This window comes from Monodelphis domestica, chromosome 2 (genome assembly GCF_027887165.1).
Source record: "Monodelphis domestica isolate mMonDom1 chromosome 2, mMonDom1.pri, whole genome shotgun sequence".
In the NCBI taxonomy this organism is placed as follows: Eukaryota; Metazoa; Chordata; class Mammalia; order Didelphimorphia; family Didelphidae; genus Monodelphis; species Monodelphis domestica.
The window spans coordinates 456,371,594-456,659,951 of record NC_077228.1 but is presented as its reverse complement, the minus strand read 5'-3'; the positions used below and the strand labels follow the sequence as shown (position 1 = coordinate 456,659,951).

General features: G+C 38.4%; 2 protein-coding genes and 1 pseudogene across 7 annotated transcripts; 1 reads left to right on the top strand and 2 right to left on the bottom strand.

Annotated features, from left to right (window-relative positions):
* Window positions 1-113,915: 113,915 nt before the first annotated feature.
* Window positions 113,916-114,961, bottom strand: LOC100032700 (eukaryotic translation initiation factor 3 subunit K-like; annotated as a pseudogene).
* Window positions 114,962-119,320: 4,359 nt separating this feature from the next.
* Window positions 119,321-246,776, bottom strand: FAM120B (family with sequence similarity 120B). 5 transcript variants are annotated; one of them, XR_008916727.1, is made up of 13 exons: window positions 246,499-246,776; window positions 234,042-235,076; window positions 224,815-224,995; window positions 213,218-213,319; window positions 196,956-197,128; window positions 191,430-191,522; window positions 178,801-178,911; window positions 152,331-152,537; window positions 147,047-147,155; window positions 145,280-145,414; window positions 137,594-137,630; window positions 131,310-131,370; window positions 119,321-121,251 (listed from the first exon to the last, which is right to left on the bottom strand). XR_008916727.1 is itself a non-coding variant. In XM_056819067.1 (12 exons), the coding sequence occupies exons 2-12, from the start codon at window positions 235,053-235,055 to the stop codon at window positions 121,239-121,241; spliced, it is 2,199 nt and encodes a 732-aa protein (XP_056675045.1). In that variant the 5' UTR covers window positions 235,056-235,076; window positions 246,499-246,767; the 3' UTR covers window positions 119,321-121,238. The 5 variants fall into 5 exon arrangements, 4 of the variants coding, with proteins under 4 accessions (XP_056675045.1, XP_056675046.1, XP_007485005.1 ...); XM_056819067.1 differs by lacking the exon at window positions 137,594-137,630 and having other exon boundaries at window positions 246,499-246,767; XM_056819068.1 differs by lacking the exon at window positions 137,594-137,630 and having other exon boundaries at window positions 246,440-246,512.
* A 15,051-nt stretch (window positions 246,777-261,827) lies between these two features.
* DLL1 (delta like canonical Notch ligand 1) lies at window positions 261,828-272,234 on the top strand. 2 transcript variants are annotated; one of them, XM_007484940.3, is made up of 12 exons: window positions 261,828-261,984; window positions 263,185-263,476; window positions 263,964-264,296; window positions 265,203-265,263; window positions 265,491-265,748; window positions 268,126-268,186; window positions 268,777-268,907; window positions 269,039-269,208; window positions 269,317-269,533; window positions 270,356-271,136; window positions 271,291-271,408; window positions 271,536-272,234. In XM_007484940.3, the coding sequence occupies exons 2-12, from the start codon at window positions 263,423-263,425 to the stop codon at window positions 271,539-271,541; spliced, it is 2,190 nt and encodes a 729-aa protein (XP_007485002.2). In that variant the 5' UTR covers window positions 261,828-261,984; window positions 263,185-263,422; the 3' UTR covers window positions 271,542-272,234. The 2 variants fall into 2 exon arrangements, with proteins under 2 accessions (XP_007485002.2, XP_056675044.1); XM_056819066.1 differs by lacking the exon at window positions 261,828-261,984 and having other exon boundaries at window positions 262,262-263,476; window positions 271,291-272,234.
* Window positions 272,235-288,358: the final 16,124 nt, after the last annotated feature.

Sequence of the window (288,358 nt, the reverse complement as noted above, 5' to 3'; positions counted from 1 at the left end):
TCACCTAGCTGCCCTGAAAAATACTTCTGTGAATATTCTTGTACACATAGGTCCTTTCCTTTTATTTATGGTCTTTTTGGGGGCATATTCACCACCTTATAATGGTGTCATTGAGTCAGCATAGTTATGATCCTCTGGAATTTTTAGGCATACACAGTGGCTTGGAGTATAATTCCAAATTATTTTTTAGAGTCGTATCAATTCATACCTCTTTTGTTAGTGCATTTGTGTCCTTGTCCTAGCATAGTTTCTTCAACAGTTGTCATTTTCCATTTTCATCATCTTTGCCAATCTGATGGTGTGTGGTGGAACCTCAGATTTGTTTCAACTTGTATTTCTCTTATTATTAATGATTTGGAGCAATGTAAAAATATGATTATTGATACTTAGATTTCTTTCTGTGAGAACTTTTTGTTTACATCCTTTTACATATTGAGGGAATTTATATACTGAGGAAAATTGATTGTTCTCATGTATGTACCAATTCCCTATATAGCTTTAGGTGTCAGACCTTTATCAGAGAAAATTGTTGCAAGGATTTCCCTCAGTTAACTGTATTGCTTTTGTTTGTAAACAATCCCTTTCAATTTGTGTTGTCAAAAATGCTCGTTTTATCTCCCATGATCATTTCTATCTCTTGTCTGGGAACCTTTTAATCTCTCTCTTTTTTTCCCTTTCTTAAAACCAATGAAACCAAATAAAGCCACTGTCAATTGTTTTATTTACTTCTCTCTATGATCTTTGAAGACATTAGAATTATTAAGACACATATCCTTTCTTTTCCATCAAATTATAAGCATTGATTGCATCATTGGTAAGCTTTTTTCAATGGCTCAGTTGTATTTATCTTTCTAGGTTTCTCTTGCTTTAGGATTTTTATTTCAGAACTCTTGTTCAGCTTTGGTTTTTACATCAGGAATGTTTGAAATTTCTCAATACCAGGTGTCAAATACTAGACCAACCTCTGACAGGAGTGAAAGAATAGTGTAGTTCATGCTGGTCTTGGGACTCTTGCTTGGGCTAACACTCAGGCAATGGATTGACCTTATATCCTGCTATGGCTTCTAGAACTCTGAAGATACATGGTCAGGCCCTGCCTCTCTGAGCAGAGATAGAAATAAAGGGTCTAGATATGACAGGCTAGAATTAGTACCTAGCTTTTGATGTCCAATTATTGGATCTGGTGCTGGCTTGTACCTCTCCTGTTTACGTTAGTACTAGCTAGCTCCAGGACCCTTTGTGAAGGTTTTGCATTGGTTTCCCCTCCATTTCTTGTTACTATTGCCTTCTGTACAGTTTCCTGGGGATCTTGTTGGATTTTCCATCAGGATTCCTCTTTCTCTAATGTTTCTGAGGAAGATGGTGCTCATTTCTCTGAGGTGGTACTGCCTTCCCCGGTTTGACCCTCTGCTCTCTTCTATCTTTTTGCCTAATTCTTGACTAAATGGAGGAGCTTCCTTTGGAGTCTTCTCAGATTTTTTTTTTAATATTGGTCTTCTGTGGTCACTTTCAGATATTTTATTAGAGAGTATTTCTGTGGGAGAGCTGTGCTTCTCTATACCATTAATCTAGAACCATCTATTTCTACTGAGATGAAATACACTAAAAAAAAATAGGTGGTTGTAAACATTTACAATAAAAATGATTTGAGTTTTGTTGCCCTGAAAAATATGAATAAGAAGGGCTATCATTTTTTTTAAACCTTTGCCTTCTGTCTTAAGTTCAATGTTCAATGCTAAGTACTGGTTTTAAGGCAGAAAATGGTAAGGACTAGGCAACTGAGGTTAAATGACTTGCCCAGGCTCACAAAGCCTGGAAGTGTCCATCTAGCTGCCCCTCAGTGCAGGTATTGCTGACCATATCAGTAGAGTACCCTATCCAACAGTTTGCTTTTCAAACTCAGTTGCATATTTTGATCCCCCCTTTTTACAGATGAGGAAACAGTTCTGGAGATATTAAGAGACTTGCCCAACATCATACAGATAATAAGTAAGTAGAGCTGGAATTTCAACCCAAATCCTTTGACTCAAGCTTAAATACTTTTTCTACTGTTCCAAGCTGTCCCACATTCTAAATCCCTTCTCTGCTTTCCATCTTCCTTATCCCTTTCTTTTTTTCCAGGGTTAGATCACTACCACTAAGTACCCTGGGTCAGTTCTCATACTGCCAAGTTATTAAACAGAACTACTGGGCAGATGAATGAGCCCTACTCCTTTTGATAACAAATGGGAGGTAGCAAGGATTAAGTGAAAATCAGCAGTCAGCCTTCTTGACATTTGATTCATCCTTTAAAAAAATATTCAGAAAAAATGAGTTCATGCCCCTTTTGGTTTTTATCTAGGCTGCTTTATTTATGTTTCATTATCTCTATTACCTCTCAAAGTTTCTGGCACATAGTAGATACTTAATAATTATTTGTTGACTCAAGGAAGAAAAATATTTATTAATTCTATAGTTATTTAATATGTAGTAGCTCCCTTTATTATATTATAGGTTAAGTAAATACAATATATAACAATGTACTGGCCATATTATATATTACATTAATATGCCACAGACATTATAATATTATGTTTATACATTATATGAATCTATATTATATGTAATTATCATAAAACAATATATTAGAATATAATTTGTCCTATATAGAATGTAAATCTGTAATATTATGTAAATAGAAGTAAGAATATATTGTATATTATTATAGTAGCACTTTATTAAGTGTTACTATGTTTCAGGCACTGTGGTGCAGTTATGCTAATACAGACATTAAAGAAAGAAAGTAGTTCCTGACCTCAAGAAGCTTACATTTTAAGTACCAAGTACTTTGGGGAGTAGTTACCAGGGAAGTGAGATTGGGGGTGGGGGTGGGGCATACAAAAAGGAGGGGGAAGATAGGTGTGGAGGATGCTGGCCCACATGGGGAGGAGCTCACCAGTGGTGGCAGGCAGATGGTGAAAGAGGCTGCGTAGACAGCAGGATGGAGGGTAAAGCTAAAATATGATTGATTGATTAGGTATCAAATTCAGATAATTCTTTATAGGGCCTAGCAAGCCATAAATCATAGAATATGAGATTAGAGCCCAGTGTTGCCACTTATCAACTGCCTTATTTTCTCCCTGCTCTATAGACTGAGGAATCCAAGACACAGACGGAGCATCTTGGAGTAAGTGTCCGACAATATATTAGTGAATGATACTAGTCAAAATCACTATCCAATGTAAATTAAAATTTTTGGTTCATGAGCAAAAGCTTCAAATATAGCCCTTTGCTTTTTTAAAATTTACTTGAAATGAGTGAATCTTCAGCAAAAAGAGGGAGTTGCCTTTTGTGCATTGAGTAATTAAGGCACTACTTAAGAGAACTGATGCTTATGGTGTCACTCTTCTGTTATTAAAAAAGTCAGAGGACAAAGGACATTTTCCCACAATTTTAACATAATGTGCATTGTTTGGCATTGTACTCTGGGTAGGGTTTCCCACAGTACATTAAAAATGATGGCTGTGTGGTGTTTTCCAGTTTGAATATGGGGAACATTATATTTATGTACATGCATCTGTTGAAGCAATCATACTGTTTAGCTGTTAGAAAAAACCATGTGCGTATCTTTAGATGATTGCCCATTTGGATACACACATTTATATCTGTCTGGTTTGTATTGTGAACATTCAGGTGATGGAAGCGAGAGCAGGTGAGGGTAAAGGTTAGAACCATGCCAGCAGAGGTTTCTTTGATTCTACCAGTTGTTCAGGAGACCAAAGTCTCTCATCCAGTTTCCAACGGGGCAAAAAGAAGCAGTCAGCTGAGAAATTAGTCTGCCACCATATTCCAATGTATTCAGTTGGGATAATTCGGGACACTTTTTAAATTTAAATTTTTTTATAAAATCCTACCTTCTGTCTTAGAATGGATACTAAATATTGGTTCCACAGTAGAAGAGTGGTAAGAGTTAGGCAATGGAGATTAAGTGACTTGTCCAGGGTCACACAGCTAGGAAGTGTCTGAGGTCACATTTGAACCTGGGACCACTCCTCTCCTATCCACTGAGCACCTAACTGCTTCTCCACTTGCACTTTAGAAAAATGTATTTCTTTGTACCTGTGTATCTACGATCTGTGTGTGTGTGTTCTCAGAAGAATTTCAAACAACTGTCTGAAAGATTATTCCAAATTACTAACAATGAAAGAAACACAAATAAAAATAGCTTGAGGGTTTCATTTCAAAACTAGCAAATGGGCAAAGATGACAAAAAATGGGGAATAGTCAATGCCAGAGGGCTTATGGGAAAACAGGTTCACTAACATGTCTATGTATTCATAAATTGGTTCAACTATTCTGGTAAAGTTATTTGGAATTATGTTGAAAAAGTGATTAATATTTCCATATTCTTTGACATATACCCCCAAGAAGGTTAAAAATAGAAATATAGTCCCTTATTCACCAAAATATTTATAATAGCTCTTTTTGTAATAGCAAAAAATTGGAAGCAATGTAGATATCTATCCAGTGAGCAGTGAATAAATTAATTGTGGCACATGAATGTAAAAGAATAGTATTTTGATATAAAAAAAGATACAGAAAAGCATAGGACGACATAGGAAATGATGCAAGGTAAGCAGAAGCAGGAAAACAATATACACAATGACTTCAACAATGGAAATGGAAATACCAATAAAGAGCCAACAATGAATGCTCTATATTATAATGACCAAGCTTGGGCTGGAAGAAGAGATGGGGAAATGCATCATCCTTCTTTGCAGAGGTAGGGGATTCTGGGTATGGAACACTGCATATATCATCCTCTGTTGGCACAGGTAAATTTCTCTGAGATGCTTTTGTTTCTCTTTTTAATTTTTAAAAATTCCCTCCTCTCTCCCTCATTTCCTTCCTTCCTTCCTTCCTTCCTTCCTTCCTTCCTTCCTTCCTTCCTTCCTTCCTTCCTTCCTTCCTTCCTTCCTTCCTTCCTTCCTTCCTTCCTTCCTTCCTTCCTTCCTTCCTTCCTTCCTTCCTTCCTTCCTTCTTCCCTTCCTTTCTTCCTTCTTCCCTTCCTCCCTTCCTTCCTTCTTCCCTTCCTCCCTCCCTTCCTCTCTATCTCCCTCCTTTTTATTCTATTTTTGAATCTTTTTTAAAACAAAGGATGGCTTTGGCTTGGAGAAGGGGGAAAGGATATATTTGGAAATGAAGGTGCTGTGAAAACACAAAATATAAATGAAAATTAACTAAAAAAAGGTGTTGTGAGGGAATTATAATCCTCCATCCTGAAAGCTAACAAAGACATTTCCATAAACAAGGGAGGGATAACCAACAGTGTCCAATGCCAACATGGGAGGATCTGAGAATACAAGAAGTCAATTTATTAACCAGTACAATTCTAGACAATCTCATTGTCCTTGCAGCCCTGCCTCATAGGTTTATACCAAGTGTGGCATTGTCTTATTGTCTGTTATGGAAAAATAAAAACCTCATTTAATTTGAGGCATTTAATTATAAACACCACGTGAAAATCCAAGTCTGCATTTAAAATTGTTCCTTCTTGCTTATTCCTCTCAAACCTTCATTCCTCTCCTTTTTACTATCCCCTCCCCAACTTATTCTCAGCAGTTGGCCTCTGTTCCTACTTTACACACACCCATATCTTATGGGCTCTTGGTTCCTTTGGGATGTATAGCACAGAGACAGCTGGACTGGGTTGTTAAATGTCTTTATTGCTTGAAAGCGATTGCTCTGTCTAGTCTTTGTCTTCTAGCAGAAGTCTGGTTGTCTTCCCTGGGGGTTGGTCTGTTGCATCTTCTACAATCTCTATGAGTCCAGTGGTGTTCTTATATTCCTTTGATAGTGCAAAAGTGCTCTCCTCCCTCATCTCCCCCACCCTCCAAAGCTATCAGCTTGCTAATCAGCTCCTGTACTCTTCTGATGGCTCTGGAGACACGCTAAGATTAGATGACATATCCCTTATGTCCCTTAAAAAGCCCTCAACATCTTTGTGGTTACAAAGTGCCAACTTGGGAAGACTGAGGGCTAGTGGAATGCTTTAAGATGATGGAGGTAGAACAATGCTATGTAGCAGTGGCTCCTTTTCCTTTTTGAGGGTCTTTTGTTCATTTGTGAATAATCTATGTGATTCCAGGAGAATGGGAACCAATTGGGGCACAGACAGTAAGTCAAGGAGCATAAAGTGGAAAGAGTACTGGATCATCATTCTTCTAGTCACCCAGGCTTGCAAACTTGGTTTCATCCCTCACTCCACATTCATACTTTTCTCACATATCCAATCTGTTGCCAAATCTTGTCATTTCTACCCTTCCTAACCTCATCCTTTACTACCTTTAGAGTTTTCTGTTCCACATATACCATTCTCCAGTGACCTTGGCCTTCTTGCTGTTCCTCACATGTGACATCCCATCTCCTGACCTCATGCCATTTCACATGCCTAGAATATTGTTTTTGTCTGCTAGTTTCCCTAGCTTTCTTTAAGACTCAGCTCAAGTCCTACCTTCCACAGGTGACTTTCCCATCCTCTCAGCACCCTCTGTCCAAGATCACCTCCATTTTACACTGTTCAATATAACTTCTATGATGCACATAGGGATTTACAGGTTATTTCTCCAACTAGAAAGTAAGCTCTCTGAGGGCAGGGACCATGTGGTTTCATTTCATTGTATCCTCAATGCTTAGCACAATGTCTGATACATAATTGCCACTTAATAAATGGTTGTGACTAATTTGCAACCAGGAGAGACCTAGGTTCAAACACACCTTTGGACCCTTTTCATGTGACTGTGAGCAAATCTCTCAGCACCTTAGTTTCTTCATCTGTAAAATTGGGATAATGATACCTGTAGTGCTCACTTCATAGTAAAGACAGTTATTAGGAAAACAAGGAATGAACAGAATTGTGGAAGCCAAAGGAAGAACAAGTAACAAATCATAATTCTTGATGTCAAAAGATGCAGAGAATTCCAGGCAAATGAGTACTAAGAAAGAGGCTATTTGATTTAGCAGTTAAGAGATGGTTCATATCTTAGAGAGACCATCTTCAACTGAAATGAATGCCTGGAACCCGTTCTATTCTTCTTGTGAAAGAAAGCTATGCAATGCAGGACCTTTTTACTTCAGGCAAGAATAAACCATGCAGCTGAGCTATTATGTATTGACCTAGAGTATCACTTTTTCTCTTCAACAAAGTTTTGCCTCTCTTGTGTTCCTTAATATTGCTTCTTTCCCTCAGAAAATATAGCAAGGAAGAAAGAATGTTCTCAGGAAAGCATCCTCAGGAATCTGGATTCAGGAACATGAGGGCAATCTCTTTTTAGGCATCAGAAAACAGAGCCAGGACTTGCCTTTTGGACATTTTACCCAAATGTTTGTTTCCATAACTCTTAACTTCATAGGGGGCTAAATAGGCACAAAATTGCCAATATTATGGCTTTTAAAAATCATTGAGGGGAGGGCAGCTAGGTAGCTCAGTGGATTGAGAGCCAGGCCTAGAGATGGGAGGTTCTGGGCAAATGGAAATATCAAGCATAGACAATTCGATCTAGGCAATTGAAAGAAAAGGGAAGAATAGATAATTATAGGATAGTATCTTGAAGGGATGGCAGGGTCAGGAAAGGTTTTTTTCTAAGGGTGGGAAGTACAAAGGAAACACAATTCTAAGAGAGAGGGAAGGAGGAGGGGATGAGTGATGGCATGGAGAGGTTTTAAAGTATGTAAAAGGAGAATTGTGGGAGCTCATAGCAGATGGCCTCAGTCTTTGTGAAGTATGAGATGAGCTGGCTGAGATTATAATGGTTGAGAGAGGGAAGAAATGTAGACACAAGGAGAGAGAATGTTCCTCTGTAGGAAATATGATAGAAAGCAGTGAGGAATAAAAGGATTATTTTGTGGTGATGAGAGCCTACCTACTTGAGTGTAATTCCTTCACTTTATTTATTTTTTGCTTTTTATTTATTTATAATTAAAAATTTTTTATTTAATTAATTAATTTAGAATATTTTTTCCATGGTTACATAATTCATGTTCTTTCCTTCCCTTTCCCCTTCTCCCCATCCCCCTCTGACACACAATTCCACTGGGTTTTACATGTGTCATTGATCAAGACCTATTTCCATATTATTGATATTTGCACTAGGGTGATCGTTTAGAGTGAGAGCCTACTTGAAATCACATAGCGTGAATCTGTAGTGGATTCAGTCAGCACGGTTTCTTGATTTTCTTGGTCATTACCAAACTGCCTTGGTCATCAGGCAACTTTGGAGTGGAAGTAAAGAAGGTAAATAGTGAGTGTGGCCCAGGATTGGCATTGTTTTGGCTAGATCCTTCCTCTGTCATATTTATTTTTATATTGTGATTATTTGTTATCATGCCTCTCCCCTCTACTAGATTATGAGCTCTTTGAGGGCACACTGATTTTTCCTCTCTTTTATATCTCAGATGCTTAGCACAGTGTTTTACATGCAGTGCTTAATAAATGATAATTGAATCAGACTGTTCTGACTTTTGGGTGCAGGAGACAGAAATTGGAGGATGATGATGGGAAATCTAAAAGGAACAAAGGTTAAATAGAAGGTTGGAAAGGGGAGAGAAAATGTATGAGAGGGTGAGGGAGATACAGAAGAGAAAGGTTTCAAAGAGAGGAGATAAATATAAGTAAGATTTTCAGCCATTTGGGAAGAAAGAAGAGAGGAAATATGAAGTAAGTTGCAGGGCTATGAAGCATTGAACTATATAGTTTGCCATACCATTTGCTTCTAGCAAATTAAAACGTTGAAAGTATATATGAAGCTTTAGAACACGAATTTTCTTTTAGCACGTTCTTGAGGCCGTGGCCTAGAGACCATGGTGGTGATTGGGAATTGGGACTGAGAGATACTTTAGCATTTTGCCGAGGGCTGGGCCCCTATTTTTCCATTCTCCTCTCAAAGCTGCCTAGGAAGTTAATTAAAGGGTCCAAATTGGACTGTGATTTTTCCACAGAATGTCTTACAGATCATAATAATCCTTGCCGTGGGAACCTGGTGGCCCTGTTTTCTCCCAGTCTTTATTCTGGAATGAGTGATTTCTTGTAGGGGATATTATTTATCTATCTAAATTAAAATGATTATTTATGCTTCATTGTTAAGAGTTAATTGTTAATAGTGGGCAAATATTTCTTGGATTACAGCAATTAACAATTTTAATTAACACCAGTTTTCTCATTGTTCATGTGCATAATGCCAAACACAGGCAGAGGAATGGGAGAATTACCTTAGAGAGAAATGGGCTGGTCTTATAGAGGAGCAAGGTCTTCTAGGATAGCTAATAGAACCCATACATAACAAATTCCTTTCTGGAAGAGTTAAAGAAAAAAGATCTGTTGAGTAGAAGCTCAATTCCAGATCTATCTAATGATACTATGATATCACCTACTTCATATCTTTTCATCTTGTCCATAATGATATCATGAAAGGTTTTTTGTCACAATACTAAAATTAGATTCTAGTATGTTTTTTTAAAAAGATTTTTTCTAATTACATGTAAATTTTTTTAACATTCATTTAAAAAATATTTGAGTTCCAAATTCCATTCCTCTTTTTTTCCTCTTCCCCTTCATTGAGAAGATAAGCAATTTGATATAGGTTATTTGTAGGTGGTCACACAAAGCATATTTCCACATTAGTCATGTTGTGAAAGAAAATATAGATCAAACAAGAAAAAATTATTAAAAAGAATGCTTTAATATGCATTAATTTTCCATCAGTCCTTTCTGTGGAGGTGGATAACATTTTTCATCATAAGTTCTTTAGAACTGTCTGACCACCACCTTCCCCACCTCCACCCTCTATTCTATCACCCCCATTTCTTTTCTTTTTTTAAATATTGTATTCATTAGAAACAATGATCATTTTCTTTTCCTCCCCACCCCCCAATCTCTCCCATAGCCGATGCACGATTCCACTGGGTATCACATGTGTTCTTGATTCGAACCCATTTCCATGCCTCATTTCTTTTTTTCCCTTTTGCCTCCTACTGTAAGAGATTTCTATACCCACCTGTGTGTATGTTATTCCTATTTTGAACAAATTCCAATGAGAGTAAGGTTCAAATCTTGCCTGCTACCACCTGTCTTTCCTTCTACTAAAAAACTCCTTTGCTCCTCTTTTATGTGAGATAATTTATCCCATTCAAAATCTCTCTTCCCCATTCTCCCAGTGCATCTCTCTTTCTTACCCTTTAATTTTATTTTTTTGATTGTCATCCCATCATAGTCAACTCATGCACATGGACTCTGTCTATGTATATCCCTTCTAACTGCCCTAATAATGATAAAGTTCTTAGGAGTTATAAGTATCATATTTCTGTGTAGGAAGGTATACAGTTTAATCTACTGAATTTCTTGTGATTTTTCTTTCTTGTTTACTTTTTTATGTTTTCCTTGAGACTTGTATTTGAAGGTTAAGTTTTCTATTTAGTTCTGTTTTTTTTTTCCCAATCAGGAATGCTTGAAAATCTTTAATTTCATTAAATCTTCATTTTTTTTTCCTCTGAAGGATTATACTCAGTTTTACTGGGTGGTGATTCTTAGTTGTAATCCTAGCTTCTTTCCTCTCTGTAATGTCATATTCTAAACTCTTCAATTCTTCAATGTAGAAGCCAATAAATCTTGTGTTATCTTGACTGTGGCTTATCTATATTTGAATTATGTCTTTATGGATGCATGTAATATTTTCTCCTTGACCTGGGAACTCTGTAATTTGACTATAATATTACTGGGAGTTTTCATTTTAGGACCTCTTTCAGGAGGTGATTGGTATATTCTTTCAATTTGTATTTTACCCTCCGATTCTAGGATATCATGGCAGTTTCCCCTGATAATTTCTTGAAATATGATGGCCCATGAAGTCATTAGCCTCTACTTGCTCAATTCCAATTTTTAGGAAAATTTTTTTCTTCACTTAGCTTTTGTCCCTCTTTTCCCATTTGGCCAATTCCATTTTTTAATGAGTTCTTTTCAGTGACTTTTTGTAAATCTTTTTCCATTTGGCTAAGTCTGCATTTTAAGTTGCTTTTCTCTTCAGCAGATTCTTGTGTCTCTTTTGCTATATCACCAATTCTGTTGTTCAAGGTGTTATTTTCTTCAGAATATTATTTTGTGCTTCCTTATACCAGACTGTTCCCTCTTTTTTCATAATTTTCTTACATCACTCTAATTTCTTTTTCCATTTTTGTCTCTACCTCTCTGATTTAAAAAAATCCTTTTTGAGCTCTTCTAGGAATTCTTTTTTGGTCTGAGACCAATTCATATTTTTCTTTGAGGCTTTTCATATAGCTGCTTTGATTTAGTTGTCTTCCTCTGATTTTATGATTTGATATTCCCTGTCACCCTAAAAGATTTCATGATCATGTTCTTTTTTGGTTGCTTGCTTATTTTTATAACCTATTTAAAAATGTTTGCTTTATATGAAAGTTGGGCTCTGCTCCTAGGTTGGAGGGAGTATTATGTCAAGTTTTGGGTTTTTCAATCTTCTGTTTTCAGAGATAATTCTGGGGACCTATAAGTTTTTAGTTCTTCCAAATGTATGAAGAATATTGCCTAGTGGACATATCCCAAGTACCCCAAGGTGGGACATAGAGTAACATGTCATACACTGGTATCCTTTGGCATCCCTTGGCATAAGCATGAGCATGTATGTTAATGTGCAGTGTTGCCATGGAGGGAGGACTTAATGGGGTTTAAACAAGGACAGTGGCCTATTTACCTCTTCTTTTGAATAGATTGAGTCTCTGGGCTGGCACTTGGCAAGTGGCAGTGCAGCATGGAGGTGAGTGAGCTGGACTGAAATCTGGGATGTGATCTTACCTTAAATTATTAAGGCTGAAACCTATATCCCTTCTCTCTTCTTTCTCTCTCTCTTTTTAATAACAAATGCTTATGAATCTGATAAAAGCCAGAATAGCAGAAGGTCCTCTATAATCTCCTTCTGACCAGTTGTCTGACTCCCTTATCATCTGCGGGATGAGAGAGTTCCAAAAGCTGCCACTGATGAGTCAGTGACCCCCAAGGCCTGCTGCTGGTTTGCTGGGGTGCAGCTTCAACTGGTGGACCTGTGCTGAATTGTGTGCCATGATCCCTCTACAAGATAGACCTTTTTTGCTGACCTAAGTTGTGTTTGGTTAAAAAATTTTTTTCACCCTACCTTTTTTTGGTTTTGTTGCTTTAGAATTCATTTTGAGGTGCTATTTTAACACTGTTTGAAGGAGAATTTGGCAGAGCTTAGTCAAGTCTCTGACTTTATTCCACCATCTTGGGCCAGTTCTATCATGCCTATACCATTTCCCTAATCTACCAATATAGTAACCCTTCATAAAAAAGTTAGAAAGGGACAGGAATGGTGGCATATGCTTATAATCTTAGCACTAGAAAGGCTGAGGCTTATGAAATGCTTGAGCTTGGGAGTTCTGAATTGTAGTAGACTAGGCTGATTGGGTAGATGTCTGTGTTAAGTACCACATCAATATGGTAAACCTCTGGGAGTGGGGGACCATCAAGTTGCTGAAGGAGGGATGAACTGGCCCACCAGAAATGAATTGGTCAAAGCTTCAGAACCAGGATTTTAACCTAGATCCTTTCATTCTAAATCCAATGTTCTTTCTACCATACCAGGCTGACTACAGTTCTAACTTCTTTTGCCTTAAAAGGTCTCTTTATCTTCTTTACCCTTTATTGTCAGCCATGGTTTCCTTCTATACACTTGTACGCCCAGAATCTAGCACTGTGTCTGGCATGATTGATTCAGCTTATTTTGAGCTGAATTCAGCTCACTGAACTATTATGTTTATGGCAGCCTCTCCCCACCCCCCTCCCCTTCATGCTCGGTTATATGCCCTTGCTTCTAGTTTCTGCAGATGTCATTTTTGAATCCAAGTTGATTGATGATTTCCCTACACATTCACTCTGGATATTTTAGACAACTTTCCTTCCTCTTTGGAATATTTGCATTTGTGTTTGTGCCATAAGAATGAAAGCATCTGATCTGTCTTGTCTAAATTCCCCTGTAGAATTTTAGGTCATGTGAGTCTCCCCCTCCTTTTGCTGAACTCTCTGAAATCTGCTTTCCATAAATAAAGGGTGTGCATCTCTGAATGACTTTCCACTTTAGCTACCATTGCTCTTTATTGGTCAGAATTAGGTCTGGAACAGCAGTTCTTCTTAGTGAATCCTTCAAGTTTTGAAGAATGGGTTTCATTTAGGCAAGTCAAGAATTTATCAGTTGCTCTGGTTTTAGCAGCAAGAACCCCACTAGATTTTCATATTGCTGAAGTCCTGTCTTAAGTGTTTTGGTTGGACTCCCGTGCCTAAACCAGGTTTTAAAAAGATGTTTACTTTCTTCCCAACTCTTTGATACCCATTAGTTTCTAGTTTGCCTGACACTTGCGTCCTGGCTTCCTTTTGTGTATTTATTTTTATTTTGCTTCAAACCTGTTAGCACTGTCCAACCTGTATGTGTTTCTGGCTCTCCTGGTCCCAAGTCCTTCCTGTATTTGCCTTAAAATCTTTTTCCACTGTACTTTGTTGGAACTGACATTCTGCACCTGTAGTTGACGGGACTACTCCCTCTCTCATAGCTACTCAGTTTATTTGGCTTATAGCTCCAAGAGATGCTTCTGCTGTTCTGCAAAATCCAAAGGTCCTTATTTCTCTGTGAGGTCCTAAGGTTGATGAACTAAAAAAAATGAGGATCTGTAATTTCATTGGCATGAGGAACTCCTAGTGAGGAAACTCCCTCCACTGTTTCAGAGCAGCAACTGCTCTACAATTTATCTTTAACATTGTATTTAAGATATAAAAACCATTCCTAGCTTGCAGGCTGTACAAAGATAGGGCCATACTTTTCTGACCCCTGGTTTAGAGCATTGAAAAGGTAAGGGACTTGCCCAGAGTCATAAAATCAGTATAGATCAAAGGCAGTACTTCAGTAGAGGTTTTCCTGACTGAAACTGCTTCCTTGTTATGATGCTTATACTTTTATAAAAAGATGGGGCAACAGGATAATTGTCAGTTCTTTTGATGCTGAAGTATGAAATATCATTCAGCCAGTCCTGTTCTTCATATAACCCTTTTCTTTTTTTTTCCTAATAATTTTTGGGGTAGACTGGAATTTCATTACTGTATTTACAGTTCTCTCCCTCTGTCTCTCTCTCTCTGTTTCTCTGTCTCTCTGTCTCTGTTTCTGTTTCTGTCTCTGTCTCTGTCTCTCTTTCTCTTTCTCCCCCACCTCTATCTTTGTCTGTCTCTTCCTGTCTCTGTCTCACCAGTGCTTGGATTCCATAGGGATTAATGACCTCAACTGTATGTCTAGAGACCACTGTGGATAGGTTAACTGAGGGGAAACTTGGGAATATCATCAAGACTTTTAAAAAATTGGAGAAATTTATTGTTTACACCATTACTTTAAAAACTATCATTATTATTGTTTTGCGTAGGTGAAATGTCTAACATCATCTTTTAGCATCAGAAGAAGAAACAAAGCTATTTTCCTAGGTCCTTGGCTCATGGCAGATTGACAGATGAAATATATGGAATAGGAGTCTCAATTATTTTTAGGTTTGGACTTCAAAGAAGCCCAGTGCATAGTCTTGTAAGTAGACTGGGTAGATTAGGGAACAAGAAGTATTTCTGATTAAACCTCAGAGCCTTGATAGTGGGTATTTTATGAAAGATTTCATTGTGGTTCTCAATGCCTTTCCCCGGCAGGAGAGCAGCTCTAGTGAATTTAACACCTTTCCCTGGCTAGTGATTAGAGCTTGAGGCACTGTAGGGCCTATGACTTCTTTCTATGTAGTTCAAAGTTATTGAGCCCTGCATCCAATGGGTGTATGGTATTATTAAACATTCCTCATCTCTTTTCCCCCCTCTTAGTGTCAAATTGATATCCACATCTTCAATACAATTAAAAAAAAACCCTGAATAATACTGTCAGGGTAAAGGTTGAAATTTCTCATCAAGTTCAGTCCTGGAGAGAAGAGAAAGAATCAGGTTTTCTCTTGCCTCCTCCCTCCATCTCTGTCACTCTCTCCAATTTAGCTGAAGCTACCACTGTGGCTCTCCATTTACCTCTATCAAGCTAGCCATCCCATTGTCATAATCTTTCTTGCTTTCTTCTTCATCTTTTTTTTTTTGGAAAGCCCTTTGGAAACTTTTCACATCCTTGTTAAATGCTCTGGCCACAAAGCCAGCTGAGGGTTCCCCTTGATCATTTCACTGCCTTGGTGTAAAATTGAATTACTTTTACAATGCATGCAGTGCCCAGGCAAAGTCAAGCTTTTTCCCACAGTTAACAGAGGAGGAAGGCCTGAGAAATAAATGAATTGTGTGAGGAAAATAAAATAAAGAATTTCAATTGAATAAAACAAAAGGGGTAGGGGTGGGAGGCTTGGGGAAGAGGAATTTAAATGTATTAATTTGTTTTAAGATGTAGATGAAGGCAGCTGCAAGAGCTTGCCACTTGGGGATGGTGGATGGCCACACTAGCTTAGCCTAATCACTGAAATGTCTTGAGTTTAGTCCTCTCCAAAATCATACTAATGACAAGAGGTTTAGGGCTTTCCCCAGAGAATCCCTTGCCTGAGGGTGTCCTGAAGAAATTGGAGGGGAAACAGGACAGTTCTAACCCTAATCAATCCAGGAGATATATATTAAAGGTATAATTGGCACCAGGGCAGAAGAGCCTGGGTATTCCGGTTCCCAATAGAAGACAGAGTCATTTATGAAGATGAGGAAGGTCCACAGAAATTCTGCACTGCTCTGTGTGTCTAATGTTGGCTATTGTAGAGAGAATAATCTCTCTGTCTGTCTCTCTGTCTCTGTGCCTGTCTCTCGATATGTCTGTTTCTCTCTCTTTGTGTCTCTCTTTCTCTCTGTCTGTCTGTCTGTCTCTTTGTCTCGTCTTTCTGTCTCTCTCTATGTCTCTTTCTGTCTCTCTGTCTCTGTCTGTCTGTCTGTCTCTGTCTCTGTCTGTCTGTCTCTGTCTCTGTCTCTGTCTGTCTGTCTGTCTGTCTGTCTGTCTGTCTGTCTGTCTCTCTGTCTCTCTGTCTCTTTCTCTCCCCTCTCATCCCAGCCCTAACTCCCAGTTGGCTGGGATTCACACTGACTTTTTACAGAGAAGTGCTATATTAATGCAAGATATTGTAATATTATTGTTGCTAATTTTTTAAACTCCTCATCTAGGGTTCTGTTTGGGCCCCCCTTCTGTAACACCCCTTAAGGAGTCTTCCTTAGCACTTCCTGAGGTGGAAGTTGGCTCTTAAATGTCTTCCAACAGTAGCTCATTGCGGAGAAATTGGGCCGAGGGAAGAATTCCTGGGCTGGGGAAGGGGGGGAGCATGCCTTGTCAGCTGGGGTTTGAAATGAGATAGCATTGATGAGGCCGGAGGCTGGGGAGAGGGTAGCCACTCACCAGACCATATGTGGCCCATATTGGGAGGCAGCACAGGGCGAAATGGGCCACTCCCAGGTTCTGGGAAAGACACACCTGTTACGAGCTACTGGGTTTCTGTGTGTGAAAATTTCTGGAGGGTCCGGTGGGAGTTCTGTGTGTGAGACACGTGATAATCCCACATTCATCCTTTGATAGGGACTTTCTGAACTGACCACTGTTGCTAGCCCCACTGAGTTTAGCATTTTGTTTTTGTAGTTTTCTTCAACCTGATTTTCCTTAAATCCCTCCCCAGCAAAATGGGATTCCACAGTGGTAGCTCACAGTTCTATTTCTGCCTTTGCCTGTAGCCACGTGAGCCCTTAACAGTCCTGGAATGAGCTCTCTCTCCCCATCCCCCTTCCTCTTTCCTCTTTTTGCCTTCCTCCTCCTCACTGTATTCCATCACCAACTGGTGGTGCTGGGGGATGTGTGTCAGGAGGAAGATTCTTCTCCTGAAACAAAATGCTTGTTGGCGACCACAGTGCAAACTCATCATTTTCATTATTCTGTCTGACTTCTGATGCCTGGCACAGGGTTGGCCATAGTAGAGCCCAGAGAGGACAAGAGTTACTGTACGCTCTGTAGTAGGTGCTTGATAAATATTTCCCAAATCATTGTGAATCACAACTAGAAACCAAGAAGGAATTTTGCTCAAGCCAACAGCTTTTCCTTCAGACCCATTAATCCCACTTCAGCGTGGATCCCTCTATCCCACTTTCCTTGGAAGATCAGGCTGTTAGGGTGCCACAATTCACACTCAGGTAGAAAAGCTAACTTATTCCCTGGTGGCCATTCATCCTGAGGTACCCTGTTTGAATCTTGAGCAGAACATTAATAGCTAAGTCCATGACTAGCTAATCTTGATGGTGAGCTGGTGATCTCTAACTAGTGGTGGTGGTATCCACGTCACACCTATTTCCCCTCCTCTTAACACAGTTTTGGCTTCTCTCCACCTTCACCCTCTTCACAGCCTGGGGGTTAGGGTGGGGGAGTCCCTAGCTTGTGGTGCCTTTGGTGGCCACCCAGGTTCCATTGCAATTCTTCAGCAATGTTAAATCTTAAAACTTGTCTCTTACTCATAGTGGGAAATATAGAGAAGGAAACCATTGACACGGGATCTCTCCTCTAGTGTTCACAAGAGTGTGTGACCTTTTTAGATAGAAAATCATTCAATCTTAGCTAGAAAGGACCTCAGAGGTCATTTTCTCCAATCTTCTCATTTCAGAGAAAATTTAGGTGACTTACCCAGGGCCACAGAGTTAAGGGCATCCCATGGTTTAGGGAACCTGAGTAGATTATTCTTTCCTCTATATTCTGGAACAGATTTTTCTTCCCTTAGGATGTTTTCTGTGAGATTTCTGCATTAGACAGTGAGGTGCTTGAGAGCAGGGACTGTCTTTTGGGTTTCTTTGTACCCTCAGTGTTCAGAGCAAAGCCTAGCACATATTAGGCCCTTAATAATGTTTATTGATTAACTGAGTGAACCTGATTCTCCATGAGATTGGCACACAGGGAAAGCCAAGGTACAGTTTGGAATCAATGGGTGAGATTGAGTGGGGTGTACTGGTAAATATTTAATAGCTAAATTTCTAAAAAAAATTTAAGCCAGACATTCTTTTAAGTTGAAATCTATATTATTACATTTTCCCTATCACTTTTCTTAATAACAAAGCAAGAAATCAATTTATCATAACTTTATTCTATAGATTTTATGATTTCTAGTAAAATTATTTATTTTATTGTTATAAAACAGAGTATTATAATACTAAATCATTTATTCTATATGCAATGAAATATATTATTTTAAATGCATAATAAATCCACACAACAATATACCAATGCTAATATACATAGCATTTGTTGATTTCTGAGGTAGAAATACTCACCCTGAAAATTTCACAATCTCACAAGTTAGTACCAGCTGGTTTCAGCCCACCTCGACAGAGACACCCCTAGCAAGATTCCCTCTGGCTAATCTGGGGCCATATTCCAGAGCCAGGAAGGATAGGAGCAGGTAGCAAATGTCTGACACTGCTATCATGCTCTTGGCCCTTCCCTTCTCTTATTACCTATAGGATCAAATGTAAATAGTCTGGCATTCAAAGGTCTTTACAACCTTCCCACCTTTCTAGTCTTTCTCACACTTTCCTGGCCTCTCCACCCTCTATAATTCACACCTTGGCTTTCTTAATGTTTCTCACACATGGCTATCTGCAGGCTGCAGGCCTTTGGACTGGCTGCCCCCCCCCCCCCCCCCCCCCCCCCCCGTTGGAGTGCTCTTCCATGTCATCTCTGCCTTTTGGAACCCATGGTTTCCTTCAGAACTCTGGGCAAGCACCGCTTTCTATCCGAAGCTAATCAGTCGTATCTCTTTCTCAAAAGGACCTAGCATTCCTTTTGTATAAATCCTTTCTCTATTCCTGTTCTATTTATGAACACGTCTCTTCTATTAGAATAGAACTTTCTTGTGTTTCTCATTTGTCTTTGTATTCTCAGCGCCTAGCACAAGCCCTGGCATACAAATTTGGCAGTTTTTAATTGACTGCCATTAAGGTTCTCCAAAGTGCTCTCATTCTTCTCTCTGGCCTTTAGGTTGTAGGTGGGCATGATGCAAATACTTGGGTTGGAGGGCATTGCTTTTTTGGCCTTTAGAGGGTGAGAAGCCAAGTCAAGTGTTCTCCGGTGACAAGGAGGAGAGGCAACGGGTTCTTAAAAACTGACTTTCCATCTAAGAGGCAGTAAACCCAGCACCCCTTAAGGGGGTAACTGGAGTATTTCTATGACGTTTATTGCATTAATTTAAAATAATTAATGGGAGGATTCTTTCCCACTTTAGTCCTTTCTGTATTCTGGGAATGAGTTAAATATCTTTACACTATTTTCTTAAAGCTCAAATGCCTCTTTGAGCACAAAGGATTAATTTGAAAAATCTTTTCACTGATATCTTTTGTTTTTAACAAAGGACTAATTTTCAAAGAGGCATCCACAAGAATTTTCAGCCTGCATTAAATAAATGAGATGCAAATTAAAGGCACAGTGTGAAGATGTATCCTATTTGGTTTTCAAGACTACTTTGGAGACCATTCCCAGATGTGTCAAGAATGATTCGTGGCTTCATGAAGATCAAGAGAGAGAAGGAGCTCCTTTGACTTAGTCACAGGTTTGAGTAGAGCTTTTCCCTTCTCCAAAGGCTGCCTCTGGATAGGGAAGTGAAGTGAAATCTTTCCCTTAAAGGTTTTTGAGGTGAGAGCAGAGGAGTTCTTGGCACTTTTTTCTTCTACCTCTGCAAAGAACTGAGAAAGATTACTTAGGAGGGAGTACTTTTCTTTCAGAACCCCTTGATGATGAGTGAAAAAGTGATAGAGTAGGTACTTAAATATTTCTCAGCTCTCTAAGATGCCTGGTGATAGAGCATCTGAAGATGCTCAGGTCCTTAATTTCTTTAGAACCAATTTTGATGACTGGTGGAATTTGGAAAGATGTTATTGTTGTTCCCACAGACACCCGTGAGCTCCCACACATCCTAGCTGCTCAGTTTAGCTAGCTTCTCCCTGATGTTCTCCCTAGCATCAAAGCTCTTCCCAACCTAGCTCCTCCTCCTTCCTACCTCTCCAATCTTCTTTCACCTTACTTCCAGACAGATACTCTTTGATTCAGTGACAGTGGCCTCCTCGCTGTTCCACAAATAAGACACTGGACTCTAGGCATTGTCTCTGGCTGTCCCCCATTGCCTAGAACAATCTCTCTCCTCAACTTCCCTGGATTCCTTTAGACGCCAGATAAAATCCTATATTCTACAGGAAGCCTTTGTAATTTCAGTGTCTTCTCTCTGTTTATGATCTCCTATTAGATCCTGTAGGTAGCTTGCTTTGCCTATATTTGTTTGCATCTTGTCTTTCCTATTGTAAGCTCCTAGGGAGCAGAGGACTGCCCTTGGTCTCTTTTTGTATTCTAGCACTTAGCACAATGTCAGACACATAGTTGGTGTTTAACAATTGTTTATTGATTTTCATTGGCCTTTGCATCATTAAGAAATAAGCTAATAGTATTCATGGTACTAGAATACCTTTCAACCTAGCTTCTTAAAAGACTCTCCCGGGGGCAGCTGAGTAGCTCAGTGGATTGAGAGTCAGGCCTGGAGACAGGAGGTCCTAGGTTCAAATCTAGCCTCAGACACTTTCCAGCTGTGTGACCCTGGGCAAGTCACTTGACCCCCATTGCCTAGCCCTTACCACTCTTCTGCCAAGACGGAAGGTAACGGTTCAAAAAAAAAAGACTCTCCCAACACTAGGAGATAGAATTTTGTGGCTACTGTTTCAGAAACAAGGCAATGAGAATGCTTGACTCAAGAGCCAGCATTTCAGACTTCCTGTGCCTGTGTATATCTGAATGTTTTGATATTCAAGCAAGCAGGACTGAATACTTGAACCTGGGGACACAAAGACACACACACATTCTCTCTCTCTCTCTCTTTGTCTGTCTCTCTTCCTTCTCTCTGTTTCTGTCTCTACCTCTGCCTCTCTGTCTCTCTGTCTAACTCTGTCTCTCCTCTTTCTCCCTTCTCTCTCTCTGTCTGTCTCTCTCCTCTCTGTCTATCTTTCTGTCTGTCTCTCCTAGACTAGAATGGCACACCAGAATTGAGACATTGCTGAGCATCTTGTAAATTCTAGGGAAGCCTGAGAGATTCCAGACCAGAATAGGAGTTGGGTATTCTCAGCTCAGCTTCTAGCATGATGTCTACATAGGTTTCAGGCTGAGCATTCCAATAGTATTTCTGGATCCAGAGAACATTAGAAGGTCATTTCCCATAGTTCTGCCTGACCCCCCCCCTTTTAGTCTTTTCTCTGCCTTAATGTCTCCTCTCCTCTCGTTTTTCCTCTTTTCTCCTTTTCATGCCTTCCAAATCTTCCACTTCATTCACTTATTCATTCAATAAATTATGAATTAAACACACATTTGTTAAAGACATGCTAGGAGTTATACTAGGAGCTGGGGAAGATAATGAAGATAAATCAAATGCAATCTCTTTTCTTACGAAACATGTACTTTAGAAACTATCAACCAATTTTCAAGTATTTATTAAACACTTATTATATGCCACTATATGTTAGATGTTAGATATGACAAAAATGAAGCAGTTTCTGCTTTGTGTTTACATTCGATCAGGGAAAGTAACTTATAAAAAAACCCCACTTTACCTTCTGTCTTAGAATCAATACTGTGCATTGGTTCCAAAGCAGAAGAGCGGTGAGGGCTAGGCAGTGGGGATTAAGTGACTTGCCCAGGGTCACACAGCTAGGAAATGTCTGAGGTCAAATTTGAACTCAGAACTTCCCATCTCCAGGCCTGGCTTTCAATCCACATCTAGCCACATCCACCACCAGAAAACATTTCTACATAAAAGAATATACATATATCCTACATAACTCAGAAATGCATAAAACATATGTATAGCATTATATAATATCAATACATTTTTTCACCATAAATATGCACGATTTCTTTTTAAAAATTAAAATAACTATAATAAAGTTTGCGAAAAGAATATGAAAGCCAGCAGACAGCACACAAAAGCTAGAAATATAGAGATATCTTAAAAAAGTTTAGAAACTCATAATGCATATAAGATACTGTAAAAATCCCATAAAAATTCAGACTTCTTTTCTGGTACAAAGGGAGGGTTAATAACAGTTACTTGGATTTTCCAGATCACGGGGTGCTGTACCTCCTAATTCTTTATGTAGAAGAGATACCTTTATCATGAAATTAGGTGAGGGAAAGGCCACTCCAGGGAAGGTTTTCTTTTTTTTTTTTTTTTAAACCCTTACTTTCTCTCTTAGCATCAATTCTAAGACGGAAGAGTGACAAGGGCTAGGCAATCAGGGTTAAGTGACTTGCCCAAAGTCACATGGCTAAGAAATGTCTGAGGCCATATTTGAACCCAAGTCCTCCCAATTCCAGCTCTGGTGCTCTATCCACAGTCCTACTAGCTGCCCCAAGGGAAAGTTTTCAATGGTAGTGCCATTTCTAGGAATTCTACCATAAGCACAACAATCCTAGTCTTTGCCCATATAGAACAGAGATGTTTTCTGGTCCTTGTTTACAGAGAGTGTAGGGTATGATAATGACAGGCTTCAAGGTGCTCTACAGAATTCATTTTAAAATAAAAAGAGGTCACAACACTTATTCTTGCATTCCTCATTCCCCCTTCCCCTCAATTTCTGAAAGTTAGCAGTGTCTGTTGAAGAGAGGTTTAATGGAATGCCATGTTAGGATTATAAATATGTGTGAGGCAGTGATGGTGCTGTCACAAATCCAAGGGGGACCTAGGAAGTGACTGCATATAAATGGTACACTTCAGCCACCGCAGGTATCTAATGAGATGTCCAAGGGACACATCACGGTGTGGGAGAAAGAGTGCTGGATTCTGAATTTGAGTCCTGACTCCTATCACTTCCTACCTGTGTAAAATTGAGAAAATTACACAACCTCTCTGGCCCTCAGATTCCTCATCTATAAAATGAAGGGACTGGACTAGAGTCCCTAAGCTGACACTCTGCTGTTCCAGAGGTCCTGGGTTTGGCTGTGCATCACCCTGTGTGAACCTTCTTCTCTCCTTCACATTCCCACCACTAATTCCTTGATGGGGAAACTGAGTCAAACAGAGGTCTGTTTCAGCAAACAGCTGAATGTCTGAGATAAAATTTGAACTTAGGTCTTCCTGACTCCAAACTCCAAACTCTCTAGCCACTGTTGCCACCTACAAGAGATAGAAGGACCTGGAGGAAACATTTGTGTAGATTAGGAGTGTTCAAGCTTTTTAATTAAAAAAAAATTTTTTTTTTTGTGAGGAGCAATCTCCTATCTTGGCTAAAACCTCCTTTTGGGAGTATGGCACTTGTAGAAGGTTGAGGGTCATTAATGGAGGCGAGGGGATACCCCCAAGACTCTATACTTTCCTTTAAGCCAACCGAGTGGAGTAAAGAGGGTGGCATAGATAGAAGACAACCCTTCTACCTCACAGGCATTTTAACAGCCCTTTGGGGTCCACTGGTATAGAGTGTGGGGATGAGGAGGAAGAAATATAAAATAATATGGTGATTGAAGGGCCATTAGAGCTTAGGAGAAAAGAAATCCTTCTTGTTTTCCTTCTCATGTGCTGTTTTTTACATGCGGGCGGCTAATGTTGCCGCTTACCTCTTAAATCCTCTACAGCACAGATTTAATTGGTCTTAGATTCACATGAACAGCATGAGTTCTGTGAAGGCAAGCCAGACTCATGGGGGGCCTGGGAAGGAAGAGGTGTAAGCCCAAATCTGGTCCAAAAGGGAGCTGTTTGGAATGGTAGTTTGCAAATCTGCAGAGGTGTTAAATTAACACCCTCCTTACAGGCTTTAAATAATGCAGATTACCCCCTGGAAGGAATCTGATGCGTTTACCTGATCTCATCCATCTCTCTCCTTCACCCTCTTTCTCCCCTTCCCTCACACAGTTGGCATCTTAAACAGCTGGAACAGAAGCTCCAGGCTAAGTGTGGAATGAAATGTCAGACTAAAATAGATCAAGAATACACCTGGTCCAGGCTCCCACATTTCATTCTTGGGTTGAAATCTAATAAAACCTCCTGTGGGACTGCTCAATTTTGAATGTTCTTAACTCATTCTTTTTAGAGAGAGAGTAGAGGAGAGAATCTGACTTCTTTTTTTTTATTTGGAGGGGAGCCCTAAACCCCTTCTTGACTTCTTCGATTATGCGTTCCTCAGCTTCATTGGACTCTTATGTGAAATCATAGATTCAGAAAGTTGTGTGTGTGTGTGTGTGTGTGTGTGTGTGTGTGTGCATGCACATGCATAAGACAGGAAAGGACTTTAGAAATTGTTTAGCTCAACATGATCATTTTACCAATGATGAAAGTGCAACCCCTAAATGCTAACTGGTTTATTTAAGGTCACATAGTCAGAGCTGGAAGTAGAATCCATATCTCATGACTAGACCACAAACTATGACCATTTCATCCACTAGACCACAGATCCTTTCCCCTGTTCTGCCTTCTCTCTCTCTCTCTCTCTCTCTCTCTCTCTCTCTCTCTCTCTCTCTCTCTCTCTCTCTCTCTCTCTCTCTCTCTGTCTCTCTCTGTCTCTCTCTTCTATTTACCTCTGGCAATTTTAATGCTAGCAACAGTATCATTTCACATCTACACAGATGCACTGCAGAATTTACAAAGTACTTAATTATTTTATTGGTGTACAAAGTACAAAGTGTCTTCTTTAATTTTTTTTCATAACTCTGTAGGACGGACCTAAGAGCAGGGTTAATTGAACAAACTTAAATTGACTTTTCACAAGCGACAGGGCACAACTCATTATCCCTATTTTAGAGATGTAGACATGGGGCAAAGAGAGGCTTTGCAACTTGCCCAAGATCCCATGTCCAGTATGCAGTAGAGAGAAGACCAGAATTCAGTTTCCTAGTCCTTTGACTTTAAATGGCTGGATACTAGGCATTCAATGAAATTCAACAGATGTTTATTAGGCATTAACTATTTTCAAGGAAATAGGGAGAAGAAAGAAGGTAGAAAGAGAGCTCTGTCAGGAAGACCTGGGTTCAAATCTGATTCTGATACCAATTGGCTAAGTGTTCCTGGGCAAATCCTTTGACTTTTCAGTCCTCCAGGCAAGTCCATGGTGGCAAACCTATGGATGTGTGCCAGAGGAGGCACTCAGAGCCCTCTCCATGGGCATTCCTGTCATTGCTCCAGCACAGAGTTCTCCAGAGTTTGTTACTAGAAAGCCAGAGGGATGTGGGGCCAGGCTGCTCCCCTCCCCCTTCCACATGTAGGGACCTAAGGACATTACCTCCCCCTCTAAAAGGGTTGCTATAACTGGTATAGGTTGTAGATGAGCATTTGTAGTATATTTCCTTACTGGGACTTCCTTACACCAGTGAGTGGAATAATAAATCTAGACTTTCTCTTCTGTGCTGGAATCTCTGTCCCCACCCTCTCACCCCCATCTAAAAAAACATTTTACTAGGGAACTGGCCATATAAAGGTAAAAACACTTTACAATCCCTGCCCTCAGGGAGTTTACAGTCTAAGGGATAATACACTGGATTGATGCCATAAGAAATCATGTGAAGTTCAATAAATGTACCCTAAAAACTGCCTGAAACTCAATAGCAGGGCTTACATTTCTGGAATGATGATTTAGGTTGGACATAAAGTACTTTCTGAGAGGGTTTGCATCTGTAGAATGTAGGGGTTGAGATTGAAGCTCCTTTCCAGCTCTGACATCCCAGGACTCTTAATGTTGAAACTTCAGGGACCTTATTAATGGAAGTTCTAGCATCATTTCTAGGAACCAGGAATAAAAACTCATCTCTTTTGAGTGCAGAAGCGTCCTTTTGTTTGGGGGCAGAGGAATATTGTATGGGAAGAATAGTTCTCAAGCATTTTTAGACTTGACGATGACCTTGGCAAGACAAAGGACCTACACTATGTGCTATGTAGAATGAATGGGAAGAATTCAAGAGATACTGATGAAGCATATGAAAGTAAATGATTAATTAATACCATAAGAAAAAAATCTCAATAGTGCCGAATTATACCATAGCATCCCTGAGGACTCTCCTTGGTTTGAAGGCATTTTGTGAACCATAGAATGAAAAAATCTCCCAGAATCTTTTTCAGTCCTCTGATTCTTGGACTTGGCAATTTGATGCTATGCATGATTCTTAAAATATTGACCTGTTGGAATGGAATGAAGATTATATTCTTCCCTTTTAAACAAAGGACCAACAAAGCCTAGGGCTATGAACTGCCCTTGGCTGCAAACTCACTCATTCTCTCTTTTCTTTTATTATATGTTTAAGTGTGTGATTCATAAAATAACACACACTTTTTAATATTACTTTCTCTCTTTTATGCAGGGAGACCTCTACACAGTCAGTGAATAATTATCTCAAAGGTGTGATTTCCTATTCTGCTCTCCATACTCACCCCTCACCCTTCAAACAACTCTCAGCTTCTTTCTTGCCTGCTCTAGTGATCTTATTTCCATGTGGAGGGGCTGAGGTGAGAGTGTGAGCACTTCAAAGGCCTCTAAACAGGACCTCCAGAGGAGGAGGAGGAGGGGGAGGTAGTTCTGGGGTAGACCTGGCATCAACATCAGAATGTTATCCTAACACCTCTCCAATAATGGGAGCTCGAAGCATAAATGTTTATTCAGGGACAGAGGGCTGGTCCTCCTGATCCCTGTATTATTTTCACTTTTAAAAGAGGGAAAGGACAAAGTGTGAAGCAATTTACAGCCCCCAACATTCCTCTTTTGCCTTGAACCAATAAGGTACACTGGTGCCAAGGAAAAATGAAACACGTTTCTCAATGTGTGGTTGAAGTTAGCAGCTCACGATATATGATTTTTTAAGATTTTATTTAAAATCAGGAAACTAAGGCAGGATTCCTATTCCTCTTTGCTCCCCTCTCCCTCCATAGCTTGCATTTCCCCTTACTCTATGCTCCTAACTATGCTCTGTTCATAAATATCTAAATTAATAAACAAACATGAAAATCAAGCAAATATCTAAATGATCTAGAGTGGTGAGACATTCTTTGGTTGTTATTTTGTCTCTATGGTATTGGCAATTTTCTAAATCTCCGCAGAGTAAGAGTCAGTACTCTCATCCACTTTAGTGAATTCTATAACAGTACTGGGGGAAACTCTAAATTGGGAGCAAAGGGACTTCCCTTCTGACCTCATTGTTGTTCCTAACTTTAGGACCTAAGGCAGTAACTTGACCATCATCATCATCAATTTCCTCATTTGTAGAATTATGGGGTTAAATTTGATGCTCCAGCAAAAAGATTTTGTAAATCTGATGTGTGGCCAGTCTACTTGGCTAAGAATCCACAATACAGGCAATGAAAAGAATAATAGCAATAACTATCAGTGCTTAAAGGTTTGCATAGCACTTTGTTTTATGAGAAGTATGACTGTCCTTCTAGGTATGCAGCGTTCTTGTTTGTGCTTTGTTTTTGATGGCGGCCAATGACCTTGGATAAGTTACTCAGACTTTTTCTCATCTATATAAAGACATCGACACAGATGATATCTGAAGTTTCTTCCAAGTCAAAATTTGATGAGTCTGTGAGTCTATTGAGGCCAGGAACATGGATTGTGGAGGATAACTGCCAGCTGGGAAAGAGCTGGTGGCAAGGTTGAATAGAAAGTCTCTTGTGGGGTCCCCTAAAATGAAACACCAGCAATTTGGGTGTCTTTTCTTTAAAACAAAATGTTGCCATCTGTTTGGTGAAAGCCACAAGCATTTTTGTATTTATTATCAGGCCACTGAGAATATGAAATGATAATCAAAAGCTGAGACCTGAAAGTCTGTTGATCCTCAGGTCTGCCAAAAAAGGAAGAGATGATTGATGATAATGTTGAAAGTAATAGTTACTGTTAATTATTAATAGTTAAAGTTGGTGATAATGCTGAAATGAAATATTTCTTCTTTCTGTGTGGACTCCTTTAAACTAAGGGACAATGGTAAAGGCTTTGGGAGCAATGGTTAGGGTTAGGGTTAGGATTATTGGGTATTGGGGTATAATGGAAAGAATTCTTGCTCTGAGTGAAATGAGATAATATCTGTAAAGTGCTTAGCATATAATAGGTACTATATAAATGCTTATTCTCTTTACTTCCACTTCCTTTCCCCTTCCCCCTGGAGTCAGAGAACCTGGGTTCAAATCCTGCCTCGGATGTTTTCTACTTGGGAGAGTTTGGACAAGTCACTTTACCTCTATAAGCCTTGGTTCCCATATCTATAAAAAAAGAGAGGTTTGGAGTAGATGGCCCCTTTCAGCTTTAAAATCTATGATTCTATGACTCTCCCCTCATCACTAGACTTTTAGGTCTGGATCCTCAAAAGATAAAAGATTACGGAAAAGAACCTACTTGTGAGAAAAGATTTTTCTTTTTGCAGTTGCAAAGAACTAGAAACTAACTGAAGGGGTGTCCATCAATTGGGGAATGCCAAACAGGTTGTGGCATATGATTGTAATGGAAGACTATTTTTCTATAAGAAATGACAAATGAGATGATCACAAAAAGAACCTGGAAGGGCTTATAGGAAGTGATGCAAAGTCAAGTGAGCAGAACTAGAAGACCATTCTTTGCACACAATAAAAGTAATAATATGCAATGATCAGCTGTGAATGACAACTATTATCAGCAATGCAAGAATCCAAGGCAGGTCCAAAGGACTCATGAAGAAAGAGGCTATCTAGCACTATAGAAGGAATAGACCAAGTCTGAATACAGATTGAAGAAGGCCATTCATCCCTTTATTTCCTCCATGAATTTTTCTTCGGTGGAAGCAATATTTGTCTTCTTTCACAACATGATGAACAAGGAATTATGTATTATATGATAAATCTCTGTCATTAACCTGCTGTCTTGGGTTGGGTGGAGGGTTAGGAGGGAGAGAGAGAACAGGGATTGCAAAATGTCAGAAAACAATGATTAAAAATTGTATTTACATGTAATCTGGAAAAAATAAAAATAAAAAACAGAACAAACAGAAAATAGATCTGTTTGGCTTGGAGTGAAATGAAAAAGTATAAATAAGACCCTGAACTTTTAGAAGCTAGAATCCAAACACACACACATATATAAAGCTTTAAAACATACAGACAACTATAGTACAAAACAAAATACAAACAGTATATAAGCAAAATGAGAGCCAAGGTGGTTAGGACTATTACTGATGGGGGATGGAAGAAGATGATACTTGAAGGCTTCTTGGAGGAGGTGGAATTTTACTTGAGTTGTAAAAATTATGGGAGAATTCAATTAAGCTGAAGTGGAGGAGAATTTCAGGCACAGGGAAAGAATATGAGCAAATACCCTCTTATTTAAGATGTTTACTAATGATTTTGATGAAAATACTTTAGTCATATCTTCAGTCATGAAATTTGATCATTGAATTGGCTGTTGACAATAGGCTGGGATGAACACTCTGAATGATAGAATTAGGATCCTGAAAGATCTAAGTGGAATTTCATACTTAGTAAGATAATATTAAATGGGGATAGATTTAATACATGTAATTTTTTTTAAAATCAGCTTCTTACGTACCAGATGGAGGAATGGTGACTAGAAAGCAGTTCATGTAAAATTGTGGGTATGTAGTTGACTTGCTAACTTCATATGAACCAACTCGGCTCAATGACATCCGAAACAGTTAGTGTGGGATCATTCAGAGAAGCATTCAGGGAGGTTCAAGCTGAGGGATCTCAATGATAATCTCACTGTTGTCTTTCTTTGTTGGACCACCAATGGACACATTGCTTCTACTAAAGAAAAATTCTTGGAGGAAATAAGCTAGAGAGTGCTCAAGATTAGGTAACTGGGATGGCATAGGGCAGTGCTGGTGAATGTTTTCGAAATCCCATGTCCAAACTGTACTTTCAAGATGCCTGTGAGCCTCCTGCATTCTCCCAGAGAACAGAGGAAGGAAGTGCTTGCATTCAGTTTCTGGACAGTGTGGGGCATGGGAAAAATGTCCTCAGGCACTGTGAAGAGGGGGAATGGAGTAGTTACCCCCCTCACCTGGGCATCCACGCCATGGCTAAGACCTTGACATCATGCCACAGAAGCATTGATTACAGAGTCTAGGGACATTTAGGCTGGAAAAGAAAAGTTTTGGGGCTGGCTTCAAATATTTGAAAATTTGTTATCTGTGTACTCAGGATAGGGTTGAGGCATAGACAAAACTTTTGTTCTTTTCTTTTTCTCCTCAAACATCTCATGTTTCATTCCCTCAGTTCTTTTGTTCTTTCTACAGTAATCAATCACAAAAGTGTGTTATTATATATAAATGTAATATAATATTATATATAAAAGACAAACATTAAACAATCACAGCTCTCAAGGACTGCATATTTTACTGGGACGGGCAACATGTACACATAATTATATAGGATATACTAAAAATTCAAGCTAATTTTGGGGTGATAACTGGGACTTTATGTTCTATTGGGTCAGATAACATGAACACATTATTATATGGAAAATATACTAAAAATTCAAGCGAATTTTGGGATGGTAATTGGGTCTTTATGTTTTATTGGAGCAGACGACACATACACTTAATTATATGCAAAATATACCAAAAATTCAAGCTAATTTTGGGAGTGATAAGTGGGACTTTATGTTCTACTGGGACAGACAACACATATACATAATTATATGAAAAATATACTAAAACTTCAAGTGAATTTTGGGGAGATAATCGGGACTTTATGTTCTATTGGGCCAGACAACATATATACATAATCATATGAGAAATTCAAGTGAATTTTGGAGTGAAGTAGAGCACAAGCCTTTGGCAGGATCAGGAAAGACCTCGTATAGGAGGTGGCACCAGAGAACTGAACTGGTCACTCCATAAACCAGAGGAGTACGCTCTAGACTCAGGGAACAGTCTATACAAAGACATAGAGATGAGAGAGGAAACATCATGCATGTAGAACAGTGAGAAAGGCAGTGCTGGTCTAAAGAGTATGCCAAAGGGAGTCACGTCTGGAAAAAATCAGAATCAGGTTGTGAAGGGATTCAAATGCCAAGCAGAGGAAGTGACAATGGAGTGGCAAGGGTTGGATCAGATAAACTAATCTGTGGTCTGGTTAATGTGAGATCCATGCCTGATTGCTTACCGCTTTAACCTAATTAAAATGCTCAACGCTCTTAGGAAAGTCATTCAGAAATGCCACTAATGGTGGGAATCTCAGGCTGTCAGGATGATGTTTGGGTCAGGTAGACCTTGTCACCCTTCAAATCACACCATCTGGGCAGCTGCCTCCTCAGCCTCCTGGGAAAGCTGTTTGAGGAAGCAGAGGACGCTTCTCTAGGGTCACACAGAGCAGGTGGCAGCGTGAGGATTTTCTTGGTTTTCTTGATTTCAAGTCCAGCGTGCAGAACTGCCTGTCTCACTAGCTTCACCATTAGTGTGCTGAATGATCATGGCCAAACCCATCTATTTCTCTTCACCTCCATTTCTTCATCTGTAAGATGAGGGAATTAGGCTAAGTGAACTCTAAATATCTCTCTAACTGTAGAATTCTGTGACGAATAGCCCCACAGGATAGATTTGGACTCAGCATTGTTGAAGAAACTAATGTTCAAATCTGACCTCAGACACTTCCAAATGTGGGAAACTGGGCAAGTTATTCGACCTTTCTCAGCCTCGGTTTACTCATCTGTAATGGGAGGGTGTTTAGCAATAACACACAGCACAAGGCTGTGATGATACAATATACGGCTTTAGATACAGCTAACATTTACATGGCACTTTAAGATCTGCAAAACTTTATATATATATATATATATAAACATATATAAATTGTTTACATATAAAAGTTACATATGACACATATAAAGTATATGTATCTATCACTATGTAAAAGATAATATATATATAAAGTATGTATTTATATATAAGATATAACTTATAAAGTCTATATTTCTATAGAAAAGATATATAAAGCATATATATTGTATATAACAAAGTATACCTTTATCTAGAAAAGTTATGTATAACATAAAATATGTATAAATAAAAGAGATATAATATGTAAAGATTATATTTATCAATTAAAGCTATATATAGCATATATAAAGTATATATTTACCTATGAAAGTTATATTTAACATATATAAAGTATATATTTGTATGTGAAACCTGTGCCATATATAAAGCATATATTTAAATATAAAACTTATATGTGATAAGGTATATGGTTATCTGTAAAAGATATATATGTATAAAAGATATATAGCATGTCTAAAGTATATATTTACATGTAAAAGTTATATATAGCATAAAGTATGTATCTATATATAAAAATACACAGTATACATATAGAAAGCATATCTTCTATGTAAAAGTAATCTATATAACATACAGGCATATAGATATAGCATTACAAACTTTAAAGTGTCATGTAAACATTGACTATTAATAATGACTATTATAGATGAGGAAACTTCCATTATAATTATATCTTTTATCATGTATATAAAGCTTTGCACCCTTAACATACTATATAAAATTTAGCTGTTATAATTATTATTACAGATGAGAAAACTGATGTCCTAGACAGATGAAGGCTAATCTCCAGGTTAACATCCCCATTAGACTATGAGTTTTGTGAGGGCAGAGATAGTCTTTTAGGATCAAATGAGATAATATTGGTAAGGTGCTTAGCACAGTGCCTGGCACATAGTAGGTGCTATTTAAATCCTAGCTATTATTATTATTATTAGGACTTGACTTGAGGTCCAAACATTATGCCACACTGCCTTTTTGGGAAGATACTCTCTTTCTTCTCCCCCTCCTCCTTTTCTTTCTCCCTTCACTCATTGAGTTTCCATGCACACAAACAGATGAAGAACATCTGTGACCTAAAGGATTAAGGAACACTGGCAAAAAGACGGGCAATTCCCCAGTGATTATTTGAGATGGGACTAGAAGGTCTACTGGTGAGTGCAAGGTGGAAGCATCGCCTTTCACTGGCAGCCGAAAGGGAGAGCCAGGATTAAAAGTGGAGCTTTCTTTGCATCCCTAATTTTTGGCAATGTGACAGTTAGAGCAAGGATCCATGACATACATAGTCATGGAGGGAGACTAGTGTGGAACTGTCTGAGATACCATGTTCTGGGCAAGTACCAGAGATCCCTAGTGGCTCTGACCTTAGCAGGCTTTTCTCTCTTGCTCTTACTTCCTTTGCACCCACTTTTTTGCTTTATTCGTTCAGTTGCCAGCCCCCTGACTTGGGTGGAGGGGATGGGAATGAGAATGGTCATAAGATAGCAATAGATACTGCTGGGTGGAAGAGGGATAAAGTATTTCTGATCATCAATTACCACTAGGGATCCCCCAAGGGATATGTATGTATGTTGTGGTGGTGGGTGGCTGAGTTGGTCTGTATGGGACTGGGCAAAAGGGGAGCAGGGCCGCCATCTCTGTGACCCTTTAGATGGCCTTGGAAAGCTTCAAATGGAAACTCAATGAACTTCTGCCGAATTGGGAAATGCTGTTTCTTTGTGATGGGAGTAAGCCTGGGTCTCCTGGGAGGAAAGAATAAGAAAAGAAAAACTGGTTTGTCTTGCACTTAGTGGCAGCTGTTGAGGTATATAATTAATATACAAACACACACACACAAAGGCTATGGCACCCAGATACAGCAACATTGCAATTGCCGCCATCAACAGTTTCCCAAAATAGTGTTAAAATCTATTCAATTTACTAATTACATATTCTCTCTATAATGAAGGTAATTGCCTCAATTCTTCATAGTCACAGCAGCTCTATTAGGATCTTTAGTAGGAGCAGAAAGGTAAATACTACTGTAATATGTGCTGTAATAAGGAGGGTTGTCAGAAATAATAACCCTAAGGATCATATAAACAGATTTTAAGATTAATTTATGAGATGTTTCTATTTGACACAAATGCTGTAATTACTAAATTGCCAGCACTCTAAAATTACAATATTGATTGTGATAGTAATTGTGAAGCCATAATAACCAATGGAGCCATAGAGATTCATGGGAGTAGCACCAAAATTTACCAATCAGAGAAGGGCCATGACAACACTGGGCTCCATTCATCTAGAAGGAGGCTCTAAAACATTTAGTGATTTTGACAGGGTCACCCAGGCATAGTGATAGTTAGTGGCAGAGCCAAGGACTGAAGAGAGGTCTTCTGACTTTCTTAGTCCATTGGACTTTTCTTTAATGTCACACTTTGCTTAAGAAAAAGTTTAAGGCCACATTTCTTCTTCATACATTTCTTCAGAGGAAATATAGATGGTTGGAGCTATAAAGGACCCATTTGTCTTATATAACCCTTCCATTTGGCAGATGAGGAAACTGAGGTCCAGTGGTTTACTTAGGTTCAAACTGCTAGTAAATAGCAGAAGTGAGACTCATATTTGGACCTCTTGATTATTCTTTTCAGTACTCTTTCCATCACTCCTTCCTATTTCATAATTCTTCTTGGATACTCTAGAAGCTACATTATATTGTGGATAGAGTACAGAATAGAGAGCCTGAAAGAATTGGTATAAGTCTCAGTTCTACCACTTATCAGGCATGTGATCCTGGGCAAGTGATTTAAATTCCAACCCTCAATTTCCTCATCTGTAAAATGGGGATATTAATAGCATCTATTCCATGGAGTTCATGCAAGGCTTGAGTGAGATTTTAGAAAATTCTATAATAGATTGTTATTAATATGTAGTTTAGATTTCCTTTCCCATTTCAGTGTCATCTCATAAAAAAGATTAAAAAAGAGAATGGATAAGAAAAAAATTCAGCAAAACTGATCAATACTTAAAAAATTATATATGTAATGTTCTGCATATGTATCCCTTCTCCTTCCCCTCCCACCTCTGAGAGGAGTAGATGAGATGTTTTCTCATATTGCTTCTTTGGAGGCAAACTTGTTCTTTATAACTCCAACAAGAATAATTTTTTTTTTATTGACGTGTAGTTATAAATTCTATTTACATTGTTGTAGTCATTGTGTATATTATTTTCTTCACTGTTTACTTTGCATCAACTCATGTAAGACCATGTTTCTCTCTAGTTAATAGATCCTTCATTTCATTCAGTACAATAATATTCCATTATATTCATGTACCATAATATGCTAATTAGTTCTTCACTCAATGGGTATCCATTGGTTTCCAGTTTTTTGCTATCATAAAAAGTGCTACTATAAATATTGTGGTGTTTATAATTTTTGAGTGATTTCTATCCCAGCATATTTCTAGCAGTGAATTTGGGTAGATATTTTAGTCACTTTATTTACTTAATTCCAAATCACTTTCCAAAAGAGTTCTATAATTTACAGCTCCACCAGCAATGCATCAGTGTGCCAATCTTTCTGCAACTCCTCCAGTGTTGCCTACTCCCATCATCTGTCATCTTTGCCATCTTGTTGAGTGTGAAGTAAAATCTTTTGATTCAAATTTCTCATATTATTAGTAATTTGAAACATTCTTTGATATGATTGTCATTAGTTTGTTATTTTTTATTTGCGAGCTATTTATTCGGGTTCATTGACCACTTAGCTATTGGGGAATGGCTTTGAGTCATGTATTTCTGTTTGTTGTCTATATGTCTTAGATACAAAATCCTTGAGGATAATATATGTAGAGTACTTTTACCAAGATTAAGGCTCTATGTAAATGTGAGTTATTATTCTCCTTGAAGGAGAGAGCCCCACCTTTGCTTCTCTAGCTCTAGGTCAGAGGAAGAAAAGTTGAGAAGGCTGCTAAGAAGAAACCAAAACAGACATTCACTATAGCTTACAAGTCTGCAGAAGAAATGATTTATTTCTTTAGGGCTTTGTGCCAAAGATTATATGTAGATGGCATGGTTCCCTAGAGAATCATTCTGTCTACTTGGAGGAAGTAGATTTTCCCCTCTGTGCCATCTTGCTCTACGATGTTGATTGTCTTTTTTTCCCCCATCTTTCTTAGTTGGACCACTGGGTCCCGGAACTTCTGAACTAACTGCTGAGATGGCAATGATTTACATAAGGTTCTCAAAGAAACCAGGAAAGTCCAAAGGAAACTTATAAATAGAGATAGCTTTTATTTTATCACACAGAAAAAGCAGAGGATGAAAAAAATTCATAGGAACCCAAGAAAAAATATTTTAAAAGCCTATAATCAATCAATCAGTCAGTCAATCAATATTTATCAAGTACCTATCAGGCACCAGGCACTGGACTAAGCACTTGGAGTCGTGTATAGAGAGAACAAAACAATTCCTACAGTCAAGAGCTTACAGTCAATAAAGGAATACAACACATCAGTATATGCATAATGGACAGTACTCTCGACTTGAAGTGAAGAGAGTTCAAGTATTACAAGGAGTTTTTAAGATCCATTCCAGGGTGACTAGGTGGCAATGTAATGCATAGAGCACCAACCCAGGAGTCAGGAACACTCATTTTCCTGAGTTCAAATCTGGCTTCAGACACTTCCTTCCTATGGTACTCTGGGCAAATCCCTTAACCCTGTTTGCCTGAGTTTCCTCATCTGTAAAATGAGCTGGAGAAAGAAATGGCAAACTACTCTAGTATCTTTGTCAAGAAAACCCCAAATGGAGTCAAAAAGAATCAGCCACAACTAAGACAACTGAGCAACAACAAATCTTACAGCTCGTTTAGGATGACTAAGATAGCTACTCAGTTACCACCATTTTTGAAAGGAATCTGAAGCCAAATTTATTAAAAGACATTTCAAGGTGCAATTGTTTGGTACTTGGTCACATATTATATATGGTGATGGTTAAGGTGACCCAAACCATAACAAAACAAAATACAGCTCTTACAATTCTACACCAGGGAATAGAGGGAATTAAATGATAATAATAGCTAACATATATATAGCTCTCACAATGTTCCAGGCACTATGCTAAGAATTTTATTATCTCATTTGATCCTTACAACAACCCTGAGAGGCTGGTGTTGTTATTATCATCCCCATTTTACAGATGAAGAAACTGAGGCAAACAGAGGTTGTCACTTGTCTAGGGTCACACAGTTGTTGAGACATAAGAAAAATCATCCTTAGTAGAGAGAGCCAAGATCCTGGTCCTGGCTCACAAATAGGTTACTGACAGGCACCAGGGCATTTCCCTTGGAAGCATATTCCCCCAGAACTGTAGGGAATCTGGCTTTAGGCCCACTACTGATTCCACAGGTGTCAACACTAATAGCTTGCATGAATCTTGAATTGTTCAGTAGCCATTGAGCCACTTAATTCTAATCCCTGGGTTCTTAACTTTGTTGTTGTTGTTAGTAGGCACCTGTTGACTTTTGTGATGTTTATGCTTCTGTAGTCTAGCTATGGAAACCTTTCCAGAATAATGTTGAAAATATATTTCTATACACACATAGAGGAAACCAATTATATTGAAATATGATTATTCAAATGTTAAAAACAAACCATGTTCACAGATCCCCTGTAATCCATCTCCTGGATTCTGCTGCTTCTTTCCTGGAAGGGAAACTGGCTTCAAGAGTTCTGGGTGAGGCTTTGGGTGTGGAGGATGGAAAAGAAAGAATTAGTGAGAATTTCCCAGCTTCAGGGGGAAGATGGAAATATAAAGGCATATTGTTGTAGGTGGAAACAATACCAGAGGTGATTTTTTAAATATCAGTCTTTTAATCCTTCCTGAATTAATTTAGAGAACAGCAAAAGGCATTTGGCATCATCAAGGGATAACTTAAGGACAAATCACATTTTAAAGAACTTGATCAGATTTCGAGTTATTATATAGGAGGTAGGAGAAAGAAATGAGCAGAAGTTGCATATAACAGCTGGAGGACCCAGGGTATAGATTGACTCTCAGGAGGGGTTACTTTACCCCTAGCTACCCCTTCTCCTAGCTTTCCCAATTGTAAGGATTTTTTTTAAACAAAAAAGCTCTCAACTGATTTGCTTGGTTTTTACATTATGGAACTGTGAGACAAATATATGTTATGTGCGTGTATGTGTTTCTGTGTCTACTTGTAACTTCGACCATTGCCACATCCATGAAACTTTTCATTTTCAATGGATATCATTCCTTCTGACACAATAAAAGACTTAGTTTTAGTCCTGCCTTGGAAACCTTCTAGGTATGTGATCTTGGGCTGGTAGCTTAATGCCTGCCTAGGTGAACCTGGCAACTCTCTAAGATCGTTGGTTTCAGAATGGTTGCTAATTTGCATGGATGGGTGAATGGAATTTCCTCCTTGGAGTATTCTTATCTCATTGAAATCACAGGTTAGGAGCAAAAAAAAAATCATCCCATACTCACTTGCTTGAACTCAATCCATATCTAGGGCCATTTTTCAGGATCCTAGTTTTCAGATCAGAGACATTTTTTAAAGGGAGCTCCAAATAAGACAAGGTATAATAAGGAAATGAGTCTTGAGCTTTGGGTCAGGCAGATCTGGAATTGAATCCCTCCTCATATATTTGCTAGTCATGGGATTCTGGCCAAGTCAAAGGACTCCATTTGTAAGATGGAGTTATCTACCTTCCCAGATTTCTGTGCTCATTAAAGGATAACATATATAAATCACTTTGTGGTCTCCAAGCATGATAAACATATTGGCTATTGGCATTATCCAATTTTTGTGTTTTTTTTTTTGTTCTTAAGTCTGTAATACATGAAAATAGAATTTTCCAGATTTCTCAAGGCCCAAATTACACATCTAATCACCTTTGACTCTTCTTCCAAGGTTGTTCTTAGCTATTTTAGTGTCTTCCTTTTCTTCTCTGACTTGTCTCAAGACTCTAGCTTCTATCAATTGGTGATTTTTTTTAGGAACACTTCTTTTAGAGAGATGGAAATAGAAGTATGTGGGACAGAGAACAAGAGAAAGGTGCCTGAAAGCCAAATGAAACATATATTGAGTCAACAATATTAAGAAGAGGGAGGATTTGAGACAAGAATTTGAAGCATCACCCACCCCTCTGCCCAGCAGTCCAAAGGGGGTGCTTCTTTCCTCTCCTGTCTGGGGTAACGGGGTAGATCACATGCAGTGCAAGGGTCACAGTTTGGGTACTTGGTCTCTAAAAGGTTTGCCATTACTGTTTCCAGTCTGTAATTAGTCTTCTTGAGCCCATTTCTCTGAAATGTCAAGATAGCAGAAGATTGGTCCATCTGTGGAAGCTCAAAGCTAGATTCCTATTCCTTTCTGCTCCCTTTCCTGTAAGAAAAAATGATACCCACTTGTGCAGCTGGTTGGGAGTGGAATGCAGGGCAGAATAAGCAAGTATGTATAACCAGTCCATTCTCAGATAGCTCCCAGCATAGAAAGATGCCACCAAAGGTCAGCAGTATCTATTCCCCAGGGTTTTGATATGTCTTATTTCTTTACCAAAGGGAATTGTACTCAAACCAAGTTAAACACAATCGAACAAAGCCTTTCTTCTCTCCCTTCCCCAATTCCAACCATTACTCTCACCCTTTCTCCTTCCTTTTACTGAAAACTAGGACAGACTTTGAATTATTTCATGATTAAACATGGACCAGAAATGCCATTTCTATTTTGTTTTTGTACAGACCTGTGAATTCCCTTGGGTTAAGGAACGCCTCCATAAAAAACTCAAGCAATTCAGATTTACAACTGTGAAGTCCACTAATTAGTCCACAAGCTATTAGGCACCTACTATGTGCCAGGCACCTTACTAAGAGCTTTTGTTGTTCACTTGCTTCAGTCATGTCTGACTCTTTGTGACCCCATTTGGCCTTTTCTTGGCAAAGATACCCAAGTGGCATTTGCCATTTCCTTCTCTAGTATTAAGTGCTAGAAACATAAAAAAGGGGAAAAACGCTTTACATAAAAAGCTCAGCCCCTTCTCTAAAGGAACTCACAGTCTAATGGTAGCACATGGCAAATTTTCAATCACTATATAAATGTTCCATTTATATGTCAATAAAAATATAACTAATAATACAATAATATCTTTTATTAGTTATGTTATCACAATATTCCTTGTTACATTTTTATTAGTTTGTTATTTATTAATACGAGCATACAGAGAGGTGAAGTGACTTGTCAAGAGTCTCGCAGCCTGTATAGATCACTGAAGGGATTGGAACTTACATTTTCCTGAGTCTCTGTCCTCTAGATCACACTGCCTTATCACAGCAAAGGAATGTAACAAAAAGGATGGAGTCTACTCCTTCTTTCCGCACCCTCCCACTCGTATCCAAGCCCTCAATATATTTCCAGTGCTCAGGATCCTTAGATAATTATGACTACATCTGTCTTTCCCAAACCCAGCAGCATTTCCCCACCACTGCAGACATTTACAGTCGTACTGAGGATTATCCAAGTGTGTTTACCAGAGGAGTTTATTGAGAAGCATCTGTTTCATTTAGTCTAGAATTAAAAATAATAATAATCATAATCATACAGTCAAAACAGAATATCTACCCCCTGGGGGTGATACTAAAATTAGGTTGGGCAATTAGGTCCTGGCTTCACTACACCAACTGTATTTTAATGATTAATTGTTTAAAAAAAGGAGAAAAAAAATCTTGCTGGTTGCCTTGTCTATACCAAATCTCATAATGAGATTTGCTGAGCCTTACTGCCAGCAGCAGAGGGAACCCGTGCCAGCCATGTACCCAAACGAGCATGATTTAATTCCCCAGCACAAAACAGACCCTGCTTTTCCTGAGCCACATTTAGCAGTCTTTTTTTTAATGGAGCACATTAAACAGGGTTTCTCATCAAAACATAACTGGCTCCCAGGCATTCTGGACACAATCTGAACACTCCCAGAGGCCCGAGGACACCACATTTGATAGTTTCCTATACCAAAAAAAGAAAAAAAAGAAAATACCCCATCCTCAAGAAAAGAGAACAAAATGGGAGCAGTGGAGGTGGGAGAGTGAAGAAGAAAATTCACATGCCCTCCCTCCTCCCCGTCTTATTTTGGGAGACTGTGGTTTTCAGCTTGTTAGAGATAAGCTAAAACTAGGGGGAAAATGAGGGGCTATGAATTTCCTTTGTCTGCTTTATGAAAGGTCTTGGTTTCTTTTCAATTAAGATGAAGATTTCAAGTATGAAAACCACTGAATCTTTAAGAATTCATAACAAGGCATCTGAGGTGGGCTTTTAGGGGAGGATAATTAAAGGGGGAAAGACCAAGAGAAGGTCAGAAATATGAAAGGAAGAAAGCGCCTACCAGAGTCCGACTTTCCTGATAACACTTCTCCTATGTGCCATGATATATTTTTAGAGCTGGTGGACAGCCTGCAAAAGACCTTTCGTGGTTCCCCCTTGTTGTTAATGCTCCCCTCCTCTCAAATTACTTCATCTTTGGTACAGACCAGAAACCACCGACTCGACAATCAAAAGACTTGGTTCCAACTTCTGTCACTGACACTTACTACCTGTGTTATCTTTTGTTGTGGTTGTGTGGTGATTTCAGTTATGTCTGTCTCTTTGTGACCCCATCTGGGGTTTTCATGGCAGAGATACTGGAGTGCTTGGCCATTCTCTTCTCCAGCTCATTTTACAGGTGAGGAAACTGAGGCCAACAGGGTTAAATGACTTGTCCAGGGTCATGCAGCTAATATGTGTCTGACATTAGATTTGAACTCAGGTCTTCCTGACTAGGTCTATTGCTCTATTTACTGTGCTACCTACCTGCCCTGCATTGCTTTAGATAAGTCATTTAACTTCCCTGGGCTCATTTCCTCATCTGGAAAATGATGAGGCTGGACCAGATAGTCTCTACTATTCCTTCCAGCTCTGGATCCATAATCCTATATATTTTATCTTTATCTATCTCTGTGTGTGTGTGTGTGTGTGTGTGTGTGTGTGTGTGTTGTTACCTACTGGTAGAAATGTAAATACTTAAAAGGCAGGGATTGTTTTGTTTTTGTCTCTGTATGTAGGGGGTGTGGTGATAAGTGTTTACCAACCAACTCTGAAAGAAATAAAAGTACACACAGAATACCTTCAAATTTAATTTGCATTATTAGCATTAAGTCCAAACAATCCACAGAACAGTAACTTGAACCTCCATATGGAGCATTTGCCAATTTCCAAGGTATAAATGCTCACACTGAAAATCTAACAATTGGCTCTTTTGAGTTGTGCTAGTGCTACCACACCACTATCTCTAGTACCTACTTCAGTGGCCTGATTCACAGTGGGTTTCAAAAAGTACTTTCTCAATGGAGTCAAATTGGTAACTCCAAAGGGCAATGACTTGCCTGAAATTACAGAACTAGTTAGATAATGAGCTGGGGCTAGAATATTGATTCTCTCTCTCTCTCTCTCTCTCTCTCTCTCTCTCTCTCTCTCTCTCTCTCTCTCTCTCTCTCTTTCTCTTCTCTCTTTTCCTTCCTTCTTTGCTTCCTTCCTTCTTTCCTTGTTTCCATCCTTCCTTCCTTCTTTCCTTGCTTCCTTCCTTCTTTCCTTGTTTCCATCCATCCTTCCTTCTTTCCTTGCTTCCTTCCTTGCTTCCTTTTTCCTTGCTTCCTTTTTTCCTTGCTTGCTTCCTTTTTTCCTTGCTTGCTTCCTTTTTTCTTTGCTTCCTTCCTTCCTTCCTTCCTTCCTTCCTTCCTTCCTTCCTTCCTTCCTTCCTTCCTTCCTTCCTTCCTTCCTTCCTTCCTTCCTTCCTTCCTTCCTTCCTTCCTTCCTTCCTTCCTTCCTTCCTTCCTTCCTCTTCCTTTCTCCCTTTCTCTCTTATTGTTCATCTTAGAATCAATACTGTGTATTGGGTGCAAGGCAGAAGATCAATAAGGGCTAGGCAATGAGGGTTAAGTGACTTGCTGAGGGTCACACAGCTAGAAAGTGTCTGGGGTGGGTTCCATGCTTTGGGTCAGTGGGCAGGTAGGGGAGGAAGATACAGAATTTAATCTGGTGACCCTTGTCCCATGGCATTTAAATTCTCTTCACATTCAATTTGGTACAGGCCACATGCTCATACTCAATAGCATTTTTCTATCTATTCCATTGATTCTTTCTGCAATTTCTTTTCTGAAGCTGAATTATATTAAGAGAGAGGTCTGTCTACTACCAGGCCAATAGCAAATGTATTCCTCAATGGGAAAACTGTCTAGCATTCAGCCAGCTCTCTCCAGATTTACATTTTAAATGCAAAGCTCTGGGATAATTCCTTTTATTAAAAAAAATCTCCACAGTATGTGTTGAAATCTAAATAAATGGCATGTGCTTGGAAGTCACACACAAATACATGGGCACACAGGAACATGCATACACACACAAAACAACCATCAAAGGCCCATTGGTTTGACACTTCGTCATCGGCCATCAGTGGGAAGAAGCCAAGCAAATGCATTTCCAACTGCAAATTATCCAACAGTTGGGGATACACCAATTATATTCTTTGAATAAATTAGTTTGGGAATTCGGGTAGCGTTTTTTTTGGGGATATTTCATGATGCACATGTATTTTTAAAGGTGGGGTGTTGGAGCATTCAGAATTAGTATTTGTTTCTCTCTTACAGTTTGTTTTCCTTAGTTGGTAATTCATGGGGAAAAAAAAGAGGCTTCACCCCAAATAGATGCAGAAATGTAAATAAGGAAGGAGAGGCTTCAAATTCCGTGTCAAAGACTTCAAAACACTTCTCATAATTTAACTTAATAGACTTTAACAATGTGGAAGCCAAATAAAGTGGCCCGGCCTGGAGTCCTCCCACATTGAAGGGAAGAAGTGCCTTTTGCAGCTGACTCTGGTTCCATTCTTTCTACTAATTACATATTCATCTGCTGTAAGGAGCAGCTTTCCACTGGCTGAGCTGAAAATTGTACAAGATCAAATATAAAAAGCATTACAGTTGAACCCAATTTATAAGTGCAATTATATATAAAATCAACACAACCTTGCATTCATAGAACTCTCCAATCAGTACTGTGGGGGTACATTGGTGGTTCAAGAAGAGCTAAATAAATAGCATGAATGCTAGCAGCTATAGATGAGGCTACCATTTTTTTTTTTAATGTGCTTCAAAAGTGAGTTTAATGAAGTGGCCGAGTTGTTTCTTTTGCTTTCAACAATTAAACCTACTTAACGTAAGGGGTCATAGTGGATAAGTGGGATGTTGAAAGCTGGAGATGTGACTTTACCATAAATTACGGCTTTTGCAAAGATGCCCATGTGTTTCCTTTCCCAGAATCCAAACTCTGGTTGAAAGGATACCTTTGGTAAAGTATCCCTTACCCCCTGAGTTTGTTTCCGCAAGCTGCTGCAGGTAGTTTAAGGAGTTTGTTCTCTTCCTTAACTGGGGGCTGATTTCAAAAGGGAGGAACAGATATCTTGGGAGCAAATGGATCCTTTCCTGTACTTTGGTCCATAAGAAACATCAGTGATCTTGAGGTGGGTCCTGGAGCAAGGCAAAGGGGGGATGTATGGAGCAGGTGGGCCAAAGAGTGAGAGATATTTGTCAATAGTGTCCACTTACTATCTGAGCCTTCTTTCCCAGTTCAGTGTTTGAGCCAGACTAAATTAGCAGCTCTTTTCCCTCCCTCCCTCGCTCCCTCCCTTCTCTTTTGCTCCCTCCCTCCCCTCCCATCACTCAAGTCATGTCTGTTTACCCTCAGTAAATGACTAAATGTAGACAACTGTCTGCTTGGACTGTGGTGGCATTGGCACACACATACCAGACAAGCAGATTGTTGTGGGAAACTGTGACTGAAGTATCCTGATATACGAGAACCAGTTATCATGGGAATTGTTGTTTCTCGAGCTATAATAAATAGTTGCCATATGCTAAGCACAGATGCTGCCTTGAAAGGCAGCCCGGGATTGGTAGAACCTGGTTTCTCCAGAGTCTGGGACCTTTATTCACTGCATGGCTCTTTGCAGTTTTGGGCTGAACTCTGTCTGCCTCATTGTATAGAAAGGTAACTCACCCTCTGTTTTGGAAGACTCACATTAGAACCTGAGCACAAAAGGCAGCGTCATTCCCAGTACACCGTATACACAAAAACACGCACAAGGAGAATTCATGGGATTCTCCTGCAGGATTAGGAGGTTGATTCTTGGGGATGGAGTCCAACCCTTTGCAGAGGTGAGTCTGAAATCCTGAAGCCTTTATGAGAACCAATCCCCATAGCCATTTGGGGGCATTTGCCGATATTCAAAGAGTGTGGATGAGAGAGGTACAGACTGCACTACAAGGACTTGATTTACAAGGAAACCTCAGACAGAAAGGAAATGGAACTTTGGCTGACCACGGGGGATGGGACTGGAACCCCCCCCCCCAAGAAAAGGGACAGTCTAGAATTATTTTTATTATTCTTTTTGTCCCTGATAGGCAAGGCAGGGAGTCAGGAAGGCCCAAGTTCAAGTTCTGTCTCTGACGCATACATTTGCTGCTTGAATATGGTGGTTATTTAATCACCCGGTTCCCTAGAACTAACTAGCCTCTAAGGCTGAAAGTTACAAACAATCTAAAGTATTTCCAAATAGGTGAAGAAATGGCATTTCCAAACAAGGGAAATCTAGGTCTGAACACACACACACAAACACAGAAAAAGGATTTGGGGTACTTTAGGACCATGGCTCTCCATATGATTTCTCAGTTCTCCTTAGCAGAGAGAAAAAAGAGAAACAAAGCAGGGAGCGAGACATTAGAGATGCTGTTATATCATTTGAAAGTATTTTAAAATTGTCAATTAAAAAAATGATGATGAACATTAATTGAGGAAGTCTACCTGGTCCCTTTTTTCTTCTTCCTCTCTTAAAAAATTTTCCCCTTTATTTTATTCCAGTAACAAATCTACAATTAAGTTTTCCAAGGTTACATGATTCATGTTCTCTTCCTCCCCTCTCCCCTCCTCCCTACTGGAATTGACAAGCAATTCCACTGGATTATACATGTTTTATCACTCAAAATCCATTTACATATTATTTATTTTTCTAAGAGATTAATCTTATAAAACTAAAACCCCAAATCACATACCCAAATAAACAAGTGATAAATCATATGTTTTCATCTGCATTTTTGCTCCCACAGTTCTTTCTCCGGATGTGGATAGCATTCTTTCTCATAAGCCCCTCAAAATTGTCCTGGATTGCTGTTTAGTAGCAAAATCAATCACATTTGCTCATTCCACAATTTACACAAGTTACTATGTACAATGTTCTCCTGGTTCTGCTTATTTACCTCTGTATCATTTCATGTAGGTCTTTCCAGGTCTTTCTGAAATCATCCACAGCACAATTCTTTTCCATCACTATCATATACCACAGTTTTTCAGCCGTTCCCCAATGGAGGGACATCCCCTGGATTTCCTTCTTTCTCTTAAACCAATTGATCAACATGCATTTATTAATCAGCTACTATATACCAAGCTCTGTGCTCTATTCTTTTTTGCTCTCTAGGAGTAGGTACAGAGCTGGTGCTCACTTGCGAGTAGCTATTTTTAGTGGCAATCAGCTCTTTTCAGGTAGACTTGCTCAGTTTTCTCCCTTTTATTGAAATCAGATTCATTTCTTTCTTTTGCCTTTTTAAAAAAACCCTTACCTTTTATCTTACAATCATTCCAAAGCAGAAGATCAGTAAAGGCTGGACAACTAGGGTTAAATGACATGTCCAGGAACACACAGCTAGGAACTATATGAAGCCACATTTGAATCCAGGTCCTTTTGACTCCAGGCCTGGCACTATTGTGCTACCTAGCTGCCCCCAAATCATATTCATTTCTAAAGAAGCTCACTCACAGTAGGGTTATCTGCCCTATGCATATTGCTCCTGTGAATTTTATTGCAAGGATTCAATACTTTCCATCAGAGCCTTAGATAATATTGTAATGAATTCCATTAAAACACAGGATGTGACTGCATTATTATTGTATTAGGCAAGTGTAATATATTTATCCAAGTTCCCATTTTGACTAATGATGAGACTACACAAGCTCTTCTCTCTGAAGCTGTCACACTGTGGATTTCCATTTTTTATCTGCAATTTGTGCAATAATACCAGTTAAGAAAAATGACTTTTATGATTGTTAAAAAAAAGTTTATTGGAAATTCCTTGTTGAAAAGGTCAAAGTGAGAAAAAATTTAGAAAAGTATCTTTTTGTTAGGATCTAAAAGTTCTATTTCTCAAATAGGATGAAAAATCTGAAAAGAGCCTTTTCTTAGAGGAAGAGAAAGTTCTCCCTCCCCTGCTCCCCCTTCCCTGTGACCAGTCTTTGCTTGTTGACTCTGAAGATCTCCTTTCATTCATAATCAGATTTAGGAAATATTTTTGTCGACAGAAACTGAAAATGTTCAAGCAGGCACTCCAGGCTTTTTTGCTACCCAGGCCTCAAATTCCTTCCAAGTATATTCTGTCACCTGAGGTGATACATCTGCTTCTGGTATTATCAGGTCCATTTTGCAGCCATGGAAACTAAGTGATGTGACCAAGGTCAGGAGAGGAGGCAGCCTGGGAGGGCTAGGGCTAGGGTTTGAACCCTGAACCCTAACTTTTGCTCTTATCTACTTAGAAAGACTGAATTTCCCCCTTTTGTTCAGCATGAATTTCTTTAAAAACCTCCAAACTCAACCTCAAACATCAAATTTACTTCTTAATTCTGAACATCAATTTAACATTTGAATCTTAGTCAAGTTTTTGCAAGAAAATGATCATTAAGCTCTTTTTAAAAAAAATGACACTTTCTTGTAAATCTGCTGCAGTTTTTTTGCAGGGTTTTCTTTTGTGTATTAAACTTGCTGCGTGGTCACTTCACAGCTAACGGATGCTGAATAATTTAAAAAGATTTTCTGACTGAACGAAGCAGAAATAAATATTTGTTCAAAGGAATGTAAAAATCAGGAATGACTTGCTAGTATAACTTCTCTCCTTAAAAGCAAGATCTCTTTACCTTAGCTGACAAGAGCAACAATGAGTCCTTAGGAAAAGTATTTGATAATTTCTCTCTGCCTCAGTTTCCTCATCTGTAATACAAGTGGGATTAGATTTAGCTCAGGCCCTTTCCTCCACTGGCTGCCACTGCTGAAGCTTAGGTAATGGGGCTAATGGGATCCCTCAGCAAATGAAGGCATCATCTCTGTTGTGTACCTCCTCGATTTTGAAAAGGAAACAGTACCCAAACCCCTGGCCATGGACTATCTGTCAGACCATAGAGCTATGTTCACTGTGCCCTTCTGCCATGTTTCCTTCCCTCCCTCCCTCCCTTCCTTCCTTCCTTGCTTCCTTTTTTCCTTGCTTCCTTTTTCCCTTGCTTGCTTCCTTCCTTCCTTGCTTCCTTCCTTGCTTCCTTTTTTCCTTCCTTCCTTCCTTGCTTCCTTCCTTCCTCCCTCCTTCCCTCTTCCCTTTCCCCCTCCCTTCCTCTTTGCTTTTTTTTTTAAACCCTTCCCTTCCATCTTAGAGTCGGGGTTAAGTGACTTTTCTAGGATCCCAAAGCTAGGAAGTGTCTGATTCCACATTTGAATCCAGGATCTCCCATCTCCAGATCTTGCTCTCTATGAGCCACCTAGCTTTGCCCCCTTTTTCCTCTTTCTCATTCTCTGTGGCAGAGATCTTTAACCTGGGATCCACAGACATGTCCAGATTTCATGAACTGAGATGGAGTGGGGGTGAATTACACATCTAACTGAAATTTTTTGTTTCCTTCAATTAATTAAAAAATTTTAAATCTAAAAATAAGAAATTAATTAAATTAAAAAAAATTTTCTAGAAAGAAGTCCATAGTCTTTACTGGACTGTCATAGGGATTCATGATACACAAAAAAGCTAAGAAACTCCCTTCTCCATGACTTAGGAAAAAGGTTTCTTTGGGACTTTGACAAGGAATTTTGTAGAATTCTCTAACAAAAAAGAAAAAATGAATATTAGGAGCTCCTGACTGGAAAATGAATTTAGAAAATACTTAGCCTGGCATTGAAGAAGCTTCATAATGATAACCTTTATTACCTTTTCTGCCTTACCTCTCCCTACCTCCTTTGCCAGACACTCACCATGGACTATGACTGTACCATTTGGTCTGCCCTACTTTCATTTGGCTTTCCCTCATCATTGTGCCTCTTTGTCTTCCACATTCTGGAATGGGTATTTTCTTGGCCACCCTTACTGCTTCCACCTCTTAAAAATCCTTATTTACTTACAAGGCTCTACTAAAATGCCACTTCCATGAAACCTTCCTTGATTCTCCTGGTTAGAATTCTCAAACATCGTTTGGACCTGTCTTTTGCACTTATTGGAGTTTACTTTGTGTTCAAATGCATAAGATAATCATTTCAGAACTGGAAGGGGACCTCTGAGGCCGTCCAGTCCAACCTCCTCATTTTATAGAGATTCAGTGACTTGACCCACCACCCAGGTAGTAAGAATCAGAGGTGGATTTGAACTCAGGTCCTCAGAATCCAGAATCACAGCCCTTCTACCATAGTTGCTTCCTCAATTGTGTTTCTTGTGTATGTGTCATATCTCCCCTATTCCATTGTAAACTCCTTGAATAAATAGACTGTGATTTCTTTCTTTACTTTTTTTGGTGTCTCTAGCACCTTACACAGGGCCTCTGTGCACAGTAGGTGCTTTCCTAAATGGTTTTCAAAATGAGTTAAATTGCATCGAGGTGACCATAATATTGAATTGGGATAGTTAGAAGGCGGAAAATTGAATGATAAACTAGGTAAACTAGGATTTATTAATTTCTCCTATATCACAATAAACTTCCATTTAGTCAGCTCTTAATCCCCTCTAGCCTTTCAAAATCCAGATCATAAATACACAAACAAAATGACTACTTTGAGGTTTTGGCTAATATGGTCTGTGGTGATATCTTTTTCTTTTCCACCAAAAATAATTTTTTTAAAAGTAATTTGTTTTCCGACATGACAGCCTAAATTGTAACATCTCCTTGGTGGGCAAGAGCTCTTTCAGCTTACCTGTGTTCAGAGCCATCTATCATGTTCAATTATGCTTTACCCCAACTTTTTTTCTTTGAAAAATATTTTTATTGAAATCTTTTCCTTTTATTTACTTATTTATTTTAAATCCTTACCTTCTCTCTTGGAATCAATACTTTGGATTGGTTCCAAGGCAGAAGAATGGTAAGGACTAAACAATGGGGGTCAAGTGACTTGCCCAGGGTCACACAGCTGGGAAGTGTCTGAGGCCAGATTTGAACCTAGGACCTCCCATCTCTAGACCTGGCTCTCAATCCACTGAGCTACCCAGCTGCCCCCAAAATCTTTTCCTTTTAAATCACATATGTTTCTCCCTGGGTCCCTCCCCCTACTCCTCACATCATCCCCCTATTACAAAGAGCAAAAAAAAAAGTTCAGCAAAAGTAGTCAAATATCAAAAATGTCTACCAATTATGTGAATTGTTCCACACCCATGGGCCTCTGTTTCTTCAGAGGAATAGGGAGAAGCAGCTTCTCCTATCTTTTCCTTGAGATAAAGCTTAGAATCCAATTCCGATTATTTTGTTGTTCTTTTCACTTAACATTGCTGTAGTCATCTTGCATGTCATTTTCCTTGTTTGCTTGCGTCATTTTACAAGTTTACACAAATTTTTCCATGTTTCTCTCCATTAGTCTTACAGCACGGTAATAATCCATCCCATTCCTGTATCATATTTCATTGTACCAATCTCTAGTCAATGGGCAACTACTTTTTTCTAATTTGTTGCTACTGCCAGAAGTGCAGCCATAAGCATTGTGGAGTATGTTTGCCATCATTTTTTGACCTGTGCCCAATTAGTGTGTGTGTGTGTGGGGGGGGGGGTTGGTGGGTGGAGAGGGCAGGGCAAGGCAGGGCAGTCCTTTGTGCACGGAGATGGTTTATTATTTTCAAACCATTTGTGTCCATAAAGTCCTTGCTTCCAGCCTCATTGTTTGATTCACATGATTGGGCTTTCATCACTACCTTAGACAACAGGAGAACATCCACCTGTTTGGTTTCCCACCATTATTAGGCTGCTCACCCCAGGTCACTGTGGTTGTGGGGGAGGGACATCAGGGGGCATTCCCCTTTCCTCTGCAGCTGCACAACAATGCCATTTCAGAACAGGCTAGCCAAGCAGAATGTAACTGTTTCCAAGGCGTGGACAAGATCTGTGCATAGGTTTTCCTCTCCAATAGTAAGCTGTGTTGTGTGGATGAAGAACTTCCCGTGCCAAGTAGGGCCACAGCTGTGTTCCTAGGGTTGCCTGTGGCATATAGTTTGGGGAAGTGATGCCTCAAGTGATCAGGTGGTAGGGTTGATCATGGCAGGAAGCCAAATAGGTGGAGAAATGTTCCTAGTATGTTCCTCGCTATTGTAATTCACCTCGGAAGCAAGGATTTGGATTGGCTCAAAGCTTTCTTTTTGTACTCTTTGGAAGGCTCAGTGGGTGGAACCCAGGGTGATCAGTGTCTGGGAGAAACAAGAAAACCATGTTTCAGGGCTGATGTGCTCAGTTTACCAAATTGAACCAGCTTTTTAAAAAGTGGATCAGAGTTTTGCTTTATTATTGTTTAGTGTCTGGCACCTGGTTGCACTTAATGTACTATCTATTCATCCATCCATCCATCCATCCATCCATCCATCCATCCATCTAACTCTCTCTCTATCATCCATCTATCCATCCATCTATCTAACTCTCTCTCTCTCTCTTTATCTCTATCTATCTATCTATCTATACATCCATCCACTTGTCTAGATGACTCTCTATCTTTAATCAGAGCCAGAAGTGTACTGGAAAATGTTTAATTGACTCTTCTACAAAAAACAACACACATACATGTATGTAGATATAGAGAAGGCTTTCCCCTGCATGTTGCATGGGGGTGTTATGGTGTGGCTCAAAGGGAGGCAGAATAGACAACCTTAGCTTCTTCTTCCCCCAACTTTTCTCCAAGGGAGATTTTAATTCTTGCCAGGAAGGGAAGTAGCAGGTTGGGACTGGAGGCTACTTGCTCTCCTCAGACAACAGGGGATACTAAGCTAAAATTATATCTGCTCCCTTAAATTTTATTAATTTAGGGAATATGATTTTGAGGTTTGAGCTAACTGCTCTTTGTTGTTTATTATTGGGGCAATCAGGACTCCAAACTTTATATCCAAGGCTCAACTCCCTTTTCACCACAACAAACATAAAAGTCATCAAAGAAGCCTATTTATCCACTTTGATAGCATAACAGAATTCAGAGAAAAGACACACAGCAATATATACCAGACAATGCAGTGTAACAGAAATTTCCCAATTAGAGTGATGTCACACACACACACACACACACACACACACACCCCCGCACGTGTACACACACACACACACACACACACACACACACACAGAAAGAGAGAGAGAGAGAGAGAGAGAGAGAGAGAGAGAGAGAGAGAGAGAGAGAGAGAGAGGCAGAGAGGCAGAGAGACAGAGAGCAGAGGGGGAGAGGCAGAGGAGGAGAGGGAGAAAAGGAGAGGGAGAGGGAAAAAGGGAGAGGGAAAGGGGGAGAGGAAGAGAGAGAGAGGGAACGAGAGGGAGAGGGAAAGAGAGGGCGAGGGCGAGAGAGGGAGAGACACACAGATAGAAAGTTAGTTTTATATCTCACCCAAGAACAAGTTTCTCAAAATCTAGTACAGCAAGCTGAGGATAGAGCCATGATAGGAGCTGCCAGCTCCTCTCACATCTTCCCACAGTCTTTTCCTCCAACTACCTGAAGTAGGTTGGTATCTTCTATCTTCTCTTTGGAGGTCAGAAGCCCCTGAAGTCTGAAGAGCCTGAGTGACTTGAACACAACTGGAAGAAGTCTAAAGAGCTCTCCTCTCTCCTGTTCTCACCAACTCTGCCCCACCCTTTACACAGGTACATTGATCTCCACCAATAAGATGAAAGTATCATATTCTCCTTGGGCCTAGGGTTATACATTTATACATATTTGTTAATAATGCAAATAAAACTTAAAAGTATGTTGAACATATATATATATCTGTTATATATATTATACATATCTCTATATAGGTGCTATATCTATATACTCAGCATACATTAAACATTTTAACATTATATGTTATATTTGCTTTATATATGTAACATACTTTTATTTTATTTTTCTATGTATAATATCTGTACTCACTTTAAAGTTTTGTTATATAGTACAAATAAAGTATATATACTCTGCATACTTTAGTTTTATTATATATTATACATTTATTCACTTTATATATTATATATTTATATATAACACTTATTTTATTAAATATACTACACACATACATATACATACTCCACACATTTTAAATTTTTAGTTGTGTTATTAACATTTTCTCCATCACTTAAATCCCCTAACCTTCCATCTTAGACTCAATAATCAATATTGATCCTAAGGCAGAAGGGATTAAGTAAGAGGTAGCCTATAGGTATTAAGTGACAGCCAGGAAGTGTTTGAGACCTCCCATCTCTAGGCCTGGCTCTCCATCTACTGAGTCATCTACTATTCCCTTCTCCATCACTTTTTGAAGTCTAGACAATCAGCAAAACCAGTCAATCCAATCTTGATTTGCAAGTATAAATGCTTACACTGAAAATTTAACGATTGGCTCTTAAAGCCAATAAGAACTGGCTCCACTGACCTTCTGTGAGTTTGTTTCCTCATGTATAAAGTGTTGGTCTCAGTGATCCCTAAAGTCCTTTCCAGTTTTAAATCTCAAGATCCTAGTACAGATTCAATTGTTCTTTGGCTTCCTCCCATCTCCCAACTCATCCTTTCAAATCTAAACTTTTGTGTCTTCAATTAACTACATTAACTTCATTAATGACATTAATAGGCATTAAAAAGAGACTTGGCCAAAAAAAGAGAATTACATTAAAGTGTGGAACAATTAACCACATTTGAGTTCTTTGCCATAGTTTATCAGCACAGTGCCTGTCAAATAGTAAGAACTTTGTGCTTGTTAAATGAATGTATAGCACCATTTATAAGGTTCCACAGATGAATGAAATAGGTAAAGGAAGTTTGGGGCTGTACTACACCTGCTTTGATGAAATCTTAATGGGAAATAGGGAAGTGACTGCTCAAAAGAGGGGAAAATAACCAGGTTCCCCCTGGGGTAGCCTCAGAAAACATGAGAGTGAGTCTAATGGGAAGAAGGGCTCCCCTACTTTAGAAAGAAAGTGACTGAAGGGACATCTTATTTCACTCTCCATTTATTTGAGAAACAAAACACTAAATCTATGTTCTATTTTGCTCACCACCACTACTGGGTGGTATTTTGCAAGCCTTGTTGTCTTTTTTTGTAAATTAGCCCATTGCCACTGACTAGGGATAAGTTGTTAGGATCAGAGCATACATGAAGGGATGGCCCTGAAGAGCTTTGTATTCCCCAAATCTGTCTCCTGTACTCTGCAATTTTAAGGGGTGGGGGGAGGCTTTAAGACCTCCTTAGAGGCTGAGTTGCAGTTTTCTGAATGGTACTACAACTTTTCCAAGTAGAAGGCGAAAACTAGCACTCACTTAGATTTCCCCCCTGGAATTTGGTACGACTGAGGGGGTGAGCCTAGTTCCAAGAGGCTAAATTCTATCCAGAGAGAAAGGAAAGGGAGGGATCATAGACCCCTGAGCTTTACAGTGACATCTAGTGTTTCAAATGGATGAATTTGTGAATTCCCTGACCCCTTAGCTTCTGTTTAAAAATGAAAAGGGACAATTTTTTCATTATATTGCATTAATTGACTTCTTTTCCCCTCCTAGCATATAAAATCATATTGTTAGTACTAGAGAAGGAGTGTCAAACTAACTCCCCGCCACACCATCTCCTTTCCTCTGCCTTTGTCCAGGAGGGTCATTTTCCCAAAGTACTGAGTGGCAGAGGAACTTTAGGGGAAGTATTGTAGGGGTTTGCCAGCAGAGAGAACAGTAATCTATGAGCCCCAACGTTGCCTGTGTCTCTCCAACCTCAGCAGCAGCCAGGGTTATTTCAATGGTACCCTTTTTGATAATAGAGACCAAAAGATGGATCTTTTAAATGTCCCTGAAATTGGAGGCCAGAGACAAGTGGTGAAGGTTAAAATGGAAGGGAAAGGTGAGGTTCCAAGATAACCAATTAAAATTGTGGCCACTAATGGTTCAGGATGGTGATAGAATGTCTGCTTTTGACTAAGATGTGAAATTTGCTTATTCTATTACTAGGATTTAAATCAATTCTGAGTTCAATATACTCTTATTACCTAATCTAGAGATCTTAAAAAGTGATTTAGTAAGCACTTAATAAATTTTTAAAAATTTAATTCCATTGAAATAACATATTTTCCTCTAAAACAAATAAAATCTTAACAGTGTTCTTAATTTCTTTAATACACTCATCCCTACAAAAATCTCTAAGGAAACAAAAAATGTTATATTTTATAAGTAAAACAAAAATTATAGCAATTTTAAGCTTAGTCTTGTGTCTTCTTGGAACACTTAGGTAAATTTTGATAATTCTTCTTGCATCAGTTTAATAATACACTATTTTATTTAATTTTGTTTTGCTATTTTATATAATAGCACATAAATACAGTTTAATTTATCAAGTGTTTTCTATTAAGTACATCAATAATAGTCACTAAAAAAAGATTCCACCAAAAAGGGGAAAAATATATTTGGCAGAGGCACAATTAACCACATTTGGGTTGTCTGCCATAGTTCACAAGTTTTAAGAACATAAGCTTTATGCTGGTTTCCACTAATATTGGTGCAATAAAATAGCTGAACTCTTAAACACAAGATACAATGGAAGCTAGTACAGAACAATATAATACAATAAAAGGCGTGGTCCCTAGTCTTAAAGAGCTTCCAGTTGAGGTCAAATAAGGTAGATGCACAGATAATAAAAACAATATCTGGCTAAACATACAGAAGGCAGGTGAAAACTATAATGCCCCACAAAGAACAGGAGGTCCAAGGGTCCAGGTAAGTTTTTTTGTGGGAGGCTTGGGTTCTTGGAGAAGCCATGTTGTGAGCTTGATTTCTGAAGGATGGGAATGAAGTAAGCCTGGTATTAGAGAAAGCCAGGTCTTCCCACAGAAGATGGGGTGGGTTGCACAAAGAGCTGGAGGCAGTCTGGGGAGTATGGAGAATGGCAAACCAGTCTGTCTGGGAAGGAGTCAGTGGTTGATGCAGTAATAGAAAAGGACCCAGGATCCAGCTAAGAGGGTGGACTGATGGTCATGTGAGCCATAGCCAGAGGGACAATAAGAATCCACTTACATTTTCTGAAAAAGGATATTGAGAAAATAATGACTGGAGAGCTGCCATGTTTAGGGGGACATTTGTGCCAGTGTTCTCTTATACTAAACAATGCCAGTCAGGATCACAGCAATAATGTTCATATTTGTATGTATGCACAGATGTAACTTCTTCATTTCTTGCCTGGGGGGAGGCATTTTCATTTAATACCAGGAATTAACTACTTAAGCAGATTTAGTATAATACTGGAGGCTCTTACCACCCACCAGCAGACAAAGGGATGCTCTTCCTTTTCCTGACAGACACAGAGTTGGGCTAAGAGGGCCATCTTTTCTGTGCTGGGCAAGGCAAATTTGGAAAAGGCTTAAAGCAAACATCGTGTGTTTTGGCAAATGAGGTGAACTGAGTCTATTGAAAGAGGCCAGCTTGTCATTTTCTTCTGTGGCTGTCTTTCAGGGACATTTGCTTTCCAACGAATTTGGTAAATTAGATTATATGCACCCCATGTACTCTGTATTACTCACACTTCTGCAAGCAAAACTCCTCCCTTTGCCCTGACATCCATGAGGCTTTGGCCTGCAGAAGGACCTGACAGAGGTTGATTATCTGAACAGATCCCACAATTAGCCTTTAGTATCTGGTTCTGACTCTGCAGAAGGCCTTGGTAATTTAGCTTATTTTTGCAAATGAGACCAGATAACCAGATGCATTTCTTCTTTGTCAAGTGTAATAAGAATATGCTTTGCCCTTTCATAATGCAAAAATTGAACCTTTAGCACACTGAAATATTCCCAGATGTTTTCTAGTTTATGCTATTGCCAAAGCACATAGGACCTAATGTGATACTCAGTGCTTTAAGAGATCATAGATTTGACAGAACATTCAAGGACATCTCCCCCCCCCCCTCCATTTCAGAGAGAAGTGAACAGATTCCACCAAGCTTTACTACCCACTCAAACAGAGGTAAGAATCCACTTACATATTCTGAAAAGGGATATTGAATATTGAGGAGAGCTGCCATGTGTAGGGGGGACATCAGAGGTAAGACCTGAACCCAATCTTTGACCCCAAATCTATCTTCCCTCTAAACATCACAATAGGGCTAGCATAAATGATGACAAATCTCTTAAAATCCTGTCACTTTGAAATCTAGAAATGCCATTTTTTATACCAAATTTAAAGGAAATTCTGATTACTTTCAAAAACCAAAGTATATATAGAATGAAATCATCCTTCCCTACTTCTATAATTAGACCAAAATCATGAACCTAAGATTTCTGAATAGCAGTTCTCAACATGAAGAGACAGAGACAAGAGAAAGTGTATGTGAGAGAGAAGCAGAGAGAGAATGATGGACTTAATTTTATTCCATTTTTGTGTCCAGAAATCCCATTAATATGATGATTAGGGAAAGAGGTTTTAATCTCTACGTTTTTTTCAGTCACTGAATCGGTCAATAAACATTTGGAAGAGCCCACTTTGTGCCACACATTGTGGTAAGCATAGGGCACTGTGCTAGCAGTGTTTCCAGTCATGGAACAGATGATTTCTCCCCTATTTGGAGGCTGGTAACTTACTGCTCCCTAATATGACCATGGGCTCTGGCCGGGCTTCTCTCAAGTGCTCTCTGCAGTGACACAGGAATTAACTTCACGAGCCTGTGGGAATGGCAGTGCACACCTCCCAGCTGCAAAAATATCCAGGGGACCTTATGGTGCCTTAGTGCAAAAGGTTTTCCCAGGATTACAGTCAATGTTATGGGCTCCTGTTAATAGTTAATAATGGCCTATTTGTTCCCATCAAACCAGCTCTCCAAAAAAGCATCAGGAGTGGACAGATGTTCCATCCGCCACACCATGGAGCCTGCATCTTGGCCAGTTGGTAATCTGGACTTGGAGCTCCCTTGGAAAGGCTGAGCGCCCTCAGATCTTAGAAACCAGCCTGCAATTTTGGAAAGGTTTCATTCTGGAGTCACGCGCCGGGCGCCAGGCAGACATAAATAAGCCCCCTCCCACTCCCCCACCCTCGTCCCCCCACCCTCTTTGGCCCTCAGACAGTCAGTCGAGCTCGGGCATAAGTGCTTCATCCCTGGTGGGGAAGGGGCCGCGACTGAAGGAAGGTGTGTGTGTCCGGGGAGGGCCGGAGCGGGAGGGGATAGGTTGGAGGTAAAGAGAAAAAGGCTGAAAAAGGTGTGTGCGCGCCAGGGTGCGGGAGCGGCGTGGCTGGGAGACGTTGAGCCTACCCCACCGCACCCCACCCCACCCCACCCCTGAGCTGCCATTCCAGAGCACAGATAAAAGTGAAACCTGAGCGGAGAATGTTTTCGGTGCCACTGGCAATCAAGGGTTCTGTTGCCACAGTAACGGGAACACTTCATCAGCTCCGCGAACAGATGGTCAGTGAGCAACAGGCAGCATATGTTCCAATAAGCCTTGACATCAGCACAGATGGAGGGTGGGCAGGAGGCTGGCTCTGAAACATAACCTGACATTTCCTTCTCATTTGGTGCTGCATTGTTAGAGCTCGCACAGGAAGATTAGCAGGGAAGAGTGAAGAGCGTGAACGGGAATCTGCTCAAGTCCCGATTACTAACACTCCAGTGCAGTCTTAGACTTTTACTTAACCAGAGTGCAACATTGTTAACAACGCCCCGGAACACAAAGGGAAATGCAGCGGGCCCTAACGATGGGGGCTTTCTTTTCCTCGCGGGCAGGTTTTCCCCGAGAACGCTAATTAGTAGGCAGGCAGGCAACGCCACCTTCTAGGTATGCACGGGCTCCCACCGATGCCACCGATGGCTGTGGCTTCTTATGGCAGGCGCCCAAACCTCCACAGGGGACCGCGATGGGGCTAAATCTCCCTAACACCGAGAGGGCTTTAAGGAGGGGAGGGGGTGGCGGGGAAGGAGGAAGGGGGGAGGGGTCGTGCTGAAATGATCTTAGAACACTAACAAAGTTTGAAGTTAGTTACCCGCCATACAAACCAAGTCAGCAAGCAATTATTGAGCGCCTATTATGTGCAGGCTCTGTCCTAAGCACTATGGATATATGTGGATGCAAAAAATGAAATAAAATAAAATAAATAACCTACTCTCAAGGAATTCACAGTCTAATAGGAGAGACAACATGCAAATATGCTATATCTACACATCAACATACATACAAATCTGTGTACATCTATCTACACACATATATCTATGCATCTGTTGGCACAAAGGAAGATGGGGAACGGCTGCTTGTCGATGGTAGGATCCTAGCATTCTGTAGCCAGCTAGGTGGCACAGTGGACAGAGTGCTGGACTTATTTTCTGGAACACCTGAGTTCAAATTTAATCTTAGACATGTACTAGCTGTATGACCCTGGGCAAGTCACTTAACCTTGTTTGCCTCAGTTTTCTCATGGGTAAAATGAGCTGGAGAAGGAAATGGCAAAACAATGTAGATATAGTATTTGCCAAGAAAATCCCCAGGATTCTAAGACAGAAGGTAAGGGTTGTTAATAAATAAAAGAATAAAATTCAGAAAAAGAAAAATGCCCAAAGGGGACACAAAGATGTAAACACAATTGAAAACGACTAAATAATAACATTGAGAATTCTGAGCTTGGCCAAGACAAGCACCAGTCCAAAGCCTGGGGCTGAGGCAGAGCCTGGAATAGTAAGGAATTCTTCCAAAGGTAGACCTTTGCTAGTTCTCAAGAGGTCACCTCTTGTTGGAGTACCTTGGGTTGAAAATTCCATTCTGCCACTTGCTGCCAGTGTGGACATAAAGAAATCACTGAAGTCAGTTTCCCCATCTGTAAAACAAAGGGGTTGCATTAGATAACCTCAAGGATTCCCTTGCAGCTCTGATGTCCTATGACTTATGGGAGGTAAGTATTGCCGTAGAGGGCTGGGGCCAGCGGATTGATTCCATTTCTAGCCTTGTTACTTGCTACCTACATATGTGATTTTGGGCAAGACATTTAACCTCTGAGACTTGGTTCCATATTTTAAAATGGGAAAATTGGTGTGTATGCCTTGTAAATACCTTATTCATATGTTATTTTTTCCCACTAGAATGTAATCTTACTGAGGATAGGGAATATTTTTTTTTGAGGAAACTTTGTATTCCCAGTGCCTGGCACATAGTAAGTTTTAATGAATACTTGTTGACTGACTAGGTGGTCTCTAAGGTCCCTTCCAAATCAAATTCTCTGATATTCTAACTCATAGTTAGCATTTGGCCTCATCACTTGCCTTTGGATAAAATCTCAAAATACAGTATGTCCTTTTAGTGCAGTTTCTTCCCTCTTTTGGGACACCTTGTATTGATCTTCCCGTAGTTGGGTGACAGAATTTTACATTTATGTAGACTTTTGTGGTTGATTTCAAAACTCTTTAATCACAAAAACTCCATTAGGTAGATGGGACAAGTATGAATTATTGTTTTCAACTTGCACATTACTCTCCTTTGTGTACTCTTTGCACCAAACTAGCCTCCTTGTTAAACCTTATACAAGATCAACATTCCATCCCTTCACTCCCATTTCCAATGACTATTTCCCAAGATTATAATGTTCTCCTTCCTCTCTTTGGTTCCTGGAAACTCCTTGTTCCTTTCAGGATTCAGGCTTAAGTTCCATCTCTTTCAAGAGACATTTCCTGAGTGCCCTAGGTATTAATGCCCCACTTTCAAACTACTATGTAATTATTTGGTATATAACCTATATTTCCTTCTTTGTGACTCTGGATATCTTCAGTAGACTGTAAGCTCCTTAAGGGTAGCCACTGCCCTACTTTTGTAGAACTTTATTGAGACCTAGCATATAGTAGGCACTTAGCAAATTTTATTGATCCATTTATTAGTGGTTAATCTGGGATTCAAGCCCATATCTTCCCACCTTTAATCCAGAGTTCCTGGTATTCTGTCACAATTGGACAATTTCATCCCTTTTACCTCACTCCTAACATTTTCAGTGCCTCCTGGCAGAGATTCTCACAACAAAACAGACAAAAAAATTATCTTGTGGGCTAGAGGAAGATAAAGGAAGGGATAGGATCTTTGCAAGTAACTTAAAATTCAAGCTCCTCATTACTTCGAGGTTCTGGGATTTTGTGACTTGTGGGCATTCTCTCTGCTTATTTAAGTGACAGTCCTTCCACAAGTTAGGACACAATCTTCAAGAGTGTCTATGGATAACTAAATTCTTACCCTGCAGGCAACTTGGTGATGAGCCTCTCCAAATTTAGCTAGCCAAGAGCTCAGACAACAGACATATTCTCCAACATTGGAGCCATTCTCAAAGTTTGTTCAGCTTGGTAGGACCTGCCAATGTTTGAGTGTTACTGGCCTGGTCTTGGAGAATCCGGAGACATTTCTAATTGCAGTAGTAACTGGGGTGGGGCAATTGGGGTTTTACCCTGGTAGGGTTAAATTTATAAGGTGTCAGTTTGCCACCATAGACATGATATAATCAGCTTTGGTCTGCTCTGGAATATGATGTGAGAACTATAGGACTGCTAACACCCTGAACTCATTCCCTTTCCCAGGATATGATGAAATCAGAGTCATACATCTCTTTCTTGGAACCAGTAGGATTTCAACATTGTGACTCTCTTTTGCCAAAGCTAAGGCCAGGAGGGAGGTTGTGGGTGTATGAATGGGTTGCTATTCCCAGTCTTCAAACCTCTATCCTGGGGACAAACTGGGTGCCTGGGCATAGGAAAAATGGAATTGACTGTCTTCCAAGTGCTGGGTTCCAGAGGGTCCACAGTCTATTTCCCTGTCCACTGGGACATACTTTGCCTCTCCCTCCTCCATGTAAATAGATAGTCAGCCTGCATCCTTGGACCTTCAGAGTGGTAACATCATAGACCCTGACCACAGGGAGACAAAGTCAGGCAAGAATGGACATCTGATAAGAATCAGGGGTATCTGTCACAAGTTTCCATCTCCTCCCCCAGGTCTTGCCTTTTCTTTAAAAAAAAAAGTCTTAAATTATAAAGTTGTTTGTATTTATTTCTCGCAAATGGATACAAGAAATACAAAACAACAAATATGATCTTTGTCAATGATTTGATTCATAAATATGTGAAATTGACAATTTCTGTAGTATACCAGGTGTATTAGCATCTTGAAAGTATGATTGGTGTATTGATATTGTATCTTATGTGTTCATATACCAGACTCATAGTCCTGTTACTTATTGATTATTATATTTCCAAATCTTCAGTCCAAAGGACAAAAGAATTCCTGAGCAGGACAATATTTGCCACAGGGTCCTAGCTCCCACCTTGTTAGACCACATTCCTTTCCAAGTCACATGTTTGATTAACCTCCTCCTCTTTGATTATGTGGTTGTCAATTGAGCCAATGTTAAAGCCTATGCCATGTCACATGTTCATTAGCTACCTTCCACTCCACATTCCTAAACCCTCCAATAAAAGTTTGAGGACACATGTAGAGCCCTCTCTCAATTCCATCAGAGGGGCAAGCACGATGGAGCCTATATTTTTAAAATCCTTGTCTCTGAGTCTTTATTCCTTTGTTTCTCTCTCTCTCTCTCTCTCTCTCTCTCTCTCTCTCTCTCTCTCTCTCTCTCTCTCTCTCTCTCTCTCCTCTATCCATTTTCCCTCAGTTTCCACTCTCCTTAGGTGTCCACCCACGAAAATACTAATATGGAACTTCAGGAGGTTGCAATTTCAATTAATATAATTTATTTTAAAATATCTTAAGTTAAAAAAGGATCCCGAAAGTAACCATTTCTAGTGTTACTTAGTTTTTCTCTATACAACCACATTTCTTAAAGTTACAAACTGAATATTACATAGGATATGCATCATTTTCTAAAACTTAGTTTTGATGTCATTGTTTTCCCAATATCATTCAGGAGAATCCATAAGCTGGCAAATAATTATAGGTAGTAAGACAATTTGGTGAGTCTTGAAGAAGAGTTGTGTCCCATGGTGTCATTTAGAGGCACTAAAAGGATGCCATGCATCCCAGCAGGAGGCATTTTTTACCCCATCTTCCTTTCCCCTCTCCCTGACGCAATTAACTACAAAGAAAAGATGAGACCACTTAAGCAGGCATCTGCGTGTTCTGGAACCAGTTGTGGGGCAAACTCCCATTTCTACTCTAATTCTCACTGCCTTCAGGTTTCAGTGGAAGGTCCTGGTGCTTTGAAATCCCTTAGTCTGGAAACATTCCTCACTCACCATTAACTTGAAGAGAGAGAGATTGGCAAGAAATCTCATTAGTTGAAGAGCTTTGGACCTTCTTCTTTCCATGCTTGCTATCTCAATCTATCCAAGAATATCTTTGAAAGTACCTGGTTAGCAAAAATAATTATTTAAGATGGGAAGTTATTCTATAGCACTTATCCCTTTCATAGTCAAACTTCTGGAAAAGGCCATCAATACATCCTTTCTTTTCCTCCCATTCACATACCAGCTTCTTCCAATCTGATTTACAACCTTACTACTCTACTGAAATTGCTTTCTCCAAAGTTATCAAGGATCTTTTTTTTTATACCCTTACCTTCTGTCTTAGAATCAAAACTGGATATTGGTTCCAAGGCAGAAAAGTGGTAAGGGCTTGGCAATGGGGGTTAAGTGACTTGCCCAGGGTCACACAGCTAGGAAGTGTCTGAGGCCAGATTTCAACCCAGGACCTCCCATCTCTGGGCCTGACTCTCAAGCCACTGAGACACCTCGTTGCCCCCTCAAGGATCTTTTAATTGCTAAATCTGAGTCTTTTTTTTCAGTACTCATCCTTTGAGACCTTTCTACAACTTGTGACACTGTTGAACACCCTCTCTTCCTGGATATTTTCATTTTCTTCAGTTCTAATTACACTGTTTTTCTCCTGGTTCTCCTAATTCTCAGTCACCTTTGCTAGATTATTATCTATGTCCTACTTTCTAATCATGAGTACCTGCAAGACTTGGTCCTGAGCCATTGAATTAAGTAGGTATTAAATAATCAGTTCAAGCCAAAAACATTTATTAAGTGCCTATATGTGTGTGTGTGTATCATATGTATATACACACATATATCATTATACTAAGGGCTAGAGATACAAATAAACAAAAAACAATCCTTGATCTCAAGGATAACAGTTTGATGGAGGAGTTGAATGAATGAATGAATGAGCAGTGACCAACTTTTATTACTTTTAGATTGAATTGGTAGCTACCAGGTGATCTGCAGAGGTGCCAAATGCTATAGAGGTCAAGTAGTGGAGTGGCTTCCTAGATCTCCTTTATGTTAAAAACTTTCCTTTAACCATGAAATTTTTTACATCTCCCCTCCCTTTCACTGCTAGACTTCTAGAAAGAGTAATTCATACTCTCTATTCCACTTTTTCAACCTTTTCTATACAAACCTTTCTAGCTTTTTTATACATCGCTTACAGTTTTAAAAAAATCTTGCCTCTGTCCCTATTATTCTGTTGAAATGACTTTCTTTAGCATCTGCAGTTATCTTACTATAGCCAAATCTACTCTCTTCCTGTTCTCATTCTGTTTGGCCTTTTCAGCATTTGGCAATATTGACCAAACTCTCCCTCTTGACATTTCTTTTCCCTTGATTCCCTTGATATTTTATTCTTCATTGATACCAACTCTGTTTGTAATGTCACTTAAGTTTACTCTTCTTCCTTGTCATTGCGCTTTAAGTATGAGTACTTATTCCCCTTTCCCTCTCCAAGGTTCTGTTTTTGATCCTCTTCCCTTCTCCCTCTGTAGTTTTCTCTACTGATCTTATCCACTCACATGGCTTTGGGGAGATGGTGGGGATTCAAAAATCCCAAGCTCTCCTTTCCCCTTCCCCTTCCTTTCAAGATGTGCTGCTTGTGTCTCAGACTCAACATATCCTAAACTGGGATTATTTTTTCCTTAAAAATCTTCAAACTTCTCAGTTTCTGTTGCTCCTTAATGGAGTGCTACAGAGCTCTGTTCTTGGTTATATTCTGTTCAATATTTTTTTAGTGACTTATATAAAGACTCAGATGGCATATTTATTAAATTTGTAGCTGACACAAAGTTAGAAGGGCTAGCTTATAGATTAGATAACAAACCTGGAAATCCAAAAAGATCTTGATGTGTGAGTATGTGGTTTGGGGAGTATCTAAAGCTAATGAGGAAATTTAATAATAAGTACAAGTCTATACTTAGATTAAAATGGCACCTGTACAAGTGTAGGATGAAGAAGATGTGCAGAGAAAGTAATTCATGGGAAAAACATCAGGAATTTTAATGGTCTGCACACTCAGTTTGTTAATAGCATAAGGAGGAGACCAAGAAAGCTAATGCAATCTTGATTTCATGAAGAGACCAGTGTCCAGGCTAAAGACTATGTGTATATATATACATACATACATACATACATATATATGTTAGTTGGACTACATTTTGTCCCAGTCAGGAGACACTTGGGATATTGTGGTCAGTCTGGTCACCGTGTGTATTCAAAGAACACCTAGGGTCACAAGGGGACTTAGAACCATAACATGAAAAAAATAGAAACATGACAAAGAGCTTATTATCAAAATTGTATAGTGTCAATATTTGAAAGCTTTGGGTTTAAAAAGACAGGAATATTTAGAAAAGGCTAAAGGAACTGGAGCTTTTAGTGAAGAGAAGTCTTAAGAGATAGCTCTCTTGAAATATGGAAAAGGGCAGAGAAATGAGACTTTTCTTTTTTTGGCCCCAATCATCAGGGCATTATCTGAGATGTTGGAGATACAAATACAAAAGCAAAACAGTCCTGTCCTCAAGAAGCTTACGTTCTACTGGAAGGGAACAGGCTGGTAGATATTGGCTCAATATAAAGAAAAACTTCCTGATTATAGTTGTCAGAAAATGGAATGGAAAAAAATGAATTAAAAAAAGAAAACTTCTGGAGTAGGGAATTCTTCATTACTGGAGGTCTTTGAGAAGTAACAATCAGCCAATAAACAAGCATTTATTAAGCAAATAGTATGTGCCAAGTACTATGTTAGGTGATGGGGCTACAAATGGGTGAAAAAATGAAGACATCTTTCTTTTTTGAGTTTCCATTTTTTTGGGAATAACATATACAAGCATAAGAATAAATACATATATATATATTCAGAAACAATGAATAGAAGTCTGCAAATCTTGCTATTTCTACCTTCACATTTGTTGTACATGTTTCCTATTCATTGACACAACCTCTGCCCATAGTTCAGACCCTTATCATTTCTCACCTGGACTATTGCAATAGCCTTCCAATTGGTCTACTACAACATGTCTTTCTGCACTCCAATCTATCCTCTTCCCAGCTGCCAAAACAAATTTTCTAGAGGGTTAAGTCTGCCTATTCAATAAATTTTAGTGGCTCCATATTAGCTCTAGGATTGAATAGAAACTTTTTTTTTGTTCTTTTAAAGCTTTTCATAACCTTTCCAGTCATATTCCATATAACTCACCTCCATATGTTGTAAAATCTAGCCATGTTGGCCAACTCACTGTTCCTGCAACATGACTCTGCTCCTTTTTTTTCTCTATGTCTTTGCACTGGTGCTTTCCCAAGCACGGAATACTCTCTTCCCTCCCATCAGTGTTTAGGAATCCCTGACTTCCTTCAGGATTCAGCTCAAATACCATCTTTTGAAGGGATGCTTTTCCTGGTGACTAGAGCTTATAGGACCTCAAAGTTAGTTTGTTCTTATTTCGTATATATCTTGTATGTACCCATTTACTTACCGGTTATCCCCCTCTTTAAAATATGGGCTTCTTGAGGGCAGGGATTGTTTTTTAACTCCTTTGTATTTATTTTGCAGTCAGTGAACCAGGCAATATGCTAAATGCTGGGGATACAAAAAACCAGAAACAAAATGTGTTTTTTTTTTTGTGGGTGAGGGAAGGCAGTAGCAATTAAAGGGGTGTGGGAATTGGGAAAAGCTTTGTGTAGAAGATAATATTGGGGGGATGACAAGATTAGTGAAAGACTGTTTTTTTTCCAGGATGAGGAAGGAACCAAGTAACAAGAAAGATAGAAGATTATTGAGGGAGCAAGAATAATTGAGGGGACAATCTGGTGGGAATAGAATCAAAGAGCATTTGTGATGGTGTTGGCTTTGGTAAGGAGAATGAAGACTTGAGTAAAGAAAGGAGTGTGTGTGTGTGTGTGTGTGTGTGTGTGTGTGTGTGTGTGTGTGAAGTGGTTTTGAGATGAAGAAAAAAAGAAGAAAAGAGAAAGCTCCCTACAAATGACTTCAGTTTTCTCTAAAAAATAAGGGGTGAGGTCTGCAGTTGAGAAGGGAAAGGGGAGATGTAGAAGGATTGAGGAAAGAAGAGAAATGTATAATTTCTTCCACAGGGAATCAGATAATCAATTAAAAAAGAATAAAAAAGATTGCCATATAGCAGTGAGGACCCAGTTGAGAATACAAAGTATAAATGGGTAGAGCTATGATTTCTTCTAACTTCCTTCAACAATATGCAAATAGTAGAGAAGAAAGATAGTAGGAATAATCTAGGGCTAGGGTCTTGTAAGGGATAAGTATCAATTGGACAAGGGAGTGAGAGATTCTATTAGTCATATATAATGTTAAAGTTTTTGATTAAGAAGTAGAACACAGAACCTAGATGACTGCTTGTCAGGATTATTGTAGAAGTCCATGTTCAGGAGTGAGTTAGATTAAATAATGTCTGAGAGCCTTTCTATTCCTCCAGTTCTATGATTATACCTGTCGGTCAGTGTGTGATGGCTGCAGCTGGTGTCAAACTGGGACCTGCTCAGCACTCAGAGGCCGTTCATTATATCCTATGGCCATCTTCTTGTTATCAGACCCTTCTGTCCATTTTAGCCTCTGTTTTTAGAATGTGACTTGCCTCCTTTAGCTAATGGTTCAGTAGCTCAACAGGCTATTGGACCACAGTAACAGTAGTGACACTGATCTAAGTGTGATCTTTCTTTAGACAATAAGCCATAGTCATTATGTAGACTGTTTTATGAACAGGAGGAGAGACTTCATAGGATTTAAAGCCGAAACCATTCACATTTATAAAGCATTTTATGAAGCATCTTCCTCATAAAAGCCCTTCAAGCCAATAATGTGCTACTTATCTCCATTTTATAGATAACAGTATCAAAGCTCAGATGGGTAATGTGATTAAAAAAACAAAAACAACCAAACAAATCTACATCATCTGATTTTAAAGGCAATCCTCTTTCTAGAACATCACACTCCATCTTGGAAGAGACCTTAGTGATCATCTAGTTTAACTCCCTTATATCATTCTGTTTTATTCTTTTTGTTGTTTCTGTTTTCACTTACTTTCTTGATTTCTTATCCTTTCACTTACTCTCCACCCCTTTGGGGAAGGGAAGATAATTCTATTTCTATCACTTCTTTGATCAAAAACTGACATTCTTCTGATCATAACTTCCTACTATCCCATCCCCCTGTTGCTTCACTCCTCTTAAATCTATTCTTTGCCTTTGTCATTCCTATCAGTTCTAGTCAGTACTTTCTCAGGCTGACTTCATTCCCCATTTGCAATCCCATAGTCAATCAACAAAATTCCATGCTGTCCTCTATTCCTATTTACATGTTGCTACATGAACCTGCAGAAAATCCTACAACTGTGCATATTTAATCTACAACTGGGCCCTCACTGCTGTTAGGTCATCTTTGTATTCCTCTTTAGTCAATTCTCTACCTCATTCCTTGCCCAATTCCTACCTCATCACTCAACTGAAATGGTTCTCTTCAAAGTTACCAATGATCTCATAATGGTTCTATCTGATGGTCCTTTGTCAGTGCTCATCCTTCTCTTTATCTCATCTGCTACATTTGACCCTGTGGACCACCCTGTCCTCTTAGATTCTGTCTCCTCTTTGAGTTTTCATGTTACTTTCTTTTGGTTCTCCTCCTATATGACCATTCTTTCTCTGTCTGCTTTGTTGGTTCATCATCCCTATGAAGCTCTTAACTAGAGCTGTTCCCAAGCCAATCCACTCCTTTTATAGGTGAGGAAATGGAATCCTACAGAGATGAAGTGGTCTGCCTAAAATCATATAGTTAATAGCTGTCAGAGCTGGGATTTGAACCTGGGTCTTCTGATGCCAAGTCTGGCACCCTTTTATATTATATTACCTTGGGTCTTATCCCTCCCCACAGAAAGTCGCTAGCAGATTTCTGCTTTGGCTGGACTCTTTCCAGTGTTTTTCCTCATGTTTTGCCTTAGGAGTCATATTGTGATACCTTCAAAGTCCTGCCTCTGGGCCAAACATGAGAGAAATCAGTCTGTAGATAAAAAGTTATTAAGGAAGAGGCCCACAGCCAGCAGTGTTCATAGTTCTCCTTTCCATAACAAATCAGGTTAAAAATCCATCCAGCAGTCTTGAATGGCCAGAGGGAAAAACTCAATTTGCTTAAAAACAAATCTTCTAGGTTGCTTTGGGGATGTGCCCCTCGGGCAAAGACTATTTTTGCATGGACTACATGATGCCAAATACACCCTTGGTGGTAAGTGAATAATAACCACAAACAATCAGAGCTTCAGTAAGAGAAGCTGCTCCAGTGGATAAGCAGCATCATTATACTTTTTTTAAAAAAAGGACCTTTGGCTTGTTTTGTGAGTTTACTGGTGGTAAACATAAAGCAGCAAAGAAGCCTGCCTCAATGCCACCCTTTCTTAATGTGTGGCATGTTCTCTCTCTTTCTCTGTATCTTTCTCTTTCTTTTTCTCTCAAGCCTTATCTTTCAAACTTAGAATCAATAAGGTATATTGGTTCCAAGGTAGAAGAGTGGTAAGGGTTAGGCAATGGAGGTCAAGAGACTAGCTCAGGGTCACCCAGCTAGGGTATGTCCTCTTTTGAGGCATCTCTTTAAAAAGACCTGTGAGCTAATTGCACACAAATCCAGGAAGCAGGTATGTGTAGATATATGCAGACAAATCTAGAACTAGCCCCAAGCACATCCTCCACTGATTCAGCTCTTGCAGGGAAGGGATTGTTCAACAAAGAGGCTTTTCTAATTAGCTCCTCTGTTAAGTGTCCAAACTAAGACTATTTTTATTATTTTCATTGAAAACAATGTTACTCACCCGTTTGTCTTCCTAAAGGAATTAGATGGAACATAATTTAATCTTTTCTTGATTGGCTCAGGGTTGTTGTTTTAGACCAGGTATTAGACTGCAAGATAATGAAGTAATATGTTTCTATGCTGGATTGCTGTAATTTTGAATTCTCCCATCTCCTTTTTCCTCCCTCAATATCAGATTATCACTTGTCATTTCTTGCTCTGGTAGACTGCTAGTCTCTAACGACAGGGTTTTCTTCCATCCAGGATTCTAATCTGCCATTTCTAATCTGATGCCTATTGAGAAAACAGATAACCAATCTTTGTCAGAATTATACCAGAAATAAGAAATGGGTTCTGATGGAAGGTGTGAGCTCCCCTCTAAGGATATTTCTTCCTCTGGAGTATCCCTTAAACTAGGTACTCACAGGTTTGTAGATGGAGTTAGGGATGGGAAAGGAGAGGAGAGGAAACTGCTTCCAGGTTCATTTTACAGAAGAGAAAACTGAGGTAAACAGGTTTAAGTGACTTGCCCAAGATCACACAGAGAGTAAGTGTCCGAGGTTAGATTTGAATCAGATTTTGTTGATTCCAGACCTGGCATTCTATCCACTGTGCCACTGAATGGTTAGGTGACAATCCTATGGTCCCATAGCTAGCATGTGTTAGAGGCAGGACTTGAACCCAATCTTCTTTTTTTCATTCTTCTATATTTCTCCTCACTTCTCCTTTGTTATATAAAATCAATCTCCTTAATTATGCATAATAACAATTTTTTACCATTCATTTTCTAAAATTTTAATCTCCAGATTCTCTTCTTCCTTCCCCTCTGCCCCCCTTGTGACAGTAAACAGTTTGATATAGGTTATAGTGTGTGAAATGTATTTCCATATTTGTTATGTCATAAAAGAAGACTCATATAAAACAAAAATAAAAAACAAAGAAAATGAAGTGAAAAATGGTATGCTTTGATCTAATTCAGACTCCATTTATTTTTTATCTTAAGATGGATAGCATTTTCATCACAAATCCTTAGGAAGTGTCTTGGACCATTGTATTCCTGAGAATAGCTAAACTATTCATAGCTGATCAGGATACAAGATTATCATTACTATGGTCTCCTGGTTCTGCTCACTTTACTTTGTATCAGTTCGAGTAAGTCTTTCCAGATTTTTCTGAAATTCTCCTGCTTGTCATTTTTTATAGTATATTAGTATTCCATTACAATCATACACTATGACTTATTCAGACATTTCCCAATTTATGGGCATCCTCTCAATTTCCAATAGTTTGCCACTATAAAAGAAGCCAGTATAAATATTTTTGTACAAATAGGTCCTTTATCCTTTTTGTTTTTAATCTCTGTGATTTAGATCTAGTAGGGGCATTGCTGGATCAAAGGGTATACACAGTTTCATAGCCCTTTGGGCGTAGTTATAAATTACTTTCCACAAGTTGGATCAGTTCACAAGTCCACCAACACTACATTAGTGTCCCAATTTTCCCACATCCCCTCTAAAATGTATCACTTTCTTTTTCTGTCATTTTGGCCAATTCGACAAGTATGAGATATCTCAGAATTGTTTTAATTTATGTTTATCTAATCAGTAATGATTTAGAACATTTTTTCATATGACTTTGGATACTTGAATTTCTTCTGAAAACTGCCTGTTTATATCCTTTGACAATTTATCAATTGGGGAATGGTTTGTATTCTTATAAATTTGACTCAGCTCTCTATATATTTGAGAAATGAGGTCTTTATCAGAGAGACTTGCTGTAAATTCTCCCTTCTCTCTAGCTTTCTCCTTTCCCTTCTAATCTTGGTTGCACTGATTTTGTCCATGCAAACGCTTTTAAATTTAGTATAATAAAAATAATTCATTTTATATCTTATAAAGCTTTCTATGTTGTTTGGTCCTAAATTCTTCTGTTTTATCTATACCTATACCTATACCTAAATCTATCTAACAGGTAGGCTATTTCATGATCCTCTAATTTGCTTATGGTATCACCTTTTATGTCTAAATCATGAACCCATATTGACCATATCTTGGCATATGGCATGAGATGTTATGAACCAAGGCTTCTTGACTCTAAGGTCAGCCTCTATTTATTATACCATACTGCCTCTCATGCATGGACTACAGTGCATGAAATTTGTGTCATCTATATGGGCTACTGAAAGGTCTTTTAAAACAACAACAATAACAGTAATAATAATTGTCATTATTATTATTACTTTTTGGTTCTTGACCATTTTCTAGATATCTGAATTACTAAAAAAATTACTTCCAGATAAAGTCAGTATTAAAAATGAATGTATCAGAATCTGTTCACCTAGGTTTAAAGAAACAAATTATGCAGAATTTTTATAGTCAGTTTTCTTAAAACAAAACAAAACAAAACAAAAACAAAACCTTAACTTCCTATAACAACTCTAAGACAGAAGGGCAAGGTCTAGACAAATAGGACTAAGTGACTTGACCAGGGTCACACAGCTAGTAAGTGTCTTAATCCAGACCCTCCTAAATACAGTCCTTGTTCTCTATCTACTGGGTCACCTAGCTGTCCTTCACCCCAAATCAGTTTTTTATTTTATTTTTAATTTTTATTTATTTATTTATTAAAACCTCACCTTCTGTCTTGGAATCAATACTGTATATTGATTCCAAGACAGAAGAATGGTGAGGGCTAGGCAATGGGGGTTAAGTGACTTGCCCAGGGTCACACAGTTGGGAAGTGGCTGAGGCCAGATTTGAACCTAGCACCTCCCATCTCTAGGCCTGGCTCTCAATCCACTGAGTTACCCAGCTGCCCCTCCAGATCAGTTTTTTAAAAACCAAGATAGTCTTTTAAATTTCAGAATAGGAATTTTATAAAACTGCCTGCCCAGATTTGGGTAAAGGTAGCAAAATTTGCAGTTTTGCCAAAATTTTGCAAAAATTCCAATTGTGACAAGCAAAAAAAGCAAATCCATTTATCTGAACATTTACATCTGATGAAGAAAACATGGATTAGCAACTGAAAATAGTTATATTTGCCCTAAATTAGGTCCATTTGTGAAAAATAAAAGAATTTACATTTTTTACTTATTTAATATAGTAAGATAGATGGCCAAATTCATATGATTAAATGAGGATATTATGTGAAAGGAAACCTTTTAGAAATTAGGCACATTGGAATCTGTCTGTTCTAAGTCCATGTGTGGCCCAAATTATGGACTGTAGTTGTCTTACCTGGTTGTTATTTTTAGCATATAACATAGGGATCTTCTCAAAAAAAGGAAGCAGAGTCATTTATGGAATTCAAAGACTTTTTTGGTAGGGAATGGGAGTATCTTTCCAGGGATTTTTGGGAATCAGAACTGAGAATATGGGGGCTCCTAGGAGTTGTTAAGCATTTCACTTTTCTTTATAAGATGGGGCTGAAATTGTTGATGAAACCCATGGATCTTCCTAAAGCACGGCATTCATGTTGAAACCCCCAAAGCCTAAGGTGATTCCAGGAGGTGCTGGGGATGTGCCAGGCCAGAAGAAGATGAGAGATTAAGTAATTTTCTATAATTTGTTATTTTTTTCCTTTAAAAATATCATGAACTAAATACCCACATGTATGGGGCCAGGGAAGGGAATCTTATAAGGGTCAGGAAAAATACTGAAGACTAGAAAATGTCTTGTGTTAGTCAAATTTCTTTCACTTTCTATGGTATGAAATTATTGACAAATAACCTCTCTTACATTGCCATCCTTCTGGATGAGGCTAGTGTTGTACTTCTGCTTGGAGCTACCAGATTAAGATTTAGTTGGAAGAGTAGATACTGTGGTTTAGTGGATAGAGGGATAATCTGTAAGTGAAGATCCAGATTCAATCCCTGTCTCTTACACATACTGGTTGTGTATCCTGGGAAAGCCACCAAACCTTTTAGACAAGAACTTACCTTGCAGATCAGGTGGTACCAAGAAATAACAGAGGCAGCCCCAGAAATGGGAGCACGAAATTTCCTTGGAGTGTTTATGTGGGGAAGCAAAGTAGGGACCATGAGCCTAGTTCTTCCTTAACCTTGGAACTGACTAATTTATTAATCCATTGAGACCTCCTTAAGGTGCTATAAAATTTTCTCATCATGTATGAAAAAGCACCTATTAAGTGCCTATACTCTGTGGGAGATACTGAGGATACAGGTGAGACAATGCCTGCTTTCAAGGAATTTACATCCTAAGAGCACAATTAGGGGCATGGTAGCCAGGGATGGGAATTTTAGTTTGGAGGTGGGGAACCATCACAAGGATGGTGAGTTGATATACAGGGTAGTCCTTTTTCGTGTCCTTTCCATAAGGAATGGTAATATTGAGTTGATTGTCATCTAGGTATCAAGATTTAGGTGAATTTGCTTTCACTCCTTCATTGGTTAGGGTAGAGTTCCAAAGCTATTTTGAATTTTAACTCCCTTTTATCCTCTTCTTCCTCCTCCTCCTCCTTCCCCAACCTCTATCTTGTTTCATGGGATTTGTTGAAAATTATTTCCTTAGTGAAGTAGTAAGCTTTCCTAGAGCCAAATTGTCCTCTCTCTCTGGTTTCTGACCTTCCCAAGGACCACACACACACAATAGCTTTCCTGAAACAGCTTGGAAAAAACCATCGACCATATCTCTCTGTCCTGTTACTTCTCTCCTGAACTCTCTCATAGTCTTGTCCAACTCTCCAGTCACCTTTGATTCTAAAATGTTCCACCCTGAAGATGGCAAGATGGTAGAACTCCCCAGAAGACAAACCCTTCTCCTTTGCCTCTGTGTCTCCAGTATAGAACTGCGTGTGCCCTGGCTTTATTGCACCGTATCAGGGGCATAAAATCAGGAGAACAGACAGACACCTTCTGTCCTGGGATCAGTGGTTCTAATCCCGTTGTGCTATGTGTACAGACCTGCCTATCTGTGTTGGACTGTGGGGCACTGCTTCTGGCCAGCTCCCCTTGGAACCTCTCTGTTCTCTCTTGTCTGTGCTAAATTTGTCAGTACCAGCTGATACTCATCAGCCCTAGATAAGAGAGGCAGGCTTGAAAAGCAGATGGCTAGAGCAGTCCTGAAGCAAGTGATTCAGCTCTGCTGCATCTCCTCTCCTTGGAATCTGCCCTGGTCCCATCAAATGTCTTCTGTTTCCTGACTCTTGGGGGCTAAATCTGCTGCTGTCCTGCTCTCTCCTGATTATGCTGAACCAGCCCCATCTACTTAGAAACTGCTTCCTGATTGTTTCTAGCCAGCTCTATGGATTTCTTATTCTAGGTCTGGCTCTGGACCGGTGACACTCATAGGCCTTTTCCTAAAGTAGCTGACCCTCTGGCCAAGACTTCTTGACTGTAGAGAAACTCAGGATCTGTTAGGCCCTCTGTATCAAGCTGTATTTTTGATTCGGGCTTCTTCTAGCCTCCCCCATTGTGCTGTTGCCCAAGACCCAGTGTGACATGAGCCTACACATGCTGATTTAATGAACACCTGCCCAACACCATCTGGATTACTAAAGGACTCACTTTATTTAAGGACAGGGCTCAAAGAGGTTGGACTAAACATGCAAGTCAGGGCAATACTGCAGGGTTAAATAATTGTGCCTAGGTCTTTTTAGCCACAATCACGCACATGGGAAATTAGAAGTTAAGTGCATTGTGTTTGAAATTTATTCTGATGAATCTGTGATTTATTACATTGATGTGTATACTTTCTCCATTGGTGCTGATCACAACTTCTCCTTACATTAAAAAAAAAAAACCCAATTCTTTTTATTTTGAATTTAACAAACAACAAATAAAATTGACTAATCCACATGTATTATTTATATGTATTAGAGCAGAGAGAGGGTTGAAATTGCAGATGTGTTCTGTATAGCTTTTCTTCTTAAATATGTAAGAACTTCAACCTGTAGCATTCAAAGCTATCCTCATCTGTGATTTTTTTCCTTTCTGACTTTCCTTCTGTTCTCTTCTATGTATTAAAAAAAAGATTCCTCACAGAGTTTCTTCTTTCTTTTTTCCTTCCTTTCTTTCTCTTTCTTCTATATTTTTCTTTCTTCCTTCCTCCCTCCCTTCCTTCCTTCCTCCCTCCCTCCCTCCCTTCCTTCCTCCCTATTTCCCTCCCTCTTCCTTCCTTCCTTCCTTCCTTCCTTTCTTTCTTTCTTTCTTTCTTTCTTTCTTTCTTTCTTTCTTTCTTTCTTTCTTTCTTTCTTTCTTTCTCTCTTTCTCTCTTCTCTTTCTCTCTTTCTCTCTTTCTCTCTCTTTCTCTCTTTCTCTCTTTTCTCTCTTTCTCTCTCTTCTCTCTCTCTTTCTCTCTCTCTTTCTCTCTCTCTTTCTCTCTCTCTTTCTCTCTCTCTTTCTTTCTCTCTTTCTTTCTTTCTTTCTTTCTTTCTTTCTTTCTTTCTTTCTTTCTTTCTTTCTTTCTTTCTTTCTTTCTTTCTTTCTTTCTTTCTTTCTTTCTTTCTTTCTTTCTTTCTTTCTTTCTTTCTTTCTTTCTTTCTTTCTTTCTTTCTTTCTTTCTTTCTTCCTTCCTTCCTTCCTTCCTTCCTTCCTTCCTTCCTTCCTTCCTTCCTTCCTTCCTTTCCCCTTTCTTTCTTTCCTTCCTTTCCCCTTTCTTTCTTTCCTTTCTTTCACTCCTTTTCCTTTTCCCCTTTCTTTCCATCTCCTCCCCATTAGGGAAAAAAAGGAAAATTTCTTTATGTGTTTTTATCCTATGAGACTCTTTTCAGAGTCTCTCTGTGAAACCTCCATAGGGAATTCTACCTAATGTGTTGGAGGTTTTTATTTTATCATTATCAATGCAGCACTCAAATGGTCAATCTGTTATCCCTTGTTCTTACCACATGATAGAAGAAGGGTGGGTCATATGTAGATAAAGTATTTGGTACTCAGGAGACCTGTGCTTAAAGCTTGACTCTGATCTTTACTAGCTTTGTGATTGTCATTGCATCTTTTTAGGCCTCAGTTTATTATTTTTTAAAATAAAATTTTTCAATGAACAAAAATAAATTTGCTTTCCCTCTCCCTACCACCACTAGGGGAAAACCAAGAGAATCCCCCACCTCTTGGAATAAATATACATGGCTAAGCAAAACAAATTCTGGCATCTGAGATTTAGTTGTTTTTTTTTATCTATAAATAGGGATGTAGTTCTTACTTCACACGATTATCTTGGGTCTCAAATGAAAGAACATATGTAGAGTACTATTTGTTTTAAGTTCACAATGCTATGTAAATGTCAATGACTATTGTGGCATACTTGAAATCTTTTCTGCTCATACATACCCTTGATTTTTTGGCTTCCTTAGTAATGTTGTAGGTTGTAAATCCAATGGGTGAATCCAGTGGCTGAAGTATTGATTCTGTGTCCCAAACAAAACGTTTAGTTCATTGCACTAGAATGCTCAAAGAGGCTGTATTTTGGACTCCTACTTCCCTTTTTTTTTTTAAACCTTTCCCTTCTGTTTTAGAGTCAATACTAATTAAGTATTACTTCTGACACAGAAGAACAGTAAAGGCTAGGCAATGGAGGTTTTTACTTGCCCAAGGTCACATAGCTAGGAAGTATCTGAGGTCAGATTTGAACCCAGGTCCTACCATCTTCAAGCCTGGCACTCTATTCACTGTGCTACCTAGCTACCCTACAATGACTTATTTGTATGATTTTGGTCAAGCTATCCTTCTCTGAACCTTAGTTTCCTTGGGTAAAAAGATAGAGATAACAATATGGTCCCAAACTTATCTCATTGGTTACTGTGAAGAAAACACCTTGTAAATTTTTTTAATGCTATACAAACACCTGTTGTTCTTAATCATATCTCTTCTTATTATACTTTAAGGTTCACAGAAGCCAGGATTAAGAGTGAGCTGTCCAGCCTGGGGATAAAACAAAGATATAATTGAAAAACTCAGATCATCATGTTGAGTTGAGTTTAGATTGTTTACCTGAAATGTGACTGATTATAGTCTATGTCTAGAGGTTCTGTACTATATAGGAGAGTAGTTTTGTAACCTAGTTTCCTGATGGATCATAAGTAGTTCTAAAGACCTTTATGTTGAAGGGATATTGAGGCTACATGATTGGGTCCCAGTGTCAAGATTTGTTCATTCATTGACTTATTTAATAAGCAATAAGTGCCTACTAGGTGCCATACACTGAGCTAAGAACATAAGAGACAAATTAAGACAGACAAAAATAGAACAACAAGAAAGTTACCATCAAAGAACCCTAGAGTGTCTTCTACTGGAAATACCTTTGTCTGTTTCTTGCAGTCACCATACAAGTGCCACCCTCAAAGAAAAGGGAGAAGTCATTAAGAGTGATAATCATTTTTCACTAGGAACTTTACTTAGTCGATTTCAGCATCCATAAATAATATATCTCGGTAAGTGCACTGAGCTCCTATCAATAATTATTCATTTTCTGGTTCTGACTCTCATCTTCATCGTTCACCTGTAAACTGATAGATTCTCAGAGATTGAAACCCAAATTTAAATATTAGGAGAGGCAAAGCGTAATTATAGGAAGATAAATCTGCTTGCAGAAAAAAGCCTGAATATAATTTCAGTTGAACAAACATTGACTGAGCACATGTTGTGTGCCCAAAGTATTGTTTCAACATTCCAGAGGTAAGATTTGAATTATTTGCTAATTAGGAATATCTCTCACAACACAGCCTCATATTGGCATTAATAACCAAAAGCTGACTCTGTATTTTGGAAAGTTTGCTAGAGTGGATGAAAGATGGGGTGTAAAAGACTTTTGGGTTGTCTTCTGCTTTCTAATCGGTTTCTTCTGTAATGAGGTGTATGTGGACAGTATAATGGTTAGTTATTGGCTACCAAACAAGCTCAGAGCCCACTAGATGGATTGACCAACTGAGGATGGTTTGGTCCTTATTTATTCAGGGACCAAAAGGACAAGTGATTGAAGGCTGCTGTTGGAGGAGCTTCCCCTGCTAATAATATCTGTGTTGTCCTCTTCATGGTGTCCCATTTTATGAAGGACATTGATAAGCTAGAACTTTGGAGGGGGACCAGCACTTGAAGCAGAAGCATTTCAAATAGAAGCTAGGCGACTACTTCACCCAATCATATAGACTGTAAGAACTACCACCAACCTCAGCTGCCATCTAGTCCAACCCATATTTCAACATGAATTCCTTTGACATCCCCAACAAATGGATGTCCAGATTCTGCTGGAAGACCTCCATAGAGGGGAAAAAAGGAAACAAGCATTTAATAAGTGCCTAATAGGTTGCAGGAATTGTGCTAAGTACTTTACTAATATTATCTCATTTGATCCTTCCAACAACCCAAGGTGGTAGGTGCTGTTGCTCTTCTCATTTTGCAATTGAGGAGACTAAGGCAAGTAATACTTAAATGACTTGCCCAGGGCCACATATCTGACATAAAAGTGTCTGAGGTCAGATTTGAACTCAGGTTTTCCTGACTCCAGGTTAGGGGTCTATCTACTGTGCCACCTAGGTGCTTATCTTCCAAGGTGGCCCACTCCACTTTTGGAAAGCTATAATTGTTAAGGTTTTTCCTTTACAAAATGCTTTACATGATTACACATGTAAAACCTGTATTGGATTGCTTAAATGTCTCAGGAAGTGAGAAGGCAAGGGAGACTTTAGAACTCAAAACTTAAAAAAATATTTTTACATGTAATGGAGGAAAAAATAAAAAGTTTTTTCCTTTACATCAAACCTAAATCAGCCTCTCTGCCACTTCATCTGTTGCTCCTATAGGGTCAAACAAAATAAAGTCTAATTCCTCTTTCATAGGTTCTCAAAACTTCAGTCATCCAAGTGATTGACTTAAAATATTTGAAGATGGGGCAATGGGATGGTTCAGTGGTTAAAGAGCCAGGACTAGAGATGGGAGGTCCCAGGTTCAAATTTGGCCTTAGATACTTCCTAGCTGTATGACCCTGGGCAAGTCACTTAACCCCCATTGCCTACCCCTTACCACTCTTCCTCCTTGGAACCAATACATAGTATTGATTCTAAGATAGAAAGTAAGGACTAAAAAAATTTAAGATAGTTATTATGTTTCCTCTCAATCTTTGTTCTACCAGATCTATATTATATTTTCTGATCCTTTCATTATCTTGGATCACCTCTTCTGGACATAGTGAAGTTCATCCAGTCTTTACTAAGATGTAATGCCCAGACCTGAAGAGATAAGCTCCCATGCGACCTGGCAAGGCAAGTGTACAACCAAATGATTTCCTCTCTCCCTGTATGACTCCATTGATGTGGCTTTCCAAAGTATCAGTTCTTTTGGCTGCCATATTACCTTGTTGACTCATAGTGAGGTTGTAGTCTCCTAAAACTTCCAGGCTTTTTTCTTTTTTTAAAGTCCGTACCTGCCATCTTAGAATCAATACTATGTTTTGGTTCTAATGTGTAAGCATGGCAAGGGCTAGGCAATGGGGGTTAAGTGACTTGTCCAGGGTCACCCAGCTAGGTAGTATCTGAGGTCAGACTTGAACCCAGGACTTCCTGTCTCTAGGCTTGGATATCTACTCACCCCGAGTCTTTTATCAAATAAATAGTTGCCTTCCCATACTTCCCCCAATCCCATATTTGTAAAGTTAATTTTTTGGAATTCCAACATAGGCTTTTAGATTTATCCCCTCCAAACTTCATCTTAGTTGACTTAGCTCACTGTTTTAGCTTATCAGGACTGTATTTTTGGTGTTGGACTCAGTTCTCCCAAGCACCACACAGTCTGCAAATTTGACGACCATATCATCTATACCTTCTTAGGACATTGACAAGAATGTTGAACAGCAATGGGGTGAGAAGAGATCCTTGGGACACTCCATTAGCCTTCCTTCCCTGAAGATATTGAGTCATTAATGACTGTTCTGGGTCTTGTCCCCAACCAGATCCAAATCTCTCCAGCTGTATTATCATCTAACCCATGTCTCTCCACTTTATCGAAAGACTAAGCATAAAAATTTTTCAACTATTTTGCTGGCCTTTAAGCTTGTGACATCTATAATAGGCACCTAATTGGCAATGTGAGTAGAGTGCTACACACCTGAAGACAGGGAGACTTGAGTTCAATTCTGACCTTGAATACTTACTGTATGACTATGGCCAAGTCACTTAACTGCTGACTTCCTCAGTTCACTCATCTGTAAAATAAGGATAATAAGAGCATCTATTTCCCAAGATGGTTGTGAGAATAAAATGAGACAATATTTGTAGAGTGTTTTACAAATCCTAAATCAAAATAAAATGCTAGCTATTATTATTTCAGCATTCTTCTGTCTTACCAGCCTAATTATCTTGTGGAAGAAAATAAAAAGAAAGTTATTCTTGAATGATCATTTCTTGATGAAGCTATGCTGGCTCTTAGTAATTACTGCTTTCCTTTCTAAGTGAGCACAAAGCAATCCCCAATGATGTGTTCTAGAACTTTGAAGGGAACAGGAGTCAGAAGTCCATCGTTTCCAGACTCCTATCCACTTTTCTGAAGCTTGCCCTTCTTTGTTCCAGCTCTTGCCTCTCCAGGAAGACTCTGATGGCTATTAAAGTTATCTCTTATACATCACCACATGTGTGCATGTGCATGTGTGTGCGTGTGTGTGTGTGTACGTGTGTGTGTGTGTGTGTGTGTGTGTGTGTGTTAGGAGCCTGGTCCTTCCTTCATACCAGAGAAGTAGTCTGAATATTTTCTTTTTCTTTTATGGGGTGTTTACAGTTCCTTATTGTAAACTTTGGGTTAAGTATGCATTTCTGAGTTTCTAAACTTTTTCTGTGTTGTCTTTTGGCCTTTATGTGTTATCTGTGGTTTCTTCAAAACTCCATTTTCCCATTTAATTTCTTATGCTGATGGGTGAGACCAAAGCAGGATGGGGAAAGTTATGATGTGGAAGGGATACCTGGACATACAACATTTTCAGTGGCCTCTCTTCCTTTTCTTGTACATCTCATTCTGAACCCAAGCAAAGCCCTGCTTGCCCTCTACTTCATTACATTCATTGTTTCTCCTAGAAGCATTTCTTCTGCCCTTTTGGATGACTTCCATTCTTATCCATAATCCAGAGAACAGAAACACATCCCATCCATCTTTCTCTTTCTTGTCACACCAGATACATACGATCTTTCACTCGCTACATGCACAGATAGCTTGGTCTGAGTTGAATCCCAGAGAGACCAAGTAACTGGCCTAGAATAGATTTTTGCACTAGAATCCAGATCTGGTCATTGGCCATCAGTCCAGTGAATGTTTGACTTTATAACCTGCCCTTCTAGAAATCTTCGGGCTGCCTGGCAAAGGCTCTGGAAGCACGAATTTGTGGATTGTGGTTATAGATGTTCAGAGAGGGTGGGCCAGGTGGCTCATCGCCCACTGTGGCTAGAATGAAACAGGTTTCCAGAAGCAGACAGCCTAATTAGGGCACGCTGAAACCACAGCTCCTTGCTTTCTACACTTGCTTTAGTTTCTAAACCAGAGCTGCCTGTTGGCCGTGGTTTCCCCCATGGATGCTCCAGGTACTCCGACCAATTGGTACAATGATAGCAACACTTTCTAAGGGCGATGAGTGAGATATGGAAGGCAATAGAATGATGATGAACCATAGCTCAGCCAGGCAAATGAGCCAGGAGCAGGCATCTTCAGCTCTTCAAACCCAGAATCCTTGACGCGTCTTCTCTTTCTCTTGGACTCACCCTTGCTGCATGCTAGCAGGAGGGAGGGAGAGGAGAAAAAGCCCAGAGAGAGGGGAAGGAGAAAGCGGGTGCTTTCTAATGAAGGCATATTGTAACATTTCTCTCCAGGTGGTACTTTGTTAGCAGCAATTAGCTCTTCATTGATCTTTGAAGGGCTAATTCTTATGTGGTTTGCAAGGGCCCTAGAAGGTCCAAGTGTTGAGTGGGTACACTTTAAAAGTATTTGTGGGAAAAAAAAGAGCGGAGCTGTAAGAAATTTACAATACAATGAGGTAATCTCCTCTGCACCCCAGTTAGCGGGCATTAGCCATAGCGGTAATTTGTTTTTATTCCTGTTATTATCCCCTTGGGATACTAATGGTCACTTTATTAATTAGTTCAAAATTGCATTGTAGGTCAAATGGCAGCTCTTTCCATTGTGGCAAATTGCTCCTGGGATAGACAGCCCACTAAATGGAAATGTTTCTGCAAAATGGGGACTGAGGTTTTGCTTTTGAACTAACAAGCCCAGGAGGCCAGCTGCACTTTCAGGGGACACAGAAGGGATTTGAGATAGGAGCTTTTCTCCAAATCCACTTTTAGGCAGTCAGAGATCCATAGAACCATATTTCCCCAGTAAAATGTCTAATCTTGAGCTGATTGCATTTTGTAGTGCTTTGCTATCTGAGGTTTTGATGAAAAGAAGCTAATGATTTCATGTGGAGTGGGTTGACTATTTATTATTTATTTTGGGCTTTCACTATTTGCTCCTTTCTTTAAATGCAAGCCCATTGCCATTAGTAGCACTGTGCTCACCTTTTTCCTCAGATTCTATCCTCTTCCTTCCTAAGCTCCCTTCTCTGCTATCCCCACCCATCAAATTGCTTCTTTTTATGTATTTGTGTGGTCTCAAAGATAAGGTTCAGAGCTAGGGGAAAACTGGGTTGCTTCTGTTCTTCCATCTGCTATAGGCCCACTGTGTGGTCTTGGGAAAGTCACCAAATGGTCTGATTCTTGCTTGAAAGGGGGCAGTTTACATACAAAGCATCACTACTAAACATTGGGTACACCAACCCATTCCATTGTATTCATTCATCCGTTGGTAAACATTTATCAGAGAGCCCATCTCAAGTCATCCAGTCTTTCTGGACATCATTTTCCTGGAAAGAAATCTATTGATGAGGAAGCAGAACTAGCCCAATGATTCCTTTTTTTTTTTAATTTGGAAAATTTTATTTAGTTAATAAATTTAGAATATTTTTCCATGGTTACATGATTCATGTTCTTTCCCTCCCCTTCCCCCCCTCCCCCATAGCCAATGCACAATTCTACCGGGTTTTACATGTGTCATTGATCAAGACCTATTTCCATATTATTGATATGTGCACTAGGGTGATCATTTAGAGTCTACATCCCCAATCATATCCCCATCAACCCATGTGATCAAGCAGTTGTTTTTCTTCTGTGTTTCTACTCCCAGAGTTCTTCCTCTGAATGCAGCCCAACAGTTCTTACTTGGTACCCATGAAATTAAAAACAAATTTGATAACTTCGTTGCAATATAATTGATTTCCTTTGTAATTCTATTTATTTTATGCATTTAAAAACATTTGGAGAAGGGTTTCTTAGGTTTCACCAAACTGCTAAAAGAGTCTATGACCCACAAAACCCATCAAGAACCCCTAAAATGGTCTCTGAGCGTAGGATCCTACAATCTATTCCATTCCACCCCACTCCACTCCATTCCACTCCCATCCAATCCATTCCCATCCAATCCAATCCAATCTAACAAGTATTGATTAAGTACCTCTTGTGTTGGAGGCACAGTGCTAATTCTAGGAATATAAATTGAAAAACAATTCTTGCCCTCAAGGAATTACATTTTATTCGAAAGGTAGACCATGTGAATAGTATGATATATACATATATTTGCCCAAAGACCTATATATTCTACATATGAATATGTATGTAGCTGTGGATAATGTGAGCACATGGGAGTGATAAGGCAATATGATAATGGTTTAGATGCCAAGGGGAAATACAAAGATGAATGAAATGAACCCCTACTTTTTATTAAACTAGACTATAAAACAGCACAATTATGATTTGGTGCTATATTATCATTCAATAGAGGAAAGACTATTTAAGGAGAGCCCTTCTCAGTACTATAAAAGCCCATCTAGTACTATAAAAGTGATGCTTAAGGGGATGAGCTTCACACTCTGTCTAGACATAGTAGTAAATCTGGGGGAATAGTATGCCCTCCTATTTCATTGTTTTTTTTTATTTAAAGATATTTTATTTTCTCAATTACATGTAACATGTCCTATTTCTACAATCCTGAAATGTGTTCAGAGGAGTAAGAAGAACACTAGGGCCCAGGTTGAATGGAGCACCCATAAAGTGATCCTTAAAAAACCCCAAAGAATCTCAAGGTCTGTACCTTTTCCTTGATGGGAATGTGAAAGTGTTTTTTAGGAAAATTTTATTTAATTAGTCAATTTAGAACATCATTCCTTGGTTATAAGAATCATATACTTTCCCTCCCCTCCTCCCACCCCTTCCTGTAATTGATGTGCAATTCCACTGGGTTTTACATGTGTCCTTGGTCAAAACCTATTTTCATGTTGTTGATGTTTGACTAGGGTGATCATTTGGTGTCTGGGAATGTGAAAGTTTTGAATATTCCCCCAAGTCTAAGAACCATGAAAATGAGAACTTCAGCCTCTTTGATTTTCAGCTAAATTCCAAACAAGATCTATCAAGAACCTTGCAGTTGCTCTTAACTTCATACTAACTTATCCACCATCTTTCCACTGTAATTTTTATTTCCTTTGGACCTGGTAGACTGATTTTCAAAGTTAGAGTAGAGGAATCCATTTATGGATTTGGTGATGCTATGACTTAAATTATGTACCATAAACATAGGCAATAAAAGCCCCGAAAACTGCTTATTTTAGAGACAATCTGCCATGATGGTTAAGTCTTGAGTTCAACTCCTGTCCCTGACACATACTAGTTGTGGGGCCTTGGCAAGTCAATTAGCTTCTCAATTCCCCCCGGGGTGACTCTATAGATTGTAAAATATAAGAGCTTCCATTGCTAATTTGTATTTGATAGACTAGAAAGTCTTTAAACTGATGAAATCATAGATGTAGACAGAAAAATCTTATCAGAAAGATCATACAGATAACGTAGCTAACATTGAGAAGGGTAATGAGATTCAAGTCCTACTTTTGACTCCTACTAGCAAGGACCATGGGCAAATAAATCATTTAACCTTTAAGCATCAGATGGAATTCTCTAAGATTATAAGTTACATCCAAGTTGTTGATATACACTGAAAGATGGAATCTTTACTTGGAGTTACCCCATACTGAGGGACTCCCAAGTCCAGACCAAATGAGCAAATAAAGAAGCAAGCAAACAACAACAACAACAACAACAAAAAAACAATATGAATGTCTTTGGCACCAATCTTGACACTAATGATATGAATGAATTTTTTTTTCTGATACCACTTTGCTAAATATTTTCCAATATAATGAATTTTCATTTAGTGCAAAAACTGAAATTCAACAAAGAATTTGAGAAGAAGAAAAATAAAAATGTAAGCAGGCAATTATAGAGGCAGCTCGGGTTAGTGGATGAAGTGTTGAATTTGGAGTCAGGTGACCAAGGTTCCTATCTGGTGTCAGAAACTTGCTAGAAATATGATCAATTCCAAACTCTGCAAGACTCGATTTCCTCGCCTACATTCATATTTGCACTGCCTATCTTATGGGGCTATAGGGAGAATAGAAGTTTGCAAACTTTAAAGTGTTACATAAATATGAGTTATTTTTAATGTCTGAGGAGCTTTTCCAGTAAGGCAGGCTCCAGGAATAGCTTTGGCTCAAATTGTTTTGATTTTGAAAACAAGGGACCAGAGTAAAGTTTGTGTGGCCAACCTAGTGGGCAAAAAGAAAGTCACATTCAAGTACAGGACCTCCTAAACAAAGCAATGAACCAAATTTTCTAATTTTATAGAGGTTTGTAGAACATATATGAAGCTTACTAAAAGAAATTGGTTTTTATGAGCCTTGTCACTAATGTTTGCAAGCAGTAGCTAATTCATGTTAGGTGTTTTTTTTTTGGTTTGTTTTTTAAATCCTTACTTCCTGTCATAGTAACAACTCTAGTACAGAAAATGAAAGTCTAGGCAAGTGGAATTAAGTCACTTGCCCAGGGTCACACAGCTAGGAAGTACTTGATTTGAACCCAGGACATCCTGACTCCAGGCCTGGTACTCTATCTAATGAGCCACTGAACTACCCTAATGAGTTAGTGGATTGATTTTCTACATAAGGAAGTTCTCCTTCTGTGATTTTGCATGATATTTTTCAGGAAAAGATTTTCCATACAGAGATGAACTGACATTTCAATAATCCTACTTGAAGTACTTTATTATGCATGAAATACTATGGTAGGTATAGGAAGTATAAAGATAAAAATGAAAAACAATATTCCTCTTCATGGAGCTTATAAGCTAATAGGCTAGAGATGTGATTTACAAATAAGTTAAGTAAATATAGATAATCTGAGCAGGGGGAGAGCATTAATTTCTAGTGAATGAGGGGTAGCTAGGTAATGCAGTGTATAGAGTGCCTAGACTGGAGTCAGGAAGACCTGAATTCAAATTAAATCTCAGCCACTCACCAACTCTGTGACCCTGGACAAGTCACTTAACCCTGTTTGCCTCAGTTTCCTTATCTGGAAAATAAGCTGGAAAAGGAAATAGCAAACCACTCCAGTATCTTTGCAAAGAAAACTCCCACTGGGGTCATGAAGTCAGATGGAACTGAAACAACTCAGTGACATAGATGAGGAAAGACTTTTTTCTAAGACAAACCACCAGTATTCAATCTTAAAGAAGTTAGGGATTCTAAATGGTACAGGTAAATAGGGATACATTTAGCCACAGAGAATAATCTATGCAAAGGCATGGAGGTGAGAGATATAATGCTGAAGAATAAATACATTAATTTGACTGGAATATAAAGGTTCTAGGAAGTAGATTAATGTGGATTAAGTCTGGAAACGTAGTCTGAATCCAGATTGTGAAAGGTTTTATAGGCTAAATCCAAGAGTTTGTATTTTATTCTCAAGGCAATAGGGACCTACTGAAAAGGCTTAAGCAGGGGAGTGAAAAATTCAGATTTGAGCTTTAGAAGGTTTTGTGGGCAGCTGTGTGAAATATAGATTAGAAAAGGGAAAGATTGGAAATTGGGAGACCAATTAGGAGACTGTTTAGGTAGGAAATTTAGGTATTGGCTGTGTGAGTAGCAAGTAGGGGAAGAACATGGGAAATATTATTGCAGGTAGAAACAACAAAACTTGGCAACTGATTGGATATGTGCAATGAGGGAAAGGGAAGAGTATCTAGGATGACTCCAAGGCTGTGAACCAAGTGAATGGAGGTGTTATAGTGCTCCCAACAGAAATATAAATTCATGAGGATAGATATACCAGGCAAAACTCAAGTGAATCTATGATTTCATTAATATGTAATCACTCAAACAGGGATAATTGACTTGCCTAGGGTCACACAGCCAGTAAGTGTGTGAAGTCTGATTTGAATTTATGAAGATGAATCTTCCTGATTCTAAGCTCATGGCTCTATCCACTGTGCTACCTGGCTGAAATACAAGACACTGACATAGGATCATCCATCATGACATGCCCATATTACAGAAGGCACTGCGCTCTATAAGCAAAGCAGAATTGTAGGAAGTTATAAGAAACATGAAATCCACAAATTTAGAGATTTCTCCATCTCAAATGTTCATTTAAATTATTTGTGCCCCACTTGTGGTAGAGAATTCCAAGGTCATATTGGTCTGATCTGCCAGTCAGACACACTATACATTGGTCCTGACATAGTGATGCCATTTTGAACCTCTTTAATTATGAAGGACAACAACCAATCCCTCTAATGAAGCAGATCACAATCTTGCTCATTCTAGGTTCATATCTTCCTAAAAATTCACTCAAACAGGTCCACCCAACATTCTGGATGCCTGCCTCAATTTCTCTTGACATCAGGAGCTGTCCATTGAGCTTCCCTCACTCCTCCTATACTCAGCCCATTGTTTTGTTCCAATCTTCCATTTCTTTAATGAAATTCTTTACACTTCTTGTTCTGCCCAATACCTTTTTTTTTTTTTGCAACCCATTGCTGCCTACTCATACCCATCATGAATCTCTCTGATGCTCTTTGGGTGACTTTCAACTTTAATTCTTTAGAAATTGTACTGTTCCTACATCATCGCCAGAAGAAGATGGACCTTTTTGGGGGAGAAGCTTGAGGTCATTAAGAGAACTCTGCAGCTTCTGAAAGACATCCCTCCTTTTCCTCTTTGATTTGGCACCCAACTCATTGTACATTTGAAGTATCTGACCAAGGCATACATGAGATCTACAGGTTGTCCAACTGTCATTCTCTGGAAAATAAGTTAGTCTTCATTCCATCGATTTGGTTTTCCCTTTGTATTTTTTGCATTTCACAACCTAGTCTTTATATCTTTCTGCTTATTTTATTTTCTATATATTTTACTCCTCTCATACACAGTACTCTATCCCCTGACTCTGTGTATTTGTCCTGGCTATCCTTGGGGTTTGTATTGCTGCCTCGATCCCTTCTGCCCCTTAGCCTCAAGATTCAGCTAACTTCTCACTTTGTATAAGAGGCCATTTCTGCTCCCTCATCCCTTCCCTCCCACCCCAAACTTTCCTTTCCTTCTGGAATTGCCTCCCATTTACATTATATATGTGTTCTATGACAGAGTTGTTTGTATATTGCCTCCCCCATGAGATTGTGAGCTTTCTGAGGGCATTTAGTGCTAGAATATAGTACATAGTAAGGACTTAATTTCATGTCGAGTAATTGGATAGTCTGGCCAGACTCTTTTGAATTTCTGATTTCACGTACAAAATTCTGAAACATCCTAGGACAAGTCCTATGTATGAAGCACAATGCCACCCACAAAAGGAATCTTTGGAGGACTTCCTCATCCAGAGGCAATCCCACTTTCTCTTAGACTTTGTGCTAGATCTCATCCTTTATTTTATAGTAGAAATCTTTGGCAAGAATATGCAATGTCTCAAAAGTCTTAGTGAAATTTTAATCTGCTTTATGCCTCACTCATGTGGGTCAATAGAGTGCTGGGCCTGGAGTCAGGAAGATTCATCTCCATGAGTTCAAATCTGGCTTCAGACACTTACTGTGTGAGCCTGGACAGGTCACTTAACTCTGTTTGCCTCAATTTCCTCATGTGGAAAATGAGCTGGAGAAGGAAATGGTAAACCATTCCAGTATCTTTGCCAAGAAAACCCAAAACAGAGTTACAGAGAGACATATGTGACTGAAAAAAACTGAAGAAAATACCTCACTTTACTATTCTGATTAATGAACAAAAAGAACTTCAATATCATCTGTATTGTTAAATCTTTTGAAATAAGGCAACCCAAGGAATACCAGTAACTACTCAACCATGTGTCTACTTTCCCATGCATTTAAAATTTAATGAGAACATTCATAGACTGAGAATATTCTCAAGAGCATTAGAAGGAAGAAACAAGCAGGCTCTCATAAAGGATATTCCATGGTGCATATTCTATATATCTTTTAATTTTTCCAGATTACATATAGATACAATTTTAATAATCATTTTCTGATATTTTGTGACCCATGTTCCCTCCCTTCCACTCTCTTCCCTCCTCACCAAGTCAGAGATAATATGATGTAGGTTGTACATGTGTTATCATATAATACATGTTTCCATGTCTGTTGTGTTATGAAAGAAAACAACTATTGCTTACACTAGAGAAAAATTTCTGGGAGAAATAAAGTGAAGAATGGTATGCTTCAATCTGCATTCATATTCCACCAGTTCCTTCTATGGCAGTAGATAGCCTTTTTCATCATGAAATCCCTGAGTTCTTACATTGCTGACAATAGTTGTCATTTACAGTTAATCATCATACATTATTGCTGTTATTGTGTACAACGTTTTCCTGGTTCTGTTTGCTTTGCTTTGTATCACTTCCTATAAGTCTTTCCAGGTTATTTTTGGGATCATCTTGCTTGTTGTTTCTTATGGAACTATAGTATTCCATTGCACCATGCACGCCAACTTGTTTAACCATTCCCTGATAGTCTACACATCTTTACCATCATATAAATTAGTCAGATAGACTCCAGGTCCTCTGTTTATAATTGTAGTAGATGCCTATAAAAATCTTTAACTCTACAGAACGAACTTCCTTCTTAAAGTTTCTCCTCCAAAAAGGTGCCTCCCATCTCGATGTCAAAACTATATAAGATACATAACTGAAAAGAATAAGCAAAAACAAAATCTGTTCTTAATGACCATTGATAAAACCTTCACTGATTCTTCTCTCAGATTCTCCAAGGTTTATTCTGGTTCAATCACAGTTCAACTGATATCATAGATGAATGTGAAATGGAAAACATACATGTAAAGGTGTGTATACTTCTGGCTGGGATAGGGCTGTTCGAACAAACTCTCAAATGGTGAGCTCAGCCATCGCCATGAGCAAGAAAGATGATGACATGGCTCTCAGGTTAATAGAGATGAGGAAAATATATCCTCCTTTATTCTTCAGACAGATTTGTCAGTCTTCTTCCATTCTCTCAGTTAACCTCTCCACTATTTCTGAGCATTTTAATTGTAAAGCTTGGTCAAATCATCCGGTTTTGAAAGTCTGAAGGGGAAGGGAACGAGATTTGTGATGATGATTAAAAGATTTCACAATTAACATACAGTTACTTGGGTATGACTTACAAGTCAGCAAAAGTAGGCAATTTCAAAATCTTTACACAATTGTAGCAGGAATAATCTGGGGGACCCCTGAGTTGCAGGATTGGAGCATGTGCCATGGAGTCAGACAAACACCTTGGCCCCTTGCCAGTAGGGCTCCTCTCATTGGTCTCCAGGGATGGCGGTTGTCTCCTGATGATTTAATGAAGCACAGGTGATGAACTCTTGCTGAGGAATCTTCCCCTTTGTTAGTCTGTAAGGGACATGACTCCACCTGCCCACTTTTGGACCTTTTTTTCTTTGTACCTACTTTATCTCCTTGGACTTCTATCAAGAGGTAGACAGAATTTCTCTTCCCTTTCCTCTCAGCAGCAATGATATCTATCTATCTATCTATCTATCTATCTATCTATCTATCTATCTATCTATCTATCTATCTCATAAACACACAGCAGCACAAGACCTACTGGTCTAGGTACCCCCATGTTTATGGCAGCCTACTTTCCTCTATCCTCCTAACCCCCTCTTTGACCTCAAAGGCCAAAGTCCTTGTACAGCAAAAGGAAGTAAAGCCACAATGAATTTCAGGAACATATGCCTGCTTATACACATTCCATCTCACCAAGCCATTAGGAACTTTGGGTTTTTTAAGTCTTGACTCTATTGGGCAGTGAGCTCTTAGCTTGCCATATAACATTTGGCTTTGGAATGAATTGTGATTATTTTGGAAGTAGTTATAATTTCCTGTAGGTTACAATTAAAATTAGCTCACAATCGCCAAGCAAATGCCAAATGGGATCTAGGGAGAGGTGACCTAAAAGCATGCTAGGCTTCATGGGACTCAAATCCTTGACGATGGCTAGTTTGCATGAGAATTATTGAATGTTAACTATTGTGTAATTAGAATTTTGTACCCTTGAACTACATTTCCCAGCATTTCTTTTTTTATCCCCATATTATATCCTTATGTTTTGTAGATAAAGTTTTGTGTAACCCCACCCTCTCTCTCTCTTCTCCTGCTTTCGTGGTCTGGGAAACTGCTCTACTCAGGCTATACTTCTGTTTTTTTCTTTCCTCTACTTCAAGTGATTATTAATAAGTCATATAAAATATACTACTTGGAGTATTGGATATTAATTTTTAATCTTACATGATAGCTAAATAATTCCTTGGTTTGTTCTTCCTCAATGTAGTAGCTAGGTATTCCCTGAACTTAAAACATTACAGCTGAATGAAAAGAATGTCTTTTAAATTAAAAGAATAAACCACCTCTGTCTCATCCTTGGCCAACTCCCTTACCTTTGGAACTTTTTCTCCAAACCTCAGGGTCAAAAATTACATGAGAACAACTATAACAGGCATTATGTCCTGTACAATTTCCACTATCTGATTTCACTGTTCCTGTTCCAAGGCTACTGAGTATCAGTAGAGGAAGTCACAAAATCAAACAAATATTACCAATTACAAATTAGTGGTAAGCTAATGTGGATTTGTTGTTGCTGAATAATCCTCTTGTTTTCTTTTTGTCAAATCCCTATTTGATTCCCCACAATTTCTGTTTCAAACATTTTCTTCTCTTCTTTCACCCACAAACACATCCTTTATTCCATATTTATAAAAGGTAACATGACCTTTTTGGACAGCTAGATGGTGCAGTGGATAAAGCACTGGATTCCTCTTCATGAATTCAAATTTGGCTTTGGACGCTACCTGGGTGACTCTGGGTGAGTCACTTAACCCCATTTGCCTCAGTTCCTCATTTATAAAATGAGTTGGAGAAGGAACCCCTCCATTATCTTTGCCAAGAAAGCCCCAAATAGGGTCACAAAGAGTTGCACAAAATTGAAACAACTCAGCAACAACCAAAAATATGGCCTCTCACTTCATTTAAAAACACGGAACCTGTCTGACCTGAACCCCTTAGCTATCTGCCTTCATTTTAAAATTATTTTTTATTTGGATGAAGTCTTTTCAATTTAATGTACTCAGAATTATCCATTTTACATTTCACAATACAATCCACCTCCTGTTGATTCATAAATTCTTCTCGCAAACATAAATCTGATAAGCAATATGTTCCTTGTTCTTCTAATTTACTTGTGATAGCTCCTTTTAGGTTTAGATCATGTACCCCTCTTGATCTTACCTTAGTGAATGGTGTAAGATACTGATCTATCCCAAGTTTCTGCTGAACCACTTTCTAGTTGTTCTAACACTTTTTACCAAAAAGATCCCCCAAACCTGAATCTATGCATTAGTAAATATGAAGCTATTATAATCTTTCACTTTGTTTTATGTCTGTCCTATTCCACTAACCTACCTTTCTATTTCTTAGCCAGTACCAAATAGTTTTGATAATTACAGTTTCATAGTACCATTTAAAACCTGGTACTGCTAGACTTTTTTCCTTTATATTTTTTCATGAGTTCTTTTGACATTCTTGATTTTTTGTTTTTCCAAATGAATTTTATTATTTTTTTCTAGCTCAATAAACTTCATTAAAAATAGAATGTTTTTATAGAGTTTATGTTAGATCATCCATCCTCCCCATCCACCTCCCACCCCTCTCAGAAAGTGTTCCAACTATCAGATCATTGGCTCTATCACCTGGGTGATAACTCAGGTGCATATCTTCTGAGGGGCAACTTATTTTGTTTAGATCAGACATTTGATTCCTGGGTGACACTGTAATTTTTTAATTGGTCTGTGATGGTGATTTCATCAATAAGGAAATCCCAGTGTGAAAATTCTCTCCACTGATGCAGATTCTATATTCCTCAGTAATTTATAGTTTTAAAGAGTCACCTGTCTAAAGGGCTCAAAGATGATGAGTGATATATCTATGGACGTAGAGCCCACAGAGGTTGGACGTGGATCTCAGTTTTATTAATATGCTCTTATCCATTATGATATGCTGCCTCATATATACACATATAGAAAAATTTGAGGTAATTGGGGTTGGAGGAGACACTAGAAGTTGTTTTTTTTTTTTGCATGATTTCGTGCATTTCTGCATGAAAATCAAACCAATCCAATCAGCCCTTCCACCTTTAGCTCCGACATTCTGAAATTAATGGATCTGCCGCCAGTTTACTTATATAACTCATCTATGTAGCCAAACAGAAAATTTTAGACTAAAGGTGAAAAATCTACCCCCCCCCCAAACCTAATCTCTCAATGTGACTCTGGAGAAAGGTTTTGAGGCAATGAGTATTCTTACGGTGGGCACAACTTGTGTGCGAGAAGCAGCTGCAGGAGGCAGGGGCCAGCCTGACAAGAAAGGTAAATTCAGATGATAGGATGCAGAAAGTCTCATCTCAGCCTAGGACACGAGTTACCTCTGGGCACTGTAAGATAAGAATTTCTTGGATTCACCCTGCTGCTCAAGGTGGGAGGGGAGGAGGAGGGGGGGAGAAGAGACAGCAGGGTAGGAAGAGAAGAGTTTCAATTAGGTACCTGAGGCAACTATGTGGAAAAACAAAACTGAGAGTGGAGATGAGGCTGAATGGTGCCCAGAGAGATTCCAGCCTCTTGGAGGAAAGTGTTTTAAGAGTAGGGGCTACAGAATCAAAGCCACCTTGAATCAACATCCTGGTTTTTTGCCCTAGAAGCCTCCATTAGATGTAGAAATGTGTTTCAAAGAGCCAGTGATCATATTTTAAGATACTCATTTTTATTTAGAAAATTATCATTTAAAAAGGGGATTTCAGAGGAAATATTCATAGAACTTAGAGATCACTTAATCTCTATTCAGTTCAATTTTAAATCAGTAAGAATTTATTAAAAACCTACTAGTACTGGGCACCTTGATAAGTGCTGCAGATAAAGTCTCAAGAAGGAATCAGTTCTTATCCTCAAGGGGTTTTTGTTGTTTAGTCCTTTTTTTTCAGTTGCACCCAATTTTTCATGACTCTTGTTGGGATTTTATTGGCAGAGATACTGGAGTGGTTTGCCATTTCCTTCTTCAGCTTATTATCCTGATGAGGAAACTGGTAAATAGAATTAAGTGACTGGCCCAAGGTCACATAGCTAGTAAGTATCTGAGGTCATATTTGAACTCAGGGAGATTAATCTTTCTGACTCCATGCCCAGCACTGTACCTACCTAGCTGCCCCCTAATGTTTACAATTAATCTGAACTCTTCAGTTACACAGGTGAGTAGGGAGGCTCAGATAGGCTATGTAAATCCTCTAAGGTTGCTGAGGAAGTAAATAGCAGAGCCTGGATTTAAATTTAGGCCATTTGATTATAAATCCAGTGACCTTTCTACTGTCACCCAAATGAAAACGTGTTTTGAACCTACTGCCTTCTGTTCTGGAATGACTGATGGATTGTCATTGTGTCCCAAGACCACGTCCATTATCTATTTTTGGGTAGCCAGGTTTGGTCCTTGGCACAAGTTACATTTAAAGAATAGCACTCAATCACTGACTAAAGCTAATCTGCTAAAATGAAAGGCTCCCAATAGAACCCTCAAAATGGGAATAAGACTTTATAGTGAAGAAGATATCCTCAAAAGATATCTTCCAAAATACACATTTTTACAATTGCTTTTGGGTACTTGTATTGGTTATTGGGTATTGGTAATGAAAGGATGGTTTTTATTTCATCAAGAGATTCAAGAAGATACCCATTTTCTGCAAGAAAGCTGAAAACCTTTATTTTTCAAGAAAGCCAAATCACTCAGGCATGATTTTCTACTGAAAGGTAGTTTAACATGTATTCCTAAACACGTTGTAATGGAGACGGGATCTCATTGGTATTTGGGCTTATAGTTCATAGAGACAAGCATTTCCCTCTCAGTTTTGTGAATAATTTGGAACTATATATCTTTGAGCCAGAAGGTAGAATTGAGTCATGCCCAAGAGACTTTAAAGGGATATATACATATAATTTGTTTAATGAAGACTTGGAGGAAGAATTGAGGACTTTAAGAGTTGAGTGATCGCAGGGGAGAGAGAGCATCTCCTGCCCAGCCCAATACTTAACAAACTGAGATAGAAAATGAACAAGTGAGGGAAGAAACTAAAAGGCAAGACTGAAAGGAGGGTCATTCCCTACCCACCCAAGAGATCTCAGAGTGGAGGATTTGGATGGATGTTACTAGCTGTACTCATCTATTCAAAGAGAGAGGAAAGTTCTAAACTTGTTTGCTCTTCCTCTGACTTCTCCTTGTGTCTCCTTTCCTTACTTCTTTTTTTTTTTATCTAGGTGCTTCTTAAACTGTGATTTAGAGATAAACAGAGACTTAAATTAATACAGAGTTGTTTAGTGATAAGAATTTTCCTAACTGGGGGCTCTGAGCAATTGTAATTGGGCTATCAACTTTTTGTCTAACATATAAAACAAAAGAGGAGATAGCATGGAATTGAAGGACCATTACATTACATTTAGGTCCAGTGGATAGAGCACAAGGTCTGGAATCAAGAAAATTCAACTAGAAGTTCAATCTAGCCTCAAACATTTATTAGATACATTACCCAGGACAAATCACTTAACCCTATTTGCCTTGGTTTCCTCATCTGGAAAATGAGCTGGAAAAAGGAAATGGCAGACCATCCCAGTATCTTTGCTAAGAAAACCCCAAATGGAGTCAGGAAAAGTTGGACATGATTGAAATTCAAGAAGTCTCAAAAAGCAAGCTAACTGTTATAATGGGGTATGACTGATTAAATCTCCTTAAAGGGGGTATAAAGTTGTGGTAATCCTAGGAAAAACAAAATCATACCCCCAACCCCCCATCCCCCAGGAAGAGACTGGGAAGGCTTCATCTCTGTTCCTATCCAGCAGAGAGGAGGGACCAGAAAGGATTGAGTTCAACCAGTTAGGTGAATCCTTTACAACTATATCCCCTGTGTTACACATGAAACAGCTAGAATATTGGTTCCTAAAGCAGCTGCTAATGTTTCAGCAGATGAAGTGAATCCTCTGTTAATTGGGGACTGATTGTCAGTGTGTGGATTATCTAGAATTTTGAGCATTTCTTTTCTACTCCACCCCTCACCCCCCACCCCATTTAATAGTCAGAAATCTGGAAGAGAGAATATTTAAGACAATTTGGTTATTTTTAGTAGCTCTTAAAAGGTAAATACTACAGGGCTTTGCAAATTCTAACAATATGGAATATAAACCATCTCTGAAGGTTTAAATATGATTGTTACACAGACAAAAAATAGAGAAATGAGGGTAAGCAAAGCTGCAACATGGAAGCATCAAGGAACTTGGAAAAAGAACAGAAGTAACAGATGCCATCATAGAATTGTATGAGGCTGGTCTGATAGTAAAAGCAAGGTAATTTACTATCACACTCTTAATGACAGGAGAAATTGAGGAAAGCCTCTGGCATATTGGGTGGTCCCCTCCTATGATGCAGTTAAGAGAGGACATGGACAAGAGTCAGACAGTAGGGGTCAGCATGCATGGGTCAGGATCAGCACTGTTGGAAGAAATGCCCACAGTGATGAGGGTACACTTGAGGATTTAGATACAGAGTGAAAACAAACTCCCCCTAACTATAAAGTTAAAAAATCAATTCCATTACAATCTATTTGAAGTACCTGTTATATACAGGTAGCGTGCCATTGTAGATAGACAGCTGATCTTGGTCAAGACCTGCCTCCAATAAATACTAGCTTGTGACCCAAGGAAGGTCACTTATTCTCTTAGTACTCACTCCAGGCATTATTAGAATCTAAGTTGCAGGATAAACGCTAACCTGCACTGGTAAAGGAATTGACTAGTTTGATGAAATTATAGGTCTGATCCTTCCCCTACTTCCTAAACTCAGCATCTGGCAGTTCTTGGCCAAATTATAATTAATAATAAATTATTAATAAATGGTTAATTAATAAATTGATTAATAAAAGTTCATCGATTGATTAAGTGACCCCAAATGCTAAATAAAAGGTAGTCTTGGCTCTATGGGAATATAAATCTAATAGGGAAGATGTATATGCAGATATACATTTCTCTGTGTGTACGTATATGTATGATACACATATACATCCACCTCTAATTGTATGCATACACATATACACATATTATATATATATATGCATATTGGTTGGTTGTATTCCTTTGTGCTTGAGGAGGACCAAAATGACATCACAATGTCGGGGTCCAATGTCCTGTGGTGATTGGACTAATAAGAGTTTGGAAGGTTCTGCCATGGGTCAGGCACAAGTAATCCATATCAATATTTGGGATGGAGATACTGATTTGTGTGAGTGTGTGCATGTAAATATACATATGTGCATGAATATATAGACACACAAATAATATATATCCACATGTGATATATGCATATGAAGAACATACATATACACATATCACATATACAGATGGATGCTTACACAAATAGGCATTATATAAATGTTTGCAAAATGTAATAAAGTCAAAGGGGAAGGAAAGCCAGAAAAGATGCTGTAGAAGGAAGGTGATCACTTATATCTGGAGTAATGAAGCTGTGCTTCAGAGCCTGGGAGGTGGACCCTAAAGGGAGAGAAGTATTTCAACAGCCAGAGAGAAAGAGGATGTGTGCTCTAGTGAATGGGACAGCCTTTGTGAATTCCAGAAAATGAAGGCGACCTGACTGAGATGCTCTGATCTAGGCACTGGGCATGCAATGATAAAAATGAAGCAAGGAGCTTATTTCTACAGTGGCAGCCGATGGGTATATTTAGAAGAGTGCTCAAAATTTAATCAAGGTATTTTAGAAGGGAGGCAATGACAAGTGGTCAGAAAAGAGCTAGTGTGAGCTGAGCTCTGAAGAAAACTAGGGATTCTTTTTAAAAAATTTTATTTAATTGATTACGAAAAATTTTCCATAGTTACATGATTCTTGTTCTTTCGCTCCCCTCCTCTTACCACCCCCTTCCCATAACCGATTCACAATTCCACGGGGTTTTACATGTGTCATTAAAGACCCATTTCTATATTATTGATATTTGCAGTAGGATGACTGCTTAGAGTCTATATCCCCAATCATATCCCCATCGAAAGACTAGGGCTTCTCCAAGGAGGAGGCATGCATTTCTTTCCAGGTTACATTCCTATCATCTTCTCCCTGGTCCCAGTTCTTCATCCTGGGGCTTCTCTCTAAGCCTGGCATGTTACACACTGAAGCACCCTTCTTCTCCCTTACATCTCCCAGAAGCTCCGTTTAGGAGGGCATCATGCTGGCCATGTCTCTCTTCTTCCGGATGAATTCTGGACTTTCTCTACCGTGCTCCTCACCCAGTACCTGGTACTGTTCTGACCCCCCACCCTCCTTCAGCTTCTTTTGATGCATTGCTTTCCCTGTTAGAAATAGAATATATGCTTCTCAAGGGCAGCGTCTATCTTTCTCCTCCTCTTAGTATTTCTACAATTTAACATGGTGTTTGTTACATAGTTAACACTTAAAAAAGATGGTGTAGAAGCTAGAAGGTTGAGTACAGATAGAGGAATAGAATTAGATAAAGTTAGAGAGAAGGCAGAGTGGAGACATCGTGGAGGGCTTTCAAATATAAGGCTGAGTTTGTATTTTATCCTGGAAGCACAAGAAAGCAAAAAACACATAATACATACATAAATATATACATATGTAAAAATACAAACATACAAGCAAAAACATACAGAAATACTTAAAAAAAATTGCTACCTCTCTGCCCCATGACTTAAAGGGTGAGTATTTATATGATGGGCAGCTAGGTTGTGCAGTGGATAGCAGTTTTGACCTGGAGTCAGGATGATCTGAGTTCAAATACAGCCTCTGCCACTTACTAACTGTGTGAACCTGGGCAAGTCACTTAACCCTGTTTGCCTCAGTTTCTTCATCTGTCAAATGAGCTGGAAATTGAAATGGCAAACCACTTAGGTATCTTTGTTAAGAAAACTCCAAAGAGTCAGACACGAGTAACCTACCACATAACAATCTCCTGTTTTAGCCTATCTTATGTGACATTTGTAGGCCAGTCTTTACTTGCTTATAGGACACTTTCCTTCTGTCCTGACTTTATGCACTGGCCTTACTTTTCTTTCTTTACTTGGTCTCTATCTATATCTATAGGTGTATCTATAACCCATTTGTCTCTCCAACCCAAGTATCAGCATTAATGTCTTGGTTTAACTTCCTTCTACTTTTTTCTGGGTATTCCAAAGGCCTCCCATTATCACCAACTTTCTCTTTAACCTGATTACCTTTTGTTGGCTAAAGTAGTACAGAAAAAAATGTAGTACAAAAAAAAAAGTACAGACCCATCAAGGCATTTCAACGTTCGATTTCAGATTTACTAACATTTCCCAAGACAGAAATAGAGTCGAGACCTGACCTTGAATGAGTAATAAAAAAAGAGAAGGAAGTCTTGGGCATCATTGTCTGCTTCCATTTTTAGACATTTGTAAAAGTCCCAATAACTAATAGTTCAATATTAGTGAACAAGCCTTTCCTACTTGCTGGTTATCCACCCGACATCATGCTAAGAACTGAGTATGCAAAGAAAGGCAAAAGCATAGTCCCTGCGCCTAGGGAGCTTACAGTCTAATGAGGGAGGCAACAAGTAAACAGCTCTGAACAGAGAAGATGTATAGAGAGTAGTGGAAGGTGACCTCAGAGGGAAGGCACTAAAGTACAGGTCTGATTCCATCATTCTCCCAATCAGTAAACTCCAGAGGCTCCCAAACACCTACAAGATCAAATATAAAACCATGTTTGGCCTTTGATGTGCTTCACAATCTGATGAAGATAACTGGTCATTGTGGGGCCGGTTTTTGTTTTATTTTTTATTTTTTTAATAAAGGTGTCATTCTTTTTTTTTTAAACTCTTACCTTCTGTTATAGAATCCATACTAAGTATCAGTTCCAAAACAGAAGAGTGGAAAGGTCTAGGCAACTGGACTTAAGTGACTTGTCCAGGGTTGCACAGCTAGGAAGCATGAGGCCAAATTTGAATCCAGGACCTCCTGGCTCTTTATCCAGTAAGCTACCTCACTACCCTTAATGGTGTCATTCTTAACAAATCTCCCTATAAGAAAGCATTCCAAAGGGCTCTCTCCTTCCTTCCTTCCTTCCTTCCTTCCTTCCTTCCTTCCTTCCTTCCTTCCTTCCTTCCTTCCTTCCTTCCTTCCTTCCTTCCTTCCTTCCTTCCTTCCTTCCTTCCTTCCTTCCTCCCTCCCTCCCTCCCTCTCTCCCTCCCTCTCTCCCTTCCTTCCTTCCTTCCTTCCTTCCTTCCTTCCTTCCTTCCTTCCTTCCTTCCTTCCTTCCTTCCTTCCTTCCTTCCTTCCTTCCTTCCTTCCTTCCTTCCTTCCTTCCTTCCTTCCTTCCTTCCTTCCTTCCTTCCTTTCTTCCTTCCTTCCTTCCTCCCTCCCTCCCTCCCTCTCTCCCTCCCTCCCTCTCTCCCTTCCTTCCTTCCTTCCTTCCTTCCTTCCTTCCTTCCTTCCTTCCTTCCTTCCTTCCTTCCTTCCTTCCTTCCTTCCTTCCTTCCTCCCTCCCTCCCTCTCTCCCTTCATTCCTTCCTTCCTTCCTTCCTTCCAAAAAATGACAACTTAAAAAACTCTTAGCACAGTGTCTGGCACCTTGTAGGCATTATATAACTATTAAGTAATTATATTAATATACTATAATGCATTATGTTAAAATAACTAATTTTATAAATTATTTTAATACATTTTGCTAATATGACCAATTATACTAATTAACTAATATGAATAAGATTATTATATAAATGCAACCTATATTATTTTTGTTATTGTTGAAAAATAACCCCTTGCAGATGTCCCTCAATTGGGGGATGGCTGAACAAATTGTGGTGTATGGTAGTGATGGAATACTGCTGTGCTATTAAGAAATGATGAACTGGAGGGATTTCAGAAAGAGCTAGAAAGAACTATATGAACAGATGCAGAGTGAAATAAGCAGAACCAGGAGAACATTGTACACAGTAACTGCTATATTGTGGAATGATCAGCTATGATAAACTTAGTTACTATCAGCAATACAATGACCCAGAACAATTCTGGGGGACTTATGAAAAGGAATGCTACCCATATCTGGAGGAAGAACCATTGGAGTCAGAATGCAGATGAAAACATATGATTTGTCACTTATTTACTTGGGTTTATGTTTGGGGGTTTTGGTTTTAAAAGATTATTCATTTACAAAAAAATAAACAATATGGAAAAATATTTTGCATGATACTATATAACGCAGATTAAATTGCTTGTCAGCTCCAAGAGTGGGAAGGGAAGAAGGGAGGAAGACAATTTGGTTTGTATGTCTTTGGAAAACTTATATGGAAATTTGTTATTGAAATAAAAAATTAAAATAGTCCCTTGCAAAGGACACAGATGTAGTACAATTTTAACCCATAAAGTAAAGGTCAGTTGTTCATGTTGGAGACCTAGTGGGGAGAAGTGTGGATGCCAACCAAGGACAGCCTAATGGGCTTTTCAGAGCCTCATTCCACCTTTCACTAAATGTCACCATGCAAATAGCCCTCTTCCTCCAGAACTCTCCCTGCACCAAGGAGCTGGGACAGCTCAAGAACAGGAGCACGTGGTATTATTTACCACTGGCTTCTAGGATGTGCTAACATGCTTGCCTGGGCCAACATCCTTCATTGGCTTAAGTTATAGATTCCAGGCAGCTCCAGAGATTAATTTTCCCCTGGCAGCTCTACATCCCACAGCTGATTCCTTTTCCTGATAAGACAGTAGAGTGAAGGAGCTGCCTGGAGAGGCTCCATCATTTGAACACAAGTAATAGCAGGTTAACAAATGGCACTGGGAGCTTGTCCTTTTGAAATCTAGTGGTATTTTCTCCAGAAGAGCCATTGTGGCAGAAGGGAGCCTTTCTGAAAGCCTTTATCTTCTGGGCCCTGGAGATGCTTGTTAAGATAGGTGAAAGCAAGTTAGGGGAGGCAGCAAGGCTAAGTACCCACAGGCTAAGTGGTATAAAGTTCCTGTTAAGGAAAGGCTCAAAATGAGGACAAGGTGGTAGTAGAAACAAAGACCAAATATTCTTTGATACCAAGTCCTTCCAACCCTTTGTATTGCCAAAGCTCCCATATTCCAAGGATAGGCAACTAGGTGGCATTGTAGGTAGAGCAATGGAGTTGGAGTCAGGAAATCCCAAGTTCAAATCCTACCTTAGAGTCAGATATTTTTTAGCTATATTATCTCTCAGCTTCAGTTTCATAATTTGCAAATTATGAAGGACAATCTTATTGGGTTGTCCTGAGGATCAAACGAAATAACTTTGTGAATGCTGGAATGCTATATAAGCATTAGCCATTATTATTATTATTGTATTTTTTATTTTTATTTTATTTTATTAATAATATAGTATAATAAAAACACAGTAATAATAATAAAAGAGAATGGAAAAGTTTTTAATCTAAATTTAGCCAGGCTTTCCCATACATTAATTTTGTATTTATTTTTCTCACTAACCCTAATACTTATTATCCAACCTACCCAACAGCCTAACTTAAAAAAAATATTATTAAAAACCCTTACTTTCTCTTTCAGTAACAACTTTTTTTCCCCATTTGAATTAGTTTATTTAGTCAATTTAGAACATTATTCCTTGGTTACAATAAACACATTATTTCCCTCCCTCTCCTCTCCCCACCCTTCCTGCAGCCTACAGTCAATTTCATTGGTTATTATTTGTGTCCTTGATCAGAACCTATTTCAATGATGTTGTTTGCACTAGGATGTTCATTTAGAGTCTCCATCCCCAACCCCTTTGACCCATGTATTCAAGTAGTTGTTTTTCTTCTGTGTTTTTACTCCCACAGTGTTTCCTCTGAATGTGGATAGTGGTTTTTTTGTAGGTTCCTCCAAGTTGTTCATGGTCACTGCATTGCCACTAATGGAGAAGTCCATTACATTTTATTGTACCACAGTGTATCAGTCTCCAGTAACAACTCTTAAGGCTGAAGGCTAGGCAAATAGAGTTAAGTGACTTGCCCAGGGTCACACAGTTAGGAAGTTTCTGAGGCCAGATTTAAACTCAGGTGGTCCCAACCCCAGACCTGGTGCTCTATCCTAGCTGCCCCAGGGGCAGTTCATTTTTTATCTTTTTTACATGAATTCTCAACAGGACACATGAGTCTATAACACACTTTTATTTATGCCTTATATTTCAGGCTTTTCCATAGAAACTCTCCCTGCTTTGCAGAAGAGAACTTGATGAATTCTGAGACTCAATTAATTATATAGATTTCACATCAGTGATAATATCAAAATCCATTTGTTTCAGTATGGGTTTTTACCTTTGTCAATAAATACTCAAAACTCTCTCTCTCTCTCTCTCTCTCTCTCTCTCTCTCTCTCTCTCTCTCTCTCTCTGTGTGTGTGTGTGTGTGTACAAAGAAGCAATCTGATTTGATGGATAGACAACTGGACTCAGAGTCAGGAAGGCTTAGAATTAAGTCCTACAACTGAATGACCTTGGGCAAGTCACTTAACCTCTTAGCACTCTGGACACTAAGTTTCAGGGAAGGTGTCCACTTGTGTTAGGTAAATGGAGTTTCCCCATTGGCAGTTTTCTGATAAATGAGATCACACGTTCAGTCTCTATCTCTATCCTTTGGAAGACTGTATCATATGGAAAAACATAGCATGAGCCTTTATGCTTTGCAAAGCAGATCCTAAACATTTCCTTCAGTTTTGGGCTTTCTTCATAGAACTGGGAGAAGATAAAAATGCTTCTTTTCCTACCCTCATCCATTTTTCTTGCCCTCAGAGGTGCCTTTTATTTTGCAAACCTCTTGGCCAAAGGTTCTATGCGAATAGAGACACTTTCATTTTCCTGGTGGTGTTCCACAGATAATCCTTGTTAATAATCTCTTAATCTAGCTAGGTATTGCAGTGGAAAGAGTGCCTCCTCTTCCTGAGTTCAGGCCTCAGACACTAGCTGTCACTAGAGAAAATGACTTTTCCAAGGTCATTCATATTATAAATACTAAAGGCATTAAGGATTCCATTTGAATGCAGACCCTCCTACTCTAGAGTCAGTACAATTCCCACTATACTCCTCTACCTTCCAGCAGTCTTGAGTGAGCAGGCAGAAGAACCAAGGCATCTTATAGGTTTCTATTATTCCTACTTTGTTTTTTGTTATCATCCCTGATAACTTTCTAAAAGATTTAACAATTGTTTAGTCATTTTTAAGCCATGTCTGACTCTTTGTCAGACCCCATTTTGGGTTTCTTTGGCAGATAATCCTTATTAATAATATCTTAATCTAGCTAGGTATTGCTTCTCCCACACAGGGGAGGGAGAAAGTGCTCCCATTGGGCTACTGGGTAGAGGGGTGGGAGAAATGAGGAATGTCTTCAGTGAGTGTAGAGAGGGGGAGGGGAGTGATCTGAGTGCTCTGCTCCCCTCCAGCTCTGCCACCTGTGAGCCACCCACCTTATCCCTTGTGCGCTCCCATTGAGCTACTGGGCAGAGGGCCAGGGGATGTGAAAAAATATCATCAGGCACAGTGCAGAGGGGAAGGGGAGCAGCTGGGCCTGAGTCCCTCTGCCTTTCTAGTAAAAAACTCTGGGGGTGGTGGTCAGGGGGGAAGGCAACCATATGCCCACAGAGAGCACTGTGTGTACTATCTTTGGCATCCATGCCATGGGTTCACCATTACTGTTAAATGCCAGTAAACTATGCTATGTTCCCATAATATATTACTCTTTATCTTTAAATCATATGCCCATTTTGACTGTATCTTGGTATAGGGCAATGATTGTGAACCTTTTAGAACCTTTTAGACACTGTGTGCCATGCTTCACCCCCAGACTGGGTGCCTGCTCCCCCTTCCCCCTTACCCCAGACAGGGGTGGGAGAAAGGGAGAAGAGTGACTCAGGCACTCTGCTCAGAGGAGGGAGTAAGTGCTTCCACTGGGCTGCTGAGCAGAGGGGAGGTTGAAAAGAGTTGAGTATGGAGAGGAGGAGGGGATTGGCCTGAGAATCTGTTCAGGGGAGGGAATAAGCTCTTCCATTGGGCTGCTGGGCAGAGGGGAAGGGAGACACAGTGGAGAAGGGGTAAGGGAACAGCTCTGCCAGAGTCCCTCTGCCTTTCTAGTAACTAACCCTGGCAGGCAGTGGTGCATGTGCCCACAGAGCAGTTTCTGGTGCCATCTTTGTCACATGTGCCATAGGTTCACCATCACAGGTATAGGGTGTGAGATATTGGTCTATATGCAATACTGTTTTCTAGTTTTCTTATCAATTTTTGTCAAATAGTGAGTTCTTATCCCAGAAGCTGTAATCTTTGGCCTTATAAATTGCTAAGGTAATTTATCCCTGTATATTGTGTATCTAATCTATTCCATTGGTGTACCACTCCATTTCCTATTTCTATTTCATCTATTTGAGGATTCCTGCTTTATAGTACAATTTGAGACCTGGTTCTTCTAGGTGACTTTTGTTGATATTCCCCCCCGCTCCCCCAGGAATTCCCTTGATATCTTGATCTTTTGTTCTTCCACATGAATTTTGTTATTATTTTTTCTAGTTCCATAAAGTAGTTTTTGGCAGTTTGATTGGTAGGGCACTGAATAAGTAAATTAATTTAGGTTGATATAATTTTTATTTTATTAGTTTGACTTATCCATGAGCAATGAATATTTGTAATTGTGCTCATATAATTCCTGTATTTGTCTTGAAGGCAAGTAGATTCCCAGGCATTTTATATTGTCTAGAGTTATTTTAAATGGAATTTCTCTTTCTATTTTTTGCTACTGAACTTTGTTGTAACATATAGAAATGTTGATGATTTATGTGGGTTTATCTTTGTATCTTGCAACTTTGCTAAAGTTATTATTTCAACTAGTTTTTTAGTTGATTCAAAGGCATTTTTTCTAGTTACATGTACTTACAATTTTTAATAATCATATTCTGAGATTTTGTGATCTGTGTTCTTTTCATCCTTTCTCTCCTTCTTCCCCAACATTTCCGGTATATACATGTGCTACCATACAATTTCTATGTTCATCAGATTGTGAAGGAAGACAAATGTTGCTTATAGAAGAAAATAACACATAAAGTAAACAAAATGAAGAATGATATGTTTCAATCTGCATAAAACTCCATCCATTCTTTTTATGCCTTTTTCATCCTAAATTCCTTACAGTTGTCCTGGATCCTTGCAGATCTGTTAAGTCATTCCCAGTTGATCATTGTAGAGTATTGTTGTTACTATGTACAATATTCTCCTGGCTCTGCTCACTTCACTTTGTATCAATTCAGGTAAGTCTTTCCAAGTTTTTTTTTTTGTGATCGACCTTGTTTGTTATTTCTTATGGCACAATAGAATTCCATTATAATCATAAAGCACAACTTTTTGAGCCATTCTACAATTGATGGACAATACTTCAGTTTCCAGTTCTTTGTCAACACAATAAGAGTTGCTCTAAATATTTTTGTACAAGGTGGTCCTTTCCCCCCATCTCTGAGATGATTTTGTTTTGGTCCTTGAATCCTTACCACCCTGTATGGTGCCTGGCATATTGTAAGTACATATGGATGTTGACTGATAGAAAACACCAATCAATATCTCAGCCTCAGTTTGGCTACTAGTTTAGGTAGGTGACTATTTTGAAATTAGCTTCAATAAGTGAAAATGGGGTCATGAGAAAACGGGTTCCATGAGACCAGAATGTTTCCCATCATATGATTCTCCACTGTCTCCACCAGTCAAGAGTTCTGGGTTTGGATTCTGCCACAGCCACTCATTGGTTAGGGAACTGAATATGTCCACTAAAGCTCCCTGAGCCAGTGTCCTCATCTGTAAAATGGAGTTTAAGATTAGCAAAACAGTTTCTGCATAGAACACTTGTGTAATGATTATTCCCATTTATGCTTGTACTGCCTCTTAACATTGTTTTGAAGGAAGTGTTCTGCAAAGTGCATTTTATTAAGTGCCTTGAGGAAACATTTTTTTTAAGAGGAAGGAGCTGAGAAAAGGATGGGCAAAGGAAGAGCCAAGATGGAAAGGAATAGCATGGAGGTGGGAAGATAAGGTCAAGGACTCAGACTTCCAAAGAACCAAATATAAACGGAAACTAAAATGGTTCACAAAATGTGCTGAGTAATTCTTTTTCTCTGTGGCAACAGGCTTTTCTCCTCAGGCCGGATGATGATGCTATTATGAAAAAACTTTTCCCCGTGACATTCAATTTCCAAAATGCCCACATTTTTTTCTGTTCATGTTCCTACCACCCACATGAATTTCCTGAAATGTGTGAGCATATTAGCTTGGGAAAATAAGAAAAGCATTTCAGAAGAATTGGCAAAGGCTATCATTTCCAACTGCTCGTTTCTATTAAATCAACTCTCTCTACAACTGGCTGGAGCTCTCTTTGCTTTCCTTTGAAACACAGGGTATGGGCTGTGGGCCTGGACGCATCTGACTCAACCAGGTGGGTCAAAGATCTGATCTGAATAGAACAAATTACAAATGTCACATTTTAAAATCCAGTGGGGAGAAAGGGAGGTTCCACATGCTAGAATTGCTTATAAATCAGATGCTAAAGAAGAGAAACATGCTCAATACATTTTACTGCTGAAGTGAAAGCTTAAATTTAAGTGAGATTAGCACACACCGAACAGTACTAAAACTCACACAGGGACAAATCTTACAAAAAGGAAGTTTCCTCTCTGGTTCCTTCATTTTTAATCTTTAATATTAACATGCAGTGGCCCTCGATGGGACGCTCAATTAAGAAAAATTAAAGACATATTTTCCTGAATATGAAGGCATAATCGACCCGAGATACCCAGCATTTACTATTTAAAAGTCACAACTAGGGGCCAGATCACTCTTGCATTCCAGTTTTGATCTCCTAGTAAAAGAGTCAAGAGGTCAGACAGCAGTTGGATACTTAATATCTGGAAGATGATGATGGCAAAGGCAGCCAGCATTCCGAAGTGTTTGATCATTGGGCATTGCCAATTGGCATATTTCCAAGTTGCTTTTTTTTTTAACGTGTGCTCTGAGTTTTTCCCCCCTTCCATCTTCCAGGCCAGAAGAGAGCTCTTCTGTGTGGGAAAGCCTAAAGAAATGAAAATCAATACAATTCTGAAAATCAAATGGTTTGCCAGGTAAAGAGGTTAAAGTCAGCTTCTTTCTTCCTATGTATGAGGAGCCATATCAAATCAGTGGTAACATAACAGATCTGACTCTGAGAATGAATGGCTGGCTTGCTCCATGCCTTTGTCATCCCCAGAACAATAAACAGATTGCAAGCTAGAGCAGCTGAGACGGGATGGAAGGACTCTCATAAATGAGGGGGAAAACCTCTGGTTTTAACACCAGGAAATGCCAGCCAGCAGCTTCTCTGTTTCCTGGAATTCCTGCAACAATTTGAAACAAATCAGCCTCAAGCTGAGCATTCATATTATAAACATTTTCAGGGTTTGTGTAAATCTAAAAAAAGACACCCATTACCCAAAGGAAGGTCAGTGCTAGTTTGAAGAATCTCTAAATTCCCAGTTTGTAAACTGCAATGTTCTCTGTCATGACAAATGGCTAAGATACTAGTTCATGAAAAGGATGCATTTTCTGGTAAGCTAGTATTTTGGAAAGAAAGAAAGAAAGAAAGAAAGAAAGAAAGAAAGAAAGAAAGAAAGAAAGAAAGAAAGAAAGAAAGAAAGAAAGAAAGAAAGAAAGAAAGGAAGGAAGGAAGGAAGGAAGGAAGGAAGGAAGGAAGGAAGGAAGGAAGAAAGAAAGAAAGGAAGGAAGGAAGGAAAGAAGGAAGGAAGGAAGGAAAGAAGGAAGGAAGGAAGGAAGAAAGAAAGAAAAAAGGAAGGAAGGAGGAAAGAAAAAGAAAGAAAAGAAAGAGAAAGGAAGAAGGAAGGAAGGCAGGAAAGAAAGAAGGAAAAAGAAAGGAAGAAAGAAAGGAAAGAAAGAAGGAAAGGAAGAAAGAAAAGAAAAAAGAAAGAAAATAAAGGAAGGAAGAGAGAAATAAAGAAAGAGAAATAAGGAAAAGAAAAGAGGAAAGAAGGTAAGAAAGAAAGAGAGAAGGAAAGAAAGAAAAAGGAAGGAAGAAGGAAAGAAAGAAGGAAAAAGAAAGAAAAGGAAAGAAAGGAAGAAAGGAAGAAAGGAAGGAAGGAAGGAAGGAAGGAAGGAAGAAAAAAGAAATGGAAAATGTTTGCCAATTGCTGGCCAGTTTCATCACTGTTTGACTAAATTTCACGGTCAATTTTGTAAAGCTAGCCTTGAGTCCTAGGGTTCTTCTTAATGCTTTACAAAGTGCTTCCAGGAACATTTGGGAAACGTAAGCCAAGAGAGAAAAGGCACGCTTCAGCTTTTGCTAATGTAACTAGGAAACAGATGGTTTGGGGCTACGGGCCATACCCCTGGGTGTTCGACATTGCATCAAACAAGGGGGATTAAAACATCAGGGCCCCCGAGAAGCAAACAGGACTTTTAGGAAGGTGAACACAGCACCTGGTGGAGGCAAACCAGATGTCCATTCTCTTCATGCCCAGAGGAGTTACAACAACTGTGAACTCTTGCAGCCTTCAACATGGAGACAAAAGTGGTTCGTTTCATCCCTTTCTATTGAACGATGCAGGGTCTGGTGGCAGAACAATATCGTTGTGAACACAATGGCAAAGCTGCCTTTCAGATCTTCCTTTCCTGAACCAGGCTCTCTGGGACAAAGGAGCCTTAACCAGTCTTAACCCAAATATAAAGAAAGAGCAGGAAAAGGAAAGAAAACACAAATCAGATCCTTTCTACTGGGATGTGACTTTAATAAATCAAAGCCGAACGCTCTGCTAGGTGTGGTCAACTCAAACCAAGGAAGGCATTGTTTTAATCCCACGTGCTCATTGAGCTGGGGCTGCCACTTTGTAATAATACCTTTCTGTGTGGGCTTTTCAGTTTTGTACTTCTTTTCTTGCATAGATCTTGGGCTGGAAATTACGGGGTACCATTGCCATTCAGATATGAGGAATCTTGGGGATGATAGAGCTTACATATTTTTTTCCTGATGAAAAGTAACAAAGGTCTAGAAGTATTCGAAAATCTAACCAAAAGTTTAAAGTAACAAAAACAGAGGAAACAAGTATCATTAGCTTCTGCTAGTTTATATTCATTCCTTGAACGTTGGCACTGAAGGGAAGATCAGATTCACTGGAAAATGTTTCCCAAATAGAATCTTTAGACTTTTGAATTAAAACAAATTAAAACATTGGAACGTGGAAGGAGCACTTGACTTGGAAATGGAGAACTTGAATGAGAAGTCCAGCTTTGCTACTTTTATTTCTTGTGTGGTCTTAGGCATAGTGCTTGACCTCTCTGAGGCTCAGTTTCCTCACTGATAAAATGAGAGAGTTGAAATTGATGTCCTCTAAGGTCCCTCCAAACTCTAAATCTGTGATCCTAAGTTTACTTTGCCAGATTCCACTAGTAGGGTGCCAAGTGGAAAAAAGCCCTGGTTGGTGGAGTTCAGAGGCCTCTGTTTGAGAGATGGCTTTGAGAGTAACTAGTTATGTGACCTTCATTTTTTTGGGCATCAGTTTCCTCATTGGTAAATTCTATTCATGCTGCTCTAAAAAAATCCAAACTACATAAGTAAATTTCCATAACTGGCCTGTTGGGTTTTTGCACCCTTTGTTGTGCCTTGGTGGCAAAAGAAGAAAATCTGGCTTCTTGGAACTGGCCATGGCTTCCTGGGCACAAGTGGTGACAAAATAGGCAAAAATCAACTTGACTAGTGAAGAAATGGCACGTGTTTTCTGAAGTCATCTTTCCTATTTTAGAGGCTTTTAGCTGGGGAAGGGCATATTCCTTTATGCACCTTTACTTTGTATGTAAACTTTGCAGTATAATGTTGTTATTGAGTTGTTTTTCAATAATATCCAACAACTCTTTGTGATCTCATATGGGGTTTTCTTGGTAAAGATACTGGAGTTATTTGCCATTTCCTTCTTCAGCTCATTTTACAGATGAAGAAATTGAGGCAAGCAGGGTTAAGAAGTGACTTGGACAGGGTCACACAACTAGTAAGTGTCTGAGGTCAGATGTGAACTTGGGTTTTCCTGACTCTAGGCTTATGCTCTGTGCATTGTGCCATTTCTTTGCCCCAATCACAATATAATGGGTTTATGCCATAAAGACTTTGTCAAATATATTTTTACTTTTTTCCTACATATGCTAGAGTACTATGTTTTTGTGAAATAATAATAAAAGGTGACACATATTTGAACTCTAAGGTCTGTATATAATAGTCTTGTGAGTTAGATGATAGTATTATCTTCTCCATCCTAGAGATAAAAACACTAAGGTTCAGAGAAGTTGAAATTTCCCCATGGTTACACAGCTAATAAGTGGCAGAGGCAGCATTTGAACCAAGGCCTTCTTGATTCCAAGTCTAGCACTCTGAACATTGTGCCCCACACATCTACATTTAATGATCTTACATGCTTGAATAATGATTTTACCTTCTGGTTTCAACTACGAATTACTAACTTTGGTAAAATGCCCAGAAGCAAAATCATGACTAAATCATTCATTCTCAAACTTATAATCATAAAATCTAAAGAATTGGAATAGGGGGCAGCTGGATAGCTTAGTGGATTGAGAACCAGCCCTAGAGATGGGAGGTCCTAGGTTCAAATCTGGCCTCAGACACTTCCCAGCTGTGTGACCCTGGGCAAGTCACTTGACCCCCATTGCCCAGCCCTTTCCACTCTTCTGCCTTGGAGCCAATACACAGTATTGATTCCAAGATGGAAGGTAAGGGTTAAAAAAAAAAAGAATTGGAATAGACTTCAGTGGCCTCATGTATGACCTCTACCTCAAACGTGAGTCACCCTACCATATCCCTGGAAGGTAGCCATTCAACCTTTCCTTGAGTATCCCCATTGACGGGGAGCTCTTTATTGAATTAGATAACATGGAATTTTAGAGTTGGCAAGGACATCATCAGCCATCTAATCTAACCCATCCCTGAAAAGAATCTCCTCAAGAATGTATCTGACTTGTGGCCATTCCGACTCTTCATAAGGACCTTCAAAGAAGAGAAACCCATCTTTCCTCTAGTAGTTCATTGCCTTTAGGTAGCTCTAATTGGTAAGACTGAGCCTAAATTTAATTCTGCACTGTATTAAATTACTTATGATTTTTTTTCTTCCGGGAAGTCATGGTTTTTTATTTAAGAAACTTGCTTTATGTAAGAGAAAACAAAAAAGAATAAAAGGAAGACATTAGGCAGAAGGAGTTACTGGGAGGAGGCCATGATGCTGGAAACACTTTCAAACTTTCCATGATGTTTTTGGACTTGATACTCTCTTCTTGGTCACAGATGAAGATCGGTCCGGCCTCACTGGAGCTCCAGCCATATTTGCTCCCCCATATTTTCAGCTGTCTGTCTGAAAGATCTCCCAGCATTTGGTCCAGCAGCCAACAGCCAATTTGTTGATATGTGATGCCCAGATAATGATGTTTTTGGACAGAATTTTCAAAGCCTGTGACGCCATGAAGGAGAAGAAGATCCATGTTCTCTAGGGCATGCCAGAAAGCCTGGAAATGGCAGGCTTCCAGCAAGTCTCCCAAGTACAGGATCTGTGTGATGGGCTGCGTTTCTTGATAAGCCTGGTCAATCAGGCACTTGCACACAGTGAAGTCCATGTGGGGTAGATTGGTGAGGGTTTTCGGCAGAATCTGGGCTGTCACTCTGGTCTGAGGGAAGGCTGAGTTGAATCAGAATAGCTTGAGCACCACCAAGTTGGCCTCCAGATCACAGGCATTCTTCTTGGCCTTGGTCTCCATGGAGCACTCCAAGGTGGCCAGTTTCTCAGGAATTGTACCTGTCAATGCTTTTGAGAAACTTCCCCACTTTGGTGTGCAAACGCCAAGGCTGGATCTGAAACCATAACTCATTGTGTTGGCTCTTGCTTTCTAGGGTCAAACAGTACAAATTTAATCCATCCTTCAGAAATGTACAATATGTATTCTGCAGACCTTAAAGTGCCATATTAATGAAAGCAATTATTACTCATCTCATTTTTGGATAGCTCTGATATTTAAGAAGTTCTTCCTTATGTTCAGTCAAAAATTTGCCTCACAAATGTATTGAGGATTTTGCTTCCAGAAAGGTTTTTGTGTTTTTGAAACTAAGCCTGTCTCTCTCAAGCACAGACTGATTCCATTACTGATTGCTACAGGAGCTTTGACCTGCTCCATTTTCAAACTGGACCAGTTTGTCTCTCCTTGGGCAGCCTGGTGGCTCTCCAATCTTGGGGGCTCGCCATTTTGGTGCCACATCTAGTTTGGGCACCTGATCAGCTTAGTATGCTACAGTCCAGAACTCCTAAGCTTGAGACCCACTCAATGGTGGTCCTTCCTATTGGCAGGGAATACAGGAATATATCACCAGGATTAGCTTCCAGTAGGGTCTTGAAGTGACCCGCCCATAGGGTAGGATGTTTGTCTTTCTGGTATGGCCAACAATGCTTCAAGTGCAAATCAGTCTTGCTCCTAGACTTCTACAGAACTTGAAGAACCTTTCTCCAGCCTCCAACTCATTTGGAGAATTAAATATTCTTTAAAAAGAAAAGAAGACACCACCTGGGGAATGGCTGAACAAGTTGTGGTATATGATTGTTGTCGCGATCTGGGGGTTCCAAATGGGGACCGAGGGGTAGGATGCGCAAAGGAAGGAGAGAGACTCTCACACTGGCAGGCTTGTAACAATCTAGATTTATTCCACCATGTTCCTCTATCAACAGGCTTTAGGCTACTGCTTCTCCTTAAGCTAGAAGCAGTCCCTATTTTATCTCTTTTACTGTGGGAATGGAGCTCAATAATTGGAATCGGTCAACAAAAATAGTTTTGACTAGAGCCTGACCTCTGGAGCCAGGGAGGAGATTTCTCTTTGCCTTCTATATCTTTATCAAAGTTACATTGCTCTCTTCTCTGCACCTGTGTCCTCTTTGTGAACTTACAGGATAGAGGAGGGAGACTTGGGGGGGATTTAACCCCTTGGTCCCCCACAGATTGTAATGGAATAGTATTGTGCCATAAGAAATGATAAACTAGCCAATCATAAAAAAATCTGGAAAGACCTATATGAAGTGATGCAAAGTGAAATGAGCAGAACCAGGAGAACGAAGCACACAGTAACAACAATAATGTGCGATGATCAACTGTGAATGGCTTAACTCTTATCTGCAATGCAAGGATTCAGGCATCTCATGATGAAAAAGGCTATCTACTGCCATAGAAGGAAATAATGGAGTTTGGATGCATATTGAAACATACCATTCTTGACTTTATTTCTTCCATGAATTCTTCTCTAGTGTAAGCAATATGTAAATAACATGACAAACATTAAAATGTTTTATTGTATGACACCACATATACAACATATATCACAGTACCTGCCATCTTGGTGAGGGGTGAGGGATAGAAGGGAAAGAGAACATGGATGGCAAAATGTCAGAAAATGATTATTTAAAATTGGGTCAATATAAAAATAATTTAATTAACAAAAGAAACAAATTTGATGTGAAAATACATAAGAAAAAATGATTTGCAGAGGCAAGGAGAAATCCTCACCTGTTAAGCACTTGGGGAATGGAAGAATATGATAAGGAGGAGAAAAATGAGGGCTTCTACTAAAAACATGTGGAGTCAGGAATGAAATTTAAGGCTTTTACCAAAAAGATGGCTCCATTGAGAAAGTAGTAGTTGCTTGACATCCAAGAAATGATGCTGGGGACTTCCTAGGTGCTTTCAGATGAGAGATGATCCCAAAAGGGTCACAGGAAGAAGAGTGATGGTCAGTGATTCCCTTCTGAGGGGAATTAAACTCAACTATTTGCTACAAAATACTAAAATTTAGAAGATACTGACAGCACTGTATTACTTCAACAGGTAGAAACAACTTCGCTTAGCACCTAGTTAGCAAGAATAATGAGTTAAAATAGGAAGTTACCAGATGGTGTGCTTCCTTCCTTCTGGTGCCAGGCAGAGCTGTCTGGTTTAGAGACTGAGTCAATTCTCACCTCATCCCTCTATGATCTCAGTCTTTTAGACTATGCTCTGTCACTTCTGGATCAAATAGGATACCAAAGTCTGTCCAGCAAGTGCATTTTGCCTTCTGCTGCCATATGTATCACTCCAATTTCCTACTTTTCACCTCTTTCTCAGAAAGACAATAATCTACTACTACCGTAATCCTGGCTTCAGTATCCTCTCCTGCAGAGCCTGTGGCTACGGTTACCCTCATCTATGAGGAGTCTATGAGAAGGTTAACACTAACTGTTCTGGAGAGACTGTTAACTGTTGTGGCTGAAGAAAAATGATTTGAGCACAGAGATAAAGGACTCAGAACTTTCCTGAGAAACAGAATGGTCTCTCAGAAATAACTCCCAGGAGTTATCTTGCAAAGAAATGCTAGGAAACAATTCATGAGATGAAAATTTTTCCATCTGGAGGTGAATGAATTGTTGAACTATTACTGTGGAGAAGTCAGTAGCTGAAGTTGGTAGTTAGAGGGGGCTTTGATTATAATCTGTGTTTGTCTAAAAGACTTTTGTGGAGAACTCACACAAGGCAAGAGTTTCCATGGAGGTCCCTAAGGTCTCTACACTGAAAAACTCTGGTATCCATTGTGAGTCTTGGGAGATACTGGCACCATCCAATATGGCATGCCTACAAAGAAGGCATTGTGTACTATGAGCAAAGCAGAATAATGTGAGATGTGTACATTTAGGGACTTCTCCATCCCAAATGTTCATATGGGCTGTTTGTGCCCAACCTGGGGTAGAGCCCTCCAAGGTCACATTGGTCAGCCACACTCGGACACATTGTACATCAATCCTAACATTTTGATGTCATTTTGGTCCTCTTCCAGTACAAAGGACAACCACCGTGTATCTTGTATATACTTACCTATTTTCATCATCTCCCTAATTACAATATACTCAAGAGCACAGACTAGTTTTTTTGGTCCTCTGCATCCTTGGTGCTTAGTGTAGACCTCACACAAAGCAGGTGCTTAATAAAATTTTATTGAATTGTGTAAGGAACGGAAAACCATAGGAACACAGCTGTTATTTTAACCACTGCTCTCTACTGATAGAAGGTAAGGATTTCAGAAGAGAAAGTAAAATACGGAAAGTGAAAAGCTATGAAGATTTGGGATTGTGAAGCATGGATTAAAATATAGGAATGATGGGCTCCTTGCCTGGAACAGGATCGTCTAACGAGGAGTGGTAAGAATGTGTCTACTAGTCATACAAATCACTTAAAAAGGGATTTAAATTGGAAAGTAAATCAGGGGACGGAGGAAAGGGCATATTCTTATTCACAAAGCTAGGTACTATACAGAATAACCACAACCTAACAACAGAAGTAAAGATGTAATTTACAGGCAACAAAATCCAAGAAAGGAGTCAGGAATAAAATTTATAGTTTAAGATTATATAAAGTAGGGGCAATAAGAAAACTGAACTAGAGATCCCAATATAAGGAGAAACATTGTTTTATAGGTATCACTGGGGCAGATTAGAACTCCCAGAGGGGAATATGACTTGGGAATATGGCTTTGATATATCCAAAGCCATAGTTGGTAGCTTTTGTGTCTGCTCATAAATAGGTTTGGGATACAGACAGGCTTGGAGTAGGGAAAAATTCAAATTTAAATCCGTGCGACTAATTAGCTGTGCGACTCTTGTCTGCCTCAGTTTCTTTATCTGTAAAATGGGGATAATAGTAACATCTACCATTCAGGATTGAGGATCAAATGAGATATGTAAACTACTTTGCAAACTTTAAAGCTCTATATAAATGTTAGCTACTTATTATTACTTGATTGAGGTTGTCAGGCTAAGCCTCATTCGTATGTGACTACAAGAGGGGAGGAGCTACTACTAAAGGTTACTTTAGGTGGTTATTTTCATTAGTTAAAAGCAGTTGTTTCTTGCACTTGCAAATGCTCTGGACATAGGGTCATAACTTATAACAGAGTCTCATACATAACTAGGCTGGGGCAACTGGGAATTTGGCTCAGAGCCCTGAAATTGAGACTTGAGTCAGCACTAAGCAACTGAATTTAGCAAAAGGTGGGGGAACAGTATTGTATATTAAGAAGATATATTTATGTGAAGAAAAATGGTAACTAGAAGAGTGAAACCTGGTAGAAAGTAACTGAACAAAATTCATTGAAGGTATAAACAGAAGCTACCTTGACATTTTAGATTATTTGGATAGACGTGGATAGAATCTAAGTTCAGGAAAGAAATCAGAATCCTGGCACGGAGGGGGACATTTCAAAGATTTATGTGTTTTTTTGATTTGTTTCTGCACAAAGCAAAGAAGCAAATATTTTTAAAAAATTTCACTTAATCATCATTTCATCCTTCAAAAGGTGGGGAACTATGGAGGGAAGTTGTTCTTCTGGCCCCCGATTTTCAATAAAAATGAGGAACTGGTTGTTCCTGGGGTGGAAACGATTGGGACCTGGTGGAGAAGTGGCAAACTGGAAAGTTGGATAGAGTCAAACATTTTTAATTTTGAGAAGAAAATTTCAAAGGCATGAGAGAAAGGTTGGTCAGGAGGGGTTTGTGGACTAAAATTCCATAGGGAAGTTGGCTCAAGAAGGCTAAGAAACTCTTGATATTATTTGAAAGAAAGTTTATTGATGACTTTTTGTTTTTAATACAAGTTATTTCCTTGATATACCATAAACAAATAATTAAAATTAACTGATAAAATAATTGCTGCACCACTTTCTACTAAGATGATTATCATTAAGTTCTGTCAGAAAGTAAAGAACCTTTTAAAATTCATTATCACTCTGCCTTAAAAAGACCTTCTTGCAGTTTCTTTGTTTAAAAAAAGGTTTATTGGAATTAATGGAAAAATATCAGATTAAAAAATAATACTGTTATCTGCAATATTGGATATATTGGATATATTGCAATATTGGATATAATGTCTTAAAAATACTCCCTTATCTTCTATCTTAGAATGAAAACTGTGGTAAAGGCTGGGCTTTGGGGGTTAAGAGACTTGCCCAGGGTCACATAACTAGGAAGTGTGTGAAGTTATATTTGAACCCAGGATCTCATCTCTAGATCTGGCTCTCTATCCACTGAGTCACTAAGCTATCCTGACACATTGACTTTTTAAGGCTCCTTCTAGCTTGAAATTCATGATCCTATGTAGGGCTACTTAAAAACTGAGAAGGAAGTGGGGAAAAAGTGGGAATCTGCTTAAAAATACTTATACAATTTGCATGGAGTGTTTATAGACTGAATTAAGAAAATTATTCATTTTTAATTGTATTAATATGGGAAAGTAGTCTTAAACCCCATTGTTATTTCATGATAGTATTTTTAGGCTAAAAGGAGGCAACTTTCAACATAGCTGCTCTACCACTTCTCACCAGATTCCTTTTTTCCCCTTCTCTTTTCCCCTTCTTTTTTTTTTCACTTTTTACTTCTTTCCTTCTTCTCATTCCTCCCCTATTTTTTCCCTTTCTCTCCCACTGAGATTTCAACCTTTCCTAAGTTGTCTCAAGAGTTGAAGTTCTCTTGCCTCCAAGAGAAACCATCTTCGTGAGAAATTCTCTCATAGATGAGAATATTGTCCTTGACCGCTCCCGTTTACAATGATCTTTCTTTCCTTCCCAGGACACAAAACAAATTCCAAATAACATATCACTTAATTATATATGTTCACCTAAATTGTTGTTTTATGTGCCTTATGCTTCTGGAAGGCAGAAACTGTGTCTTCTACTTTAACTATATCTCCCATAAATAACGTAGAACACACCTCTGGGCACAGGGTAGGCATGTTTGGTAGTTGATTCGTATTTACAAATATTAATTTATTAATCTTACTTTGAAAACTTTCTATTCACATTTTTACGCCATTTACAGTTGACCTCAGTGGCAATATTATATTTTCCAGGTAAATCTCCATTTGTTATTGTTTCCAAACACGTCAGCAGCTTAGTGCAGAGGAGGGAGGGTTTGGTTAGGATTCAGGTAAACTTGGGTTCAAATGCTGCCACTGGGGCTTAGTCGCTCAGGGATCCTAGGCAAGTCACTTTACCTTAGGACTTACTAAGTTATACTTGATGGTAAATCCCAGATCATTCCCATACTGTAATGAAAACTTTTGAAGGTAATAAAGAATATGTGGAATTATCACCATCTTTGCTCTATCACTACAGAGGAATCTCTCCAGATGTTTTACTGTATGGAAATAACATATAAGAGAAAAAGGGCTTTTAATGTGAAATCTCACCCCGTATCTGAATGGGTAAATTAATATTCTCCTTTCAGTACTTCACCTGCTTTAAAAAAAAAAGCACTTTTTGTACGCTTGTACAGATCAGAAGACAGAAGAGGCCACTACGCACACATATAATGGCATTTTAAAGTGAACATCCTTTTTCATAAATTCAATTTTTTGATTTGATTTGCAGACAGTCAAATGACACAGGTTTATTTTTCTTTGCTCAGTTTCCAAGTTTAAGAATGCTTTGATCATCTGTAAAAGGTTTCTGCTCCACCCCAGCATTATGGTTTCATCTGGGCCACCTGGAACACAAATAATCAATATAAAAAACAAAGAACGAATATTGGGGGGGCAGTTAAGGGGTTCCGTGGATTGGAGATTCAGGCCTGGATATGGGGGGTCCTGGGTTCAAATGTGGCCTCAGACACTTACTACATGACCCTGGGCAAGTTACCTAGCCCTTGCCATTCTTCTACCTTAGAACCAAAACACAGTATTGATTCTAGGATGGAAGGGGAGGGTTTAAAAAAAAAAGAATGAATGTGAAGGGGGGTGCGTGTGTATGCATGTGTGAGAATAAAGAATTTAGGGGTTTATAGTAGAGTCTTAGGGTTGAGCAGGAGTCAGTAGAAGTAAGGCAGTGAAATAACAAATACTTCCATAGAATACTGGGTTGCAGAATGGAAGATACATAATAAAATGGTACATTAAAGCGTTTGCAAATTATTTACTTACATTATCCTCAAAACAAGCCAGCAAGGTGGGTACTACAGACATTATTTTCTCCATTTTTCAGCTAAGGAAACTGAAGTTGAGGAATGGGAAAGGGAGGTGGATGGATGGAGGGGGTAAAGTGACTGGTTCACTCATGTTCCTAATGATTCTTTAAAAAATTAAGTGAATTTAGTGATAATAAAAAAAACACAAGCTTTGCAATATGCAAAGAAAAAGAAGCTTGTATATGAACTTGCAGGTTTGTTATATAGAATTTGTTCTTTAAAAAAGTTGTTGGTTGTTTCATTTGGTTATGTCTGACTCTGTGATCTTGGGGACAAAAGAGGTTTTCTTGGCAAAGATATTGTAAAATGGTTTCCCATTTCCTTCTCCAATAGATTAAGTGAGTGACTTGTCCAGGGTCATACAGCTAAGGAAATGTCTTGAGTCTAGATTTGAATTCAGGTTTTCCTGACTCCAGGCCCAGCACTCTATCCACTAAGCCACCTTGTTGCTTCTTAGGCAAACAGAGGCTAGTGACTTGCCCAAGGTCACATCGCAAGTTAAGCATTTAAACTCTGGTCTTTCTGACTCCAGGATCAGTAGTGGCCAGTAGAGCCATTTGGCCGCCCCTTAAAAAAGTGTGGTGTGGGGTAAACTTAGTAAGATAGTAACACAATTGCTTTTTTTTTTCTCTGTTGTATTTTTTCGTGTTTTATTTTTTATACTTTTTTCTAGATTATACACAGATAGTTTTAATAATTGTTTTCTTATATAGGACAAACCGTGCTCCCTCCCTCCCTCCCACATCTCCTTCCTTCCTAAGATGGCAAATAACATGAGTGAGGATTTATTTTTCATACACAGTTATTTCTGTTTCGGAGTTTTGGATCAGAGGCTCGAATCAGTTCTTCGACCTTTGTACACATTCCCTTGTTCTTAGGAACGTCAAGGCTCCAGCCTGGCAAAGGGGAAGAGGAGATAATGAAGCTTATCTGGCTCAGCAAATCAGAACTGATTCCAACCAGGAGTCCCTGCTCTGCGGCCGCCCACCATCCTTTAGGGGGTGAGGAGGGGTTGATGGACAACCTCCCAATTGCGCTATCTAAGGGAAGGCTGAATGATGAATTTCCAGACTGTATTAATGGACCAAGAGAGATCGCTGGCCAATAATTTATTGGTTAATGCTAGCCTAATCAATAAACTGATACTCACCCAGGAGCCAGTCTCTTGAGCATTTTAATTGTCACATGTTGTAGGTTATACATGTGCTGTCACACAAGACATAATTCCACGCTCGTCATGTTGTCAGACACATAGTGCTTATACTAGAGACAAATTCATGGAGGAAATGAGGCGAAGAATGGCCTGCCTCAATCTGCATGAAACCCCATCGGTTCCTTCTACGGCAGCGGAGAGCCTTTTCCATCCTGAGTTCCCGGAGTTGTCCTGGATCCTTGCATCGCTGATAACAGTCACCGTATATCACAGCTGAGCATCGTACGGTACTGCTGTTACTTATGTAGAATTTATAAGTTAGATATTATTATTGATATACTCATTATATCTGTACAATATATTATAATTTCTATTCTCCTGGCTCTGCTCACTTCACTTTGCATCAGTTCATAGAAGTCTTTCCAGGGTTTTTTGTGATCATCTTCTTGGTGATTTCGTATTCCATCACCGTCATATACCACAACGTGTTCAGCCAGTCCCCAACCGATGGACATCCCTTCAGCTTCTAGTTCTTTGTCCCCAAAATATGAATATTTCTGTACAAGCAGGCCCTTCCCCCCATCTTTGGGATACAGACCTAGTAGTGGTATTATTGGGTAATCTTCTATGCATTTTTAAACATTTCGTTGTCCTTCTTTTTTTCTTTCCTTCTTCTCTCTTCTTTTCAGACACTCTCCTCACCCAGATAAGTAATCAAGGACAGCAAAGTCAACATATTGACCGTGTCTGAAAACATACGTCTGAGTCTGCACCTTTTGTCTATCACTTCTCTGCCAAGAGATAAGGGCATCCTTCATCATCAGTCTCTCGAGGCTTGATTAGTTACCATGTGATCAGGTTCTGAAGCTCTTTCAAAGTTGTTTCTTAATGCAAGAATCCAAGTGCCTTCTAAATTATCCAAAGAAACATTATTTTACATGCAGTATAATTTTGGGGGAAAGTATGTTTTATCCCATTTTGAAGGTTTTGAATTGATGTGTGGTATACATGGTAACTCAATTAGTTCTACTTATTTAGGAACTTAAAAAAAGGCATATGGCGGGCTTGAGCAAATTATAGCACATAAACAAGGAATTATGAAGGGGAAATGGCACAAAGGATGTCATCAAAGAAATAAGAATTGAAAAAGGAGAAGGGCTTGCTCAAGATGGGTGAGAGTAAGGTATATCTAACAGAGATGCATTAGGCAGCCAGGGGGACACCCTGGATAGAGCACTGAGCCTGGAGTCAAAAAGACTTATCTGCTTGAGTTCAAATCCGGCCTCAGACACTTACTAGCCGTGTGATCTTGGACAAGTCCCTTAAGCCTGTTTGCCTCAGTTTCCTCTCTGTAAAATGAACTGCAGAAGGAAATGGCAAACCATTCCAATATTTTTGCAAAGAAAACACCAAATGGATTCAAGAAGAGTCAGACATAACTGAAAACGACTAAACAACAACAAAATAGAAATACACCGGTGGCCTAGTGATGGTAGGAGAACCCAAGGAAGGTTCTCAACACATTAGGTGGACCTGTTGTATAGCCAAGAGTCACACAGGAAGGGCGGGCATTGATGGGTTGCAATCTGTATCGAGGTGGGGCAGGGGAAAACCCACAGTGATGAGATCACAAACCATTTGAGGAACTGAACAAATTAAAAGTCAGAAAGTCCTCCAGAATCATGTCCAACATCCTTACTACTGAGTAAGTGGGCTGCTGAAGGAGGTCACCAAGAGAGTTAACAGAGCAGAACCGATGTAAGCGCCTGGGTATAGACCCCCAGTCCAAGGCTCTGCCCACCATCTCATGCTGCCTCTCTTTGATTAATGAGAACTCCTCGTTTCCTGACCAGTTAATAATGTGTGTGAAGCCCTGGGATTTCAGAATAGTTACAATAATTATGCCAATGAAGTGGTCCATTGAAGAAGCCTGTATAGAATCACAGATACTATGAATATCTAGAAAAATGATCTTACAGAAATGAATATAGTAGATTTTTGAAGAGTCTATCAAGAACATATAAATGGACACTCTAGAAAATGGATTTATGGAAGCATTAGAAATGTTAAATGAGCAGTCAATAAAAATGCAGGAGACAGACGTTTAACAAAGAATACTCAGAAATGTAAGGGAAATGACCAACTTCCAAAACCAAGTAGTGCTATGATTTCCATAGGATTTGTGTGACCCATATGAAAGTAGTTAGGTATGCAAATATTCTTAAGGAAAGGAATTACAGGAAGTGTATAATCAGGATATTTCATACTTTGGACATACAAAGGTATTAAAATATCTGGGGAATATAGTATTTTAAAAATGAAAGACAGGATTTGAATACAAGATGAAGCCTGAAGCTATGCATACTTGGGTTTATTAAGTACAGAGACACAAATGGGTTTATTTTTAAAGTTAGAAACAAATGGAAGGGAACTTCTTTTCTTGAAGGATAGGGAGCAATTCTTCATAAGTGAGAGCTAAAGGTTTTTGTATGAGATTTTAGAACTGCCAGGCAATTCAAGAGATCCATAGCATATTGGAGTTCAGGGATCTTTAGAGATTGTTTACATTCTCATTGTTTATCTTCCCTCCCCCATTTTACAAAGGAGGAAACTGAGGCCCTGAGTTTATTGACTTAGGAGGTAGAGTTGAGGCTATCTGGTCTCAACTCCTAGTTCTGACCCACCTCCCCACCCCAGCCCAGCCAATCACTATTTGCCTTTCTCTTCCCCTGCTGTTTAGATCTTTTTGGGGCTTGAAATTCCGACTTCTGAAATGTTTTCAATGAAGGGGAAAAAGGATTGTTATCTTTAAAAAGGGTAATTTAAAAATTCTGAACTTAATGAATACAAAAACCCCTCATGAATATTTCCAAATAAATGTAGAACACAAAGAGCATTGTATATAAAACTGAATCTCAAATCCATAGTTTGTTTTTTTTAAGTATATAAAAAATGTAATGTTACTTTCTTTCTTAAAAATTCAATTTTATTTTATTTTCCTTTCCAGATTCTCTCCCTCTCCTATCCATTAAGAAACAAACCCCATTATAAATATGAAGTCATGCAAAATACATTTCTGCATTAGCCATGTTCTAGGGAAAAAAGAAAGAGAAAAAATATGTTTCAATCTGTACTTTGAGTCTATCAGTTTTCCATCCGCATGTGAATAGCATTTTTCATCAGGAGTTCTTTGGAACTGTAGTGGGTCACTGTGTTGATCAGTTATTAAGTTGTTTACAGTTGATTATCTTTACAATATTGCTGTTACTGCATAAATTGTTCCGGTTCTGCTCACTTCAAATCGCATCAGTTCGTGTCTTTCTTACAGATTTTTCTGAAACCCTCTTCTTCATCATTTCTTGCAGCATAATATATTCACAACCATAACTTGTTTGGCCATTCTTCAATTAATGAATGTCCCCTCAGTTTTCAATTCATTGACACCACACAAAGTTGCTATAAGCATTTTTGTACATATTCATCCTTTTCCTTTAATCTCTTTGGGGTATAAATAGCAACATTGCTGGGTCAAGGGACATTCAGTTTTATAGCCTTTTGGGCACAGTTCCAATTGTTTTCCAGAATGGCTGGACTGGTTCATATCTTCACCACAAGTGCCTTAGAGTACCTGTTTTCAAATCCCCTGAAGCAAGCGTCATTTTCTTTTTCTGCCATCTTAGCTAATTTGGTGTCTGAGAGCAGCTATAATTTGTATCTCTCTCATTTTTAGTGATTTAGAGTATTTTTCATGTGACTATGAATAGTTTTTATTTCTTCCTGCATGTTCATATTCCTTTGCCATTTGTCAGTCCCATAAATTTGGCTCAGCATACCCTTTGATCTTATAATACCACTGTTGTCTGCATCTCAAAGAGATAATAAAAAAGGAGAAAGGAACATGCCCAAACAAAAATATTTATAGCAGCTCTTTTTGTGGTGGCCAAAAATTGGTAATTGAGGGGATGTGCATCAGCTGGGGAATGGCTGAACAAATTGTGGTATATGTTGATGATGGAATACTGCTGTGCTATAAGAAATGATAAGCAGAATGATTTCAGAAAAATCTGGGAAGATCTGTAAGAACGGATACAGAGAGAAATAAGCAGAACCAGGAGGACTTTGTACACAGTAATAGCAATATTGTATGATGATCAATTGTAAAAACTTGGCTACTCTCAGCAATGCAATGATGAGGGACAATTCTGAAAGGCTGACTGAGAATGCTACCCTCTTCTAGAGAAAGAACTGTTGGAGTTGGATGGATGCAGACCAAAGCACACTATTTTCCACATCAGTTTATTTACGGTCTTATTTTGGGCTTTTGGCTTGTATGAATGTGCTCTTCCAACAGTGACCAGTATGGAAGTATGTTTTAGATGAGAGTACATGTATAACCAGATCAAATTGCTTACCATCTCTGAGGGAGGAAGGGAGAGAGACAGTTTGGATCTTATAATTTTGGAAAATGTATGCTAAAAATTACTATTACATATAATTGAGAAAATGAAATATCTTTGAGTTAAAAAAATAATTTTGACTCAGTTCTCTAGATATTTGAGAAACGAGGCCCTCATCAGAGAAACCTGTTGCTAAGATTCTTTACCAGGAATGTGTTACTTTCAAAGCTGTATATTAGATTGTGCTTCCTTCTGAACTTTTCTGTATTAAAAAAAAAAAAGTTTAAATGCAGCATTTTTTTTGGGGGGGGGCATCACTAGTACTAGCCTTCATCAGTTTTCTCTTTTCTTGCTTCTTCCTAAATCCCACCGTCAATTAAACAAACTAATCTGTAACAAAAAGTTATGGTTAAATAAAACAAATCCATACAGTGGCCAGGGCTGAAAACGTTTCTCTCTTCCTGCAATTTAAGTTAATAATCTTTTTTTTTTTTTAAATGCTTACCTTCTATCTTAGAATCAATGCTGTGTTCCAAGGCAGAAGAGTGGTAAGGGCTAGGCAATGGGGATTAAGTGACTTGCCCAGGATCACACAGCTAGGAAGTGTCTGAGGCCAGATTTGAACCCAGGACGTCCTGTCTCTATCCAGGAGGATGTGGGGAAGAAGGTGTGTAACATGTGAGGAGATGGGTAACATGCTTCACCATAGGCCTTGCATTTTTTGCTTTGATCTTCTTAAGTTTTTAATGTTTTTTTTCTTTCCTTTAGCAGTTCCGTCGCTACTGTGGTGCTCCAGGACACTGGACATGTCAGGCTGGACAGCTGCAAGCTTTCAGTGCGCCTGCACAGTCTGATCCAGGGCAGGGTCGATGGCTGCTCCTGGTCTGAGCTTTATCCAGGCCTAACGGGGTTGTGGGAGGTGCTACAGGACTCGGCCAGACTGAGCTGGTGCTCGGCTTCCTCGGGATCTGTGGTTCTGGGCCTGGTTACTCCTCAGGACCATCTCCAGGCTGTGCTCCTGAGCTCTGGGCCGCCCCGTCTGCTTACTTCTTCATCTGCTTCTCGATGCTCCTCACTGGGGATGGGGTGTGGGGCCTGTGGCCCCTTTTAATCCTCAACACCCTCCTTAGAGGCAGGTCCTCTCCCCAGTGGGGGCCTGGCGCTGGGTAGCCGGCCGCCATCGGCCTCCGTTCTGGCACCCTCTGCAAGCCCAGGCCTCTCCAGGCGGAGTCTGGGGCCTTTTGGGGCTCTGGAAGGCTCTGTGGGACGCCCTCCTGGTCAGACCCTGTCCCTGGGGCCACTGGCCTCTGTCTGTCTGTTTGGACCCGGACTAGGAAAATACCTCCCTGGGATGTTTTTCTTGGATTTCCTGATGAAGACTGTCTGGCGTGTTTTCTAGCTCTGTCTGGGGGACTTGTGGGGGTGAGTGGGGGGGGCTGTTCTTCCTGCTACATCTTGCCTCCGGCTCCTAACAGCTTATAAGGGAGGATTTCTGCTCCCCCCTCTCAATAGCTACTTTATCGATTTTCTAGCCCTGCCTGTCCGATTATGCAGCCAAGAACCACAATTCTCTCTTTGCTTGTGTTTCCCTTAACAACAACAACACAACACCACCATCCCTACTCAGGGTACAAATACGAAAAGAAAAGGAGTCCTAAAAAGCAGAAAATGCGTCACAGTGGGATGATGCAGTAAATCTTTCAAGGCAGTCAGTTTTCATATCCAGAAGGCCAGATTGCCTTTGTTTAACCTCTGCTCCAGCCCTAGCACTTGTGAAGCGCTTCTACTTTTTCAGGAGAGTCTGATCCATGATTTCATTAGTGTGGGGAACCCTGAACGTGGGAAGCCCTTCTACCAAGGCAGATAAGCAGGCACTGCATCTGCCATGCCCTCTTCAAGGGTCATCGAGGGCACCGAGAAATTAAGTGACTTCCCCGTGGTTTTACAGTTAGTATGGGTCAGAGGAAGTCCTTGAACCCAAGTATTCATGGCTCTAAGACCAGTCATTTATCTACTCTGTCATGTTCCTTTTCTTCTTAAGCTCTCAGAGAACAAATAGGTGAAGGCTTTAAATTTCTTTTTTAGGTCACTTAAGTAGAAAATAATCCCTCAGTTGTGTGAAGAAAGTTTTCAAGGAGATTAGATAAAGCACAACATGAAAAGAAGCCAAGAATACTTTCTGCACACGTTTAGCTGCCTAGAAATTACTTGGAACTGCAGAATCCTAGAGATGGCAAGAACCTGAGGAATCGAGAGTAACTAACTCTGACCACTGCTACCTAGACATCCCACCCTTGACACGTGGCCGTCTAACTTCTGCCTCATGGATCATTTTTTCTTTACCTTTTTGAAGGTGTATTTTTGCAGCTCCCGTTTAGTTATTTCTTCTTAAGAATACCAGCCAGATAACATTATTTTAATTATTTTGCCTTGAGTAAGGATGCTACCAAGAGCAAATATTTTAGACAATCATTATAGAGTAAGTTACTTTCCATATATCTGGTTCATCTTGTACTCTACTGGGGATGCTTTCATATGTCCGGGACAAGTTTTTAAGGTGTCATTGGAACAATTAAAAATGAACATTAAAATGTGTTAATGACTGCAAAAGCACTGTTTCTGAATTAAACTACAAGCGGTAACATGGGTTCAATGACAAAGTACAAACTACAGAGGACACCGTATGTATGTCATGTGGATTTCATCTTCTAAACTACCAGAAGAGTAAATCTGCCCAACACCTTAAACAAACCTACAACTCCAAACTGACTCCTTTTCTGGAGTCAGACATTGAATTTAAGGATGTTTCCTGAGGAAATCTGCTAATCATGGCTTTTTTTAAAGCTCTAAATAAAGTATGTTTCTGGCCCCATACATAAGGGCTAGGAGAATACAATTAATATTAAAAATAAATAAAAACACTAACTAGCATTACATAGTCAAAGTACACATTTACCTTCCAAAGAGATCTGGCTTACATGTTTTCAAAGAACTATATCCTAAAGGATTGCCAATGCTATAGGCTGATTATAGAACTTGTAGCTATCTCAGTTGTTTATTCAAAATCTGTGCTCCCCCCCCCAAAAAAAAAATTAAAGATGTCTTGTCTAAATCCCACACAGGAGTAAATGACACTGGCTCTTCTAACTTACTGACCTATTCTAACTAAGTGAAATTATACCCCGCCTCCCTTTCTCTCCTAAAGTTGTGTGCTTTTGTGTAATGTTTCTATTATAATTGCAGGCTGGCAAGTTACAGTGCTAAAGTCATTATGCTATGTTGTCTTATTAATATTTCCCAATCTTAAGTCACTTCAAATTTTTGGCAAGATTTAACAGAGCACTGTTGAAGCCTGTGTGAAACAATGTAAAATTCATTCTATGAACAGGTTCCCTCCTAGAAGAATACTTAGAACCTGCCCAGGCCTTAAATGAATTTCAACTAATATAGTTCAGATAGTCAACAAAAATCCTAAGGAGAACAGAAAATACTAAACAAATATCACTAGTAGGTATTTGTTCAGGTCTTTTTATTTCAAGATCTCAAAGCCCTTAGCAAATATTGATTTATTAGCCCTCCAAATGATTGGCAGCAAATTAAATTATTTTCATTTTTATTCTGAAGGACTTGATAAGTTCCAACTTTGCATTCCAACTATCTTTTTCTCTGGTGTAGAATCATTACCATTTATATTTAATTATATTTATATTTAATTACCATTTAATTTAATTTAATTATATTTAAATAATTTAATTTAATAATTTATTTTTTAGACTTAATTTCTTATTTGTATTTAACATATGTTGATAAATCATGATATTTAAATGCTTTTGAGGCTTTGCTTAAAAGATAAAACATAAAAGGCCGTAAAATTATAGCGTTAAGCTTAACACAACCTTGGATATCACCTAATTCGGCTTCCTCATTTTACACAAGAGGAAATGGAATCCCAAAATTTAAGTGAGTACCATTTTGTTTTGGCTTAGGGTAATACTTTTTATACAGTCTGAAAGTAGGTGTTATTTATTTACCTGGGAGTGTGTTGGAATCTTCTTTTCTTCTGGTTTTGTTCCTCTGACTTATATCCTCTACCTAAGAGATATATGCAAAAATAAAATCCAAATCTTTTAATTCAATCACTCAAAATAGTTCAATTAGGAAAAAATAGCATATAGTTAAGTATTTACCAAAAATATAATTTGGAAAGTAGTACTTTATTCTCCTTCCAGTTGTTGCCACCTGTCACTATCATTCCCACCCCCACAATCCCCCATTTATCCCAAGATCTATAAAGTGGGAAGCAATTAATTAAGAGAGGAAGAGCTGTTGGTGGAAAGAGTAGGGCTGAAGCTTTTCTTTTTAGGAAACATGGACAAAATTGTTCCTGTTAACACCAATCCTAACCATCTGCATTATATCTAGACATTTATTGCTGCCAATGGCTTTTGGAAAAGAAAATTTAGATGCAGATGGCTTTCAGGTAGAATTTTTGCCAAGTAGGGAAAAAACAATGTGTGGCTTTCCACAGTTCCTACAGTATTCCTTCTTTCCATGCCTCTAATTCAATCACCTTTTGCTTTCTCAAGGAGTATTTGGAAGAGAATCATGGTGAAAGAGTTCCAACTTACAAGGAACAACATGATGTGGATTTAATAAAATAGGCAACAAATTTCAAAATCAGTGACTTTCTGCCTAATGAGCTTCTCTAAACTTGGCTGGACAAAGAATCCATTGACATAGCCTCTGGGCCCATAGTCAAAGGTTTCCAGTTTGGGGGCTCTTACTCTATATCTTTGAAAACCCAGGCCCAACTTCTCTAACACAATGTGAAATATCAGAGTAGGGAATTAGTGAAAGTTAAAACTTGAGCTGTACTAAGTACAAGGCTTGCAGGGTGCATGTTAATTCAGGAGGTAGTTATCCAACACACTCGAGCTTTGCCATCTCTCTTCCTGTCATTACAACCTTTTGGCTGGTTTCACTGCTAGATCACACCTCCACCAGGGGTTGTACAGGAGGAGAGAAACTTAAAATCCATCAAACTGCCACTTGTTAGTATCTCTGGCAAAAGGTTGTTAAGGCATAGGGTTAAAAAAAAAAAGGCCTAAGGAGAGGTTTCCAAGTGATTTACTGCTTTCAATTATGCTATCTCAATCCCCTATTACTATGGCCAATCAAGATATATAAACATGTCCTCACAAAGCCCCCTCCCCTCGACTAAAGTATTAACAGAAACCTGAAAACCCACAGGAAGGTGGGTGAATTTGTAGTTACCCTAACGTGTGGGATCTTACAGATCATTTGTCACCAGCTGGCCATTGCAAAGGTATGGAACAGCAGGGAAAAGGTTAAACATTTCTCACTTCAGCTGTAGTTTTGTTCTTGGGACCACCGGTTAGCATTTAAAAAGTTCTAAGTAGGCTTTGATGTTTAACACCTCCCGGAGGTTAATAGGGATGATGGAGTTCACACCTCGGTGGTTGCCATTGTTTACAGGGAGAAAGTTTTCTGCCAGGCCTTGTTTAACAATGGAAGATAGGGCAAACATTTATGCAGGAATGGTCCCATGGGCCAGGAAAAACCATCCAGGGCCTGTGACTTTTCATGTTTAATTCCCCCTTCCCAGTCAAAGGGAGCAGGCTTAACCCTTACCAATACAGGGGCCAGAAAACTCAGAGTGACAGAGAGCTTGCCATCAAAGGGGAACTATTTTTACTCCTCAATGTTGATTTTGGAGGACAGGCTGGTTCTTTTGTTGGCACAAATAATCCCCACTTCTAATACTGCACTGGGAACATAGATATCATTCTAGAATCTTGGACTTCTTTGCTTTTCCACTGTGAATTCCATGAAACATGCTTCAAAGGAAGCCCAAAAGACAGGAGAACTGGGGGAGGGAAAATTCAACAGAAGATGACCCTCTGATTAGTATTTGCAACCCCCCCCGAAGCTAAAAGTAAAAACTTATTGTACAAAGTATTCAACTGCTTAATCTTAGCAAATTATTCCATGTAATGTACACCTCATATAGCTACCTGGATTGAAAAAACAAATATAAGAAAAATTTTGTATGTTTACAATATACAATTATATTATTGCTATATAGTGATATTAATAAGACATTCATATTATATAATTATATATTGTATATATGTGTATATTTACCACCATATGAGAGGAAAAGAAATTGAATGTTCATTGGCATTCCTAACAGAAGATTTCTGGGGGCCTTTTAATCTCCCTGCATTTCTAAACTCTTTGAGACTATATTAACCTAGTACTCTATACCCTGGGTAATTTTTGCTTTCAATATGAAGATATAAAAGTGCTAAATTGTCCAGCCCTGTCCTATTAACCTGCTCCAGAAGCATTCTTTTGTGTTAATCTTGTTACCCTCCTACTAATAGGGTAAAAACAGATTTTTTTCAAAATTTAAAGCTCTACTTGTCAAATTTCAGCAAAGTCCTTGGATTCTGGCTGTGGAGGTCAGTCATGTTGTATTATTTCTAAGCAACAAGAGGAGCACCTTAGACAACACTTGACCCCTTCTGCCTGCAGCCAGAGCACCTAAGCCCTGTTGGCCCTGAGGCCCAGATCTGACAAATGTTTCTCAGAATTCAGTTATCCCTCTTGACATTTCTGAACATCAAACTTGTAATATGACTGTAGAATGACTTGGAAAAGGTAAAGACCCACCCAGCTGATGGGTAAAAAATGATCAATTGGAGATATAAAATGAAATTTTCAGGAGATAAGAATAAAGAGGGAGATTATTCTGTGAATTTAAAGATTTTGATCCTTTTCCTTTCCTTCCTAGCTCTAAGAGTTCAATTTTTCAAGTCTGTAACTGAAAAATAGAAAACCCTGTTGAGTATTTGAGTTGAATTTCTGTAGCCCTAGATCAGAACCACATACTCAGGATGGGTGCAAGAAATGTTTGATAATAAGATGAATACAAATGGCTAACAGTCATATTATTCTCTTTGTCTTATACTTCATTACCTAGTCAGAACTAATTATCATGGACTGATCCTGAGTGTATTAAAAAATACCCAGGGGGCAGCTGGGTAGCTCAGTGGATTGAAAGCCAGACTTAGAGATGGGAGGTCCTAGGTTCAAATCTGGCCTCAGCCACTTCCCAGCTGTGTGACCCTGGGCAAGTCACTTAACCCCCATTGCCTAGCCCTTACCACTCCAAGGTGGAAGGTAAGGGTTTAAAAAAATACCCAACTGGAGAGGAAGAGTCAAGATGGTGGCATAGAGGCAGTAAAAGTTCAGACCTCTGAAAACCCTTCTTTACCTATGTTTACAACCTACGTTCTTAAACCCTACGTTTACAAACTAAATGCCCCTAGGGGACTGAAAATCAAAACTAACAACAAGAAAGAGCCAAGGAACCCTTCTGCTGAACTCAACTTAAAAGGTACACCCCCCAAAAGCCTGAATTTGAGAACACTTGGGTTTAAGGGGAAGGAAGAAGGAAGGTCCCAGGACCCCTCTCCCAACTAGAGCTCTAAGCCTCTAGCAGCAGCTGGAACCTCTGGGTGGACAAAGGTGCTGGTCTGGAGGGAGTATTTTGCAGGCAAAGCTGTGCCAGGCTCAGAGAATTGAGCATGGGCGTTGGGGAAGCAGTTGGAGAAGAAGCACAGAGCGAAGAGCAGTCAGTCTAGTTGCAGCAACGGAGACTCCATACTTCCCTCCCCTTCCCGAGGTTTTGGCCTCAGGGCACATCCAACTCAACCCAGTTGGACTTAATCCCATCAAAGCCTTCAGAGAGCAGGGAAGCTCAAGCTCCAACAACCCTCCCCCACAGACTGTGCTGAGAGATTTGCTGATTAAGCTCCAAGGGTGAAGGCTGACAGAAAAGCCCCAAACAAAAGATCCAACAAAAAAATGAGAGAAGCAAGAGTGCAGGCAACTTCAAGGAGTAAAGAAGGGGTAAATATGAGCAAACAACAGAAAAAGAAAAAAGAAATTACAATCGGCAGCTTCTATACAGGCAACGAACAAAGAGCAAATGGAACAGAGAAGGATGAGGGAACACCAAGAAAAAATAAAGAAACCCCAGCGAATTGGATACAGGCTTTGGAAGAACTCAAAATACAATTCAAAGCACAATTAAGAGAGGCTGAAGACAACTGGGAAAAGAACTTAAAAAGCAAGATAAGTCATCTGGAAACAGAAAACAATGTCTTGAAAGCCAAAATTAAGCAGCTTGAAAATGTGGCAAAAGAGATGAAAGATGAGGCAAAGACGATGAAAGATGACCTCCTAAGAAAATCAGACCAGAAGGAGAAGGATGACTAAAAAGCCAGGGATGAAATCCAGTCTTTAAAAACCAGAACACAACAACTAGAAGCAAGCGACGTCACAAGGCAGCAGGATACTATAAAACAAAATCAAAAGAATGAAAAAATTGAGGAAAATATGAAGCACCTCATTCACAAAACAGAAGATTTAGAAAATCATTCCAGGAGAGACAACTTAAGAATCATTGGTCTACTGGAAGACCATGACAAAAGAAAAAGCCTGGACATCATACTACAGGAAATTATCCAAGAAAACTGCCTCGATATTCTAGAACAAGAGGGAAAAGTGGAGATTGAAAGAATCCACAGATCACCTCCTGTACTTAAGCCCCAACTGACAACACTCAGGAATGTTATAGCCAAATTCAAGAACTATCAGACCAAGGAAAAAATATTACAAGCTGCTAAGAAGAAGTCATTCAGATACCATGGAACCACAGTGAGGATAACACAGGATCTGGCTGCATCTACACTGAAGGAATGAAAGTCATGGAATATGATATTCCGGAAAGCAAGGGAACTAGGCCTACAATCAAGAATCAACTACCCAGCAAAACTGAGTATATTCTTACAGGGGAAAGTATGGTCATTTAACAAAATAGAATAATTCTAAGCATTTGTAAAGAAAAGACCAGACCTGAACAGAAAATTTGATGCCCAAGCACAGAACTCAAGAGAATCATCAGAAGGTAATTAAGAAAGAGGGACAAAAGAAAAACAAAACCAAAAAAAAAAACCACCCCAAACTTTTTTCTTAAGAGACCCAATAAGTTAAAATGATATGTATCCCTATAAGAAAAGAGGTTATTGGTAACTCTTAAAAATTGTTATTATCACCTGGGCAACTAGAAGAATTACACTTAGAGGGAACAATGACAAACTGTATAGGATGAAATGCCAAGACATAAATATGCATATAGATATATGTATGCATAAATACATATATATGTATATATATACATATATACATACACAACAAGAGCTAACAAAAGAGGTTAATACTAAAAGAAATGGGAAAAGAAACAAAAGGGCGTAAATTTATATGTCACAAAGAAGCTCATGGTGGGAGGGGGGAGAACATCAATACACTGGAAGGATAAATAAGTTAGAGATAAGAAATACTCAACTCTTATGTGCAGTGAAATTGACTCAAAGAGGGAAGAACAATCAAATACATTGAGGCAGGGAATTGATTTGTACCATATAGGGAAGTAGAAGGGTAACAAATGGACTGGTGGGGAGGGAAGCAATACAAGGGAGGGAGAGGGTGGGGGGTAGTTTAAAAAGCCTGTAAAGAAAATAAGAGGGGAATAATAAGTTAGGGGGGTTAGAAAGGGAATTAAAATAAAGGTAGGAATTAGGGGGACTAATTAAAAACAAAACATTGGTGTAGAAGGAAATAGTGAAAGAAGAAAAGGCAGGACTAGGAGTGGAAATCAAAATGCTGGGAAATACACAGCTGGTAATCATAACTCTGAATGTGAATGGAATGAACTCACCTATAAAATGCAAGTGAATAGCAGAGTGGCTTAGAAACCAAAACTCTACCATATGCTGTCTACAAGAAACACACATGAGGAAGGTAGACATGCATAGGGTAAAAGTAAGAGGATAGAGCCAAATCTATTAGGCATCAACTGATAAAAAGGCAGGAGTCACAATCATGATATCTGACAAAGCCAAAGTAAAAATAGATCTAGTTAAAAGAGATAGAGAAGGTAATTACATCCTGATAAAAGGCAGTATAGACAATGAGGAAATATCAGTACTCAACATGTATGCAACAAATGGCATAGCATCCAGATTTCTAAAGGAAAAACTAGTGGAGCTCAAGGATGAAATAGAAAAACTATACTAGTGGGAGACCTGAACCTTCCTCTATCAGAACTAGATAAATCAAACCAAAAAATAAATAAGAAAGAGGTAAGAGAAGTGAATGAAATCTTAGAAAAATTAGAGTTAGTAGATATGTGGAGAAAAATAAATAGGGACAAAAAGGAATATACCTTCTTTTCAGCAGGTCATAGGTCAGAGTCTGTAAAGCTGCCAGAGAGATAATATGAACTTGAGTCAAAATCTGCCCTAGTATAGGACAATTGAGTATAAACATGAAATGGCAATTGGAGTATAAACATGGTTGTGTTGCCAATATAATTCAGAGAATCAAAAATCATGGGGGTCATTCAGCTATAAGACCCAAAATCCAGTAATGGCTGCTAGTACAACAGCACCACCACAGAGAATTTGCTTAAACATTTTTTTCTTTTCTTAGAGATTATAAGTTCAGTCTGTTTCGGGGTGCCAATCTTATTTATCATAAAGATTGACCATGTACTAGGGCATAAAAACATTGCAAACAAGTGCAAAAGAGCTTCTCAGATCACAATGCAATAAAAATAATAATTAGGAAGGGTACATGGAGAGGCAAATCAAAAATTAACTGGAAATTAAACAATATGATTCTCCAAAATTGGTTAAAGAACAGATCATATAAACAATAATTTCATCAAAGAAAATGAAAATTGATGAGACATCCTTTCAAAATTTATGGGATGCAGCCAAAGAAGTACTCAGGGGGAAATTTATATCCTTGAGTTCATATATTAATAAATTAGAGAGGTCAATGAATTGGGCATGCAAATTGAAAAACCAGAAAGTGAACAAATTAAAAATCCTCAGATGAAGGCTAAATTAGAGATCCTAAAAATCAAAGGAGAAATTAATAAAATTGAAAGTCAAAGAACTATTGATTTAATAAATAAGACTAGAAGTTGGTACTTTGAAAAAACAAATAAAATAGACAAAGTACTGGTTAATCTAATTAAAAAACGAAAGAAGAAAATCAAATTGACAGTAACCAAGATGAAAAGGGAGACCTCACTTCTAATGAAGAGGAAATTAAGGCAATCATTAAAAACTATTATGCCCAATTATATGGCAATAAATATGGCAATCTAGGTAATATGGATGAATATTTACAAAAATATAAATTGCCTAGACTAACAGAGGAAGAAATAGACTACCTAAACAACCCCATATCAGAAAAATAAATTGAACAAGCTGTCAAAGAACTCCCCAGGTCCAGATGGATTCACAAATGAATTCTATCAAACATTCAAAGAACAACTAATCCCAATATTATATAAACTATTTGACAGAATAAGCAAAGAAGGAGTTCTACCAAATTCCTTTTATGACACAAATATGGTACTGATTCCAAAGCCAGGCAGGTCAAAAACAGAGAAAGAAAACTATAGACCAATCTCCTTAATGAATATAGATGCAAAAATCTTAAATAGGCTACTAGCAAAAAGACTCCAGCAAGTGATCATGAAGGTTATTCACTATGAATCCAGGTAGAATTCATACCAGGAATGCAAGGATGGTTCAATATTAGGATAACCATCCACATAATTGACCATATTAACAAGCAAACCGACAAAAATTATATGATTATCTCAATAGATGTAGAAAAAGCCTTTGACAAAATACAACTCTCATTCCTATTGAAAACACTAGACAGCATAGGAATAGAAGGTCTTTCCTAAAAATAATAAACAGTATATATCTAAAACCATCAGCAAACATCATCTGCAATGGGAATAAACTAGAAGCCTTCCCAACAAGATCAGGAGTGAAACAAGGATGCCCATTATCACCTCTATTATTTGACATTGTACTAGAAACACTAGCTGTAGCAATTAGAGAAGAAAAAGAAATTGAAGGTATTAAAATGGGCAATGAGGAAACCAAGCCATTATTCTTTGCGGAAGACATGATAGTCTACTTAAAGAATCCTAGAAAATCAACCAAAAAGCTAGTTGAAATAATCAATAATTTTAGCAAAGTTGCAGGATACAAAATAAACCCACATAAGTCATCAGCATTTCTATATATCTCCAACACACCTCTGCAGCAAGAATTAGAAAGAGAAATTCCATTTAAAAATCACCCTAGACAATATAAAATACTTAGGAATCTATCTGTCGAAGCAAACACAGGAACTATGTGAACACAACTACAAAACACTCTCCATACAATTAAAACTAGATCTAGACAATTGGAAAAACATCGTTTGCTCATGGGTAGGATGAACTAACATAATAAAAATGACAACCCTACCCAAATTAACTTACTTATTTAGTGCCATTCCCATTGAACTACCAAAAAACTTTTTTACCAAATTAGAAAAAACCATAACAAAGTTCATTTGGAAGAATAAAAGATCAAGGATATTTAGGGAATTCATGAAAAAAAAAATGCGAAGGAAGGAGGCCTTGCAGTCCCAGATCTCAAACTATACTATAAAGCAGTGGTCATCAAAACAATTTGGTACTGGCTAAGAGACAGAAAGGAGGATCAGTGGAATAGACTTGGGGTGAATGACCTCAGCAAGACAGTCTATGATAAGCCCAAAGATGCCAGCTTTTGGGACCAAAAATCCACTATTTGATAAAAACTGTTGGGAAAATTGGAAGACTGTGTGGGAGAGATTAGGTTTAGATAAACTTCTCACACCCTACACTAATATAAACTCAGAATGGGTGAATGACTTGAACATAAAGAAGGAAACTATAAGTAAACTAGGTGAATATAATGCAAAATGTAATATACATACACATATAATATATTCATACACATTTATGCATTTATGTGTGTATATATAAATATAAACTTGAACATAGTTTATAAACCACTTAAGGTGATCTTTTAGAGTACTTAGCAGAATACATTGCATATAAATAGACACTTAACATTTGAATTGAAATGAATATAGGAAAAATAAAAATAATGAAAAATGGCCTTGTTCTTTCTAGAAGCTTCCAATGCTACACAAATGGTGCAAATGATTCCTGTGGCACATATAACAAGATATCAGTCTTACTTTTTTCTCTAGGAAAGTGAACAGCTTGAGCAGCATTCACCACTAAACTCTTGGAAGCCAACCATTACTTACGATTCTACGCTACTACATGTTGATGGCTGGGACAATGATAATTTTAGGGACATAGATAAAACTGGCTATAAGGAACCCCAGATTGGCCACATCAGTTGTGTCAAACTCATAGCTAATTTGTGATTTTCTAATTCAATGTGTCAAGCAAGGATATATTTCTATTTGAATCTGACACCACTTATCTACATGAGTCTGCTTGCATCCTGAATGCTGGACATGTCTACTTGGATGTCGCGGAGGCATATGGACATCTGTCTGTTTAAAATGAAGCTCATTCTATTTCCCCTCAATCCCTCTTCCACATCCCATCCCCTCTTTGTTTTCCCTAAGTTTAGGGCGCTGCCCTTCTAAGTACACAGGTTCTCACCCTTGAAGTCATCCTTCACTCTTCTCCCTCCATCATTAAGCATATCTAAACAGTTCCCAAGTTTTGTGGATTGTACCTCCGTAACACCTCTCAGATCTGCACCCTTCCCTTCATTCTCACAGCCTCTACCCTAGTTCAAATGCTCACTAAACGTTCTCCTTGCTCCCAGTAACCTTCCCCTCTTCCCAAACCACTCTCCATATAGCTGTCAAGTTATTACTGCAGAAGCACAGGTCTTCCCGTCATGTCCCTCCCTACACAGAAAATGTTTAGTGTATCTTAAAGATAACAGTCACCATTTCGGCCTGGTCTTGAAGAGCCTCTACAATTTTGACTTCCACATTTACTTTTCTAGTGTTACTACGTATTATTCCCCCATATGAATTCTTTACTCTAGTCAAACTAAAAGATGGGCGCCTTGAACATATTCCATCTCTCCTCTTTGAGGCTTTGCAAAAGGTAGCGTGGGGGTACCTAGGCGGCACAATGGATAGAATGCTCGGCCTGGAGTCTGGAAGATTTATCTTCCTGGGTTCAAACCTGGCCTCAGACACTTCTGGGTGACCCTGGGCAAGTTACTGTTTGCCTCAGTGTCCTCATCATCAATGAGCTGGAGAAGGAAACGGTAAACCACTCCAGTATGTTTGTCAAGAAAACCCCAAAGCGGGTCATGAAGAGTTGGATACAACTGAAAATGACTACCCAACTGAACCTATTTAAAATACTCTATCTCTGTCAAAGAATGCTAGTATTAAAAATCCAGGCTTTTGTTTCAGGTTGAAGCTTGGGGTCATTGATTACTCAAGTGCAATCCAGCCTGCTCTCTTTCTTCTGTTCAATTCTGGGTCCAGTTCAGTGTCTATTTGCAGTGCTTGAACAATGGATACATGGGCTGTCCATCCAACTGCATATCATGGTTTGGGCAATAAATACTCTTCATATGCTCGGTTTCCCTTTTCCTTTTTTTTCCTGCTCTAATACTCACACAATTAGGCTGAATACGTTAAAAAAATTTTTTTTTGAGGTTTGAACCTGTGATTTCACCAATGCCTGAAGATAAAGAACCTCTCTTTTAACTTATAGTCTTAGAAAATTATCTTGGGTATTGGGAAGTCGGCAAACAGATGGTGCAATGGATAGAGGACTGGGCTTGGAATTAGGAAGACTGACTTTTATAAGTTAAAATCTAGCTTTGGATACTTACTAGTTGTGTAACCCTGGGCAAGTCACTTAATTCTGTTTGTGTCAATTTCTTCATCTGTAAAATGAGCCAGGGAAGGAAAGGGCAGGAGCAGGGACCCTGCTGTGGGAGCTGAGGACTTAGACTCAAAGCCATCTCGTCTCTGAGACTTACTACCTTTCTAACCCTGGGCAGGTTGTTTAACTTCTCTGAGCTTCAGTTTCCTCATCTTTGAAATGAGAGGTTTGGACTAGATGTGCTGTGAAGTCATTTTCAGATCTAAAATTATGATCCTATGAATTGTAATTTTATGATTCTATGCCTCTTTTTTTTCCTTCTGACTTTCATTCCTGATTAATGAAAATATTCTAGTCAAATACTTTTCTTGTAGTTTGTCTTGCACCAAGAATTTGACCTCTAGCAGTAAAATATGGCAGTCCCCAGACATCCCTCTTAAACACGACCATCTTAATTATGGCCCCATTGCTGAACATCTCTTCCATTTTCCATCTGTTTATTGTATGGTTTGCAAGGCCACCTTTAAATGCTCTTGGTATGATTATGTGTAAACTGATCTTTTGCTAAGATTCCTGTAAATTCTCTTTTCCCTCTACCATTCCTTAAGATAATCCTGCCTATAATTTCTCAACATGCTTCTTTGTAAAATTTTATAGAGTTGATACTCTAAATCACCTTTTACTTGGACTAATGCAACAGCCTCTTAAACCCCCCCCCCCAACAAATCCTTACCTTTCATCTTGGAATCAATACTATGTATTGGTTACAAGGCAGAAGAGTAGTAAGGGTTAGGCAGTGGGGGTTAAGTGATTTGCCCAGGGTCACACAGCTAGAAAGTGTCAGAGGCCAAATTTGAATCCAGAACCTCCTGTCTCTAGGTCTGATTCTTAATCCACTCACTGAGCCACCTAGTTGCTCCCACAACAGCCTCTTAATTGGTCTCCCTGCTTCCAATTTTCTCCTTCCTCAAATGATCCCCTGCACAGTAATCACTTTATTGTTCCCCAGACAGAGGGCTGATGTTATTACTAATCAAAAATCTTCACTGGCTTTCTAGGAGGATGAAAAATAGATAACTACTGTTCCAGTATTTAAAACATTCCATAGCCTCCCTTTCCAGTTTTATTTCAGAGTCCTCTTACACACTTGGCTCTGCCGCTTAAAATCCCTAGCTTCCCTCGAGGTTCAGTACAGGTGTCACCTCCTAAGGAAGTCTTTCCTGCTTGTCCTAGTTGTTAGCATTCTGTCTACATACTGATAGAGTAATTCAATCCAGTTTATTGCAAGGCATGATGTTAAGTGCTAAACATGCTTGTCATATCCTTACGGAGTTCATACTCAAGTAATACTCATAATAGCTTGCATTTATGCAGTACTTTACTGCTTACAGATAGAGCCCTGGGCTTGGAAGCAGGAAGACTTGTCTTCCTGAGTTCAAATCTGGCCTCAGACATTTTCTAGCTGTGTGATCCTGGGCAGGTCACTTGACCCTGTGGGCCTCAAGAAGGAAATGGCAAACTGCTCCAGTGTCTTTGCCAAGGAAACCCCAAATGGGTTATGAAGAGTTGGGCATGACTGGAACAACTCAACAGCAAGATTACTGCTTACAAAGTGCTTCACGAAAGTCTCATTTCAGCTTCACAACAATCCTGTGAGGTGGATGTTGTTATTATTGTAATAATTCTCATAGATCAGGAATTGAAGCTGAGAGAAAGCTTAAGTGACAATTTGAATGCAGGTCTTTCTGATTCCAAGTCCAGCACTCTGTCTAAGGCCACCTAGCTGCCTCTCACCTAAAATAAATAAATAGTATAGGTAAGAGTAAATTATTATAGTAATTATAGTAAATTATTATCTATAATAAAATAGATATTATAGACATGCATATCTATATCCTGTTTTGTATTAAAACAAAAAAACCCTAAACTATATCCATGTAAATTATATCCCAAAATGCTTCCTAAGAGACAGTATTCCAGAAAAAGTGGTCTTCCTCATTTGCTTTTAGGGTAGGGGACAAATTCAACTATCATTTCCTGCCTATTGCTTGGCTACCAGATTATCATGCTGAGCCAGTTAAAGTAATTCAATATGTATTTGAATTAATGTAAAAGTACTCTTTTCCTTCAGTCTCAGTTCTATTCCAGTAACATAATATACAGATGATCTGGTTTAATTTTTGCCCATGGATACTTGGTACTTAGCCTAGAGCTTGGCACACAGTTGACAACACATGACTGATTGATACTTGGTAAAGGAGAAATTATATTTACATTCGTATGATATAGGAATTTAGAGAAGAGAGTGGAATGTGGCTAAGTACTATGAATTAAATCATATGAAAGCTATCCTGGAGAGTTGGTAGAAAATTTGGCAAGCCTCTGAAGGTTAAACTAGTTCAAGTGAATATATAAAATCACTTTAAATCCAAACCTTTGCAGTTTTTCCCTCCCCTAATTTTAATAATGTATTTAGAATGCTGTGCATGACCTAGGTTCAAAATTAAAACTGTTCTTGGTTTTAGTTAGGCATTACATCAACAATTTCTAAAATGTTTACAAGTTTTTAAGGTCATAATGTAAAAACTAAACCATGATTTAGACGGAAAATAATGATATTTGTACAGTACAACTATTTGAAAGAACAGAATTATAAATTTGGAGTAATTTGAAAGTCTATAGACTTAGACTGTCAACAACTGTTTCAAATTTGGATTTAAAATGTAGATATGAGGTTCTCCATGTATTTAAAGTGCAAATTACTGTGTACCCAACTCAGCTTAACATCTGCATTAAAACCAGATATCATCTGTATTACAGATGTAAGATGTAAAGGATTTGTTTTTATTTCCCATATTATACTGTAACGCTTTTACACAGTAAGCCAAGTCATGGAAAAAACTCAGAATAATGTTATTAGTGTGCTGAATTTTATTAGGATTGAGTTAAAAGAACATATGCTCAGGTAACTATTATAATAATCTTCTATCAATTAAATGCAAAATTATAACAAAACAGAAAGATTATGTTTAGAAGTGAGAAAAGTAAATAAGCTAGGAAAAGACCAAAATATACAGAATTTATCCATGTCTCTAACATATTAAGGAATGTAAATTAGATACATATCAATTGTAAGTGTCTCTGATGCCACCCTATGAATGTATTTTTTACCTGAGGGGCCGGTTTCGAATCTTGATGAGCCAGGCCCAAAGCCTCTCCAGTGGTGTCCTTGGTTGGGATTATGGAATGAAGGAGCAAAATGAGACTGATGGGGTCTCTGGAAACTGGAGTCCCATCTTCTGTTTTCTGTGAGGACATAGATTTATTATAGTAATATCTATCAAATGTTATGTCCAATACTACTTATCATGTATAGTATAGTCTGCTAAGGTAATATCCAAGTTTTGCTCTTAACATTACTGAAAAGTAGGTGAGCCCTACTGTTTTCAACTAGTTGATCATAGATATCATGGATGGAGTCCCTGGAGGGACATTCCTTCCCTGATGGACCCAGAAATTCCCACTGAGTTGGAGGATGTGGCCAGAAGATGTTACGCTGTTGTGTAAGCAGGACATCTCCACCCCCGCCCTTTCCCAGTCTCCACTGGTAGGCCTTCTCCATTAGGTATTACCTCCTCACTTTCTTCCATTTTCAGGTCTCAAGAGCCAGTGCAAAGTAGTGTCACTTCCAAAAATATTCTGAACCATATTAATGCCTTTATAAAAAATTTAAACCTTGCAAAAACTTATTATACTTATTATTTGATAGGTGCCTGATCCTATTATTTTTATTAATCTCATATACTAAATGCTTTAGTTATGCTATTCACTGTTTTATACAGATTCTTCACTAGCCTTAATTATTGTAACATGACAAGTAACAAAGGAAAACAACCCAAGAAGACAAGGGTATTTAACTCTAAGGAAATTCAATTACATACGAGTGAGCTACTCCTGGGTTTGTGGATCTACTATAATGTCAAACCAAAGAAGTGCTTAAAAATAAATCCTTTTGAGGATAGTGAGGACCGATGACAAAAAGGCAATGTTCACACTTGTAGGAGGTAATTTGTTTGATTCCACCCATCTCCCGACTAGCAACCAAAGCTTTATCATTCACTGAGTAAAATAATGGGATTAAAATAATTTTTTTCATTCTGATACCTCTTTAAGTCTTCTGCCTTTTCTTAACAAGTGGAACAAAATGGTTCCCTAATAAACAAATATTGGAGTGGAAAGTAATTATGGTACTGTGTTATATACTCAAGGGTGGCTATTACACCAAGACCAAGTACCACCTTGAGAGCTGTACTGAAAACTCCAATTTTCTGGCCGGCCCACTGGTGGCAGAAGAAAGCTAGGCAGAATCTTGTATGCTCTTGGCAGGGGAAAGGGTAGAAATATAAATAAATAAGCCGTCTTCTCCTTGTTTTGAGTTCCCTCTACCAGTTAGAACACTCATTCCTCAACTCTCACCCTCAAGAAGTTTTTGACTGATGTAGTCATTTCTACTCTCTCTATGGGGACTGAACTTTTTCACAAGGCTAGACATTCTTAAGTTTTCAAAGAGGTTAGGGAAGTACTCCATCTGAAAAAAGAGAACTATAACTATAGGCCTAATAAGGGCCTTAATTTCAGAGGAGCCTACAGCATGAGGGGGGAATATAATTAAATATTTAAATATTTGAATATAGTTAAAATTTTATAATTAATGGAGGGTGAGTGGTTCTTACCCAACATGCTTTTTAATAAGACTAGAACTTGCACCTACATCACTAGCTATAACCCAATTATTTCATTTTAAGTCTTTCCTTTAATTTATCAATCTTCCACTACTTATTCTTTTCACATAATAAATTGCCTGAGGGAATTAGAGTTTTTGTAATAATTCCTTAAACACTTATTTTACTGGCAGAGCTAACATCTAACAATGTCAACCTCTGATGAATTCATTCCCTCGCTGTCTGCTTTGAAGAGCTCGGTTGTTCTTCAAGCAGGCCTTGCAAATGAGCGATTTTAAGTTCTGGAACTCAGTCAGCCAACATTTCTGCAAAAGATATAGATTTAAATGAGTGCTATGCTGTGTCAAGGTAGAGCAAGTCTGGTATTAGCAGCTGTAATTATTCCGGCTCTGATAGCATATATGAAAGATGCGCTAGTACTTGAATCATGGGATCGAGCTGGTGATTTGTCTCAAGGTGTACCTTAACCTGTTCCAATCCTAGATTTTTAGGGTCCCTCTTGAAGCTCTCAGCGGAGTATCATACTGGATCTGAAGCACTTACTTTGAAAAAAAATTAGATTATTTAAGACAAGCCTTCTTCCCTTGTATACTATACGTGAGGAATAATGGAAACAGGATCCTAGTTTTTACTATGTTGATGTTCAGAAAGGGAGTCATAATTAAGAAGGATGGTCATGTTTAAGAGGGATGGCTGGAGATTGCCATATTTTACTGCTAGAGGTCAAATTCTTGGTGCAAGATAAACTACAATTAAAGTATTGACTAGAATGTTTTCATTAATCAGGAATGAAAGTCAGAAGGAAAAAGCGGCATAGAATCGTAAAATTACAATTCATAGGATCATAGTTTTAGAACTGAAAATGACCTCACAGCAGCACATCTAGTCCAAACCTCTCATTTTAATGATGAGGAAACTGAGCCTCAGAGAAGTTAAACAACCTGCTCAAGGTTAGAAAGGTAGTAAGTCTCAGAGGTGGGATGGATTTGAGTCTAGGTCCTCTGCTTCCACAACGGGGTCTTTTTCTCTTTCCACTGAGCCATCCTGAATGCCCCACTCCAAACTAACCTTGGTTGTAAGGAAGACTTGGGTTCAAGTCTTGCCTCTGACACATTCTAGCTTGTGAGCATGGGGCAAGTCACTCAGTTTCTCAAAGAAATTCTCTGAGGTCCCAAGTTGCAAGCACTGATATGAACTGGACTGGAAGAAGACATTTCCTCATTAGTCTCTCTCAGAATCATAGTACAGGGCCAGGGGAATGCTTCCCAATCAAAAAATGGTTCCTCCTTTGGACAGTTACTAAGGTACTCTCTGGATCCATACCCCTAAAGCTATGACTTATGAGCCCATACTGATATGTTAACAGTCAGTCAGAGTACAAAATTAGCTCAAAGGAAAGACATTTACTTAATGTAAGTGACATTAGTCACTTCAACAACTCATGTCATTGACATGATATGACATTGATAGGACAATGAAATGTCCTAATATTTATTAAGCATCTACTATGTGTCAGGCATTGTGCTAAAGATGGGATATAAAGACAGGTAAATAAATGATCATTCCTATCTGTGCAGAGCTCATGATCTGATGGAGGAGGCAACATGCAAACAACTTATATACAAGTAAGCTATAAAGGGAAGGATAAAAAGGAAGTAATCAACAGAGGTCAGAGTACCAGAATTAGGAGGGATTGGGGAAGGCTTCCTGTAGAAGGGAAGATTTTAGCTGATAATTAAAAGGATCCAGGTAAGTCAGGATATGGAAAAGAGCATTCCAGGCAGGGAGGGCAAACAGTAGAAATGCCTGGAGTTGAGAGATCTTGTTTATAGAATAGCAATGAGGCCAGGATCACTGGATTGGCTGTAAAGTGTAGGAAGACTGGAAAGTGTGTGTGTGTGTGTGTGTGTGTGTGTGTGTGTGTGTGTGTGTGTGTGTGTGTGTGTGTGTGTTAGGCTATGAAGGGCTTTGAATGTCAAACAAAACATTTTGTATTTGGGGAGAGAGAGGGAGAGGGAAAGAGAGAGACAGAACCAAAGCCAAAGAGAATGTGTGCACAGTAGACAAGGTGCTGGGAGGGGTAACATGGTCAGCCTTAGGCTTAAGGAAAATCACTTTAGCTGATGAATAGACAATGGATTGGAATAGGGAGAGACTCAAGGCAAGCAGATCCATCACCAAGCATCAAAAGATGAGGGGCTATGCCAGGATGGGAGCAGCGTCAGAAAAACAGTGGTGATATTAAGGAGACAAGACCTTGGTTGTGACCCTGAGTGACTGGAAGTGTCCCTCAACAATAATAGAGACATTTGGAAGTGGGGAGAGTTTTTTATGGGAAGATAATGAGTTCAGTTTTGGTCATGAAGAGTTTAAGATACTGAGATGTTGAATAGTCAGTTAGAGATGTGAGACTATAGACTACAGGTCAGCAGAGGGGTGAGGGCTGAGAAACATCAGCATAGAGATAATAATTGAATTTGTGGGACTTAATGAAATACAGAGTCTTGTGGGACACTTATGGTATGTGAGCATAACCTGGATGAAAATCTAGAAAAGGAGCTTGACAAGGATTGGTCAGAGAGTTGAGAGAAGAAGCAAGAGAGTAGGGCTCTAAAACCCAGAGAGGAGTATAGCAAGAAGAAGAGGGTGATTGACAGTGTCAAAGGCTGTGGAAAGGTCAGGAAGGATGAGGTTTGAGAAAAGCCACTGGACTATCAAAAGCCATATGAAAATATGCTCTAAATAATGAATAATTAGAGAAATACAAATTAAAATAATTCTGAGGTATCCATCAGGTTAGCAAAATTGACAAAAAGGGAAAACAAATACTGGAGGAGCTATGGGAAAGTTACTCTAATGCATTATTGTAGCGTCAACTAGTCCAATCATTCTGGAAAGCACTTTGGAACTATGCCTAAAATGCTATTAAATTGTGCATCCTCTGACCTAGTTGTAGTATGTCTATCCCACAAAGAGATCAAAGAAAGAGAAAAATGACCCACATGTGCAAAATTTTTTTTTGCATTATTTTTGCAGCAACAAAGAATGGGAAACTAAGGGGAGATCAATTGGAGAATGCCTGAATAACTTATGGTCTATGAAAATAATGGAATACTATTGTGCTGTAAAAAATGATGAAGAAGATTTCAGAAAAGCCTGGGAAGACTTTTATGGACTGATGCAAAGTAAAATGAGTAAGAACATGGTATACGGTAAAAACAATATTGTAATGATAATCAACTATGAGAGACTTAGTTACTCTGATCAATGTGGTGATCAGTGACAACTTCAAATGACTCCTGATAAAATATGCTTTCCTCCTCCAAATATGGAGCTGATGGACCCAGAATATAGCCTGAAACATTTTCTCTCTCTTCTTTCTTTCTTCTCTCCTTTCTCTTTCTTCCTTCTGCCCTCTTTCCCACTTCCTGATATGGGAATTTGTTTTGTATGGCCATACATATTTGTAATGGTTTTTGTTTCTTCTTATTGGGTATGGGAGAAGGGAATTCAGAACTGAAAACAAAATAAAATTGAGTGAAAAAATAAGAAAATGAAGCTTAAGCCTTACTCCAAAGCAAGAATGACAATAAAAAAAAAGAAAGGGTCCCTGGATTTGGTAAGTAAGAGATTGATTATTGGTAACTTTGGAGAGAACATTTTTGGTTGAATGATGATATCAAAAGTCAAATTAGAGAATTTTAAAAAGTGTGAGAAGAGAAGAAATGGAAGAATTTCTTCAAGATAGCCTTCTCAAGGAGTTTAGTAAAAAAGGGGGAGAGATATGGGATAATAGGGAGGATGGAAAGATCAAACGGGGATTAGACAGCCATTAGACAGGGAAATGTTGAAGATAAGTAAGGCAATGTGGGTGGAAGAGAGGGAAATCTGCTGGAGGAGACAGGATGCATCACTTGTGAAGGCAGAGAGGGGTTTGCACGGAGAAGAATTAAGACTTCATGTGAAATAGAAGTGAAGAAGGAGATAGTGGTAGAAGGTATCTTGAGCAATATGAGATGAGGGGGAGGGAAGAAAAGAGAGCTTCTGAATTGTAGGTACATTAAATAATTACACCAAAATCAGATGTGGCAGTAGCAGACCTGGAAGAGAACCTCCAATTATTTTCTACTGACATGTGTAGGATCATGCCAAGGTATGCAAATGATACAGTGGAGAGAATACATAATCATGGATCCATGTGTCAGTACTGACAACACTGTCCCTTCTTTAAGCATGAAAAATTAACCTTTAACCCATATACTTGGCATTGTGTAAGAAATAAAAAGAAGTGATAAAAGAAAAGAGAGAGCATAATTGATGTTATATGAAAGAATGTCCAATGAGTCCTCATATATTTTCAAAATTTCTCCACAAATAAGCCAACTTCAAGAGTATTCTCTCATTTTTATACTCTATTGGTTGCTCTTACATCACTTTGGCTCCTACCAAATTCTGAAGACTCACCTGGATGATACTGTATGCTATTTGCATACATACATTTTCTATCACAAATAAGCTACTTTATATGAACAGACTATTTTAGATGATCTATATCAGAACTGTTTTGCTGATGAAGTTACCAAAGCTGCCAAAAGAACCTGGCTTGAGACCTTGATTGGAAATTTTCCAGGAAAACATATGCCAATTGGAAAGGCAGTAACAAACAATAATATAAAATGGCTGCTAACTGTCCCAGATTAAACTTGCAGACTATAAAAAATCTTTTAAAGTGATAGGTAACTTCTCCAAAAGTAAGTCTGATTACACTGGAAGCTGTGTTGGAGTTAATATAAGTAGTATTTTTTTTAAATAAAGGAGGATTTCAAAATTCTTGAAAATGTCTAAATATGATAGATGGAGATTAATGAGCTCCATTCACCCTGTCCAGTAACAGAATTTTTAATAGCTTGAATGCTGTTTAAATATTATGGTAGAAGTTAACAAAATATGCATCTCATACTTTTGATTTTTATGGAATGATAAATATTGTAATTGCAATATTAAAAAAGCAAACCAGTATCCAAACATTATGCTATTATTTGTACATATATTTTTAAAACTAGGGAATACAATTCTCCTCAAAATGGATGTTTCTAATACACATGTTTAGTTTCCTAAAGTAATGAAGTAAAATGGATCAGATGGCAATGTCTATTCAATGAAGTATAGGGAGAATAACCTTTTGTTCATTTATAAAATGTAGATACATGTCACAATGTGGTTGTGCCAACCAGATGAGACTTTAGTTGAGAGTACTTGTCTTATAAATTGATCCTTGGTTTCTCCTTTTATAAAATATGGTATTTATAGTAAGCATCTAAATGGGAGAAGTATCTTAACATTATATACCCATTGCTATACTCAGATAAAAAATTGTGAGGTTTTTTAGCATCTTCCAATATTAATGAAACAATAAAGTATCAATCAATTATTTAGAATATCTGAGTATCTCTGGTGGCATCAGAAATGTGTGAACTTACATTGCCTTCTAGAAGTTCCTCCACAGGACAGCCTCTGTGTGACTGCTGGTACTTTTGTTGAAAAAGTTTTCCATCAAACATCTTCCAAGCCATCAAATCATCCATTCTAAATGGAAGCCCACAAGCATTATTGGCCAGAATCAAAGTGGTAAGGCCTCGGACGAAGAGAGAACCAAGATGGACAGCTCTGGAGTCAACATGGGTGAGCTGTTGAAAAGACACATGGAACAAATTTGTCCTTATTTTGGAACAATAAATCAATTTGCATATATCTTGGCATGGCATTTTGACATTATGTTCCAAACAGGTCTGCTCTACAACCTAACAATAAAAGGTCCTCCAAGGCAAGAAAATGTGACTCTGTTAAAAGCAGAATTAGGATCCTTTGGGTATTATGAGCAACTGAGGCTGACACCTTTCTATTTTTCTGGACCCTATACCACCCTAACTTTTATTTCCAATTACTACACATATTCTAAGCTCCAGCCAAATGGTATTACTTTCTGGCTACTAAGTAAGCCCAGAATGCTTTTCTTCTTTACCTGTCAAGTCCAATTCAAATGCTACTGCATCTATTAAGTCTTTTTTGATTCCATGGTTGGTAATGATATTTCTTCTCATTTTATTATTTTATTATATATATTTCTAGATTACCTATAGATACAATTTTAATAACCATTTCCTAATATTTGGCGATCATGTTCTCTCCCTCCCTCCCACCTCTACCCCCTCCCAAGATGGCGGATAATATGATATAGGCTGTACATGTGCTATCATGTAATATATGTTGGTCTTTTTGTGAAAGAAGCCACATCACTTATAATAGAGAAAAATTCATGAAGGAAATAAAATGAAGAATGGTATGGCTTCAATCTACATTCAGACTCCATCAGTTTCTTCTATGGTGGTGGATAGTCTTTTGCATCATGAGTCCCTTTGGAGTTGAGTTGGATCCTTGCATTGTTGATAATAATTAAGTCATTCACAGTTGATTATTGTACATTATTGTTGTTACTGTATACAATGTTCTCCTGGTTCTGCTCATGTCATGTAAGTCTTTCGAGGTCTTTTTTGTGATCAGATAACATTTCCTTTTGGACTTAACATAACACTTTATGATATAACTTTCTAGTGAAGTCCAATTCTGGGGTGACCATAGGTTCTGAGTAGGCCAGTGGGGCAAAAGCAGAGAGGTACCATTTGTTAAGCTGGAAGGATTTTTAACATGGGCCAGAAATGGATTGTAGATCTATTTTAGAAGGTCTGGCTTAGGTAAGTTTCAAAAGGCTCAGCACCAACTTGGAGGCAGGGTAGATGAATTTTTCCACCACAAAAAATTTCAAAGACCATTTACTAAGCCATAAAAGGATTGGGATAGTATTGCTGAATGAGAATACTCACACTGACAAAATTATGGCTCCTTGAAATACAGCATATGATGTTACAGGGTTCATTTATATAAGGACCATAGGTACAAGAGCTTTAAGTAATCTGTTTCAACTTCCTCTTTTTACAGATATTCAAGTTGAGGCTTAGGGAAGTTGAATGGATTACCCAATATCATACTGGTAGTAAGCATCAGAAATGGTATCTGAACCCCAGACTCTTTGATTCCAGGGCCAATGTCCTTTCTACTGTACGTTGTACAGGATTATTCCAAGTACCCCCTTCTTCTAGAGCTTCTTCTAAGCTCACTGAAGGCAAGGATCTAGACTTTTCATCTCTCCCCAAATTTAGTATTATAGTAATTAGTATCATCACTTTATAAGAAGGTAAAAAGTTAGAGATGTAGGGAGATGGGGGTATCAAGGCCTTGAGTGACAAATAGACCTCCATGGTTTTAGAAATAATAATTAACATCAGTATTTGTCATTTAGGTTTGCATAGCCCTTGCATTTCTTCTAGTATTCTATCTTGAGAAATATAGAGAATGATGGGGTGGGGAAGGGACCAAGACAACAGTAGTTAAGAGATATCAACAGGAAGTTTCAAAAGGCCAGAGGAATGCCAAAATATCAAGCTCCCATCATCAGGACACTAGAGGAGTTTGCTCCCCAGCTCTTGGATTGAGTGTGAGTAGGACCAGGGCAATATATGCTAATGATCATGAGACTATATAACACTAGAAATAGAAGGTCTTAGATTCTTGAATGACATTTGGGGAAGGGTAAGGAAGGAGTAAAATTCCTGAAAATGGGAAGGGGAGTGGAAATGTATCTCAATCTGGGAATATGAAGTCTTATGTTATAGGAAATGATAGAATTTTAGTTATCCTGAATATTAAAAATGCTTTTTCCCCATACTGCTGGGTGAAGCTATGTGCCCCAATAGTGCATTTAGATATATCCAACTTTTCTCAAGGTTATTCCTGACCCAGAAACATCATGAGGTAGGTGGTGCTGAGTACAGGATTGAACCTGACTGATTGAGGGGTGTATTTGGGAAGAGCCTGGGAATTGTCCCAAGGGGCTAATATACTTATTGTAAAAATATTCCAGCAAGTATTTAACAGGGAGTAGTAAGTTTCATATGATAGAGCTCAAAGTTTCAGATGAGGAAAAGGAAGATCACTTTGAAACAATATGTAGAGTGGATCACTGTCCTTTGGAAAAGGAGACTATAACCCTGAAATTGAGTAGAAAGGAATTAGAAAATGTATTTGATAAACATCATTGCTATTATAATTTGCAAAATGAGGAGGGGAAAAGTATGTTGCAGTATGGTTAGTCTGGAAAGCTTTATGGTAGAGGCAACAGAACCATTCAGACTGGCACTGGAGCTTTGACCTGTTCTTGCCTCTGACATGTCCAGTTTCCTCCTTAGACAACCCTAATCCTAAACTTCCTGCTCCCAGGTGTTCACCATATTACTGTCAAACTGTGTAGACACCTGACCAGCTTAGTCCACAGCAGCTCAGAACTCCAGAGTTCAGGAGAATCACCAGCCTTGGCCTCCCAGGTAGGTATCAGAGATTATTGCCAAGTAGTACCAGGTCTGATGAAAGAATTGTTAATAATCGATTTAACAAAAATTCCTTGAACACTTACTGTTTGGAGGTACTGTGCTCTGAGTTATGAAGGAGACACCATTTATGTCCTCAAGGAAGGGGAAATAAAATAGTAACACAAAAATCTAGAACACAAGGTCTAATGCCATAGTTCAACCAGGAAGTACAAGTACTACATTGGTCCAAAGTAGGGAGAATACTTTTGGGGGAAAACAGGGACTTCTAAAAATAACCTCTACTTTTCCCATGGAGGTAGCCCACTGGCAGGAAGCAAAGTCTGGAAATTATTAGAGAGAAAAGTTGTAAAACACTTAAATTAAAAAAACAAACAAACCACGAATTCACCATAAACTCATATCACAAAGGAGTTGATCTAATAAAGTAAATCAATAAAAATTCTACAAATGAATTTTTAGTTAATTACTTCTTAAGTCTTCTCTTAAGGCAAACAAGTCATTTAAACTTTAACTGAAGAACTAGGCTGTGACTTCAGTTTATAGAACAAGTTAGCACTGATGAGAAACTATTAAACATAAAAGAAGAGGTCCAATAGTATTTTCACCAAATTTAGAAAATGTCATTAATTCATTTTAGGACTTCTTTTGTATACACTAAAAGGTCACATGCGCCTCATATATGTACAGATATACACATATATAAAATCTACCTAGGCTAGTCAGGAAAAGGATATGAAAACAATCAGTCTCAGGAGAACACTTTCCAAAAGTGTTATGTCATTTGGGCGTCAATTTCTTAAGAAACAAAAATGGGGGTGGAGGTGCACCACCTCAGATAGGGCAGACGCTCAAGATCTTAGGTTTGCCAATATGCTTTTTTGGCATTCCAATATTAGGGTTAAGTAAAGATGTAAAGTTGGGAGTTGCAAGGAGAAATATCACCTTCTTCTCTGAAGAATCAATTCAGATCCAGGAATAAGTGGCATAAGGAAGGACAAAATTGTGAAATGTTAGAGTAACTCCCTAGAAATGGATGTAATAAGCATTATTTATCTAAATTAGCTGAAACTCAGCTACATCATGATCTTCTCTCATATGATCAGCACATGGAAAGGATCCATTGCTATCTCTCCCACTACTTCCTTGAATTCCCATTGTGAATTGGGTCTCACTAATACAATGGATGTATTGGCTCTGTCTTGCCACACTGTGAAAAGCTAAGTTTTTCAGGGCAGCATATGTTCTGGTTTAGTCATTTCCTGGGCCATTTTATTCATCTGAGGAGAATCATAATTTCATTTCTAGAATTATTTTAGAAACACTTTTTTTTGAATTATTACCTTCTGTCTTGGAATCAATACTGTGTATTTGTTTCAAGGCAGAAGAGTGATAAGGGCAAGGCAATGGGGTTAAGTGACTTGCCCAGGGTCACACAAGTGTCTGAGGCTAGATTTGAACCCAGGACTTCCCATATCTAGGCCTGGCTCTCAATCCACTGAGCTACCCAGCTGCCCCCAGAAACATTTCTTAACATAATATATATCCAACTGCCTTTTGTCATCCTAAGGTAATATCTACAACTCACTGAAAAAAAAAAAGCAACACAGAAAATCCTTACCTTCTGTCTTAGACAAGTGGCAAAGGCTAGGCAATTGGGATTAAGTGACTTGCTCAAGGTCATACAGCCAGGAAATGTATGACTTAATAGCAACGAGTTACACCCTATAGTGTTATAAATACCTTCATTCTCAATGTCCAATTTGTCTGTAGTTTTTTGATGCAATATGCCAAAGTTTAATAACAACTGAATGACGAATAATGAAACATTTAATGTCCCAGACTGTACAAAGTGTGTTTTAATTTACACAACACCCCCACCCCACGTTTATTTGTTCTAAACAATCAGATTTTTATGTTTTAGATTTTTATGAAGAGTGGTTCACCTGTGTCTAATCCAACTGTAACGGCTGTTAAATATCATCCATCTGCCAGTGGCTCTGTAACCACCTGAATCAACTGGAAGTAATAACAAGCCAGCTGCGGAGTGCAGGCACAGATTATCTTCTTGACACACCCTAAAAGCGCACCGAGGCTAATAATCAAATGAAGACTAAGAACCAGGGTCAGATTTTTTAGGTTTGTAAAGATTAGTGCCTATACCTTGCTCTGCAAAGTATACTTATTTTGGTGTGAATTATACATATACACACACACACACATATATACACACATACACATATATAAAATAAAAAATATATACATATACACGTATGTGCGTGTATCTATTTTAGAATCCTCCCATAAAGTCACCAAGGTGATCTTAGATACTCAGAGTCTGAAACAGAAGAGAGAGCATCGGCTGTGGAAGATCCCAAAAGCGTGTCTGATGAAAGCACAGATCCTTGAAGTGCTCAAAGGCAACACGAGTGTTACTTCTTAGTCATCTGGGCATGAATTTCTTTAAAGCCCAAAGAATGAGATTGAGAGATGCAACATCTTAGATAAAGTTCTAAACACATGCCTTTGGGCTTTCCAAACAAGTTGCTCAGAGGAGTGGCCCCGTGATTTCGTCAGTATTTATACTCCCTCTACTAACACAGATCACAATCTCTTTAAGATTTAGTAGATGGCCTATACGGGTTGGTGCATATGATTGCTTTGTGCCCAGGACTGTGGTGACCCTCTCCAAATTTAAGTCAGTCCTCATATGTGAGACACCAAAGTATAAGACACGAATGCTATTTCAATAAATAAGACTCCTGTTTTATATTTTGGTGTCTTGTAGATGAGTCAAAAAATAAGGCTGGGAGTGCAACATTCTAGATAAGGTTTCATACTCATGATCTTGGACTTTTCAAACTGTTTTAGCAATCTGAACAGGTTTACATTATTGGTCAATTATATCTGGGGCAATTATGATGCACGATGTGGAAAAATCATTGGTTGTGGAGTCAGGAGACTTAGGTTTTAATCCCAGCTCTTTTCTCTAGTAGCTCAATGACTTTGGGTAAGTGTTAAGTTCTTTGGGTTCGTTTCGGCAATTTCAGGATGAAGAAGTTGAACCAGACAAACTCTAAGGTTTCTTTAGGTCAAAAAATCCTGGGAACTTCTGTATTTCAAAGCACTAAAGAAGAGAGTGGAGGATCTTGAGCTCTATCTGCTGAGCTATGTGAATACTTTTAATGATAGCTCATATTCAAGAATAGTTTTCTTTATAGCTCTGTCACTGACTTACTATATGAAATTGGGCAAACCTTTTACCTTTCTATATGCCAGATGTCCCCATATGCAGAGGGCTGTTGCAAAGAACAACAAAAATAATTGATAGTTCAATGTTTTGCAAATAGTAGATTTGTATTCTAGGACGGAATGGAAGATGCCAACTTTTGTTTCATGAGCCAACAGGGAAACAAGAAAAATATTAGATTGTGTCAAAAATACCATGGGGAGTTATTATGTGGCCTATGCTTTGGGCTTATATTTTGCCCCCAAACAGTAATGACAATATTTTATTTTAAATTTATTTATTTTTCCATGGTTACATGATTCATATTTTTCCCCTTACCTTCTCCCTCCCCACTCCCATAGCCAATGAGCAATGCAACTAGGTTTTACATGTATCATTGATCAAGACCTTTTTCCATATTATTAATATTTTCAAGAGTGAACATTTAGAGTCTATATCCCAAATCATATCCCCATTGAATCATGTGATCAAGGAAATGTTTTTCTTCTGTTTTTACTTCCACAGTTCTTTCTCTGGATGTGGATAGTGTTCTTTCTCATAAGTCCTTCATAATTGGATGACACTATTTTAGAAAGAAATGTCTGTCCCAAGTGGGGATTACTTCTGCTATTTCAGGAAAGCCCCTTAAATCATGCTTAAGTTTGGTCCCTGCTCTCCAGATACTTCTTCCATAACCTCACCAGACACTTTGCTGTCCACATCAGAGGCATTTCTACCTGTGGCTCTACTCTCTTGACTGCTGGCCACCTATCCTGGACCAGGATTTCAGAAAAAACCTGGCCTTACTTTACTTTCCTCCCTGCTCTTTGGATATTCCTTCCACAGCTTTGCTAACTGTCTTACTGAAATCCATGTGTCCTCCCTTCCCTAACTCCCCAAGTTCTGGAACCATGAAATATGATCAAATCAGCTCTGTCATTGGCTCCTTGAGGGCAGAGATTGTCTTTGCTTCTCTATCTGTATCACTGGTACTTGCCATACAACTTAAGCAATACTTTTTTAATAAGTAGGAAGGACATTGACAAACTGGAGGGCAAGCAGAGGAGGTGACCAGGCAAGTAAAATGCCTTGAATTCATGCCAGTAATAAGTTATTATTAGCAATATAATTATTATTAATAACCATTATTAATAATAATAAATAAAATTAGATTATGTAGTACTTTAAGGTTTCCATTTAATAATATTTTAAGTAATAATACATTCATATGTATATTATTTATATTATATATTTATTATTCATATAAATATAATTTATATGTACAATTATATATTTAAGTATAAATATATTTAACAATAATCTATTTAATAATAGATTGTATAGTACTTTAAGATTGGCAAAGCGCTTTTACAAACAACTCATTTTATGCTTAAAAGAACCCTAGGAAGCAGGTGCTATTATTATTATCCCCTTTTTACAGATGAAGAAACTGAGACTGAGGTTATGTGACTTGCCCAAGGACACCCAAGTAGAAGATTTAAGGTCATATTTGAACTCTGGTCTTCTTGATTCCATGTCTAGCACTCTACCCATTGCACCACCCAAACTGCCACAAAAGGATTGGTTCCCTTGAAGATGTATAGTTTGTAGAACCCAAGGCTTTAGCCTTCAAGTATCTGAAGGGCTATCCCACAGCAGGTGGATTATATCTGTTCTGTTTGGCTCCAGAAGACAGATAATAACTAAGAGTAACAGATGGAAACTCCAAAGAGGCTTGATATGAGAAAAAACATCTTAATAAAAAGTGACCCCAAAATGGAAAGGGCTGCCTGGAGATCACAAAGATATTGAAGAGAAGGCTGGGTAACCACTAATCAGTTATACCATAGGAGGAAATCTTATTTAGGTAGAAAATTTGGGTTAAACTAAATAACCCATGAGGTCTCTTCCAATGCTAAGAATCTGCACTTCTTTAATAGTAATCAGAGCTGAGGTTGGGAGGAGGCAAGGGTAAATCACTTCCTAAAGTACAACATGGGGGATGCTCTTTAGAGCCACTTTTTGTAAATGTATATAAGAAATTCATTTTGTAATAAGTCAAAATACATGTGGAAACTCAAACGCTAAGGGAGGGCAACTTTTAAACCTTGCTGAAGTACAGGATGAAAACAACAACTTGATTTGGCTTGTGGCAAAGCCTCACCAATGACTAGGAGCCAAGAGGTGTGGAATGGTGGTGAAAAAGCCCTTGGTTAACATTTCACAGGAGGGTACGGACAATATGACATTCATGCTTCTATAGTGTTCTTCTACCAGGAAAAAGGTCTTTGATTTGAAATTAGGCAAATCATACTCTTTCTTTCCATACAGCTTAATGCCTCTAAGTACTAATTATACAATGATAACACAAAGCAAATGGTTTCTTATTGGAAATTCTGCCCTTGGAATGATCACTATAATAAATGTTCTTTTAAAAAGGTAAGCGAGACCCTAGACTTTACCTAAATGCCAGGCAGGGTTCACTCTTTTTTCTTAAGAGATTACTGCTCTGTGCTCACAGCTGCTTATTAATATGTATAATGGGAAAAATAAAAAACCTCACCATCTAAAAACAAATATCATTCCACTCAAGTGCTTCTGTTACAGGTCAGAACTTGCCAGTTCCTGATAATATTAACCAATGCAAGAACAGAAATGAAAATAAACAGAATCTTATCGAGGGTAACTTGAACTGCTAAAACAGAAACCAAACCAGGGTAAGCACAATCCCAAGCTGCCTGAGCACTTCTTAAATAAACCGGTTTCTTCCAAGTTCATTTGAGCTCAAACGGCATACAAGTAGATTTGTGACGATCATCAATGTGACTGCTTAATAACTTTCTTGGCCTTTCATCACTCAGCTCTATCTCTCCATCTTTCCTCCAAACAATTAAACATGCAACTGTGCCTAAAGTAGGTGAAAACATAATACAGTCAATAGATCCTATCTGTAGAACACATTATGGAAAAAAAAGAGACCAAGTTATGCTGTTTTTAGGGGTGATATAACTAAGTAGCTAAAATGGAATAGTAATCATATTATTTATGTGATACTTTTCATTTAAGAAACGTTAAGATGCCTTTATAAATATTAACTTATTATTTTCTAGAACTAGAATTCCAATTATAATATTTTCTGAACCCCAAAAGTTGGACACATGATCTAACAAAACAGTTTACCTTTTTTAAAGCAAAGTCTTCTTAAAAAGTACGGTCTTCCTAAAGTATAGAGAAACTGGGACTACATCAGTTAATCAACCAAACAACCAATAAACATTTTTTGAATGCTTATTTTTATGAGGTAGCTGGTGGTATGATGTGATTCTGGGGCTGGTCCTGGAGTCAGGAAATCCTAAATGAAAACCTGACTTCAGAAACTTTCTAATTCTGTGACTCTGGGCAAGTCCCTTAATCTCTGCCTCAGTTTCTGTAACTGTAAAATGAGGATAATAATACCACCTATTTCTCAGGGTTATTGTGAGTATCAAATAAGATAATATTTGTAAAATGCAGCAACTGGCACATAGTAGATATTTAATAGATGCTAGCTGTTATTATTATTCTGTGCTCAGGACTGGGTATACAGACAAAAATAAAAGTTTCTGCCTTCAAGGAGCTTAGGAATCATCTCTAAGGGAGGGAGGGAGGGGGAAAGAGAGAGAGGGAGGGAAGGGGAAAGAGAGAGAGAGGAAGAGAGAGAGAGGAAGAGAGGGAGGGGAAAGAGAGAGAGGGAGGGAGGCGGGAGAGAGAGAAAGGAAGAGAGGGAGAGAGAGAGGAAGAGAGGGGGGGGGTACACGTGTGTATCCACACTTACTAGCTATGTGACCCTGGACAAGTTACTTAGCTCTGATTCCCTCAGTTACCTCACCTGTAAAATGAGTTGGATAAGGAAATGGCAAGCCTCTATAGAAAGCCCCAAATGAGTTATGAAGAGTCAGATAAAACTGAAAAAATTTCCTAAGCGCTTAAAAAAAGTATATAAAATCTCATTTAATCCTCACATATAAAATTAAAAAAATTAAAATGTCATTTGATCCTTCCCACATCAACAGGCAGGTGCTATGAATTTTACAGGTGAGAAAACTGGAAAACAGAAGTTTGTCGGGGTCACACAGCTAGTAAGCATCTGAGGCCACCTCTCCACTGTGATACCAGCTGCCTCTGGAGGTATCAGTATCTGGGAAGATCAGATAAGATTTCCTCTGGAAGGTGGCACTTGAGCCTCGCTTTGAAGGAGATTAGGGATTTTAAAAAGTGGAGGAAACGGATAGACAGGGTGATGTTGTGGAGGCAGCTATGGTGTGCTGTGTATGAGGAAAGGGGAAAAGCTCAATTTAATTACTCCACAGTATACCTATAGGAGAGTCAGGTGTAGGAAGGCTGTATAAGTGCCAAACAGGAGTGTGTAGTTATCCAAGAAGTAATGGATGGGGGGGGGGGGGGCGCGGGGATGGAGTTCCTCAAGTAGGAGAGTGAGAGATGGAAAATCACTTGGGCAGCTGTATTGTCTAATCTATAACCTTTTCATCATATAACAGTAAGAAATAACTAGATATGATTAAGGAAACTAAGGAATAAAGGAATAAAACAGCTGCCTATTTGGTCTCAGGGTCCTGGGTGAATTCCTCTACACACAGCTAGCGAAAAGATTTTTCTGATGTACAGGCCTGATGATGGCCCTCTCCTACTCAACTCCAATAGCCATGAAATACAACCTCCTCTGTTTGGCAGTTAAAGTCCTTCATACACTACATTTCAGCTATTCCTTATGAAGACATTCCCATCTTATTTCTCTTATGCCTTCCATATATACTGTCTTTGCACTGGCTGTCTCACATACCAGGGAATGTTCTCATCCATCACCTCCACTTCTTGGGATTCTTGTTTTTCTTTTCTTTTCTTTTCTTTTCTTTTCTTTTCTTTTCTTTTCTTTTCTTTTCTTTTCTTTTCTTTTCTTCCTTCCTTCCTTCCTTCCTTCCTTCCTTCCTTCCTTCCTCTTTCTTTCCCTTCCTTTCTTCCTTCCTTCCTTCCTTCCTTCCTTCCTTCCTTCCTTCCTTCCTTCCTTCCTTCCTTCCTTCCTTCCTTCCTTCCTTCCTTCCTTCCTTCCTCTTTCTTTCCCTTCCTTTCTTTCCCTTCCTTTCTTCCTTCCTTTCTTTCTTTCTTTCTTTCTTTCTTTCTTTCTTTCTTTCTTTCTTTCTTTCTTTCTTTCTTTCTTTCTTTCTTTCTTTCTTTCTTTCTTTCTTTCTTTCTTTCTTTCTTTCTTTCTTTCTTTCTTTCTTTCTTTCCCTCTCTCTCTCCTTCTGTCTTTCTTTCTTTCTCTCTCCCTTCTTTCCTCCCTCCCTCCCTTCTTTCTCTCTCTCTTTCTTTTAAAAAACATAATGCTTTATTGAGAGAGATAGAGAGTTGGGGGGAGAGGCGCTGTCTCAAGTCTCCCAAGGGATTACAGAGAAAATGTGGAGCACTGCCTCAAGTTGTTGACCCAAGACCAATGCCCCAATTCTTGGTTTTCTAAATTCAGCTGAGGTATCACTTTCCACATGAAGCCTTTCCTGATTACTTTGGTAGTACAAAACATGTTTCACCATATGTCCTGCAAGAAGAGATAGTAAGATATAACCTATTTAAACTAATCATAGATAGATTAAAATATCTAGGAATATATTTGCCAAAACAAACCCAGAAACTTTATGAACATAATTATAAAGCACTTTTTATACAAATAAAGTCAGATTTAAATAATTGGGGAAATATTAATTGTTCATGGGTGGGCAGAGCCAAAATAATTAAAATAACAATCCTACCTAAACTAATATATTTAATTCAATACCATCCCAATTAAAATACCAGAAATTTATTTTAATGAGCTAGAAAAATACTAAAAAAATTCTTCTGGAAAAACAAAAGGTCAAGAATATCAAAAGAATTAATGAAAAAATGTAAATAAAGGCAGTCTTGCAGTACCATATTTCAAACTATATGTAAAGCAGTAATTATTAAAATTATCTGGTATGGGCTAAGAAATAGAAAAGTCAGTGGAACAGAACAGACATAAACAGTTGCAATAGACCTTGTGTTTGACAAAAGTAAAGATCCAAGTTTTTGGAATAAGAATTCACTATTTGGTAAAAATTGTTAGGAAAACTAGAAAGCAATCTGACAGAAACTAGATATAGTCCAATAGCTTACACCATTTATCAAGATAAGATAAAAATGGATACAAAACACAGGCATAAAGGGAGATATCATAAGCACATTACAAGAGCAGGTAACACATCACCTATTGGATTTATAGATAGAAGAGTTTATGAATAAAGAAGAGAAATAAAACATTGTGAGATATTAAATGGATAATTTTGAATACATTAAACTGAAAAGTATTTATAAAAATAAAATGAATATAGCCAAGATTAAAAGGAAAGCAGTAAGTTGGAAAAAAGTTTTTAAAGACAGTTTCTTGGATAGAGGTCTCATCTCTAAAATATATAGAGAATTTTGTCAAATATATAAGTGTAAAAGCCATTTCCCAATTAATAAATGATCAAAAGATATGGGCAGGTTTTGGACAAAGAAATCAAAGCTACATATAACTATATGAGAAAATGCTCTGTCATTATTGATTAGAGAAATGCAAATCAAAACAACCTTGAGATATCACCTCATACCTATCAGATGGGCTAAAATGATAAAAGGACAAAAATGACAAATGTTAGAGGGGATGTAGATAAATGGGGACACTAATACTCTGTTGGTGGAATTGTAAACTGATTCAACAACTTTGGAGGGCAATCTGGAATTATGCTTAAAGAGTTCTAAAATTGTATATACCCTTTGACCCAACAATACCACTATTAGGTTTATTTCCTATGGTGATCAAGGAAAATGGAAAAGAAACTATACATTCTAAAATTATGTTCTCTTTGTGGTGACAAAGAATTGGAAATTGAAAGGATAAATCCATTAACTGGGGAATGGCTAAACAAGTTGTGGCATATGATTATGACAGAATACTACTGTGATATAAGAAATGAACAGGTTAATTTTGGGAAAACATGGAAAGGCCTATATGAAATTATAAAGAGTAAAATGAGCAGAACAAAGAAAATATTATACACAGCAACAGAAATACCATTTGAAGAATGACTTGTATATGTAAACCTCCAGAGAAAGAACTGATAAATAGAAATAAGTAAGATAGAGTTTTTTATATACATATATCTTTTTGTCAAATAACTCCTCTAATATGGGGAAGGTAAGGAAAGAGGGTACTTAAATGTAACAAACAAATAAATAAATTAAAAGAATGTGAGCTCCTTGAGAGCAAAGACTCTCTTAATTTTTTATTTGTATCCCCACCACTTAGCATAGTGTACATAGTATTTAATAAATGTTTCATTCATTCAGCATGGTGTACATAGTCAATACCTAATAAATATTTCATACACTCATTCATAACAATTCTACCCTAGAAGAAATAATTGTGGTATAATAAAGGAAAACAGAACACATAACATTTAGTAATATCCATTTCTTGAACCAAAATGAACAAAATAGGTTTTGGAATAAATAGGTTTTGGAATAAATATTTCATGTAAATTCAGAGATAACTCAGAAGTAAAGTTAAGATGGTAGAAGAGTGGCTCTCCAGATCTAAGGTGCTAAGTACATATTGGATCACCAGTTAGCATCAATCAATTTGAGGCAGGGGCTCCAGGAAAGCTCTGGTCTTTTGCTCATCTCTCAGACTTGTCAATAAAATTAATAAACAAAAGCAGTCAATATTTTGGAAACAGCCTTTAAGATGCTTTGGGGTAAAAGACTAAAGGTAATGCTGAGCTCTTCCTGCTTAGGCTGTGCAGCATGACTGAAAAGAAGAGGAGGTCTCTCAGAGGCATCCGATGGGACCATGGAGACTTGAAAAACCAGTTCTTAATGTTCCTAATGCCTCACTGTAAATATTTAACAGTAAACAGTTCAACTGTTTGGTGTTTATATGCAAAGGAAGGTTCACTTACTGAGGTTTATTGGCAGTTGGGCAAAAGGATACTTGTGTGGAACAAAACTGCTATTCTAAGTAAGTCCAAACACTGAAGTTGACCTAAACAAAGTTTCAATACTACCTTAGCAGTGTGCCTCTGCTATAAAGGGGTGGAAATCCAAACACTGGGAGTACAGCACTATAAATAAGGTATCCATAAGTAGTCAGGGAAGTAAAAATAAACTGTTTTGGTTTTAGAGGCACAAAGGAAAAACTTTTATTCCATTACAGGGCTTTAATTTAAAGCTTTATATAAATTTCCTAAAAGACTTATAAAAGAAACTTTTTTTTTCTTTCCAGATCGGAACTGATGGTACAGATTACTGGAAATAGTTAAAATAAGGGTAGGTTGTATATTGAACTATAGCTACTGGTTTAACTTTTATTTATATTCGAGGCATCGATTAATTCTTCCTGAGTCAGGATAAAAGAAGTTCAAAGTCTTAGGTGAAAGTTTATTTTAAAAGATGATTTACGAGGAACAAAGACCAGTAAGACTGTTAAAAAAGTAGGCTAACCATCTGGTAAGCTGCAACACACCTAGAAGTTGTACTCAGTTGACAAAAAAATTATTTTGCACTTAATATTTTACTCTTCCTCTTTCATAAGGAATGCTATTTCAAGATTTTAGCATTTTCTCTTTAAAACTAATATTTATATTTACTATCAACTATTTCTACGTATTTACCAATATGATTTAAACTTGAAAAGTAGTAATCTACTCTTCACAGAGCTCCCAACTTCAACAGCTTCAACAGGGGGAGCTATGTACCAAGATCTAGAAAAATATCATCTATAGGCCCTAGAGAAATATTATCATCCTTTGCAAGCAAATTATTCTTGTGTAATTAACCTGTAATCTAAAAGCATCCACCAACTTTAATTTCCCATGACATTAATTTTAAATATAAATCATCAACCTGATTGTTCTAGCTCATGTGGCAAAAGGAGGCATAGAAATCCATTTCACTGTTGTGATATGGTAGAAAAAAAGGACCAGACTTGGAGTAAAGAAACCTGAGTTCAAATCCCACCTCTGATTCCTGCATGACTGGGGTCAGTTAAGAATTATAATATTTCTGTTGCCTAATTTATAGGGCTATTATAAGGAAAGTGCTTTGTGAAGGTTAGTCATAGAAATGTAAACTACTTTATTATTTTCTGTTGGCTAGAGCTCTAAAAGTTAACATAGTATTTGTTGGATCCATCTTGAAAAAAAAAAAGGAGCATTCTTCCAAAGGTTGAGTCCTAGCCTTTTTTTCTCTATTCTCTAGCTTCTCTGAAGGTGGCTCTTCCTCTTTTCTCCTAATTATCAACCATATGCAACACACAGGCAGTTTAGGTAAGATGATTAAATGGTACTACAATAGTGTGAGAGAGCATCTGGGAGTGCAGATACAGTTTGTAGATGTAGTTAAGCATGATTGTGTATGTGCTGGGTCCCTAAAATGCAACCTTGGTCTAAGAACAGAACCATAGCCGGTGTCTCATTCAGATCTTATTCCACAGCTTCATTTTTTGTCTGTTCCTCATCCTGGTGTATACTGGGTGGGCTCAGCAGCTACACAAGGCTTGAACTGGCTGGACACAAACACTTGTGAACAATATCACTCCTTTCTCTATCTCCCATCTCCTTCAACCTACCAACACACGGACTAAAACGACACCACAATTCACATCTCCCAGATTCCACTGGTCTTTCCTTAGCACCCGTTGCACTAACTCTTACTAGTGGTCTCCCCATATACCAAGTAATGTTCTCCATTTTACTCTACACCACCATGTCATGGCCCATATTTGTACCACTGAATTCCAATGTACTAGCAATAACCTGATGATCCAGTATCTTTTCCTCATCTGATGCTCCTCTAATGGTTGGAGAAGCAGAGGGAGCTCCAGGCTTCTTTGTAACATCTAGCTCCCCAATGCCCTAATTCTTCGACAAGTTCTAAGTATACTTAGCATGGGAGGAGCCTAAAGAAAGGTGAGTGTAAGAACCAAAATGTAAGACCCAAATAACCAACATATTTATAGGTGGAAATTGAAAGAATGGCAAATACTAGTGGAATGGAACATATTTGTCAGCCTTTTAATAATCTTTATTATTTATAATCTTTATTGACAATTATTAATTCACCACATTTGGGCTCTTATACCTTTGGCCTTGACATGCTATACAAGAAAATGGTACACAAGAAAATAAAGTCAGGAAAAAATAATTTCCTTCCTTCCTTCCTTCCTTCCTTCCTTCCTTCCTTCCTTCCTTCCTTCCTTCCTTCCTTCCTTCCTTCCTTCCTTCCTTCCCTCCTCTCTCTTTCTTCTTTCTTTCTTTCTTTCTTTCTTTCTTTCTTTCTTTCTTTCTTTCTTTCTTTCTTCTTTCTTCCTTTCTTCCTTTCTTCCTTTCTTTCTTTCTTTCTTTCTTTCTTTCTTTCTTTCTTTCTTTCTTTCTTTCTTTCTTTCTTTCTTTCTTTCTTTCTTTCTTTCTTTCTTTCTTCCTTCCTTCCTTCCTTCCTTCCCTCCCTCCTCTTTCTTTCTTTCTTTCTTTCTTTCTTTCTTTCTTTCTTTCTTTCTTTCTTTCTTTCTTTCTTTCTTTCTTTCTTTCTTTCTTTCTTTCTTTCTTTCTTTCTTTCTTTCTTTCTTTCTTCCTTCCTTCCTTCCTTCCTCCTCTTTCTTTCTTTCTTTCTTTCTTTCTTTCTTTCTTTCTTTCTTTCTTTCTTTCTTTCTTTCTTTCTTTCTTTCTTTCTTTCTTTCTTTCTTTCTTTCTTTCTTTCTTTCTTTCTTTCTTCTTTCTTTCTTTCTTTCTTTCTTTCCTTCTAGGGATCTCTAGGTACCATGGAAGTATCTAAGGCCAGATTTAAACCCAGGACATCCTATCTCTAGGCCTAGCTCTCTATCCATTGAGCCACACAGCTGCCCCTACTAGATTGATTTTCAAGATCTCAAAAAAAATCCCCTCAAAATGGAAGTAATCACAGATATTACTTTGGGCTTTTTAAACAAATATTTTATTTTTAACTCATTTACATGAAAAACAATTTTTAACCTTAACTTTCTTTCTTTGAGCCAAATTCTTACTCTCTCTTCCCCCTTCCAAGATGTTAACCAATCTGATATAGATTTTACATGAATAATAGTGCAAAACATCATAGATAACATAAACAACAAAAAAAGGGGAATTGATGTCTGCAACTAGACATTAGTAACTATTGTTAGTAATTGTGCCAATATTTTCAACTTTATAAAAAGCTCAATTAGAATAACTTTTATACATATTGAGGTCATTGTCCTTGAAAATGAGAAGGGAAACAGCCAAGCTTTTCCAATCCAGGAAGATTTTACTATTCATATGCCACCTAGCAAGGGACCATGCTAGGGACTACAGGAATACAGAGACAAAACAAAAACCAGCCTCTGCCTTCAAGGAATTTACATTCTATTGTTTTTTTTTTGTGGATAACTGTTTATTGCAGATCTTCAAAGTCTCACAACTAATGGAGGCATACAATATACAAGATCCCATTATATTATGGGATATATGTATTTTTCAAATACCAAAAAAAGCATTTGACTTGATAGGACGAAAAAAAGTTTTAAAGGCTTTCCCCTCCCAAAAGGTGCTTTCTACTACAGGTTTACACAGCAAGACCACAGAGGGGTAAAAGGCTGCTCAAAAATCGTGTCTTGATGAGATAGATAAAGCATTTATTGTTTACTATGTGTGAGGCACTGTGCTAAGTACTAGGGATACTAATACAAGTGAGTAAGACAGTCCTTAACCTCAAAGAGTTCTAATGGCAGATGATCCCACATGAAGGGGAGCTGGAAAATAGAAGAGAGTGGAAGAATACATGGGCAACATGGTTTAGAGCTGTCTGGGAAATGAGGTAGAGGTCTGGGAAAATAATCTGAGAATTTTTCTATCAGAGCCCTGGGATCTATGGAGAAAGAATCCTGGGGGTTCCAGTGACAAGGGGTTAAGGAAGATGGCTAAAGTGGAGATAGCGTGGTCCAGAAATGACTAGGAAGAGATATAGAGGTCTGGTTCTGGACAAGACAGGGTAAAAGCTCAGAGACCCAGGGGGCAGAGTCCAGGTAGTTCCAATGATAGGAAATTAAGATTCAGCTCAATTCAAAAGCATTTACTCCATCTGCTCTGTGGAAGATTATAATACAAAGACAAAAACTAAACAGTCCTTGCCCTCAAGCAGTCTGCAGTCTAGTGGGGAAGGGGTAATACATGTAGTTAGACAAGTAGAAGCACACAAGATGAGGGGGAACAAGGGAATTGTCAGACAAAATGCTATAGGCCAGCGGTTCTCAACCTGTGGGTTGCGACCCCAGTGGGGGTCGAATGACCAAAACACAGGGGTCACCTAAAGCCATCGGAAAATGCATATTTCCGATGGCTTTAGCCGCTGACAAATAGTGCTACTTTACAGCAAGATCTCGGAAAGAACAGGGACCCTGCTGCCCACACATTGTACTAATATTAGTTACCTATCAGCAGCCCTCCCCCTATGAGGGGCGATGGATTTACCCTGTTGCCTGGAGACAGGACTCAAACAGAGACCCAGAGAGAGCACCAGGCTGCAGGCTCCAGAGGGGTTAAGCGGATAACTCCTGGCTCGGATAATGGAGTGGAGTAACCCCAGCAAAGTGAAGCCTCAGCTCGAGCTGGAGGGAGACTACAGGAAGAAGAAGGCAGCGTCTGTGGACCCCCTCCCCAGGGAGGACTTACCTCCCGCCCCAGCGCTCAGGCTGCCTCCTGCTGGATTAATATTTCTCAACATATAATTAAATACTGTTTTTGTGATTAATCACTATGTTTAAATTATGTTTGATTTGTAGCAATGAGAATATATAATGCATATCAGGTATTTACATTCCAAATCATAACTGTAGCAAAATTACAGTTTTGAAGTAGCCACCAAAATAATTTTTGGGTTTGGGGTCACTGTAACATGATGAACTGTATTGTGGGGTCATGGCATTAGAAAGGTTGAGAACCACTGATATAGGCAAATCTGGGGAAGGTGGAAACATTGATGAGGTAGTACCAGAATGGAGCTTTACCAAGGTAAGGATTCCCACAGGCAAACATGAGAAGGGAGAACATTCCAGGCATGGGGACCAGCTTGTGGGAATGGAGGAGGTGAAGATGAAGTCGTTTGGGTAACAGCTAGTAATCAAGTCTGGCTGGAAGGTAGGGAGAGGGTGAAGCGGACTAATAGGAAATAATGCTGGAAAAGTAGCCTGGAGCCAGATTGTGGAAGGCCTGAAATCTGTATTTTATTCTGGGGATTTACTGAAATCTTTTTGATGAGTTATAGTGTTAAGACCAGCGCCTTTAGGTGATCATACATCCAATGAAGTCTGATAATAAAAGTATTTTATTTTCTCACATTTATGTTTTTTTCCTTATATAGCTGCTTTGCTCTAATGTAATAACATATTATAACTGGAAAAATGTCCGATGTTTGTATGCATTCTGTGTATACTTATAAGTGTATATTTTATCCCTTCTATTTTTAAGTTCCTTGATGCAAGGCACTATGTTACTTTTGTGTATCCCCAGCATTTGGCACATAGGAAGGAAAGAAACCAGCATTTATCAGGGATCTACAATGTGCTAAGCACTTGACAAATATTATCTCATTTGATCCTCACAACACTGGGAGGAGGTAGGTGCTGATTATTCTCATTTTACAGCAGAGGAAATTGAAACAGATAGCATAGTGGCCCCAGTTTTCATTGCTGATCTGAGGCTGGATTTGAACTCAGGTTTTCCTAACTTCAGACCCAGGGCTTATAGTAGGTGCTTAGTAAATGCTTAATGTTAGGTTGCTGGATCAAGGGAGTCTCAGGAAATTCCTTCCTTCTAGTTGGTGAAGCTGCCCAAGGATATGAAAGCTAAATGGAAGGGGGAGAGAGCCTTGTGCTAGCCTCATTCTGCCCATGGGATAAGACACAAACTGCTTTACCTAGATATGAAGGACAAGTTACTGGTACAACATTACTGGTGAGTCACCCAGAAAGGTCCAAGTTTTACAATCAGCCAAAGACACACTTTGAGTTTTCTTTTCTGCTCAAGCTTCTGTTTACCAAGCATTAGTCTCCTAACTCCCTCCCTTTCCCCAAACAATAGGAAATAGTGTGCTGCTTGCCCTGGGTTTATCTACTTTCCCTCCTTCACCCTCTATTACTCTTCAGATGCTCTGTGCAAGGTCAACTTAAAAAAAAAATAAAAGGTTTAATCTGGAAAGAATGGTAAAGACCCAAGCCCAGGGTCACAGATTTGGTTATATTCTTCTACCCCATGGGAACTAGCCACAGTGGAAGAAAAACAAACTAAACTGTGTTAGATTTCTACTTAGGAAGGGTGTAAAAATCTTTTCTCTAAGAGGGTACCTTTAAGAGCCCCAGCATTTGAGCATTTGTGGTCATGGTCCTGACTGTTGTGGGCAGATTCCCCAGTCATTTATTTATGAAGCCTGTTGGGCCCCCACTCATTGGGAGTCTGGGATCTTTGAGGATGCATGTATGTTTCGACTGCCTATCCAAGACCTGCAGTGCACTGCCCTCAGCACATTTGGGGCTGTGTAATGTTAGCAATAATGTCGTTCTCCTATAGCCATTTTCTGCATTTCTTGATTTAAACTCAAACTCTGACTGACTTGCCCAGCAGGGTAACACACTGGCCTCTGAAGCAACCTCCAAACAGTCTTTCTTTAACCTACTATGACAGAGGGCAATCGCCTCATATTATTCGTCTTCTCTATATCAGTCCCCGCATACTCTACATTCAGGTCATGTGAGATTCTTTGTTCCCCAATCTCATCCTGCTTCTCTCTTGTTTCTGTGTCTCTTCTCAGTCTATCTGCCACAAATAAATGGCTCCTCTCCTCACTATTTCTGAATGCTGAAATCTTTTCTTTTTTTCCTTCAAGATCTCATTCAAGAAACATCTCTCTCCAGCAACTTTCCTTGATGCCCACATATTTAAGTGATTACTTAGACCTAGCTTCTCTCAAAGCCCTTTGGAACTCTCCTTTGCATTCATATTTTAATTTGTGTATATCTATATGTGTGTGATAAATAATTTCCCATAGTTGCTGCTAAGCTTCTTGAGGGTAAACACTATTTTAAATTGAATGTTGTAGCCTTAATCCTAGCACAGTTCCTTGCACACAGTAAGTCCTTGCATGTTTGTTGAATTAAATCTGGTGAAATGAATGGAAGCCAAGATAAAGTGATGATGTTTGGAGGATGTCTGGAACTCTTCTATATATTAAGCTGGACCAGTCCCATGAATATTACTGAAATAAACCATATCTATAAAACAGCAAGATTCTCAGCCCTCATGAAGAAAAATCAAATTTCCACTCTGGCAGGGCAGATTGAATTGTCTAAGGCATTCTGGAGCCCTGGCAGGTCTGACAAGGTCTAATTGGCTCTAATTGGAAGTACTACAAGCTGTAACATTCTTTAGTCTGCAACCCAATGGCACTCAAAAAGAGAAAAAAAATTCTTTCCAGCCTTTGAAAACATCAAAGAAATAATTTCCAGGCTGATCCTTGCAACCAAATACTCAGTGATCAGCTGGAAAATTCAATGAAACTATAAAGTGGCCTTGGGAAAATAAGGCTCAGAATTGATCATGACGGCCAATAAATAAGAAAATCAAATCCCACCAAATTCTTACAGACTATTTTTTTGGTAAGAGAAGAACAAAAGTGTATGAAACTGAAGAAAGCTGGAAAGCAAATGGGCTTAGTGTAAAACATGTCAATGAAGGGAGAGCTTCAGATAAAGGGAAGTGACTCAGTGGCTTTGGAGAGGGTTCCTAAAGACAAAGGGAAAAAGCAATTTTCTTACTGTGAAAAAAGGAGGGGAAGAGACAAAAAGTAGCAAACGACTCAGGAACCTGAATGAGAGGACATGAGAGTAAACTCAAAAAGACACAGTGGAGAACCAGTTCCCAAAATATTCTACTTATTGAAGGGGTGTAACAGGTGGATTTTCTAATCAATGAATGAAATAGGATTCCCATTTCTAGAAGCAATAGAATTATCATCTGGTTGAAAGAATGAGAAAGAAGAGATTTAGGAGTTTATCAATTGAGTTTATCATGATTGGTGGTAAAAGTCACTTGGGATGGAAGTTCTAAAGTGAAGGTAAAGTTTTGAATTTAAGGAATAAGCCTTAGGCTAACAGAATAATATCAGAATAATAAAAGCAGAAATGCCTAAATATTTTTTTGCAGAGCCCTGGTGTTCCACATTATATGGATACACTTCTGTGAGAACATTTCAGTGTTAGCAAAGGTTGGGGGGTGGAGTAGGAATCATTTAAGAATCAAAACAAACCTGCATTGTCAGCAGGATTCCTACTGGGCTGGTGCAAGGGTGAACTTACAGTGTGGACTTTCCCTATGGTGGAAGTAAAGAGAATCTGTATAGAAGTTTGGGGGGGGGGTGGAGATGAGATGTGAGGATCAAGTCTTGAAGCCTCTCCCTCCATTCACCACAGCCTCCATTCACCACAACCAATCCTCCTCCCTCTGTATCTGTATCTCCTTCCATGCCCACCCCCAATCCCTGCAGATTCTCCTTGCTAACACCACACCTTCATCATATAGACAGTCCATCTTGCCCCTACTACTGTGTGTGATATAGATAATGTTTGATGGATATTTCACACTGTACATAGACACACTGGTTCCTCCCCCAACATGGAATATGGCGCCCATCTCATCAAAATCCCTCATACTCAGTGTCTCACAAATACACACAGATGCATCTATACAGAGGGGTGTATGTGTGGGTGTGTGTATGTATCTATGTATGTGTGTGTATTTGAATGGCTTGACCAATATATTATCATATGCTTTTATCCAAGGCCTTATTATGATTGAATTTGTTTGTTTAGTTTTGTTTCTTTTTAAAATTATTTTTATTTATATTATTTTATTTATTCAGAGAAATATGAAAGGCAGCCATGATGTGAGTAAATGAAATACAGGCTGACAACCTCACTAATAGGACATACCTGACATATATATATATATATATACATATTGAGTTATCTCAAAAATAATATATAACTATAGATAGGTATGCATGTGTGAATATTATATCATACACATATTCTATTTCCAGATGTATACCTTTTCCCATCCTCCTTCAGTCTGACACACATACTATCATCCCCTCACACACAAGGTTTGACACATACATTTTCTGCCATCTTTCCTTGAAGAGTGTCTGATAAAGGTACATCATGGTCTCCTTTTATATCATGTATTTCTCATGTGCACCATCATCCCTCTTGTTATATTCTGTCCTTGGTGCAGAGCCCATCACTCTCCTCATGCCTCGCGTTTGACAAATGCTTCACCATCTTTCTGCATGTTCCTTTTCCCCTGATACTTCTTCAAAACTTCCCTGATCTACCTTTATCCTACCTTTATTCCATATACCCCACGTCCCATCTGGAACACCATTTATGGGCTCCATCAATCTATTTCAATTGCCAAAATATTCTGTGGTTAAATTAGTTTGACAAACTGCAGTCAACAGTGATGTGGCGCTGATTTGTTTTTGAGGAGGGGAGTGATTGGATGCAAGTGGTATTTTAGCGTCATCTTCTATGCAGAATAGACTGGAACACAGAGAGGTTTAAAAATAGGGAGACCAGCTTGAAATAGCAATCATTTTTTATGAACTCCATTATGCCAAGGTTATGAAGGGAGGTTAAAGGAATCTTGTAGCAGTGAAAAGTTGGAATACAGGCCCTCACCCCACCCAACAGTTTTAATATCTCCCCCCTTGTTTTGATTTCAATAGTGGGGTACCTTCTAGTGTGAGAAACCCCCTCTGCAAATGCAGACCAAAAACTATCCCATAATTTACAGTCTTAAAGAAATGCCCGTGGCACTGGGAGGTTAGGTAACTTGCCCAGGATCAACTGGTAAGTAGATGTCAGAAGTGGCTTTCAAACGGAGGTTTTGAACTGACCCCCAGTTTAACCAACACACTCTCCACTACATCATGATGCTTTTCATGCTTGTTTCAAAGGGTTGGGGATAATATGGTTCAGTTTGGTTGTGATGCCTTAATGATTGCAAAATTACATTGGTTGAGGTAATATATAGGATACACACTTTTTGGGTGTAGACTATGGGGTAATTTAGAACTATTGGTTCTACCAAATATATCACTGCCTCAGAAAACATCTTATAGGAAAAGACTAGTGTTTATGTTAGACTATTTTCCCCAATTCCTTCCTAGATGCTTAGCTTTAACAATGGTAAATTATGGAAGGGGTGGTAGCACTTTGAGAGTTAGGAAAGGCAGCAGCCTGTACACTCCTCAGGAACTTTTAAATTAAGTTTCTCACCTACTTTTCTGCCTCAGGGGTTGGATAACCTCCCCCTCACTTAATAACAAAGGCACAGTACCCAACCCAGCCTTAAGATGATGAGCCAAAACAAATTTCCTGTGAAATAGTTACCAGCTTAGCTGCCCCCACATCACCAAGGACTGCTATTCTTCTTAAGAATAATTAGGACAAGAGAAACTCCATATTTTATAACTAGAGATGGAAGCAGGATGTAGAAGAGCATAATAATTAGTGTAGGAGCAAAGGTGCTGTAACCAATACCCAGTGGAGAAGGGTTTGAAGAGAGAGAAAGAGCAGGGGAAAAAATAGCCTTGAATCCAGGAAGGGTACTTTTTGCTTCTTCTGTTGGGAGAAATTAGGAATATGAACTCTGAGAAAAAGAGGGTACAATGGTTGTTTAGTTCTCCATCTCCACTTCTGGCATCCAATTCTAATTTCTTATCTTTACTAATATAGCTCTTTATTGTACTTTCCTTTGTCTTTTCTTTCATTTCCTGTTCTTCCTATTTCCAACTTGTTGTCATCACAGAACCACCCTTTAATTTTCCCACTTCCATGCTCTTGATCCTCTCTGCCTTCACACATTTTTCTGTATTGTATAAGCCTTTTCTGGTTACTAAATCAAGACTTACTCTAACAATAAATGCCTCCACAAAACCCACTTCCATTACTTTTATCTTCAGTATCTTGCTTATCTAATTTAAAACTGGAAGTAAGCAGAAGCTCTTAAGCCTCAAGTTTTATGGTATTAAGGATACAGTAAGAACCCAGCAAGAACTTCCGGACAATTCTACACAGGAAAAGCGTTCTTCTAAAATGGAATTCTATATTGTTTTCCTTTATCTCATGAGGGGAATTTCACATATAAAGGCTGGCAAATCTGATGGGTAACTTTTGCTTTTGAGGAAACAAGGATCAGGATTTAGGAACCATGCAATCTAGTTTTAACTTCTTTACTGACGCACGGTATAAACATAGTTGAGAATCTCGATTACCTTGATTTGTCTAGCAGTACTTTAAATGGCCAAGTAGTAAAATGGGAGGTAATATTGCTTCTAGTCTCTTCAAAGAAATGATGTGAGAAATAATTGGATTATGGCTCTGCTTATGCCTATGCAAGGAACTATCATCATTATGAAATCTAACTATGAAAAATTAAATGATCCACTTTTGTAGAGATAATAAACATGCACTACAATAAATGTTTCCATTTGAGAAATACAGGCATACCTCAGAGATACTGAGGGTTTAGAGCCAGACCACTTCAATCAAGCAAATATTACAATAAAGTTAGTCATGTGAATTTTTTGGTTTCCTAGTGCACATACATGTTATGTTTACCTTATACTGTGGTCTACTAAGTGTGCAATAGTATTATGTCTAAAAAAATGTACACACCTTAATTGAAAAATACGTTAATTCTAAAAAATGCTATCAAGTGGGCAGTCAGTGATTCAAACTCTTTTTGCTAGTGGAGGCTTTTGTCTCAATTTTGATGGCTGAAGGTTGCTGAAGATTGGGGTGGTTGTAGTTCTTAAAATAAGACAACAGTGAAGTTTTGCCACATTGATTCACTCTTCCTTTCACTTGAACACGTAGAAGCCCTTGTATGGTTATTAATTGTCCTAATTTCAATATTGTTGTGTCCCAGGGAATAGGGAAGCCTGAGGAAAGGGAAAGAGATGGGAATGGCTGGTCGGCGGAGCAATCAGAACAGACATTTATTGATTACGTTGCTGTCTCATATGGGCAGGGTAACAATAATAACATCAAATATTACTGAGCACAGATTACCATAACAGATATAATAATGATGAAAAAGTTTGAAATATTGTGAGAATTACCCAGATGTGACACATCGCCATGACATGAGCCCACGCTGCTGGAAAATAGTACCGACAGATGTGCTTGATGCAGGTTTGCCACAAACCTTCAATTTGTAAAAAACACAGTATCTGCCAAATGCAATAAAATGAGGTTTCATTAAGCTATAGAGCTGGCTGCTTTGTGGTAGTCTAAGAGTCTGCCAGCACATAAGCCACAAAGATCTACCTGTTGCTTTAGGCTTATGACTAAATGATAACATTCCTGTTCTATCATTAACTTCCATTTGAAGTAGAAACGTAGAAACATAGCATTGGAAGGGAAATTTGAGATCCTTTAATCTAATCCTCTTCTATTATGGGTGAGAAAACAAAAGCCCAAGGGAAAAAAGTGACTTGTCCCATGGTTACATCCCTAGTTCGAGAACTTGGGACCACAATCCAAGTCTCCTAGGCCAGGGCATTGCCTTGCATCTTAGGTAAGCAGTATATATATATATATATATATATATATATATATATATATTTAATAACCCTTATCTTCTGTCTTGGAGCCAATACTGTGTATTGGCTCCAAGGCAGAAGAGTGGTAAGGGCTAGGCAATGGGGGCTAAGTGACTTGCCCAGGGTCAGAGCTGGGAAGTGTCTGAGGCCAGATTTGAACCTAGGACCTCCCGTCTCTAGGTCTGGCTCTCAATCCACTGAGCTACCCAGCTGCCCCCAGATAAGCAGTATTTTGTTAACCACTATCGCAAGAGAACTTTTCATTCTCAGTTGCTCCTTATGGTTTATATCTTCTCTATCACTTCAAACAAAACTTGTCATTTAGGCATAATGAACATTTCTGAGAAGCTAGGGAAAAATCAAATATTATACTCTAACCACTTAAAAAGTGAGCTCAGGTACTATTACATATTTTCTTCATGTAGGGAGGAAGTACTAATGGCTTTGGGGGCTGAGGGCAAAATGGGGATCCCGTGCCTAGTCATTTCATCCAAGTTCTGAATAGAACTTTGTAATAAGTGGTGGCCCAAACAAACAAATAATCAACTCCATCCAAACTTATTTTTGTTCCCATTGGGACTACAGCTGGGGCTCAGTCACTATCATCAATCAAAGAAGAATTTGAGTGTGTTGGCAAGTTAAGACCATGCACTATGCTTATTCGGACAAAACATCCCTAAAGCAGACTACCATGGTCTCCAGATAACGTCAGCATCCTGAGGGATTCTGCGGCGAAGAGTGTCCTTTTCTTTTTCTTTAAGACAAAGGATCAACACTACCAGGCTATCTCTTCCCCTATGGCCCACCAGCCATTCCATCAGTGTTTCCCTACCCTGATCCAACTCGTAAGGCCTATTCCATTTGGAAAGCTCACTAGCAGTTTGGCTCCCTTTGAGCTTTGCCTCACCCCACCATCTGCCTCATGTAGTGAAAGCCTGGGCAGATGTGAAACTCACATTCCTGTCAGGGGGTAACAATGGGCTTACTGACAGGTGCAGGCAGCCCAGAGCAGATGATGGGCAGGTGCGTGTGCCACCGCTTACTTTCTGCTGGCTCCTTTTCCTTTCCCCTCCCCCACGCCCCGCCCTCTGGGCAACACCTGCCACTTTGGGACACAGGTCAGCCCTGAAACTGGATGGCGTGAAGCCACGCCCCAGGCGGGCAAATACTACATTCCCTAACCTTCCTCTATTTCTCCGTCCTTTTCACAACCACCTCTTTCAAGCTCCTGTAAAGAGCTTCTTTAAAAGAATAAGTGGAGATTCTGCTGGGCAAACTGTCAGCTAATCAATCCATTAGAGAAATTATGACCTCTTTCCTACTGAAAAATACCCAGCCACCACATTTCTTCTACAGCTCCTGCTTTAAATCAGGGCTTACTCATTTGTTCCCGTTAGTACCTGGTCCCTTCCGGTTTTGGCCTAGTCTTGTTTGGCAAGGATGATGTATAGAATATTTTGCCTTAGGTTCTGCCTTTGGGCAAATCCAAAGATATTAGTATGGAGACTTTTACTTCCCCCCCAATGCCAGAAACCTTTCTTATATTCCAAATTACCTGGAATATAAATGTATCAGAGAACTGTAGATCCTCTCTATAACTCCATTTTGATGGTTTTTTTTTTCTTTTTCCTTAATTGGTTATGGCTGCATACCGCTTTTCACCCCAGACTCAGAATTGTATCCTCACCATCTTCTCATAGAGATCAAGGTGTTTATTTTTCAGTTGCCAGTTGATTTTTTTCAACTGCCATTCATTTCATTTCCAATCATGCTACTATTTTACAGGCTCTGCTAGGAATCTGTCAGAAAAATATCCCATTGAACGGTGTTGACAGATGAGAAGTTTAAATTGCCAAACACATCAGGGCTCATGTATTCTCCCACAATTCTTTTTTTTTTTTTTTAACACTAAGGGAGAATGTCTTGCTTAGGTCAGAACAGCTTGGACTCATTGGAGATTTTAATAGATATTTTAAGGCATGCTCATATCAGATCATCTTGTTTGGGGACTTGGTTTTCCAGAGAGAAATTCTGTAGATGATGTGAGAAGTTTTCCCTCAGGCAAGATATGTTTCTTGAAGGAAAGATAGGGGTGAGTCCCTGCCCTTAAAGCTTCTTTCCTCTAGTTTTTAAAGTCCTTAAACTTATTTTCTTTACCCATACTCAGGGCTTTGGGGAAAGTTCATTTTTTGACAGGCTTCACCTGAAAACCAAGTGGGAAATTTAGGAAACTACAAGGATTCTCAAAAGTACTTAATAAAATTATAAAATTCCACTATTCTTGAATCACATCCAGTTAGATACCAATAGTCTAGCACTGATGCTGGTCAGAGTTAACTGAGGAAACTACCCCTGAGCACAAAAATCAGGCTGTTTCATCTCTTAGGCTCATTCTTATTCCCAAGTATCTGCTATTCAGTATCTACTCTGTGGCAAGCACTGTTAGGTAATGTGGGAGACAAAGAAGGGTAAGACAGGATTTCTGTTCTCAAAGATCTTACAATTGAGTTGGGGATGGAAAAGCACATTTAAAAACTGTCAAAGACATGATAAAGTAAATGTAATGAAGTGCCTAAAATGCATGGGACAGTTAAAAAGATAACAAATAATTACTATCAATACTTAGGAAGCACCTGTGTATAAGGCGCTGGTCAAGATACAAAATTTAGATGGTTTCTGAACTCAAGGATCTTGAGTCTAGGGATGGGGCACAAAACCATAATGTATAAGCATAATAAATAATATTACATGACAAATGTGTCTTTGGAGTCAGAAGACCTGGGTTCAAAGCCTTCCTCTGACTATGACACTGGGCAAGTCCTTAAACCTACCCAGGCCTCATTTTCCTCATTTGTAAAATGAAGGCCATCACCTGACAGCCTCTGAGGTCTTCTTCAGCTCTAAGTCTATGAATTTAAATGATCCTACTGGAGTCACAAAGTGCTATGTGTTGTCTGAGGGAAAAGTTAAGTACTGCCCAGAAGGATTGGGGAGCTTTCATGGATGAGATATTTGACTTAGTTTTAAAGAGTATGTAGGAATTCAAAAAAGAAAGGGGAGAAGAGTACGAATTCCTGGCATTGGGAAAACCGAGAGAAGATATGGTCTGAGCTGGGGGTTGGGAGTGGGGTCTAGTTTGGATGAAACATGGTTAATATGTGAAAGGAAGCAGATAAAAATACTAACAATAAACTGACCTTAATTGACATTTATGTGGAAAATTATGTAATTATTTCATTTGATTCTTACAATAACCTTATACTATAGATAATAGAGTAATGGTTCCCATTTTACAGATAAGGAAACTGTAGAATAAGTATAATATTATTGTCATAAGTATAATATTAGACGTCCAACTCAGAGTCATACAATGAATCATTTTTTTCAGACCTAGATCTGAATGCAAGGTTTCCTGATTCAAAATGCCATGCTATTCTCTTAGTAATAGGAAAGAAGTCAAAAGAGTACAATGATGTCAGATTGTGGAGGGCCTTGAGTAGTAAATGAGGGAGAATGATTACTCTGTAAGCAAAAGGTAGAACCTGAAGATTTTGAGCAGAAGATTGATATAATAAAATCTATTTATAAGGATAAGTGATAAACTGATTTATCATAACTGATATGTGTATCAAATATGTGTATCAAATAACTGATAAAAGTGTATGAAAGACAGGTCAACTGGATTAGATAACCTTTGTGGCCCCTCCAACTCAGATTTGATGAGTGAGCATTTCTAAAACTATACATGTTAGTTTGATCAGAAAGGAGAAAAATCCTTTAAAATGCAGCTAAGCATTCTGATAGTACTGTCACTTCTGCCCAGTACCTCTAAGGAGACGCCTATTTCTATGGCTGATTCCTATTCTAATGTGCCTGGCAGGAGAATCTCTAGATCAGGGGTCCCTAAACTATGGCCCATTGGTCACATGTGGCCCCCTGAGGCCATTTATCCAGCCCCCACTGCACTTCTGGAAGGGGCACCTCTTTCATTGGTGGTCAGTGAGAGGAGCACTGTATGTGGCAGCGCCACAAAGCGTGGCGTCACTCACGTACAGTACTATTTCCAGTGACATAATCTTTTATGTGGCGCCTTGTTCTGAGAGTAACTGAATGAGAACGAGGCGTTGCACAAAGGATTATGTGGCTGCACAATGGAAGACATGGTGAGCGGCAATCTGGGGGAGAGGATTATGCACTGTGTATACTGCTGTCCAGTAGAGTGGTGGCAATGATGGGTGACAGGCCCATCACAGCCAGCGCTGCAGCCACCACTGTCTCAGACTGTGGTATGCAGATTTGTTCATAGATTTTTTTAATAGTCTGACCCTCCAATGGTCTGAGTTAACTCTTCTGAGTTAAATTCCGTTCCTGCTCTCTCTCTTTCCTTCTCTCCCTCTCTCTCTCTCCCTCTATTTTCTTCCTCCTGTTGCAATTAAATCACCATAAAAATTTGGCAGCTGACTTGGGTATTTTATTATTTGGGATTTCCCTAGGTGAACATTTAAATTTAGATTTTTTTCAGTCTCAACTATAATTTTAACTGTTAACAGGACAGTGAACTGGCCCCCTATGTAAAAAGTTTGGGGACGCCTGCTCTAGATCAAAGAGTCTAGACATTTCAGCCACTTTATTTGCATAGATCTAAAATGCTTTCCAGATTGGGTGGGCCAATTCATAACTCCACTAGTAATAGATTACTGCGCTCATCTTTCTATAATTCCTCTACCACTGACAACTCTTATCTTTCTGTCTTCTTTGCCAATTTGTTGGGTGTGATATGAAACCACAGAGCAGAATTGACTTTCATTTCTCTTACTATTAGCAATTTTGAATGTTCATTCATTTGGCTGTTAATATTTTGCAATTAGATCCTCCCATATCTTTTGACAATTAATTTATTAGGGAAATGGTTTGCAGAGCCTTCTTTAGGACTTGGATCAAATGTTCTCTTTTGTAGGATGTTTGCAGCTTCCTAGCTGCTGCAGTGTCCCCCACTCCCCCCATTAGGTGATCCTAGGAGGTAAGTGCTATTATTATTTCCATTTTTACAGAAGAGGAATCTGAAGCAGGTGGAAGTATGTCTGGGAGAGTACTCGAACTCAAATCTTTTATGACTCCAAGTCTAGCACTCTCTCTATCATGTTAGTGTGTTGCTCTTCCCCCTACATGTGCCCATTTTTTCTTGATTATAGCATGATCTTTCCAGTTTACAGCCTAGGAGTTATCCTTAACTCTCCCTTCTTCCTCACTCCCATAACAAATTATTTGCCAAGTCTTGTCAGTTTTAGATGTACAATGTCTCTTACATCTGTCCCTTTCTTCCATTTGTACAGTAGCACCCTAGTTCATCAACTGTTGACCAAACTGCCCCAGTGAGCAGATAAGCCCAAGAGCCTCTGGCAGTGGCAGTGCCCACAGACTCTGGTCCTGCTTCCAGCCTCACTCTGACAGTCATACCGAAAATTTCTCCCTGGAGATTTGGCCTGGCAACTGCTCCTACAGGTGCTATAACCACAGCTACTGAAGACTTTTCCTACCAAAATCCTTTGCACTCTCAGATGACTCAATATAAGAAAATGACAGGATTTTGTAAGTGGAAATGACAGTAAAGGTGATGCATTACCATCTGCTCTGTCACACACCCTAAGGACTATGGAACTTTTCCATCCGACTAGCAGCTGAAACCTTCTATATGTGTGGTCTTCCCTATTATAATGTGAGCTTCTCAAGAGCAGGGACTGTTTCTCACTTTTCTTATTATCCCATATATGTGTGTGTGAATATATATATATATATACATATATATGCATATATATATATGTGGAGAGGGACAGAGAAAGAGAGAGAGGGAGAGACACAGAGAGAGAGGACAGAGAGAGGGGGAGAGAGAGAGAGAGAGAGAGAGAGAGAGAGAGAGAGAGAGAGAGAGAGGGAGGGAATGGGGGAGAGAGAGAGGATGGGAGGGAGAGAGAGAGAGAGAGAGAGAGAGAGAGAGAGAGAGAGAGAGAGAGAGAGAGAGAAATTCATGGACATTTTAATATGAAGCTGTACCTAGCACTACACTAAGCCCTGGGGGATATGAAGAGGAAAAAACTTCACATTCTCTGCTATGAAAAGCTTACACTCTAGCGAGGGAATGGGGAGTATATATACACACAATTAATCAGGAGACAAAATAAAGGAAAATAGCAGCTTATCACCTTCTGCTGGATAACAGAAATTTTGCTTTTTAAACATAGCCACACAGTGCTTTTATTTTTTGTTTTGGGCACTTTAGTGTTCTTTCCATTCTATAATCATTCCTAATTAATTCAGCAAGGCATGAATTATATACACACATGCACACAAACATAAAAATACAGGTGTAGACATGTATATATGGGTTTCCGTCCCTCCCTGCCCCCCAAATTGTGTTTGAGCTGTTGGAACAAGAAAAGTAATGATAGGACAGAGGGCCAAAGAACATTTTTTAGATTCCTGCTCAACCACACCAGGGAGCAGTGTTTGACCATAAGCACACCCCATACAAGTGGTTTAATTACCTTGTTATCAAGTAAAGGAGTTTTCAAATCAGTGCAGTAGGTTCAAAATACAACATATCCCTAAGCAATAGGAACAAAGAATAGGGGCTTATAATGAATCTCTGTCAATGATATAATTCTTTTTCTGCCTGCTCGCTCCATTCTGTCACTATACAAACAATAGGAATGAATTCGGAGACCAGATACTTTCCATTCACCTCTAAATAAAAGCATATTTGGGGCTATTAATATATAACCAAGAAAAATAATTTCTGTTTTAACCTTGTGGGACTTTTATGAGAGTAGATCCTTTTGGATCAATTAGCCAATAAAAACTAATTAGATATCAGTGGCATACTGGGTACTGTAATTGGCACTGGACATAAAGATATAAAAGAAATAGTCCCTCCTCTCAGAGAGTTTACATTATATTGGGAAGACTCAATACTAGGGCTTTCCCTCTGAGATCATCTCCACTTCATCCTGTATAAATCTTGTTTGCATGTTGTCTCTCTTATTGGAAAGGGAGCTCCTTGAGATTAGGGGTCTATGTTTTTTGCCTTTATTTTTATCCCCCAGAACCCAGCATGATGCAGTGCTTGACACATAATAAATGCTTAACAAATGTTTGATGACTGATTGACTAATACTCATGTAAATAAATGTATGTAAAATAAATGTATGGTAATTTTGGGGGGATGGAGCACTTTTTTGGCAGAAGGATCAGGAAAAGCTTCACATCAAAGATAGTACTTAAGAAGAGTTTTACAGAAAACAAAGGATTCTAAGAAATATTTTATAACTGGCATTAAATGAACACTGGTGTTGTCGGCATAAGGATTTGGATGATTCATGCAGTTCAGTTATGGTACTTAAGAGCCAGCATTATTCTGTGGAAAGAGTGTTGATTTGGAGTCAAAGGGCCGGTAGTATAAATTCAGTCTGCTACTTACCACCTGTTTAATCTCTCGGAGGCTGTTTCCTCATTTATAAAACAAGGAGGTTGGACTAGATTACCTCTAAGGTCCTTTTCAACCTTGTCTAAGAAGGACAAAATCTTGTTGCATTTGTTTATGTAAAAAGTCATTCAAGTGAAGGTCTAAATCTAGTGGGAGTAGTTCTGTCTTTGACAAAATGGAAGCTTTTAAGAAAACGTTTTTCTCCCTGTTATGGTACTTTTACTCTCCCATTTTCAGGGCCTTATCCTGGCATGAATGTGATCTGTGATTCTTGAAGGTTTTGGTAATAGACTGTATGCTTTTGGTAGTATTATGAAACTTGAAAGGCTTTGAAGATGGACCCAGTGTTGGCTTATTAGGGCCCTGTTCTCTTTTCTCTCAAGCTGATCACTCTCAAACATACATATCCTCTTTTATTTCTCTCTAAGTTCCTGTTCTACATTGCTGATTGTTAGTTGTATATTTTTACCTATGTGTCTCACAATCTTAAATTTGAAATGTACAAAATAGTCCTCATTTCATTTTCCCTAAACTGGTTCCTATTCCTGACAAAACACCAGTATTCTTCTAGTTTATGATTGCAGTTATTATAAACCAAGGTTCATAATATAAAAGATATCTTTGACTCTTCACTCTCATTCATGTTCATATCCAATCAGTTGTCAAGTCTTGTTTAAATCTCTCTCTCTCCTCATATAGTCACCACCCTGATTCAGGAACTCATCACTCCTTGCCTAGACTCCTGCAATAGCCTCTTATTGACCTTTAGGTATCCAACTTGTCCTTTCTCCAATCCATTCTGCACACAACTGAGAAATTAATATTTATAAAGCACAAATATGAATGTTTTACCTGCCTGTTTAAGAAACGTCAATGGTTCTCTTTCCTTTAGAATAAAATATAAACGCTACTGCTTGACACGTAAAGGCCCTCACAATCTGGTATCATTCAATCTTTCCAGGCTGATTACACATTCCTCTTCTTCCTGCCCTCTACACCTACTTGATGTTATCTATATGTGACATCCTATCTTCTACCTCAATGCTTTTGTTTCCTTTAAGATCATTGGGTAGGAGTTTGAATCCTCTCCGAATGATATAGAAATATCTACTTTCTTTGTCATGTATTCCTACTAATCATTAACTTTATGAATTCTAGGGATGAAACTCATAAGATTTTCTAAGTGGGGAGGGGAAAATCAGTGTTGTGCAGGCCATCATCCAACTACTATGCTGTCATTTGGTGACCTCTTATATAGAATAAGCTTAGGCAGAAGGCATCTTGAGACTGAAGGACCTTGAGCATATACTGAGAACTAACATATTTTGTGAACTTGGGAGCTTAATTGTTTTTTAATTCTAAAATAAATTTTTTATTCTGAAAACTAAAAATAAAAAATCCATTGTTTAAAAATTCCAGTTATTTATGACTCGGCTTCTTCCCTATGCTTAGAATACTCTTTTTCCTAATCTCTTCCTCTTGAAACCTCTATCTCCCTTGAAGTCTCAGCTCAAGTGCCATCTCCTCTAGGAATAGCAGTATCATAGAGAATTATGGATTTGCAGCTGGCAGGGGCCCTAGAAGCCATCTGATCCAGCATGATTTAGTAAAAGGGATGTGCTTGGACTCCCAGGGCTGTAGTTTAAATTTCACTTCTGATACTTATTACCTGAATGCTTTTGGGCAAGTAAAATAACTGCTCTGGGCCTCCGTTTCCTCACATGAAAAAGGAGGTTATTGGACAAGATGATCTCTAAAGTCCTTGCTAGTCTTAAATTTAGGAACCGTATTGTAGAGTGTGATAGAGGGGTGGGATTTGAACAGAAGCCCTCTGGTTCCAGATCTAGAATTTAATCCTCCTCCCCAAATATCTGGTACACATTTTTCTCCTTTGGTAAAATCTCAAGTCTTTGGGGGCAGGGAGTACCTCATCTCTGTTCCCCCTCTCCCCCCAGGGACCAGTACAGTGTGACATAGGAGCCACAGTCCCTGATTTAAAGGGGCCTACATTCTACTGGCTGGATACAACACATGAGAAGATAAGTACATAGGTGATGATTTGAGGAAGGAGCAAACACTAATTACAGTGGGAATCAGATAAGACTTGCCACACGTCGTAGGGCACGTATTGAGCCTTGCCAGAAGTCAGGAATTCTAAGAGACAGCAGTAGGATAGCCTATACCGAGGCACAGAGACTGGAAACAAAAGTTCATGTTGAGAGAGCAGCAGGCAGACTGGTGTGAACGGAATTTGTGTGTGTATACCCTATATATACATATGTAATCCTAGAGGCAATAGGGAGTCACCAAGGGTTCTTAAGTGTTTTGGTAAGACTGTATTGCAGGAGTAGATGTTGATTATTCTGTTTAATGTACAGGGCTCCTAAATACTCTCTAAGTAATCTTTGTGCCTTTGGTTTAACTTGATAAATTAGATTATGTATCTGATCCCTCCTGGGATTGAACTATATTTACATAAGACATTGAGGCATCCTCTTTCTTAAAATTCACTTTCTATAAGAGAAATCTCCTTTCCTTTTAATCCTTATACTTAATATCCTTGTACTTTGGGACAGGCTTCCTCAGCCTCTTTTAGAATAACAATTGGGAATAAACATCCATTAAGCTAGGTACTGGGATTAGAAAAAGAGTCAAAAGACAATTCCTATCCTCAAGGAACTCACAATCAATTAGAGGAGACAACATGAAAACAAATATGTACAAATAACCTATGTAATGGAAACATAAGAAATAACTGAGAGGGAGGAGGGTCCTAGAGTTAAGAGGGGCTAGGAAAGGCTTCCTTTATGAGAAGGGCTTTAAATTGGGATTTCAAGGAACCCAGGGAAGTCAATAGTAAGAAAGAAGGAGGGAGGACACCGAAGGCACGGAGAACAGAGAGAATGCCCAGAGCCAAGAGATGGAGTGTCTTATTCCTGGAACAGCCAGGAGGTTAGTGTTACTGGATCAAAGAGTATATGCCAAGGAGTGAGGTATAAGAATACTGGAAAGGTAGGAGGGGGCTGGATTATGAAGGGCTTTGAATGCCAAACAGAGCATTCTGACTTCAGGCAGGTACAACGACTAATAGCCTAGTGCAATAGTCCAGGTGTAAATTCCAAATCTATGAAGAATGCAGAAGAACATATGGTTCTATCTTGGGAATAGAGTTAAAAGACTGAAGGTACTAATAAAAGGGAGTTTAGATATTTCCTTGTAAAAGATTTACGACACAGCTGCAAATTCCCTTGTTTAGAGGATGATTTAGAGAAAATAAACAGGTTATATATTTCACTGCATTGCTAGAAGAATAAATTTATTAATTAGATGTAAGGAACCTAAATGTAGTTTAGAAATGCCTTTATTTCAAAACAGATTATGCCATCTCTATAGATACTCATTCCACTAATATTAATCAGGATCTCTCCTTAACTTAACAGGCCATCTTCAGTAGTCCAATTACTACCAAACTCTTGATCAACCCAGTAGTAGGACTCTTCAAACTAAGATAGGCTGATATTTTAGACTTAAACTTGAGGCTTTTCCAACTGGGAGGGTCAGTCAGAACTTGCATCTTACAATGAGGCACTGGAGCAGGACTTTAGTGGAATTTGTGGCACAAAAATGTACTTTAAAACTATAATTTATTATAATCATTATTAGAAAGATATGTAAAAATGAACTGAAGAGGTTATTATATTTATATACACAAGTATACATTCACATACAAGCTTATTATACTCATTGAACTGTATTCACAAAGTAAGGCTTATGATTCCTCCATGATGGACTTAGACATTTATTAACATAAAATCCAGAAATATAGAGACAGATAAGAAATAGTCTGGTTTTGTAGGAAGATTTTGAGACAAGGGATCAGACCAACAAGAATCTAGCTGTGGAAGAAGAGAGAGTGACAGAGAAGATCCATAGAGCCAAAGACTGTGATAGGATCAGTGGGGTAATAAAAAGGAGAGGAAGCATGTCAGAGCAGCAATTTTCAGGTTATGACCAGAATAAGATATAATAAAAATATATACATATATATAAAATCAGAAAAAGATATAATAAGCTGATGAACAGTTCTGATTATTATGGTCCTCCTAGATGAAATACACTTATTTCTTTATTAAAGAAGTATTTACTGAGTGCTCAATGTATATGACACTGAACAGGGTTCATTCTCCAAATTATCTGCTTGAGAACAGAAACAATATCATTGAGCAGGGCTGAGGACTGACAATGGAATCTTCTTAGGAACCTATTTAAAAGAGAGACTTGGCATTGGAAACACTGTGAAGCAAGTACTCCATAAATACTTGGATGACTGATGGACTGATTAAATAAATTTGAGGTTAACATAGTGGCTATTTTTCCAATGTTACTCACCCAAATCATAGGCTCAAAGAATAATAGTTTCATTCTGATGTTAAATGGAATAATATTTGTACAGATTCACTGGCATGACAGGACAATAGGTTTAGTTGTTATATCATGACCTATTAACAAAATCAAATTACTTTAGCACATGAAATCTCAATAAAAAGATCTCTAAACCTTTCCTTTGAAATAACAATTGTAACAAAGGGTAAAAAAAATTGGAAGAAAGCTGAGCTCTTGGCCATTCCAGGGTTATGATTAGTGCTATGATAATTGATCTCTGTACCTTTAAGCCTGAGAGTTGAGCAACTGATTTTCCTTGGAGGCACAAAGTCTGAGCAATAAAAGCATTTACGTCCTCCAGGGAGAAAGCATCCACCTGAAAGAGAGAAAGAAAATAAATCCTAGCTCTGAGCTATGGAGGAAAAAAAAATCACATCTTTTTGTAAACAGGCTTTAATTTTTATATGAGATCACATGTATACTCTGTATTCAGACCTTTAGGATGTGTAAAAGGGATGCCAGCAACAAGAAACATGGATAAATGTGAATATAACCCCATCTTTTCCAATTCCAAATCTTAGGTTCTGTACTATCTTCACTCCCTCCTGTTACCCATCCAATTCATAAATCTTTCAGGCTGTCTCCCCATTTCCTTTTGCCTTTTTCTAATAGGTTCCTTCACAAATAAAGCTGCCAATTCCAAGATGAACCCAGGTTGGCCTTGAGTGTCCCCCCAAAAACTAAAATCTTGGACTAACTTCATACTGGTCCAACCTGAAGCCCCAAAGTTGATCCTAAAACCAAATCAATGTTCCAGGGGTACTCCAGAATTAAGTTAATCCACAATTGGGCTAGACCCACTAGAACTGATCAGCATCTATCCTTTCTTCCCTTCATCTTATTTGGAACCTGACTCATAAACCCTGGAGGTGCTAGTTTGGAAGCAAACCAGAATGGTGAATAAACAAAATACATTTCAATTCTCTTTCTTTTGACACTTGACTTATTTTGTTTTTGGTATCAAAAGTAGCGGGGTGGTACAGTAGACAGAGTGCTAAACTTTGAATCAGGAAGGGCTGAGTTGAAATCAGTGTCTCAAATACTACATGTGTGACCCTAGGCAAGTCCTGTAACCTTTGTTTGTCTCAGTTTTCTTACCTATAAAATGGGGATAATAGTAGCACTGACCTCCTAGGGATATTGTGAAGATCAAATGTTGCCTTCTAGGATATATCATCTATTTCTTTGAATGTCAATTTCCTCATCTGTAAAATGAGGCAGTTGGACTTGATAGGGTTTAAGGTCTGGCCCAACTCTAAATTTATGACCCTCTAAGCTAATGCAATACTGACAGACTACAAATTTTGAAGGCCCCTTGATGTAGCAATGACTCCTGGCAATCACTGGTTGGCAGTAACTTCTCCTAATTGTTAAATCTGTCTTAGTACTGAGTGGGAAGATTTTTGGCATAGATGAATAAAGAAGAGGCAAAATAGAAAAGATGACTGAGAAACTGGATTCTAGCATTTCTTTAATTCAACAAAAGTTTGTGAAGTACGTAAGGTACTGCATTAGGGTATAGAATGACAGAATTTGAGATTTGGAAGAGATTTCAGGGGCTATCGAGTCCAACCCTTATAGGAAAAGAATCCTCACTATAATATATCTAACAAATGGACTGGGACAAGACTTGTCCTTGTCCAATCTCTGGTCCTTCTCTATTTTCCCATGATCTTTCAAACACCCCTGACAGAGGCTCAGTAATTACATCTGCTAGTTGTTTCAAGACTATGGTGATTTGTCTAGGCCAGATGATTTAATTCATCAAGGGCAGTTAAGTGTGTTCTCTTACTCTTGCCTCATTTATTTGGGTATCAATTTCCTGCTAGTCATTTAATTCTATCATTTTTGATGTAAAGGGAAGCCCATGACCTGAAGGAGCTAATATTCTACTGGAGGGACAGAACATGTACATAAGTTTGAAAATATAAAATAAATACAAAGTAATTTGAAGAGGGAAAAATTATTCTAGTTAAGAAAACTTAATAGTTTTCACTTACCTCATAGAGTTCTTAAAACTATTTACCCAGACTAGCCAGGAAGTTCTGCTAACTTGTGAAGTAGGGAGCACCTTTAATTCCTCCCAAAGGAAACTATTGGAGCACCTTCTTACAAAATAATTTCCTCTCATCATAGAAGTACAGATTTTGCTTATTTGTTTTTGAGAAATATTCAGTGGTAAGGCAAAATATAAGAGAGGGAAGAAAAAACCCATAAAGCAAATCCATCTATAGCAATTTGAAGGCTAAAAATGGTTAATATTCTCATTCTCAGATAAAAATAACCCCACTATAAATCAGGAAGACTTTTCATTAGGGACTCCTGCTGACCCCCACTATGAAAAACCTCTTCCCTTGGGAAGGTCTGCTAAACCTTGCATAAAGGAAGGTAGAGTAATGGATATCAGGAACAGTGTAACATTGCAAAGTACTCTTAGCATTCATTATCTCCACCCAAGCGGAAGATATTGATTGGCTGCTAAGATCTGATAATATTCTTACCGACCGACCCCATCTCTACCCTGTCCTATTTTTATACCAAGGCAGGTGTCACCTTTGTGAAAATGACAGCAACTATAATTATTTCAGGGAGGAATGGAAAAATCTGCAAATGCATACATAGCATTTGTCGACAAGGAAAAAAACAACACCCAACCAGAAATTTCCCCTAAATCAAACAAACCCTGATTTCTCTACATTTAGCATGAACTTGAATTAGTTCTTAATTCTGTCTCTTGTTCATTATCAGCCAATTTCACAGAGTAATAATTTAAAATATTAACTTGAGCACATTACCATATACTTCCTTCTCATCAACCAAGAAAATGTCATACTCTACCTATACTCTTAGTTACATAAAGTTAAAATGTAGAATTGAGCCTCAAATTTTCTATCAAATGAGATAATTGTAAAGCACTTAGTAGAGTGTGTTTAGCACATAGTAAGTGTTCTATAAATGTTAGCTGTTATTATTATCATTATTCTAAGTAATGTACAAATTTTTATTTGTATATATGTTGGTTGAGATCATTATTCAAAGATTCATGTTGTACTTACATATTGAGAAACAATGTAAAATTACACCCAGGCTTCTGTGATAGAAATATTCTTTTTTTCAAGTTTTTTTTTGGTGAAGATTTAAAAAAGAAATTCCCTTAATATGTATCACCATGAGCAAGGTTCTTAATCTCACAGTACCAGTAGGCAATTTCATTAAGAATAAAAATTATGGGAGAGTCAAAGATTTGATGTGGTAGGGGGAGTTTCCACATTGGGAGTTCCCTACATTGATGAAGTAGGGCATTGCTTTGCCCCCCCCATAATTATTATAATAATTGCTATTTTGGTTAACTCAACAAGATCAGATAAAAATAATTAATTTTCTCATAGTTTTTCCTAATCTCAGCAATTATATAATTTGATTTTAGGATCAACTTAAAAACTTTGAATTTACACTTTAAAAAACCATCTTCCTAATTGAAATCAATACATTAATTTTAAAAGTATAATTATGATCTCAAACTTGTTTTTTTTAAATATACTTATTTTCATCTTAACATATTTTAAAAATAAAATCTTAAGAAATCTAATCCACTACTGAACCTCTTATATGCCAACTCACATTAAGGTGATTTTATTTAAAAGTAAATAAAAAAAAATCCAAAGGCATAAGTGATAGAATTTTTTTTTTTGCTTGTATAAGTTACAACTGAAAAACTCTTATCTTGTATCTTGGGTTTCCACAATAAAACTAATTTTAATTATAACATATAATAAGACAAAAATCTTAAAACCCCACTTAAAAAGGATCTTCTCCTGGTCATTTTTAATTCTAGGGGTTAGAGCACAGTACTAATGAATTGAAATAAAACATCTAGGCTGGTTAATTTCACAAAGTAAAATTCGGCGGCATGACCACATACTGTACTACTAACTATATCCAGCTGTCTTACAAATGCCTGTCCAGTTAGTCATAAGGAAACCAACCAAATTAAAGAGTTTGAACCACTCCACACAGTCTATCCCTACTTCTGGAATGACAGCTCCATGTGTTGTTCTCCTAGTCCTGCTGCTGATGGATCAGCGGCGTTATCTTGGCATAGGAACAGTGCACATATGCATTTTTCATGAGTCAGAAGAGATTGCTTATTTATATTTTTATCCTCTTTCAAATTCTCATGAAATCTTATCCTAAGAGATGAGATTTTAGCAAACTGTAAAGTTGGATGGAAAATATGAAATACTAACATATAAGCATAAACATGTGATATTGATATGTATATAATATGCATTATGTACAGGTTTAATGCATATATAGAGTGCTTATATAAATATATTGAAGGCAAAACTAATGTAAATACTATATTGTCAGAATGTATATACTATATTGTCAGAAACATGAACTAAATAATCACATTCATTGCTAGTACAACCTAGTTACTGTATCATTTTAAATAATTTCCTCTAAATAAAAATGACAATCCATAAATTGAATTTAGAGTAATAAATAAGAAGGGTGCTTTTAAAAAATCTATAAAATGTTAAGACCATAACGGCTCTTAATAAATTAACACATTGAGTTAGGTCAAGAAGTTGGAAGTTTTTTTCCATGAGTATAATTACTAGCCATCTTATAATTAATAAAAGGTAAACTGATACAAAAAATATTAGCTCAGAGATTTTAAGTGGACTCTGCAATCAAATTATATATTGCTGAGATTAGGAGAAGCTTTTAAAAAACAAATTATTTTTATCTAATCTCACTTTCTGAGTTAACCAAAATAGCAATCATATTATAATAATAACATGAACCAATAACATGAGGCATTATTATGAATAATATGGCAACCAAATACCCAATTTTGCAAATGCTTAAATATTGAATTAGATGATTACTTTTAAGATATGTGAGGGCAACGAGCAATTAAGAAGGGAAAGCCAGTATAATCTAATGCCCCATTTAATAATATCCTCTAAATAAAACTGGTAACTTGTAAAGTGAATTCAGAGCAATGGCAAGTTTATATGAAAAACAGAATTCTATGACATTCTATTATAACCAAATGAGAATGTAATGGCTATACTGTATTAAAAAAAATGAGCTGTTATGGTCAGGGATGAGAGAATTGACAAGGTGGCTTGAAGGGGTCGTGGGAGCTGATGAAAATGTCTGGATATGCCAGAAGAACAAACACTTGGTTGGGTTTTTTGGCTCTTGTTGTTATGACAAGTGAGAGACACAAAAACCTGCTTAAAAAAAAAAAAGCTGAGTTAATGAACAAGAGAAAAGCAGGCATATGCCTTCTTAAGATGCCTAAATATTATGAGTAGAAACATTTTTAATTTTTATTATTATTTTTAAGCCCTTACCTTCCATCTCATAATCAATACCATGTATTGGTTGTAAGGCAGAAGAGTGTTAAGGGCTAGGCAATGGGGGTTGTGGCTTGCCCAGGGTCCCACAGCTAGGCAGTGTCAGAGGTCACATTTGAACCCTGGACCTCCCATCACTAGGCCTGACTCAATCCACTGGGCTACTTTGTTGTTTCCAAGTGGAAACCTTATTAAAACTACAAATGGAATGATTTCCCTAGAGTTTGGTTTATGGATATATGCTAATGCTAAAGATGTAGGAGGAAATTCAGTAAAAGGCAGTAAAAAAAGGCACCATCTCACAACACAATATTCCACAGGAATGAGGGTCAAAAGTAGCTCCTAGCATTGGATCTCAAAGTGCTTGTAGGTATTACCTGCCCAAGGAGGTAGAGTAAGAGGCAGCACAGGGCTGCACGTGAGTTGTCTAGAGCCTGAAGTTCTTCTCTTTCAGTCTGAAGGTGAAAGCAGGCCAGAAAGGTGTCATAACGCTGGGATTGTACCCCTGCCTCTTGGCTCAGCCACAGTGTTCTCAAACTAGGTGTTCCACCTATTATAAAACAAGTTCATTTACCATTATTTTCAGAACCAATAAGTTAAATGTGCCTCTTCCAGAATACATTGAGAGGAAATAAATCTTTCATCCTGGACTCAGTGCTTTATAGCTTGCAAAGGCTTTTTTCAAGATTAAAAATATTCTCTATTTTCAAGTATTTCACTGAACATAATTACATTTTTTACAGATTTACTCCTGAAAAACATTTATTTCTGCTAATGCCTAAATATATGCATTCAATAACACTTGCAGGCTCCATGATTCTCCCCTCCTTTTTTTTGGTTGGTGGTAGGGGAGTAGAATTGGAATTCTGGGCTGGTGTGAGGCTCCCAGTATGGGAAACTCACTTCATGAATGCAGATCTGCAATTCTGGTATAACTTAGGATCCAAGAAAGTTGTCTGGGTCCCTGGGAGGTTAAATTATTTGCCCATGATTGTGTAATCACATGCTAATATGTGTCAAGAGGCAGATCTTGAATCCAGATCTCCTTAACTCCAAGGCAAAATGATAGGCACTATGACATAACGCCTTTAAGGGACTTTCAAAATGAATCTTTAATCACAAATGTGATAAATACAGAGGCCAAATGCACTAGTTATACAGATTACTTGGGAGCAGAACTAGGAGATGATTTCTGGAAGCTGGCCTCTTCAATACTAATTTCTATCTCTCTCCTTATGAAACCAGTTACATTTAACAGGAAATTTTCAGCAATCCACTTATAAACAGTTAAGATATAGGTCAGCTGTAATAGGAAAACAGACCACATATAATAGATAAATGCATCATATATATATTAATCTCACATATAGAGATATCAAAGAACAAATAAAATGCTTTCATTTGCATTGTACAGAAACCACTGAAAACAAAGTACCATTAAGTGCCAAGAGCATACTATATTCAATTATGTTTAAGAATTCCAAATGGAGACATATAATAGAACGGCCTAAAAACTGCTGCCATATTAGAGCCATCTTGTTTTTGCTTGTCGAGCAAACAGAAAGGTGCCAGTTTTAAGATCAGTCAGATTAAGCTGTAATTGATAACACATCTCCCTTTATTAGAAGCAGCTGCAGTCTTCAGTTAGCAATACTTGGTCACAATAAATGGTTCAAGTGCTGTGATGCTGAGTTCTAGATGTTACACATGTTTACTAAGCAAACAAAGTCCACTAACCAAATGGTACCAGAGTTAAACGAATCTAGAAAGTTGATTCTTCTACTTTTCTCCTTTAATATCTACAATATTTATTTTAACATTCTTAGCTGTACATTTCCTGACAACACATGCAGAATCACACCCCAAAAAAGCCATCTGCAGTTCTGAAAATTCAGAAGTGTCCCTTCTACCAAAGAAACTTTTCTTTCATTATTTTTCTGGCAAAACCCTCCAAAAGGGTGTATTTTCTTTTTCCTTGAAAAATGAGACAAAAATAGGAAAAAATGCAATGGTACACAGCAAATAAAAAGAAAGTAGTTCAAAACAAGTGTCAGGTGTGATTTTTCCTATTAATGAGGTCTATTAGTTAAATGTCGCAGGTAAAAATTATAGGTGACCCATTTTTAAAAGTCACTTTAAGTCTACTAGAAAAGGCATTTAAGAACGTATCTTAAAGATTAATTCCTTTGATTAGGTACAGATGGATAGGCAATGGAAGCATTTTATTCTAAAAGTATGGAGAATAATATTTCTGCCTAACTTAAAATTAACAATAAAAATGTAAAAAAAATTCAAATCCTAAAAAGTATGTTCAGTACCAAAATTTAAAGAATGCTGTATTTGTAATAAAAAAAACAAACAAACAAACCCTTAGGTTCTAATCTCTACCCTGGAACTTAGTAGTTGAGTAACTTCAGGAAGGTCACTAAATGTGAGTCTTAGTTTCCTCTTCTGGAAAATTAGGGGGTTAGTTTCAGGTCTAGGATCTGTAAGGTTTGTTATACTTTTAAATCCTAAGCTAAGAGAGAAAGACTATTAAAACTTTTTGCAATATAGAAGACAACATATATGAAGGTTCATGTGGGGAAGAATGGGGAACTATATTTTATTTCTGACAAAAGATAACTGGATTATTAATATTTAGTTATTAGTAACCTTACATATCATGCTCAGATATCAGAAGCAAGAGACTTCAGGACATTAGGAAGAATTTTTTTTATTATCAGGTTTGCAGACATCAGGGAAAGTTCAGTTAGTCAAGTAATTTTGTTTTATGTAGAGCCATATATCAAGTTTTCAATGTTTTCTTGAATTGACTTATTAAAAAAATTCTGGCATCATCTTCTTTCCTCAGCCATCTCACCAACTACCATGCCATCTAAACCAGAAAGCAAGTTATGGAGTTCCCTCTCTATTCTGCTACATATCAGGGGTTGCCTCATGTGCTCATTATCTTTAGGACCAGTTCCAGCCATGCTTTACCCCATCTTCCCAGCCATCTCTCCAGTTGCCATTTCCCATCTCAAGTATCTCTGGTCTGCTACCCTCCTCCACCTTCTAGTTCTGGAATATATTCAAATCAACTCTGTTATTGTTCTTGGAAAGGGTTTGTCAATATACTCCCCTATGACTCAATTCAACATTCCTGTAATTTTCCAAACCAACATTTCCAAGGCCACCATTCCCTTATATGTATTCAACTTCCCTGTTAGGATGTATAGTTCTTAAGGCAGGTTCTGTTTTCACTTTTTAAATCTGTATCCTCAGAGTTTAGCATAGTTTTTCCAACAAAGGAAGCACTTCATAAATACTCCTTCTCTCCTCTCTCCTTTCTTTCTTCTTTCTTTCCTGTATTAATTTGTTTATGTTGGCCCAGTCTGAAAAACATTGCCACCTTTTCAATGCTGGAAGGAAGATCCCTTCCAGATTTTAGTTTTGAACTCTCATGTATTGGCTCCTCCCCTGCAGACATATTTTTTAGAACATACCTGAACTGAGACTGAAATAATTTTTTACTAGAAAAAAACCTTGTACTCTTAACTTACCACAACCCAATACAATTTAGGATGATTTTTCTTCTTTCTTTTTGTCTTAAAACACTACTTGTTAAATATGAGATGGCTGTCTGGGAGGGGTAGGATGAAGGATTCTGGGGGAAATTATGGTGATAAAATAACAAAAGACTCAATAAAAACTTTTTTAAAATAAAAAGGAGACAAATGAAACCAAAAAAAGGGATCAAGAAGAAGCTTCGATTTCAGTTTTTACCAATACTCTTTGTGGCAATGCAAATCCTGTATTACTTCTAAGTATGTTATCAAGGAATTGTGTAACAGAAATCAGTGATAGGCTGGTTTGGTTATGTGGCCAGAGGGTGGGATGAATGGCAGATGGTTAGTGTGCTATATGCAATACTGAAAGTTAGAAGAAATTGAGAAAGGCTTCCAGAATGCTAAAGGGATTCCCTGTGTCCCAACTTTCAGGAGGACAAGGATGGGCAGTCATGGATGAGTTATAATTTGTAACCCTCAAGAGGGGACTCTTGAATCAATTTTTATAACATTCATTTGAGTATATTCAACAAATATTTACTAAACAATGAGTCATTTGATAAGCATTTATTAAATTCCTATTATGTGCCAGACACTATGCTAATAGTGCTTACTATTACTATTTACTAATTTTGGTTTATTTTGCCAAATATTAAAAAACAGTTCTGGTTTCTGGTCATACTGGGAGTATTATGGCAGAATGAAGCTGGACAGTACCATGTTTGACATCCCTGGTGAAACACAACACTTAAAATATTTCTAGTCTCCCAGTCTAGGTAATCTTTCTCCTCTAACTAGACTAACTTCAGCTTCTGACTGCTGACTTTCACTTACTTTCTTCCCTCATGAATAGAACTCCACTCCCTCCTCCAGTCTCCACTTCCTAACTTTCCTGGTTTCCTTCTGCTTTCAGCCAAAACCCCATCCTCTCAAAGAAATCTTTCCCAATACCACTTAACTGCCTTAAGAGAAGGCAAATGCCTTCTCTGTTGATTATCTCCAGTCTGTCATGTATATACCTGGTTTGTATATGGCTTGCACTTAATTCCCCCACTGAACTGTAACATTTCTTGAGGGCAGAGGCCATCTTTTACCTTTCTTTGGGTCCTCAGTGGTGGTGGTGGTGTTCAGTCATGTCTGACTCTTTGGGACCCCATGGACCATAGTGTTCATGGGGTTCTCTTGGCAGAGACATTAGAGTGGGTTGCCATTTCCTTCTCTAGAGGATTAAGGCAAGTGGAGGTTAAGTGACTTGACCAGGGTCACAAAGCTAGGAAATATCTGGGGCCAGACTTAAACCCAAGTCATCCTGACACCAGCTCAGCACTCTATCCACTGAGATATCTGGCTGCCTCCAAGGGCAATTTTTCCTTCTATTATAGTAACAGTATCTGCCATCTTCTTTAGGGAAATAGGTTATTTTTTTTTTGGGCGTTACCTAAAGATACACCTGTTTACCTCAATTGTGCATCCCACACTAAGAGGAGTTATTTTTAAATCTGGAGTGATAATATAAGAGGCACAGGAGCCCGAGAACTATTAGTAAATTATAGCAATCTAAGATAAGCCATCTGTGAGAAATTGCTGACCTTGATCAGTACTGTAAGGCGGGGGGTGGGTCTGCTTCCAGGGGAAGGCAGCTAGAACCTAAGAGTTTGGGGTGGCAGAAATCCCCAGGATATCTGGGTCATGGGAAAGAGACAGACTCTTCCAGACAAACCAAAGAGGCCTCTCTCCCCTCGCCCATTGCATAGGAGAAGTGTGGGACGTGGAAATGTCGCTAATAATAATTTAAAGGTCTAAAGAAGCAGCTTGGTCCTGAGGTCACTCACTAGCCCTCCATCAAAAATACATCAGCTTCAAAACCCTAATGACATCATTTAGTAAAAAGTTTTTCTGAATGGCCAGACAGAATAGCGGAGGGTCTTTTCACAGAGCGGACCACAGAGCAGCCAGCAGAAGGGCGGGGCAAAGGAGGTCATTTCTATGATTGACAGCTTTGAAGACTCAGGAGCAGCATGGAAGGACGTAACCCCTGGGTGGAGGGTGGTTGGACGGGCCTCATTAGTAACAAAGCAACTGTCCCATTTGTGTTTTTACAGCTATAAACACAAGTCAACTGAAGAAAGACACTCAGAGACTCTAGGCCATGTCATTTCTGGGTGCTTTTTATATGGAAATAAGTGTTTTAATAGCTGGGTTTAAGAGTTATCTTATGGATATTCTCCTCGCATATTCCTAGGGTGAGAAAACCACAAAACTGACTAGTTTAGGTCTCTCTCAGGATGTGAGAGGTGATACTTCTAAATAAACATGCAAAGATCTTATTCCTTAAGTTCATTTGTGGGGGGATTTAATTCATAAATTCCATTTAAATTAATATTTATTTAGGGTCCTCATTGGATTCAGAATTCTAGGCCCAAGCAAAACAAAACAAAACAAAACAAAACAAAACAAACCCCAAATGCTCACATGCATACTAAATCTTTACTCTGGCTGGTTAAGCTTCAATGGCTTATTTATAATAAGCAAATAATTCATTCAGATATAAACTGGGTAGAATGCATTAACATCTCAATATCATTAAACTCGGCATTTACACGGATGTGCTGTATAATTTCATGCTTGTGAAACTACATTATTACACTGCTTAGAATATCTACTGCATTCAGAATGCACAGAGAATGTGGTTTTAAAAATCATGCCAGGCAAAACCTAAAATCTTGTGCTGTGGCTCTGTGGTACTGTACTCTATTTCTATTTAAAGTCATACAAGAAAATAGAATTATGGAGATTTTAAGCCCATTTTGTTCTTTTTAGATGATGATCACATTTGCTCATTTTAAAGACGAAGCAATCATGTTATCTAGAATGTACCCATTTTAACTTAATTGAGCGCACATGCAATATTTAATGTTTTAAAACCCAACATTCACACTTTAAAACCCCTAACATTTTACAAGAGTTTTTCTACACAGGATCACAGATTTTGAGCTGGAAGGAAATTTAACAAGTCACTGAGTCCAATTCCTTCATTTTACAGATGAAGGAAATGATTCGGGCAGGGGTTAAGTGACTTGCCCAGGGTCACAAAGCTAGTAAATGTCTGAGACAGGATTCAAACTCAGGTTTTCCCGAAGCCAAGACCAATATTCTATCCACTTTCCATAATGCCATCTATCTGCCTTATACTTGAACATACTTCAGATGCCAAATAAAAAACTTAAATAATAATATCTGGGAGAGAGCTGAAACATCAGAATTGTGAAATATCCACTTTATAGTAAAAGATACATGTTGGGGCAGCTGGGTAGCTCAGTGATTGAGAGCCAGGCCTACGTTCAAATCTGACCTCAGATGCTTCCCAGCTGTGTGACCCTGGGCAAGTCACTTAACCCCCATTGCCTAGCCTTTACCACTCTTCTGCCTTGGAACCAATATACAGTATTGATTCTAAGATAGAAGGTAAGAGTTTTTTTTTTTTTAAAAGATACATACATGTCCATCAAAGCAGATAAATTGCTTTAGGGTATGTTTTACTTGTCATTATTTCATCATTTTGTAAAAACAAAAAAGAATGACCTTTAGCAATGCTATGTAAAAACCTATAAACCTCCTATCAGACAAATGTTCATAACTAATCAGGAAATATATACCCAATTCAGTTTTTCCTGACAACTAAAGAGGTTATATAGAATGAGGTTTTCTGGCTTTTAAAAATTAAAATTATAAATAAAGTTTATAATATCTTTTTCAAAAAGAAGGAGAGACAAACATCAACACATTTCTTTGAGAAGTAATCTCTACATTTTGGAGGCAGTAATAGTTATTTCAAGTGTATTTATCCTGGGCTGAAGTTCCTCCCTTTTTGGTGGGTATAAGTGTATACAAATCCTTGAGGCATATACATAGCATACAGCAACATTTGATGAGGCTTTTCATTTTTTTTTCTATTTTGAATGGCTGAAGGAGAAGGAAAATAGCTAGGTTCATGAGGGAAAGGCCAGTGCACATGGGAGTCTTCTAGTATCTGGACTAGTGTGGCGAGTCACAAGCTTTATTCTCTTGTTATAAGACTCAGGTGATTTTCCATGAAAGGTAGAAATGATGAAATGGGTACCTTGTTGACCATCCTTCACAGACAGACACTATCATTTTCATGAGCCGCAGGTGACCCTCCTCTGTCCAGGTTCTCCTCAGTGTGTATGTGCTTGAGCCCTTTGTCTCTCACTGCTTTGCTGATCATTATCGACATCTTCTCCTCTGAGTGTGTGGGTTCTCCCAGCTCTGTCCCAGGCCCTCTTCTATTCTCCTCTACCTTCTTTCTTGGTGACCTCATCAACTCCCATGGGTTCAATGATCACTTCTGTGCAGATGAACCCAGTCTAATCTCCCTCCTGGACTTCAGCACTACTTATTGGGCAGTTTGAACTGTATGTTCCTGTAGGCTTCTCAAACTCATCATGTCTACAACAGAACTCATTATTTTCTCTTCTAACACCTTTTCTCCTCTAAATTTCCCTACTTGTGTTAAGGGCACTACCATGTTTTCAGGCATTCATGTTCATAATTCAGGAATCATCCTCGATTCTTCCTCATTTCCTACATTGAAATCAGTTGTCAATTCTTGTGGATTTTTCCTCCACAACAAATATCTTACTTTTTCTGTTTTTGTGGCTCATTCCAGGTTCTTCTCCTCTCTTGCCTGGACTATTGTAACAGCCTTCCAAATGGGCTCCTGGCTTCCAGACCCTCTCCTTTCTAATTCATTCTTCACACCGATGCCCAAATAATCTTCCTAAAATCAAGTCACACTATGCCACCTTCCTGCTCCTTCAGAAGTTCCTGTGGTTCTCACTGTCTCTAAAATAAAACAAGCTCTTTGGCTTGGCTTGTAAAATCTTGCATCCTTCATGCTCTCTAATGCAGCCAAATTGTGCTGTTATTCCCCAAACTGGCCATTCTATCTACTCATTCAGTGCCTTTTCCAATACATTGATCTAGACAGGATATAGATAGCCTACTCACTTTTGCCTCTTAGCACCTTTAGCTTTCTTTAAGCCTCAGCTCAGACATTGCCTCCTACTAGAAACCTTCCCTAATTTACTTGGTTGATAACATTCTCTCCTTCCTCAAATTATCACATTTTACATGTTTTCCTCAATGGTAAGCTCCTTAAAATGTAAGCTTCTTGTGTGCATGTAGGGACTGTATATTTATATATATGTTTTGTCTTTGTATCTCTACTGACAACCACAGTGCTTTGCACACAAAAGGCATTTATTTAATAAATGCGTGTCAAATTGAATTGGGTTCTTAGTATTGTTTTTCAGAGGACCATAAAGATGGAAAATATATCTTATATAAAACCTTTCTACAATCTTAGGTTGTTTTGTTTTTTTAAATGAAGTGCTGCTTGTAATAAAAATAAAATGAAATGTCTGCACTTCTAAATAACTCATTTCAAGATAGCTACTTTTTTTTTGTTTGGTCTAACTGTGACTGATGGAATATGGAATAGGAAAAAATTCCCCAGGATAACTTCTCTCCAAATAAGGTCCTTATTTGGTGACTTACACTCTTGCAACGGAAAAAAAAAAAGAGTGGCATGAGAGAATCTAACGCATACAAATATGGAATGCCAAAATTTTAGAGAAATATTTGTTCTCTGAGAGATTGACAACAGATCACTAAAAATAAACACCAAAATTCATCCCCTTCTCTTAAGTTTCTGGTCTATATGTAGAATGGTAAAGAATTTCAGCTGTTTTCTCATACTAAAAATTTGTGGAAAAGTTGCCCTCTAATGTGAGTTTCTGTTTATTCTTAGAGGTGTTCTGCTTTTCCTTCTTCCAAGGCAAATTTCCTCCAGTAGTTCTGAGATCCTTTATCATGAAATGAATTACTTCTTGCAGAGTGGGGGAAAATGTTTTGCTCTTTTCTATTTCTAGTTCCTGATATAACCTTTAGACAATTTTGAAACCACAGTTTCAGGTGCTCCAAAGTATCAGCGCTGGGGAGATCCTCTATGGAAGCTTTACTGAAAGGCATGGGTGAAAAATAATAGTACAAGAAGGCATAGAAAGATTCTGCTCTCACCCGGGGAAGAGTCCCCACAATGATGAGATGGCAGATTTATCAAAGTATTTGAGGTAGTGGTGAAGCAAACATCTCAATACAGTACTGACTCTGATATATACCCAGAGCCTCTTTACTGACTCTTCAGAGCATATGTAAACACTGTGATTGCAGGGTAGGGCATGTCCATTATTCACCCCAGCTTCACACCACCTTTAGCTATACACTTCAGTGGGACTAGGGATCTGTGCTTATATTCAGTACTCACTGCTTTATGGAAGTGCTATATATTAAACAGGCGTGAGAGAATCTAATGCAGACAGATAGGGAATGCCAATAATTTAGAAATATGTTTGGGAAAGATAATTATTTTTTCCTATCCAAAAATCCAGTATATTCCTAGGTAAGCTATGTAGCATACTTCTCAGCATAGCTAAAAATAAGCCAAATTTTCTGATATTTCATATATAAATATTTATATAGGTAGATCTATTAGAGTGACTTACATTACTTCCAGGTCTAGACCTCTGTAAACATAATAAATAAATCAACTACTACATATCTGTAAGACCTAATATATATGGGTAGCTCCCACTTTATGCAAATCTGATTTCTGAAAATTCAGAACTATAAAAATATAAACAATTAGGAGATTATTATTTGTTTGATGATAGTATTACTATCTATCATTTAAGGCAGAGTCATCACTATATGCGTTTAAGTAGCCACTTCCCAGTGCATTAATACATGATACAGTCTTTAAAACTAGATTTACATTTTAAAAAAATGTAAAATAAGGGTGCAGCTGGGTGCCTCACTGAATTGAGAGCCAGGTCTAGAGAGAGGAGGTCTTAAGTTCAAATCTGGCCTCAGACACTTCCTAGCTGCGTGACCCTGAGCAAGTCACTTAACCCCCATTGCCTAGCCCTTACCACTCTTCTGCCTGGAAAGTAAGGATTAAAAAAAAAAAAGTAAAATATTCCTACTACATAAAATAAGGTATATTTGTATTATCTCATATTCAAGAAATTAATTCACTGCCAATCTCCATAAGTCAACCAATAAAACACAAATATCTGGAATTAGGCAAAAGTCAAGAGAATGGATGCCATTAATTTATAACCATTATTAGAAAAGACTACTTATAATTTTAAGTATAAACAGTAAGTTAAATGTGTTTTCTTCTATTGTGTTTTATGTTTTCATATAGGATATAATATTTTTTTCTGAAACACAGAAATTCTGAAAATATTTATCCTTAATTATTGTCTCTTCCAGAGCTCTATTCTCCAAATATTCTGGGAATGTCAGGAAATGGCATCCCTAAAGATCCTATTAGCTGATGCTGTGACTGTTTAAAAGAATAGGGCATTGCATGATTATCATATGGTAGAATCAGTCCCAGTGTTGGAAGTACCTCACCTTCTGTTAAAGGAGAAGAAGGTGTTTTCTTGGGCATTGAGGTTAAATACTTGCTCTTTGAGAACCTCACCCAGCTTCTAGACTGAAATATACCCGATAGTCTATAGGGCTGACAAGAGGGCTTGTTAAATGTGGATAGGGTTGAGGAGCTGTAGAGGGAAACTAATCCAGCCTCAGGCTCCTGGCCCAACATAAAGACTAGTTATTCATCTTGATGTATTGTTTGAGAAGGTATTTTCCTGTCCTTTGCTGGCCAGGATGGTACCTTCTGGACTATTTTGTGAAGGAGGCTAAATGTAATAGAAAAGGTAAATGCAGGCTAGACTGTAGGAGACATGTTTAAGTACCCAGAATCCTGGGGAAGAATGCTATTTGGCCAGGAAGAACCTTTGCAGGTTCCATTGAATCTTTACAGGCAAAAGGATATTTTAATATTCAATTATTTTATGTACTGTCATGTGTCAGAAGGATTAGGTTCATTCTACTTGGTTCCAAAGGCCAGAACTAGGAGTTGCAGATAGAAATGACAGGCAGTTAGGATTCAGTTCAACATACAGAAACACTTCGTAGTAACAAAATGGGGTAAAAGTAAAATGGGCTGTTTCCTTTGTCAGTGATACTGAAAAGAGTCTCCTGCTTCTGTCAGATGACTTCTGGGATTCTCCCTAGATCTGACTACTAGAGAATAAAATGGGAAATGCTGTTTGACATTTATAGTTCTTCACCATCTAGGCCCAATTTCTTCTTTCTGCCTTATTAAACATACTTTTAAAACAAATGCTTCAGCAATTTTGCGTGTAATAGTTACTCAAAAAACCAGACTAGAGGTAGGGGTATTCAGTCACCTCCATGGCCTTGGCCTCAAGCTTTGTGATGAGGGAGGGATCTCCTACCCAGTTTACAGACTGGCACCTTCTTTACAGAGCTAGGTCAGACTGTGTCCCTTTAAATGAGGTCAGGAGATTTGGCTCTGGAGATTGGCACTGCCATCTGTTAGCCTACCTTCCCAGTCTTAAAACACACTATTCTACCCTTCACACACACTGTAGTGTGTATCAACTGGATTGTAATCCAACTGAAGTGGCCCTCCTCTTCCTCAACATTCATCTCCCCTCTGTCCTTCTGCACTGGTTATTCCCTAGGACTGTAATGCTCTCCTTCCTCATTTCCATCTTCTAGAATCCTCAGTTTTTCGTCAAGGGTCAGTTCAATCATTGTCTTTTTACACGACTCTTTTTTGGTCTCCCAAGTTGGTGGTGTTTTACTCCCCAAACTACCATGTATTTATTTTGTATATAACTATTATGTGCATTTTCTCCACTGACTAGACTGCGAATTCCACAAGGGTGAGGACTACCTACTTTTATCTTTTTATCATCAAGCACAATGTTTGGTGGGGAACTAAGTAGCCTAGTAGAGAAAGCATTGGGCCTGGAGCCAGGAAGACTCATCTTCCTGAGTTCAAATCTGGCCTCAGATACTTAGGAGCTGTGTGACTTTGGGCCAGTCACTTAGCCCTGTTTGCCTCAGTTCCTCATCTGTTAAATGAGCTGGAGAAGGAAATGGCCAATCACTCCAGTATCTTTGCCAAGAAAATCCCAAATGGGGTCATAAGTCAGACACGACTGAAAAATGAATAAATAACAACAATACTTGTCAAAGAGAAGGTGCTTAATAAATGGTTGTTGATTAATTCATTATTCTTTTCCAAATTCTGATCACGAATAATTGGCTGCTACCACAAGGCTGAACTCTGGTGTGGCTCCAGGTCAGAGAAACACGGATTTGAACCTGAGGTCTGCCAAATAGTATGCATGTGACATTGGGCCAGCTCTTTGGCATCAGTGTGACACTCTCAAGACTAGAAGGCCCTAGGGAGGTTGTCTAGTTTAATCATACCTAATCAAGAACCCTCTCCAAAATATCCTGAACAGGTGGTCCATCTAGCTTTTGTCTGAAAATTTCTAGTAAACGGGAATCTACTACTTGGGGCAACCTATTCTTTTTGAATAGCTCCAAGCATGACTAACTAATTCAATTAAAAAAAAACACTCTTTTATACTTGCTGCTTGCAAAGTACTGTACTAAGATAGGTGCAGGTGAGCAAACAGAAATGCAGGAGAGTACCTGCTTTCATGGTGCTCACAGTCTAATAGGGAGAGAGAGCACTCACAGGAGTTCCAGATGCAAGTCAGAGAGGAAGGCCTGAATGTCCTTAGAGTTAAGTGGCAAAGCAGATAACTACATATTTTCTTTCATTTGATTTCCACAAATAAGATTGTCTATTTCTGATGTTGAACAATTTGTCAATGCCAAGGATTATGGTATTATGAATTTTGTTTTCTAGTAGTTGTAGCTACATTTGACAGGTTTTATCTCCACAAGGTGCTTAATAAATGGCTATTGACTGACTGATTAATCCCTTCCAACTCTGGGATCCATCCCCCACTGTACTCTGGAGGATGGCTTCAAGGGTTAGGCTAGAAGCGAAGTCAGTGGTCTTCCCATTATGCTTGGGCTTAACTGCTTTTTAGCTGCAATTGGTTGGCAGTTGGTGCTCCTGGTAACAGGGGAAGTCAGGCCTTCTACCCAAAGACCCTCCCTTCAATGATGGTTGGGCAAGGCCAAGACAGAAGCAGGATTGATGGCTCAGACAGTATTGTTATTTTTGAGTTATTGGAAGTTTTTCCTTATGTCAACATTAAATATGACTGCTAGGGACAAGCAAAACAGGTCTATTCTTTCTTCCATATGATAGCAGCTGGGTGACTTAGTAGATTGAGAATCAGACCCAGAGATGGGAGGTCCTGGGTTTAAATCTGACCTCAGACACTTCCTAGCTATATGACCCTGGGCAAGTCACTTAACCCCCATTGCCTAGCTCTTAATACTCACTCTTCTGCCTTAGAACCCATACCTAGTATTGATTCTAAGTCGGAAGGTAAGGGTTTAACAAAAAACAACAAAACAAACCCATCTGATAGCTCACAAGTACTTGAAGAAAGTTATCAAGCCTCCCCTAAAGTCTGTTCTTCTCAAACATATACATCTTCAATTCTTTTCCCACATGGTAGCTTAGTCACCTTTCACTGGACACTGGCATATCAACATCCTTCCAAAATGGTGGTGCCCAGACTTGAACACAATACTTTTGATATGGTCTCACAGGGCAGAGTTCAGCAAGACTACTACAGATACATTTTTTTTGGTTTACATGTAGCATCTTCTTCATTTGTTTATATACCCCCAGTTCTTTGTACATGATAATAGATAATTAACTAATACTGGCTGGAAGGATGGGGATATGCAGTGTGGGAGAGTTTGTGGAAAGATAGGCCTACTAAATACATCACTGGCAAAACCATGAAGTGGTCTAACCATTCTGGACAGCCTCTTGTAACTAGGCAAGGAAAGTAATTGAAATGTCTAGGCTTTTTGATTCCACTGAATGGCATGTACTTTAAGGAAATCAATGATAAGAACAAATTTACAAATGTACCAGAATATTTACAGCAGTACGAAAGAACCTGAAACAAATTAGAGGCCCATCAATTAGAGAATGGTTAAACAAATCGTGGCACATGAATGTAATGAACTGCTTTCCATTTATATTTTATAAATCTTGTATATATAATTTTTTAAATATCATTTCCCCTATTAGAATTGCTTTTCTTTATATTCCTACAACATTAATTAGCACAAGGTAAATGCTTATTGACTGACAGTTGAATATTAATGAATTGTAAAATACAATGACTATAATGAAAACAAAGATGTAGAAAAGACTTAAATGAACTGAAGCAAAATTATATAATCACTACCAGGAATACAATATATAGAATGACTATAATAAACAACTTCTACAAAACAACTTAATCTTCTTTCCAAGATGACATACAACCATTAATGGTCAATTTTTGGATTTGGGCATTAGGTCAGGCCCTGAAGTCATCTGTCCTCAAGTCTAGAGCCCACCTCAACATACTCTACAAAAACATACAAAATTACATTAAAAACAATGTAAAGAATATTTCCTGCAGTAATCTATCCTCACTGCAACTCTCATGAAAAAGACCATAAACTTTATCAGAAAGGAAATAATGTTGGTCTGGCATGACTTTTTCTTAAGAAAGCCAAGCTGACCTACTGTAATCACTGCTTTTTTTTTTTTCATTAATCATCCCTTTAATAATACCTTGGATGACTTGACAGGAAAGTCAAACTTACTAGTTTCTAAATTGCTGACTTCATTCTCTTTCTCATTTTGAAAATTATTCCACCATTTGCCTTTCTCTGGGAATGTGATCTTTTAAAGATCACTGATTGGTTCAGCAATCTTATTTGCCATTTTCCCTCCCTTTCAGTACTTTGGGATATGGTTCATTTAGCTTTGTTAAGGTTAGATAGATGTTACCTTATTACCATCCCCCCTCCTTTGGCTGGGTTTCAATACCCCATTAGCCATTTTTTTGTTCTATCTTTGGAAGTACAAAGATTGTTCTCTTTGACATATAAAACAGAAACAAAATAAGAGTTGAATATTCTTCCTTTTCTTCATGGGTTATCTTCCCATTAAATCTGAATAGCAGGCTCTACTCCCTTCTTTGATCCTTTTGTTTTCCCCAATAAATTTATCTTCTTTCTCCCTACTCTTCCCCTGACCCCTTTTTGTTCCTTAGCATTGCTTGCCAGCCTCAGTTTATTCTGAATATTATCCCTCATCTGCTGCCAAAACTTAGCCCTGAATGACTCTAACTACCCACCTCCTAGGCTTCTATTCACAAGTTGATGAATGCAGCTACTGGAAGTATCACTACTGTGCTCATTGGGTACATTACATATTCATGCTATCCAACCTCAGCTGGGCCTTCACTGCAGCAAGGTAGTCCTTTTATTCCTCTCTAATTGTCTATCTCACTCCCTGGAGAAGCTATTCTAAACCTTTTTTTCCCTCTTCTAGCTTCCCCAAACTCCCCCTTCCTCCTTTCTCTCAACTAAGGACTTTGCCTCTTACTTTCCTAAGAACTGAGGCTTTCTCTTCTCCTATTCTCTTCATCTCGAAATCCTTTGATATTATTTCCCACTCTGTCCTCCTTTTCCCAATTCTCTGAAAACTGGTTTTATGAGGCTCAGGGTAAATACACTTTTATTAGCCTTTGTTACATGCACTTTACCCATGGTCATGAGCCCAACACTGCCATATTTTAAGCCCTGGTTCAGAAATTCAAACTCTGTCTTTATATGCTCTTTTCTTAATCATCTATATCTATAAAATAAGGATTAGACTAGAAAAATACTTCTAAGATTCTTTCTAACTCCAAAGTCCATGATTCTATGAATCATAGACCTATCTTTTCCTCTTTTTCTCTGCCCTTAGAATTCCTTTTTCTTAATTTCTCAACCCCAATGTAAGAATTGAGTGTAACACGCTATGATTTTGTTTACTGGGTTAAAGGTTAAAAGTATTGGTGATGTATGAGGACCTTATATTTTAACATTTTCTTGTGAGGTAGTCATCTTAGAGCCACAGAATATGTGATAAATATATTAATATGAAATACTTCTAGTAAAATTAATTTTGATCCTACCTGGGATGTCCAGTTGGATAGGCTGTACCAGTTCTGGATGCTTCAGCTGATTCCCAAAGTACACAAACCATTCTTTTATTATGGGGCAGGAATTGCAAGCATCTAAATAAAGACAGTTGAATCAAAAAAGTACATATAAGTATTGACATTCATTAGAATTAGGAGTGTGATGGAAACATTGGCTTAGTGCTAATTTATCTAGATTTCATAGCCACAACAGGACCATTGTTAAGGCCCATTAGGTATTCTTTTTGAGTCTCCATATCTAAATGTAATAATGTTATTTTAGCAAATCAACATTTGGCTTTCTATCCTCTGAATTGTGATACCTAACAAGCCCTGGACTTGGCAATCACAGTAGGAAGATCTGGATAGCTAGGTTCAAGTCAGTTAGGTGACACTGAGAAAGTCAATTAATTTCTCTCAATCTTTGTTTCTTTATCTGTAAAACTGTGATAATATTATTGGCCTTACAACAAAGTTATGAGAATTGTGAATGTGAAAACACTCTAAACCACAATGTGTTATATAAATATAAGATGCTATTTTAAAAAATTATTGTATTTATGAGATCTTTTAAAAGAAGTTAAAAATTTCATGTCCCAAAGCCTTGGCCAGTTTTTCAATAAGAAAACATTTCTGAGATACCACAATATAAAAGGCAAGGAAAATACAAGTTTAAGTCACCAAATAATATGAAGAAAATAGAAAATATGTCAATAATAGCTTTGCTCAATATTCTCTCTGTTTCACATTTTTTTCGTCGACAAGATTTTATTATATAGCCTTTTCATATCTAAACAGCCTTTTAATAAATGTTGCTTCTTAGCATTAAAATTATAGGATATTTACATTATGTTGCTTCATGATTTTAAAAAATGGGTACTTCATATTTTACTACAGCTATGATTTCATCAATGTGGGTATTCTTCCCCATTTGTGATGTGGATAACAATCAACATACTACTTTATAACTTGTGCAATTCTTGTCTATACATATCCTATCAGGAGATTAATACAATGTGCTGGAGACTTTTTTTGGAATACCAGATACCAGATAAAACATATAGCAATATTCGTTCCTATTCTGTATTCTTACTGTACAAATGACTTACCTATTTCCTTTTTTCCTGATGAGAGTATTTCTCCTTCACAATTCTGAGTTGTTACCCTACTTAAAAATCTGCTTTGTAACTCTTTGCCTTTAAATAAATTCTCATCTATAAATGTCTTAATTCTAAGCCAATTCCTCTGAGATTCAGGCTTTTCCCACTTATTCTCATTTACTTCTAGCATTAGTATATATAATTAGAAGTACATTGATATGATATGCTCTTCTGTCATGAATAAAACCATGTTTACTTACTATTCAATAAAAACCACTGAGAAAATTGGAAAGTAGTCCAGGAGAAAGCGAGTATAGACTAGCATCTCACACAATATACCAAGATAAATTCTAAATGGGTACATGATTTAGATATAGAGACTGACATCATAGGTAAATGAGAGGAACATGGAAGAAAATTGCCAATTGGACCTATAGAGAGAAGAACCAACAAGAAGCAAATTCACAAGAGATAAAATGGACAATTTTGATAATACAAAATGTAAAAGCTTTTCTATAAACAAAACCAATGTAGCTAAAAATAGAAGAGAATCATGAAACTGGGGGGGGGGGATTGGGAAAAGATAACAGAAGATGGCTATCATACTGAAAAGCAGGGCCACAATAGAGATCATATGGCTAGTCCCCGGGCTATAAGAATATTAACCCTTTAAGGTTTGTAAAACACTTTACATATATTTTCTCTTTGATCCTCACAATGATTCTGGGAAGTAGGTGCCATTATTCTCTCCATTTTACATATGGGGAAACTAAGGTAGACAGATTAATTGACTGGAACAAGGTCACGTAGCTAGTAAGTGTCTGAAGCAGTTCAACCCTGCTGGGTCTGGTTTCCAAGGAGATTAGGGAAAAAGGAAAAGAACCTTTGTATTCCAAAAAAAAAATTACAGCAACTCTCTTTGTGGTATGAAAGAATTGGAAACTGAGGGGATAGCCATAAACTGTGGAATAACTGAATAAATTGTGGTATATGCTTGTGATAAATACTACCATGCCATAAGAAACAACAAATAGACTGATTAAGAAAAACAACTTGGAAAAATAATGAACAGTGAAATAATGAGAACCAGGAGAACATTATACACAGCCACAGAATTAATATTGGAAGAATAAACTGTGAATGTCAATTCCAGCAAGTGAACAAAAGCTACAGCGGTACAGCTATGCTATAGTGAAGATATGATAAGTCTCAGCAAAGTGGAAAGACTGAGTATGTGCCCACTGCCTCACAGTCTGTCGTCCAAGCACCAGTCTAGCAAAGGTAGGACAGGCTCATGACCAGAAGGTGATGCATTTCTTTTTTAATCACAGAAACTCATTATGGAGAGGCAGTGGTATAACAGCCACCACTACAAGAGCTAGTATTTATATATAACCTACCATATTCCAGGTACTGTGCTATGCACTTTTCTATACTATCCTCATTTGATCCTCACAATAACAGGTTATTATTATCACTATTTTACAGTTGAGTCAATGGAGATAAACAGAAGTTAAATGACTTCCCCAAGGTCACACAACTAGTAAGTATTTAAGGCTAGATTTGAACTCAAGTATTCCTGACTCCAGGTCCAGTGCTCTATCCACTGAGCCACATAGCTCACATAGATGAAATTATACATCTTTAAAACCCCCTGAATTTTTATTTTTATTTGATAGTGTATTTGCAAAACATTTTATGATCAGGGGCAGCTGGGTAGCTAAGTGGATTGAGAGCCAGGCCTAGAGATGAGAGTCTTGGGTTCAAATCTGGCCTCAGATGCTTCCTAGCTGTGTGACCCTGGGCAAGTCACTTAACTCCCATTGCCTAGCCCTTACCACTCTTCTGCCTTGGAACCAATACACAGTGTTGATTATAAGACAGAAGGGAAGGGTTTAAAAACAGGAATAATAATAACATTTTATGATCATATCTAGATGAGAATAGATGAAGAGCTCCAAAGTAGGAATTAAAAGTTATCTTTTATTTGTCTACTACCAGAAATCTAATTTATTACCCTATATATGTGACTCATTATTCTATATGCCTTTTACTCAGTAGGAGGGGGGATAATAGGCGCTAACTCTATTTAACAAGTCTTAAAAGATTAAAGGAATGACTAAAAGACAAATCAAATTGATTCAACCTAGTTAAAAAAAAAGAAATACTAAGCAAAGTATATTATACAACTTTTTTCCTCCCTCATGACAATCCTAAAGAATTAGTGAACAGTTTTAGAAAATCTCAGATTAAAAAAATTGACCCAAACATATACTTACTTCATAGTTATTCTCTCTTTATTGTAAGTCCAGGCTTAAAAAGAAGTATGGTTTAGTAGTGGGCTTAAATTGGATAGGATAATCTCTTGATCCAAAGCAAAATATTTGGGGGATGATAGATGGGAAAGAGCAAGTAATTTATATCTGGCTAGGTATGGGGTAGTGGGAACTGAAACTTTTTGGAGGTTCATTAAAGCCTGAGTGAAACAAAATTGGAGGCTGGAATGGGGGTGGGGGTGGGAGGGTAGGAAAGGAGGCATGGGGGGAGGAAGTAACCAACACAGTTCTAAATTCTAATGTGGGCAAATATAACCGAATTTTATACACCTAAGCTTCCTTCTCTGCACACAGGAGGCAACAATGTGAAAAAGCACCCTGCACACATTATAGGTAGGTAGGTAGGTAGATAAAGATGAATTTGGTAGTCTGTGTGATGTGATAACAAGTCTTCTGCCTTGCTACCCTAGGTAACTATAAAAGTACACTTAACCTTTGGGTTTTAGCTAGTATTATGGAAATTCTGGTCTGGTATCCATTTCCTCTATAACCACAAATAATTTCATTAGAAATTCTCTTTTCCCTTAAAGCCCTCAGGGTCTGCTGTCATTTCTGAAGGCAAAGACTCCTACAAACACAATAACTTTTGACAATATAAATGTGAAGGTCAATTTAATCTACCAATTTTAGAAATGAGAGTAATTCCAACACTTACAATAGTTGGCCAAGTGTTTATGTTATCCTGCATACTGTTTTAATTGTTAGCAGAAATATTAGTGCAGACATTTTCAAGTTATTTTTTTAAATGGCAATTTAGTTCTGGATTATAAGGAAAAATGCTGCCTTGAGCAATCAGTGGAGCTAATAGAAGCTTTATCCTAACCTAACCTTTGTCTTTTGTCTTCATGGAAGATGCAGAAGAAACCCCCACAAAAAACCAATAACACGAAACCTATTTGCTCCTTCACAAAAAGACAAGTATCTCTTTCTCTGCCTCTTTCTCCATATATATGTATATATATATACACACATATATAATCTTTTCATGACTATAACATATATGACATATAGGATGGTACAGATTCAGATAGACTTTAAAAACCAATCAAATATTAAAATACTTTATCAGCATAATGTCAAGACTCTTAGTATTTGGAAAGATTCAGGTATCTGTATCCAAATTGTTATCTTGTAGACACCACCTTCATTTTCAGTGTTCTTATTAGGAAAAAACCATACCTGTGTTTCCTCAGTCCTTATCTTCCCGACCACTAGATTCTACTCTTTTTAGCATTATTCTTTATCTCCTTTTACTTTCTTAGCAAAATTCCTTGAAAAAGTCATTTACAGTAGGTACCCTTACTTCCTCTTTTCTTAGTCTGCAATTGGGCTTTTGACCTCATCATTCAACTAAAACTGCTCTCTCCACAGTTACTAATAATCTCTTAATTGACAAATTTAATGGTTTTTCCCCAATTCTCAATGTTGATCTTCTCCTGGATACTCCCACTTTGGGTTTTCATGACACTAATCTCCCCATTCTCTGCCTACCTGTCTTTATTCATGTCATATTCCTTAAGACTGTCCTTGACAATTCTGAAGGACTTCTTACAAAGAATGCTATCCACCTCCAGAGGAAGAACTGATGGAATTGGGATTATTTGGGATTATTTTTTCCTTTAGTTTATCTATGTTTTTATTTTGGGGTTTGGGTTTTATATAAGTATTCTCTTACAGCAATGACCAATATGGAAATGTGTTTTGCATGATAATACCCATATAACTCAGATCAAATTGCTTACCAACCCAGGAAAGAGGAAGAACAGGAGTGGGAAACAATTTGGATCTTACAATTTCAGAAAATGTATTTTGAAAAAAATTTTTTACATATAATTGGGAAAATAAAATATTTTTTAAAAGACTTGGTCTTGGGCCTTCTACTCTTTATATTATTTATACATATATGTTATATTCTTTATTTTGCGATTGCTTCAGCTTCCAACAATTCCCACTTCTCTTTATCCAGCACTAATCTCTCCATCTCCCATCTCTATGCTCCCTTTGTTCCTCATGCCTGGAATGTTCCCTGTTCTCATCTATATCTTTTAGAATCTCTGGCTTCTTTCAAGATTCTTTAAATGTAACCTTCTGTGGGAGTCTATTCCTCTCCCTTCTGCTCTCTCCCACCCAAGTCTTCCTCGTGCCTTTCCCTCTATACCTTCCTTAGGTTTTATATGTATCTTGTAGGTGCCTATTAATATTCATATCCTTGTCCTTTAGGATGTAAGCTCTTTGAGGGCAGGGGCTTTTTCTTTCTTTTTCCTTTATATCTCTAGCACTTAGCATTTATTGCCTGTCACATGGTAAACACTTAATAAATGACTGTTGATTGACTATTTTGAAGCAGTAGTTTTTGCAGTGGTGAGGATGCTGGTTGAGGAATGGCTAAACAAATGTGGAATGTGGAAAATGAATAATTAAGAAGCAATGGATCTGAAGAAGACATAAAAACATGGAAATTCCTATAAGAAGTGATACAAATGGAAATTATCAGGAAGTTTCAGGACTAAAAAAATAATATATATGATGACCACTATAAAAATGGAAAGGGGAAAAAAACCAAAGAAAATGGAATGCCACATAATTATAATGACCAAGTGTAACCTGAAAGGAAAGAATACAATTTCTCACTTCTTTGCTGAGGGGAAGGAATATGGATATAGAACAATGTATATATTGCCAGCCTCAAATGATATGCTGTTAACTACTCTTTCTTATACTTTTGGCTTAAAAATAATTTATTGCAAGGGTTAATCCTCTGTGTAGGAAAGGGAAAAAGTGTAAATTTGGAAATGAAGGTGACATAAAACCAAAAGATAGCAATAAAAAAATACAGTTTTTACAGAGAAGAAAATTAAGTTTCTATACTTGTCCTCAGACAAAACATGGGTGTGGTTTTACAATTCTACTTAAATTTGAATTGTTTAACCATTTAAAAACAAAATACAAGGATTTCTTGTAGAAATATTTGGAAAAAAATTTTTTTTAAATCTTTATGTAACAAAGACTGGGATGGGCCAATTAGAGCTTCGCCTTTATGAGCATGCTCTGCTGATACAATCCCCATATGGGCTTCAGAGCACAGGCATTGTTTCAAGTCCGCTTGAAGAAAAGGAGCCTTTCAATTGGCTGCTGAGCCAGAAGGAAGAATGCTTACAAAAGGCACTAACCAGATGATTTGGGCTCTCTCTTTTATCTGACTGCATTCAAGTGAAGAGTGCAGTATAAGCCTCTGGGTAGGGAGAGAGCTCCCCACCCAGGCCACCAGGCAAGCCACGTATATGGTATGATTGTTTTCTCATCTCTGTGAAGTCTGTTCTTTTGTGCTCTTAGGTAAAGGAATATTGGACAAGGCTGACTTCTAAAGGTCGGGAGAACTGGGGGTCCATGTCAGACTTTACTGACTGCTGAGACCAGTGAGAATTAAGTCCTGGGCAACCTGCTTGAACCAACACAGGAGTGGATAGTAGGGAGCTAAGAGGAAGACAATTCCTCCACTAGCTATGCTAAACTGGGAAGTGAAATTGGTGGGGAGAAAGATTTATAGAAATTGCTTTCAGTTAGAATAATTCTCCTCAGGCCCCAAGATGGTAGAACTGGGGAAGAATGCTTTGTAACTTCTACCCAAATAAAATAAATACCCTTTTGTGACAGTTAACCAATGTTACTTGGTTAAATAATTCCTGGGGGCAAAATACTGGCTATTGATTTAGGGAAAGAACTCACCAGAATGGGAGCTTAAGTGAAAGGCATTCCTGGCTCCTCCATAGCAGCCCTAGATCTGAGGGGGAGATCTAATAGCCTTTCTCTAGGGTACTCAACTCCTCAGAGAGAGATGGAGTTGGGATAATGGTCCTCGTGGTTTATATGGTCTACACTTGGAGAAAATGACATTTCTGTGGTTTGGATGGTTTAAAAGAAGTTTTGCAAAGTAGTCAATGAACTTGGCTGTTTTCTGGCTTTTCAAATGGTGCCAACTATCTGACATCCCCCAAACTCTCCAACTTGCCCTCTTACTATCTATGAGAATTCACTATTAAGGAACCAAATAACTGGATAAAATGGTAAAAGAAAGGGTCTTAGCGTTTTTTAGTTCTTTTAATGTTAAACCGTCCTTATGGACTATTTCTATCAACTGGCATATATGGTGTTTCTATTACTATTACCTAGTTGTGACTTGAGATTGGAATGGATGTATTTTTTGCACATTCTAGATTCCCTTACTGCCCAATAACTTTTAAAGTTACAAAAACATGGTTTAGTCATTTAATTAGGTAGGATTAAAAACAGAAGTTGGGTCTGGAAGACAGTGAGGAGTGAGCCTGGAACCTCATGTATGCAGATAGATTTTTCTTTTTGGCTACCTTGCTGCTTAGTATATAGTATACATTCAACTGAACATATGGGGAGTGGATAACAGATGCAATTCAAATACCACTGTAGAGAGGTGCAATCTAATATAAAGGCATCTCTCGCCCTGAACGACAACTGTAGCACACAACAAATAGATTCTTTTTTCTTCTCTTACTCTTTAAAAATTAGTGCCTTTCATTTTGTTTTTACATCACATTTATTTCCCAGTATGACTCTTTCCTCCCTCTGTTTTCAAGGGCATTGAACCTTCCCTTGTAATAAAGAGAAACAGTTTAATAAAACAAATGCAAAAGTAAACACATCTGACAGCATATGCAACATTCAAAAAGCTCAGACTGTCACATCTCTTTTGGGAAGAGGAACCAAGAAATGTTATTCAAACAGCATCAAGGAATTTAGGATTTTAAATACCAAGCTGTGCTTTAAGGAATCTGTGCCTGAGAGTCCAAAGTTGTAAAAGTTAAAAAGTTAGCAGATCAAAGATCCATTTGTACAAACATGTTTATAGTAGCTGTTTTCATAGTAACCCCATAGTGGAAACTAAGGTAGTACTACCTCATGCCATCCATTTCCTCCCAGAGAAGTGATGGACAGAGTGAGACATGCATTTTTAGACACAGGTAATGTGGAATTGTTTTTATTTTTATTTTTAAACTTCAGTTTGAGGAGGGGCAGTGAGGAGAGACAATTTTAAACATTTTTAAGTAAAAAAGCAGATCAGAGGAACAAGACATTTAATTTGAGGAAACCTTTGATTTTTCAATCACAATCAATAATCTGAGTAACATTATTTAAGGATTAAGATATCTTCTAGTATTATCTGCCTGAAATTAAACCATGAGTTTTATAGATGCGGAAACTGAGATTTAATGAGGTAAAGGGGTTTCCCCAGAGGTCAGGATTCAAACCCAAATCTACCACAATCTCTCTAAAAACATTATTTCTTCACAAATTTAATTAAGTTATTAATTTAATTAGCATCTATTATGTCAAGGTTTAGTATAAGCAAAGAATACTTAAGAAATAGTGTAAATAAGCAACAAAAATGAACTAGTACCAGCAATAATTTCACTTTTTTTTTTTAAACCTTTACCTTCTGCCTTAGGATTTCAAGAATAGGTTTCAAGGCAAAAGAGCAATAAGGGCTAGGCAATTGGGGTTAAGTGACTTGACCAGGATCACATATCTAGGATGTGTCTGAGATCAGATTTGAACCCAGGGTCTCCCTTCTCCAGGACTGGCTCTCTTTCCACTGAGCCACCTGACTGCCCTGGTCATTTATTTTTAAAATATGCTATGTGAGAAGTCAAAAGCAAACAGAGAAGAATTTATTGAATTTTTAAGAGCTAGAAGTACCCTAAAGGGACCCAAAAAGACAAAGGCCAAGTTAGGAAGGAAGGATATTAATAAAAAACTTTTTTCCCTAACCTTTCCTAGCTTGTAATAATCTACATAGTACGATGAAGAAATGGAATAGGTTGGAGTAACTGTTAGACAACAAAGTTTTACACCGGCATCCTAAAATATCAAAAGAACTGGGGGGGGGGGGCAGTTGGGTGGCTCAGTGGATTGAGAGCCAGGCTTAGAGACTGGAGGTTCTAGGTTCAAATTTGGCCTCATACACTTCCTAGCTGTGTGACTCTGGGCAAGTCACTTAATCCCCCCATTGCCAGGCTCACACTGCTCTTCTGCCTTGGAACCAAATCACAGTATTGATTCTAAGACAGAAGGTAAGGGTTTAAAAAAAAAGAACTAGGAAAGGCCTCTGGTGAGTTGGGTAAATCCTCTATGACAAATATGTAGAAAAGAATAAATGAGAATCTCACAAGCTAAGAAGGTGTGAATAACTTGAGAGATGCACCAATAGAAGGGTTACCCACACTGTTGATCATGAAGTTGTCTCCTCAAAATTTATATTCATGAAGAACAAAAAAAAGTTAAAAACCTTGGCTAATCTCACAAAATATTTTAAATCAACATAATTATTTTATTCTATTTAAAGAAATGTTTTGATATCAAATGAAATTTTTCTTGACAAATATGTTAAAAAATTAATACCACCTAGTCTCAATTATCTACAAGAAGATACAGATGACCTGTAGAGATCAAAATTAATATAATTTTTTACATTTCAGTATGTGAGTTGTTTCCTTGTTATATTTTTGAGGGTAAACATGAAAAGAGTTTGAATTCCTTGAGCAATGGGAAAAGTGTTTGAGAAACCGGAGTAGTACGAGGAATTAAGTCAAAGACTTTTAAGATTGCTCCAGAAAAACAAGAGACAGTTTATTCAAAAGTTGACCCTACTTAGATATTTCTAACATTATCAGCTTTGGATTTGCTAACATGTTCATTTTCTAGTTATAATATTGGTACCACACAATGTGGGTTGACTTTGACAAGAACAGCTGTCAGGTCACATCCTATGGAGGAGGTGTTCTTCACATGGAATAAATGTTAGGAGGCCATAGATTGGAGTAGGAAAAAAAAATCTTTATTTCTACTAACCTTGAACTTAAATTGAGCATTTCCTTCAATTATGAATGAGGCAACAAAATACTACTCTGAGAAATGGTACATAAGCTTCACTATGCTGCTAAAGGGATCTATGATAAAAAAATTAAGAAAAATTTAAAAATTCTAAAATTAAAAGTAAAAAATGGTTAAGACATCCCGTTATTCTCTTCAGTGTTGAAATCCAGCTTTCTTAGGCTATACTTCACACAAATGGACTATGTGATCACTAGTCATTGTCAATATTAGCATCAGGGCTTTGAGTTTGAGGTAGATTCTCAGTTCTTACAAGTATGGCTGGCTCCCAACATTGGGTGTTCCTGAGCTTCTTTTGTGCTAACTTCATCCTTTAAACAATGGCTATTGCCTTGTTAAACATATAAGTGTGATTATGCTTAATCTCAAATTCACTATCACCATTCCTAGAGGAATTCTTTATTCTTCTTGCTAGTGCATAATGAAAGAATTGTGGAGCAAAATTTAATTTTAGGAAATCTCAAGAATATTTTCACCTTTATTGACACAAATTGTGTATAAAAATGTATATATACATATATGTGAAGAGAGAAAGGAGGCAGGCTGACATTATTTTGCTTAAAATAAAAAAATCTGGCTGGCTCTGTGATGACCTTGGTATAAGGCAGACACCCTCTTTGAGGAAATTTCCTCTTCTAAGGTAGAACTACCCTTTGCTCTCCAACATTATATCATGTTCAAGGAGCCAAGAGGCTGAGTGTCTTGTCTTGGGTCATACAGAGGAACTAGGTTAGGGCAGTGTAGATAAAGAAAAGGGTAAAAGACCCCAAGAAGATCTGGGAATTCCACTTCTGATACTGTTAAATAAATTTAAAAAAGGACAATGCCTCTAAATAGGCTTGGGAAAAAAAATTGCCCAATATTTTATAAAGTTATTTTACAAAAATATTTTGAGTTGGGACTAAATATTTTTCCTTTAATAATAAACACATCTTATGCTTTTAGAAAAGAAAAAGATTTGATGTTTTTAAAAATAAATCTTTAAAAGAATGCAAAAGTAATAGTTTATAGAAAAAAGCATTTTTTAAAATAAATTTTGATTGCTTATGAATTAGGTATAATGTTTCATAGTGTTTATCCTAAATTTTATGCAGATGTAGCAATAACATCAATGAAAATTTTTACCAAAAATTAAGCCCTATTTAATTGCCTCCACGTATTAAAAGAATATACTAGAGTTGATGAGGTCAGATTCTTGGATTCAGCTTTATGCAGTGCTACCAAGTCTTACCTTTATTGTCTTCCAACAAGAGCGAGTAAATATGTTGCCGAGCAGGACGGTAAATAAGTGCCTGTCCAGGGAGTTCTGGGTCAAATTCATCTTCCAATGTGTTGCTGCATTCAATCTCTCCACTCCTTAGGATATTGTAGACCAGGTAGCTTTCAGCTTGGATATGTTGTTTCTTAGCTATCTGCTCAAAGATAAATAAAACAAAACAAGGCTATTCTCTTTTTTGATAATAAAGTAATAAATTTTAAAGAGGTCAGATCTGTGCCCCAAAATCAATCAACCACAGTCCTGGCTGGTATCCTCAAAAAAGCTGGGAACTTCAAAAATGGACCAATTCTCATTCAATCAAAGGTTTTGTTAATGACAATATGAAGAGTTTAATCTTGAAGGATAATTCCCCATAAAGCAGGTATTATCTCTTACAAGGTATTTTCATGTTGTGTTAGGGCTAAGTTCACAGCTTGCCATACAAACTACAGATCCATGAAATCTTTGATTTGTGTTTTGAAGATATGAATGCTAAGCAAATTGTGAATATCATAAATTTTATGAGATGAATTTTTTGTGTTATATAAAATAATATGGTAGTCCTGTTACAGATTTAATAAATAGCTGCAGAGGAGTTATAAGGATATTTGAGTGTGTAAAGTCTAATTCACTGGTACTATTTTTCCAAAGTAAGAAAGTGACACTAGTAATTTGAAGGTCAGCAATATGTAAAAATATTTTAAAGTTAATTTTAATCCAATATAATGCTGTGTTAATTTGACAATATGACAAATTGAAGATGACCAAGAAATGGAGAATACTTTGATATAGATTTAAAAGAGAGAAGACTTTTTAAAAAGTCATATCTTTTGTTCTCTTTTCAGGGCATGATTATAAAATTTGTTTTCCTGTTTTGTCTTTTCTCATTGTTCTCATTTTAATTATTTCAAAAGAGATAACATTTTTTATTCTTCTTGGAAAAGCACAATTACTTGGTAGGCTGGACCCTAGCTAAAATTTCAGTTCTGCCTAACATAGCAAGAAATATGATATTCTCTTCTGCTATTACAGAGAGGTTGTTAGTCTCTACTGCATCTTAATCAGTCAAATCTTAAATTCAATGGATATAAAACTGGATTGATCTTTCTCTTCAAAATGCTCCCCTCTCCCTTATTTCCCTATTATTGCCCAGAGAACTACAATCCTCCTTTAAGACCCAGGCTTACAACCTTGCTGTCCAAGACTCTTTCTCTGGCTTCCCCCACTCCCATGGTTAATCTGTTGCCAAGGCTTGCTTGTTGATTCCACTTTCTCCACATCTCTTAAACTCTGGCCTCATGCTCCAACTATTGCGATAGTCTGCTGATGGGTCTACCAGCAGTGAGTAGCTCTCTCCATTCCAGTTCATGCCCTACTCAGCCATCAAAGGGATCTTCCTGAAGTACAAGCTTGATCATGTCACTCCCCACCCCTACCAACAAAGTCCAGGGGTTCCTATAACTTCTAGGATCAAATGGAAAATCCTGGTGTCCAAAAGCCCTTCATGTGTCCCCCTACCCCAGTCTTCTTACATCTTTCACTCCTTCGTGCATTATTCTTCAATCCAGTGACTTAGGCTTGCTTGTTATTCCATCTCCCAACTGGGAATTTCCTTTATGCCCAAGACTCTCTCCCTTCCGTCTCTGTCTCTTGGCTTCTCTCAGATCCCTACTTAAATCCCATCATCCTGGGGGCAGCTGGGTGGCTCAGTGGATTGAGAGCCAGGCCAGAGATGGGAGGTCCTGGGTTGAAATCTGGCCTCAGACACTTCCTAGCTGTGTGACCCTGGACAAGTCACTTAACCCCCATTGCCTAGCCCTTACCACTCTTCTGCCTTAGAACCAATACCCAGTATTGATTCTAAAGTGGAAGGTAAGGGTTTAAAAAATAATATAAAAAATAAATCCCATTATGCAAAGGAAGCCTTTCCTGGATCTTCTTACTTCTGGTGCCTTTCTTCTGGTCATTACTTCCAGTTTGTCCTGTATACAGTTGGGCTCCTTCTATTTGTGTGCATGTTGTCTCCCTTCTAAAATTTTGAGCTTGAGGAGAAAGCCAAACTTTGGCCTTTCTTGGTATCCACAGGGTTTAGCATGGTGCCCAGTCAGTCAGTGGTTGAAAAAGTGTTTATTGACTGATTGATCCAGGAAGATGCTTTTCACATCTATTCTCAAATTCAGCTACATCCCATTTTGGTGATGCAGACATTTTAACATAATTATTAAATTATAAAGAGATGGGTGGGAGGTTTTCTTGAGACAAATAAAAGGTATTAGCAAGAATAAATTAATAGTCAGCAAGATTAGGCTGAGGACAGAGTAAAAGCCAAGCACATTAAAAGTGATATAGTTTAACAAGCAATTATATTAAGGACTTACTACAGTGAAAGCCCTAGAGATAGAAAGATATGAACGAATAGAAAGATATGAATGAAATAGCTTCACCCTCAACAAATTATTGTTTCACTGTACAGATAAACAAGGAATGTCTGAGCATGAAGGGCTTTTATAAACTTTTTGGTTCAACCCACTTATTTTACAGATGAGTAAACTGAGACAAAGTGCTATCTGTTTAAGAGCAAAAGCTATTAAGTGGCTTGTCTAAGATTCTATAGCTAATCAGAAGTAGGCCTGGAACCTAGGCCTTGTAGCTCCAAATGTGGTGTTTTCTCCCCATTGCTACCAGGCTCTTAAGGTTCTTTTTATTCCTAGGAGTCTAGGATGAATATAATCCAATGGATCTGCACTCTCATTGCCTTGAATACTTCCCTCCAACAAGGGAGACCTTAACCTATACTTGTCTACCCATACCATTCAATCTTGTTCATATGTTCCACTAAATTTGCAATAGTGGGTCTACCCAACAAGCTATAGCCCCAAGATATCAAGGGATAAGCATATAAAACCACAGGAAAAATGCCGGCATTAAAAAGATAGACTTTTGTTTCAAAGAGAAGTGTTGGGCCATTAAAGGGACTGTAATTTTATAAAGGCAATCAATCTGGCCCAGTCCTCTCTTCCAGTTCAAATTTGGGCCCAAGTCATTGTCTAGTTCCAGTATGTCCAAGATGTATAAATTAATAGAAGAGTTCTATAAGCTTGGCCATCCAAATGTACATTTAATATGGGAAGCAGACATTGTTAATTCACTTGATGCTTCTTTCCTGTGTGGTAAATTAAGCCAAACTATTTTTTAATTTTATTCAACAAGCATTAATTAATGAAAACGAGGTTTACATTCTTCTGGCAACCCAAGAATAACATTCATAGAGACAATAAATCTATAATTAATAAGCATTTATTATAAGCCTACCATGTGTCGGTCACTATGTAGGAAATGGGGATAAAAACACAAAAAATGAAACAACCATTGATGTTTAAAATCTTATAGTCTATGAAAGACTCACCACGAACACCTATGAGCCCATACAAAATAAATAAAAATTAAGTACAAATTGGTGAAGGAGAGCACTAGTGATTGAAAGGATCAGTAAAGGCATGTAGAGAAGGTGGTATTTGAGCTGTATCTTAAAGGGATTAAGATTAGGTAATTTTTAAAATATGTAAAAAACTATAAAAAAACAAAGAAATTTTGCTGGGGATCACTGATAATTTGGCATATCAGGATAGGGTTCTCATAGGAGGTGGTATTTAAGCTTACTTTGAATAATTATGAATCTCCATTAGAAGACCCTAAAGTGTTTCAGGCCTTTCCACACCAGGACATATAAAAGCAGGAACATTTATATGGACTCCAACTAGACTCTGTAGTGGATCTCCTCCATAACAGTGTCAAACAACTATGGGGAATAAACATTCCCTCAATTTATGTCTTGTCTTTTAAGGAATGAGGGATATGTTGTTGGAACACAAACTTTGAGATGGTTTATTCTCCTGAGTAAAAAAATCTTTTTTTTAATCAGTAAACAATAAACAAATGTACTTGTATTTTCCAAATCTTTTGATGTGTGACAGTATTGTGGAATGTCTCTTTTCTTTTCTAATATCCTCACTGAGGATATCCTTGGGGCACATGTAGCTTATTCTCATTTTTTGTGTTGGTAACAAAATGGAATGGTAATGTATTCTTTATTCAGGATCTAAAGGGAAAATTTTATTACCTCTCTACTAAATGGAAAGAGTGTTAGTCTTAGTCAGAAGACTGAAGTCTGAGTTCTAAATTGTGTAACTATGAGAAAACTGCTTACCTTCCCTAAATTTTAGTTTTCTCATTTATAAAGTGAGAAAGCTAGTTTTGGAAAATTTGGAACCACAAAGAAAAGTGACTTAACCCAGTGATGCCACTATTGGAGGAAGTCCTTTAGAAGCATCAGAGTTCAGGAAATATCCTATATATACCAAAAAACAGATAGCAGTACTTCAAAGCACGGAATAGGAATGGATCGGAATATTAGTAAGAAAAAAAACAAATAGAAGGAATTCAGACACTTGGGCAAACTTGTATGAACATTAATGTAGCAAAAGATTTTCCTCAGGACAACTCTGTTAGGTGATAATAACATAATTACTCTATTTTATAGAAGAAGGTGGTAAGGCTCAAAGATACTAATTAATATGTCCAAGGGCATAGTAATTAAGTTTCAAAGCTACTGCCAATATCAGGTTTGTTTACTGATATTAATTCTAGTGCTAGTTGTACTATGCTGTTATATCCACTTCATATTTCACATACTGTAAAAAACCGATTGTAAACAGCAATCCATCATAAAGGCACCCCTGTCGTATTTATGAATTAGTACATCTTTCTCTATCCCCAGTTTTCTTGAATGTCACCAGAAGGTAATCTAAATAATAAGACTACAAACTCTAAATGATTTAAATAGTAATTCTAATGATTTTTTCTTTAGGAAATCATAGAAGGCAGATTTATTTGATGCTATTTATATACCTCCCACAGACATGTGTTGAACTAATATTACAAAATTGTTTTGTTTTGTTTTAATTATGGTATCAATGGGAAAAGTTTTAGAAAAAAAAATAAGTCCCAGTTAAACTGCAATTGAGGTTCTTTATTGAATTACTCTTAATTCACTTGGATAAGCAATTCCAAATTGTTTTAAAACACACAAAAAAGAACTAGATCAAATAAGGAGAGATGGCATCTCTTTAACATATGCCTCAAGAAAAAGTAATATGTAATGGTTTAGTATATCTACCCCCTATAGCAAATCTTCATTCAATTGAAGTCTTCAATTTTTCCCTTTCCTTCACTCCTCATATCCAGTTAGTTGCCAAGTTCTGTCAGTTCTGCTTCCACAGCATCTTTATCATCCTATTCCTTTACCCTTCTCTCCATTCATACAATCACCTTGGTTCAGACACTCATCATTTTTCTCCTTGACCATTGCAGTAAGCTTAGATGGTTTTTCTGCTTCTAGTCTCTCCCGTCTCTAATCTAACATCCATAAAGCTGGAAAATTAATATCCCTAAAGCACAAATCTGAACATATGTTCTGTCATGGGTGCCCACAGTTAAGAAAGACATTAATTAGTCAGAAACTGTCCTAAGAGGGTGACAAGGATGGTGAAGGCCCTTGAGTCCATGTCATATGAGGCTCAGTAGACAGAACTGAGCTTGTTTTTTTTAAGAAAACTTTTTTTTGTGTTTTGTTTTTTGTTAAGAAAACTTAAAGGGTACAAGAAGGCTGCCTCAAGCATAAGGAACAGAACCAGGAGAACATTATACACAGAGACTGATACACTGTAGCACAATCGAATGTAATGGACTTCTCTACTAGCAGCAATGTAATGATCCAGAACTATTCTGAGGGACTTATGAGAAAGAACTCTAACCACATGCAGAGAAAGAACTGTGGGAGCAGAAACACAGAAGAAAAATAGCTGTTTAATCACATGGGTTGATGGGGACATGATTGGGGATGTAGATTCTAAATGATCACCCTAGTACAAATATTAATAATATGGAAATAGGTCTGGATCAATGATACATGTAAAACTCAGTTGAATTGCTCAATGGCTATGGGAGAGTGAGGGAGTAGGGGAGGGAAAGAATATGAGTCATGTAACCATGGAAAAATATTTTAAATTAATTAAATAAAAAAATTTTTTAAATGACAGTCTCATAGCAATTGAAGGACTGTTGTTATTGGGAAGAGACCATTAGATTATACTTTTTTGCCCTTGAGGGCGGGACTAGGGGTAATGGGTCAAAGCTGCCAAGTAGCAAATTAAGGATTGACTTCAGGAAAAACTTCCAAATAATTAGGGCTGTCTGAAAGTGGATGGGGCTGCCTCTGGTGGTACCAAGTTTCTCTACACTGAAGTCCCTTGAGTAGAGGTTGAACATTTGTTAAGTATTTCTTAGTGGAGACTTCTTTTGTGTATGAGGTTTCTTCCATTTCTCAAATTCTGTGATTCTATCACTTCCTTGTTCTAATGGAAGCTCTCTATTAGATCTAGAATAAAACAAATTCTTTTGTCTAGCATACTTTCCACTATTCCACAGTACTTCCTTTAAATCCTCTACATTCTAGCCCTAAAAGCCTATTTGTTCTTCCCTATACACATTCCATCTTCTGCTTCCAAGTTTTTGTATAGACTGCTCTCTTTGCTAGAAATGCTTCCCCTTCTCACCTTCATCTATTGGAATCCCATACTTCAGTGCTCAGTGTCACCTCTACGTGGCCTTTATTGATCACCCTAGTTGTTGAGGTTCACTCTCATCAAAACACACTGTATTTTTTTTTGTTTGCTTATCTTTGCCCATGTTTCTCCCAGAAGAGGGAGGGACGGGGAGTGTTTTCATTCTCGTTTGTATCCCCACTACCAAACTGGTACCTGGCACATAGAACATGCTTAATAAATAAATGCTTGTCAAATGCTTAGGTGACCATGCCTAGTCTGCTAATATTCACAAGTCCCTTATTTATCTTCCTATCTACTTGAAAACTCTCTCTATCCCAATTCTCTGATCTTCTCTCAAAGGAAGAGGTACCTCTCCTTTTTTCTAAAATCTTTTTGCCTTCATGTCTGTCCTTTCCTCCTCTGGCCTCTTACAGATCTTGTTTCCTCTCTTTCCCCCTTTTCTCTCATTTTCAAATTCTCTTTACTAGCTTCTTCCCTTTGCCTACAAACAAGCACATATCTCTCTATCTTAAGTAAAACTTTCACTTGCTATTGCAGCTACCCAGATCTCAATTGTTTATTTCCTTCCTTTCAATGCCAAACATTTTAGATATGTGGTCGGTACCTCAATTCCCTCATATTCTTACATTTCCTATAATCTGTTCTTCAACCCACTATGCTAATGAAACTGCACTCTCAAAGATCTCTCATGATCTCCTAATTGTCAAATCCAATGTTTTTCCTTCCCTAGGCCTTACTTATCACCACATGCAATTCTCTTCATCTGGAAATTTTATAATTCCTTGATGGCATTACATAACATGGTCCTAATTGTTCCTCTACCTTCACAAAAAACCCTTTTATCATTTTCTGTTCATTTCCTGACTTTTAAGTGTGACTATTTTCCAAATTCAGTTCTCTGTTATTCTGCTCTCAATTGTCTCTTTCTTGGAGGTATCATCTACTTTCAGAGGCCTTAAAAATCACCTTTATTCAGATGACTGTCGAATTTTATTTCTAGCCCTAACTGCTTTCTCAACATCCAGTACTTCATGTTCAAATGTTTACTTAAGAGTTCCAATTGGATGTCCTGCTGGCGTTTTAAACCTGACATACTTAACACCAAATAACTTATTCTTTTCAAAATAGCTTCGTGTACCTTCCTTATTTCTTCCATACTTAAGTTTCTCCTTATCTCTTTCTCTTACTGCCTAGTTATCTAATCAGTTACCATTCCCTTCCAATTCTTCATCTATAATGTCCTTTATATTCCAATTTAGGCCCTTATCCTTTCACATCTGAATTACCTGAATTACCACTGTTAATCTATCCCATTCTATCTTCCTACCTCTACTGTTTTCCCTCTCTGAGACACTAAGTGCAACATCACTATCAAGAAACTCCCCTATCAAAGGCCTTCAAGGGTTCCTCATTACCTACAGAATAAATGCCAAACATCCTAGTCAGACTTTCAATACCCCATACATTCTTATCCCAACCTACATTTCCAACCTATCTTTCATAACTCTCCTACAAAAACTCTTCACTGTTCCTCAAACACATCTTGTGCATTTTGGTCTCTACATTTTTCACTCATGCCATACTTTCTGTCTGGAATCCAACTTCTGTCTATTCAAATACCCAACCTAAAAGGTTCATCAAGATTTTTTTGTCTATACTAGCCAAAGATGAAAGCTCCTCTTATGGAAGTACTATTGTGGAAAGGAAATCAGACTAATAGTTGGTGGGGAAAGGGGAAACTGGGAGTGGCAGTTGGGTCTTGTGATGAGCACTTCCTGCCTGCTGGGTTGGGACTTGCTTCCTGGTGTGGGAGGAGAGAGGAGCTTATTCAGCCCAGTCTGGAGTGGCATGCTCTACTTTGTTCAGCCCAAAGACACAGGCTTCTGAAGGTTAGAACTGTTCTTGTTTGCTTTCTGTGTACTGCTAAGATTCTGAATTAGACAAAGAGAGGACTGATATACAGTAGATGGGAGTGGGACAAACCCTCCACCAGTCTCTGGGACCTGGCCTCAGGTCTGAAGCTGAGAAAAAACTCCAATCCCAACTGGTTATTAAACTTTATATTATTTGAATTCGCAGTCAGATAAGTGGACTATCTTTTCTGGTCATAGAGGGAGCTGAACTTCAGTCATTTCAGGACAGTCTTTATCGGACCCCTGTGGCTTCCTCTCAGCAGGGGGCATCTCTCTCCTTTGCCTCACCAAGCGATATTCCCATTCCCCTTCAAATCCTCCATACCTCCATACAAGCCTCACATTATCCTGGTTTTTCCAATTTCCCATTTCCTTTCCCAATAAATATTACACTATTTTCTATACAACTTATTCCTGCAGTATTAAATACTGCCTTGTATTTTTAATGAGCAATTCATACGCACTTGTCTCATCTCTCTAACTAAACTTAAACATTTTGGAAGGCAGAGACCTTACTTTTTTGTGTATCCTCAGTCCACCCCGAACCCCTTATCCTTAAAGGGCCCCAAACATGGCCTTGCACATGGTAGTTATACAACAAATATTTGTACAATGCTATTTTTAACCCAGGTATTAAATTTGGGTGAATGTATCCAAGTACCTGTAAGATCTCTGGGTCTGAACACATGGTTACTTCTTGCTTGTCTGATGTTTCCAAGCTGGATATTTCGAGAAGCCAGGGAGATTGTTGCCCAGGCAGGAGATAGGACAATATGCCCCTACAAAACTGAGTTTTATTTCTTCCCAAAGGTAACATCTCTTGCAGGTCTTTCACCCCTTGCTGTGAGTGGAGAACTCTAGCTATGTAGTCTGCCACGGCTAGGATTGTGTTAGTCCTTTTGTCATTGTTCTGTTTAGCAAAAGGATAGCCAGACAAGCATTTTTGTCGAAAATTTTCCAACATGCCTTCTGGAACTATATCATTGCCCAGGATGCAGGCCAAGAGAGGAAGATCTGTTATATTGAGGCCCAGGCTATGGCAAAGGTTCTCTCTTGAGAACATAACAGTAATAAGCCTGTCAAGGCAGAGCTTATTAACAGAAAAGTAAGGGCATGTATTATAGATGAGATAGTCAGTATCTTCTCCAAGAATTCCCAGGCAGTTATTTTGAAGCCCATAAGAAGCTACTTCATAGTCTGCCTCTCGTAATGAACACATAGTTTCCTGACCCAGGGATTTTAAAGCAAAAATAGTAAATATAGCCAGCCCTGAGGGAATGAAGAACATATTTCTGCTTGGTTGTTGCCTATGGGTCTTGATGAACTGAAAGATTCTAGATATTTCCTTGTTGTCCCTCAGTCTCCGTTTCACCCATTCATGCCTCTTATTCTGCTCTACCACACCATCAAAGAAGAATACCAACTTGATGCCTGCTGTATTAAAAGCTTTAATGAAATCTTGTAAGATAGAAAGGTATTCCAGCCACTGGCCACCACAGACCCAAGATTTGGGTGTATACCAGTGTCTAAGACAGCACATGGCATCAACAACAATTACAGGAGTGCATCCAGGATGGTGAATCTGGTATTTTTCTGCCATTTCTTTCAAATTTACTACTGTACATACACTGGGACAGGCATTTCCCACAAATCCATGTAAACCTCTCACACCCATTGTTGAAATCTTGGTATTAATCTGAAAATAAAAATAAATATGATTAATCATTCATCTTATTAACACAAACAAAAAAGTTATCTTTTAAATCAAATGCACAATAATATTCAAAGTTATTCTTCTGCTGAGAGTTAGCATTACCTGAGATGAAATTATGTACTTGTTAAGCACTTTGGGAGGTTTCAGATAGAAAGTGAAGAATACTATATTAATGGCAAACTCTATATAAATAAAATATAGCTATTAAAGCTCGAAATTACACTAAGATTTTTAAGAGATCCTTTATAATTACTTGGGTTGGAATTCAGGAAGGACAATAGTAATCTTTTAAGGCCCCCATTAAAACTAGTCCTTTAACAAATTCTTAAACTAAGAAGTAAAATAGAAATATATTTTTCAAAAAGTCAATGTCTCAATTCTAGGCATTTTAAATAGAAACAGTGATTTTTTGAAAAATTCACATGTTGGGGCAGCTGGGTAGCTCAGTGGATTGAGAGCCAGGACTAAAGATGGGGGTCTTAGGCTCAAATCTGGCCTCAGACATTTCTGAGCTGTGTGACCCTGTGCAAGTCACTTAACCCCCATTGCCTAGCCCTTACCACTCTTCTACCTTGGAAATGAAACACAGTAGTTATTCTAAGATAGAAAGCAAAGGTTTAAAAAAATAAATTAATAAATAAGTCATATGTTAAAGTGGTTGTCAGAACTGAGTAATAGAAGATCATAGGTCTAAAACTGAAAGAGCCCCAGAGGCCATCTACTCTTCATTTTACAGATGAGGAAACTAAGGCCAAGAGACATTAAATAACTTGCCCAAGATCACAAAGGTAAGTAATCCTTAGAGGTGAGATGTGAGCTCCAGTCCTCTGAATCTAGAGTGGATGTTACTTCCATGTCCCTAATATAACAGCATAAAAGAGAACCTGATTTTTATGGAAAATGGACCCATTGGTATTTTTTTTTATTTTAGAAAAAAAACCCCAAAACTTAAAAATTAGCATTTGAAAAAAATCTGAGCAGGCCATTAAATATATATATATATCTAATCAGATAATAATAGTTCATCCATAATCAGCAAATTACTGTACTACCAACATTTTAAATCTCAATCTAATGACTTATTTGACTGCGGACTAAGTCTCTTTTAGGGACTCTTATCTTATCAAAAAGATGTTTTTTTTAAAAATAACATTTAAGGAACCAAAAATTAAGTCATTTTATAACTGCTAAATTTAGAAAAAACTGTTATGCTATGCTAGTAGTTCTAAGAAGAACAATAAAGAATTAACAAATAAGCCACTCAGTTAAGCAAAAATGCTAACAGGAAGCATTAACTATTATAAATTATTGATATTTACTATCCATGACATATGAGGAAAGATATGAATAAATTACTGTCATTAACAGCATATTAGAAACTTCAGTAATGATGATAATATAGTATACTATATGCAGATATATTTCTTTCAAAACCTGAAAGTATATTGGAATCTCAATATAATAATTATACATAATCTATATTTATAGCTATCTATGTGTACACATACATAAAACTAAATTCCCTATATAGCCAAATCTCGCATAAGATCTTAATTTCATCCAAATATATACCTTCTATAAGAATCTCACATATAAACTGGGTTATTGCATTGAATCCATATAAGTCCTATTTTCTCCTGAGGCTACCTCTAAAAGTAGAACATAGCTGGTGATTTATGTTCACAATACCTCGGCAAAATAAACATAGCATAAGGTGTTATCTGTATTTAAGAAGGGATGCAGGGGCCTGATGGAAGTTACTTGGTGAATTTAGCTAAATAAAAACAAATTAAAAAAAAAAAGATTTGGTTTCTTGAGTCAAATGTACGCTTAAGTCATTAACTTATTTCTAATAAATGGACAAAACGTTACAGTAATTGAATATTCACAAATCTGGGCTCTAACTCTCATTGCTTCCTACCCACTCCAACATGTGGAGTCTCTCTCAAGGAAATGGGATGGCCTCAAACAGAGCATGAAGCCATAGGAATCTGGCCCCTATTATAACTATGGAGCTTATCCTGCTCCCATAGTTACTTGGCAGTGATGCTTAAGATGCAAATGAAGCCAACACAAACACTGTGGAGATAAATTTGGGAGATGGAGCAAAAATAAAACCCTCACTCACTCCCACCTTTTAGAGAAACACTGGCTCTCATTTGGGCTGTAGCTTCTGTCACATTTGGGTTGGCTGCCTTTCTTCACTAATAAAGGGATTTTTGTTTCAAGTATTTTCTACTGAAAACTGCAAGTGACAACACTGAATTTCTGAAAACATTCTCCTCTTTATTTTGCAAGGAGACAGGCTCAGTCTTTTGCTTTGATTTTATTCAAATGTTTTCCTCCTTTCTCAACCCAGTGAAAAAATTCACTGAATGTTTTAATTAAGCAGGTATGAGTTTTTCCTGTCTTTCACACTGCTGATTTCTCACATTTTGAATCACAAATTACAGCCGGAGTGTTACATTACAATGTGCTCTACAATGGCATTTAAAAAGAAAAATTTGGATAGGGAAAGATTGGGAACTTGGGACATTAAAGGGTGCCTTTGGGTATTTCAGCTTCTCCAGAGCTTTAAATATTGGCTCCCTTCATCCTTTAAGTGCAGTTTCCAAACACTAACTTTTGTGTTGTGGGAAATGATATGTTTAAAATGACAGAGAAAAACTCTGTGGCTATTACTACTGCCAAAAAAAGATAGGTTCTCTTTTTTTAAACCTTTCACTACTAAAAGTAAATCACTCAGGCTTTGCTCTTGAATAGGCTAGACATGCTAGTAAATCTGGAATGACATCTACATGTATATATATATATATATATGTATATATATATATATAATATGTATGTATATTCGCACATACATATGTGTATACAAAATTATTGTAGAATTAAACAGGGTTGACACCAAACAAAAAACAGAGTATTTAAATATCATTTCTTCTCTATCTTATCCTATTTTTATGAATAAATACCCCATTGAAAAATTTCTATGGGAGGCAGGATAGTGTATTAGAGAGTCTGTTCCAGAGACAGGAAGCCTTGGTCAAAGTTCCACCGCTGACACCTACTGTAGTGTGTCACAGATACCAGCTCCCTCATTAGACTGTAAGATCCTGGAGGGCAGGAGCTGTTTTTTGCCTCTTTTTAATATCCCCAGTGCTTAGCACAATGCCTGGAACATAGTAGGGGCTTAATAAATGTTTACCAATTGCTTGATATAAGCTGTGTGACCCTGAACAGGTCACTTAAGCTCTTGGTACTATGGACAACTCTTGAACTTTCAGCTGTTACCTTAAACTTAAAGATAAATCACAGATCACATGATTACACTTTTCCAATGAAATCACTTGGCCCGGTTCATTTTTTATGGATAATAATAGTGCCATGAGTAAAAAAGTCTTTTAAGAGACACCTATTAAATTGAACTCTGGGATTCTTTGAGGAAAACCTCCCCTCAAAAAACTAAACTATGATTCATTAGAATCAGAAAATGTTGTTATAAAACCACTTAGATAAGAAGTAACCATGAATAAATCATAGGGTCATAGCATTTTAGAGACAGGATCTAAGATCTCAATCACCATGTTAACCTCATTTCATACATAAAGAAACTGAGGCTTGAAAGTCTAGGTGACTTGAAGAAAGAGCTAATTAAAACAGAACCAAACAAATCAGAAACATGTTTCAATAAGCCAGTCTTCCTGAGTTTCTATATACATTACTTAGTAAAGAAGCTTTTAACAAGAAATACAGATAAATTTCAGGGAGGCCTGGAAATTTTTTTTGGATAACCCTATAGCAATATAATTGGTTTCTTTTATAGTCTTTATGTTTTGTTTTATGCATTTAGAAAATAATATTCTTAGAAAGGGTTCATAGACTTCATTAGCCTATTAAAAGGTCTATGACACAAATTCTCTAATTTATAAGAATGTAAGAAAAATAGTATGGTCAATATGAGTTATTCTAGAAGCTGGCATTAGACACTCACCAAATAAAGAGTGTGAATTGGTGCCTGCAGAGTGACAGGTGTGTGTGTGTATACATACATACATACACACACACACACATATATATGTATGTGCAGTCAATAAAAGTGTAGTGATGTCTTAGAGTTATGTAAAAAATGTATATATATTACACATATCTATCTTCCTTCCTTTGTTCCTTCCTTACAATTCTCCTCATATTGTGGCAAAAATATTTTCATCAAAATGTTTATGTCCCAATTGTTTCATAATTGTGTGTTCCAATTAATTCTGCCAATATCTCAGAAAACAATGGTGACTGTATTCTGTTCACAAAAAAGCTAATTAAATCACTAATTTGAAATTAAAGCTGTATCTATCCCTAAAAAGTGAAACAAAACATCTTCCTCTCTCCCCCAAGACCCTGACTATCAATTATCTCCTGATCTAAGACAGGTTATCCCTCTTCTTATCAAGATCTTTCTTCTACTGACTGGATCCCATTCCTTCCTACATTTTCCATGACTTTGCTGGTGCAGTTAGTCTTTTTGTCTCATTTAGCTTTAATCTCTCCTTCTCTACTGGTTCTTTTCCATCAGTTTGCAGGTGTTCCTTATTCCTAAAAGCTCAAAGGTTCAAGTCTTACTATTCCTAAAGAGTCCTTCTTTTGATCCTTCTACGCCTTTGGGTACATCTCTCCTCTACTTTGACACTGCCAAACACATATATTTCTAAGACCTTACATTCACTCTCTCCTCAAACTCTTGCAATGATCTGACTTTCAATCCCATCACTCTACAAAAACTGCTTTATTGAAGATCACCAATGACCTTAATGCCAATGCTGAGGCCTTTTCTCAAACCTGATCATTCTTGACTTCTTTGCAATGCTTGATAATGTTGTCCACTCGTCCTCCTTTTTATTTTAGCCCTTCTTGGCTTTAATGACAACATGTACAACTCTAATTCAATACTCCCCTGCTTTTCTTTTTTAACTGACTCTTTTTTTCTAAGGCCTTAATTGTGGTGTCACCCCATGTTCTATCTGTGTTGGCTCTATTATATTCTTCTGTCCCTACACTTCCTCCCCTCCCTGCCCACCAGCAATCATTCCTACTCCCACAAACTTCAGCTATTACTTCTATTTATGCTCATGATTCCAGATCTCTACCTCAAGTTTTTATCTTTTCCCTGAGCTCTAAACCTATATTTTCCAGTGCTTAATAGAACTAGTTGATACAACAATCATTTATTTTTATTATGTGCCAGGCACTGTAATAAGTATTAAGGTATAAATAAAGATCAAAAGAAAACAACAAACCAAGAAGCATACATTGAAACAAGAGAAGCAACATGTTAAAAACTAGGTATATAACTATATACAAAGTAGATAGTTGGTAATCTTAAAAAAGGATGGCATTAGAAGCTCGTAGGGCTTTAAGCTGAGCTTTGATGAATAGCAGGGAAATGAAGAAGCAGAGGTGAGGGGCAGAAGAGGTGAGGGGAAGAACTTTCTAGACAGGGGAACTAGCCCCTAGAGTATTGTTTTTGAAGAACAGTATTCAGTATCATAGTACTGTATATGGAAGAAACTGGAATGGTCTGGAATGGTAGGAAGAAGCAAAATTACAAAGTACTTCAATGCCAAACAAAAAAACTATAATTGATTCTGGAGATAACAGGGAGCCCCTGGAACTTATTGGGAGTTGGGGGGGGGCAGATCTACACTTTATAAAAATCACTGTAGCAACTCAATGTAAATAGATTGGAGTGGGAAGAGACGCAAGACAGGGAGTAGAGTTAAAGGCTATTATCCAGGTGACAAGTGATGAGGGCATGAACTAGTGTGGAGAAAGGGAGATTTGAAGGGAGTATTATGAAGGCAGAAATAATAAGATTTGGCAATGGATTGGATAGGAGGGGTGAGTGAAAGTGAATTCAGGATTAACAATGATATTGGGATATTAGGTGATTGGGAGATGATGGTGCCTTCAACAGTAACTAGAAATTCTGGAAGGGTAAAAGTTTTGGGGAAAAGATAGCAAGTTATAATTTGGACATACTGAATGACTTTAAGATGCCTAGAGAGGAAACCTAGTTAGGGATGTCCAAAAGGAAGTTGGAAATGTGTGATTGCAGGTTAGGAGACAAGGGTATATTTATAGATATGATAACTGAATCCATGGGAGCTGACCACCAAGTAAAATAGTGTACTGGGACCCAGGACAGGGTCTTGAGGGCTAATAACCATGTTTTGTTTTGTTTTTAAACCTTGCCTTTCATCTTAGAATCAATACTATGTATTGGTTCTAGGGCAAACGAGTGATAAGGGCTAGGCAGTTGGGGTTAAGTGACTTGCCTAGGATCACACAGCTAGGAAGCACCAGAGGCAAGATTTAAACCCAGGACCTCCTGTCTCTAGGCCTTGCTTTCTATCTACTGAGTCATCTAGTTGTTGCCTCCTAACCATGTTTTATGAATGTGACCTGGCTAAAGAAAGAGCAAAGAGACTGAGGAAAGGTTGGTTGGAGAATCAGGAGAGGATATTATAATAAGACAGTATTCAGGAGAAGAAAGTGGTGTCAGATGCTTTAGAGAGGTCAAGGAGGATCAGGACTGAGAAAAGATCATTAAATTCAGGAACTAAAAGATCATTGGTAACTTTGGTAAGGGCAGTTTCAGTTGAATGATGACACTGAAATCCAGATTGCAAAGGATTTTAGAAGAGAGAGTGAGGAGAATGTAACATCAAGTGTAGAAAAAATTTTTAAAGAGCTTAGCTAAGAAGAGAGTGATATAGGATGGTATCTGGTGGGGATGTAGGATCAAATAAGCAGGAGATAAAGGGGAAGATGTTTGAAAGATATGAGATGAAGAGGAAGCTAGAAGATGCTTTTTGGTTAGTTATAAGGCAAAGTCTTCATATGAGTATGTGGTGGGATAAAGAATTGATTATACTGAAAAATACTAACAAATCATCCATATAGAACATGATTTGAATATATCATGTAGGAAGTAGCAGCTTAGCTTCAAGTTTCGGGTTCTTAAGAAGAGATAATGAAGTACATTCCAAGCATGGAGCAAAGGCCCAGAGATGGGAGATGGATGTCCAATCCAATCAACTACTATATTTTCAGCTTCTTAAAGAGAGGGGCCCAAGTCTTATCCATCTTTTTATTTCCCTTAATCTCCAATACTGTGATATATACACACTCTCTCAGATTATAGATTTAGAGCTAGAAGAGTTGGAAGAGAACAGTCCATTCAATCCTCTTATTTTGCTGATGAGAAAACCTAGTAGGGGTGAACTCAAAAAAACATGAATCTAGAATCATTTAGATGAGCAAAGAGTTGTACACATTTCAATAGGCCTGGGGGGCATCACTGAATGACTGCATAACATAGTGAACAATGTTTAAAATAATGATCCCAATTTTTTCAAAATAGGTCAAATTATATTGTGCGTTTTACATATAAAGATGTAGATGACTTGGAACCTAGGACTGAGACCCTAAAGGCAACTCCAAACTCAACTCACATTATTCCAGGATGAGAACTGTCCCTGGTCTTCAAAGTTGAAAGACTCAGAGGGGATGATTTCTGCTAAGACACTTCAGGGGGAATGTGAGGTGGTGAGAGAGAGAAAAAGAGGCAGCAAGTAAAGGAAGAGAGTGATGTAAGATAATTGACTAAAACATAAAATATCTTTTAGAAAGTTTTTAAACTAAAAATGATTAAATTTCTTAAATTTGGTTATCCTTAATAATTCATACACTTAGGGTTCTAGACAACCCAAATTTTACTATATTTACAAAGGCCTTCAAAATAATTTACACAGAACTCCTTTGTAATGCTGGTATTGATGGATCAAATTGACATACCTTTCTACCTCTGAACTTTTTACTTACAGCTTTTCCTCAGCTTGGAATGCCCTTCCCCAATAACTATGCATCAAAAAGACTACTCTGACAAGGTCCAAATCCCACCTTAATAACTATATTGATGCCATTTTTACTATGCATGCTTATGTTTTGGGGAGCAAAGCAATAGTACCTGCATTTGAAATAAAAAAAATCAGTTTGATATCTGGTTCTGCAATTTACTAGCTGTAGAACCTTAGATGGTTACTTAATCTTCTGAGTTTGTTTCCTCATCTGTAAAACTAAGATGGTAATACAGTAGGCCCCCTTATCCTTGGTTACCATATCTGAGGTGTCTACCTATAAGGCACTGCTACTCAGAAGTGCAGATGGAGGTCAGCTGGCAGAGGTCTCTTCTTTTTTTTCTAAACCCTAACCTTCTATCTTAATAACAATTGTAAAATAGAAAAATGGCAAGGGTTAGGCAATCAGGGGTGACTTGCCCAGGGCCACACAGTTAGAAAGTATCTTAGGCCAGATTTGAATCTAGGTACTCATGGCTCTGGCCCTGGCATTCTATCCATGCCAGAGGTCTCTTTTGCTTTAACTTTCACTTTTTCCACCTCCAATTTCACTTTTTTAAAAAAGTGTTTTATTGTTGCTGGGTTTTTGTATGTAGGGTGGGAAACCACAGAGTACCTAGCTGAGCAGAGTGGGGAAAGAGAACATATCTATGGGGGGAGGTCAGCAGGGATTCTTTTACCCCTGCTATTTCAGCTATCCATGGTAGGTCTTGAAATATATCCCCCATGGATACAGAAGCCCTACTGCACATATGCTGTATTCTACCTATTGACAGAATCCAATAAAATAATGTAGTCAAAGTACTTTGTAAAACATAATGCACTGAATAAATATTAGTTTTGATGATAAAGATGACAACCTAAGATATACCGGAATTATAATTTATCTGTATTATAATGAGGTATAATTAAAAATGGGTTCTATTTTGTTCTTTATTACACTTAAAACTCTTCAGAAAAAGCCATAAACTGGTTTTAATTTCCAGCTCTGTCCCAATTAAGGTAGAAAATTTTCATCTGGTCATTTAACCTATTCAGTTTACTTAAAAAAAAAAAAAGATATAATTTGCTTCTTAGACCTGGAGGATTCAAAGGGTTCCTCAGTTATTAAATTCTTTAAAACATACTTATGCATGTTATCAAATGTTTATTCTTAAATAGGTGTTGACAACGGTACATTTTCCTCTCACCATTCACATATCACCCCACAAAACACTGACATATAAAAACAAAATGAAATTCAAGTCATTTTACACTTCTGTTTTTTGTTTTTCTAAAAAAACCAACTGCCAAATTTGAGCAGTCTCATTAAAGACCCATAAAACCCCCCAATAAATACTGAAATGAATTATAGTGACATACAAAAAACATAAGCTCCTTGGGGACAGGGGCTGACTTTTGCTTTTCTTTACAATCCTTCACTACATAGTAGGCACTTAATAAATGTCAATTGACTGCCTTTTTCCATTTGATAAACTATCATTCTTCTAATCTTTACTTGAGGGAGGTAGCAACCCAGTAGTGAAGTAATTCTAGCAAGGTTACTTCAAAAGCAAAGGAGTCCCCTCAGCTCAATGACATTTTCCCTCTGTGCTTACCTCACTGTCTATGATGCTGTCTATAGCTCTATTATGTACCTAATTTTTGCATGTTATCTTGACCATTAGAAAGTGAGCTCTTTGAGAAAGACTGTATTTTGTGGCTGCTGCCTAATAACTAATACTTGCTGACAAAATGAACTTTCTTAACCCAATTGACAGAATACTGCCAAAAGCTGTGAAAATTACTGATTTTGTTTTCAAAGTCAGAAAGCAAAGTTTTCATTAACTATGTGAAGAAAGTCTAAATCACTAATAATCAAAGAAATAACATTAAAGCAACTGGAAGGTTCAACTTCACACCCATAAGATTAGTAAAGATTAGCGAAATTGAAAAAAAAAAGCTAATGTACAAATGTTAGAGGGGTTATAGCAAAACTAGTATTATTAATGTATAGCTTGTGGAGCTATATATTTGTCTAGACATTAAGCAATCTGTAAGTATGTCTCAAAAGTTATTAAACTCTGCATTCCTTTCAACTAGGCAATACCACTCCTAGGTCTGTACCCCCAAAAGAGATAGAAGAATGAGGAACTTGGGGATGGCTGAACAAATTTTAGTATATAAATATAGTGGAATACAACTGTGCTGTAAAAAAAATGATGAAAGGGATATTTTCAGAGAAATCTGGAAAGACTGGAGTGAACTGATGTATAGTGAACTGAGCAGAATTGGATAGCAATTTATACAGCAACACCAAAAAGAAAACTTTCAAAGATTTAAGAATTGATCAATTTGATGACCAAACACACAATTCCATTAGATCTAAGATGAAACATGCTGCCTACCTCCTGATAGATAAGGCAAAGTGTACTGAGTGAGAAATATTTTTTTTTTTTTTGGACATGGCCAATGTGGGATATTTTGCTTGATTATGTATGTTTTCTATAAGGGTTTTTTTCCCCCCAATGGGGAAAGAAAATAGAACTGTCTTCACTGGAAAAAAATTAAATCAAATAAAGAACAGGATTCCAATTTAGATGCCCTGCTACAAAGATATGTATGAATATAATAGTATGATCTCCTCAAAGTTATTCCCCACTCTTGTTAGTTACTCTTTGGGTACTGAAAAAAAGTTCTATAATAACAGGGTTCTACAATATAGAAAATTGTATAATTATAATTTTGGTATACCTCCGATCATCATAACTTTTATATACTGCATTATGGTTTACAAAGTACTTTGCCTACATTGTCATCTTTGAGTCTTATAATAACACTTAAAAATTGGTGGTATACAAATAACTTAATGAACTAGTAACATAGACAACTGAGAGGTACTCTGGATAGGATATGTGGCAGCATCAGTGATGATCCAAGGGCACCATAACGGGAGGGAGAGCAAAGTTCTGAGGACATAGGAGTACAGTTATGGAAAAAAGGAGGTTAAAAAAAAAAGGAGTGATGGGGACTATAGATTTCCAGGTAAAAGCCCTGGATTATGTTAAGCTCTACTACTGACTGCGATTCACTTCGCCTCCCTTATGGGCTTCAATTTTCGAATAATTTCAAAGGTCCCTTCCAGTACTAAACTCCACAGTCCTAGGAAAACGGGAAGGCCACAGGACACAGCGGGAGGTCGGGTCAAGGTCTAAAATGCAGAGGCAAGATAGTTCACGTCCGAGATAGAGGAGTCAAAGTGCACACAATCTGGGAAAGATGGGAGGGAACTGTTAAGAGAGAATAGTGATGATTGCGGAAATTGACAGAACTAGCACAAGACAAATTAGGAAGTTGACACAGACATGGGGGAGTAGGCAGAGAGAAACACAAGCACGGAACTCCTACACACCCAAAACACAGAAACGGAGCCGCCCCATGGAGGTCTGGCCCTACCTAACAACAGCACCAGGGTCCAGTCTGCGACTCACACCTTCCTCTCCCTCCCTACTTACCTCCTGGCAGGTTCTGCCTCCACTTCCACTTCCGTTTCCGCTCCGGCAAGCCCTCCTTCCCCCGCGCCGGGAGAGAGAATGCGCAGGCGCAGCGAGCTCTCGATTGCCTTGGTAACAGGTCGCTCCTTCTGGAAGAAAAAGGGCTGACGAGTTTATGGGCTCAGCGTCTGCCCTTTTTATCTCGCGCACGCGTGTGTGTTGTGGGTTAGTTGGTATTCATTTTGACCCCGTCTATGCCAAGTTTTGATAAAACGGAAAAGCAGAACCTTCCGATATTATGGAAGAGTTGTTGGCCGGGGTGAAGCCTCCATGCGAGACCGAATTCAAGGACTTCTTCCTGTTGGTTATTCAGTTGGTCAGTCACTCAGAGGCTTACTAAGAACCAGACCTTCTGCCAAGCTCTGGGGATTTTAATAAAGGCCCAAAAGTTTGCTTCTAACTTCAAGGAGATCGCATTCTAATGGGAGAGAAAACATGCAAAAACAAAACCAAAACAAAACAAAAAACCTTCTTTACAAAGAGTTATATATAGGGCAAATTGGAAGTAATCTCATAGAAAGGTACTAGTGTTGGGAGCAACATGGAAAGGCTTCTCCCAGAACATTGAATGTTCTTTTCTGAATATTCAGTCTTGTGGTGGTCGGGCACCCTTTATGCAACAGTTTTTTTTTTTTTCTGGTAGTAAACAGACATCTCTGAGGTAAACTAAGACATCTCAAGCTCAGTATAATAATAGTTTATATAGCACCCATTAACTGGTTAGGTGCTTTACAAATATTATTTAATCCTCATAATAACCTTGGGAGGTTAGTGCTATTATTATTCTCATGTTACAGGTGAGGAAACTGAGGCAAACAGATTAAGTGATTTGCTCAAGATTTCTCAGCTAATAAGTATCTGTGGTCACATTTGAACTTAGGTCTTCCTTGGGCCAGACAGTGGCAGAGCTGAAGCCACAGGTATTATGACCAGCCATCTCCCCTTTAATGTTCTGAGGCCTCACAGGACATCTACTTCGATTTGAATCTAAATAAGAATGCACATGGTCATCTGAAAAGCACTATAGCTTTTGACATGGTCCATCACCATGTCCTCCCCTATACTCTCTCTAGACTTTCAAGATAAATTCTCCCTCTGGTTCTCCTCTTTCCTAACAGTTCCTTCTCAGTCTCTTTTGACACATCTTCATCTAGAATCTTATCACTCACTCTGGGTGTCTGGCCAGACTTTGTCTTTATCCCTTTTATCTCTTTTCCCTCTATGCTATTTCACTTGGTGATTTCTTTGGCTTTCATGGGTTTGATTTCCTCAATGTAAATGACCAGATATATGAATCCAATCTATTTATCCAATTTCCTGAGCTTCAGGTCCAGCTTCAAATGCCCTCTTTGATGCCCCAAGTCAGATGTCTAGGGCACATTTCAAACTCAACATGTTTAAGAACTTTCTAAACAGAAAATTTTCTGCAAGCCCTGGCTTCTTCCAGATTTCCTCCTAGTAACCCAAGGCTCAGAACTATGTCATTTTTAACTCCTCTCTCACACCCCCACATATCCAGTCTGTTGCCAAATCTTTTCATTTTTCCAACTTCTCAGCATTTCTTATGAATATTCCTTTTTCACACAACCACCCAAGTCAGGCCCTCCACCCCTTGCCTATACTATTTATGGTTGTTCTCTCTGTTTCAAGGCTCTCCCCACTCCAACTCATCCTCCCTTTGAGTTGATTCCAATTTGATCTTCCCTGAAACACAAGCCCCCTCCCCCCACTCCCACTCAATAAACTACAGTGGCTCCCTATTATCTTCAGGACCAAACTTAAATATTCTGTCACCTAAAGCCTACATACTCTATCCTATTCTATTTTTCAAATTTTTTATATTTTACTTATGCCTGGAATGCTCTTCTTCCTCACTTTACCTTCATGACTTAGATTAAATACAACCTTATTTATGAAATCTTTCCCAACTCCCCATCCCTAACCCTTCCCCAAACTACTAGTACCTTTTTCGCTAAATTTATCTTCTATTATGAACTTAGTTTGTAGTTATTTATGTGTGTCATCTCTCCCATTTGAAGATGATATTCCTGACCATATTGCGTACAAATATTTTGAGATGGAAGATGGAATTTTGTGTTTGCAAAACTAAGTCATAGAAGGTTTAGAGGAGGGTGATGGGAAATGTCTGGTTATGTAATTTGGAAGAAGACCATGAAAACATTTATAAAACAAGTTGAAGATTTTTTTTAACCTTAAAGGCACTGGTAATTTTAAACAGGGGACTTATATGGCCAGATATGTACCTCAGGAAGATTATTTTGTACATTCTATAAAGGATGGTTTAGCAAGGGAATAAACTAGAGGTCAGATTGGCAATTAGGAGCTATTTTAAAGGTGTAGACTGAAGCTTGAACTAGTGTGGGAGTAGTGTTTAAGTATAGAAAATGGGATAGATTTGAGAAATAGGAGTAGAAGTGATAAGACTTGGTAGTTGATTGGATAAGGGGACGTCAGGAGTTTGTAAGAGTCTAGGATAACTAATATTATGAACCTAGGTGTCTAGGTGAATAGTGGTATCAACAACAGATAAAGAAATGTTTAGATGAGGAAAGAATGTAGGGGTTTGTCAGCAAAATAGATACATTCAAATTATGGTCAAAAGGGGATAGTGTCAAATAAGGTGTTTTTTTTTTAAAGTTTCAATATTTTTTTCAATAGGGAAATCCTGAGAATGTTTGAAGGTCTCCCAGATAAATGGAAATGGATCAAAGATGCTGGACTGATTGTTTAAAACTCTTCAAGGCAGGGACTGTGTCATTGTAATCTGGTTTTCTGACTATCCCCAGAATATCTCATGGTCATCTCTATCTTTGTGTCTTTACATATGCTGGTTGCCCCCTTTACTTCCCACCATGCTTATTTTGACAATTCTCCTCCTTCTAATCCACCTATCTAAATTTTGCCTTTTAGTACTATCTCTCCCATGAAGGGGTGTATGGGGTGCTCAGGGAGGGGTAGTATCTCTGGTATGGAGGGCTTGTCGTGCCCTCCTAGGGCAGCTCTCCAGCCTCTGACCCTCACCTGATACCCAGCTCTCACTTGTGGCTCCCAGTAGCTGCTAGCATGTGGCAGCGGCCACACCCTGGGCAACGGCTTCGACAGGCCGGCTAAACCTTGTGAGGGTAGCCATCGGGTCGTTGACTCCTGGTGAACCAGGGCTCTGCTCACCCAGCATGTGAAGACTGCTTTGGCTAAACAGACAGAAGAAACCAATAAGAAGGTTCAACGGCTGAGATGGCGACGCAGCAAAGCACTGTGGAGTGCTTAGGGCATGTTGGAGCACAAAGGCCAACTCGGCCATCCAATGCAGCTGAGGGAGTCTCCAGGTGTAACGACTTTTCATGCCACTGGACCCAGGCTTCCAACACCGAGAGAGTGGGACTGTCTCTGTGCATCGACTTTTCCACTTAAATCTTCATGCACAAGTGTCTTTGTGCACACTCATCTATACACCATAGATGAAAACGCGCAAAGACAATTGTCATCCTCGGTTACCGAGAGACTACTACTACTACTAACTCCCATGAAGCATTCCCTAACTACTCAGGCATTTCTATTACCTCCAGAGGCACATTCTACCTATACTAATTTCAGATACCTCATCATAGTCTGCTCTGAGTTGTCATTTAAGTGTTGCATGAGTGTATGTCCTATTTCCTCAATAGATGAGAAGCTTCTCTAAGACAAGTAATATACCTTATTCATCATTGTACACTTCTAATTACCTAGTGTGGTGCTTTGCATATAGTGGGTATTCAATAAATGTTTGGCAAATTTCTTTTGCATCTCTCACAGAGCTTAGCAGATGGTGGGCCTATAGTAGGAGCTCAACACATATTTGCTGGATTGAATTACATATCTACAGAATAATTTGAGGCATTGGTAGCTCTTCATCAATGAATAGTCTAGATCCTTGCTGTTTAAGGAGTTCAGTCATCTTGAGTATAAGCAATTGCATAGTTTGTAGCCTTACATAGTGAAATGACAATATTTACATAATATAAAGAATAACAATTATGTACAACCTTCAATATTTCTCTAATATTTAGACATTTGAACAACATACATATGAAATTCTTTTTAAAATATTAAAATGAAAGAACCTTTGTTAGTAATGACATTACTGAAGCATATTGCTTTTAATAATGCAATACTGCATTTGTTGGTTTTTAAAATCCAGTCTCTAATTCTGAAACAGTCTGAGATTCAAATGACATGTTCCAACACTGGCAAGGACCAGTGAATGATTTTTCTTATACATTACATGAGGATTTTTTTAAACAAGAATTGCCAAAAGAATAACACGTGTAAGCTTTAAAAATGCTTAGTAAATATGCCCAGAAAAAAACATGAAGGAAAATTATAAATGAAAATCTGACAATATTTTTCCACAAATTCCTTAAGATTTTGCTATCTCATAGTAGTAACCTATAATACCAAGCAATGGTAAAAGCAAATTAGCAAATGTTAGAGAAAATGTTTTCCTTAAAAGAATGCAAAATAACATTACATTGATATAACACTACATCCTGAAAGATTCACAAATCCTTTCCAAATCTCTAATATAAACAAAGTTCACTTCATCTGCCATGGAGTGAGGCATGATGATGGTTGGTCTAAATATACACAACAAACACTACATAAAGACAAATACACAAGAAACAAATACTATGTGTATACTTAGTCTCAATAGGCAGGATGCAATTACTCAGGTTAAAACTTAGCCAAAAAGCTTCTCTTAAGGATTTACTCTTATGAAAAGAGTCCTGAGATCTTTAATGGCTACAAATATTTAGCATCCACTTCAGTTTTATATCCTAGCTTAAAGAAATCACCACCTACATGTTGCCTCCAGCATCAGGTTAAAGCATTAGTTCAATAGCAGCTGAAAATGAAGTATGCTAACAATAGAAACACTAAGACCTCTGGTGGTATCTAGAAGGAATTAGCATAGTTATCAATAGCATTTATTGAGTACCCACACATGCACATGCTGCCTTTGCTCCCACAAATTGGGTAATTTCTCTAGAGGCTTAAAGTCGATAATAAATAGCAAAATTGCCTGTGGCAGAACCAGTGTTTATTGGATATTTCCCCCCAAAGATATAATGAAATGCCTGACTTGAACTAGGTATCAGCTATCTCCCTGGTACTACTGGCAGCATCACTCATACTGATTTATTAAAACATTTTTTCATGGCTCCTGGTTCAAAGAATGAAATAGGGCTTCTCTTGATGTTATTTAGAAGGATAATGGATGAGATTCCTTTTACCTGCATCATTTTAGAATGGACATCCAGTAGTAGCTAATCCTTTTCTTCATTGATGTTTAAAGATCGATAAAAACTACAGTGTTGAAGTATTACAGTAAAAGTGTCTAAATCCCCCCCCCCCAATCTACCTGATCTGCTCCTGCCTAGATTGCAGTGATCTAACAGGACATATTTTGAAAGTTTTTTTATGATTATTAATTATTAATAATTGTTGATAAACATGGCTTACTTTATAGTTCCTATTTTACTGAGAGGAAAAAGAAGACAATATAATATTATGAAAATAAATCTTGATAGTGACCCAATGTGCTCTCCCATCTTGTGCATCTTGATGGGAGGTGATAGGGAGGGGAAAGAAAGTTGGGGGGAGCAAAAGAACAAGGAAGAATGAATTTTAAAAGGAGGGATTTAATGTTTTAAAAGGTGTTTTGTTGTCTTAAACTACTTGGGGTTTAGAAATTTGTTGATTGGGGGTGGGGAGGAAAAAGGAGCCCAACTTACCTAAATTTGTCTCTTTTTTTTTTTCAATACTTTCACTGTTTCTTGGAGTCCCTTTTCCCCTGTCCATTTATTGGAGTAGGGCTTTGCAAAAAGTGGTTTCCTAGCAGCAGAATGCAGAAGGCCCATTCATATTACAATGGACAGAGAGGAAAGAAAGAGCCTGGTTTGTTTAAACTGCTTCTGTCTTCATTCACAGCCTGATGTCCATGTGCATTGTGACATCCACAATGGGACTAAAGGACTCATTGTGGTAGAAAACAAATCAAAATAGAATAAGAGATGCTAAGATAAAAGAGTCATGCAACAAAATTGGTCAAAAAAAAAATCTAAGTCTTACATCTGAGATTTATGTTACCTTTTGGCTACTCGGCCTATTGACCAGTGTTGATAATAACCACTAGAGTTCAATAAACAAAACAATAAATGGGAACTTTAGTTTCTATGTAGAAAAGTTTGGGGTATGTTGAATTGCCTTGGAGCAGGTTAATAATTATTGCTCTTTGATGTGCAACATTTGGGAGTCTATATTCCACTTTGCTAAAAAAGAAACAACTTTCTTATGCTAGGGAAAATGACAGACTTTTATCTGATGTGGGCAAACAACATTTCCTACACAGATGCCCTCACCCGTCCACCCCCTGCCCTGAAACAACAAGATGCTTGCAATAGTCCACTCTCAAGTCGACAGGCAACAGGTGGAAGGTTGAATAACTTCACACGTTTTTTGGGGGAGGGGGTGGGGAGGATAAGGAAAAAGGAAGACAGGAGGGAGGGCTTTCGGGAGCCGATTTAAGGATTAGATCAGATGTTATTGCTAGTGAAAAATTAAACAGCGCAGTGCTCTGGGGAGGACAGATTAATATATTTAGTGAGTCTGCGCACACAAAGGCTGCTCATTGTAGCTACGTCTGAATGCCTGTGAATAGGATGGAACATATGCAGCCTGTCACCGCAGGTGCCCACATCTGTTCTTCTTCGGGCAGATGCTCACAGAAAAGGGAGATGGGGGTGGGAGGCAAGAGAAGAACAGCATTTACTAAAGCATCAGGAGCCTGCTCAGTCCATCCAAACTCACCTCCCTTTCCAAAATCACCTTCAAGACTTCTTGGGGAGAGATTTCAGTGACAGTGTGCAGCTCTAGTTAGGTATGTTGCTTGAAGAAGAGAGGAAATAATAAACCACCAAATCAAGCACTTGGCAAGTTTAATAGTCAAGGAAATAGAGGACTAGGGAAAAACAGGAACTAGAAAAAGAGAATTGAATAACAAACAAATAAATGAATGACAAACTTGCTGAAGGCCACCTCAGAATTCCATTTTAGGGCTCTCTGAGACATAGGATATTTATTTCTTAGATAATTTATTTTTAACCTTCTACCACTCATTGATTCATGAGCTTAAAGTTCCTGTATGCACTAGTTCCTTGAGAGCAAAGCTTTCCATTCTAGTTAAAGCACAAGATAGTGTGACCTGATTGATTTGTATCTCTTGGGACTTTGGGAGCAACAGGTGCTTGTCTACTTACTTATCCAGGGAGATACAGAACCCAGAAAGTAAAGGTCAGGCTTTAAATTTGAAGGAAAAAAATTGTAATTCACCAAGCCCATCATAAACAAGAGCCTTTCTGAAGAATAGAATAAATTTATATGTAATCTCTCTAATAGACTGAGTTTTCAAATAATTTTAATGAAGCCAATTCATATGGGATAGGGAAAAGTGTATATGACTGAGATATACTACACCCAGGTTCTAGTCTGGCTTCTGGCTCCTTCACATACTAGTTGCATGACCTCTGGGCCTCACTTACTGTAAAATGAGTAAGATGTTGGGCTTTAAAATGAAAATATCAGACTAGATGATTTCTAAGGTTCCTTACAATGTTGAAATTGGATTTAGGAAGATTTATACTCTACTATCACCTGTGACTCTGCACAAGTCATTTAACCTCTTACAGGTCCAGTTTCTTGTTTGTAATGTGGAAATAATAATACTTTATAGTATCCACTTCACAATTTTTTTTGGTGAGGCCCTGATTAAATTAAGTAACTCAAGGACTTTATAGGCTTTATAGTACTAATCAAGATATGATAAAAGTCTCAATTCATTTTTAATAGTTATTAACTTTCTATTTTATCCATCCATATATCCAGTCATCTATTCAGCCATTTATATATTTCCTCTTTCTTCTCTCTCCTTCCATTTCCCCCTACTTGCAAAAAAGAAAGCCCTTTGGTTTCCCCAAATTTGTTGTTTTATAATCCTAATCTACCACAAGCAAAGTTCATTTGAGTAACTTCAGTCCTAAAGAGTCAGAGAAATGAATAGTGTTTTGAAAGTATTGATAGGAGAGTGAGGTTTGTGGAAGGTTGAGAGTTGGGGCAGAGTGGAAACTACATTTTAGAGTTTAAGTTGGAGACATAATCATAGGATGTTCATTCTGTTCATTAAACATCCTAAATTTCATTGCTATCCTGAAGGTTAAGATTACTTTATTTGTTGAAAGTATATTAAGTTTCTCTTTAAAAAAGTAAAGTGATTGACATGTCACTAGCACGTGTAGAGATGCTACTGAAATCCTGTTCTCCGTTTATCTCCTTTATCTCTACCATCCTACTTTCAACCATTTATGAATATTAAATTTAAATCATAATCAATGTGTGTCTCTCTACTTTAAATTTGGCAAAGAAAGCTTTATGTAGAAACTAAAGGAATATGCCATCTCCACCTCCAAATCTATGACTCTATGAACATTTTATAGATTCCTTCAGATAGTTTTTTCCACACTGAACCTCAAGGTTCATCTTTCAAGGTGAATTAGTCAGAACTTCTTTAGGTTAATCTATGCAAACTCTGTACCCTCTTGTAACTTTTGTAATCCCTTTCTCAGGCAAAGGGACTCTTCAGGACACAAGAAACAGAAGGTGGATAGAGAGCCCCTGGTAAAAAAAAAATTTTATTACTTCTCTGGGAACCCCTGACAATCAGAAGGAACTCACTAATACTAAAGCAAAGAGAACTATGAACTATCTGGCTATACCTCTGGGATGAAGTACTAGAGGCTAGAAGTTCTGAGGCATAGATTATTTTTATCATTGAGGTGAAAGAGAAGCACAAATTTCCCCAGATTTAGTCATAGTGATGATTACACAAATGATAAGGTTCTAGAATTCATTGGGTGTTAGAAATGGTATATATCTCTTACGTGTGCTTGTTGGGGATATACGGGAATACTACTGATAGGTCACATTGGCAAGGTCAGATTATATGGTAATCTGTCTGTGGGGAGATGTTGATTTTTCTCCCCTCCTCTCACTCCTTTCCCTTTTCCTTCTCAGACTTCAGCCCTTTCCTTCCTCTCTCTTGTTTTGTTTCTTGAAGTCGCCCGGAGGTATGTGTAATCCTGAACACAACACATTCACTAAATTCACCCTGAGGAGCTGGCAGATGTTCCCCTGGCAGACATCGGCACGCGACTGACCTCAACTCTTGCAAGAATATTCACTCTATATAATCCCCACACCACCCCCAGCACTCCACCCCATTACAATATTCTATCACCACCACAACAATAACACAGCTTTAGAACACCTAGCCCCTAATAATTTGCCATCTTTACGAAATCACTACTCTTTCTAAATAAATTAAAAAGCAAAGTCTAATAGAACAGACAATAAACTCTACCTAGCCTGCTTCCCTGCCTCAGAGATCCTCGCATATTCAATCAGTAAAACACATAGAGAGGGGCCACTTTCAGATTTGCACAGGAAAGGGCTGAAGAGCAGCTGGCTGCAGTAATCTGATCTAGAAACAAAGGAATGCCCTGTCAGTTCTCCAGGATCACAGGTAAACACACAAGCTTTGTTATGAAAATGAGAGGCTAGTATAGGGATGGAGCAGATGACTCCCGATTTGGTTGGAAGGGGGAGGAGGAAAAGGAGGAGGAGGAAATGAAAAAAAGGAAGGAGGAGGAGGAGGAGATGAAGAAGAGAGAGGAGATGAAGAAGATGGAGGAGGAGGAGGAGATGAAGAAGAGGGAGGAGGAGATGAAGAAGAAAAAGAAGAAGAAGAAGAAGAAGAAGAAGAAGAAGAAGAAGAAGAAGAAGAAGAAGAAGAAGAAGAAGAAGAAGAAGAAGAAGAAGAAGAAGAAGAAGAAGAAGAAGAAGAAGAAGAAGAAGAAGAAGAAGAAGAAGAAGAAGAAGAAGAAGAAGAAGAAGAAGAAGAAGAAGAAGAAGAAGAAGAAAGAAAGAAAGAAAGAAAGAAAGAAAGAAAGAAAGAAAGAAAGAAAGAAAGAAAGAAAGAAAGAAGGAAGGAAGAAGAAAGAAGAAGAGAAGGGGGAGGGAAAGAAAAGGAGGGGGAAAGCCACCGAGCTGCAGCTTATCCATCATCTGTGCTCTCTGTAGGCCAGCTGAGCCACGCGACTTGCCCTTTCTCATTCAAATCAGCACATGCCTTTGCAACTTTCTACAAATCTACGAGCTAAACTTCTTAATGTCCCAACTAACTGAAAAATTCAAATAAAACAATCACCCCCAAAATATACCGCATAAATAGTACCACTGCATTGTCTTCTATCTCTCTCCCTAGGCAAGGATTGTAACACTCCAGCTCATCCTTCCTTACTCTGGCCACTACCCTCCCCTCCCACAAGGGGAAAAAAAAGATTAGATTACAGCATCAGTGATTATCACATTCTGAGAGAAGTTAACTGTATTCTTTTCCCACTCCGATGATTTTCAGGGACCCACTGTGAGGTTAGATGTTAAAGCCTTAAAAGAAAGAAGTTACAGTTTTCTAAGGTTGGAATAATGTTCAGAGAGGATAATTGTCTATTCTCCTTTCTTTCCTCTCCTTTCCCTCCCTCCCCCAGGACTCACACAAACCTGTCAAAGCACTACCGAATAGCGTCTGGTGGGTGTCTGTGCTACTATTTCCAGTCTCCATAAAACACATGTACATATACTGCATTAAACTTAATATCGTGGCAGTCAAACATCAGAAAATGTGCCCCCCTTGATTTGTTTATCCTTTTTTTCTACAGACCCCCAACAAAATGGAATCTTGAAGTATGTGAACCAGGATCCATCTTGCCATCAACATGAATAAACAAGGAAGTGGATATTTAAGATAGAATTCAACCATGTACTCTAACATTAGCATAGTGCCTGATTGATCCTATGTATGTGTTGAGGGAGAGTAATGGTGGTGAAAAGGAAGGGGGATGGTGAAAAGAAAGGAGGAAGTTTGTCCACATACTTCTGGGCTTCAGCCATTTAAACCTAACCCTAGGAAATAACTATATTTACAATTCATTGTCAAAAACAAACAAACAAACAACACAGTGTTTATAATCCCTGATATATAATATTTTGTTCACTCTCAGGGATATGTATAAGTACATCAATATATGGTAAGAAAAATTTACTATTCCACTTCTATAAAATTTTACAGTTAGACTATATTTTGATGGGAAACATGATGGCAATATTAATTAAGAAACCCCTTTCAACTAATTTCACATCTTTGACCAACACAAGATTGACTAGTTAAGAATGTCCAACTTCCTAGTTCTGAAGAGACAGAAATTTTGACATGATCTTTTTGGTATTCAGTTTTCAGTGACCCTGAAAGAACACAAAACACCCATTTCTACAGAGTTGCTTACAAAGGAAACTGAGCATATACTTCCATGTTTTGGTTCCAAAGTCTATTTCTGGGGATAATGGTCCCCACTCTTCCCCAACTGGGTTGGGGAATAGAAGTTTTCTTTGGCTTATGGGGAGAGGGGGGGGGTTCCAAAAGCTGTGCTATAGTTAGGAGTGCTGAGATAAGAGTGACAGGTCCAGTACTGTGCTGTGGTTTAGAAAATATTATTTGGTTGTGATGATCATTTTGGCTGATAATTTTCTTCATGAGAAAGTGGGAAAATTAAAAACAAAATAGGCAAGTAGAGATAGGCAGGTACCAGAGAAGAATGGAGTTATTAACTTTGTGGTAGTTGTGGTTACAGTACAACCTGAAATCAGTTCACCTCCAGGGCTGTGGTTATCGCTGGAACCTGGCCTGATAATCTGAGGGATCCAGACCATTGTCAGTGTGTGGCTTTCAAGAAGAAAGCAAAACCGCTCTGTGACATGCCTTCTAAACCTTAATGAGTTTCACTTAGTACAGTAAATTTGCTGAGAGATCAAAAAGTATTTAAAAGAAAGTTTTCAGCATTTTCTTAATGACCAAGGTAAGGATTTATGGGGGGGGGGGCGTTGACAATTCTGGCTGCTGAGGCAAATACCATGCCAGGTCTATTTAACATACTTTAACTTAAGACCCTTTTGCATGGCGGGGGTGGTGTGGGGGCTCAGAGTTCTTCGTTATGGGAGTATAGAGACATGCAGTTGGGGAGTGAAAAAACGCCATTTGGTTAGGAGCAGATGGCTGGCTAGGGGGCTGATCGCGTCTAAAGGCGTGTCATCCCCCTTCAGCTCGAATCCCTAAGGGCTCCCCTTGTCTTTACAATCAATGAAAATTAAAGTGCAAAGAAAGGATGAATAGTTAGACCTCGAGTCCCTCCTTTGTTCATCCCAGCTACTGGTGGGCAGGAGTTAAACTACAACAGCCTCCTATAGAAACACTTAAGTTAAACAGTCTCCCCGTTAGCCCAGCATCTGAAAAGGGGGAGGGGAGGCACAGAGAAAGGAAAGGAGAGGGAGAGAAGACGAGAAGGAGAGAGGGAAGAGAGGAAAAGGAGGAGGAAGAGGAGACAGACAGAGGAGACAGACAGAGAGACACACACAGAGACGGAGAGAGACAGAGAGAAGAAGAAAGGGAGGGAGATATGGAGAGAAGGGAGGAGGTAAAGCAAAGTTTAAAAAAAAAAGACGAAGAAAAAAGAGCTTTCTGCTTGATTTCCCCAATACAGAATCGCGTGGCATAAATTAAGTTGGGAAAGAATGAACGCTTTGGGCAGGATTCTGATGGATTTTACGATGCCTTTCAGTTACGCTTTGCCGCAGTAATCGAGAAATCTGTGCGCCGTCAATTTAACAAATACTTGATACTGAGGGGGGTTTGTTAAAGATTTGGGGGCAAGGTTCTTTTTTTAAAGGTTTAAGCCCTTGCGCGTGGAACTTTTTATTTCCAGTTTTTTAAACAGGTATGTAAATGAGTCAATTTTCTATCCCTATCATCCAATTAAAAGATTTAAAATTATATACCACTACTTATCTCGATACATAACCAACCAGATCTCTAGAGAGGGTCTTTCACATATATGCATACACCCACACCTCCACACACTCATTCCTTCCTTCTTTCCACTCAGCATTTTAACTGAGAGTACCATTGGGGATACATAATCTCTCCATTTGAGAATAAAAGCAGATGTAGCTGGGTAGGTAAGAAGGCAGGTAGTTAAATAGGTAGAGCGATCGATCGAAAGGATTGATAGCTAGCTAGCTAGAATTACTTAGGCTTTTGTGTAGGACGCAGACAGATCTCTAATGAAAACTACTAAAAAGTGACGATCTAATTAAAAGAAAGATGTTGACACTAGATGGCAAGAGTAAATTACATTTCGCTCTAGTTTGAGCTGTTTAGTCATCTACAGGTTAACACTTCCCTACAAGTCCTTACAGCAGCACCCTTCAAAGAGGAAGGAAGGTCCAATTCAAAGCCACGAACGTGACAATCTATATGAAAGCACCATTAGCGATAAGCCAAACCTGAGTGTAGATAAGGACAGACAGAAATAATCCTCTCCTGATGCCAAATTTACTATTCACACTTTACTCCTTAAAATTTAAATCGACACTATTTATAGTAGAGTCTATATTCAACCTCAGTAGATCAGTTTTTTTTTTTTAAAGGCTAAAGTTTTCAAAAGTATTGGTCCCCTTTAGTCTTCTCAGGTATTTGGGCAGTTCCATGGCAGTGGAGATGCTTTCAATTCTTAAAAGAGCTCTGGGTTACAGTTACAGTCGCCAGCTAGCCAGGATGGGCAGCCATGAATGAATTCATCAAGTGATTTTCTTTTAATTGGTATTACCAGTAATTTTACTTTAAGAAGTGTTTGAGAATTTTTCCCCATGCATTGTAGGATAATTTGTGATCAAGACATCTGCTTCAATGAAAGTCACATTTTGCCATGCAAATGCACGTTTCCACCCAATAAAGTGGCCATAATAAAGCTTTTAGCGAGGCATATACCTACAGTGAGGTTATTGTAGCCAACTGCACACACTGGCTTAATCTGTGTTGAAATGATCTGTTACAATTAAAATGACATTTACTCAGACAGTTACACCTTGCATTCTAATGAACTCCTATAGGTGTTAAGAGGAAGGGTGGGGGTGGGGAAGAGGAGAGAAGCCAAAGTTGACACACTATCACAAAGTTTATATTGGAGTTATGGATCTGAGCCCACACTTTTTATTCCCTCTTCAAATCTCATTTTCCAAGCATAAGAAATATTTCCCCCTCTAATCTCCCTCCGTTTTGAGAAATTTTGTGGATGTGTATTATGTATGTGTTACGGGCACTACCGATAAACTCGTTTCCCCTTTAAAAAAATCAAAACAAAAGTTCCAGTGTCTGATGGATGTGTAAAAAAAAAAAATAAGGTGACGGTTGGTGTAAAGAGGTTCTCTTTTTTTTTTTGGCTGGAAGGGATCTCTTTAAAATATGTGCCGGACATTGTTGCAGAGGCAGTATCGTGCGCCGAGGGGAGCTCTTTCTCTCTCTGGTATTGTGCAGGGAGCAGGTGCTGACTGCATTACCATACAGCTGAGAGTACAAAGAGCCAACTGATTCAGCCCTCGCACAATAACAAACTGCCTTAATGACAGCCACGCGAACGACACACACCAAACTCACTTTTTACCAAGCTGAAGGAGGCGAGGGGAGGGGGGGGGGGGCTAGACTCAGGAGGGAGTGAGAAAGAGAATCGAGGGAAGATGGTGGTAGTGGATAATAATCGCGCGGGGTAAGCTTAGGGCTCCCGACTTCCCCGGTGGCGTGAAACAAGTCTCCTTGCCCCTCCTCTTCACATATATGGTAATTCGTGGGAAGGAAGGAGAACCTCCAGAGGAGAGAGGTCGTTGGTGTAGAGGGTAGGGGGTAAGGGGTAAGGGACAGAAAGTAAAAATCCCTTCTCGGTTAGTCCATTCACTAACCCGATCACGTGATTTCCCTCCCTCCTCCTTGATTTTTGGGGTGAATCTCCCCTGGGGCCTCGTCTTAGAAGTTCCCAAACTTTGAGAAACTAAGGATGGCTTTGCTTCCCATATTCGCTGCACTTCTCTCCACCTCCCACGCCCAGGATTTAGAGAGCTTTCTTTTTAAACAACTCTGAGGGGTTGTACGGGTTTAGATGGTTCACAAATCCTGAAGCTGAGGTATTTGTGAATAATGAATTCTCCCCCTCCCCAGCACACGCGCGCGCACACACATACACGCGCACACACATACACGCGCGCGCACACACGCGCGCGCGCACACACATACACATACACACACACTTTCCCTGAAGCTATGGGTATCCTTGGCGGTTGAGTTTTCATTGCGAGTGGGGGTGGAGTGGGACGCCTTGGCTACTGGAGAATTTCGAGAGGCAATTTCCAGATCTCAGAAGTTGGAAGTTGTTTTCCTGCTGGAAAAGAGTGGTAGCTTGTATTTCTGTGTCTGTGTGTTTGTTGCCGGGAAGAGGGAGGGAGGGTATGGGAGGGCGAAGAGATGGAAGTCGGGCGTGGGGGGGGGGGGGTGTTACCATCTCCCGAGAGCAGAAGGGGGATTCTTGCGTTGAAAATTTTGCAGGAATGTAAATGAGTGCGTTTTGTGTTATGTGAGGAAGAAGGAGGGGTGGAGGTAGGGAGAGGTGGAGGAACGGAGGGGGTTAGGGGTGGGGGAAGTAGGGGAGGAGGAGGATTGCACATTTTACAGCTCACTGACCATTTGGCGATCCATTGAGAGGAGGGTTTGGAAAAGTGGCTCCTTTGTGACAGCTCTCGCCAGATTGGGGGGCTGCTCATTTGCATCTCATTAACCATGCAGGCGGCCGGCGGGATATAAGGGCGGCAGGCGCCGGGCGAGAGTCAGATCCTCAGCGCTTCACACTCGGTGAGAGACCCAGGCAGGCAGAGAGCAAAGATCACATACAAGAAGAGACCCGGGGCCAACAAGCAGGCGCATACATTTTGCTATTTAAGACACCGAAACACTCTCTGATTTTGTGTGTGGTTCTTTTTTTTTTCCTTTTGTTATTCCTTGGATTCATAAAACAAAACAAAACAAAACAAAAACCCCCGAACAGCCCGAATCTTTGCCGTGGCTAAGGAGATAAGAGTCGAGTGATCTCTGACAAATCGCCGCTGCTGCTGCCGCTGCCGCTGCCGCTGCCGCTGTCGCTGTCGCTTGTCGCTGCCGCCGCTGCTGCTTGACATCTACCGGCTACAATCCACAGCGGCCAGAGAACTGTGCGCACACACACCCGCACACAAAACAACAACCAGCAGCCCCTCTCCCTTCTTCCGAAGCCATCGGGGATTATCACCTCGCCTATAGGGATTTCCAGATCGCCGTTTTTTAATCTTCCTTGTGAAGAAGCCTCTTCGCTGTTCTCTTGGGAATTAAGCTAAACATTTGGCGTCTTGCTCTCGCTCTCTCTCTTTCTCTCTCTTTCTCTTTTCTATTTTTTGGTGGGGAAGAAGTGCAAGGAGAATACAGAAGAAAAAGAGCCTTATCTCCCTCGTGGATTGGAAGAGACAAGAGGAATTCAGAATATTATATATACTATATATACATATATTTTTAAAACAAACTCTCCCCTTCTTTTTTTTCCTCCCCCTTTTTTCCCCATCCACTAGAGCTGTCAGTCACCGAAAGGGCGTATCTAAAGCAACCACAACACTCACAGAAAAGAAAGCGAGGAGAGGTTCTTGTAAAAAGAGGATTCTAACTCTACTAGCCTGGGACACGAGATTTTTTCTGTCCAGGCTCTAGAAATATCCTCCCCCCCTCTTTAATCCTCTCTAATCTTAAGGAAAAGAGGGGAGGTGGGGGGGAAGGAAGACTAGAAAAGAGATAAAATCAAGTCAGCCCACCATGGAACGTCAATCCATGCTGACCTTTGCAGTCTTCTCCGCGCTGCTTTGCCAGGTAAGTGCCTTGCTTCAACTTTTTAAGGGAAAACTATGAAAAAGAAGGGGCGTTTGACGTTGCTGGGGCTAGCCTGAGATTCTAGTACTTTGGGTCAGGGATGTGGGAAGGATAAAAAGGGAACACAGGTAATGTAAACTAGCTATTGCGAACAACTGTAAATCAAGGGAGATGGATTGTCCCCAATCTCTATGGATCAAAGTATTAGCATTAGCAGAAACACGCGCACATACCCCGGGCTTCAAGATTTGGAAAGGGTCGGATGGGTTTGTCTAGGCTCAGTTTATCTCTCTATGATTGCTTTTGGGAGTGAGTGAGTGTGTGTGTGTGTGTGTGTGTGTGTGTGTGTGTGTGTGTGTGTGTGTGTGTACAAGAGGCTCCTAGCACTCAATTCTGCAGTGTCGCGGTACCAAGCTGACAGAAAGATTCCCTTTATCTTGGAGGGTCGTTCCTTACTGACTCCTTCTCTCCCTTTTCCCCCCTGCAGGTTTGGAGTTCCGGGGTGTTTGAGCTGAAGCTTCAGGAGTTTGTCAATAAGAAGGGGCTCCTGGGGAACCGCAACTGCTGCCGCGGAGGCAGCGGGGGAGGCAGCTCGAGCGCCGCCTCGGGCTCGGGGCTGCTGCAATGTGATTGCAAGACTTTCTTCCGTGTGTGCCTAAAACACTACCAGGCCAGTGTATCCCCGGAGCCCCCTTGCACCTACGGCAGCGCGGTTACTCCGGTGCTAGGGGCCAACTCCTTCAGTGTACCTGACAGCGCCAGCAACGCAGATCCAGCCTTTAGCAACCCTATCCGCTTCCCCTTCGGCTTCACCTGGCCAGTAAGTTTTTCATCCTCTACTTCAAACCATCAAGGCCTTGATGGATGAAGCCTAAAATAAAAGGGAAGGGTACTTTGCCTAAGGTGATAGGACAAGGATAGGCAAGGACAAGAATGTACTAGTTCTCATTCTGAGAGGTGAGGGTTAGGGGGAGGGAGGAGATAGAGGGTTGAGTACACTGGAAAACTGTGATAGGTGGGTGGGAGCAGAATGAGGGAGACACTTATTAGGGGTCAGGAGGGGATTCTTGCTTCAGAGGATACAAAAGAATTTACTTAGCTGACCCAGAAATGAAATCTGTGGAAGCAATAGATAAGGTGTAAATTTTAAACACTTGGGGGAAAAAACAAAAACAAGAAACCTCTAGTTTTCTACGTATTTTGTGTCTTCTAAAAATGAAACGAAATCTTCTAAGTGGGAAAGTTTTAATTTCACCTTCTTCTCAGATGTTCTGCTTGTATAATTGTCTACACAGCGTGAAATTCCCAAAGGTTTCATTTTCCAGCCTCCATCTCCTTCCCCTCACTTTCTACCCCACTCCGCTTTAGTGTGTGATCCTGGGTAAACTAAGCATAAAGATTAATGACAACTGCCCTCAAGTCTCATCCACCCCGCCCCCTTCCAGCTCCCCCTCCCCTCTCTTAAAAAAAAAAACAACAAAAAACAAAAACCAACACAATATCCTGTACTAACAGGCTGAAAAAACATGCCAGGAAACTACTCTTTAAAAAGTTCTTCCATTTCCTTGAGAAAAGTGAAAACAGGCAAAAGACATCATAAAGAGCTCTTATCCAACACATGAATTTGTTCATGTCTACTTTCCTCTTGTTGACTTAATTATTTATTTCTGATTATTTTTTCAATAGTTTCCTGCAGTTATTTAATTTTGCCTTCCTTTTCTTCAAGGGCACTTTCTCACTTATCATCGAAGCTCTGCACACAGATTCACCAGATGATCTCGCTACAGGTAAATATCTATGCCTGCAGGTTTCTGGATTAGTGCAGATTTGGCCTCATTCTCTTTTCCCTTTGAAACAAACACCTCTCCTGTTTTTACCCCTTCCCTCCCACCCCCAATCTTTAGATTTTTGACCTTGAATCTTGAGGGGACAACAACTTGGCCTTATTATTAAATGACCTCTATGCTTCTTCTCTAGCGAGCAGAACTAACCTAGAGCATCTTCTGTTTGGTAGAAAATCCTGATCGCTTGATCAGCCGGCTGGCCACACAGCGGCACCTGACGGTGGGGGAAGAGTGGTCTCAGGACCTGCACACTAGCAGTCGAACTGACCTCAAGTACTCCTACCGATTTGTTTGTGATGAGCACTACTATGGTGAGGGCTGCTCAGTCTTCTGCAGACCCAGGGATGATGCCTTTGGCCACTTCACCTGTGGGGAGCGAGGAGAGAAGGTCTGCAATCCTGGTTGGAAAGGCCAGTACTGCACTGAACGTGAGTGTCTTTTCCCTGGGAGGAAAACCAACCCCCCTTTCAAAACCTTTTGCATCAGCATACACAGGGACTATTCACAAATTACTGGGACAGTAAGCCAGAATCACGGAATCAAGGAATATTAGAGCTGGATTGGGATTTTGAGAGCAATCTAGTCCAGTTCTCTCATTTGAGAATTTAGTGATCAGCTGGAAAGGGAAGCTTTAGGAATGAGTGCAGAGGCTAAGAAGTGTGCCTATTCAACCCTTCTGTGTTTATGTAGGTGAATGTTTTTGAAGCTCTTTTAGAAAAGTATGGGCCATCATTTTCTTCTGGGTAGATACTGTCCTAATGCCTTAGATATCAGGGTCTCCCTGCCCTGTTTGTTATACATACACAACGAGCTATTTGTGTTTATATTTTTATTTCAGAACATACATATAAATAAAAACAGAAGAGATGGGTGCACTCAGCCAAAGAGGGCATGCGTGTGTATGTATTCTGCACACCAATTATTTCCAGTGTTTTAAGTTATGGGTAAACTCTCTACTGAATGCAGGCAGTACTCACGTATTTCTGTGACTGAAAATATGTTACCTGGGAGACTCTCTAAACTTAGTAAGACTAGTCTACTGCAACAGGCTGGCCCTTACTCAAAGCCTTTCCAGGTTGGTAGGATCCACTAGGGCATAATCTTTTTGATCTCAGGGTCACCTTCCTGCCAAGATGAGGCAGGAGAGAAAGATCCCCTTCAGTACATCCTCGACTCCACACATAAACCTTATTTGTGTGGTTTTCCTTAGACAGCCTAGTTGGTGTAAACAACTTTATGGGCCAGTGTGCACACATGCATGATATAACCTTATGAAGCTTGAATGCCCTTTAGCAGGTCTGGATGCACACACAAGGAAAAGGACTATCCTGGCACAGTCATAGAGAAACCACCTACCTGCCAGATTACTTGCTATTTAAATGTCATGTGACTAGCTCCTACCTCCACAGAGTATGGCATGACAGCCTAAAGAGCAAAGCAATAGGAGTTCCCGAAGGGGAGACACCAGGGATTGGAGGGAAGGAAGAGACTGGACAGCTAGGAAAGCTCCTTCTGTGGCTAGTTCTGCTGGACTTCTACCAATAAACCCCACTGCACAGTTGGCCTTTGAGACCTCAGTGGTGCCTCTAGCTTGCAAAGCAACCCAGTTCTTCCCAGATCCCCATGGCCTCTCCCCCCTCCCAACCCCTAGAAGGGATCAGGTTACCCCTGCACACTCAGGAACCATGTCCTAGTGCCACTATCCAGTCACTGACAGTCTCTCCACCCTCCTCCCTTTGCTTTTAGGAGAACCTTTTTAATCAGCTGCTCTAAGGCCATAGACTCTATTTGTCCTGTGGCTAAAGGATCTCCTCTGAATTTAGGGTGTGTGTATGGGGCTGGGGTTGAGGATAGGGATGAGAAGGAAGCCAACCTGCTGTATTTTATGCCACTAAGTGGGGAAGAGCCACATTACTTCACAATTCCTGGATTTGGAAAATATTGTATTAATGTATCCCCATAGATCATTTTAAAGTTCTGCATTGCCCCTAGTTGATTTTGTTGAATTAAAATTTAGAAAGTTTCTTAATGAGTTCCATAAGCTGGCAAGTAAACCAGCTCAAAATGTGGCAGCCCCTTTCCTCTGCCCCTTCCTGGATGCCTTCTGCCTCCCTCTGCTCCCCCTCCTCTCACTCCTTTCCCGGTAGGGTAGCCATAAACTTAAACTATTTTTTTTTCTTATTCAAATTTGTAAGTCTCTCCTTTCCCCCCTCCCCCACCGCGCGTGCCATAGATTAGATCTCTACAGAGATAGGCTGTCAGGGAAGGCAGGCTTGGCCCTCATTGGTTTAAGGGATGTGTGTATGTGTGTACACGCTGAGTATGTATGTATGGGGAAGGGAGGGGGGATGTGTGTTGTGGGGAGGGGGCTGGTATTGTTGCACTGGGGCAGCTGCTGGGAGAGAATAGACAATAGGGCAGCTGTCTTGCCCTGGCACCCTGCATACCAGCTGTCCACTCTTATCTACACACACTTTCTGGGATATTAAGAGGTGGAGCTTTGTGCATAGAATGGGGGGAGGGAGGGGGGAAAGACTTCTGACCCTCTCTTAAAAAGAAAGGGGGTTGGGGTTTTTGGAGCTCTCTTTTGTCTATGTGCAACTGTATTAAGAAGAATGCTCATCCCTAGTGATAAGTAAAGTTCTCAGTTACTAGGCAAGCTAGATAAATACAGCACATTTGGGAGATTAGCTCAGCTGGTATTAACCAACTGAAGTAGGGAAGAAGTTTGACCCCAAAACATAAAACAGCAGAAACTATCAGTATTTTGAGGATGGACTTACTGTGTATCTTACTTGCTTTCAGCAATCTGCTTGCCAGGATGTGATGAACAACATGGATTCTGTGACAAGCCTGGAGAATGCAAGTAAGTTTCCAAAAACTGTTTTCCTTCTCTTTCTTTCCTCCCTCCTTTCCTCTTTCCTTGCTTCCTTGCTTCCTTGCTTCCTTGCTTCCTTGCTTCCTTGCTTCCTTGCTTCCTTCCTTGCTTCCTTCCTTCCTTCCTTCCTTCCTTCCTTCCTTCCTTCCTTCCTTCCTTCCTTCCTTCCTTCCTTCTTTCCCTCTTTATTTTTCTTTCTTATTTTATTTCTCTTTCTCTTTTCCTTCCTCTCTTCTTCCTTCCCTCTTTCCTTCTCTCTTTCTTTCCTTCTTTCCTTTTTTTTCATTTAATTATTAAATTGGTTGGCTTAGATGGTAATTTGAAAAACTTGGATAAGATGAGATGGAGATATGGATTCTGGTAGTTACATTAGTAACATTAATCTTAATATATTTATAAGATTGTATAAAGCCAGTTATTTATTATTTGTTTAAGATTCTTAAATTCTATGTGAACTTATCAATTGAAGTATCAAAAAAGTTACTGAGGAAAAGAGTGATCACTTGTTTTTCCAGTAGTGACTTCTTGTATCAACTTTTAATCTGATCTTTTATTTTCTTCTTTTAAAATTTTCTTAGGTGTAGAGTTGGCTGGCAGGGTCGGTACTGTGATGAGTGTATCAGATACCCAGGGTGCCTCCATGGGACCTGTCAACAGCCTTGGCAGTGTAATTGCCAGGAAGGCTGGGGAGGTCTTTTCTGTAACCAGGGTGAGTTCTCTATCATATACCTGTAAGCTCTTCCTTTAATTGCCATACAGTGTATTTGAGAAGAAAGTTCTTGGATTTGACATTTGTCTTCCTTGTCATCCTTCTCCCCTATCCTTTACTTCTGTGTATAGATCTTAACTACTGCACCCATCACAAGCCTTGCAAGAATGGAGCCACTTGCACCAACACTGGTCAAGGAAGCTATACTTGCTCTTGTCGTCCAGGATATACTGGCGCCAACTGTGAGATCGAAATCAACGAATGTGATGCTAACCCTTGTAAGAATGGAGGAAGTTGCACGGTAAGTTGAAGACTCAACTGGAATGGAATATTGAACCCCTATTTAGGCAAGGGTGAATGTTTTTTTGGGGATATAGCCTACAACAACATTTTCCTTTTTTATCTATAGGATCTCGAAAACAGTTATTCCTGTACTTGCCCACCTGGCTTCTATGGTAAAAACTGTGAGTTGAGTGCCATGACTTGTGCTGATGGCCCTTGCTTCAATGGTGGCCGATGCACAGATAACCCTGATGGAGGATACACCTGTCACTGCCCAGTGGGTTACTCTGGCTTTAACTGTGAAAAGAAAATTGATTACTGCAGCTCCTCACCTTGTTCCAATGGTAAGATAAAAATGGAAGATTAAGGGGGTGGCAGCGTTCAGGCAGTATTTTTAAATGGGGGAGCAAATACCTAAAATAAAGAGGTTTTGAAAGTGCATGGGCGTTTGCTTTCAGGTCAAACTTATATTTTTATCCTATGCTGCCTTGGACTTGTGAAGTGTTTTTCTTTAAGCAGTCTAGTGATTTTAATAAATATTTTCTCCAGAATCCCCACAATATCTCTGGGAAATGGGATGGAGGCAATATTTTCATTTTGAGAGGAAGAAAATTGAAGGAGCAATAAGTAAAATGACTTATTCAAGGCCACATAGAAAATCCAGTGAATGACTTTTGAGGCCAATCCTCATTCCATTAAGCCACATTGTGATGGCAGCAGAACCACTTTTCTTTTGGAGGGAAGCCCAGCTCTGTAGTCTTGTCACCCCAAAATAGCAGCCTGGTGTGCTAGTATATAAGAACCAAGGAAGGAAATGTAGTCTGTTTACAGTGAGCCTCATTTTACCATGTGAGCCAAAAGAAATTCCCAAAGCAAACAAACCAAGTGGAAAAACTGAAGAGAGGAAATAAGGTAGAAACAGTTCTGCCAGCCTTATTAGTTTCCCTTATTAGAGTCACAGGTTTAAAGGGAACCTATATGGAAGTAAAATTAAAATTAAAAAGACCATTTTGACCTTATGCAAGCTAAAAAGTCATGGCTGGCTTTTTGAGGACATTATTTTACTGGTGCTCTAATTTGTTCAGATTGTTGGAATGTCTGGATGTGTTGAGGAGTTTATAGGAACAGAGTGATAAATAGATTCTTCTTCATTTGGTACATTCCAGGAGCCCAGTGTGTTGATCTTGGGAATTCCTACCTATGCCAATGCCAGGCTGGTTTCACTGGGAGACACTGTGACAACAACATGGACGATTGCGCTTCCTTCCCCTGTGTGAATGGGGGTACCTGCCAAGATGGGGTAAATGACTACTCTTGCACCTGCCCCCCAGGATATACAGGGAAAAACTGCAGTGCCCCTGTCAGTAAATGCGAACATGGTCCCTGCCACAATGGGGCAACCTGCCATGAGAGAAACCACCGTTACGTGTGTGAGTGTGCCAGGGGCTATGGAGGACTCAACTGTCAGTTCTTGCTCCCTGAGACTCCCCAAGTGGTTCCAGGCAAATTCATGGAAGGCCAGAATGGGCAATTCCCTTGGATTGCTGTCTGTGCTGGCATCATCCTTGTCCTCATGCTACTGTTGGGGTGTGCTGCTGTGGTGGTCTGTGTGCGGCTCAAGCTCCAGAAACGGCAGCCCCCAGCTGACACGTGCCGGGGAGAGACAGAAACCATGAACAATCTGGCCAACTGTCAGCGGGAAAAGGACATTTCAGTTAGCATCATTGGAGCAGCTCAAATCAAGAACACTAACAAGAAAGCAGACTTCCACGGGGAAAACAACTCAGATAAAAATGGCTTCAAGACTCGCTATCCAGCAGTGGATTATAATTTGGTACATGATCTCAAGAACGAAGACCCTTCCAGGGAAGAGCACAGTAAGTGCGAAGCCAAATACGAGACGCATGATCCTGGAGTGGAGGACAAGAGCACCACGCCACTCAAAGGGTAGGTCCCTCTCTGAGCAGTTCATGCTTGGGTCTTGCAGAGACCAGGCTGGATGAGGAAGGTGGGTGGTATGGGAAAGGGGGCTCTGGTGTGTTTTGCCCCTAGCCCTGGGAGTTTCTTTAATCTTATCTTTCTCTACATTTGTGGTTTTCAGTGGTGAAACATCAGAACGAAAAAGGCCAGAATCTGTATACTCCACTTCTAAAGACACAAAGTACCAGTCAGTATATGTCATATCAGAAGAAAAAGATGAATGCATCATAGCAACTGAGGTGAGTTCAAGCAGGGTGAAAAGCGCCATTAACCTTCTGGAGAGCAATGGGGGTGAGCTCGAAGGATGATTCTATTTACAAATGACAATTCTTTTTTTTTTCCCCTCCCTTGGCGGGGCCTCTTTAGGTGTAAAAATGTCAAAAATTCCTGTTTCTCTTAAATAAATAAATTCCAAGGATATATGCCCCAACGAATGCTGCTGAAAGAGGAAAGGGAGATCCCTTCATGGACTGCTGCTGAGAAACTAAATTCAGACTGAGCTGGTTCTCTTCCTGAAATTAGCAAAAGTGACTGCAAAACGAGCTGGACACCAGGCTGGGTTGGTGTTCAAGGATACCTGTTGCACTGCCTTTTTAAAGACTTTTCCCGTTGCACTATGGACAGTTGCTTTTTAAAAAAATATATATTTAAATGAATGGACTTAATTACTACATAAGAAGCATGCACTGCCTGAAGTGTATATTTTGGATTCTTATGAGCCAGTCTTTTCTTGAATTAGAAACACAAACACTGCCTTTATTGTCCTTTTTGATACTAAAATGTGTTTTTCTAGGTGGAAAAAATGTGTGTTATTTTTTTGGATTTGTAAAAATATTTTCATGATATCTGTAAAGCTTGAGTATTTTGTGATGTTCATTTTTTATAATTTAAATTTTTTGGTAAATATGTACAAAGGCACTTCGGGTCTATGTGACTATATTTTTTTGTATATAAATGTATTTATGGAATATTGTGCAAATGTTATTTGAGGTTTTTTTTACTGTTTTGTTAATGAAGAAATTCATTTTTAAAATATTTTTCCAAAATAAATATTATGAATGATAACCAGAAAGGTATCTTTCTACCCACCAATTTTCTACATAGACTCACTCTCTACATGGTCTCTGTAAAAATAGAAATTACCTCTTTTTAAATATCTCTTATATAGTTTCATTGAATTGATTAAAAGCAACTTTTCTCATTGCTGCAGACTCCCTTCAAAGAAACCCTCCAATGCTACCATTAAGATAATTTAATGAGATCATGCAGTCATTTTCAGTTGATTGATTCTGCCAAACAACCCTAGTTGACTTCTTGAGAATATCAACAGACATATGTTTTTTCTCACTGTCATGTTTTATTGGTGCTGAAAAATTTCAGGGAACTGACCACTTTCCTTTTGAATTAAAAAAATTATTTTGTTTTAAGTAGTTGAGCAAATCCTTGCCATGACAAAGGTTTTATTGACATCCTAGGAAGATCCTTTAAAATATTTTGTTTTGTTTACATGAGAATTATTTACATTTTGATTCAGTTACAATAGGGTGAGAGGCTGCATTACAATATTTGTTAGGTATCTAGACCCCTGTTACCAAACCAAATTTTGAAGCTTAAACCAGCTTTTGTTATTCATAAAATCTGGCACTTCCATAAAGTTATTATGACTGATTGTTAATTGAGTAAATTCAATCCTTACACACCACATTGAGGAATCATGGAGGTATGTAAATGTTTGCAAGTATGCAATTTATTTTGAGTAAACAGACAATAGTGTTCTGGTGGGAATGGAAGTTGGATGGATGGAGCGGTTGAGAGAGGACCATTGGTAGAAAGAATTTCTTAAGCATGACTAGGAAAGAAGACTAAGATCATTCTCCTTTTGTATTCATAAGTTAAGTCTTGTATTATTAGTACCAGCTGCAAGCCAGAAGTGGATGGAATATAAAGGTTGAGTGGAAAGTCTGAAATCTTAATAGGAAGGAAAAGAGGGGATTAGCATCTATATATAGTTTATTCTCTCTATGGATTTCATAAAGAGACAATTTGCAAATGTAAATGAGGCAGCATGCAATAAAGAATAGAAATGCTAAAATATGAAACCAGGCAAAAGTCAATGTCAATGGGCCCATCATTCATTAACTGTATAATGTGTATACCTGTACTGAGAAGTTACTCCTGGCTTTGGGTCCCTCTTTACCAAATATTTTCAAAGTAACAATTTAAAGGCAGATATTTCTGGTGAGGTCTCTTCATAGATGGAAAAATGATAGTTGTGTTATTTGGCAAGCACAGAGTTTGAGTTAAAATGTACCCTAAACCAGTCCTATTTTTTTTTTTTGAGCAGATAATCCCTGGAGAATATTCCCCAGACTTTAATACTTAGGACCCTGGTTAATAGCCATTGCTTCCTTCACTAGCCCAAACTATATGGCATCATGTGTCTGATCACATATACGATGCTTTTCATGGAAGGAATTCTAAGCAATGCTAGATGATTTCACTTTGACCTTTCAAACCTTTTTATAAAACCAAGGAATAACTTCACTTTTTATCTGGAGGGAACAAAAGTGACTTTTCCAAAAAGCAGATCAGTAGGAAAAGTGAGCTTCGAGTCTAGGACTTGGGAACTTTCATCTGTATTTCTAACTGCAAGGTGCTGCCTCTGTAGTTCTCTTTCCCAGCTTTGGAATCAGGTTGTAGGGGAACTCAAATGGGCCCATTAGATTTATTCTGCATGGTCCTAGAGGGCAGAACTAGGAACAACTGATAAGAAGTACAGCAAGGGAGATTTAGGCCTAAGGAAAAAACAAACCAAACACCTTATTAACAGAACTGTCCAAAAGCCAAAAGGGATGTCTCATGAGGAAGTGAATTCTTCATGACTTGAAGGTCTTCAGGAAGAGACTGAAGGATCACTTTTCAGGAATGTTTTAAAAGGAGTTTCTGTTCAGGTATGGCTGGCCAGCCAACATTTGTGTGGTCCTTCTTAACTCTGCAACTTGATGAATCTGTGTGTCTAGTTAAAAAACAGCAAGGAAAACACTGGCATTTATTTAGCCATCCTCTTACGACAGCATGAAAGCCCTTTACTATATATTAACCCTCTGAAACTCAAATACTCTTGTGAGCTAAGCAGAAATTACTGATTCAGTTAAGAGTTTGGTAATATTTCACTGCAGAATTGAATTTATTTCAATACATTGACAGTCACCTGGTAGAGTGTAGAAATCATGTCCTTTGTTTAGCTTCTTTAGTGATACCAAATTGCACCTTTGCCAAAAGCAACTCTTAGACACTACATTATAGTCATGTGTATTTTTTTTAAAGTGATGGCAGTATTGGAGGTGAGGAGGAATAGGGAAAAGAACTCACTCATTATAAAGGCAGGAGACTACCTAATTCACTGAAGTGGGGCTACTGACCTAGTCATGGTATCTCAGTCCTGTAAGTTCAAAGTTTTCAGACTTTGATGTATGCTGAAACTAATTGGTGACTATCATAACAGAGAGAGGCTTAGTTGATGGGCTTTATTTATTCATTTTTAAAGCCTTGTTTTCTATCTTACTATCAGTTCTAAGATAGAGGAGTGGCAAGGTTTAGGCAATGGAGTTCAGTGACTTGCCCAGGAAGTATCTGAGGTCCAATTTGAACCCAGGTCCTCCTGACTTCAGACCTGGCACTTTATCTATTGTGCTACTGTGCTGCCCCTATATATACTTCTTTTCAATGAATTATATTTCAGGACCAAAGTTAAGAAACTAAATAAGGAACTTAAGGGATACCTTTTTTAAGGACTGGAGGTGAGGGTAGGGTAGGGACAGGAGTGAGTAGGGACAGCCTTCTAAAAAGTATGTAAAGGTAACAGATAATTTTCCAAGTTTCCCTACAGGTAAAAACACATAAAATGTCCTAGGTGATTTTGAATCAAGACAGAATATGTGACACTGAGATAATCAGGGTACTTCACTGCATTTTTCATCCCCCCCAAACACTATGAGTAGTTCTTCAAGAAGACACAGCCAGAATGCAGGGCAGGAGGGCCGCTGCTTGACATCCATGTTTCTAAAGCACTTTATAAACAGAACTTTCTCAATCTGTCTTGTATTTCCAATAGAAAGACTATTTCCGTGTTAATTTCACAGATGAGTGTCAGGAACACAGAATGTCTCTTCTAAATACAAGATAAAAGTCTCCATACAAACAGTGCAGAGACAAAAACTGAATGTTTTGGATTCCTTGAAAACAAGTGCAATGAACTATTGCCATTTACAAGGATGGGAAATAACAGATGAGTTGGACTCTACTGGGCATTTGGAAGCCCTTCCATAGTTTAGCCAGTTTCTTTTCAGATATGATATTAGGTATTAATAACATAAATAACATTATTAGGTATTAATAACATTAATAACATAAAATGATAAAGATGTTGAACTTTAAGACAGGACCTAAGTGTGCTCTCTGGTGGTCTAGGGGTTAAGATTTGGCATTGCCACCTCTGGGGCCCTGCTTTGATTTTCATACAGGTGAGATCTTTGAGAAGTAATGTGGAATAGTGGATAGAGCACAGGTCTTGGAATTAGAAAGAACTGCGTTCTATGCCTGCCTCAGACACTTAGTAAATATTCAACCATGCAACTTTTCCCAGGTCAGTTTCTTCATCTGTCAAGCAAAAGGGTCAGACTAGCTGACCCTTAAAGTCCTTTTGGGGCAGCTAGGTGGCACAGTGGATAGAGGACTGGTCCTGGAGTCAGGAAAACTCTTCTTCCTGAGTTCAGATCCAGCTTCAGACACCAGTTTTATGAACCTGGTTAAGTCACTTTACCCTGATGGCCTCAATTTCCTCATCTGCAAAATGAGCTGGAGGAGGAAACACTAAACTGTTCCAGTATCTTTGCCAAGAAAACCCCAAATGGGGTCATAAAGAGTCAGACATGATTGAATAACAGTGTCTTTTCTAGCTCATTATGTCCTCTTCCTCTGGCATCTTTTAGAAAGCCAGTTTCCTCATCTGTAAAAAGAGAGCATTGAATGAAATGATTTCTCAAGTCCTTTTTAGGTCTACATCTATTATTAGCTATTCTTTTGGGCAGTGAGTTGGTTCAGTAGATTGAGAGGTAGGCCTAGGCATGAGAGATCCTAGATTCAAATCTGGCCTCAGACACTTCCTAGCCCATTGCCCAGCCCTTATCATTTTTCTGACTTGGAACCAATATACAGTATTGATTCTAATACAGAAGGAAAGGGTTTAACAGTTTTATTCTTTTTTTTAACAGCACTCAAGATAAGAGGAAATAAGCTTAAACCTCAACATGAAAGATTTGAATTAGGCAAAAGGAAGAACTTGATAAATATAAGACAGTGAGAACTATAATAGTAGGTAGCTGAGAGGAGTTGTTGAATCTTCTACAGATGCCTGAAAAACAGGAAAAATTCTCATTTTTGTAAATGGGTTCCTTGTTTGTAATACATTATAGTCTCCTCATACCAATGTGTTCTTTGAGTGATCCTCAACCAAATTCTTTGGAGACTAGAGTCATTCAATCAATCATTGATTATTTAAAAAGTGTTTACTCCATGTTATGTATTGTATTAAATTCTGGGGTACAAGAAAAGCAAATATCTGTGTCTGCCTTCAAGAAGAGTATGTTCTAATAAGGAGTGCCTAGTTCATACATAACCAGAAAAATCAATGGTACTGAAGGAAAGGTGGTATAAACGGTGTCATCAAAGAAATGCATGACTGTATAAAAAAATGGACCAGTCAAGTGATAAGAGTGATGGATAGTTAACCAATGAAAAACTCAAATGCTTCATTGATATTTTTAAAGTCTCAGTAGAATGGGAAGAACTCCCTTACACAGACATAGACACACACACACACACACACACACACACACACACACACACACCGGTCCCACCTACTTCCAGGATGGACCTCCTCTAGTAGATTTAAGCAGGGATGGACAAGAATTGCCTAAAATGGGAAGGCATGGATGGGTTGTTTTTTGAAAAAGTAATATTTATAAAATTTTTTATATGAAAACAAAAACATTGTATAAAACCAAACAAAACAAGCATTTCCATATACAAAGAAAAAAGAAGACAACATAAATGAAATAATAAATCTCTTGTATATTTAACTTACTCTTCTTTATATCTACACAATTAATTCCTGAATGTGTTGTTATTGGCATCTTTGAAGGGACTCTCCACATCAGTGAGATCACAAATTTATTTGAATATTGGAGTAATATATGTGTTGCATCACTGGAGGTGGTACCCACAATAATGAGATCATTAGAGTCCCGGAGTGAATGGTTTAAGAACATCTGAACAGAAATAACACATGATGGACTTTGAGATGACTTCTTAAAGTCATTTGTGGATGGACTAATTACTTTTTAAGGTTAATTTTTCTTGTTACTGAAGAAGCGTTCTGGATTTGATTACCTGAACTGGTTACCAGGTAAAGGTTATGGAAAAATCAGTAAATATTTTTACAACCTTGAATTTTTGACTGATGACCTTAAACATAGCATAAAATAAAGAAAAAAAACTAGTTGTGTAAGCCTAGGCATGGTCACAATCTTTTGTTTTCATCTGTAGACCAGGAAGTCTTACTGCTCAATGAATTCATTCATAATGTTTAACTCATGTGTTGTAGTTTAAAGAACACTGGGGTTGAAGTCAGGAAACCTGGGCTTAAATTGGGGCTCTATCTCCTCCTAGCTCTGTGAAGTTGGACAAGCAACTTCATCTTTTGGGTCTCATCTGTCAAATGAGAGAACTTGGATTAGTTGACCTAAGGGAGCAGAACCTCCCTTCCCTAGAGTCCTTTGAAAACCTAAAGCATTTCACTAGAACTGAAGGCATCTCTTATTTTAGGCAGTTCATGGGTATTCCTACTTAGACACTGAACTATGTGGCTTCTTGAGATCTCTTTTAAAGGGAGCATGCTAGAGTGAAAAGAGTTAGATTTAGAATAAGGAGAGATGTGGGCACCAATCCCAGTTCTTACATTTACCAGTTGGTTGACTTTGGATGAGTCATTCAACATTGTGAGTCCCAGTTTCTTGTTTTACAAAACATAAATAGTAATTACAGTATACCTGCCTCACAGAGTTGTTCTGAGGAAATTGCTTTGTAAATCTTTTAGCTAAATAGAAATATGAGTTATTATTTCACAGCTGGGCACAGAAAACTAGGGTTATTTGTATAAAATCATATAGAAGAGACAGAAATATGTCCTAGGATTTTTTTTTGGTCCCTTATATTTCACTTCAAACTCCAAATTGACACAATTAGGTAATTCAAGCAGCCAGCAAGATGACTATGGACCACTTTCTGGTCCAGGTGACTTTTTTTTTTGGCACAGCAGTGCCCTTGAATCTCCTAGATCACTTAAGGGCTCCTCATCCTTCCTTGACTATAAGCAGAGGTACATGGTCTACACACTTAGAAATTTTCTACCTATGAGTGAACCTTATCTGGCTGTCATGTAGTATCTAGGACTGTGACCAATACAGAAGCTTCAGAGCTATTCGTCATAGAATGGAGTCTTGCTCTTATCAAACTTGGTGGTCATGGGGCATGATGCATCCGCCTAATCAGACCTCTGTGCACCAACCCTAAGAGTCCTCCATGCCAGAACAGATCAGTAGCCTCCCTACATGTTACCCAGTGCTAACTCCCTGGCTTTCTAGATCAGATTGCAGGAGCAACTCCTCCAAGTCTTGGCAAAGCCCTCATCTAACTATTAGTACCCCACAGTTGTAGGTGATTAGAGGCTATTTGAAGTACAGGCCCTTCAGCTTTTAGATCTATGCTCTCCAGAACTCAGATTCACAGAAGGTAGTGGATATGAACTGGCTGCCTACTGTCAAAAGACTTGTATTGTTGTTTTTTTTTCTATTTATATTTCTGTAAACATTGTCTTTTTCTGGCTTTACTTCATTCTATTTCAGTTCATATAAGACTTTCCCCTTGGCACCATTAAAATTTTTTTCAGAATTTTTGTTAATATCAGGACATAATAATGGGCATTATTTATATATGGGGATTCTGGGACTGTGGTACCCAGTATAGAGCGCTTTTCTGGGGAAAAATGTTCTTGGAAACATTGTTCTCAAGGAGCAGCTTGAATGATTTTTCTGTTTTGGCTGAATATTTAGAATCAGTTTCATGTTAAAGGAAATGACCTGAGATGTCTTTGATAGCATTAGTTTGTTTCCAAGTTTCTCTCATATCTCACTTATTTATCCAGATATATTAGGAAAAGGAAGGAAGTCAGTCTAGTCCCAAACAGGTACTTACCATGTAAATTGCTCATTATCAGGAACTGTAGCCATTATTTCAAGAATTAGCCTGGATTAATAAAATTCAAAGGAGATAGGAATATCAACTATGATTTAAAACAAACAAAAACATTGTCCTGAGTTCAAAGTATTCAAAATATAAAATAAAATTAAAAAGAGTAACTCATAGGCAGAGAGAAAAATTTTTTTAAAGAATGGTTTTTATAAAGGGAGAATAGGTAAGAAAGTATATATTTCTTCATTTCCAAAAGGTTAAAAAACTTTTGAATTAGAAGATGAGAGGAATACTAACAACAGAAATTTTCCACAATTTTTTTGGGAAAACTTAAATCATGTCAGTCATTGCAATTTTTCTCCTTTTAACTTGACTATGGTAGATGAAATTTTGATTTTCTAGTGTCCTTGCAGAATATTCAGAAATGTACCATTCTTCAACTTGATTATGTTCTCAGGGAAAAGAGAGAAAATTTATTCTTTGTTATACACTGATGGGTTATACATTTTGTGGATAACATGGAGTAGATGTTAAATCTTAGTCTGTATTTACTCTGCCACACAGGGCAGATGCAAGGAATAAAAATGAATTTTAGTGAATTAATGACCTAAGGATCTCAAATTCTTGTCTCATGACCAAGAAATTAACATATTACTAGAAGAACTGAATCATGTTGATATTGAACTAGGAGACAAAGGGCAACTGTAGCTAAAGGAAAGAATGGCTCACATTCTTTCCTTGGTGAAACAAGAGTTGGTAGAGTTGGTTTTATTGTGTGTTCAAAGGCAACAAGTAATATAATTTCTTGGGACATTTTGTTATTTTGTAATGAAACACTCATGATGAATGTTTCTTTCTTTTTTTTTTTTAAACATCACAATCCACCAACCAATCAGCCCTGGTACTCACTCTAGTAGCACAAAAATTAAAATGAGAATGAAACAGCTCCGTGAATAGAGTTGAACCTGGAGTTAGGAAGATCTGAGCCTTGGGCACTTACTAGCTGTATGACTCTGGACAAGTTATTTAACCTCACAGTGCCTCAATTTCCTGTAAAATGAGGATAATAATAGCATCTACCTCAAAGAGTTTTTGTGAGGATCAAATATGCAAATCTTAAAGTATTATATTGTCATTGTTCAGTTGTATTCAATTCTTCATGACCTGATTTCAGGTTTTCTTAGCAAAGATACTGGAGTGGTTTGCCATTTCCTTCTTCATATCATTTTATAGCTGAAGAAACTGAGGTAAACAGGGTTAAGTGACTTGCCCAGGGTTACACAACAAGTTAGGTGTCAGACTGAATTTGAACTCAGGTCTTCCTGACTCCAGACCTGGTACTCTCTCCACTGTGCCACCTAGCGACTCCAAAGTACAATATAAATGCTAGCTATTATTATTATTACCACCACTGCCACCATCTATGTCACATAGATTTCCTCTTGTATTCATGCCTGTGGTGGTGGTGGTGGTGGGGGCATCTCTGCAAAGGAGTAGGGGGAGGTTTCTCCTTCTCTCTTTTTGGGGCCAGGCTTGTTGTTTTGTAATTCTACAACAGTCAGTTTTGCTATGTTCTCTGGCTCATTGTTCCAGATGCAGGCAGTTACACCTCCTTATCATGGTTTTAGGTATATAGTTATGGGGTGGGTGCCTCTTTTACTGCCATCAGTGTGAGCCTCCATTCTGGGTGTCTTTCCCCACCATTAGGTACCAGTAACAAGTTCACTGAATCTATTTAACCACCTATCAATTAGCTTTTACAAAGGGATGCTTTGGAGATATAGTCAGAATAGAAGTACAAACACTTTTCCCCAACACAAAGGAGGCTTATTTTCTCCTATGCCACCTCAATTTCTGGGGGAAAACAGGCTCAGATTTAGCCAAGTTCCTGTAGCTTTGGTTCAATCAAGTTCACATCCAAATGTGGCATCCATGCCAGATGAAATCCGACTTCAGCTAATAATGAGCAGGGTTTTTAAACATGACATGGACTCCCAGATTCCTAAAGTTCCAGATATTCTAACTTTGGGTGGATTGCTCTTTTGACCTTTCTAGGCTCACAAGATTGACATGTTTGTTATTTCTTCTAAAATGAAAGAACAAGTATTGGGGCAATGAACCAAGTATCTTATTAATGGTGACACATATCAGACACCTACAGTTTCCTCTCATAGTATTGCCTCTCACTGCATATCTAACAGGAGGTCAGCCAAAAAAAAGTCAAAGGAGAAGTCCAACCAAGAGAGGAAGAATGAAGGCTAACTAATGCCCTTAAAAAAAATAACCCTTACTTTGTGTCTTAGAAACAATGCTATCAGTCCCAAGGCAGAAAGAGCAGTAAAGGGATAGGCAATGGGGGTTAAATGACTTGCCCAGGGTCACACAGCTAGGAAGTGTCTGATGTCAGATTGAACTCAGGACCTCCTGTCTCTGGGCCTGGCTCTCAATCTACTGAGCCATCTAGCTGCCCCCCAACTAATGTCTTTTTAAAGCCTCCTTAGTTCTTACTCTACTTCCAGTGCCAATCAACATGTGATTAGCAGATCAGAAATAGCTGCACAATAGCTATGCCTTCTCCAAAGTCTCTTAAAGGTGCTCTCATTACACAAAATTATGATTCTCCCCAACCTCTTCTATGTGGGCAATTACATCAATTACCCACTACACTTGCTTGTGTAGGGACTGAGCTCACCAGTCAGTCCCTTGTTACATTCTCTCTCTCTCTCTCTCTCTCTCTCTCTCTCTCTCTCTCTCTCTCTCTCTCTCTCTCTCTCTCTCTCTCTCTCTCTCTCTCTCTCTCTGTATCTATCTATCTATCTATCTATCTATCTATCTATCTATCTATCTATCTATCTATCTATCCATCCATCTATATCATACATAGATAAATGTGTGTATCTATGTGTCAATATATGTATCTCTATATATCTCTGTATATATATATCTTTGTATGTATCTATGTACCTATCCATCTACATACCTACCTACTTAGCTACCTATCTACCTATCCATATATCTATCTATCCATCTGTCTATCTATCTATCTATCTATCTATCTATCTATCTATCTATCTATCTATCTATCTATCTATCCATCTTTCTCTCTGTTCATCTGTCTACATAGGTATAGATATACTTTTATATATCTATAGACATACAGACACAGAAACATATTATTTATTATTCCAAAACAGGGGCACCTGGATGACATCATCATCTTTGTAGGGAATCCCTCTTTCATTTGGGCTCTGTACCAGATATCTGCCATGAAAATGGCAAACTGCACCATGGACCCCACCATTAGTGCAGAGAACTATCACTGTATTTTCCTGTTAAATAGATTCAGGGTATGCTGAAGCCTGCTTAAACTGGTCTAATTGTTAAATTTTCAGTGTGAGTATTTATACCTCAGAAATTGTCCAATGTAACAAACCAGGGCTTGATTTACTGTTTGGTTAATTGTCTAGACTTAAGAAAGTGATGGAGAATTAAGCTTCAAAGAGCATTGTGCTTTTCAGAGAGCCAATTGTTAAATATTTACTAGAACCCTACTGAATAAATTTGACTATTTGTCCTGATGAGACTCCTTGTGAAACACCTCCTAAATTTAATTTAAGTTTCTTTCCTCCCATAGACAAGGGCTCTGGACTGCTGTGCACTAGTATTGGGTTTGAGCACATACAAAGCTATGAAGCCCCCAAGGAGGTGTGGCTTGTTGTAAAAGGGCTCAGGGGGTGGATAGCGTGTGTGCAGAGCTGGCCATCTTTCTGCCGCAGGAAGTGTGATTTTTGGTGACAGCTGGTTCATTCTTCAACTTCAGCCAGGCATAAACCTCAGGGGAGTGAGAAGGTGATGGTACTCCCGGTGTGTGTGTGTGTGTGTGTGTGTGTGTGTGTGTGTGTGTGTGTGTGAAAGGAAAAGATTCTCTCCTTATCTGGAAGGATCCATTGTTAGCCTCACCTAACTGGCTGCAAAAGAGAAAGTTAAATTCAAGGTTTTCTGGACTTTGCTAATAGAGTTGGACAATCTCAGCAAAGCAGATCTCTAAGCAAAAATTTCAGGCATGGCATACACTGATCTGTTCCTTCTCCATAATCTGTATTAACCCTTAAGAAGTGATATGGTTGTAGAAGAAAAATAATAATTGGTGCCAAAATTCCTGCCTCTGCTACTTAATATCTGTGTGAACCTGTAAAAAAAAAATCTGTAAAATGGGAAGGAGGCAGTCTGGACTAGATAACCTTGAAGATTCTTATCAGCCCTAAATCCTATGAAAAAATTTGTCTTCAGGTCACCAAATATTCACTTGTATATCAAGGGTCATTTGATTTTTTTTTTAACCCTTACCTTCTGTCTTAGAATCAATCCTGGGTAGTGGTTTTAAGGCGGAAGAGTGGTAAGGGTTAGGCAATGGGGATTAAGCTACTTGCCCAGGGTCATACAGCTAGTAAGTGTCTGATGTTAGATTGAACTCAGGATCTCTTGTCTCTGGGCCTGGCTTTCAATCCACTGAGCCACCTTGCTGCCCCTTTAGGTTATTTGATCTTTATTCCCTATTCAGGCCAAATCAAGCAGAGATTTGGGACAATTATTCAGATGATATAGGTGACCATGATCTTAAGGAGTTTATATTCTACCTAGAATATCTTTCTTTCTTTCTTTCTTTCTTTCTTTCTTTCTTTCTTTCTTTCTTTCTTTCTTTCTTTCTTTCTTTCTTTCTTTCTTTCTTTCTTTCTTTCTTTCTTTCTTTCTTTCTTTCTTTCTTTCTTTCTTTCTTTCTTTCTTTCTTTCTTTCTTTCTTTCTTTCTTTCTTTCTTTCTTTCTTCTTCCTTCCTTCCTTCCTTCCTTCCTTCCTTCCTTCCTTCCTTCCTTCCTTCCTTCCTTCCTTCCTTCCTTCCTTCCTTCCTTCCTTCCTTCCTTCCTTCCTTCCTTCCTTCCTTCCTTCCTTCCTTCCTTCCTTTATCCAGATGGACCATTTATAGGGATTGAATGCTCTCCTGGCTTTTGTGTACATAGATGGGTGAGTGAATACAATGTCAGTGACAGAGATGCCAAGTAGGGGCAAGACACAACACAGCTTGCCCTTTCTGTGGGGCAGGTGGGCTGTTCATCCTGATTCACAGCTGGCCTGTGATTGATATGGCCATGATGGTGCTAGGGGGAGGCTGCAGCGGACTCCTTTGCTTACTTCCCTCAAGCTTTCTTCTCAAAACCAGAGCAGGCCCCACAACCTTGCAGCCCAAGCTGCCATTCAGCTAGCTCTCTATTAAATGAAAAGCAAGCCCTTTTAAAAGACTGTTTAGAGAACTGGTGGTGACTCAGCAAGTCCACCCCCTCATTTTATCCCCTAGCCTTATGCAAGCACTGACAGGGTGACTTTTGTAGCCACAGGAAACTCCAGTAGTAATGCTGCAGCTGGTCTTAAACAAGGAATTTGGAGAGTGAGACAATCTGAACTCAGAGTTCTCCGAGGGATTGCTGTATGAGCCCCCAGAGATCTCTAAAGTCACTTCCAACTCTTACATCTTGTGTTCTCAAGTCCTTCGCCACTGTGTGCCTTAATTTATTACCAACCAGGAAGATGGTATTATGTTATTTTTGTTAAAGGGGGATTATCAAAGTGAATAGACTCAAACGTCCCCACATGAATCTAAGGGACCACTAATAGGTCTTAATTGGTCATCCTGGAGCCAGGGACAAGCAGTCCAAAATGTCTACCCTCCTCCCAGCATTCAGTAATGGCCTGGCCTACAGTGGATAGGTTTTAAGGAGAAATCAGAGACCCTGGGACTTGTTGAGACCAAAGTTGTCCAAACTGCTGGGAGAGAAGAGAGCAGGGAAGGGGCTAGCTGGGAAGGAGATTTCTATTTTAATTATTTATTCATGCTAACTAGGTGCTAAGCTCAGTTGTTTCTGTATGTTGGATTATTAATCATTGCCCATGATCTCTGAATATTTGTGCCTTGAGGAAAAAACTCTCATTGCCCTGCCCTAGTTACAGCCCTGGCAGTAATTCATTACCCTCCTAGATATGGACCAGATAGGAGCTTGTCTTTGCCTTCCAGCTAGAATGACAGCAGGATAGAAGGGATAATGGGGTGGCTACCCTACCAGCCTGAATTCTCCTCCTAACTGGAAGTGACTGGCCAAAAATTAAATTGATTTCCTTGTTATAAACCCAGGGGAATCAATGGCCGAATCCCTTTATCTCCTCAACAGCCAGATTCATAGAATTATGAGTTTAGAATCAACTTTGGATAGAAGAAATCTTAGAGGTCGTCTGGTGCTATCTTTTAAGTTTTTAATTTAATTTAATTTTAATTAATAATCCAGTAGTGCTGGGCTGCCTTTCTAGGTAGAATATAAACTCCTTAAGATCATGGATTGTTCGCTGTTGTCTTTGAATCCCCAGTGCCTGACAGTGAGGATGTCATACGGTGCCCTTATTTGGTGATTGGTTAAGTGATCCTGCAAAATGGCAGAGAGAAGGTACAATCCTAGAGTTCATAGATTTAGAACTAGAAGAAAACTCTGACTCTATCTACTTTGACTCTTTCATTTTCAAAGAGATTGAGATTCAGGGTGAGGCCCAAGTGACTTATCCAAATTCACATAGGTAGCACTAGAGACAGAATTGGAACCCAGGTACCCTGAATACAAAACTAGTGCTTATATCTATGCTCATGGTCCTTACTTTAAAGTTATTAAAATGATGTTTCACCTCTCTAAAGATTTCCTTTCCTTATCTTAAAGAAGGCAGGAAAACTGGTATTCACATCACTAGGTTATTGCAAATCATAGATAAAAATGTCAGATCTATTCCCTTAAATCCTTATAATATCTCTGTGAAATGGAGCAGGCAGGTATTATCATTCCCATTTAAGGCTGAATAAGGAGTAGGGTTTGAGTCTGTGATTTCAATGTCATTGGGAAATCTGAGCTAAGGAAACTCTTCTATCAATGCAGGCTGGCACTTTTGCAACTTATAGTCTTAGAGAGTTACTTAAAAACACTGAGGTTCATGAACTTTCCCAGGTCACATAACCAGGAATTATTAGAAGGACGATTTGAACACAGACCTCCCAGGCTTTGAGGCCAGTTCTTTTATTGACTGTGCTACATTTGTGCTCTATTATTGAGTTAATTAAACCCAAAAGAAGGCTAAGAGATTTGCCTATGATGACACGATTAGTTTCTAAAGCCCTAAAATATCATAGTGGGAAGGGACTTTAGTTATCTTAACTAAACTAACTCACACATGAAAAAATTGAGGCTCTGAGAATATTCAGAGTGGTATTAGGGGATAGGAAAGTCAAAAAGTTCTACTTATTTCGTATTTTTGCTCCATTATTTGGGATAGGATGAAGAGAAGACGGTATAATGAATTAGTAAATGAATGAAAACGGTAAATCACTTTGCTGTACCATTTACATAGTGTTTGGAAATTGAATATTAAGTGCTGGGGATACAAAGAGAAAACATAAAACCATCACTGCTATTAAGAACTCTAATCGAGAGGGACATTCTAATTGAGAGAGATAACCCCTAGGAGAAACCAGCTGCAAGGCAGAAGGAAAGGCCCAAGGATGCTAAGGTAGCAGATGCAGAGAGAATGGCTAGGTCTCTGAATCTTGAGGATAATGAGAAAGTAGGGAATAAAAAGAGGGAATGTCCACTCACTCCATTAGTACCAGAACTGTAAAAGTTACTCTCTCTTTCTTTAAAGACATTTCCCCATAATGCATCAGGACAAGGTGGTTTATTTTCAGAGAAAGGAGGGCTATGTGCATTATTTATTATGTAATCAACTTTTGTTAAATTCCCATAAAGTGAAGGGCATAGAGGTAGGAGCACAAATATGAAAACTGACACAGACTTTGCCTCGCAATAGTCTTATTTATGAATTACAGAGATTGTTTTTGACAAGTCTATGAAGAATTAGAAAGCAGAGAGACTGAAGGTAGAATTAATAAATAAGAGACAAGCAAGAGATGATAAGAGCCTAAACTAGAGTGGTAGTAGTGAGAATGGAGAGAAAGGGAAATATTGCTGAAATCTAATCAAGAGTATTTGGTAATTGAGTGAATTTATCACCCAGCTGGGTGATGTAATGGTTAGTACACTGAGCCTGAAGTTAGGAAGACTCACCTGAGTTCAAATCTGCTTCAGATACTTACTAGTAGTATGACCCTGGACAAGTCTTTTAATTCTGTTTGCCTCAGTTTCTTCATCTATCAAATGAACTGGAGAAGGAAATGGCAAACCACTCTAATATCTGGCAAAAAGCCCTAAAAAAACTCCATGGCTGAAATGATTGAACAACAATAAGTCATTCATGGTGAATCAAAAGTAATTGACATTTTGTGACATTCAGTATTACAACTCCTGTCCTGAAACATCTACATCTTATTCTCTTTTTTCTTGAGTCTCCATCATAGAGAAATAGGACAGACCCTTAAGGTCCTACCACTGAAATATAGGATTTCATTATTTTAATAAAAGGAAAAAATCACTATCAAAAATGGTAATTGATGAACATGGGTGATTAAGAGATGGTGCCATTAATAGAAACATAGGTAGGTGGAAGAATAGGTTTTAGAGGGAAAATTTTAGAGGTCAATTTTGGGCATATTGGATTTGAGAGTCATACATGGCTCTGTGGAAGATACTCAATCCTCTTTGCTTCTTCCTCCTTTCTGGAAAAGGTTGTTGAATCTCATGTAGATTTTGGTTATTTCCACCCAGCCTTATTTCTTTATTTGTATTGGAGGCTAGTGATTCAATTAGTCACATATTGCTCTAAAATGTGGCTGACTTTTGGCCTGGGTCAATATAATAGCTCTTGGTTCTATATGACTCTTTTCTCAGCTTTTACACAT

Excerpts from the sequence above, each read along its gene's own strand:
- DLL1 (XM_056819066.1), top strand. The coding sequence starts at position 263,423 with ATGGAACGTCAATCCATGCTGACCTTTGCAGTCTTCTCCGCGCTGCTT. Across the intron at positions 264,297-265,202 it reads CCTTCGGCTTCACCTGGCCA|GGCACTTTCTCACTTATCAT; the intron begins GTAAGTTTTTCA and ends CTTTTCTTCAAG. Across the intron at positions 269,534-270,355 it reads CTCCTCACCTTGTTCCAATG|GAGCCCAGTGTGTTGATCTT; the intron begins GTAAGATAAAAA and ends GGTACATTCCAG.
- FAM120B (XM_056819067.1), bottom strand. The coding sequence starts at position 235,055 with ATGGGTGTGAGAGGTTTACATGGATTTGTGGGAAATGCCTGTCCCAGT. Across the intron at positions 147,156-152,330 it reads AGGAACTTCTAGAAGGCAAT|AAATGTTGGCTGACTGAGTT; the intron begins GTAAGTTCACAC and ends TATCTTTTGCAG. Across the intron at positions 145,415-147,046 it reads AGGGAATGAATTCATCAGAG|AAAACAGAAGATGGGACTCC; the intron begins GTTGACATTGTT and ends ATGTCCTCACAG.